At 38.2% G+C, this 251,185-nt stretch overlaps 1 protein-coding gene and 1 long non-coding RNA gene across 2 annotated transcripts; both read right to left on the bottom strand.

The window, feature by feature from the left end:
• Positions 1-20,577: 20,577 nt before the first annotated feature.
• On the bottom strand, positions 20,578-217,627 carry LOC128638966 (sialic acid-binding Ig-like lectin 14). Its single transcript, XM_053691108.1, has 6 exons — positions 217,555-217,627; positions 183,236-183,616; positions 143,013-143,321; positions 62,256-62,501; positions 22,239-22,478; positions 20,578-20,636 (listed from the first exon to the last, which is right to left on the bottom strand). The coding sequence occupies exons 1-6, from the start codon at positions 217,625-217,627 to the stop codon at positions 20,578-20,580; spliced, it is 1,308 nt and encodes a 435-aa protein (XP_053547083.1).
• Positions 217,628-218,606: 979 nt separating this feature from the next.
• Positions 218,607-223,316, bottom strand: LOC128638153 (uncharacterized). Its single transcript, XR_008399051.1, has 3 exons — positions 223,204-223,316; positions 219,328-219,428; positions 218,607-218,734 (listed from the first exon to the last, which is right to left on the bottom strand). It is a non-coding gene; the product is annotated as an uncharacterized LOC128638153 (long non-coding RNA).
• Positions 223,317-251,185: the final 27,869 nt, after the last annotated feature.

The following is a 251,185-nucleotide window of genomic DNA, read 5'->3' as shown; positions in this document are numbered from 1 at the left end:
GAGATCGGTGGCTCCCTGCGTTGGTGGGTGGGAGCCGGACCGGGAGGCGGGTGGCGGCCATCGATGGCCCTGGTTATGTGCAGGGGGGGCGGGATCGTGGGCGGGGATGAGCGGGGGCGCGCACGGACGCGCGCGCGTGCACGGGAGGGCGGGGGCGGGCGCGTGCACGGGGAGGGAGCGGGTGGGAACCGCTACACTACAGAAAATGTATTAATAAAAAATGTATAAATGTCTAAATATTTAAAAAAAAAAAAAAATCAGCAAGGTGGTGGGGGTTTGTCTGTGTGGGGGGGGAAGCTACACTACAGAAAAAAGCCAAAAAAAAATAAAAAAAGCACTTTTTTTTGCAACTGGCTACTGGCAGACAGCTGCCAGTACCCAAGATGGCCCCCAATGAGGCAGAGGGGAGGGTTAGAGAGCGGTTTTGGGGGGGGATCAGGGAGGTTGGGGGCTAAGGGGGGGATCCTACACCCTAGCATATGTAAATATGCTAAAAAAAATATATATATATTTTAAAAAAAAACTTTTATTTTAGTACTGGCAGACTTTCTGCCAGTACTTAAGATTGCGGGGACAATTGTGGGGTGGGGGAGGGAAGGGAGCTGTTTGGGAGGGATCAGGGGGTGGGATGTGTCAGGTGGGAGGCTGATCTCTACACTAAAGCTAAAATTAACCCTGCAAGCTCCCTACAAACTCCCTAATTAACCCCTTCACTGCTAGCCATAATACACGTGTGAGGCGCAGCAGGATTTAGCGGCCTTCTAATTACCAGAAAGCAACGCCAAAGTCATATATGTCTGCTATTTCTGAACAAAGGGGATCCCAGACAAGTATTTACAACCATTTGTGCCATAACTGCACAAGCTGTTTGTAAATTATTTCAGTGAGAAACCTAAAATTGTGAAAAATTTAACTTTTTTTTCAATTTGATCGCATTTGGCGGTGAAATGGTGGCATGAAATATACCAAAATGTGCCTAGATCAATACTTGGGGTTGTCTACTATACTACACTAAAGCTAAAATTAACCCTACAAGCTCCCTAAAAGCTCCCTAATTAACCCCTTAACTGCTGGGCATAATACACTTGTGGTGCGCAGTGGCATTTAGCGGCCTTCTAATTACCAAAAAGCAACGCCAAAGCCATATATGTCTGCTATTTCTGAACAAAGGGGATCCCAGAGAAGAATTTACAACCATTTATGCCATAATTGCAGAAGTTGTTTGTAAATAATTTCAGTGAGAAACCAAACGTTTGTGAAAAAATTTGTGAAAAAGTGAACGATTTTTTGTATTTGATCGCATTTGGCGGTGAAATGGTGGTATGAAATATACCAAAATTGTCCTAGATCAATACTTTGGGATGTCTACTAAAAAAAAATATATACATGTCAAGGGATATTCAGGGATTCCTGAAAGATATTAGTGTTCTAATGTAACTAGCGCTAATTTTGGAAAAAGTGGTTTGGAAATAGCAAAGTGCTACTTGTATTTATGGCCCTATAACTTGCAAAAAAAGCAAAGAACATGTAAACATTGGGTATTTCTAAACTCAGGACAAAATTTTGAAACTATTTAGCATGGGTGTTTTTTGGTGGTTGTAGATATGTAACAGATTTTGGGGGTCAAAGTTAGAAAAAGTGTGTTTTTTTCAATTTTTCCTCATATTTTATATTTTTTTTTATAGTAAATTATAAGATATGATGTAAATAATTGTATCTTTAGAAAGTCCATTTAGTGGCGAGAAAAACGGTATATAATATGTGTGGGTACAGTAAATGAGTAAGAAGAAAATTACAGCTAAACACAAACACCGCAAAAATGTAAAAATAGCCTTGGTCCCAAACGGACAGAAAATGGAAAAGTGCTGTGGTCATTAAGGGGTTAAGGAACCGGGTATAAAATGTAGCATACAGTTGAATAAAAATGGATGTGCACTAAGTATACAAATGTTACTATATTAGTGTCAATACAAGTTACTAATGAGTATTTTGCACTTGCGCAGAGTGCTGTGGATTTTAAGAAGATAATCTAGTATTTCCTAGTATTTCTACTACCATTTTTTGAAAACCGTACTTATATATTTAAATACTGTTTTGTCTATACATGGACTATTCACCTTAACCATTTTGTTCGGTAATCAACATAATTTGGTGTTGCTACATTTTGTCCGCAGACAAGATTTTTAGTATTAGGTTCTACACACCATTACTTTTTCTATACGCTACATGAAACTTTGTGTTAGCTATTGTTGTAGATACTCTACATATCTAAAATTTATACAATATCGTAAGTACAACTAGATTGTCTTCTTAAAATCTACAGCACTCTGCGCAAGTGCAAAATACTCATTAGTAACTTGCATTGACACTAATATAGTAACATTTGTATAATTAGTGCACATCCATTTTTATTCAACTGTATGCTACATTTTATATCCGGTTCCTTAATACTTGAAATACGGATTATGTTCTGTGTGAATTGCATTTTATAGAGCTATAAGTGTGCACCACCATGCAAAATAATACTCTGTTGGGGTGCCATATTATTATTATTCCTAATCACCAGTGGGCAAAAAAGAAAGTAGACAATAGAAAGAAAATATAATATTTTGTTTAATTTAAATAATTGAACGTTTTATGAAAAATTTTAATTTCAGTATAAAGTGCTGTATAAGGGAGATTGTACTCGAAGGGGCCCATGTATCAAAGTACGGACAGACAAGGTTTGAAACTGGGAATCTGCTGCCTACAGTTACTTTTGCTTTTACATAAGTACATGTCTATTTATCTACTCTGAAACCTTTACATTATCTGCAAATGACTGCCTTTTGTTTTCTTCTTCACAACTCTAGGCCCTACAATATGCTGCACAGTGACTCGGTAGGTTGGTGCAAACCTCATTTACATTTGGTCTTATATGACAACAGTTAGGAGACACATTTAATATTCTCAAAAGCCTTTTCAAGGGGTGTATCACTGGATTGCAAAACCCTACCAATTGTGAGTTTATAACTCTATCCCTTTGAAAGTTTTAGTAAACATTTGGTAGAATTTTCAGTTGTCATTCAAGAAGACTTGCATAATAAAAATACAGACTACATCAGTGAGCATAGCTAATTAAAATGGTATATACATACATATATACAGTATATATATATATATATATATATATATATATATATATATATATATATATATATATACATACATACATACATACATGCATATACTAGTGCTAACCCGCCTGGCCCAGCCTGTTTCCCCTCGCCCATCCCTCCGCGCCCGACCACTCTATCCCTTTGAAAGCTTTAGTAAACATTTGGTAGAACTTTTCAGAACTTTCAGCTGTCACTCAAGTAGACTTGCATAATAAAAATACAGACTACATCAGTGAGCATAGCTAATTAAAATGTTATATACATATTTATATATATATATATATAATTATAGCAACAGTCCTAAAGCCCTTGTACAGGGGACATTTTGCAGTGCAGCGGTCCCACCCGCCCGGCCCTGCCTGTTTCCTCTCGCCCAGCGCCCAACCACGCCTTCCGTCACCCACGTTTTATTGCAATTGTGTTTGTTTAATAATTTTATAAGATAGTTTTATGAGTGTAACTATACTTTTAAATGTAATGTTGATGGGATTTTTTTCATGTTTTTTTGTTTTTTCGAGCGTATTAGTTAACCAGAGCTGTTAAGTTACAACTCACGTTAAATTCAATTGCGCTTGAGCGAAATGCATTTACTTTCAACTTGCAATATGTGTGCTACTTCTAACGAGCAAAAAGCTGTGATAAACCCATTATCGCTCATGTGCAACAGTTAGCAAGCCACTTGTAATCTATATATATACAGAGAGTGCAGAATTATTAGGCAAGTTGTATTTTTGAGGATTAATTTTATTATTGAACAACAACCATGTTCTCAATGAACCAAAAAAACTCATTAATATCAAAGCTGAATAGTTTTGGAAGTAGTTTTTAGTTTGTTTTTAGTTATAGCTATTTTAGGGGGATATCTGTGTGTGCAGGTGACTATTACTGTGCATAATTATTAGGCAACTTAACAAAAAACAAATATATACCCATTTCAATTATTTATTTTTACCAGTGAAACCAATATAACATCTCAACATTCACAAATATACATTTCTGACATTCAAAAACAAAACAAAAACAAATCAGTGACCAATATAGCCACCTTTCTTTGCAAGGACACTCAAAAGCCTGCCATCCATGGAGTCTGTCAGTGTTTTGATCTGTTCACCATCAACATTGCGTGCAGCAGCAACCACAGCCTCCCAGACACTGTTCAGAGAGGTGTACTGTTTTCCCTCCTTGTAAATCTCACATTTGATGATGGACCACAGGTTCTCAATGGGGTTCAGATCAGGTGAACAAGGAGGCCATGTCATTAGATTTTCTTCTTTTATACCCTTTCTTGCCAGCCACGCTGTGGAGTACTTGGACGCGTGTGATGGAGCATTGTCCTGCATGAAAATCATGTTTTTCTTGAAGGATGCAGACTTCTTCCTGTACCACTGCTTGAAGAAGGTGTCTTCCAGAAACTGGCAGTAGGACTGGGAGTTGAGCTTGACTCCATCCTCAACCCAAAAAGGCCCCACAAGCTCATCTTTGATGATACCAGCCCAAACCAGTACTCCACCTCCACCTTGCTGGTGTCTGAGTCGGACTGGAGCTCTCTGCCCTTTACCAATCCAGCCACGGGCCCATCCATCTGGCCCATCAAGACTCACTCTCATTTCATCAGTCCATAAAACCTTAGAAAAATCAGTCTTGAGATATTTCTTGGCCCAGTCTTGACGTTTCAGCTTGTGTGTCTTGTTCAGTGGTGGTCGTCTTTCAGCCTTTCTTACCTTGGCCATGTCTCTGAGTATTGCACACCTTGTGCTTTTGGGCACTCCAGTGATGTTGCAGCTCTGAAATATGGCCAAACTGGTGGCAAGTGGCATCTTGGCAGCTGCACGCTTGACTTTTCTCAGTTCATGGGCAGTTATTTTGCGCCTTGGTTTTTCCACACGCTTCTTGCGACCCTGTTGACTATTTTGAATGAAACGCTTGATTGTTCGATGATCACGCTTCAGAAGCTTTGCAATTTTAAGAGCGCTGCATCCCTCTGCAAGATATCTCACTATTTTTTACTTTTCTGAGCCTGTCAAGTCCTTCTTTTGACCCATTTTGCCAAAGGAAAGGAAGTTGCCTAATAATTATGCACACCTGATATAGGGTGTTGATGTCATTAGACCACACCCCTTCTCATTACAGAGATGCACATCACCTAATATGCTTAATTGGTAGTAGGCTTTCGAGCCTATACAGCTTGGAGTAAGACAACATGCATAAAGAGGATGATGTGGTCAAAATACTCATTTGCCTAATAATTCTGCACTCCCTGTATATATATATATATATATATATATATATATATATATATATATATATATATATACATATATATATATATATATATATATATATATATATATATATATATATATACATATACACGTATATATATATATATAAAAGTGTGTGTATAGATATACAGAATATTTTACCAAAATACCATCATATGTACATAGAAATATGTATTTATGAATAAATAGAACATATTATTCTAAGTGAAGAACATTGGAATGTGAAATAATTATATTTTCATGTCAGGATAGCGCACTTGAGAATATGTGATCAGGTTTGCGCACACGTGTGAGGTGTTAGGATTTTTTTTTACTCCGTTGACATCTATAGGGGAATACATTAATGCCTGAGCAATATTCAAAGTTTGGCTTTTTGCGCACTTCATGTTAATGTGAATGATAACTGTTTCACTTTCTACTTGCCAGAACCGAGCCTGCACTTGAACGTGGGACCTGGTCCTACATCTGCTGCTATTGTTTCCCAGCCTGCTGTCTTACCTCTTCGCCACCACAGGCTGAGGTTTTTGGGATTCTGTTACCTGCAGATTTGGCTCTCTGACTCCACCTGCCTGCCTGCCAGCTGTAATCATGTAATCAGCAGTATACTATCGGCTAGACTACGAGTTTTGCGGTATGAGTGAAAAAGCAGCGTTATGGCTCTTTTTCACTACTGCTGGTATTACGAGTCTTGCAGGTTTAGCTGCACCGCACACTTTTTTGGCCGTAAAGACAATGTAACTACCGCAACTTTCCAAACGTCCTTTTTCAATGGGACTTCCACAGTGCCGGTATTACGAGTTTGCCTGTCCGGCCAAAAAGTGAGCGGTACAGCCTATAACTACAAGATCCATAACGTAAACTGAAAGTCAGTAGTTATGGGTTTTATGCTACAACGCCGTAGCATAAAACTCATAACTAAAGTGTTACAAAGTACACTAACACCCATAAACTACCTTTTAACCCCTAAACCGAGGCCCTCCCGTATCGCAAACACTAAAATAAAATAATTAACCTCTAATCTGCCGCTCCGGACATCGCCGCCACTAGATTAAACCTATTAACCCCTAAACCGCCATACTTCTGCATCGCAAACACTAGTTAATTATTATTAACCCCTAATATGCTGTCCCTAACATCGTCGCAACCTACATTACTGTTATTAACCCCTAATCTGCCAAAATCGCTGCCACTATACTAAAGTTATAAACCCCTAAACCTAACCCTAAGTCTAACCCTAACACCCACTAACTTTAATATATTTAAAAAAATCTAAACAAAAATTCCTATCATTAACTAAATAATAACTATTTAAAACAAAATACTTACCTGTAAAATAAACCTAAGATAGCTACAATATAACTAATAGTTACATTGTAGCTAGCTTAGGTGTTATTTTTATTTTACAGCTAAGTTTGTATTTATTTTAACTAGGTAGACTAGTTAGTAAATAGTTATTAACTATTTACTAGCTACCTAGTTAAAATAAATACAAATTTACTGGTAAAATAAAACCTAACTTGAGTTACACTAACACCTAACCTTACACTACAAATAAAAAAATTACATTAATTAAATCCAATTAACTAAATTACAAAAAACCCCCACTAAATTACACAAAATAAAAAGAAATTATCAAATATTTAAACTAATTATACCTAATCTAATAGCCCTATCAAAATAAAAAAAGTTCCCCCAAAATAACCCCCCCTAGCCTACACTAAACTGCCAATAGCCCTTAAAAGGGCCTTTTGCAGGGCATTGCCCCAAAGAAATCAGCTCTTTTACCTGTAAAAAAAAATACAAACATCCCCCCAACAGTAAAACCCACCACCCACACAACCAAACCCCTCAAATAAAATCCTATCTAAAAAGTCTAAGCTCCCCATTGCCCTGAAAAGGGCATTTGGATGGGCATTGTCCTTTAAAGGGCATTTAGCTCTTTTCCGGTGCCCAAACCCTAAGCTAAAAATAAAACCCACCCAATAAACCCTTAAAAAACCTAACACTAACCCCCGAAGATCCACTTACAGTTTTTGAAGACCAGACATCCATCCTCAACGAAGCGGCAGAAGTCCTCAGCGAAGCCGGCAGAAGTCTTCTAGGGGAGTTGACATTCAAGCAAAAATGCTAAATAGCGCGCAACTTGAAATCTGGCACTATGTGTCATGGGAAATACATTTCTAGAAATAAACAAACAGCACAATTTCGGTAGGGAGAAGGTTTCTCAGAACTTATATTAGGCCACCAAAAATGCCTAGAGATCCCCAAGACCCCTTGCTTGAAAGCCCAAAAGACCTTCTTTCAAATAACATTTCATGGGGTTGAAAAGCCAGGTGACCTCTGTGATAATACAAATTATTTGTCTTAAATAAAATGTGCATTTATTTCAGTAGGGGCTTGTGGGAGCCTCTATCACAACAGGTCAAAGTTGAATAAATAAGGCCCTTGTTTAAAGGAGACTAAACTTTTCTTTTAATTTTTGTTTTTGGTTCTATTGTGGGCATTGTAGTCAGGGGATCACTGGTTACACAATGTTTCCCCAACTAAATGTCAAACTGACCAGGTTTATAGGTTTAGATAGTGACCCCCCCCCCCCTCCCCACACACACATAAATATACTGCAGGATGCAGCACAAATGCTCTTTTATAGCTAATTATTGTATGTACAACATACATTGTTCTGAAATTCTAAAAAAAATGTTCTTTGTGAATTATTGTTTATGTATAATTAATTTAGAAAGGTTATACCTAATACAATTATACATCCTCAAATGTTTTGACTATATAGTTTAGAAAAAAAAATGCACAAACTATTATTTATATAATTGTTTATTACATTTTCAATAACCTGTTTTTTTTTCCACATTTTGTTGTAGAATGCTCAATTGGCATAAAATAATGGCATACTTTAAAACTTTGAATTTGAAAATGTAATCTAGATGTAGATGAGTTGGGATTTGTAAAAAGTAGTCAGGTAGGTTATATGACCACTGAAGAACATGGGTACTATGCTAGTTTATATTGAAACAACTTCAATTTATGTTTTTTATAAGTGTGGTGCCATGTTTGCAATAGGACTACTTTTTTTCTCACTGTCTGAAATAAGGTCACATTAAATCATTAATCAAAGAAATTGTCCTGGATATATAAGTGAAAGGAACAGTAAACACTTTTACAAGATTATGGGGCCAATTTATCAGTCTGGTGGACATGATACGCTGTAGCATATCATGTCCACCAGACATTGCTGAATGCCGACAGCATACGCTGTTGGCATTTATCATTGCACCAGCAGTTCTGGTGAACTGCTTTTGCAATGCCGCCCCCTGCAGATTCGCAGCCAATCTGCTGCTAGCAGGGGGTGTCAATCAACCCGATCATATTCGATCGGGCTGATTAATGTCCGCAGTCTCAGAGGCAACGGACGAGTTAAGGAGCAGCGGTGTTAAGACTGCTGCTTCTTAACTCCTGTTTCCCGCTAGCCTAAAGGCTTGCACAGAAACAGGGGCATCAGGGGCCAATCGGCCATGAAGACCTTATTCACTGCACCTTAGGGCTGGTATAGGGTAGTCAGGGTCGCTAATGCTGTGTTTATATTTTTAGTTGTTATACCCTGCTCATAACGTGTAATGATGGTGTTACAGCCTTGAACTCATGTTTGGATTTTATATAAAAAAACATACATTTAACCGGGTAAAACTGACATTACCCCAGCTGCTGTTGGTAAAGCCCGATGTAAAATCATACATCAGGCTTTACCAAACGCTTCTTCTGGATAAAGCTACCTGATTAAACTCTTCTGGATAAAGCTACCTGTTTAAGTTACTCACAGAGCTAAAATGATCACAACAGCTACAGAACCTAATCTCTAACCACACATATATATGGTGCACTGTAATTCCCCCCTTGTAAATCTCATTCCCTTGGAGTGAATGCCAGAGGATTGGCGGGGCGCCCCCCTCGAACCCCCCCAGGCAGAGGCAAAAAAATAGTGAAGATGGGGGAATTACAGTGCACCATATATATGTGTGGTTAGAAATTAGGTTCTATAGCTGTTATGAGCGCTGTGATCAGATAAGCGCTGTGATTACCTTTAAGCAGGTAGCTTTATCCAGAAGCGTTTAAGCAGATAGGTAATCCCTGGAGTACCGGGGTAAAGCCTGATGTATGATCTTACATTGGACTTTACCAACAGCAGCTGGGGTAATGTCAGTTTTACCCGGGTAATCCTAGGATTAACAGGATATCTGAATGTACCCATATATACCCATATTACCCATATATACACCTTTGAGCTCTTCACAGTCCAACATCTTATTATATACCATATCATGTTAAAGTACTGTTAACACCACTTGTATTTATTTATATTTTAAATAAATAGTTGAAATACCTTTGCTTTTTCACTTTAAACAAACTGTACTATGTGCTACGTATTTAAACTATTTTTTAATGGATCTTTGACTTAGCACACTTTCGGGTATTGCTAGAGCAAATGCCAAAACAAAGTTTTGTACCACACTCCATAGAAGCCTCTTTTACTTTCATCTTATCATATGAGCACAATAATAGGAGCGCGATTGATTTTACTTGAGTGGTATTAGCACTAATATTTTATGTTCCACTTGAAATGAAGGACTATGCATTTTCTACTAACTTTATGGCAGCGGCTAGAATTGTTGTCATGGACTAAATTTGGCTATTGAAAAAATATTTGCAGTAAAAAGGATGTTCATTTGTTTTAAAAATGACCACTGCTGATTAATATGTGGTAAGCAGGCTCTGCATGTGAGAACCTGCCCCAGAGGAGCTCCTTCCAGTTTGACAAATAGAGACCAATATCTGCTGTGGGTGTTTTTCTAATTGATTGTAAATTATGGCAAGTCTGTCCCACAAGGGCTTCAGATTTTAGGTGGTAGTTACAGGAATTATGTGGGTTTTTTTTTTTTTTTACCTTTACTGAGTAAAGGGGGTATCTGGGTAGATTCATGTGTATTTAGATTTGTTGGTGAGAAGTGGGAGTCAGTGTGGTGAGTTCTGCATATAGTGTTCTACCGAATATATATATGAACATATTTTAAAATAAGCAAAAAGTATTAGAAATATAAGAAAGGTTAATACAGTTAAAGGGACACTGAACCCAATTTTTTTCTTTCGTGATTCAGATAGAGCATGACATTTTAAGCAACTTTCTAATTTACTCCTATTATCACATTTTCTTCATTCTCTTGGTATCTTTATTTGAAATGCAAGAATGTAAGTTTAGATGCAGGCCCATTTTTGGTGAACAACCTGGGTTGTCCTTGCTGGTTGGTGGATAAATGCATCCACCAATAAAAAAAGTGCTGTCCAGAGTCTGAACCAAAAAAAAAAAAAAAAAAAAAGCTTAGATGCCTTATTTTTCAAATAAAGATAGCAAGAGAACGAAGAAAAATTGATAATAGGAGTAAATAAGAAAGTTGCTTAAAATTGCATGCTCTATCAGAATCATGAAAGAAAAAATTTGGGTTCAGTGTCCCTTTAATAACAATACACTTATAAGTATAATGTATAGAGAAAGGTCTGTTCAAGTGAGAAGCAAGATTATCCAGTGCTACAGATTGTGCATTATTCCTAAATATATGGGGGTGGGGGGAAGGACAGTTGTGGAAAACTCTTCTTATAGTTTGTTTAAAATAAATGAATCCTTAAAATAATGATATTATGTTAAGAAAATTAGCTAAGGAGCCATTTATCTGTTATCCTTAATCAGGGATAATGCCTATTTTTCCATCAACAATTTAAATGATCAAAATTTAATTTAAGACAAATTATATATATATATATATAGATATAGATATATATATATATATATATATATTTATGAATAGTTGACCCGAAAGCTGATTAGCAGGACACCTTCTTTATTTCCACATATCTAATGTGTATATGTCACTTGTTTGTCCCTTTAAAACCGATATATCCTATAAAAAAAAAAAAAAAGAGAGAGAGAGAAGAATCCATTATTTAGTGTAAAAAAATAGCATAGGTTACATACCATAAAATGTATTTAAACCAAACAATGAGATATGTGCAATTATATATAATGGTATCTCTATACTTATATAAAAAATGTCCACCTTTTGTATACATCTAAATTACAATAAATAACTTAAAGGGACAGTCTAGTCAAAAATAAACTTTCATGATTCAGATGGGGAATGTAATCTTAAACAACTTTCCAAATTACTTTTATCATCAATTTAGCTTTGTTATCTTGGTATTCTTAGTTGAAAGCTAAACCTAGGAGGTTCATATGCTCATTTCTTAGCTCTTGAAGACCGCCTCTTATCTAAATGCATTTTGACATTTTTTCACAACTAGAGTGCGTTAGTTAATGTGTGCCATATAGATAACATTGTGCTCATGCATGTGAAGATACCTAGCAGTCAGCACTGATTGGCTAAAATGCAAGTCTGACAAATAAAATAAGGGGGCAGTCTATAGAGGCTTAGATACAAGTCCCTCTATTTAACAAAGTCTGGCGGGCCTGATCCGACAGTGCGCATCATGTCCGTCAGACCTCGCTGAATACGGAGAGCAATACCCTTTCCGTATTCAGCATTGCACCAGCAGCTCACAAGAGCTGCTGGTGCAACGCCGCCCCCTGCAGACTCGCGGCCAATGGGCCCCAGCAGGGAGGTGTCAATCAACCCGATCGTACTTGATCGGGTTGATTTCCAGCGATGTCTGTCCGCCTGCTCAGAGCAGGCGGACAGGGTTATGGAGCAGCGGTCTTTGTGACCGCTGCTTCATAACTGCTGTTTCTGGCGAGCCTGCAGGCTCGCCAGAAACACGGGGCATCAAGCTCCATTCGGAGCTTGATAGATAGACCCCAAGGTAATCACAGAGGTAAAAAGTGTATTAACATAATAGTGTTAGTTATACAAAACTGGGGAATGGGTAATACAGGGATTATCTATCTTTTTAAACAATACAAATTCTGGTGTAGACTGTCCCTTTAAATAACACCCTCAGTCTTATTCTGGGTTTGAATTTGACACCTTATGCTAGCAGAAGCTTAAAATATCACTAAGCAATCATTGGCAAAGATAAGTGTAGAGAAGTGATACAAGTAAACTACTTATAGCATGAAACAAACTCAACAAAATACAAAATCAACAGAGGAACATTGGTGAGCTCAAAATCCTTGTGAAAGAGTCCATGAAGGGGAAATTCCAAATGCATCAGTCATTGTATAAAGTAAAAATAGATAGAATATGTCACCTTATATATCAGCCAGGTAGCTTCATGGACACATTGCACCAGTAAAAGGAATAAATATTCAGTAATAGAAAACAGATATTAAACATGTGAAAGAGAGCACACAAGCCTGTCACCAAATCCTCTGCCTATCGAAAAGCAAAGACCAATAAAAAATACAAAGTAAGCGGACTCCCTTCTTTAGGTGTAAAGTTCTGTTCCGGGGTGACGTCTCACTGATCCTCGCAGCTATTAGGTTTATGCATCCTGCTGGTCTCACTGATGGTATCGCTCCACTGTCAGGTTATTTACGCTGGCTTAAACAATTTATTAGCCTCAGGGTACTGACCAGCATAACTCTCTCTTGTAGTAGTTTATCTGATACAAACAGAGAATGCAGCAGCATAGGTATTTTACCAATTTTATTTTGGCACAGACAAAATCCACAACGTTTCGGGTGTTACCCCTTAATCATGTGATCCACATGATTAAGGGGTAACACCCGAAATGTTGTGGACTTTGTCTGTGCCAAAATAAAATTGGTAAAATACCTATGCTGCTGCATTCTCTGTTTGTATCTATTTTGGGGTTTGCAGGAACCCTGCAGCGTGCATTGAGCATTTAAGGGTGCTGGACTTTGGATTGTTTGCTAGTAGTTTATCTGATGCCGGCAATGCTGGGTGATTGATCAACACAAGCACTGACCTCTCACTAGCTTCCATGGGGACTGTTTGACACCCACCGCTAGCGGCTGATTGGCCGTGAATATGCAGGGGGCGGCATTGCACAAGCATTTCACTGGAAATGCTTGTGCAATGATAAATGCTGACAGCTTATGCTAATACTGAATAGTTGTGGTAACTTCCCTTAGTATATACCTCTAAAAATGTAACCAATCACTGCATTAGATGGAGTGATACGGATCAAATTAAGAAGACCAGCAACATCAACATAACCATATCCCTACATGCCTCCCTTTAGCACATAGCTACTTATCTTTAATAAAGCAATATTTTTAGAATTTTAAAGGATGCCAGTTTGTAACCAATTATTGCATTAGGTAGAGTAAATCAGATCAAATAGAGAAGCCCAATAACATCTAAATAAACATATCCCTACATACCATTAGTACATATCTGCTTATCTGGAACAAAGCAATATTTTCAGAAAATTAAAGGATGTCAGCAAAACCACATAACGTGAAATATCTGTTGCAATATTGCTCAACTATCTGATCAATATTTTAATGCACATATGTCATTTAATAATTGACAGTTCTGAAGCAAACCTAAATAACATGAAAAATATAAAATGTATGGCTATACCAAAGAACAAGCAAAATGATTGAATAGACACAACTTCTATGACATACAGTATATGAAGAATGACAGTTTTATATAACTTATACAATCACACTAAAGTATGACTGCACCAACTGATGAAAAACAACTTTAACATTTTTATTGTGACATGTTCACAAACAGTTACCATACACATTAAAATGTTGCAAGAACACAATACAAAGTAGCATATAAATAAATCCCAGCAAACGAGTCTTAGATAAATAAAGATTTTAATTTTATACCAGCTTAAACAAATTCCACCACAATAGAAAGAACAATTCTAATACTGATACTGAAAGATTCCAAATGTCAGTCAATCCACATTCACACAAACCACAGCCACCAAACAGATCCACTGACCGGAGCACAAAGATTCAAACAAACATTCCAAATCATTCAGCAACATGATATAGAAAAAAACTTTCCAAATATAAACAGAAACACCCCCCGGCGTTCCAAGGGGGTGATGAGACAACACCACCTGCTGTGTAGAAAAAATGGAGAGTCTCTGAATTAGATAAATCCCAAGAGGGGTCTCCTTAAGAGTAAAAAAGACACACAAGTCTTGTCAAACAATGTGATCATCCGTTCTTATTATGCGATGAAAAAAACTGTATATTCACACTTGCGCAAGTGACAGGATGTATTTTTAAGAGAATGAATATAACTTGCAACAGTTGCTATTTGAAAAGTAAAATACTGAGCCACATGTGGTGGCTGGGGTTTGTGTGAATGTGGATTGACTGACATTTGGGATCTTCCAGTATCAGTATTAGAATTGTTCTATCTATTGTGGTGGAATTTGTTTAAGCTGGTATAAAATTAAAATCTTTATTTATCTAAGACTCGTTTGCTGTGATTTATTTATATGATACTTATCTGAGTAATTGACCCTACTCTATCCCGTGCATGGTCATACAGATATAAGAAACTTAAGATAGTGCTCTCACTTGGTTTATTTTTTTACAATACAAAGTATGCTACCCAAAACTTGTTGTAATGTATTCAATCCCCTGTAGGTAACTATATAATGAGAGCCCTTAGTGCGCCATGCACGCTCCAGTTTCCACTAGGGAGGGGTAAGTCCACCTTGAGAAATAAATAATGGTTTGAAACCAACTCCGATTTTAGCCAAATTTTATGGTTCAGTCAGTGAGTTCTGGTGAAAATTGCAGTAAAATTGCAATAAATCCAGCGAGTGTTGTCTACTAACGAGTGTTACACTCTTCAACGCTTGTGGGTACTTTTGTATATATACTGTACATATAAATATATGTCAGCACAGTCTGTCTGTTTACTCTAATTCTACTGCTTACAAAGTCCCAAAGTTGAATTTATTCTGGTGTAATGAAGTAATCAATACTCACAGAAACTCTCGGATAGATTTAGAGTTTTGTCGGTAACGACCCGAAAATCTAACGCCGGCTTTTTTCTGGCCGCACCATAAAAATAACTCTGGTATTGAGAGTCCACATAAAGGCTGCGTTAGGCTCCAAAAAAGGAGCGTAGAGCATATTTAACGCAGCTTCAACTCTCGATACCAGAGTTGCTTACGCAAGCGGCCAGCCTCAAAAACATGCTCGTGCACGATTCCCCCATAGGAAACAATGGTGCTGTTTGAGCTGAAAAAAAACCTAACACCTGCAAAAAAGCCGCGTTCAGCTCCTAACGCAGCCCCATTGTTTGCTATGCGGAAACACTTCCTACGTCTGCACCTAACACTCTAACATGTACCCCGAGTCTAAACACCCCTAACCTTACACTTATTAACCCCTAATCTGCTGCCCCCGCTATCGCTGACCCCTGCATATTATTATTAACCCCTAATCTGCCGCTCCGTAAACCGCCGCTACTTACATTATCCCTATGTACCCCTAATCTGCTGCCCTAACATCGCCAACCCCTATATTATATTTATTAACCCCTAATCTGCACCCCACAACGTCGCCTCCACCTGCCTACACTTATTAACCCCTAATCTGCCGAGCGGTCCTGAGCGCTACTATAATAAAGTTATTAACCCCTAATCCGCCTCACTAACCCTATAATAAATAGTATTAACCCCTAATCTGCCCTCCCTAACATCGCCGACACCTAACTTCAATTATTAACCCCTAATCTGCCGACTGGAGCTCACCGCTATTCTAATAAATGTATTAACCCCTAAAGCTAAGTCTACCCCTAACACTAACACCCCCCTAAGTTAAATATAATTTACATCTAACGAAATTAATTATCTCTTATTAAATAAATTATTCCTATTTAAAGCTACATACTTACATGTAAAATAAATCCTAATATAGCTACAATATAAATTATAATTATGTTATAGCTATTTTAGGATTAATTTTTATTTTACAGGCAACTTTGTAATTATTTTAACCATGTACAATAGCTATTAAATAGTTAAGAACTATTTAATAGTTACCTAGTTAAAATAATTACAAAATTACCTGTAAAATAAATCCTAACCTAAGTTACAATTAAACCTAACACTATACTATCATTAAATTAATTAAATAAAATACCTACAATTACCTACAATTAAACCTAACACTACACTATCAATAAATAAATTAAATACAATTCCTACAAATAACTACAATGAAATAAACTAACTAAAGTACAAAAAATAAAAAAGAACTAAGTTACAAAAAATAAAAAAATATTTACAAACATTAGAAAAATATTACAACAATTTTAAACTAATTACACCTACTCTAAGCCCCCTAATAAAATAACAAAGACCCCCAAAATAAAAAATGCCCTACCCTATTCTAAATTACTAAAGTTCAAAGCTCTTTTACCTTACCAGCCCTGAACAGGGCCCTTTGCGGGGCATGCCCCGAATAATTCAGCTCTTTTGCCTGTAAAAAAAAACATACAATACCCCCCCCCCAACATTACAACCCACCACCCACATACCCCTAATCTAACCCAAACCCCCCTTAAATAAACCTAACACTAAGCCCCTGAAGATCATCCTACCTTGTCTTCACCTCACCAGGTATCACCGATCCGTCCTGGCTCCAAAATCTTCATCCAACCCAAGCGGGGGCTGGCGATCCATCATCCGGTGGCTGAAGAGGTCCAGAAGAGGCTCCAAAGTCTTCATCCTATCCGGGAAGAAGAGGCGATCCGGACCGGCAACCATCTTGATCCAAGCGGCATCTTCTATCTTCATCCGATGACGACCGGCTCCATCCTGAAGACCTCCACCGCGGACCCATCTTCTTCCGGCGACGTCCAACTGAAGAATGACGGTTCCTTTAAGGGACGTCATCCAAGATGGCGTCCCTCGAATTCCGATTGGCTGATAGGATTCTATCAGCCAATCGGAATTAAGGTAGGAATATTCTGATTGGCTGATGGAATCAGCCAATCAGAATCAAGTTCAATCCGATTGGCTGATCCAATCAGCCAATCAGATTGAGCTTGCATTCTATTGGCTGTTCCGATCAGCCAATAGAATGCGAGCTCAATCTGATTGGCTGATTGGATCAGCCAATTGGATTGAACTTGATTCTGATTGGCTGATTCCATCAGCCAATCAGAATAATCCTATCTTAATTCCGATTTGCTGATAGAATCCTATCAGCCAATCGGAATTCGAGGGACGCCATCTTGGATGACGTCATTTAAAGGAACCGTCATTCGTCGTTCAGTCGTCGGCCAGGATGGATGTTCCGCGTCGGAGGTCTTCAGGATCCTGCCGCTCCGCTCCGGATGGATGACCATAGAAGATCCCGCTTGGATGAAGACTTCAATCGGATGGAAGACCTCTTCTGCCCCGCTTGGATGAAGACTTCAGCCAGATCATAGACCTCTTCAGCCCCCCGCTTGGACTTGGATCAGGACATCGGAGGAGCTCTTCTGGATCGATCGGTGAACCTGGTATGGTGAAGATAAGGTAGGAAGATCTTCAGGGGCTTAGTGTTAGGTTTATTTAAGGGGGGTTTGGCTTAGATTAGGGGTATGTGGGTGGTGGGTTGTAATGTTGGGGGGGGGTATTGTATGTTTTTTTTACAGGCAAAAGAGCTGAACTTCTTGGGGCATGCCCCGCAAAGGGCCCTGTTCAGGGCTGGTAAGGTAAAAGAGCTTTGAACTTTAGTAATTTAGAATAGGGTAGGGCATTTTTTTATTTTGGGGGGCTTTGCTATTTTATTAGGGGGCTTAGAGTAGGTGTAATTAGTTTAAAATTGTTGTAATATTTTTCTTATGTTTGTAAATATTTTTTTATTTTTTGTAACTTAGTTCTTTTTTATTTTTTGTACTTTAGATAGTTTATTTCATTGTAGTTATTTGTAGGTATTTTATTTAATTAATGTATTGATAGTGTAGTGTTAGGTTTAATTGTAACTTAGGTTAGGATTTATTTTACAGGTAATTTTGTAATTATTTTAACTATTTTAGCTATTAAATAGTTCTTAACTATTTAATAGCTATTGTACCTGGTTAAAATAAATACAAAGTTACCTGTAAAATAAATATTAATCCTAAAATAGCTATAATATAATTATAATTTATATTGTAGCTATATTAGGATTTATTTTACAGGTAAGTATTTAGCTTTAAATAGGAATAATTTATTTAATAAGAGTTAATTAATTTCGTTATATTCAAATTATATTTAACTTAGGGGGGTGTTAGTGTTAGGGTTAGACTTAGCTTTAGGGGTTAATACATTTATTAGAATAGCGGTGAGCTCCAGTCGGCAGATTAGGGGTTAATAATTGAAGTTAGGTGTCGGCGATGTTAGGGAGGGCAGATTAGGGGTTAATACTATTTATTATAGGGTTAGTGAGGCGGATTAGGGGTTAATAAGTGTAGGCAGGTGGAGGCGACGTTGAGGGGGGCAGATTAGGGGTTAATAAATATAATATAGGGGTCGGCGGTGTTAGGTGCAGCAGATTAGGGGTACATAAGTATAACGTAGGTGGCGGCGCTTTGCGGTCGGCAGATTAGGGGTTAATTATTGTAGGTAGCTGGCTGCGACGTTGTGGAGGGCAGGTTAGGGGTTAATAAATATAATATAGGGGTCGGCGGTGTTAGGGGCAGCAGATTAGGGGTACATAAGTATAACGTAGGTGGCGGTCAGCAGATTAGGGGTTAAAAAAATGTAATTGAGTGGCGGCGATGTGGGGGGACCTCGGTTTAGGGGTACATAGGTAGTTTATGGGTGTTAGTGTACTTTAGAGTACAGTAGTTAAGAGCTTTATGAACCGGCGTTAGCCCAGAAAGCTCTTAACTACTGACTTTTTTCCTGCGGCTGGAGTTTTGTCGTTAGATGTCTAACGCTCACTTCAGACACGACTCTAAATACCGGAGTTAGAAAAATCCCATTGAAAAGATAGGATACGCAATTTACGTAAGGGGATCTGCGGTATGGAAATGTCGCGGCTGAAAAGTGAGCGTTAGACCCTTTTTTTAATGACTCCAAATACCGGAGGTAGCCTAAAACCAGCGTTAGGAGCCTCTAACGCTGGTTTTCACGGCTAACGCCAAACTCTAAATCTAGGCCATAGTTTTTACTAGTAGTTTAGGAGTTTTTATTAGAACTTCTGTGGTTCCCGTATGAGGTTTACTGGAGATACACCCAGACTTATTGTATCTTTCACTTTTGGGACCTCAGGTATCCTCTTTATTTATAGCAGTCTCCGTGGTTGTTGGGTCAACTGATGCATGCAAATCCTCAGTGTTATTTCACAAATGGTGTCATTTTTCGGTCATTTTAATACAAGATATCTTACGAGGAGTGAAATTTCAGCCATATCCTTCACAGCATCACTACAGGCATGTGTTATCAGGGTATCTAGGCCCAAAGAAGGGGGTTTCCCACGTGTAGCTCTTGTGAAATACCTTTAGTGCCTCCTTACTGCTTGGTATTCTCTAGCTTTTTCAACTTTGATTACAATAAAGGCACAGAAATATACCAAGTCCAAAGTGTCCTTGCTTTATATAGAGGCTCCTTATTCAAGCCATATATACTAGGAAAAAAGAAGTAGCTTTTCTGCTGGTTCATTGTGAGTACCAAAGGGGTCTCTCAAAAGATTGCTGCATCTAGATAAGTTGAACCACTTAGGTGGGATATCTGTAAAACAATTTAATTTTATATTTGCTTAGAGTGGAACATTCTTTCTCGCTCATGTTTCCTCTCTCCACTGGCAATCTCCACCTCCCGGATTAAATGGTTTTCTTAAACACAGCAAAAATATTTAATAGATTATTAATACGTGAAATAAACTGTTACATTTGTAAATCACATATAGATAGGAATACAGAAATATGTGTTCAACTGTCATAATAGTCTTACATTTTGTGCCCTATCTTATTAGATAAAATCTTCTCTATCAATGAAATAAAATGAACATACATTAAAAAATAATGAACACAATAGTAAGTAAGATTAAAAAACTAAAAAAAAACCCTAAAAAAAACATGGTCAGTCAGATATATAAATCTAGGTATTTGAAAAAGATGACTTATTGCAGATAAGTATTAGGATTAACATGTAACTAATGTAACTATATGTGTGGAATATTGCAGTGAATCTCATACCTGGTACACAGAATTTGTTCCTTCATTAACTTCATGGCCTCCCTCTTTATCACCTTATTAATATAAAATAACAGACACTCAGATTATACAGATATAAGAACTAAGAATGAAAAGTCTTATACAATGCCTTACAGGCTGATTAAAACAATGCAAAAGAAGTAACGGTTACATATTATACAATAACTTCCAGCAAACAGCTCCATTTACAAAATTTATTTGTGGTGGAAGGAATTCTAGGAGGTATCTTTAAGAAGGTATGGTGGACAAGTTCCCAGACCGGTAACCTGTCCTCTTGCAATTTATTATTATTATTATTCAGACTCAAATTATCTTTTGCATATAGATGAGAGGAAATTTGTACTTAATGAAAAGGTTTAAGAAATTTCTAAACTCTTTAGAACAGTACGTGATACAAAGGCTTTCAAAAGTCAAACAAAAAGTATATTTGTACCTTTTTTGCCTGTGCTCGTTCTCCTAAAAAAGCAGAAGATTCCAAGACCAATCAGTAATATAATAACAATGATCCCAACTGTAATTCCAACAATAATCTTGGAATCCACACACCTGCAATCTAAAAAAATTAAAATGCTTTCTTAAAGTTTACAAACAGATGCATTGTTTCATTTTGCACTGCAATTCAATCTGCGACTCTTAATTTTTAGATCAGTTTGTTATATCAATTTGAAGAATGGACATAACTTTCCGCACATTCATTCCTATACTTACAAGTATGTGTAGATGTTCTGCCTCATATTTACTAGACTAAATTTTATTATTTAGACGTTTGCAATCCAATAAATGCTAAAGACAAATATTTCAGTAAATAGTGCCCATCTAGTCTCAAAAATTAAATATTTATCAATAACTATTATTACATTTTAATTTTAATCATCTTCTTGATCAATATTAAAGGACTGCATTTGCATATTTTTAACAAAAAAGACCGGTTACAATAGTGGGCTACGATTAATTTCTTCTGTAATGAGAATAACAAAGATAACCTCTTCCTTACTTGCTATATAAAGATAATATCCTGCATTTAAAGACCCTCATGGGATTGCCTAGGAGCGAGAACATGCTCAAAAATTCACTGAGCATTGTTCTACCTATATTTACAGAATTTATTTTTGTTTGTGCTCCTACACTTATCATTATTACTTGCATGTAGGCACAATACATGACATATAGAAAATAATGTTGGATAGTTTAGGTTTTTTAAATATTAGGTTTTTTTATTTTGTGGGGGTTGGTTGTGTGGGGGGTTTTACTGTTAGGGGGTAATTAGTATTTTTTTTAAGTTAAAGAGCTGTTTAACTTAGGGCAATGCCCTACAAAAGCCATTTTAAGGGCTATTGGTAGTTTAGTATTAGATTAGGGGGTGTTTTTATTTTGGGGGGAATTTTTATTTTTATAGGGGTATTAGTTTATTTTTTTTATTTTAGATAGCTTTGCTTATTTTTTTCTGTAATTTTACATTTTTTATTTTTTGTAATTTTAGCTTTGGGGGTTGTAGTTTTTTTTAAAAAAATTGACTGCCCTATGGGCAGGCTTATCGTTAAGTGTATATATAAAATTAGTTTATATTCTCTGACAAAACACAATTGTTTGAAGTGTTTCCCCTTTTATGTGCCATGTGTAAAGTTTTTGTTACTTACTGCTTTTACGGATGATGTTGACAGAGATGGATGAGGTCCCGTACTTATTTGTGGCTTTGCACATGTATAAACCATAATCAGTTTCCAAAAGACCATTCACATTTATTTCATGTCCCTCTGAAACATTATGATTAGGTTGCAGCCAGTAAAATGCAGCAGGTGGAGAACTTTCAGCAGTGCATTTCATGAAAAAAGAGGACCCTTCATCAAGTTCCTGAGCATTTCCTTGCAAAACATTACCTAAAAATATAATAAATGTATTGCTGGGGTGCAGTAATGCACATGTAAAGTACATACACAACCAAATAAACTTCTTGCAGAATGGCAGTTCTGATATTATAACTAGTATATAATAGGCTGCTTAATTTTTAAGTAATTCCAGATCCTTACTTTTGTTTGTAGATCTGAACATTGTTTTCTTTAAATACTCTCTTTACATCCAGATTTTTAACTGATAAATCTGAAGTCTCCCTTTTAAGAACAGAATTACCAATACAATTCATTCAGTTGATACATTATATGTGTTTCTTAACAAACAGATATTTCAAATTATATATTAACAACTAATTGGTAAGTTTACATTAATTCATTTGCACTATTTTGTCTCACATATTATAGGTTTGTTAAATTATTGTTATACTCAGAAAAAACAAAATTTATGCTTACCTGATAAATTTCTTTCTTTCCGGATATGGAGAGTCCACAACGTCATTCAATTACTAGTGGGAATATCACTCATGGCCAGCAGGAGGAGGCAAAGAGCACCACAGCAAAGCTGTTAAGTGTCACTCCCCTACCCATAATCCCCAGGGAAATGGAAAATGAATAACACAAAGGTGTAGAGATGCCTGAGGTTTAGTCAAAAATAACTGTCTTAATAAAGGGTGGGGTCGTGGACTCTCCATATTCGGAAATAAATACATTTATCAGGTAAGAATGAATTTTGTTTTCTTTCCTAATATATGGAGAGTCCACAACATCATTCAATTACTAGTGGGAACCAATACCCAAGCTAGAGGACACAGAATGAACAGGGAGGGGGAAAAAGACAGGCAGGCCTAAACAGAAGGCACCACCGCTTGAAGAACCTTTCTCCCAAAAGAGGCCTCAGCCGAGGCAAAAGTATCAAATTTGGAAAATTTGGAAAAAGTATGCCGAGAGGACCAAGTTGCAGCCTTGCATATCTGTTCCACAGAAGCTTCATTTGTGAAAGCCCACAAAGATGAGACAGCCCAAGTGGAATGAGCTGTAATTCTCTCAGGAGGCTGCTGTCCAGCAGTTTTATAAGCAAAACAAATCATACTTCTCAACCAGAGGGAAGGAGAAGTAGAAGTAGCCTTCTGATCCTTATGCTTTCCTGAGAAACAAACAAACAGGGCAGAAGACTGGCAAAAATCCTTAGTCGCCTGTAGGTAGAATTTTAGAGCATGCACAACATCCAAGTTGTGCAACAGATGTTCTTTATGAGAAGAAGGATTGGGACAGAGAGAAGAAACAACAATTTCCTGATTAATATTTCTATCCGAAACCACTTTAGCAAGAAACCCCAATTAAGTACGAAGAACCACCTTATCCACATAAAAGATAAGGTAAGGCGAATCATACTGCAAAGCCGAGAGTTCCAAAACTCTCTGAGCATAAAAGATAGCAATAAGAAACAAAACCTTCCAAGATAAAAACTTAATATCTATGGAATGCATTGGCTCAAAGGGAGCCTGCTGCAAAAAGAACAAGATTAAGGCTCCAAGGAGAAGCAACAGGTTTAAACACAGGCCTGATTCTGACCAGAGCCTGACAAAAAGATTGAACCTCTGGCACATCCGCCAGACGCTTGTGAAACAAAATAGATAAAGCAGAAATCTGATCTTTCAGAGAACTGACTGACAACCCTTTCTCCAAACCTTCCTGGAGAAAATATAAAATTCTAGCAATCCTGACCCACTCCAAGAGAAGCCCTTTGATTCACACAAATAAAGGTATTTACGCCATACCTTATGGTAAATTTTTCGAGTAACAGGCTTGCGAGCCTGGATCATGATCTCAATGACCAACTCAGAAAATCCACGCTTAGACAGAACTAAGTGTTCAATCAGCTTCAGAGAAAAGAGATTTTGATGGAGGAATGGACCCTGAGTTAGAAGGTCATTCCTCAGAGGCAACCTCCAAGGTGGCAGAGATGACATCTTCACTAGGTCTGCATACCAGATACTGTGAGGCCATGCATGAGCTATTAGAATTACTGACTCTCTCTCCTGTTTGATAGGAGCAATGACTCGTGAAAGGAGTGCAAACGGAGGAAGCACGTATGCTAGACCGAAATCCCAAGGAACCGCCAGAGCATCTATCAGGACGGCCTGCGGATCTCTTGACCTTGAACCGTACTTTGGAATTTTGGGGTTCTGCCGAGACGCCATCAGATCTAACTCCGGTACCCCCATTTGAGGGTTAACCTGGAGAACACCTCTGGATGGAGAGCCTACTCCCCTGGATGAAATGTCTGTCTGTTCAGGAAATCCGCTTCCCAGTTGTCCACTCCTGGAATGTGGATGGCAGACAGACAACAATTGTGAGCTTCCACCCACTGAATAATCAGTGCCACCTCCTTCATGGCTAAGGAACTCCGACTTCCTCCCTGGTGGTTGATGTAAGTCACTGAGGTGATATTGTCCGACTGGAACCTAATAAACCAGGCTAAGGACAACTGAGGGCAAGCCATCAGAGCATTGTAAACCGCTCTCAACTCCAAGATGTTTATGGGGAGAGCAGACTCCTCCCGAGTCCATAGTCCCTGCACCTTTAACAAGTCCCAAACTATTCCTTAGCCTAGCAGGCTGGCATCCATGGTCACAATCACCCGGGAAGGTATCCGGCAGCATGTGCCCAGAGATAGATGCTCCTGCAAAAACCACCATGGGAGAGAGTCTCTTGTCGACTGGTCTAGATCTATCCTCTGAGACAGATCCGAATGGTCTCCGTTCCATTGCCTGAGCATGCATAACTGCAGAGCTCTCAAATGGAATCAAGCAAATGGAATGATGTTCATGGAAGCGACCATCATACCAATTACCTCCATACATTGAGCTACTGATGGCCGAACAGTAGACTGTAGAGAGAGGCAAGAAGCGAGAATCTTGGATTTTCTGACCTCCGTCAGATAAAATATCATAGATAGGGAATCTATTATGGTTCCTAAGAAAACAACCCTTGTAGCTGGAATAAGGGAACTCTTTTCCAGATTCACTTTTCATTTGTGGGAATGTAGAAAAGACAACAAGATCTCTGTATGAGAGTTTGCTTGTTGAAAATATGATAATAACCAGGGTAATAAAACCCAATAGGGGGCGCTATAATATGCAATATGTACTTAACAACTGTGTTTTTATAAAAAATTACAATACAAATGCTGGGTACATATACATACATATACATACACACATATATGTATATAATTACCTGTAGTAATCCGCAATTTCTATATATTAAAACATTGCAAAAGTGAATATACATGCACCTCTAAAGACCAGAGTCCCAAATCATGGATAAATAACAACAAGTTGATAGAAAGTTCAGTATATTTCCTGGTGTATGTATTCTGTGGAACTTTAGGCCGCACTCAATCTTCACCCTCCAAAGGTCAGCAAATCTAAAATAAATAATAAGGAAAGAGGCGCCGTATGTGTGAATCCGTGACAACCAGCATCAAAAAAAATTGGACAAGTGCAGGGTACTCACAATATAGAAAGGCACTCAGATGTGCCTGTAGATGCAGGCTGGTATTAACAGCACACCAGCTAGCTGTACAAGGCACTCCAGGGAATCCTAAGGTAGAAGTCTGTATATCTTTAGCAGACTGTGGATAGTCAGTCCAGCAGTGAAGGGCTCAGGAGCTAGGTACAAAGAAACAAAAGGGCACACAAACTGTGTGAATCTGTAAGGACCCAATAGTCAGTTTACAACCAGTGCAGGGTACTCACATTCTGTAAAGGCACTCGAATGTGCCAATAGGGGCAGGCTGGCTTTCACAGCAAACCAGCTGGCTGTGTCAGATATGCAGCAGGATACTCCACAGCAGACAGGATACAGGATCGACAGATAGCTCAGGTGATATAATAATCAACAAAAAATGAGGATATATGATAAAAAATGGATTTAATGATAATAAAAACAATTATAAAATACATATATCACTCATGCATTATGAGTAACACCAATAGCTACTTACTATTTTAATGGGATGTATGAGGTTGATGGGATGAACACAGTTTCTGAATATTTGGTGGAATATTAAATAAATACACTCACATTTTATCATCAAGCATTTTTAAACTTCCACTTCCTATGCATATATCAAGAGCAGGAGCAGCAATGCACTACTGGGAGCTAGCTGCAAAAAACAAATTACTGACTTCTGACTTCAGCTCAGCATTTAACCCCTTAATGACAACTGACGTACCAGGTACGTCATGCATTAACAAGCAGTTAATGACAATGGACGTACCTGGTACGTCAGTTGTCTAACAGAGTGCTGGAAGTGATCACAACCACTTCCAGCAGCTCTGAGGGTATTGCAGTGATGCCTCGATATGGAGGCATCCTGCAATACCCCTTTACAAGCTTCCGATGCAGAGAGAGCCACTCTGTGGCCCTCTCTGCACTGGTAGCGATGGTGCCGATGGTGCCGTTTGACCGGGTGGGAGGAGGGAGCGTGTGCGCGCGTGCACGATGCGCGCGCGTGTGCACGATGCTCTCGCGTGTGCACGTGGACGCGCGTGCACGTGCACGCATTAGCCACACTGACACCGATGAAGTTAGGAAGGGGGAAAAAAAGTTAAAAAAATTTTTTTGCCATATAAAAGGATCTGGGAGGGGGAGGGGGTGGGGGTATTGTGGGGGGGCTGCTACACTACAGAAATAATTAAAAATAAAAATAAAAGTTAAAAATAAAATTAAAATACTTTGGTTTGTGGGGCCAAACTGGGTACTGGCAGACAGCTGCCAGTACCCAAGATGGCGGTAATTAGGTAGGGGAGAGGGTTAGAGAGCTGGAGGGGGGGATCAGGGAGGTTGGTGCTAAGGAAGGGGTTCATCACAACTAAAATATTTTATTATTTTTATTTAAAAAAAAAAAAAAACTCTTTTATTTAGTACTGGCAGACTTTCTGCCAGTACTTAAGATGGCGGGAACAATTGTGGGGTGGGGGAGGGAAGAGAGCTGTTTGGGAGGGATCAGGGGGTGGGATGTGTCAGGTGGGAGGCTGATCTCTAAAATTAACCCTGCAAGCTCCTTACAAGCTACCTAATTTAACCCCTTCACTTCTGGGCATAATTCACGTGTGGTGCGCAGCAGCATTTAGCGGCCTTCTAATTACCAAAAAGCAACGCCAAAGCCATATAAGTCTGCTATTTCTGAACAAAGGGGATCCCAGAGAAGCTTTTACAACAATTTCTGCCATAATTGCACAAGCTGTTTGTAAATAATTTCAGTGAGAAACCTAAAATTGTGAAAAATGTAAAGTTTTTTTTTTATTTGCTCGCATTTGGCGGTGAAATGGTGGCATAAAATATACCAAAATGGGCCTAGATCAATACTTGGGGTTGTCTACTACACTACACTAAAGCTAAAATTAACACTACAAGCTCCCTACAAGCTCCCTAATTAACCCCTTCACTCCTGGACATAAAACACTTGTGGTGCGCAGCGGCATTTAGCGGCCTTCTAATTACCAAAACGCAACCACAAAGCCATATAAGTCTGTTATTTCTGAAAAAGAGGATCCCAGAGAAGAATTTACAACCATTTGTGCCATAATTGCAGAAGCTGTTTATAAATAATTTCACTGGGAAACCTAAAGTTTGTGACAAAATTTGTGAAAAAGTGAACTTTTTTTTTTTTTTTATCGCATTTGGCGGTGAAATGGTGGCATCAAATATACCAAAATGGGCCTAGATCAATACTTTGGGATGTCTTCTAAAACAAAATATATACATGTCAAGGGATATTCAGGTATTCCTGACAGATATCAGGGTTCCAAAGTAACTAGCGCTAATTTTGAAAAAAAGTGGTTTGGAAATAGTAAAGTGCTACTTGTATTTATTGCCCCATAAATTGCAAAAAAAGCAAAGAACGTGCAAACATTGGGTATTTCTAAACTCAGGACAAAATTTATAAACTATTTAGCATCAGTGTTTTTTGGTGATTGTAGATGTGTAACAGATTTTGGGGGTCAAAGTTAGAAAAAGTGTGTTTTTTTCCATTTTTTCCTCATATTTTATCATTTTTTTTTAGTAAATTATAAGATATGATGAAAATAATGGTATCTTTAGAAAGTCCATTTAATGGCGAGAAAAACGGTATATAATATGTGTGGGTACAGTAAACGAGTAAGAGGAAAATTACAGCTAAACGCAAACACTGCAGAAATGTAAAAATAGCCATTGTCATTAAGGGTAAGAAAATTGAAAAATGGTCCGGTCATTAAGGGGTTAAGCTGCTGCCCTCAGAGCTCTGCGAGTCCAACTGACTAGTGCCCGTGCTGCAAACACACTGCTATCCCACTCACTGACTACACATGCAGTCACAAGCCGATTGAGGAGACTACATGTGCAGTCAGGAGCCAAAGCCGCCAATGGGAATAGTTTCAGTTCCCACTGAGCTGCGCCAATAGGTTAAGATGATCTGTGACCCAACTAGATATCAATCACGTGTCAACCATGTGATATGCCTAGCAGGCAGGCGGAAAGTCGGAAACCAAAAAAAAATTTTAAAAAAATTTAAACTTAAAAGAAATTAGTGCTGAAGCAGGGACACAAATACACACTGTGGGCAAATAAACTCCTCCAGGAGGCTGAGAGGAACTGCAGGGCACTATATGTGATGCCATAGAGACTTGGCACGTTTAAGGAGAAAGCTGTGACATAGCCTGAATAGAATCATCCAGAGAGACATTAGGCTCAGAAACAAAAAGTTTATCTTTACATTTCAAAGTCTTTTGTAACACAATTTGGGTCTCAAGACACAATAAACACTTATCCATAGGAACAGACTCCTGCTCCATGACTAAGCCTGAGGAATTCCCAGAAATAAAGGAATGACAAGATAATAAAAATTTAAATGTAACACTGTCACCTTAAATTTTCAATTTTGCACTGTCAGCAGACTGAGGTGCCCTACCGGCCCCACTGAGGAAAAATTGACAGCCGTTTACAAGTCTTTGACTTCTCACTTGAAGGCAATACAGACTGCGAAAGCAAACTGTTCAATAACTGCAGTTTTTGAAAAAGAAAAAACGGTCTGTCTAAGCGATTAAAAACAAACTGCAACATTGTTTATAAACCCCATTATTAAATAAAACAAGAGCCATAAAAGAAAAATAGGTTAACTTCTTCCATACCATGAAATAAATTAACCCTCAAGTCTCCAAATCACATAAATTAGTGCCTGCCCACTGCCATAATAAAATCCTACATTAGAGATTAAGTGCAAGTCCCCAATACCTAAAAGACAGATTATGAGTTGTGCGCTATAGAGGGTTCGAAATGAACGCAACAAAAGTTGTCTTATTTCACCCTCCAAAGCGCTACCATTACGAGTTTTGAAAAAGCCACCTTGTTTGTGCGATATGGTTGGGTTGAGCTCCATACCTCACAAAATACAAGCGCTGCTTTGACATGCTTGTGCATGCTTTCCCTATAGACATCAATGGGGAGAGCGTGTTAGAAAAAAACCTAACACCTGCTATTGCGGAATGAAAAGTGCTGTAACGCAGCGCCATTGATGTTTATGGGAAAAAAAAGTTATGTTTAAACCCTAACATAAACCCCGCGTCTAAACACACCTAATCTGCTGCCCCCGACATCGCCGACACCTAAATAAAGTTATTAACCCCTAATCTGATGCTACCGATATTGCTGCCACTATACTAAAGTTATTAACCCCTATTCCCCTGCACCCCAACATCGTCCACACTACAATAAAGATATTAGCCCCTATTCCGCCACTCCCCTACATTGTCGTCACTAAATAAAGTTATTAACCCCTAAACCTCTGGCCTCCCACATCACTACACTAACAAAACCTATTAACCCCTAAACCGCCAGCCCCCCACATCGCAGCAACCTTAATTAAACTATTAACCCCTGAACCTAACCGTAACCCTAAACCTAACCGTAACCCTAACCCTAAACCTAACACTTAAACCTAACTTTAACATAATAAAAATAGAGCTAAATTAAAGTTACAATTATTAACTAAATAATACCTATTTAAAAATAAATAGAAACTTACCTGTTAAAATAAAAATGAAACCTAAGCTAGCTACAATATAACTAATAGTTATATTGTAGCTATCTTACGGCTAGATTACGAGTTTTGCGGTAAGAGCGGCTTGGTACTAACTTGCAACTTATTTCCACCGCTCACCTCCCTATAGCGCTGCTATTACAGGTTTTCATAAACCTGGCGTTAGCAGGCAATATGTGAGCATTGAGCAAAATTGAGCTCCATATCGCACTCAAATACCAGCGCTGCTTTGAGCTGGTTTTACATGCTCGTGCACGATTTCCCTATAGACATCAATGGGGAGATTCGGCTAAAAAAAAGCCTAACACCTGCAATAAAGGAGCGTAAAGCTCTGTAATACAGCCCCATTGATTCCTATGGGGAAACAAAAGTTATGTTTACACCTAACACCCTAACATAAACCCTAATCTGCCTCCCTCGACATCGCCGACAACTACATTACACTTAACCCCTAATCTGCCGCCGGTGACATCGCCGCCACCTACATTATACTTATTAACCCCTAAACTGCTGCCCCCAATGTCGCTGCCACCTACCTACACTTATTAACCACAAATCTGCCGCCCCCAACGTTGCTGCCACTATACTAAAGTTATAAACCCCTAAACCTAACCCTAAATGTAACCCTAACCCTAACACCCACTAATTTTAATATAATTAAAATTAATCTAAATAAAAATGACTATCATTAACTAAATAATTCCTATTTAAAACTAAATACTTACCTATAAAATAAACCCTAAGCTAGCTACAATATAACTAATAGTTACATTGTAGCTATCTTAGACCTAGATTTAGAGTTTGGCGTTAGCCATGAAAACCAGCGTTAGAGGCTCCTAACGCTGGTTTTAGGCTACCTCCGGTATTTGGAGTCACTCAAAAAAGGGTCTAACGCTCACTTTTCAGCCGCGACTTTTCCATACTGCAGATCCCTTACGTAAATTGCGTATCCTATCTTTTCAATGGGATTTTTCTAACTCCGGTATTTAGAGTCGTGTCTGAAGTGAGCGTTAGAAATCTAACGACAAAACTCCAGCCGCAGGAAAAAAGTTAGTAGTTAAGAGCTTTCTGGGCTAACGCCGGTTTATAAAGCTCTTAACTACTGTACTCTAAAGTACACTAACACCCATAAACTACCTATGTACCCCTAAACCGAGGTCCCCCCACATCGCCGCAACTCGATTAAATTTTTTTAACCCCTAATCTGCCGACCGCCACCTACGTTATCCTTATGTACCCCTAATCTGCTGCCCCTAACACCGCCGACCCCTATATTATATTTATTAACCCCTAATCTGCCCCCCACAATGTCGCCGCCAGCTACCTACACTTATTAACCCCTAATCTGCCGTCCGCACGCCGCCGCCAGCTACATTATCCCTATGTACCCCTAATCTGCTGCCCTAACATCGCCGACCCCTATATTATATTTATTAACCCCTAACCTGCCCCCCACAACGTCGCAGCCAGCTACCTAAAATAATTAACCCCTAATCTGCCGACCGCAAAGCGCCGCCACCTACGTTATACTTATGTACCCCTAATCTGCGGCCCCTAACACCGCCGACCCCTAAATTATATTTATTAACCCCTAACCTGCCCTCCCTAACATCGCCGACACCTAACTTCAATTATTAACCCCTAATCTGCCGACCGAATCTCGCCGCTATTCTAATAAATGTATTAACCCCTAAAGCTAAGTCTAACCCTAACACTAACACCCCCCTAAATTAAATATAATTTTAATCTAACGAATTTAATTCACTCTTATTAAATAAATTATTCCTATTTAAAGCTAAATACTTACCTGTAAAATAAACCCTAATATAGCTACAATATAAATTATAATTATATTATAGCTATTTTAGGATTAATATTTATTTTACAGGTAACTTTGTATTTATTTTAACCAGGTACAATAGCTATTAAATAGTTAAGAACTATTTAATAGCTAAAATAGTTAAAATAATTACAAATTTACCTGTAAAATAAATCCTAACCTAAGTTACAATTAAACCTAACACTACACTATCAATAAATTAATTAAATAAAATACCTACAATTACCTACAATTAAACCTAACACTACACTATCAATAAATAAATTAAATACAATACCTACAAATAACTACAATGAAATAAACTAACTAAAGTACAAAAAATAAAAAAGAACTAAGTTACAAAAAATAAAAAAATATTTACAAACATAAGAAAAATATTACAACAATTTTAAACTAATTACACCTACTCTAAGCCCCCTAATAAAATAACAAAGCCCCCCAAAAATAAAAAAATGCCCTACCCTATTCTAAATTACTAAAGTTCAAAGCTCTTTTACCTTACCAGCCCTGAACAGGGCCCTTTGCGGGGCATGCCCCAAGAAGTTCAGCTCTTTTGCCTGTAAAAAAAAACATACAATACCCCCCCCCAACATTACAACCCACCACCCACATACCCCTAATCTAACCCAAACCCCCCTTAAATAAACCTAACACTAAGCCCCTGAAGATCATCCTACCTTGTCTTCACCTCACCGGGTATCACCGATCCGTCCTGGCTCCTATATCTTCATCCAACCCAAGCGGGGGCTAGACATCCACTGAAGAAGTCCAGAAGAGGGTCCAAAGTCTTCATCCTATCCGGGAAGAAGAGGCGATCCAGACCGGCAACCATCATCTTCCAAGCGGCATCTTCTATCTTCATCCTATGAAGACCGGCTCCATCCTGAAGACCTCCACCGCGGACCCATCTTCATCTGGAGACGTCCAACTGAAGAATGACGGTTCCTTTAAGGGACGTCATCCAAGATGGCGTCCCTCGAATTCCGATTGGCTGATAGGATTCTATCAGCCAATCGGAATTAAGGAAGGAATATTCTGATTGGCTGATGGAATCAGCCAATCAGAATCAAGATCAATCCGATTGGCTGATCCAATCAGCCAATCAGATTGAGCTCGCATTCTATTGGCTGATCGGAACAGCCAATCGGATTGAACTTGATTCTGATTGGCTGATTCCATCAGCCAATCAAAATATTCCTACCTTAATTCCGATTGGCTGATAGAATCCTATCAGCCAATCGGAATTCGAGGGACGCCATCTTGGATGATGTCCCTTAAAGGAACCGTCATTCTTCAGTTGGACGTCGCCGGATGAAGATGGGTCCGCGGTGGAGGTCTTCAGGATGGAGCCGGTCCCCATCGGATGAAGATAGAAGATGCAGCTTGGAAGATGATGGTTGCCGGTCCGGATCTACTCTTCTTCCCGGATAGGATGAAGACTTTGGACCCTCTTCTGGACTTCTTCAGTGGATGTCTAGCCCCCGCTTGGGTTGGATGAAGATATCGGAGCCAGGACGGATCGGTGATACCCGGTGAGGTGAAGTAAGATGATCTTCAGGGGCTTAGTGTTAGGTTTATTTAAGGGGGGTTTGGGTTAGATTAGGGGTATGTGGGTGGTGGGTTGTAATGTTGGGGGGGGGTATTGTATGTTTTTTTTACAGGCAAAAGAGCTGAACTTCTTGGGGCATGCCCCGCAAAGGGCCCTGTTCAGGGCTGGTAAGGTAAAAGAGCTTTTAACTTTAGTAATTTAGAATAGGGTAGGGCATTTTTTATTTTGGGGGGCTTTGTTATTTTATTAGGGGGCTTAGAGTAGGTGTAATTAGTTTAAAATTGTTGTAAGATTTTCCTTAAGTTTGTAAATATTTTTTTATTTTTTGTAACTTAGTTCTTTTTTATTTTTTGTACTTTAGTTAGTTTATTTCATTGTAGTTATTTGTAGATATTGTATTTAATTAATGTATTGATAGTGTAGTGTTAGGTTTAATTGTAGGTAATTGTAGGTATTTTTTTAAATTAATTTATTGATAGTGTAGTGTTAGGTTTAATTGTAACTTAGGTTAGGATTTATTTTACAGGTAAATTTGTAATTATTTTAACTATTTTAGCTATTAAATAGTTCTTAACTATTTAATAGCTATTGTACCTGGTTAAAATAAATACAAAGTTACCTGTAAAATAAATATTAATCCTAAAATAGCTATTATATAATTATAATTTATATTGTAGCTATATTAGGATTTATTTTACAGGTAAGTATTTAGCTTTAAATAGGAATAATTTATTTAATAACAGATAATTAATTTCGTTAGATGTAAATTATATTTAACTTAGGGGGGTGTTAGTGTTAGGGTTAGACTTAGCTTTAGGGGTTAATACATTTATTAGAATAGCGGTGAGCTCCAGTCGGCAGATTAGGGGTTAATAATTGAAGTTAGGTGTCGGCGATGTTAGGGAGGGCAGATTAGGGGTTAATACTATTTATTATAGGGTTAGTGAGGCGGATTAGGGGTTAATAACTTTATTATAGTAGAGCTCAGGTCCGCTCGGCAGATTAGGGGTTAATAAGTGTAGGCAGGTGGAGGCGACGTTGTGGGGGGCAGATTAGGGGTTAATAAATATAATATAGGGGTCGGCGATGTTAGGGCATCAGATTAGGGGTACATAGGGATAATGTAAGTAGCGGCGGTTTACGGAGCGGCAGATTAGGGGTTAATAATAATATGCAGGTGTCAGCGATAGCGGGGGCGGCAGATTAGGGGTTAATAAGTGTAAGGCTAGGGGTGTTTAGACTTGGGGTACATGTTAGGGTGTTAGGTGCAGACGTAGGAAGTGTTTCCGCATAACAAACAATGGGGCTGCGTTAGGAGCTGAACGCGGCTTTTTTGCAGGTGTTAGGTTTTTTTTCAGCTCAAACAGCCCCATTGTTTCCTATGGGGGAATCGTGCACGAGCACGTTTTTGAGGCTGGCCGCTTGCGTAAGCAACTCTGGTATCGAGAGTTGAAGCTGCGTTAAATATGCTCTACGCTCCTTTTTTGGAGCCTAACGCAGCCTTTATGTGGACTCTCAATACCAGAGTTATTTTTATGGTGCGGCCAGAAAAAAGCCGGAGTTAGCTTTTCGGGTCTTTACCGACAAAACTCTAAATCTAGCCGTTAGGTTTTATTTTTTATTTCACAGGCAAGTTTGTATTTATTTTAACTAGGTAGACTAGTTAGTAAATAGTTATTAACTATTTACTAACTACCTAGTTAAAATAAATAGCAATTTACCTGTAAAATAAAACCTAGCCTGTCTTACATTAACCTTACACTACAATTAAATAAATTACAATTAACTAAATTACAAAAAAAACTAAATTACACAAAATAAAAAAGAAATTATCAAATATTTAAACTAATTACACCTAATCTAATAGCCCTATAAAATAAAAAAGCCCCCCCCCCAGCCTAAAATAAACTACCAATGGCCCTTAAAAGGGCCTTTTGCGGGGCATTGCCCCAAAGAAATCAGCTCTTTTACCTGTAAAAAAATAATACAAACAACCCCCAACAGTAAAACCCACCACCCACACAACCAACCCCCCAATTAAAATCCTATCTAAAAAACCTAAGCTCCCCAATGCCCTGAAAAGGGCATTTAGCTATTTTTCTGCCGAAACCCTATTCTATCAGCCAATCGGAATTAAAGGTGAAAAAATCCTATTGGCTGATTCAAATCAGCCAATAGAATGCAAGGTCAATCCTATTGGCTGATTGGATCAGCCAATAGAATTTTTTCACCTTTAATTACGATTGGCTGATAGAATTCTATCAGCTAATCAGAATTCAAGGGATGCCATCTTGGATGATGTCCCTTAAAGGAACCTTCATTCTTCGTTAGCCGTCATCAGAAGAGGATGCTCTTCTGCTCACCGGATTGATGAAGACAGAATATGCCGTCTGGATGAAGACTTCTGCCGGCTTGGATGAAGACTTCGGCCGAGTTCACTGAGGACTTCTGCCGCTTCGTTGAGGATGGATGTCCGGTCTTCAAAAACTGTAAGTGGATCTTCAGGGGTTAGTGTTTTTTTAAGGGTTTATTGGGTGGGTTTTATTTTTAGGTTAGGGTTTTGGGCAGAAAAAGAGCTAAATGCTCTTTTAAGGGCAATCCCCATACAAATGCTCTTTTCATGGCAATGGGGAGATTAGGTTTTTTAGATAGGATTTTATTTGGGGGGGTTGGTTGTGTGGGTGGTGGGTTTTACTGTTGGGGGGTTGTTTGTATTATTTTTTTACAGGTAAAAGAGCTGATTTATTTGGGGCAATGCCCCGCAAAAGGCCCTTTAAGGGACATTGGTAGTTTATTGTAGGCAAGGGTTTTTTTTATTTTAGGTTGTGGTTTTTTATTTTGATAGGGCTATTAGATTAGGTGTAATTAGTTTAAATATTTGATATTTCTTTTTTATTTTGTGTAATTTAGTTAATTGTATTTAATTAATGTAATTTATTTAATTGTAGTGTAAGGTTAGGTGTTAGTGTAAGACAGGTTAGGTTTTATTTTACAGGTAAATTTGTATTTATTTTAACTAGGTAGTTAGTAAATAGTTAATAACTATTTACTAACTAGTCTACCTAGTTAAAATAAATACACATATTTGCCTGTGAAATAAAAATAAAACCTAAGATAGCTACAATGTAACTATTAGTTATATTGTAGCTAGCTTACGGCTAGATTACGAGTTTTGTTTATAAAAACCTGCGGAGCTAACGCTCCTTTTTTTCCAGCGCTTACTTTAAACAACGCTGGTATTATAAGTTTTCTGAATGGCTGCGTTAGCCTCAGAAAAGTGAGCGTTGAGCAAAATTTAGCTCCACTTCTCACCTCAATACCAGCGCTGCTTACAGTAGCGGTAAGCTGGAAAAACGTGCTCATGCATGATTTCCCCATAGGATACAATGGGGCTGAGCTGGCTGAAAAAAAAAACCTAACACCTGCAAAAAAACAGCGTTCAGCTCCTAACGCAGCCCCATTGTTTCCTAAGGGGAAACACTTTCTAAGTCTACACCTAACACCCTAACATGAACCCTGAGTCTAAAACCCCCTAATCTTACACTTATTAACCCCTAATCTGCCGCCCCGGCTATCGCTGACACCTACATTATATTATTAACCCCTAATCTGCCGCTCCGGACACCGCCGCCACCTACATTATCCTTATGAACCCCTAATCTGCTGCCCCCAACATCGCCGACACCTATATTATATTTATTAAACCCTAATCTGTCGCCGCAAACGTCGCCGCCACCTACCTACAATTATTAACCCCTAATCTGCCGACCGGACATCGCCGCCACTATAATAAATGTATTAAACCCTAAACCGCCGCACTCCCGCCTTGCAAACACTTTAATAATTTTTTTAACCCCTAATCTGCCCTCCCTAACATCGCCGCCACCTACCTACAATTATTAACCCCTAATCTCCCGCCCCCAACGTCGCCGCTACTATAATAAAGTTATTAACCCCAAAAACCTAACACCCCCCTAACTTAAATATAATTTAAATAAAACTAAAATTACTATAATTAAATATATTAATCCTATTTAAAACTAAATACTTACCTATAAAATAAACCCTAATATATCTACAATATAACAAGTAGTTACATTGTAGCTATTTTAGGATTTATATTTATTTTACAGGCAACTTTGTATTTATTTTAACTAGGTACAATAGCTATTAAATAGTTAATAAGTATTTAATAGCTACCTAGTTAAAATAATTACAAGATTACCTGTAAAATAAATCCTAACCTAAGTTACAAATACACTTAACACTACACTATCAATAAATTAATTAAATAAATTAACTACAATTATCTAAACTAAAAAACAATTAAATAAACTAAACTATAGTACAAAAAAACAAACACTAAATTACAAAAAATAAAAAAATATTACAAGAATTTTAATCTAAGCCCCCTAATAAAATAAAAAAGCCCCCCAAAATAATAAAATTCCCTATCCTATACTAAGCTACAAAAGTAATCAGCTCTTTTTCCAGCCCTTAAAAGGGCTTTTTGCAGGGCATTGCCCCAAAGTAATCAGCTCTTTTACCTGTAAAAAAAAATACAAGACCCCCTCCCAACATTACAACCCACCACCCACACACCCCTACTCTAAAACCCACCCCATCCCCGTTAAAAAAAACCTAACACTACCCCATTGAAGATCACCCTACCTTGAGCCGTGTTCACCCAGCCGGGCACCACTGGTCATCCGATCTGTCCAGAAGTCTTCATCCGATGGGGGAGAAGAGGACATCCGGACCGGGAGAAGGCTTCATCCAAGCGGCATCTTCTATCTTCATCCATCCGGCACGGAGCGGGTCCATCTTCAAGACATCCGACGTGGAGCATCCTCTTCTTTCCACGGCCGACGACTGAATGAAGGTTCCTTTAAATGACGTCATCCAAGATGGCGTCTCTTGAATTCCGATTGGCTGATAGGATTCTATCAGCCAATCGGAATTAAGGTTGGAAAAATCCGATTGGTTGATTTAATCAACCAATCGGATTGAAGTTCAATCCGATTGGCTGATTGGATCAACCAATAGAATTGACCTCGCATTACACTAACCCCCTAACACTAACTCCCTCTTTAGGTACTCCCAGCTGCTGAAGTCTGGCTTGAACGATCTTCATCCCAGCGTCTCCATCTTCATCCAGATGGCTCCATCTTCATCCATCAAGGGACCGGCATCTTCTTCATCCATGCGGAGGCGGAGTGGGCAATACGCTGAGGCGGAGGTCCAGGCGAAGGTCCAAGGTGGAGGTCCAGGCGGAGGTCTATCGATCCGATTCAAATGCAAGGTACCCCTTTTATACTGGGGGTACCATTGCATTCCTAATGGATGAAAAAATTAAATCAGCCAATAGGAATTAGGGCTGCTAAAATACTATTGGCTGTTCAAATCAGCCAATAGGATGAGAGCTACTAAAATTATTTTGGCTATTCAAATCGTGCCACCGGGATGAAGATAGAAGACGCCGCCTGGATGGATGAAGATCTTGCCGCCTGGATGAAGACTTCTCCCTGCCTGGATGAGGACTTCACTGCCTGGATGAGGATGGATGTCCGGACTTCAAAAACTGTAAGTGGATCGTCGGGGGTTAGTGTTAGTTTTTTTTGGGTGTTTTTTTTTTTAGATTAGGGTTTGGGTTATCTTTAAATGCCTTTTTAAGGGCAATGAAAAAGAGCTGAATGCCCTTTTAAGGGCAATGCTCATGCAAATGCCATTTTCAGGGCAATGGGTAGCTTAGGTTTTTTTTTAGAGTTAGGTTTTTTATTTTGGGGGGCTGGTTGGGTTGTGGGTTTTACTGTTGGGGAGTCTTTGTATTTATTTACAGGTAAAAAAGCTGTTTAACTTAGAGCAATGCCCTACAAAAGGCCCTTTTACGGGTTATTGGTAGTTTATTGTAGGCTAGGGTTTTTTATTTTGGGGGGCTTTTTTTATTTTTATAGGTCTATTAGGTGTAATTGTTTTTATTTTGGATAATTCCGTTTGTTATTTTTCGTAATTTAGTGTTTGTTATTTTTTGTACTTTAGAATTTTTTTATTTTTTATAATTTAGTATAAATTAATAATTTATAATTTTTTGTAATTGTAGATTTCTTTTTTTTAGTAGGGTTAGGTTTTTTTAATTTGTAATTTTGTTTATTTAATTTGTAATTTTGTTTATTTAATTTGTAGTTAGTTTAATTTTGGTCTAATAGTTATGTTAGTTTAATTTATAGCTTACATTTTTTTTTATTTCACAGGTAGGTTTTTATTTATTTTAAGATAGGGATCTTGTAATTTTAATATAAAGTTAGGGGGTGTTAGGTTTAGGGGTTAATAGTTTAATTTAGTTTTTTGCGATGTGGGGTGCTGGCGGTTAAGGGGTTAATAGGTCTATTTAGTGGCAGTTATGTTGGAGGCCAGAGGTTTAGGGGTTAATAACTGTATTTATTGGCAGCGATGTCGGGGAACGGTGGAATAGGCGTTAATATATTTATTATAGTGTGGGCTGTTGGGGTGTGGGGAATAGGGGTTAATATCTTTAGTATAGTGTGGACGATGTCGGGCAGCAGCGGAATAGGGGTTAATAAATTTTATCAGTGCAGCGATGTCGGGAGCGACAGATTAGGGGTTAATAGCTTTAGTTTAGTGTTTCTGATGCGGGAGGACCTCGGTTTAGGGGTTAATTACTCCTTACAGAGACCTGTAAAAAAAAAAAAAGAACAGAGTAACTAACTCTGGCTTTCTATAACAAGGGCAGCAATATGTTAGTAAACAAAGTAACTACCTCACATCTTCCTAACTGCTTAAAAACAACCACTACTCTACTTAAGAGATTTATGTGGACTCAGCTAGACCCAAATCCTTGCTTGCAGGGAAAAGTACTCGAAAAAGGATTCAATTCTTCAGACACCTATTTCATTGACAAAGGCAAAGAGAATGACTGGGCATTATGGGTAGGGGAGTGACACTTAACAGTTTTGTTGTGGTGCTCTTTGCCTCCTCCTGCTGACCAGGAGTGATATTCCCACTAGTAATTGAATGACGTTGTGGACTCTCCATAACTTAGGAAAGAAATTGATTATTTGTTTAAAGCAATAGCTAATCTAAAAACTCCATGTAAATAAATGCAAAGCTAGGGCACCTCCTGTCCATAGTGCTGCCACTGACTTCTAATCTAAAATAAACTTTATATTTAATTTAGAATAAATATATGTACATTTTTACACAGCATAATCCAAAATACTGAGTCCACTGCTGCAATCTAGTTTTATTTCAGCGTTTCTTAAAAAACAAAAACATATATATTTTTTTATAAACTACACACTGTTCTTTACACAAAATACATCAACTCAAAAATGTTCAATATTTGGTACAACCTTTATTTTGGTCAATCCTGACCAGGATTTTTTAACCCTGCCAGCTACTTAATTAAAATTCCAGGCCCGCTCACTCAAGCCTGTAGCACTCAGGCCCCAAAGCTGTGTCTATAGCTTTATAAATGGGTCAATTGAGTGGTTTTACACTGCCATTGATTCTACAATTTTAAAATACACATTATTCTATTACTCCTTAGTTTTTTTTCCTTTTCTTTTCAAATGTTCACAAACATGTCCAATGGGGTTGAGGTTGGGTTCTTGTGGAGGGAAAGCCATTTAAATTGGCACTTCTTGTTTCTTCTTGGACTTCAGATATGCCTTGCACAACTTTAGTGTGTTTTTAGGATTGTTGCCCTGCTGGAAAATGGTAGGCCTCTGAATGATAGAGAGATACTTCTCTTTGGTTAAAGTGAAGTTGACCTTGTGTGAGTCACCAACTTGAGAATAGGCAAATCGTCCCCATCCCGCCCGTCTGAATATTTCCTGGACCTTATTTACACATTGTGGCATTAGCCTCTCTTGTTGCTGTCTCCTCAGGTGAGCTCTGTAATTTTCACAAAAAATTCACATTTTGATTTATAAGTAAACAAAACATTTTATAGTTTTCTGTTGTAAGATTTCTTAATCATTTTGTTCACTGAAGAAGTGGTTTAGAGACTGATACACTTTCAGGAAGACCACACATGGCAAGTCATCTTTTGATTGTGATTTTGCTCTCTGGATAGGACTTTTCTGGTTCAGATGGGCTTCAATTGTGGATTCAGATGCTGTTAGCTTGATATACTGGTCCTCTGAGGGTATAGTCAATTAGGGTCTGCCTTTTCTTGCTTTGGAAGAAAATTAATTGGTTTCAGACAATCTTTTCAGTGTGTGTTGTACTGTACCATTCTACTTAGTGGTAGTTTGGTTCTGATGCACTCAGGAAAATTATTTGTCCTCACAAGGAGGGGGAGTAGGAATTATCCTGTCTCCACACAGTGCCTTTCACTGCATTCCTTCATCCCCACCCCTCTCTTTCCTTTTTTGAAGTTCAAGCTATCCGCCTCTTCTCCCCTCTAGCTCTTCGTGTTGCAATTTCTTGACCACTTTGAAGCCTGGCTTCCACATTTTCTCTCTTGTAATGTCCCTTATCTCATCTTAGGGGACTTCAACATACCCCTTGATAATCCTAACATGTCTGCTGCCTCTAAACGTCTATCCCTTACCACCTCTTTTGGCCTGTCCCAGTGGACAACATCTCCAACCCACTGTGAAGGCAACTCCATAGACCTGGTCTTCACTAATCTCTGTGCTGTTTATAACTTCCTTAACTTTCCCTTTCCTCTCTCTGACCACCATCTACTAACTTTCTCTCTTACTCTACCTGCTACATCTTTGCAAGCCCCCAAGAAACTGCTACCTTACATGAATTTAAATGACTTGGATCTCACAGACTTTTCGACTCAACTGAATCCTCTGCTCTCTGACATTTCATCCCTCTCTTGCCCAAACCTTGTTGCTTTACAGTATAATTCGGCACTAAAATCAACACTTGACAAAGCTGCACACTCCGCTGTTTGTGGTATATCAATCACTCAATGGTAACTGTGGCACACAGATCAGATATCTTCAGCGATGTTCATGCTGAACGGCAGTGGAGGAAATCATGCACCTGTGCTGATTTCCGGCATTATAAATTCATCCTTAAGTCCTACAACTCTGTGCTCAGAGTTATTTTCCTCCCTTGTGCCACCTCATGCATCCAATCCCAGAAAGCTGTTCTCAACCTTTAACTCCCTTCTTCGTCCCCCTGCACCCCGCCCACTACCAACCTCACTGCTCAGATTATTGCTGATCACTTCAAAAATTGACACCATTAGAAAAGATATCTGCACCTCACACCCTTCAAACCCAGCAATCCTACCCACCCCTTCTATTAACAAAACTCTATGCTACTTCCTTCCTGTAACAGAGGAAGAAGTCTCTGTACTCCTATCCTTGGCTCATCTAACAACCTGCCCACTTGACCCTATTCCTTCACTACTTCTTCTATCTCTCCCTGCCCTATCTCCTCTCTTTAACTAATCTCTCATGGCTGGCAAATTTCCAGATACATTCAAGCATGCATCAATCATACCAATACTAAAAAAGCCCTCACTTGACCCGTCTACGCCTTCTAACTATCGGCCGGTCTCCTTACTTCCCTTTGCTTCAAAATTATTGGAACAACTGGTCTACAATCGGCTAACTCAATTTCTCACAACTAACTACTTGATCCACTACAATCTGGTTTCTGCCCTAAACACTAAATAGAAATTGCTCTTGCTAAAGTAACAAGTGTCCTGTTATCAGCTAAAGCAAAAGGCCACTACTCCTTACTAATTTTTCTTGACCTATCCGCTGTTTTGACACAGACGACCATCCTCTCCTCCTAAAAATACTACTTTCATTTGACATCCGAGACACAGCCCTCTCCTGGTTTGCCTCATATATCTCAAACCGCTATTTTATAATTTCCTTTAACAACATATCTTGCGATCCTATGCCTTTCTCAGTTTGAGTACTGCAAAGGCTCTGTCTTGGGCAACTTGCTTTTCTCTCTCTATACATCCTCCCTTGGAAAACGTTTTGGGGCCAATCTATCAAGCTCCGTATGGAGCTTGATGCCCCGTGTTTCTGGTGAGTCTTCAGACTCGCCAGAAACACCAGTTATGAAGCAGCAGTCTAAAGACCGCTGCTCCATAACCCTGTCCACCTGCTCTGAGCAGGCGGACAGGAATCGCCACAAATCAACCAGATCGAGTACGATCGGGTTGATTGACAACCCCCTGCTGGCGGCCGCAAATCTGCAGGGGGCGGCATTGCACTAGCAGCTCACAAGAGCTGTGGGTGCAATGTTAAATGCGTAGAGCTTATTGCTCTCCTCATTCAGCGAAGTCTGTCGGACCTGATCCACACTGTCGGATCAGGTCCGACAGACCCTTGTGAAATAGAGGCGTAAGTCTTATTTGGATTCCAGTACCACTTATATGCTGATGATACCCAAATCTATCTTTCCTCTCCTGTTATCTCTCCCTCTTTACTTAACCAGATTTCCAACTGCCTCTCTGCAATTTCCTCTTGGATGTCTTCACACTACCTCCAACTCAATCTGTCCAAAACTGAGCTGCTTCTTATTCCCCCCTCTTCGAGACATCCAACACTGACCTTTCTCTGACAGTTGAAGACTCTATTCCCAACACCTCACCCCAGTTCCGATGTCTTGGGGTCACACTATACTCAGAACTCACATTCAACCCACATATACAAGCACTTACCAAATCCTGCCGTTCACACCTACGCAACATTTCCAGAATTCATCCCTTCCTTACTCAAAAAAAAAGTAAAACACTTCATTCTCTCATTTTGTCACGTATTGCAATCTACTCCTAAATGGCCTTCCAAAACACCGCCTCTTCTCCCTCCAATCTATTATGAATGCTTCTGCTAAACTCATCCACCTAAGTCGCCGATCTACATCAGCTGCTCCACTCTGCCAGTCTTTACACTGGCTCCCCATACACTCCAGAATACAATTTAAAGTATTAACCCTAACTTACGAAGCACTAAACAGTCGAACTCCCAACTATATTTCCTCTCTTATTGTGAAATGTTCCCCATCCCGTCCTCTTCGATCAACCTCTGACTTACGTCTCTCCAATCCTGTTATCTATATGTCCAACTCCTGCCTCCAAAACTTTGCATGTGCTGCTACTGTCCTCTGGAACTCTCTATCCCGCTCCATAAGACTGTCTTCAAACTTGTATAGCTTCAGACGCAGGGCTGTTTCTAGAGAATCTGTCTCCCAGGGCGAAATTTCAAAATGCGCCCCCCCCTCAATTCTCCCACCTCCCAGGCATCCATAGAGATTTACACACACTAAACGCACAGACACGCAGTACTCCCACATACATACATACACACATATATACATGGCATGCACACACGCAAACACACACACACATATATACATACATACACACACACATACACACACATATATACATACATATATACATACATACATGCACACACACACATACATACATATATGCATGCACACACACACATACATGCACACCCATAAATACATACATACATACATACACACATACATACACACTAGTGTTATATTTCTATAAATGTGTAAAACCACTATTTTATACTGAACTTGTTTCGAAATTCCATGGTGAGAATAAGTCCAATCTCAAACCTAAATATGGATATCCTGAGGGTTAATTGGACATTTCTAACCTAGAATAACAATTAAATTGAAAGGGCTTTTAATGTTGGAGATAACATGGAGTTAAAAACAAACATTTAAACAATGTATACACATTCATATGTTTGTCTCATCATATGTGTTTAATCCTATAATAAACCCAAATCATATAAACATACTTTTAAAGGGACAGTCTACTTCAGAATTTGTATTGTTTAAAAAGATAAGATAATCCCTTTATCACCCATACCCCAGTTTTGCACAGTCAACATGATTATATAACTATACGTTTTACTTCTGTGATTACTTTGTATCTAAGCCTCTGCAGACATTTTATGTTATGTGCACTAGCATTCAGGGGTTAAAAGGAATGCTTCACAAGACAAAAAAAAGGTTAATAGGGCCTATTCCTGCCTTTCAACAAAGTTAAATAAAACAACAAAAAAACTATCGGCTAGATTACGATTTGTGCGTTTAAAATGCAGCGTTAAGGTCTAACGCTCACTTTTGTGGCCAGACTTGGAAATACCGCAAATCCACTTACTTAATTAGCTGTAATTTTCCTCATACTCATTTACTGTACCCACACATATTATATACCGTTTTTCTCGCCATTAAATGGACTTTTTTTTCTAAAGATACCATTATTTTCATCATGTCTTATAATTTACTACAAAAAAAATAAAAAAATGGAAAAAAACACACTTTTTCTAACTTTGACCCCCAAAATCTGTTACACATCTACAATCACCTAAAAACACCCATGCTAAATAGTTTCTAAATTTTGTCCTGAGTTTAGAAATACCCAATGTTTACATGTTCTTAGCTTTTTTTGCAAGTTATAGGGCCATAAATACAAGTAGCACTTCGCTATTTCCAAACCACTTTTTTTCAAAATTAGCGCTAGTTACATTGGAACCCTGATATCTGTCAGGAATACCTGAATATCCCTTGACATGTATATATTTTTTGTTAGAAGACAACCAAAAGTATTGATCTAGGCACATTTTGGTATATTTTATGCCACCATTTCACCGCCAAATGCGAGCAAATAAAAAAAAAACTTTACATTTTTCACAATTTTAGGTTTCTCACTGAAATTATTTACAAACAGCTTGTGCTATTATGGCACAAATTGTTGTAAAAGCTTCTTTGGGATCCCCTTTGTTCAGAAATAGCAGACTTATATGGCTTTGGCATTGCTTTTTGGTAATTAGAAGGCCGCTAAATGCTGCTGTGCACCACACATAAATTATGCCCAGCAGTGAAGGGGTTAATTAGGTAGGTTGTAGGGAGCTTGCAGGGTTAATTTTAGCTTTAGGGTAGAGATCAGCCTCCCACCTGACACATCCCACCCCCTGATCCCTCCCAAACAGCTCTCTTCCCTCCCCCACCCCACAAATGTCCCCGCCATCTTAAGTACTGGCAGAAAGTCTGCCAGTACTAAATAAAAGGAGTTTTTGTTTTTTTTATAAAAAAAAAAAAATATTTTAGCTGTGATGGACTCCTGCCTTAGCCCCAACCTCCATGATCCCCCCCCCCAGCTCTCTAACCCTCCCCCCTATCTAATTGCGGCCATCTTGGGTACTGGCAGCTGTCTGCCAGTACCCAATTTGCCCCAAAAACAAAAGTATTTTTTGCTCTTTTGCTTTTTTTTATGTTTTCTGTAGTGTAGCAGCCCCCCACAATACCCCTATCCCCCTCCCAGATCCTTTTTTATTATTTTTTTTAAAAATCTTTCCCCCCCCTCTTCCCTCCTCATTGGTGTCAGTGGCCAGCTAATGCGCACGCACGCGCGCCCCCCCCCGCACGCTCCCGGCACCCGGCTTGCACATTGCACTTCTAGGAACCGGATGCCGGGTAGCGATGGGCCACCCACCCGCCTCCCTGTTACGCTCCCACCCACCAACGAACCGGCACCATCGCTACCGGTGCAGAGAGGGCCACAGAGTGGCTCTCTCTGCATCGGAGTCTTCTAAAAAGGTATTGCAGGATGCCTCCATATGGAGGCATCACTGCAATACCCTGAGAGCTGCTGGAAGCGGTTGCGATCGCTTCCAGCACTCTCTTAGACAACTGACGTACCAGGTACGTCCATTGTCATTAACTGCTTGTTAATGCATGACGTACCTGGTACGTCAGTTGTCATTAAGGGGTTAAATGTTATCATTATTTTCTTTTTGAGAATTGATCATAGTATTACATAAGAAAGTTGATTGAAATTCCATGCTATATATCTTATTCTCAAAAATATTGTTTTTGCTTCAGTGTCCAGTTAATTGCAAAGTACATTTCCATTAATAATTTTCCAATTAGAAATTTCACTGAATGTAATAGCGTTTGAATATATGGTTACATTGACTAAAAAAACTTTTTATTTTATTTATTTATTTATTTTTATTTTATTTATTTTTTTATAGGTGATTTGGGACGTCTTTTCCAGCGATTGACTGGACATTCATCTCCATTATTTGATGGTATGTATCACATATGTATATATATATATAATATAACTTAAATTGGTGTATGACGGTTGTATCTGCTCTCTCCTTCTATTCTATTTCTGCAAGTGTTTTTAGAACATTTTATTTTTATTTACTAAAAATTTGTTATGTCTTGATCTAGAAGAAGAAAACTCATCAAGGGAGATCACTATCAATCTCATGCCGATAGTGGAAAATCCCATTCAAGATGAACCACCTGGAGGGCATGATGGAAGTGAGACTCCAGATATTCTTGAAGATTTTGGAGATGCGCAACCAGATGAAATTCACACACCTGAAAACCTTGAGGAACCTGTTGAAACACAGGCACCACCAATTGCACTGCAAACAGGTGGTCTAAATATTGACAATACACCGGCAGAAGGACTATTGGCCGATGTTGGATTGAGGGAAATGTTGACACTTGCAAGGCAATACAGAGAGGACCACAGAGAAATGCAAAATATTATTAACACTAATATTGACCACTGGGCTGCTCTGTCAGAAAAAAATGTTGAAATAGAAATGCAAATGAATGAGATTGAAATGCAGAAATTACAGCTGCAAAGAGAAATGTTCCAGTGGCAGAGGCGGATGGATGAAGAGAAAAAACAGCAAATTAACAGAGCTTTAACCATCAGTGAAAGGACATTACAATCTCTGTTGGCTATTGTCAGTGAAAGGGAGGGTACAACAGACCCAAAGAGGCCACGTCTGGAGTGAAGATTTAATTTATTATTTATAACACTATATTAGTCACTGTTAATTTTTTTCATCGATATATTGTTTAATAAGTTAGTTTTTGTGTTCTTTAAGTTTAAAATGTTATTATTTAATAAAGACAATTTTTTATGCCCAAAAAAAAAGTTTATTTACATAAATTCAAAATCACTTTTGATTCTTCAACACAAAAGTTTTTCTCAGTTATTAATTGTCATTCTTCTGACAATCATCATGACAAAACAAAAAATGAAATCAAATAACATATTTACGGTATAAAAAATCTACTTGCTCCATTAACATTCCCAAAGTTGCCCTAATTTTAGAAATTTTTTGTTTAACATGATCTTCAAGACAACTCTGAGTACTTTTGTCTGCCGTTTCAATAGTTGATGTTGAAGATAAATCTGTAGAAAAATAAATGCATAGCAAATTTTAATTCAATTTTCATATACATATGCAATGTATGATAGAGTTTTTCATCACAAATATTACCTCCTGATGTGCTGTTATCTAGGTTATCTACTATATTAGCTTCTACACTTATGTCCACTCCTTTAAAGCTTTCATCTGAGCCAACTCCTATTTGAAATATACAATATGTATTAGTTAAAACTTTGATTTAAGATTACTGAGTATGAAAACATACCTTTATCTACCATCATTGTTGGTAAAACTTCTATCCTTGGTTGAGTATCATCTGAACTCAAGGCTTCAAATATTGTCACACTATCAGGATTTTGAAATTCTTCCATTTCAATACTATTTTCCATGTCTTCCATGGTAATATCTATGAACGTAATTACAAAGATAAAGATAGAAAACTATTAAATCAAAAACCTAGGATATATTATTTAAAACAATAATAATAATCATTAAAAGGGACATTGAACCCAATTTCTAAGTTTCATGATTCAGATAGTGCATGCAATTTAAATAAACTTTCTATTTTACTTCATTCTTTTTGTATCTTTATTTGAAAAGCAAGAATGTAAGTTTAGATGCCAGCCCATTTTTGGTGAACCAACTGTGTTGTACTTGCTAATTGGACAGAACCAATCAAAAAGTGCTGTCCATGGTGCTCAACAAAAAATTGGCTGGCTCCTTAGCTTAGATGCCTTCTTTTTCAAATAAAGATAGAAAGATAATGAGGAAAAAAATGATAATAGAAGTAAATTAGCAACTTGATTAATATTGCATGCTAAAACTTTTTAAGCCAAAACCTAAAATATATGATTTAAAAGTTAAATAATAAGTCATTACCTGTCTGTGGGTTTTTATGAAAAATTTCATATGGATTTGGAGATAATTCAATATCCAATAGTGTTATTGGCAAAGGTGGAGAAAGAGCTTCACTTCTGGGTGTTTGCACCAACATTGACCTTAGGTAGCGTGGTGGGTGTTCACACTTCATTCTCCTACTTCTCATATCTATAAACATATATATAAAAAAAAATTTGGAATAAAAATTTTTTTTTTAATTATTCCAAGTAATTTTTTGTTTTCAAAACATTCAGTTCTGCATGCTTACTTTTCTAACATGTTTCAATGGTATATAGTAATATATTTATATTTTATTCTACTAACTCAGTTCTGCATGTTTCAATGGTATATACTAATATAGTTATATTTTACTCAACTAGCTCATTTTTGTATGCTAACTTGTCTAACCTTTTGAGTGTATATAGTAATATAGTTCAATTTTAATCTACTAACTCAGTTCTGCATGCTTACTTTTGTAACTTTTTGCAATTGTATATACTAATATAGTCAAAGTAACACTCAGAAAATAATATTGTCCTGGATTCGTCAATGATGACGCAGTTCAAAAATAAACCCTTTTTTTATATTATAAAAAAATATTTCATATATAATTTTGAAACTTACATGTCCTTATCAATCTTCGAATCGAGTTATAGTACTTCGGTTCTCTTCTCTTCAAATCACTATATTTTCTAAGACACTGTCGTCTTGTTCTTTTAATTTTTGAAATACGATGCATTCTTCTCAGCATCTCATATATAATTTTGTCTCTGCATTCCTGTCTCACCCCCCTCACACCACCAATCCGTTTAGGGAAATATTTATCCATGGCATAAACTAATATCACCAATTCTCCAGCACCAAAAGGTTCAGGACGCGACATGTTTGACGATGACGTGATTAATCGTTATGTCAATCATTAGCGCATTGATATAGATATGTATCCCCGAAAAATAGAAAAAAATATAATGTATATGTAGATTAATGTATTTTATGAAGGTTTGTAAATATCGATGTTTATAGTTATTACAAATGATATTTGGTTTCTATACATTTTCTTTGTTTCAGATGTGTTGATATGTATTAAAATTTACTTTGGTTTACAATTGTTATTTTGTTTCTAAACATTTTCTTTGTTTCAGATGTGTTTATATGTATTAAAATTTATTTTGGTTTACAATTTTTATTTTGTTTCTAAACATTTTATTTTTTTAAGATGTGTTTATATGTATTAAAATGTACTTTGGTTTACAATTGTTATTTTTTTCTAAACATTTTCTTTGTTTCATATGTGTTTATATGTATTAACAATTGTTTTGGTTTACAATTGTTATTTTGTTTCTAAACATTTTCTTTTTTTTCATATGTGTTTATATGTATTAAAAGTTACTTTGGTTTACAATTGTTAATATATAATGTTTAATGATTGTAATTTTGTAATAAAATAATTTATTTGCCATTATTTTCTATATGCCACTATTCTTTTAACAAATCTTGAATGGAAAAATATATTATAAAGGATAAGAAAATAAGTGTTAAGAGTAAGCCCTTAAGGTATTTATTTGAATATGGGAAAACCTAGTAGCTGTTAAAAATTGAGGTTAGAATAAAACAAATCAAATTAACAAGTTTTTTTAACTCAAAAATCCTATCTGATAACATAAAGCACTGTTGAATATACTGTCGCTTGTTACAGCTACAATTCAATGACACAATACAATGAATTAGCATCAGCTATGGAGGGATTACATTACACTAATCACATTATGTAAAAGAGTGAGAGCAGCTGTAGACACTAGTGTGATGTCACAAAGACAATGTATTACCTATAATATATTGTCTGTAATAACTTTGATCATAAACTTTATTTATTTGAAACCTTTGATAATTGAAGAGCAACAACTGTTATGTATTTAACTGTTTATCATGAGTGATTTTTAATAACCTTAATTCTTAAAAAAAAAATGGAGACAAGTTAATAAAGAAAGTTTTTTATTGATCAACTGAAACTTTAATCTATTGTTCTGAAACCATGTCCCTTGTTGCATTTCCACGCCTATTAGCTTGTTCTACACATATTTCTTCTGGTAAATCATCAGCATCTATTGGATCTTCATCTTCTAATGGACAGCCTCTTTTAATTGCTATATTGTGCAGTATGCAGCAAACCAATATAATTTTGGCAACTTTCTCTGGTGACTACAGCATAGCACCACCAGAACGATCAAGACATCGAAACCGCATTTTCAAAAGACCGAAAGTCCTCCCAATAATCCCCCTGGTAGATCGGTGAGCTTCATTGAAACGTACTTGACTTCTGGTCTGTGGGTTGTTATAGGGAGTCAACAGCCATTCTGTACATGAGTACCCTCCATCTCTTAATAGAAGATATAATAAATATAAATATTAATATAAGAATAATTATAAAGATTCAGAACTTTACAATACAAATTTAAACTATACAGATTACAGTCGACAAATTGGGCGCAATTTTTGTACATTGAAATGAGAGACAAATTAGACGCCAGTTATGCTTACCTAGAAGCCATCCGTCAGGCATATTTCCGTCCTCGAACTTCCGGTATAAGCCAGTATGCCTTAAGATGTAAGAATCATGACAGGAGCCAGGAAAGTTAGAACGGACACTGATAATCCTCATGTTGGGGTCACAGACCATCTGAACATTCAAGGAATGGAAATGCTTTCTATTCCTATAGATCTCCTCACGAGCTTGAAGTGGTCTTACAGCAACATGGGTACAGTCTATGGCACCTAGGACATTGGGCATCCCAGCCATCCTATAGAAATTTGACTTGATAGATTGCCATTCTTCAGGGGTAGATGGCAAACAAACATATCGATGAAAAATAACCATCATAGCCCCTATTACTTTGGATAAGTGGCGTGAAAAAGCGGATTGACTCATTCCAATAATGACGCTAGAAACTGCCTGAAAGGAGCCTGTTGCAAAAAAATGCAATGCAGCTAATAGTTTCAGAAGTCCCGGAATAGCTTGTGAACGAGCAGTCATCGGCTCCAAATGATCTTCAATCTCTCGATACAGGTGTAATATCGATTCACGATCAAGCCGGAATCTTTGTATGATCTCTCGGTCAGAAAGGCCGTGCAAACCAACCCGTGGAAGGAATACACGGGGGACATGTCTGGCTTCATTGGTGCTGATTATTGTTTTGACAATAAGACACTTAGTTGGAGATCTGAACCGGAGTTAACAGCTACCGCACTCCCATTACTGAAGACCCTTTATCAAGAGGAGGGGGAGGTAGAGGATATAGTTAAGCTGCGACCCCATAATATCCCTATTATATAAGAACTTGAGCGTACCGGTGTGGGGTAGACTAATGTGACTCCCATAGTAGAAACTGCATTTATCTCCTAGTGCGCTAAATGCATATGAATGTAGTGTTTCTATGCTTATATCAGTGAATGTTTACAGAATATTATGGTTTAATAGGTTAGCATAACTTTTTACAAAGTTGTTTAGTACAAAGGTTATTTGTTGATTATCTATCCCTCTGAATTTAGCACCTTCTAACTTTTAACTTTCTGACAGCGCTAATGATACCCTCCATGTTCCGATATAGGCAGAAGGATCTCAGTATAACAAGTAGCCTGGCTTTATTTAATATTCTTTAAGGGAATTGAGGACCTATTTAGATTGTGGAGCCACATAATTATTAGTCAGTATTGCCTAAGCTTTCTCCCTATTCAGTGTTATCCAGTTATCTCTCCAGCCACTAGACGGACTAAAAAGTATTTCTACACATGGTCTCTTGTCATTACCGGAAATCTCCACTAGAGGGGAGTAGAATTCTAAAAAATGATTAAATAAGCCCTTCCTAACATTACTCACTGAAGGGATAGTTTTAAAGATGGTCTGAGATCCTCACAATAGAGTGTGAAATAGCCCCTACTGATTAATCTTCTATAAGAGTAAAAACAGGACCACATATAATTATATCTATTTAGCTATAAACTGCTAAGGACTCCAGAGTGATATTATAGTTTTGTAGCTGGTATATAGGCTATTAATGAGTATCCATGGTTCTGATATTATGGCATAGATTTGCCTATGACAGTTTATAGCCATTTAAATATTCCCTATCTAGGAACCAAAAATGACTAATACATTACTAGTGCCATATATAATTGTACTGTATAGTTTGCTTTAACAGAATATGCGCTAATGTTAATTTTCTTTTATACCTTGGAAAATTTATATATGTGAATAGAAACCTCATTTTACATTGGAACCTTTCTGACTTGTTCAGTAACCCTTGAATGGGGAGAATTTACACTTGCTACTTTATTAGCCCCTTAATTCTTCATTATTTACAAAGGCGCAAAGATGGTCTTCTATATAAGAATTATAGGGTACAAATTGGGTTATGCTCATAGGAACTATGCAAGCTATGGTCCAGTAAATATTTTCTATTTCATGTTTGAAGGTCCATAAGTGGCCTTATACGGTTATAATCCTCTTACTATTCCCGCTCTTATTTAATTATATATGTGAAATTCTAGATATAAGAGTTCAAATAAGACCCTATTTGTTACATGCTCGACAACCCTACATATATGTGTGAAATTACAGATACAAGGGCTCAAAAGTGGCCCTATATGTTAACTTAAAAATCTGAGGTTAGTTTTTACAAGCCACATAGGTAGCACTTCAATACTGGAATTTCCTTTGACTCTTGGTCTTTTTTGTTTCCTCTAGGTATTGAATTGTACGCTTTCATTTATGCTCTATAATATTGTGGTAATGCTTGGTTTATGTACAATATTGTATATTACTATTTGCCCTTACGGGTTGAGGGCTTATGTAAGTGACTATTTTGTACTGTTTTATTCTTCACCTCAATAAAAATTATTAAACAAAAAAATAAATAAAAAAAAAAACCCTAAGCTAGCTACAATATAACTAATAGTTACATTGTAGCTAGCTTAGGGTTTATTTTTATTTTACAGGCAAGTTTGTATTTATTTTAACTAGGTAGAATAGTTATTAAATAGTTTATTAGGACATCTTGCCGCTTGGATGAAGACTTCTCCCGGTAAGTGAATCTTCGGGGGGTTAGTGTTTGGATTTTTTTAAGGGTGTATTGGGTGGGTTTATTTTTAAGGTTAGGGCTATGCCCATCCAAATGCTTTTTTCAGGGCAATGGGGAGCTTAGGTTTTTTTTAGATAAGATTTTATTTGGGGGGTTGGTTGTGTGGGTGTTGGGTTTTACTGTTGGGGGGTTGTTTGTATTTTTTTTTACAGGTAGAAGAGCTGATTACTTTGGGGCAATGCCCTGCAAAAGGCAATTTTAAGGGCTATTGATAGTTTAGTTTAGACTAGGGTTTTTTTATTTTGGGGGGACTTTTTTTATTCTATAGGGTTATTAGATTAGGTGTAATTAGTTTAAAGATATTTTATATCAATGAGAGACAATTTCTGCAACTAATGTTAATAATATACCCTGAACTGCTTTACTGAGAATTAAGCAAGTATAGAGGAGACACATATGAGGTAGGATTATGACTAGCTCTTACTATGTTGAATTATATTTACATCCTAGCAGCTCAGAGAGCTCTGTCATCCTGTCAAAGGATAGGAACTTGCAGAATCTCACATAGACAGCCATAGCACATCATATTTGTCCATTATGAAGGGGAACTTTACTTACAGGTTATTTTTCCTTCCTAATACATAGCAGCAACTCTCTGCACAGATCTGTCTCTGGCAGGCAGTGGCCGGGGATATGCACCGTGCACAGGCAGCACTTTGGAATCACCCGGATGATGCTGTTGATTGCTGTCACTGATTGCTCTCAGACAGACTAGTGTGACAGGCGTGGGAGGAAAACACCACTGCCCGGTCTGCCCGTCCCTAGAAACGGCCCTGTTCAGACGCTCCTTGAAAACCCACCTATTCAGAGAGGGGTACCATCTCTCCTCCATCCCTCATCTGAACCAAACTAATACATAAACTGCCTGACTCACTGCTGCAACTACAACCGATTTGAAAAGCTACCTCAACCTTATGTCTCTGCACCCTAAACCTGTAGACTGTGAGTTCTCCGGAGCAGGGCCCTCTTCCTCCTGTACTAGATTTGTTTAGTTTTGTTATGGTTTGTATTTTATCCCAAATCCTTGTCATTGTATACCCCTATCATTGTACCCAGCGTTACGGAATTTGGCGGCGCTATACAAATAAATCATAATAATAATAATATAAAATAATAACATTGCTTCACTAAGCTTATATGACATGATTACAAAATGTATTTTAACTAATGTCCTTCTTCTTCAAAGGCCCTAACAGGAGCACTTGTTGGAGCACTAACAGAACTATACTAAAATAATTTATACCCGGTGTTTTTTTTAAAAAGACAAATACATGTCACATGTGTGCTAGGACGTTATTCTGTATACATTGTCACAAAAAGTTTTCAAAATGTATAAGCAAGAGGTGAGTGACGAATATATCCATTTGAATGCTAATAGCACATCAAGATTTAACAAAGAGATATATAATTTAAAAAAAAGATTTGTACCAGTGGTAAATATTGTAGTCAATAATAATACCATCTGATTACAATATTGTACTATTGTTTTTAATAAATTATAAAATAAAACCAGTGTTGGTGGACTCAGATGTTTGGTTCCTACTGTGTATGTTATAGGCAGAAATTGATGGTACCTTTTGAGTTATATACCACTGGTCTTCTTGGCGCATCTAAAACAAAAACAAAGAAAAAAAATAATTAAAATTATCCTCAGTATTCTATGAATCCCCTGTAATGGAAATTATATATTAAAAAATGAAATATACTCTATAATATTTTCTAGTGAAAGGTGGTGATCTGCTGTAAAACTAAAAGTGGCTATACAGCACCTAGCTTGAATATGATGCTTGTGGAACAGGGTGACTGCTATCTGCTCAGTCAAAGTGCTCCATTGAAAATCATACTTTATTTATTGAAGCATCTTTCACAGGTACACAAACATAAAAACAAGCAAGACATTTTTGTATGTCCTCCCTTAATCATGCTCATTCAATATGTGTGCAAGGCTTTTTATAAAGCTCTCCCATTAACCCCTTGTTAATGTCTCTACCTAACTATACAATGACCCCCTCTGAAGAAGCATTTTTGTGAAACACACGTCAGGGGTCTTATGGAGTAGCTCCGTCTCTCCAATGTTTTAATTTTGCTTACCGTGCATAAAGACTGATCCCCCTGGTATATATAAAGATATTGAAGCCTTGCAGTTAGCTTAAAATGATAATGACTAAAACAATTTAACTCTAGCCCTCAGATTGAAAGGGCTTTTATAGTTCTGATATAGTCACTGCTGGCTTATACTATTTATAACTGCCTTATCATAATGGGAGTTTCAGTATTACGGCTGGTTTAAGTGTTTTTAACTAATCGAGCTCAAGCTATTTGTGTGTGTGTGTTTTCTTTTATAATCTTCTAAAGATATTTTGAATAAAGTTATTTAGTGTGAATGAGAATTGAACTGTTGCAAATGCTATTTAATTAAAATTCACTACAAGCAGAATTATTATCTATTAACGTAGAGTAAAGCTCCTTGTACCCAATTGTACAACTCTTTACAATTACTTTCGCCTAGATTTAGAGTTCTGCATTAGCAGTCAAAAGCAGCGTTAAGGGGTCCTAACGCTGCTTTTGGCCGCCCGCTGGTATTTAGAGTCAGGTAGGTAAAGGTGTACCGCTCACTTTCAAGCCGCGACTTTTCCATACTGCAGATCCCCTTACGCCAATTGCGTATCCTATCTTTTCAATGGTATCTTCCTAACGCTGGTATTTGGAGTCTTGGCTGAATTGAGCGGTAGACCCTCTACCGACAATACTCCTAACGCCAAAAAAAAGTCATTAGTTAAGAGCTTTATGGGCTAACGCCAGTTTATAAAGCTCTTAACTACTGTGCTCTAAAGTACACTAACACCCATAAACTACCTATGTACCCCTAAACCGAGGTCTCCCCACATCGCTGCCACTATAATAAATATTTTTAACCCCTAATCTGCCGACCGCACATCGCCGCAACCTACATTATCCCTATGAACCCCTAATCTGCTGCCCCTTATACCGTCGACCCCTATATTATATTTATTAACCCCTAATCTGCCCCCCCCCAATGTTGCCGTTACCTAACTACACTTATTAACCCTTAATCTGCTGACCGGACCTCGCCGCCACTATAATAAATGTATTAACCCCTAAACCGCCGCACTCCCGTCTCACAAACACTAGAATAAATGTTATTAACCCCTAATCTGCCCTCCCTAACATCGACGCCACCTAACTTCAAGTATTAACCCCTAATCTGCCGACCGGACCTCGCCTCTACTATAATAAATGTATTAACCCCTAAAGCTAAGTCTAACCCTAACCCTAACACCCCCCTAAATTAAATATAATTTTAATCTAACAAAATAAATTAAATCTTATTAACTAAAGTATTCCTATTTAAAACTAAATACTTACCTGTAAAATAAACCCTAATATAGCTACAATATAACTGATAGTTATATTGTAGCTATTTTAGGATTTATATTTATTTTACAGGCAACTTTGTATTTATTTTAACTAGGTACAATAGCTATTAAATAGTTATTTACTATTTAATAGCTACCTAGTTAAAATAATTACAAAATTACCTGTAAAATAAATCCTAACCTAAGTTACAATTAAACCTAACACTACACTATCAATAAATTAATTAAATAAATTACCTACAATTACATACAATTAAATAAACTAAACTAAATTACAAAAAAAAAACCCCACTAAATTACAAAAAATAAAAAAAGATTACAAGAATATTAGGCTAATAACACCTACTCTAAACCCCCTAATAAAATAAAAAAGCCCCCCAAAATAATAAAGGTCCCTACCCTATTCTAAATTAAAAAGTAATCAGCTCTTTTACCAGCCCTTAAAAGGGCTTTTTGCGGGGCATGCCCCAAAGTAATCAGCTCTTTTGCCTGTAAAAAAAAAATACAACCCCCCCAACATTAAAACCCACCACCCACATACCCCTACTCTAACCCAAACCCCCCTTAAATAAACCTAACACTACCCCCCTGAAGATCTCCCTACCTTGAGTCGTCTTCACCCAGCCGGGCCGAAGTCTTCATCCGATGGGGCAGAAGAGGACATCCAGACCTGCAGAAGTCTTCATCCTATCCGGGCAGAAGAGGACATCCGGACTGGCAGACATCTTCATCCAAGCGGCATCTTCTATCTTCATCCATCCGACGAGGAGCGGCTCCATCTTCAAGACCTCCGGCGCGGAACATCCTTCTTGACCGACGACTACCCGATGAATGAAGGTTCCTTTAAGTGACGTCATCCAAGATGGTGTCCCTCGGATTCCGATTGGCTGATAGGATTCTATCAGCCAATCGGAATTAAGGTAGGAAAAATCTGATTGGCTGATTGAATCAGCCAATCAGATTGAGCTTGCATTCTATTGGCTGATCGGAACAGCCAATAGAATGCTAGCTCAATCTGATTGGCTGATTGGATCAGCCAATCGGATTGAACTTGAATCTGATCAGATTCAGATTTTTCCTACCTTAATTCCGATTGGCTGATAGAATCCTATCAGCCAATCGGAATTTAAGAGACGCCATCTTGGATGACGTCACTTAAAGGAACCTTCATTCGTCAGGTATTCGTCGGTCAAGAAGGATGTTCCGCGCCGGAGGTCTTGAAGATGGAGCCGCTCCTCGTCGGATGGATGAAGATAGAAGATGCCGCTTGGATGAAGATGTCTGCTGGTCCGGATGTCCTCTTCTGCCCGGATAGGATGAAGACTTCTGTCGGTCTGGATGTCCTTTTCTGCCCCATCGGATGAAGACTTCGGCCCGGCTGGGTGAAGACGACTCAAGATAGGGAGATCTTCAGGGGGGTAGTTAGGTTTATTTAAGAGGGGTTTGGGTTAGAGTAGGGGTATGTGGGTGGTGAGTTTTAATGTTGGGGGGGTTGTATTTTTTTTTACAGGCAAAAGAGCCGATTACTTTGGGGCATGCCCCGCAAAAAGCCCTTTTAAGGGCTGGTAAAAGAGCTGATTACTTTTAAATTTAGAATAGGGTAGGGACCTTTATTATTTTGGGGGGCTTTTTTATTTTATTAGGGGGCTTAGAGTAGGTGTAATTAGCCTAATATTCTTGTAATCTTTTTTTATTTTTTGTAATTTAGTGTTTGTTTGTTTTTGTAATTTATTTTAGTTTATTTAATTGTATGTAATTGTAGGTAATTTATTTAATTAATTTATTGATAGTGTAGTGTTAGGTTTAATTGTAACTTAGGTTAGGATTTATTTTACAGGTAATTTTGTAATTATTTTAACTAGGTAGCTATTAAATAGTAAATAACTATTTAATAGCTATTGTACCTAGTTAAAATAAATACAAAGTTGTCTGTAAAATAAATATAAATTCTAAAATAGCTACAATATAACTATTAGTTATATTGTAGCTATATTATGGTTTATTTTACAGGTAAGTATTTAGTTTTAAATAGGAATACTTTAGTTAATAAGATTTAATTTATTTTGCTAGATTAAAATTATATTTAATTTAGGTGGTGTTAGGGTTAGGGTTAGACTTAGCTTTAGGGGTTAATACATTTATTATAGTAGAGGCGAGGTCCGGTCGGCAGATTAGGGGTTAATACTTGAAGTTAGGTGGCGTTGATGTTAGGGAGGGCAGATTAGGGGTTAATAACATTTATTCTAGTGTTTGTGAGACGGGAGTGTGGCGGTTTAGGGGTTAATACATTTATTATAGTGGTGGCGAGGTCCGGGCGGCAGATTAGGGGTTAATAAGTGTAGTTAGGTAGCAGCGACGTTGGGGGGGCAGATTAGGGGTTAATAAATATTATGTAGGTGTCGGAGATGTTAGGGGCAGCAGATTAGGGGTTCATAGGGATAATGTAGGTTGCGGCGGTGTACGGAGCAGCAGATTAGGGGTAATAATATAATGCAGGTGTCGGCGATAGCGGGGGCGGCAGATTAGGGGTTAATAAGTGTAAGGTTAGGAGTGTTTAGACTCGGGGTTCATGTTAGGGTGTTAGGTGCAGACTTAGAAAGTGTTTCCCCATAGGAAACAATGGGGCTGCGTTGGGAGCTTAACGCTGCTTTTTTGCAGGTGTTAGTTTTTTTTTCATCCCAAACTGCCCCATTGTTTCCTATGGGGGAATCGTGCATGAGCACGTTTTGCCAGCTTACCGCTACAGTAAGCAACGCTGGTATTGAGGGTTGAAGTGGCGGTACATTAGGCTCAACGCACCCTTTTTGGAGCCTAACGCAGCCTTCAGACAACTCTAAATACCAGCGTTGTCTTAAGGGTGCGTTGGGAAAAAAAGCTGCGTTAGATACGCGGGTCTTTTTCCCGACAAAACTCTAAATCTAGCCGTTTCTTAGTTGTTATTTGTGCCTAGCTTTACATCTACGGCAGGTAGTCTTATTTCATACATTTTTAGAAATTATTCTAGATATCATAGAATTATATAAGTCTCCTGTTTAATATTATTCTGCTTCCCCCACCTCATATTGTAATTTATACAATACCACCACCTAGTGGTCAACATCAATTATGTCATTTTTATACACCTATATACACTACATATATTTTATTTTTTCATTACACAGACTGGATGTTGTGTTACATTTTTTTAAATCTGTAAAACCACTAAGAGATCCAACTCCCTATTGAGGTCATTAGGTGTTTTTTTTACCACCATATCTCCTAAATTGGGGGCCCTTCTAAAAGACATCATAGGGGATTAGGGAAAGCCATATTATCAGGGTTACAATCCCTTAATATGTTCCAATGTTTGCAGAAAATGTTGGTTATTTTCTGAGTATATGGACTTGCTGACGCTCGTTAAAAATCAATTGCGCTCGAGTGAACTTGTAATAGGCGTGCTACTTCCAATGTGTGCAACACCCATGATAAACCCCTTTTCTCTTGCGCACAATAGTTAGCGATCGACTCGTAATCTAACCCTAAATATTCAGTAACATAAAATGTAATATAAAAGTTAAAATCCTGTTTAAATTTCCTTTTCCCCATGTACAGAGTATTCAGAATTAATTCTTATTTAGAATTCTGAACTACTTAAGTTTCTAGTGTAAGTTTTCCACACTATTTTCAGATGAACTGTACAACACTACTTCTTCAAGAATTCAATAACTATTCAATACTCACACTCCACAGTGATGTAAATGTCAGTTCTGGTTTTTCCACGGATGTTGCTTGCTGAACAAGTGTATACTGGAAAAACACTAGAAATGTTGTCAAGATGAAGCATTAGGCTATGTCCAGATTCAGTGCTATTAAGTACTTTATGATTTTTCAACCATATAATGCTCGATGTTGGGTTACTGATAACATTACATTGCAGAATCACTGATCCACCTTCTAGCACTCTTACATTTTTTACATCACCGTTACCTAGATAAATAAGTATATTCAGCAAGGTAAATAAGAAACAGTAAGAGATGGATTATTAAATGTTATTAAACCAAAAAATATGTCAGCAACTAAATTCATATCAACAGTAAATGTATGGTTATATTTTCAATGATATATAGAAAGCAAGGTAAAAAGGACAGGTAAAAACATATCTTTATTGAAATTTTACTCTAGTGCCTTATAGTTTTTCATTATGTATCATGTCCAGTTACCAATCTCTAAATTCACTTAACAAAATGAACTAACCTAGATCCTCCAAAAACCTTCACCATTATGCAAAGACCTTCCATACTCCTTGATATCCAGTATTCTCCAATGCATCAATTTCCACCACACTGCCCAGTGCTAGAGGTATTTTTATTTTGTTTGGTCCTCATTGCATTTACAAATATATATATATATATATATATATATATATATATATATATATATATTTTCTGCGAGGTACTTAAAAAAATAAAGAAGGCCGAAACTATCTTCTGGGGTGGGCCGTGTTCCTTGTTCAGAGGAGGATATCCTGGTATTTCGGGCTTGGACTGACCTTGTTAGGCAGGATCAGACTGATTTGACGTGCAGTAATAGGAGGCAGGGGAGGCAGTGCCTCCCCTGTCCAATCAGAAAAAAGGATTTTACTCATGGTAAATAAAAAAATAAAAAATTGTGTTTTTTTAATTTTAATTTTTTTAACACACCCCACCCCTTTAGGTACAACACCCCACCCACCCACGCCGGCGCCACCAGATGTGTTCCCATCCCAACCAACAATAAGTAACCCATCCCAAAAATTCATCATCCATGTTGCGCAATTAGGAGGCAGTGAGACGTTCTGCTGCCCTCCTTGTTTGCACAACATTGATGCTGATACTGTGTTCTTAGCTCACTATGAGCTAGAGCCACCCAGTGGTGTCTGACTGGGCCCATACCACGCTCCAATAGAGGCGTTTAAAAAAACGCCTCTATGATGGAGCTCTAATCCACAGCCAACTAGCATCAGCGTTGCTGGGGAGGCGTGCCGGTTGGGCTTGTTTGAGTGACGTCGAACATAGTAGACGCAGGAGGGAGCTGCTGCTGCAAGTGCCTGCCGACTCCCTCCCACGTGTGTTGCCCTAGAATAATTTTGTGGCTGACCGTGATCGCTCTGAAGGCATGTAAGTTGAAGACGTCTGGCTCATACCTTCCCTGAGTCATTATAAAATAGTCACCCTGTTCCTTCACTAAGGTGTATTATAGTCTTTTGTAGAAGAAGGTGCTTGTTTTTTCCGAGCTTAGATACTTTGTGACAGATTTATCACAGATTGGACAAACAAGGTTCACAAGTAGGGTTAGAACAACTTGATCGCGTTCACTTCACACAATTCACACTCAGTCTAGCATTGCAAAGAGTAGACACAAAATGGAACAGATGGGATAATGTAACTGTAACTACTGACCGGTGTCTGTCAAATGATCATTTTTTCCAAACTGACAAAACTAATAGCACAGTTTATATTGCATTGCAAACTTTTATTTCTGAGACCTGTTGAGCTGCACAGTGAGTTACACTGTAAATTTGTAACAGCAGCTCAACAGGTCTCAGAAATAAAAGTTTGCATTGCAGTATAAGCTGTGCTATTTTTTTTTTTATAAAAAAAGTATTGTGAAGTATAAGCTCATTAAGGGAGGGGCTGCTGAGCTGCAACTATGCAAATTCACACTAAATCATTTCTATCTCAGTGCTTCTGATCACAGCCCTTTTCAGAGTGTATCAGAAGTGCTGGAAAAGCTGTGATCAGAAGCACTGAGATAGAAATGCTTTAGAGTGGGATATTGCATACCACAGCTCCTGCAGCAGCCTTCACTGACACAAAAGCTCTGTTAGTGTCACTGTTTTCTATAGGAGCTGTAAAGGGGGGAGCTAGGGCCAGTGATAGATGCAGAGCTGTTTCTCTGAACGAAAGGAGATGTGGGGGGAGGGGACTGAACTCTTTCCTTCTCTACTCTACCAATGCTGCATTCCTAATTCCCAGTCCAGGCTGTGAACAGCAGTGCTGACCTATGAGCTGTAAAATATTCAATAAAAGATTACTGACTTGGTAATGAGGAATGCAGCATGGGGAATGCAGCAGTCAAGGAAAGAGTTCAGGACTTCAGTCAGGGTTGGATGGATAATTACCCTACCAGTAAATGTGACCAGTTACTCTCTGCTGCTAGCAGCACATCAAATAAGAGAGAAAGAGAAAGAGAGAGTGAGAGAAAAAGAGAGAGTGAGAGAAAGAGAGAGTGAGAGAATGAGAGAGTGAGAGAAAGAGAGAGTGAGGGAAAGAGAGAGTGAGAGATAGAGAGAGTGAGAGAGTGAGAAAAAGAGAGTGAGAGAAATAGAGTGAGAGAGTGAGAGAAAGAGAGAGTGAGAAAAAGAGAGACTGAGAGAGAGAGTGAGAGAGAGAGAGAGTGAGTGAGAAAGAGAGAGTGAGAGGAAGAAAGAGAGAGTGAGAGGAAGAAAGAGAGTGAAAGAGAGAGTGAGATAAAGAGAGAGTGAAAGAGAGTGAGAGAAAGAGAGTGAGAGAAAGAGAGTGAGAGGAAGAGAGTGAGAGGAAGAGAGTGAGAGGAAGAGAGTGAGAGAAAGAGAGTGAGAGGAAGAGAGTGAGAGGAAGAGAGGAAGAGGAAGAGAGTGAGAGGAAGAGAGTGAAAGACAGAGAGTTAGAGGAAGAGAGTGAGAGAAAGAGAGTGAGAGGAAGAGAGTGAGATGAAGAAAGAGAGAGTGAGAGAAAGAGGAGAGAAAAATTAGTGAGAGAAAGAAAGAGAGTGAGATAGAGAGAGTGAGTGAAAGAGTGGTAGCAAGAAAGAGAGTGGGAGAAAGAGGAGAGAGAAAAAGATAGAGAGAAAAGAGTGAAAGAAAGAGAGAGATAAAAAAGAGAGAGAAAGAGAGAGAAAGAGTGAAAGAAAGAGTGAGAGAAAGAGATAGATAAAAAAGAGAGAGAGATAAAGAAAGGGAGAGAGAAAGAAAGAGAGAGAGAAAGAAAGATATAGAGAAAGAGAGAGAATTAATATATATATATATATATGAATATATATATATATATATATATATATATACACACGCACACTATTTGTGTGTTTCTCTTGAGTATCATAGTCATTGCCTCATCAGTCTTTGACCTCACCGCACGGCACTGGACTGATATACTTCAGGAAAGTGCTGCTCTGCGAAAAGCACAATTGGGCTAAAAGAGGCTGCTTCCAGGTGATAACTTACCATATATCAAGCTACTGAGCTGTTGTTATTTCCTAGTAGAGCACTTCTCTTTCATTTTTTACCTAAACAAACACTGGCCTAGATTACGAGTTTTGCGTTAGAGGCTATGCGGTGCTAACAAGCAGTTTTCCCTTCTGCTTAAGTCAGCGGTGAGCTGGTCGTACGTGCTCGTGCACGATTTCCCCATAAGAATCAACGGGGAGAGCCGGCTGAAAAAAAGTTTAACACCTGCAAAAAAAGCAGCGTAAAACTCAGTAACGCAGCCCCATTGATTCCTATGGGGAAATAAAATGTATGTCTACACCTAACACCCTAACATGAACCCTGAGTCTAAACACCCCTAATCTTACACTTATTAATCCCTAATCTGCCACCCCCGACATCGCTGACACCTGCATTATATTATTAATCCCTAATCTGCCGCTCCGGACACCGCCGCCACCTACATTATACTTATGAACCCCTAATCTGCTGCCCCCAACATTGCCGACACCTGCATTATATTTATTAACCCCTAATCTGCACCCCCAATGTCACCGCAACCTACCTACATTTATTAACCCCTAATCTGTTGCCCCCAACGTCGCCGCCACTATATTAAAGTTATTAACCCCTAAACCTAAGTCGAACCCTAACCCTAACACCCCCTAACTTAAATAAAATTACAAAAAATCTAAATAAATATTCCTATCATTAAATAATCTATTCCTATTTAAAACTAAATATTTACCTGTAAAATAAACCCTGATAGCTACAATATAACTAATAGTTACATTGTAGCTATCTTAGGGTTTATTTTTATTTTACAGGAAAGTTTGTATTTATTTTAACTAGGTAGAATAGTTATTAAATAGTTATTAACTATTCAATAACTACCTAGCTAAAATAAATACAAAAAAATACCTGTAAAATAAAACCTAACCTAAGTTACAATAACATCTAACACTACACTATAATTAAATAAATTAAAAACAATTACCTAAATTAAATTAGCTTAAGTACAAAAATTACACTAAATTACAGAAAATAATAAACAAATTACAGATATTTAAACTAATTACACCTAATCTAATAGCCCTATTAAAATAAAAAAGCCCCCAAAATAAAAAAAAACCTAGCCTAAACTAAACTACCAATAGCCCTTAAAAAAAATACAAACAACCCTCCCAACAGCAAAACCCACCACCCACACAACCAACTCCCCAAATAAAATACTATCTAAAAAAACCTAAGCTCCGCATTGCCCTGATTGGAACAGCCAATAGAACGCGAGCTCAATCCTATTGGCTGATTGGATCAGCCAAAAGGATTTTTTCTACCTTAATTCCGATTGGCTGATAGAATTCTATCAGCCAATCAGAATCTAAGGGACGCCATCTTGGATGACGTCACTTAAAGGTACCTTCATTCAGCTTTAGTCGTCGGATGAAGAGGATGCTCTGTGTTGGATTGTCTTGAAGATGGACCCGCTCCACGCCGTCTGGATGAAGACTTCTGCCCTTCTGGAGGACCACTTCGCCCGGTTTGGATGAAGACTTCTCCCGGATTCGTTGAGGACTTCGGAACGGCTTGGATGAAAACTACTCCCGGTAAGTCGATCTTCAGGGGTTAGTGTTAGGTTTTTTTGAGGGTGGGGTTTATTTTTAGGTTAGGGATATTGGGCCTGCAAAAGAGCTAACTGCCCTTTTAAGGGCAATGCCCATCCAAATGCCCTTTTCAGGGCAATGGTTAGCTTAGGTTTTTTTAGATAGTATTTTATTTAGGGGTTGGTTGTGTGGGTCGTGGGTTTTACTGTTGGGGGGGGTTGTTTGTATATTTTTTTACAGGTAAACGAGCTGATTACTTTGGGGCAATGCCCAGCAAAAAGCCCTTTTAAGGGCTATTGGTAGTTTAGTTTAGGCCAGGATTTTTTTTTATTTTGGGGGGGCTTTTTTATTGTAATAGGGCTATTAGATTAGGTGTAATTAGTTTAAATATCTGTAATTTGTTTATTATTTTCTGTAATTTAGTGGGGGTTTTTTTTGTACTTTAGCTAATTTAATTTAATTTAGGTAATTGTATTTAATTTAGTTAATTTATTTAATTATAGTGTAGTGTTAGGTGTTAGTGTAAATTAGGTTAGGTTTTATTTTACAGGTATTTTTGTATTTATTTTAGCTAGGTAGTTATTTAATAGTTAATAACTATTTAATAACTATTCTACCTAGTAAAAATAAATACAAACATGCCTGTAAAACAAAAATAAACCCTAAGGCCTAGATTTAGAGTTCGGCGTTAGCCGTGAAAACCAGCGTTAGAGGCTCCTAACGCGGGTTTCTTACGGACTCCGGTATTTAGAGTTTATTTACCGACACTCAAAAATCACCTAACGCTCACATTTCTACCGACACCTCAGAACCAGTAGTAAACATATACCGACAAAATAAACATTCACGAATCACAAAACAAATATTACACAAACTACACTTACACTCATACAAACACTACACTATTTTTATTTTTATGATTTAATAATTTTTCATCCAAATACAAAGGATCAAAGTTGCGAGATCTCGGGTGTTAGAAAAAAATATACACAAATCCATTCTCCCATTGACTTACATTGACACACGGGAAAAGACCCTCATATACCTACATCTAACTAATAACATTATCACAAACATACACTCATCGATGCATACAAACAATATACACCACATGACATACCAAAAAAAGTTATTTATTACATAAAGAACACGATTTAGTTACTTTTTCACAAAAGCTCATGACGTCACTCACTTTACGAGGAAAACCAGTCTTAGAAAAAAAAATAAAAAATTTTTTAGAGCCTCCATTGACTTCTATTGGGAAGACGTGCTCGTGCACGCGAAACCCACATTTCCATAACGCACGCAAATAGCGTAGACAGAAAAACTCCAAATACCAGCGCTAGAAAATACATGATTTTATGCGTTAGACCTAGCGATGATAAATAGATCAACAAATGACTATTTCCCTATAGTGGATTTATGGATTTTACAGTTTGAATATTCACAACACCATTAAATTGTTTCACACTTTTAGATTACATCAACTACAAATCAACATCACTAGTAACACATTATTATTTAAATAAAATTACATTTAAACGGACAAAAAAATTCATTAAAATTTTCTGGATTCACAAACAGTACACAATGGGAAACACCTCTCATTTACCTTTATTATTGCATTTCAGTTATTCAACTCATATGCTTGCAGCAACTGCATATCTACATAGGCTTAACACATGATCACTCATGGATGCACATATATTACTTTTAACATTCACTCATACATGTGCATTCAAATGATGGGGGAAAAACACATTACATTCTCTCGAGGAATCACAAAACACAACATATGGATTTTACTGTAATTTTAACATCATGATTCCATCACAATAAACCATTAGGAATTACGTACAACAAGAACATCATTACACCAGATTACAGATGTCACTTTATGGGAAGGAACAACAATGCCACACCGCTATATAGAAGTCAGCATATGTGGGACACAATCACAATATATACGTACATGTACATAACACGCATCACCCATCGCGCAACCACAAAGCACACATTTAGATTTTATTCAGCACACAATAACAATGTAGCACAATACAACCACACAATGAGGATTTCAGAACTACATAGGCAGGTTAATAATATCATGACGTCATTAGAAGATTCAACCATACACATCACAGATTCACCACTGTACCGCCCCTTTAGGAACTTTAACACTCAATACTACAATACAACATATACGTAAACAACACTTTGGAACAGCATTATTAGGGAAATTTCAATAGGACAATTAAGAAATATTGTCAGATCGCAAATCACTTTATATACAATACTACAGATGGCAGACGGGAATTTCTGAATTATTATTTCGATTTTAATGGGACGCATACAATATTGACAGCTCGGCAATCACTTATATATACAATACTACAGATGACAGCCAGAGGTTATTCAGTATTAGTGCCATTTGAATGGGACGCATACAATATTGACAGCTCGGCAATCACTTATATATACAATACTACAGATGACAGCCGGAAGTGCTTCAGTATTCGTGCCATTTCTATGGGACGCATACAATATTGACAGCTCAGCAATCACTTATATATACAATACTACAGATGGCAGACGGGAAGTTCGGAATTATTATTGCGATTTTAAAGGGACGCGTACAATATTGACAGCTCGGCAATCACTTATATATACAATACTACAGATGGCAGATGTTACTTTATCGTTTACAAACAATATTGCAGCAACATTGATCGATCACATTCGATGCACATTATACACAACTATGCACTTTCATTCATGTTAGCCTGGACGTGTGCTTGTTACTATAACATCGCGTTTAACAAATATTGATTACGCATATGATCAAACATTACAAACATGCACTGTATGTGTGATATTTGACACTTTCACATAGAGATTCATTGGGGGAAAACAACATTTCAGCAAACAACAAATAAACGCCCACTGTGAAAGCATTCGCGCCGCTCACATACAAACAAGTGAATACAATCAGCAATCATTACAAACTCACTACCATTGGACTAATTGTACTATAAATCCCCCAAACAACATGGTCAAAGCATCACTTGATCCACATCAGATCAAGTGCTTACCTTGTTACGCTGTTTTGAAAGATGGATGACGATGACATGGTAGACGCTGCTGGTGCTGCTATTGCCGAACTAGCTGTTGGTCGAATCAGGCAGCCTCGGCGGCTCAGACTGAGACGAAGGGGTCGTCTGGTTCGAGGTCCTCGTGTCTACAGGGTGAGACCCACCTTGGAAAACATGAGCGACTTTGAGGTTTATGATAAGTATCGGCTCGATCGCGAACAGCACATTGGCCTTTACGATCTTCTTAAACCTCATTTGGAGCCACGTATACAAATAAGGACTGCTGTTCCCCCCATGAGTAAGATGCTAAGCTGTCTATACGTCCTGGCCTCCGGGAGTTTTCAATCCGGAGAACTGTACATGCATGGCCTGGCTCAAGGTACATTCTCTGTGGTGTTTGATAACTTTCTGGACGCCATGGTACGTATCAGTAAGCATTACATAGGATTCCCACAGAATGATGGTGATTGGAGGCGCCTGAAGCGGGAATTCTTTGATATTGCTCAATTGCCCAATGTTTTGGGAGCCATTGATTGTACCCACATTGCGCTGCGTGCTCCAATTGATGACTTGCCCTTCAGAAATCGCAAACATTTTCATAGCCTCAACGTGCAGTATGTTTGTGACGCACAGATGAGGATTATGCATGTGTATGCGAATTTTGGAGGTGCTTGTCATGATGCCCGCATCCTCTTTCAGTCGTCCCTGTGGAGACAGTTTGAGGAAAGACAAATGCCCCCTGGTTATCTCGTTGGTGAGTATTTGTGCAAAACATGGTTAATTAGTTTAACAATTGCCACTGTAGTTTTAAAATTTTAGCGTCATGTTCAGCTATAGGATGCAATTTAACCATTTGTTATTTTCCTACGCTAATGTCTACTTTTAGTTCAATGCAGATATGTAGCATGTCTTACCTTAAATGCTCAGAGAATGCAATGTAACCATGTAGTTAGCATTTTACACAAGGTTTGGTTTAGGAGAAATACGCATATGTAGCATGTCTTAGCTGAAATGGGAAGATATTAGCTCTTGCAATTTAACCATGTTATTGTCTCTTTCCGCTAATGTCTACTTTTAGTTCAATGCAGATATGTAGCATGTCATACCTTAAATGCTCCGATAGAGAATGCAATGTAACCATGTAGTTAGCATTTTACACAAGGTTTGGTTTAGGAGAAATACGCATATGTAGCATGTCTTAGCTGAAATGGGAAGATATTAGCTCTTGCAATTTAACCATGTCATTGTCTCTTTCCGCTAATGTCTACTTTTAGTTCAATGCAGATATGTAGCATGTCATACCTTAAATGCTCCGATAGAGAATGCAATGTAACCATGTAGTTAGCATTTTACACAAGGTTTGGTTTAGGAGAAATACGCATATGTAGCATGTCTTAGCTGAAATGGGAAGATATTAGCTCTTGCAATTTAACCATGTCATTGTCTCTTTCCGCTAATGTCTACTTTTAGTTCAATGCAGATATGTAGCATGTCATACCTTAAATGCTCCAATAGAGAATGCAATGTAACCATGTAGTTAGCATTTTACACAAGGTTTGGTTTAGGAGAAATACGCATATGTAGCATGTCTTAGCTGAAATGGGAAGATATTAGCTCTTGCAATTTAACCATGTCATTGTCTCTTTCCGCTAATGTCTACTTTTAGTTAAATGCAGATATGTAGCATGTCATACCTTAAATGCTCCGATAGAGAATGCAATGTAACCATATAGTTAGCATTTTACACAAGGTTTGGTTTAGGAGAAATACGCATATGTAGCATGTCTTAGCTGAAATGGGAAGATATTAGCTCTTGCAATTTAACCATGTCATTGTCTCTTTCCGCTAATGTCTACTTTTAGTTCAATGCAGATATGTAGCATGTCATACCTTAAATGCTCCGATAGAGAATGCAATGTAACCATGTAGTTAGCATTTTACACAAGGTTTGGTTTAGGAGAAATACGCATATGTAGCATGTCTTAGCTGAAATGGGAAGATATTAGCTCTTGCAATTTAACCATGTCATTGTCTCTTTCCGCTAATGTCTACTTTTAGTTCAATGCAGATATGTAGCATGTCTTACCTTAAATGCTCAGAGAATGCAATGTAACCATGTAGTTAGCATTTTACACAAGGTTTGGTTTAGTAGAAATACGCATATGTAGCATGTCTTAGATGAAATGGGAAGATACAGAATAATATAGAACTAGATTTTTGTATTTTTAGGAAAAAAAATTTAATGGATTATCGTGTACAAAAATAATTTTTTAAAACAAAATACTATTTTAAGGATTCTGTTTGAATTATGTTCTGTTCATAATTTATAGGTGATTCTGGGTACATGAGCCGGCCTTGGCTCATTACCCCCTTGCGTAGCCCGACTGATGTGTCTGAGGAGCGCTACAATAGGGCTCATAAGAGAACCAGGGCGGTGGTTGAAAGGATGTTCGGGCTCCTGAAGATGAGATTCAGGTGCCTGGACCGTTCTGGAAGAGCACTCCAGTACAACCCAAAGAAGGTGGCTAAGATCGTTGTAGCCTGTAGCGTCCTGCATAATATTGCACAGCGGGCTGGGATGCTGCAGGCCGTCCCGGTGGACAGAGACCTCCTCAGAGATGAGGAGGATGATCCTGTTCTAGAGGGGGAATTCCAGGACGAGGGCCTCGATGTCAGAGCAGACGTCATCAACCGCCACTTTAGACGGTAAAGAATAGAAGTTAGACTGTAGTATTTTCAATAGATGTGAACTCTAGGGAAATGACAAGTAGAGAATTGTGCAAAACATGTTATGATTGTTCATCAAATGATAAAAATGTGTTTCATTTATTAATATAGGTGATGCTCTGGGCATTGGGTCCTGTAGCGAGTCTTTGCCACCTGGTTTTTAAAGAGGACATCAGATGGTAAGTATAAATGTATGGACTGTTGCTGGCATGAATTGTACACAAATACATCATATGGCATACATTTTCAAAAATAGTATTTAGTTTACACATTACTTAAAATGTAAATACTCAGAAAGGGATCCTCTAGAATGACTATGGTTCAATGTCACACATTAGAGGTTTGTTCTGCTCAATATGACTCATCTTCACACTTGATAGAAAATAACACAAGTTGCTACACACGCTTAGTAAGCTAGTGACAGAAATTTATTCTGAAATGGGGGGTGGGAGAGGGGTACAGAACTGATTCACACACTTGTAGTAATTTTATTTAAATTTCTTCTTCCATTAGGGAGCTGACTTAATCTAAAGACTGAAAGGGAAGAATTAGAAGCCTGACAGTGAAGATTGCCCAGACTGACAGTGGGAAAAAGCCAAGATTGAAATTGAAGTATACCAATGGGATCATGTCTGGCATTATCTTTCCAATCTGCTGACCTTGAAAACCATACAAAGACATGTTCACATGGTAAGTGGCAACTATTTGATAGAATAAGGCTGTGGAGACATCCTATTGGAGACACTTAGATGATTTTCAAATTTTTAGATGGTATTTCCCAGTCCTCTATTTAATGAACTGATGAATAAGACACCTATTGAAGATCAACTGTTTACCCCTGAATTGACTTTCAAAGACCATGCATTATCCAGGTTGGTGTACCAATGCATGCTAGTGAAGACTGTTGAATATTAGTAGCTTACATACATTAGTCATATTTAGTTCTTTATTAGATATTTAGGGATCACAATCAGACACTTAGCTGATTTTACTTTTTTAGATGGTATTTCCCAGTCCTCTATTTAATGAACTGATGAATAAGACACCTATTGAAGATCAACTGTTTACCCCTGAATTGACTTTCAAAGACCATGCATTATCCAGGTTGGTGTACCAATGCATGCTAGTGAAGACTGTTGAATATTAGTAGCTTACATACATTAGTCATATTTAGTTCTTTATTAGATATTTAGGGATCACAATCAGACACTTAGCTGATTTTACTTTTTTAGATGGTATTTCCCAGTCCTCTATTTAATGAACTGATGAATAAGACACCTATTGAAGATCAACTGTTTACCCCTGAATTGACTTTCAAAGACCATGCATTATCCAGGTTGGTGCATGCTAGTTAAGAATCACAGGAAGAATGTTGATTATTGTTAGCTTACATACATTAGTCATACTTATTTCATCATTAGATATTTAGGGATCACAATCAGAAAAAGGAATACATATTATAGTTGATATAGAGGTATTTGAATGGACATGAAATATTACATTTATGTTCAGCATACATATATTGTAGAAATGTGATATACATTATTATGCATAATTCGTAATTTGGATATTTAAATTGAATTTTGAATCAACAATATAATGGTGTATGTTTTAATTTGTTTTTTAAATCAATATAATAAATATCTTTCAAAAATGTTGAACAAAGTTAGAGCATAGACACAAGATGATTGTAAATGTATTTTATGAATATTTGACAACGTGTGTATTAACTTTGTTCCATTTTTTTATTTGTCATTTCAGATTGGCATCTGATGACTTCCAGGAATATTTTTTTTTTTTTTTTAAATAAACTAGTTTTTTTGTTTTTTTTTTACATGTTTATAATAAACATTTTATTATTAAATACATTATTTTGAACAGATTATAATAAATATCCATATAATCTGTCAATAAAAAAAAAATTTGACTCCCATGACTGGTAGTTGGCTATTTGACAAGCACATGCATAAGATCAAATAATGCATTAATTTTAGAAAATCCACTGATTCCGAGAATATTACATTAAACTATCTTTTTTAACATTAATTGGGGAGTGAGATCCTTCGATGCTTTTCTTTTGAAAATCTTAGATATTAAATTAATTTTGGATATGTAGTCAAAATTTCTCATAAATTATTTATTTTCACTTTTAAGAAGGGGAAGTGGTTCAATTACATTAAAGTGACAGTGTTGTTGAATGTAAAATTAATTTTATAAGATCTTGTATCTTCCTTAGGTATCTCAAAACATTATTTTCAAAATTATTTTAATTTTTACTTGTATAAATGGTAGGTCATTTAACTTGATATTTTTAACAAGCTAGTTATTGGATGCCAGGTTAATCTATGTAATTTTCTAGTGGAGTCATTTAACTATAGTTAATAATATTATGTATTTTTAAAAATCTTACCTCTTGGGTTAGACATCAAATATCTATATATAATTTTAATTCCCCTTTAGTTTATTTGGACAATGCTAAATCAACATTCCAAATGTTTTGGTCCTTAAAGGGACATTCACAAAGTATATTGTGTATAGATTTTTTAAAAAATCATAAAAGAATTTAAACATATTTATAAAGTAATATAGAATTACATTCAGTCTTTATATATACTTTTAAAAAAAAACATCAATGCACATATCTTAGTCAATTACATAAGGCATCTATATGCAAACAACAATCAGCATCAAAATAGCCTATGTAGATATGTATTTAATCCAAGAATATATATAATTACAATCTAATGATTGAATAACAAAACATATTAAATTGGTCAAATATTAGAATCTTATACAAAATGCATACATAACATATAGCTTAATGTCCCTCTAAGCTGAAGGCTCCAAAATACCTCCTTTAATAAATATATTTCAGTCAGTGTGTAAAACAATCTAGAAATTAATCTAAATTTGCTTTACTCATATGTTAGACTAATTTAGCAAAAGGAAGGTGCCTATGTTTCTGATATTTTAAGCATTATTGTGAAATGTTTCTTTAACGGGACATGAAATCAAAATATACTTAAAGGGAGACAGTTAAAAAATTATTGATTTATACATTCTGAATGAGTATTCTATTTTAAGCAACTTTAAAAATTGTCTCGTATTATGAATGCTCTTTGTGATGTTGCTATCATTACTTTAAAAAAAAGGCATTAAAAATATAATTTATTTGCTTCAGTACTATGGACAGAACTTGCTTTTTTTGGTTGGATTAATTGATCCAACAATCGTCAAGGACAACCCAGGTTTTTTTGAAAAAATTGTCCGTAATCTAAAATATCATTATTGATTTGCAAAGAAAGATAACAAGATAACTGTTAACATTTGAGAATCGGATTAAATTATAAAGTTGATTAACATTTCATGCTCAATCTGAATCCCCAACGCTAAATTTGTTTGGACAGTGTTCCTTTAAGAGCTTTAAATAGTGTATTTACTTTGCTTCCTATCTTGACATACTTTGCTTGAAAAGCATATCGAGATAGGCTCAGTAGATGAAGATTGGTGGATGCACAGAGATGCCTTATGTGATTGGCTCAACCATGTGCATTGATATTTCTTCTGTTGAGGATATATAAATACTAAGAGAAATTGATTTACATTTTAAAGTCTAAACAATCTTCTATCTCTACAGATCATTTGATACAATTGTTTGTTTGTAATGTCTATTTAAAAATAAAGACGCCATTGCACAATAACATATATGAGCACTTCAGACAAATACAAGCTCGAGGTTTATTTGCTAATAACAAACAAACCTGTAGTTTAACATTTATAAACAGATTATCCAAGTTACTGACATTCTAACCTGAATTTGAACATTAAGAAATATTGCGTGGGAAACGCATCTTGAAACACCAGATTAGCATCTTTAAACATTAGTCTAATGTCACGCAATAGCACACAATCAATGTGCATTATAAAGACATTTAATAGAGCAATGTCAATAATTCACAATAAGTCAACAAATTTATTTTATGAACAATAAAGACATACAATATTAAATGTGTATTTGTATTAAAGAAACAGACCGTTATTAAACCGAAAAATGTCTACAACATTTAATAATGTGACAGTATTAGATTTTAAAGAGAATTTAATCATTAATATTTAACGGATCACGGATATTAAATCTGCGTCACACATATCCGCATGACAGGCCCATGAGTTACAAATAAGTCTACATGAAAAATGAAGTAACAGCACCACCAAGCGGTATGTGTAAGGAAGTTACTAAGATATGAAACATTAAGGAACGGCCAATCCGAGTTCATCACACAAACACAACTTGAGTCAGGATGGTCTCACAGACATTCTAACAATATTTCAAACTTTTATCCAATCAGATGTACAGATAACTTGTCCCATGGTGCATCTCATGTTTACTTCACCATATAAAAGTACATTACACGTTGCCATCTTTGTCAGTTCTCTAATGCCTGCAGGCAGTATATATTATAATAATATATTTTTTGGAAAACACAGCAGGCATGTCAGTTCCCAGGTTCACCAAGGAGGAGAGCGCTGCACTGGTCCACGCCGTCAAGGACTTTTATCCCCAGCTGTTTGGGAACAAGAGGAGGTTGACAGATGCGCCTGTTAAGAAGGCCCTCTGGGAGTCTATCACCAATGCGGTTAGATTGGTGTGTGACGTCCAGAGGACCCAGGATCAGATCATGAGGAGATTCGGAGATATGAGGTTGCGGTTATCCAAAAAAGTCAACCTCATAAGGGACTGGGTACAAGCCCGTAAAAGAGGTGGCAAAAGAGAGGCCCCGCGGAAACTGTACCTACTCCCTTATGAGGTGACTTTATGCGAGCTCCTCAATCTCTGGGTCCCCAAAAGATTTAGATCCTCGCCATCCTCGGCCTCCTCTTCTTCCCTCCCAGCTGCGGGATCTGAAAGTCCTGACGCGGGGGCCAGGGCAGCTGCTTCTCCGTCCGGTGGCCTGGGAGGAGATAGAGAATCTGAACAAGGTAATTATCCAACTTCATATAATATCTTAATATTTGGTATTTTTATCCCAAAATGTGTATATAGTCAGATACTAAACCTATACAGATCTCACAACATACACTACATATGATGTTTAGATATCTGATTTTAGATTAGTGACACATGAAATAGGAATGATGTGTCTTGCGCTCTACAGAATATGCGTCACAGAGCGAAAATGGAATTGCGCATACACGTTTAACATGGCTTTGCTGTAAGTGGCATTGCTTTATACATGTTGGTCAAATGACGGATGCGTAATTCCGCTTGGAATCATTGCGCAATGATCGCGAAAATGGAATTGCGCATCCACGTTAACATGGCTTTGCTGTAAGTGGCATTGCTTTATACATGTTGGTCAAATGACGGATGCGTAATTCCGCTTGGAATCATTGCACAATGATCGCGAAAATGGAATTGCGCATCCACGTTTAACATGGGTTTGCTGTAAGTGGCATTGCTTTATACATGTTGGTCAAAATTAAATGTGAATTATTATATTAGTGAAGAATACAGTATTCTTATTTTCAATATTATAGATAATAAAAAAAGAAGAATACAAATAAATTATAACATATGGCCATCAATTGATGATTATGAAATAACACCAAAAAATAATTAAAGATACAGTAAACAACACAACTGATTGAAAATAAGAGTCCAGGATATATTTATCATGAATTTAATTGAGGAAACAATTAACTCATGGGACTACCAAAGGATTAATAGTTTTAAATTGATTTGTTAATAATGGAAAGATTTTAAACATGGCATGATTTGTATTAATGATATGAAATCCTCATTTAATATATTACAGATATGGATGTTGCTGCTGGATCCTCAAGCCAGGGCTTGTCACAGTATGGTATGTCTCATTTTAATTGACATTTGTCTTAGAAACATGGACAGAACATTACATACTAAATCCACATTGTTCAATATTTATATGTAATGTCCCTTTAATAGATGAAAATTAAATAATTCTTCGGATATACTTAAATAACATATTAGATTTGAATTGCATGCTCAATCCCATTCATTACATCAACATATGGAGTAGAGAATTCATTAACACCAACATTGTCAAATCAATATAATTTTATATTAAAGGGATACTGAGCTACAATTATTAATGTTGTCATTCAGATAGAGTATGCAATATTAATAAACATTTAAATATAATACTATCATCATATGTGAAATCTTCTATTGCTAAATGTATTTTAAAATCAAGAATGTACGTTTATCTGCATCTCAATTTTGGTTGACCAACCTGGGTTTTTATTGATGATTGGTGTATACCTTCAACAAACAATATTTATTGAATCCAATATTGCTTATCTGCCTTTAAGATTAAAATTTAGCAACATTCAAATTATAATAGGAGTCAATGTTAAATCATTTTGAACAGTTTGAACAGAGAAATCAATTATTTAAATTAATCATGTCAGTGTCCCTTTAATAAACAATAGATTCATTCATCTTTACATTCTTTGGATTAAACAATATTGATATATAATTCACATATTCACTGTTGGAGTTACTTTATAGATATCAGCATACTCTAACAGCACCATGATTACATATTTGTACTAATCAATTTGGTTTTGTATTGTGATAAATATGTGTTGTGTCCTAAACAAGATTACTGTACATTGCACAAATGGCTCGATGTGCCACATGTGTTTGTTTAGATTTGTCAACAGCTCTTCAAAATGTGGTTTGTGTGTATTCTTTTACGAACATTGATCAATGGGTATATTTAGATATGCAATAGCATCGTATGAGATGAGTTTGATGTCTAATATAGTCTGAAATTAAACATATGTTCAATACAGAATTTTTAACAGAATCCCCTTGATTCAATCAAGCATTTTCTGGTTTAATGACTGCTCTATTCTTCACATTTTCAAGTTGATTAATCTTAAAATTCGAGACAGATGTGATTTAGTGATATCCCAAATGTGTTTCCTAATATATATCTATATCATTCATAGAGAGAGTTGGTGTGGTGAGCCCACAGGAATCCAGCAGTGACATAGAGCCGCCTTTGCGGTCTCCTGGTAAGTCCATTGACTCATTTATATGTAATTGAAGGTGTATTGGTAATCAATATTATGAGCATGATTCTGATGAAGCATAACATTTGAAACAAACATATAATTTTCTCTTCTGATTATATATTAATTTTCTTTTAATATTGAACGATTAATAATTTAAACTTTATTAGTCTACACATTTGTTATTCAGAAGATGTATAGCATATGTTTGTTTCCATGTTCTTTTTTGACAACAGTCATCAAGTGATACACACATGAGAAAACTTAAATGTTCTATGTACTATGCTTTTATGATTTTTAAATTAATCCAAACAATACATCGAAAATCAGAATCATTGAGAATAACAAATCTAATGTAATTTGTATGCTCCATCAAAAAGATGTAAATCATAACTTTGGGTGTGTATATCTTTAATGCAACATTGATGTGTGTCTTTGAACAACAGTAACATATGTTATAATATCTGTTGTTAACGTGTACACAACATGTTATGTTTTACAGAGATTGATTTAACATATGTGACGGAGGAGGAAGAGGCTGCCTTGGAGTCTAATGGTATGTGAAATATATCTATCATGTTTCCAACATGTTGGTTTATTTGAAATAATTTCATTGAAGACATTCAAAGTCTACAGCTTTTGCACTTTAAAAAGGAATATTATTTCTCTGTTCAAATACACTACTGCCCCCTTTCTATATCAGGCAGCATGAAATATTTTGTTTTGAAAATATTTAAAATTCATACCATCATTATGTCACATGCATATTCAAGGCCAAAACACAATAATAATGTTATAATTGTACAGACAGTAATTGATATTCATCTGAGTGCCTATATGCATACCATATCCTCATTTCATAATTGTTTACAAATTCAAACACACTTCGAAGTATATTGAAAACATAATCAATTTGAAATGCGTTGATTTGATTTCATGATGTATGAGATGTTAATATATATTTATTAAATCTTCAGATGGATCCACCACTTCTGGTCATCTGGTTTCCGCCCCTGCCCAGTCCCCTGCACAGTCACAGACCCCTCCCCATGCCCAGACCCCTGCCCAGACCCCTGCACAGACCCAGACCCCTGCCCATGACCAGACTCCTGCCCATGCCCAGACCCCTGCCGGCCCTTCCCATTTATCATATCCTGTCCCTCCCAAAAAACGCCCCTACACCCCCCTTCGCCGCTCTCCCCGTATTATGGCCCGTACAGCTGCCCAGACCCCAACTCCCCACTCCCCAGCTGTACGGCCTACCCTGGAGCGGCAGCTCACCCCTCCCCAAGCTAATCCCATCCCTCCCCAAGCCAATCCCATCCCTCCCCCCTGTCTCAACCTTCATTGTCCTGGGTGTCGGATTGTCCTTCCCAGGCACAGCTGTAAGTATCATTCAAAATCCACGTTATAAGATACTTAAAGGTACAGTGAAGGTAAATATTTTCTATTGTGATTCAAATAGAGCATGCAATGTTAATCAAATTTATAATTTACTACTCTTATGAATTATTCTTCATTCTCTTGATATCTTTATTGAAACAAAGAAATGCCTATAATTATTTTAAACAATAAAATAATTCTGGCCATCATTTCTTTATTGTTGGATGAATGTATCCATCAACCAGCAGGGACAAACAAAGTTGATAAACAAATATTGGCTGCCCTCAAAAGCAACATTCTTGCATTCAAAATCTAGCTATAGAATTCAAACATTTAAAGAATATGTGTAAGTTTTAAAGATTTGTAATGTCATGCTCTATCTGAATCAGTCAATTAAATATTTAGGTTCAGTGTCCCTTTAATTGGATATCACTACATATGCCAATCACCACTACTTGGATCCAACAATTAATGTACAAATTTTGATACATTATCTCTTGTCTGACCCAGTGGGAATGTAATTTCTTCAGGTTGCTATGTTTACACAGCTTGTCCTCAATGCCAAAATGTTTAAGGATAGGTGTGCCTACCACAGTATAATTGAAATATTTAAATTGCTAATGTAAGTACAATGTAAATACTTTAACAAGATTTGATACACTCAAGCTGTATAAGTGGATCATCTAAAACCAATTAAAGGGGACAACATGTTTGAGTAAACTGTCCCTTTAATGATTTCTGTCTGTCTGAATAACCTAATTCATGTGTAAAGAATCAATTAAAACTAATTGATGTAAAGAATGATTTGTCTTTATGATGACAATGTATATTTTCTCATTTTTTCGTCTGTTGTGTAATTATCCTTAATATTTAATGTATTCTTTATTTTAGGCTGTGACTCAGCATGGCTCATGCTAGAAGGTATAGCAAGAGTAGAGCAGGCCGTGTTGAGGAACGCAGCTGTCCTGAGAGGGATGAACGACACCATGCAGGCCCAGCTCCGGGTTCAGGACTTGACTCTGCGTGCAATTATGCGATTAAGTTCAAGGCCTGAATCTGGAGCTGGACATGCACAGGACGATGAAGAGGATGACCAGTAAGTGGAGGATCTGGAGATGCTCCAAGGTGGCAGATAAGAATCCTCCGTCCAGATGTTGATTTTTTGGTTTTATTGTTGCCTTTTGGCCTTTTTAAAAGTTTATTGTTGTGCCTGTTGCACTCTTTTACCTTGTCATATGTCTCCAATGGGGCTATGCTGGCCCTTGGCAACTCTCTTCATGGACTGTGATGCACTGTGTGACCTTGTCATATGTCTCCAATGGGGCTATGGTGGCCCTTGGCAACTCTCTTCATGGACTGTGATGCACTGTGTGACCTTGTCATATGTCTCCAATGGGGCTATGGTGGCCCTTGGCAACTCTCTTCATGGACTGTGATGCACTGTGTGACCTTGTCATATGTCTCCAATGGGGCTATGCTGGCCCTTGGCAACTCTCTTCATGGACTGTGATGCACTCTGTTACCTTGTCATATGTCTCCAATGGGGCTATGCTGGCCCTTGGCAACTCTCTTCATGGACTGTGATGCACTGTGTTACCTTGTCATATGTCTCCAATGGGGCTATGGTGGCCCTTGGCAACTCTCTTCATGGACTGTGATGCACTGTGTGACCTTGTCATATGTCTCCAATGGGGCTATGCTGGCCCTTGGCAACTCTCTTCATGGACTGTGATGCACTGTGTTACCTTGTCATATGTCTCCAATGGGGCTATGCTGGCCCTTGGCAACTCTCTTCATGGACTGTGATGCACTGTGTGACCTTGTCATATGTCTCCAATGGGGCTATGGTGGCCCTTGGCAACTCTCTTCATGGACTGTGATGCACTGTGTGACCTTGTCATATGTCTCCAATGGGGCTATGCTGGCCCTTGGCAACTCTCTTCATGGACTGTGATGCACTCTGTTACCTTGTCATATGTCTCCAATGGGGCTATGGTGGCCCTTGGCAACTCTCTTCATGGACTGTGATGCACTCTGTTACCTTGTCATATGTCTCCAATGGGGCTATGCTGGCCCTTGGCAACTCTCTTCATGGACTGTGATGCACTGTGTGACCTTGTCATATGTCTCCAATGGGGCTATGGTGGCCCTTGGCAACTCTCTTCATGGACTGTGATGCACTGTGTGACCTTGTCATATGTCTCCAATGGGGCTATGCTGGCCCTTGGCAACTCTCTTCATGGACTGTGATGCACTCTGTTACCTTGTCATATGTCTCCAATGGGGCTATGGTGGCCCTTGGCAACTCTCTTCATGGACTGTGATGCACTGTGTTACCTTGTCATATGTCTCCAATGGGGCTATGCTGGCCCTTGGCAACTCTCTTCATGGACTGTGATGCACTGTGTTACCTTGTCATATGTCTCCAATGGGGCTATGCTGGCCCTTGGCAACTCTCTTCATGGACTGTGATGCACTGTGTGACCTTGTCATATGTCTCCAATGGGGCTATGCTGGCCCTTGGCAACTCTCTTCATGGACTGTGATGCACTGTGTTACCTTGTCATATGTCTCCAATGGGGCTATGCTGGCCCTTGGCAACTCTCTTCATGGACTGTGATGCACTGTGTGACCTTGTCATATGTCTCCAATGGGGCTATGGTGGCCCTTGGCAACTCTCTTCATGGACTGTGATGCACTGTGTGACCTTGTCATATGTCTCCAATGGGGCTATGCTGGCCCTTGGCAACTCTCTTCATGGACTGTGATGCACTGTGTGACCTTGTCATATGTCTCCAATGGGGCTATGGTGGCCCTTGGCAACTCTCTTCATGGACTGTGATGCACTCTGTTACCTTGTCATATGTCTCCAATGGGGCTATGCTGGCCCTTGGCAACTCTCTTCATGGACTGTGATGCACTGTGTTACCTTGTCATATGTCTCCAATGGGGCTATGCTGGCCCTTGGCAACTCTCTTCATGGACTGTGATGCACTGTGTGACCTTGTCATATGTCTCCAATGGGGCTATGGTGGCCCTTGGCAACTCTCTTCATGGACTGTGATGCACTCTGTTACCTTGTCATATGTCTCCAATGGGGCTATGCTGGCCCTTGGCAACTCTCTTCATGGACTGTGATGCACTGTGTGACCTTGTCATATGTCTCCAATGGGGCTATGGTGGCCCTTGGCAACTCTCTTCATGGACTGTGATGCACTGTGTGACCTTGTCATATGTCTCCAATGGGGCTATGCTGGCCCTTGGCAACTCTCTTCATGGACTGTGATGCACTGTGTGACCTTGTCATATGGCTCATATATTCCTTATTTTTACAAGATTATTTATAAACGTTGTTGATGTTTTCTTACATACTAATAAAAGACATGTCATTGCACGAATCTTTGTCCTGATTCTTCATGTTATTTTTTGAAAGCTCTAGTTTATGTTGTTGATCCTTAAAGGGACATACCAAAAATATTTGTTCTAATAAAATCATATATGTAAGACAATTGTAAATGACTTTAAGATTAACATCTCCAATGTAATCTTATTATTTGTCTTTATATATTTTTCTCTTAGCTTTATCATTGCATGATTATGATTAGCATAGTAATTGTTTTATATATGTATATATAGATTGTTATTTGTGTATATATGTATATTTCAATGTTCACATCCATGTGTGTATTTAGAAACTCTGCATGAATTGATGCACCTTTAACAAATGATCTGAGTATTGATACAATGATATAATCCCTGTAAAGTGTTCATTTTATTGAAATAGTATTGTCTATGTGTATGCTCTTTTTAAAAACAAAATCATGTCCCTTTAAGTGATGGTGAGCACAATTGTTAATGAATGTATTTCCATTTCTAAAGCGTTTTTGTCCTTTTTACATGAACAAGGACATATAATCTTATTAATAAACAATCTTATTGTAATGTTGACAGCACATGTATTTCATTTTCAATTCTATCTTATTGTAAAACTGTAACCAAATAAATCTGTGTGTAATGCAAATCATTTAGATGATGAATATTTGTTAACAAATATGTTAACAAAATACTTATCCTCCCATATATGGCTATAGGTAGGCTGACCATAATTAAACTTGAATAAATGACACGTTTAATCAATCCATGTATAACTATTGTTATTCCAAAACAATCCAAACATATCTTAAAACATCAATGGCATATGTATTTCTCATGTGTATCTTTTAAATGTTAAAGATATACACCATAGCTATAGTTAAAGGGACAGTCAAGTCCGAAAAGATGATTCATGATTTGGTGACATTCCTAGATAGCAATCTAGACACATAGTAGTTCCTAAACTATAAATACGTTTCTTAGTGATATGCCAAGATGTCACTGAGTCCTTGTATTGTCTGCGGTTTTTCAGCGATGTCGGATGCGCCATGTTGCTTAAGACGTCACCTGCCAGGCTGTCCAATGATTCCTTGTATTGACTGACGTTCTTACGTGATCAAGAATGTGCCTTTTATTGGATTGCGTTTTGACGCGATCAAGGATGTGCCTTTTTTTTTGGGCGTTCTTACGTGATCAAGAATGTGCCTTTCATTGGATGGCGTTCTTACGTGATCAAGGAAGCGCCATGTTAAGACGTCACATGCAAAGGTAAAAAAACGTCTGATTGGATTACGTAGTCCCGCAATATTTGTTTGTGCACGTTAAAAACGTTTGTGACTGCAGCCAATTTTAAAAACCTTGCGAATATGTATTATTTGCATCATGTTACATTGTTGACCCGTAGCTGATAAAAACCACCACATTCTCTTTTGCTGGATGTCTGGTTGAATAAACGAACGAAAGCAAAATGTTTTCATGCATATGATATTTCGAGGCAAGTGCAAATCTCTATAGTCCATGTTGTTTAATATGTTTGTCAACAATGTTCCTTTTTCAGAAAAATGACTGTTGTGTTTAATGTTAAAGATATCTAATGAATAAATATGCGCTATTGTGTTAGAATCAAGTAATCAATATGCATTTATCTTTATCATATGCTAAATATATGATGCCGACTTCTTCTAAATGTAATTTCGTTGTATATTTTATTAAAGGTTCATTAGACACTCACATTATAAATCAAAAGCTTTTATTTTGTCTCTAGTTAGATAGTCCATTGTTTAACAAATACGTTTCATTTTGCTTCTGTTCTAAGAAAATGTAAGTAATTTTCAGACTCCTCGCCAAGCCTCTGAGTTTCATGTGAGTACCATCTCCAGCTTTCTCCTGTTTGTGTAAAGGGTCTTTTCATATGTTAATGATGGGGTATTGTCTTGTTTTACGGTTGTAATGGGGGTTCATCTATATTTTCAATAGAGCTAACCCGATTTTCTTTGAAAGTGTTTAAAGCTTTGTAATATTGATATCAGTATATGTTAATCTTGTTGTTTGTAGTAGTGTCTATTATATACAGTTCTGTTAAAAATATAGTATACTGTCCCTTTAATGCAAATGTTGATTTTTGTATCATGTATGAGTTCCACATTGTTTAATCTTCAAATATATTATTGTTAGCATATTTTCACCCCCCCCACTCCTAAAAGGACTTTAAACCATATTCATTGTTCAAACAAATGTCTTTCCAATAAAAAATTAACACAATAATGTCTCTTTAAGAAAATAGACTTTATTTAACACGTCAATATAAATGTGATTTCAATATTTATTTTTTCACAAAGTACATGTAGATATACCAACAAGCTTCAAATATGTGTTAGCATATGTAATTTTGTTAAAGGGACAGTTTCGAAAACAAATAATGTTTTTCATTATTCTAAAAGTCAATTATGTAATATCAATGATATCAAATGTTTCTCAACAATTGATCATTTGTCTGGGTTTATTTAAATTTGCTAGCTAAACCTATGAGGTTCGTGTGCTCATTTCTTCGATGTTGAAGAGTGCTTGTAATCATTATACAATTTGACCACTAGAGGGCATTTGGATAGCATTTGTATATGTAAAACCTTGTGCTCATACAGCATATTATTGAACATGTATTGATCATTGATATCTAAAATGTTGTTATGTCTGAACAACAAATAAGTGGTCATTTTTCATAGTCATAGATACAAGGGTAAGCACATAAGTCACACGTATTTCTCCATGTTTTGTTGTTTCCAACTTGATAATGCGTAATACAGTGTTTTCTTTGTAATCAATAATTTTCTGACTGTCCCTTTAAGCTGTGTTATTGGCATTCAAACAGTAATATGCCATCATGGATAATTGTAATGGTAATTTTGTTTGCGATTCGGGAAACAGTTTGGACATCACATCACAGAAACCAATCAATATCATGAACAAGGATAGGTATGTGATGATGTGGTTTTCACACACTTATAACCCACACTCTGCAAACAATCTGCCTCCATGGACCCGGTCCCATAGAAGTCGATTATATACAGAGTGTGGTCCACAAGTGTATGAAAACCACATCATCACATACCTATCCATTACACATTAAATTAAAAAAAACAGTAAAGATGAAAACAAATACTTACTTCCTCTTCCTTCCCCTCTTCCCACGGGGCTGAGGCTCTGGGAGAGGCAACTGCCGACTCCGAAGAGTTCTCCTTGGAGCTGTTGTGGGAAGAGTGGAAGGAAGAGTACTGGGACGACCAAGGTGAGGAGGAGAAGATGGCTGAGGAGGAGAAGATGGCTGAGGAGGAGTAGATGGCCCGGCAGGAGTAGATGGCCCGGCAGGAGTAGATGGCCCGGCAGGAGTAGATGGCCCGGCAGGAGGAGATGGCCCGGCAGGAGGAGATGGCCCAGCAGCAAGAGGCCCAGCAGCAAGAGGCCCAGCAGCAAGAGGCGGACCAGGAGGTAGACCAGCATGCGCCTCCCGGAAAAAAGTGAACATTTCTTGGTGAAGCTGAAATATTCTGTTTTGTCCTTCTTCAATTCGATTGAGTATGGTGATGATTTGGTTTTGTCCTTGAATAATTTGATTTTGGCCATCAAGTATTCTATTGCGTCCTTCGATATTTTCTATCCGGGAGGTACGCATCTGGTCTATGTAGTCCAGTAGAACCCGCACCTCCGCTATTTCCTCTTGTTGTGCTTGTTGTTGTACCCGTGCACGGCGGGGTGCCCGTGCACGGCGGGGTGCGGGTCCTTGAGGGGCCTCGGGTTCCGCGGGATCCTCCTGTGCTTCCGGGGCCTCTTCATCATCTCCCGTGCGCTCTTCGTCACGGGGGGCCTCTTCCCTCCGAAGTGGAAATTCCTCCCCACCACTCTCATCCCGGGGAGATGCATGAGGCTGTGTTTCCTGTGCTGCCTCCTCCCCAGACTCTGTATATTAAAAAAATTAAAAAAAGAAAAAATGTATATATTAGCATATTTGAAAATCAAGCTTTAAATGACTTAGCTTACGATACAATTACAAATGCAGAATCATTAATCCACTTAGAAATCTAACAAACAATCAATACGATTTCAGCTTTTTCATAAACCGTGTTTGTGATATCTGGTCAATGTGAATGTTTTAGCGTTTGTTTTCAGTCTGTTTAAATGCACACCTAACCTATAGCCTAGATACTGATGTAACCGCAAAGTAATTGAATGCGTGTAAACAACGTTATAGCATTAATCGGATCCTTAACACATGAAACACAATGTTTTATCTTTCATGATTTAGAAGCATACATTTTTTATCAACTTTCGAATGTACTTTTCATATCTAATTAGCTTAATTCTCTGGATATTCTTTGCTGAAAAGCATATCTAAATATGCTTATAAGATGCTGATTGTTAGCTGAATATAGCTGCCTCCTGTGATTGTTTCACCGTGTGCATGGCTATTTCTTCCTTAAAATATATCTCAAGAAGGATTCAAATTAGGTAATTTAAGTACATTTGAATGTTTTGTCAAATTGTATTCGCTACCTCAATCATGATAGTAAATGTTTGCGTATAGTGTCCATTGAAATACATTCGTATGTGAAATTATTGTTCAATGAGCTTACCGTCAGATGAGAGTGGCAGGTTCCCGGTATCAATTCCTCCGATACCGACTACTTCCACCTCGGAGATGCTGGGCCGCAACATTTCCTCCCATCGGCAGTACTCGATTTCAAGGGCAGGTCCGCCACTGGTTCCTGCGGCATGTCGGGCCTCCAGGCTTAACTTTTTCTTGAGATCCATTTTACAGTCCCGGTAGCGATGTTTGATCGAATCCATATCTCGGTTCCGGCCACCCACTGCATTGACTGCATTCCTGATCTCATTCCAGAGCCTCCTCTTGTCAGTCGGGGTTGTCTTTTGGTGCTGCAGCCTCATATGCCTGGCCATATAGGCCTCTACGAGGACCTCCTTCTCCTCCATCGAAAACCTCGCCTCCCTAGTCGCCTTGGCCTTCCCCTGTGATGATGCCCTCTGTTTCCCGGACTGTGAAGCCCTACTCTGACCGCCACTGGGCCCAGCCACTTGGTCATCTTGAACCAAGTGGCTGGGTCCACCCACCGCTTCCACCCCTGCTTCCTGCCCCCCTTCCTGCTCCCCTTCCTGCCCTGTTCCTCTCCCCCTCCCTCTCCTCCCCCCTCTACCTGTCCCCTGCCTGGTCTCCATCTGTTCCCTAAACTAAACCCCAAATAATCAAACAAAAGGTGAGTGTGATGAAATGAAAGGGGGTCAAAATAAAGAAGTCAAAAGACAAAAAAGGTGCTTAAAGTGTGAGAGGGATGTAAAAAAACAAAGAGGGTAAGGAGTATTTAAATAAACCAAAAGAAGAATAAGACTAAAAGGAGGATATGTAAACTAAATGTAACTAGGGGATGGGTATGGGATGGGTATGGGGTATGGGATAAGAGTAAATGGGATGAAAGGGAATGGGACTACAAGGAATGGGGTATGGAGTGTAGTATGAGGGGGTAGGGGGTATGGAGTGTATGTAGTGTTATTGATAAGTGTATGTATGTATTGAATGTGTTTGCGTGTAAATGTGTTAAGTGTACAGAAAAATCACTCGCTCGCTAACTCACACTACTACTAATTCTCACTAACAAACACTCCCACTAACTCTCACTAACTACCAGTAACTTACGCTCCCACTAACTACTCTCACTAATAACTCCCACTAACTCACTCACGCTCCCACTAACAGACTCTCTCCCACTCCCACTAACTCCCACTAACTCACTCACTCTCTCACGCTAACACTAACTCACTCTCAAAAATTCTCAAACTCTCTAATATTAAACCTCCAATCTCCAAAGACCCACCAGCAACACAGTCAAAGAAGCCCTGCTTGTGTGGTGCTTATATACCCTGTGTAAATGTTTAATGATGTCCCAATTTCCGTTGTAAATAGTGTTCAGGTGTGCTTTATTAGCAATTAATATTATTGCAATGTGTATTAAGTGTGTGAATTTGCGCATGCTCATTTTGAGTTGGTATTTGTGGAATGTGTAGAATGCGATGATGTCATAGTGGTCGTTTTCTCTAACATTGTCTAATAGTATTCTGTTTAAATGTGAATTTGCGATGGTGTGTTCTTAGTGAAGTGTTGTATATGTATGTTTGTCCTAATATATAGTGATATTGAATGCGATTATTTTTCTAGTGTATGTATATATTTTTTATTCCTTGTTGTTATTTTGCGATTTTCCGCATCTTAAAGTATATGCGTATTCCCCGTATTAAATTTTATTACAAATTCCCCCGCTTGTGAATGTGTAATGCTTGTGTGCTTTGTTGATTGATTGTTGTTGTGACATTTGGGGCGTGTTATTGTTGTGCATGATGTGGTATGCGTCATATGACCGAGCTGTGCGTATTCTCGCGAGATCGAGTGTTAGGTGAAAAAAGCTATTTTTTGCCTTTCCCATTGATCTCTATGGGAGACTGTCTAACGCGGGCAGGATTACGCGTGTGACATACACGCGTTAAGAGCATCGTTAGATGGTCTTATTTGAACTCTAAATACCGGAGTTAAACAATGCCGTGCGTTAGACATAAAACACGCGTGGCGTTAGCAACCCATCTACCGCCGAACTCTAAATCTAGGCCTAAGATAGCAACAATGTAACTATTAGTTATATTGTAGCAATCTTAGGGTTTATTTTACAGGTAAGTATTTAGTTTTAAATAGGAATAATTTAGTTAATGATAGGAATATTTATTTAAATTTATTTAAATTATATTTAAGTTAGGGGGTGTTAGGTTTAGGGTTAGACTTAGATTTAGGGGTTAATAACTTTAATATAGTGGCGGCGACGTTGGGGCGGCAGATTAGGGGTTAATAAATGTAGGTAGGTGACGGCGATGTTAGAGACGGCAGATTAGGGGTTAATAATATTTAACTAATGTTTGTGAGGCGGGAGTGCGGCGGTTTAGGGGTTAATATGTTTATTATAGTGGCGGCGTCGTTGGGGGCGGCAGATTAGGGGTTAAAAAGTGTAGGTAGGTTGCGGCGATGTTGGGGGCAGCAGATTAGGTGTTCATAAATATAATGTAGGTGGCGGCGGTGTCCGGAGCGGCAGATTAGGGGTTAATAATTTTATTATATAGTATTTGCGATGTGGGAGGGCCTCAGTTTAGGGGTTAATAGGTAGTTTATGCGTGTTAGTGTACATTTTAGCACTTTAGTTATGAGTTTTATGCTACAGCGTTGTACCGTAAAACTCTTAAATACTGACTTTTAAATGCATTAGGGATCTTGACAGGGTAGGGTGTACCGCTCACTTTTTGGCCTCCCAGGACAGACTCGTAATATTAGCGCTATGGAAGTCCCATAGAAAAAAGACTTTACGAAGTTTACGTAAGTCGTTTTGCGGTAAGGCCAAAGAAGTGTGCAGTGCCCCTAAACCTGCAAGACTCGTAATACCAGTGGGCATAAAGGACCTCTTAACGCTGCTTTTTTACCCTAACGCACAACTCGTAATCTAGCCGACTGTCTTTTGTTTCAGCAGACCAAACCAAACATTCTTAGAAAATAAAAATAGTTTGCAGAAATACCATAAAAGGAGAGAAAAACACCATATGAAATAATAAATAAAAAAATACTTTTATGTGACATTTTCTATGGTATTCATAGGGCCATATTACAAGTGGTGTGTTAACGATAAGGCAGGCTCGATAACCAATATTGCTGGACCATGCTACCATTAGCTTGCAACTTTGATATTACAAGTCCATTAAAAGGTGCTTTAACCAGAGAAGGGTTAGCACACCAAACTTCATTTAAGCGCAGTCAATACTTTCAATGGACACACTAATTTGTGCTGGTATTACATGTTGAAAGTTATAGGTTGTGTTTAAGCTAAAGCCGAAAGGGTTCTAATGTATACATATAGGTCTAAATATGTGTATATGTGTGTATATATGTCTATATAAGTGTATACCTACGTATTTATGTCTTTATATGTGTAAATATGTATGTGCACATATATATATATATATATATATACATATATAAACACATTAATACACATGTATACACTTATATACACTGCAAAGGATTGGAAACTTTTCATGATTCCATGCACAAATAATTAATCAAAAAGTTAGGGCTAGATTACAAGTGGCATGCTATCGTTAGCACGGGCACGATATTGCAATATCGCAACCTAATTGAGCACATATTACAAGTTGTAAGTAAATGCGCTTGTTTGAGCGCAATTCAATTTAAAGGGATTGTCTAGTCAAAATTAAACTTTCATGATTCAGATAGAGCATGCAATTTTAAGCAACATTTTAAATTTACTCCTATTATCATTTTTTTCTTTGTTCGCTTGGTATCTATATTTGAAAAAGCAAGAATGTAAGCTTAGGAGTCTGACCATTTTTGGTCCAGAACCTGGGTAGCGCTTGCTGATTGGTGGCTACATTTAGACATCAATCGGCAAGCACTACCCAGATGCTGAACCATAAATGTGCAGACTACAAAAATTACATTCTTGATTTTTCCCTTAACCCTTAATACCGCCTCACAAATTCTCTCTACTACTACTTGATATGCATGACTCCAATAAGGATGCATTGAATTTGGATGATACTGTTCCAATGCACTTATCAACCACAATTGATGGTCTCTTATATAAAGAAAACAAACTATACGTACCCCAAAAACATGTGTACAGACATTTTTATAACTTGTCAATGACAATGCAATTTAAGGACATCAGGGAATTCTAAAGACAAAAGACCTCTTGAAAAGAGATTTTTGGTGGCCTACCATGGAGGAAACTGTATATCAGTATGTTACTGCTTGATGTTTGTGCCAGGTCAAAAGCACAGAGACAATCACAGGCTGGTCTTCTAACCTCTTTACCTATTCCAGTATCTCCATGGATTTTATTGTTGAACTCCCTAAATCCTATCAGCACACTGTAATTCTCGTTGTTGTTAACCAACTCACAAAAATGCCAAATTTTATACCCCTTCCTTCCTTACCATTCGATTACCAAACTGCTATAGCGTTTATTCATCAAATCTTTAAACTGCATGGTCTACCTAAACAAATAGTTACTGATAGGGGTACACAGTTCACATCTAAATTATGGAAAGAACTTTGCACAAAACTAGGAATATCCAGGAAACTTACAAGTGCTCATCATCCTCAATCTAATGGACAGGTAGAAAGAATCAATCAAAGGCTAGAACAATATCTTCAATGCTATACATCCTACATTCAAGATGATTGGTTCTCTCTTCTACCTTAAGCAGGATTTTCTTATAACAATTCCATCAGTACCTACACAAATCAAACTCCTTTTATCGCAAATTATACTTTCCATCCAATGACTCTTCTTCCTACTTCGCCTAATTCATCTGCCCTCACTAACTTCATCACTAGCATCCAAGACAGTTTTAAGAAGATCCATACAAATATTAAGATGGCTCAAATTCGTCAAAAGAAATATTATGACAAAAGACACATTAAGCCACCTACTTACTCCAAGGGTGATCTAGTTTAGCTATCAACTAAATTCCTCAAACTGAAAACCTCAACAAGAAAACTAGGTAGTCTGTTTGTTGGTCCCTTTCGAATTATAGATATAATTAATGAGAATGCTGTAAAGTTGGATTTACCGTCTCAGTATAAGATACATCCTGTTATCCGGGTGTCTCTCCTTAAACCGCAGACATACTGCATCTCCAGGCAGACATACTGCATCTCCACCTCCACTCCACAAATAATTTCTGGTGTGCCAGAGTATGAAGTAGCAAGAATTCTTGATTCCAGAACTAAGTATAGGAAATTGCAGTATTTAATGAGGTGGAAAGGTTTTGGACCAGAGGAAGACTCATGGGAGGATAATAGACAATATCTGGATAAACCAGGTCCTGGAAACCCCTGAGTGGTTTCCTTGGGGGGTGGATCTGTATTGTAATTTTGTATATTCTTGCACATATTTCTTCTAGTCCACCTTAAGAGCTCTATTTGTATATTATTGCACATATTTCTTTTAGTCCATATTAAGAGCTATTCTATTTTCACTCTGAAGCTCAGCCCAACCTACCTTTATCCCCATTTAAATAATATCAGCTGAGTCTTACCTTGCTTGTTCAAAGCATTTGCAAAGCAGAGTGTTTTGCTGCTAGCTACTACAGGATTTTCTTGAGATCTCTAATTGAAATCATCTCTTGGATTTACAATTACTTTTTAATACTTTTGGAGTTAAACAGCCTCATATGCATCTGCTTCATCACCAACCAGCCTCTCCTAAAACAACAGCAGGATTATATATTGGTCAATCCATATTAATAATCAATACTGGGGATTTAAACTGCATCACATACCTCATACTGACCAACCTTTCAATTACATGCAGACTAAACTGGCATCCCTACAGATTCTCCTGAATTCTACAGCAACTCTAAACTTTGTGAGAAAATATAACTAGATAACAGACAAGCACAGTGTTTAAACCTAAAATATATTAAGCACAGTTTATTTTAAACATTATCGACTAGATTACGAGTTTTGTGGTATGGGTGAAAAAGCAGCGTTAAGGCTCATAATACTGCTTTTTCACTACCGCTGGTATTACGAGTCTTGCAGGTTTAGGGGCACCGCACACTTTTTTGGCTGTAACGCAAATTAACTTACGCAATTTGCGCAAAGTCTCTTTTCAATGGGACTTCCTTTGCGCCGGTATTACGAGTCTGCCTGGGAGGCCAAAAAGTGAGTGGTCCACCCTAAAACTTCAAGATCAATACCGTAAACTGAAAGTCAGTAGTTATGAGTTTTGCGCTACAAAGCTGTAGCATAAAAATCATAACTAAAGTGCTAAAAAGTACACTAACACCCTTAAACTACCTATTAACCCCTAAACGGAGGCCCTCCCGCATCGCAAATACTATAATAAATGTATTAACCCCTAATCTTCCGCTCCGGACATCGTCGCCACTAGAATAAACATATTAACCCCTAAACCGCCGCACTCCCGCCTTGCAAACACTAGTTAAATATTATTAACCCCTAATCTGCTGTCCCTAACATCGCCGCAACCTACATTACAGTTATTAACCCCTAATCTGCCACCCCCAATGTTGCCGCCACTATACTAAAGTTACTAACCCTAACACCCCCTTACTTAAATATAATTAAAATAAATCTAAATAAAAATTACTATCATTACCTAAATAATTCCTATTTAAAACTAGCTAGCTTAGGATTTATTTTTATTTTACAGGCAAGTTTGTATTTATTTTAACTAGGTAGAATAGTTAGTAAATAGTTATTAACTATTTATTAACTACCTAGCTAAAATAAATACAAATTTACCTGTAAAATAAAACCTAACCTGCCTTACACTAACACCTAACCTTACACTACAATTAAATAAATGACCTAAATTAAATAAAATTAACTAAATTACAAAAAACAAACAAACACTAAATTACACAAAATAAAAAAAGGCATTATCAGATATTTTAAACTAATTACACCTAATCTAATAGCCCTATCAAAATAAAAAAGCCCCCCCCAAATTAAAAAAACCCTAGCCTAAACTAAACTACCAATAGCCCTTAAAAGGGCCTTTTGCAGGGCATTGCCCCAAATAAATCAGCTCTTTTACCTGTAAAAAAATACAAACAACCCCCCAACAGTAAAACCCACCACCCACAAAACCAACCCCCCTAACTAAAAAAACCTAAGCTCCCCATTGCCCTGAAAAGGGCATTTGGATGGGCATTGCCCTTAAAAGGGCATTTAGCTCTTTTTCAAGTGCCCAAACCCTAATCTAAAAATAAAACCCACTAAAATAAACCCTTAAAAAAACCTAACACTAACCCCCGAAGATCCACTTACAGTTTTGAAGACCGGACATCCATCCTCAACGAAGCCGGGAGAAGTCTTCATCTAAGCAGCAAGAAGTCCTCAACGAAGCTGGAAGAAGTCTTCATCCAAGCCGGCAGAAGTGGTCCTCCAGACGGGCAGAAGTCTTCATCCAGGCGGCATCTCTATATTCATCCATCCGGCGCAGAGCAGGTCCATCTTCAAGACATCCGGCGTGGAGCATCCTCTTCAATCGAAGTCTTCTTCCAGAATGAAGGTTCCTTTAAGTGTTGTCATCCAAGATGGGGTCCCTTGAATTCCGATTGGCTGATAGAATTCTATAAGCCAATCGGAATTACAGGTGAAAACATCCTATTGGCTGATCCAATCAGCCAATAGGATTGAGCTTGCATTCAATTGGCTGTTCCAATCAGCCAATCGTAATTCAAGGGAAGCCATCTTGGATGATGTCACTTAAAGGAACCTCATTCTGGAAGAAGACTTCGATTGAAGAGGATGCTCTGCGCCGGATGTCTTGAAGATGGATCCACTCTGCGCCGGATGGATTAAGATAGAAGATGCCGTCTGGATGAAGACTTCTCCCCGTCTAGAGGACCACTTCTGCTGGCTTGGATGAAGACTTCTCCCGGCTTCATTGAGGACTTCTTGCCGCTTGGATGAAGACTTCTCCAGGCTTCGTTGAGGATGGATGTCCGGTCTTCAAAACTGTAAGTGGATCTTCGGGGGTTAGTGTTAGGTTTTTATAAGGGTTTATTGGGAGGGTTTTATTTTTAGATTAGGGTTTGGGCACTTGAAAAAGAGCTAAATGCCCTTTTAAGGACAATGCCCATCCAAATGCGCTTTTCAGGGCAATAGGGAGCTTAGGTTTTTTTAGTTAGGCTTTTATTTGGGGGGTTGGGTGTGTGGGTGGTGGGTTTTACTGTTGGGGGGTTGTTTGTATTTTTTTTACAGGTAAAAAGTTGATTTCTTTGAGGCAATGCCCAGCAAAAGGCCCTTTTAAGGGCTATTGGTAGTTTAGTTTAGGCTAGGGTTTTTTTTTTATTTTGGGGGGGATTTTTTTATTTTGATAGGGGTATTAGATTAGGTGTAATTATTTTAAATATCTGATAATGTCTTTTTTAATTTTGTTTAATTTAGTATTTGTTTGTTTTTTGTAATTTAGGTAATTTTATTTAATTTAGGTCATTTATTTAATTGTAGTGTAAGGTTAGGTGTTAGTGTAAGGCAGGTTATGTTTTATTTTACAGGTAAATTTGTATTTATTTTAGCTAGGTAGTTAGTAAATAGTTAATAACTATTTACTAACTATTCTACATAGTTAAAATAAATACAAACATGCCTGTAAAATAAAAATAAACCCTAAGATAGATACAATGTAACTATTAGTTATATTGTAGATAGCTTAGGGTTTATTTTACAGGTAAGTATTTAGTTTTAAATAGGAATTATTTAGGTAATGATAGTAGGTTTTATTTAGATTTATTTTAATTATATTTAAGTTAGGGGGTGTTAGGGTTAGGGTTAATTAGGTTAATTAGATTAGGGGTTAATAATATTTAACTAGTGTTTGTGATGCGGGAGTACGGCGGTTTAGGGGTTAATATGTTTATTATAGTGGCGGTGATGTCCGGAGCAGCAGGTTAGGGGTTAATAAGTATAATGTAGGTGTCGGCGATGTCGGGGTGGCAGATTAGGGGTTAATAAGTGTAAGATTAGGGGTGTTTAGACTCGGGGTTCATGTTAGGGTGTAAACATAAATTTTGTTTCCCCATAGGAATCAATGGGGCTGCGTTACGGAGCTTTACGCTGCTTTTTTGCAGGTGTTAGGCTTTTTTTTTCAGCCAGCTCTTCCCATTGACGTCTATGGGGAATTCGTGCACGAGCACCTAAAACCAGCTCACCGCAGCTTTCAGCAGCGCTGGTATTGGAGTACGGTGTGGAGCTCAATTTTGCTCTACGCTCACTTCTTGCCTGTTAACGCTGGGTTTTTGTAATCCTGTAATACCAGCGCTGTAGGGAAGTGAGCGGTGACAAGAACTCGCAAGTTAGCACCGCACCCCTCAAAACTCATAATCTAGCCGAAAGTTATTTCTGCAACAATTATTATACCCTAAAATGCCCCATTATCATTCTATAACCACTTTGCATCTAAATTAATACAATTTAAAGAAAAGAAAAATATTTAACTCTTATTATCTGGTCAGTAGTTGTGCTCCAGTATAAAAATAAAACACTAAGGGGCCTATTTATCAAACTCTGTATGGAGCTTGATGTACCGTGTTTCTGGCGAGCCTTCTGGCTCGCCAGAAACACAAGTTATGAAGAAGCGGTCTAAAGACCGCTGCTCCATAACCTGTCCACCTCCACTGAGGCGGCGGACAGACATCGCCAAAAATCAACCCGATCCAATACGATCAGGTTGATTGACATCCCCTGCTAGCGGACGCAAATCTGCAGGGGGCGGTATTGCACCGGCAGTTTTCAATGGTTTAGAAATAAGTTTGCGCCTACCTAGGTTTAGCTTTTCAAAAATACCACCAAGGGAACAAAGCAAATTTAATGATAAAAGTCAATTGGAAAGTTGTTTTAAATTGCATGCCCTAGTTTAATTTTGACTAGACTGTTACTTTAAATTCACCAATGCAAATAAACCCCATCTGTAACCTCCCTAACCAATTAAATCTCACACAGGCTTGCATCACCTAGATTAACCCTCTGCTTCCTGGACATCTTCCACCACATTAATCCCCGCCATAGTGGAATCCCCATCTGCAGTTAAAGCCCTATCTTTTGGACTCCAAAACAAGTTTACATTGACTTTGACCTCACCCACCACATAAACCCCCACTACATTTACTAACCTAACCATAATTATGGCCTACCCCCTTGTTCAGAAAAATGCTTTAACCTTAAAGGGACACTGAACCAAAAAAATTTCTTTCATGATTCATATAGAGCATGCAATTTTAAGCAACTTTATTAGTTACTCATATTATCAATTTTTCTTCATTCTCTTGCTAACTTTATTTGAAAAGAAGGCAGCTAAGCTTTTTTTTTTGGTTCAGGACTCTGGAAAGCACTTTTTTATTGGTGGATGAATTTATCCACCAATCAGCAAGGACAACCCAGGTTGTTCACCAAAAATGGGCCGGCATCTAAACTTACATTCTTGCATTTGAAATAAAGATACCAAGAGAATGAAGACAATTTGATAATATGAGTAAATTAGAAAGTTGCTTAAAATGTCATGCTCTATCTGAATCACAAAAGAAAAAATTTGGGTTGTGTCCCTTTAACTGTGACCTTGCCCACTATATTAAGACCTACCACTATGGCCTAACCACATTAAAATGTCTCCCATAACCCCTACTACAATTTAGTCTAACCCACAAACTCCTATTGTAAATTATCCTGCAATCACAATTAATTTCTTACCTTTTGGAACTGTGAGGACAAGTTAACCATGACTGTAACCTCTCCGCCAACACACACACACACACTAACCCCTGCTGCACTAAATGTAATCTACTCTGACCCCTTTACCACAATTAAACCTGGCCCATTGTAACTAACCCCAAACCTCCTTACTTATATTAAGCTCTTACTACTTGGATCCCACTGAAATGGTACACTCTGCCAGACCCCTAGCAACTATTGGCTTCTTATGTGACTCCACCCCAGAACAGATTCCTATAAAACCCCTAGGGCAGCAAGGTCTGCACACATCTATGCTTGAATCCAGTAAGTTTGAGTTTATTAAGAAGGGGTATCTGGGATAAAGGCAGTGCAAGGAGTTTAAAATTATGGTTTGATATTATTGGGGGGTTATGTAATGTAAATCAGAGGATCCCTTAATTATAGGGATAATACTTTTGTGAGTGTAACATAGGTACTGCTAATTTTTAAATAAAAAGGGATTTTTTTTTAAATCCCGGCATTTCTGTACATGAAGGAGAGAAGTCCATCGTAATATAGCACTGCATGACCTGAGAGTTCTGCTGCATTTACACTTTGTGTATTGTATTTTATATTACTTTAGACTTTAGATTAAGTTTTATTACATTCAAACTTTGCACCTTCTATTTTGTATTTTAATGCATATAGATTCTTTATACAGCAGTGCATTCAGGATTGTGATTTTACTAATTCTAATTATGCTCTGACAGTTTTGTGTAACTTTAACAAATTATCGCCTAGATTACGAGTCTTGCGTTAGCCTTAAAAAGCAGCGTTGAGAGGTCCCAACGCTGCTTTTTAACGCCTGCTGGTATTACGAGTCTTGCAGGTACAGGTGTACCGCTCACTTTTTTTCCGCAACTCGAACATACCGCAAATCCACTTTCAATTGCGTATCCCATATTTTCAAGGTACACCCTCTCCTGTCAAGACTCGTAACGCATTTTAAAGTCAGTAGTTAAGAGTTTTATGGGCTAACGCCGTATCTTAAAACTCTTAACTAAAGGGCTAAAAAGTACACTAACACCCATAAACTACCTATTAACCCCTAAACCGAGGCCCCCCACATCGCAAACACTAAAATACATTTTTTAACCCCTAATCTGCCGAACCGGACATCGCCGCCACTATAATAAATATATTAACCCCTAAACCGCCGCACTCCCGCCTCGCATACACTAGTTAAATTGTATTAACCCCTAATCTGCCGTCCCTAACATCGCCGACACCTACCTACATTTATTAACCCCTAATCTGCCGCCCCCAACGTCGCCGCCACTATATTAAATGTATTAACCCGTAAACCTAAGTCTAACCCTAACACCCCCCTAACTTAAATATAATTTAAATACATCTAAATAAAATTACTATCATTAACTAAATTATTCCTATTTAAAACTAAATACTTACCTATAAAATAAACCCTAAGCTAGCTACAATATAACTAATAGTTACATTGTATCTAGCTTAGGGTTTATTTTTATTTTACAGGCAAGTTTGTATTTATTTTAACTAGGTAGAATAGTTACTAAATAGTTATTTACTATTTAATAACTACCTTGCTAAAATAAATACAAAAGTACCTGTAAAATAAAACCTAACCTAAGTTACACTAACACCTAACACTACACTATAATAAAATTAATTACCTACATTAAATTAAATTAATTACAATTAAATAAAATAAACTAAAGTAAAAAAACAAACAAACACTAAATTACAGAAAATAATAAAATAATTACAAGTTTTTTAAACTAATTACACCTAATCTAATCCCCCTAACAAAATAAAAAAGCCCCCCAAAATAATAAAAATCCCTACCCTATACTAAATTACAAATAGCCCTTAAAAGGGCTTTTTGCGGGGCATTGCCCCAAAGTAATCAGCTCTTTTACCTATGAAAAAAATACAATACCCCCCAACATTAAAACCCATGACCCACACACCCAACCCTACTCTAAAACCCACCCAATCCCCCCTTAATAAAACCTAACGCTAACCCCTTGAAGATCACCCTACCTTGAGACATCTTCACCCAACCGGGCAGAAGTGGTCCTCCAGACGGGCAGAAGTCTTCATCCAAGCCGGGAAGAAGAGGTCCTCCAGACGGGCATCCATCCGGAGCAGACCGGGTCAATCTTCAAGACATCCGACGTGGAGCATCCTCTTCTGTCTTCATCCGATGACTAAATGACGGTACCTTTAAGTGACGTCATCCAAGATGGCGTCCCTTCAATTACAATTGGCTGATAGAGTTCTATCAGCCAATCGGAAATTAAGGTAGAAAAAATCCTATTGGCTGATCCAATCAGCCAATAGGATTGAGCTTGCATTCTATTGACTGTTCCAATAGGCCAATAGAATGTGAGCTCAATCCTATTGGCTGATTGGATCAGCCAATAGGATTTTTTCTACCTTAATTCCGATTGGCTGATAGAATTCTATGAAGACAGAGGAGGATGAAGACAGAGGAGGATGCTCCGCATCGGATGTCTTGAAGATGGATCCGCTCCACTACGGATGGATGAAGATAGAAGATGCCGTCTGGATGAAGACTTCTGCCCGTCTGGAGGACCTCTTCTTCCCGGCTTGGATGAAGACTTCTGCCCGTCTGGAGGACCACTTTGCCCGGCTTCGTTGAGGACTTCTGCCTGGTTGGGTGAAGACGTCTCAAGGTAGGGTGATCTTCAAGGGGTTAGTGTTAGGTTTTATTAAGGGGGGATTGGGTGGGTTTTAATGTTGGGGGGGTATTGTATTCTTTTCACAGGTAAAAGAGCTGATTACTTTGGGGCAATGCCCCGCAAAAAGCCCTTTTAAGGGCTATTTGTAATTTAGTATAGGGTAGGGATTTTTATTATTTTGGGGGGCTTTTTTATTTTGTTAGGGGGATTAGATTAGGTGTAATTAGTTTAAAAAACTTGTAATTATTTATTATTTTCTGTAATTTAGTGTTTATTTGTTTTTTTACTTTAGTTTATTTTATTTAATTGTAATTAATTTAATTTAATATAGGGAATTAATTTTATTATAGTGTAGTGTTAGGTGTTAGTGTAACTTAGGTTAGGTTTTATTTTACAGGTACTTTTGTATTTATTTTAGCTAGGTAGTTATTAAATAGTTAATAACTATTTAGTAACTATTCTACCTAGTTAAAATAAATACAAACTTGCCTGTAAAATAAAAATAAACCCTAAGCTAGATACAATGTACCTATTAGTTATATTGTAGCTAGCTTAGGGTTTATTTTATAGGTAAGTATTTAGTTTTAAATAGGAATAATTTAGTTAATGATAGTAATTTTATTTAGATGTATTTAAATTATATTTAAGTTAGGGGGGTGTTAGGGCTAGGGTTAGACTTAGGTTTAGGGGTTAATACATTTAATATAGTGGCGGCGACGTTGGGGGCGGCAGATTAGGGGTTAATAAGTGTAATTAGGTTGCAGCGACATTGGAGGCAGAATATTAGGGGTTAATAAATATAATGTAGGTGGCAGCGATATTGGGGGCATCAGATTAGGGGTTCATTAGTATAATGTAGGTGGCAGCGGTGTCCAGAGCGGCGGATTAGGGGTTAATAATATAATGCAGGTGTCGGCGATGTCGGGGGCGGCAGATTAGGGGTTAATAAGTGTAAGATTAGGGGTGTTTAGACTCGGGGTTCATGTTAGGGTGTTAGGTGTAGACATAAAAAGTATTTTCCCATAGGAATCAATGGGGCTGCTTTAGGAGCTCAACGCTGCTTTTTTGCAGGTGTTAGGTTTTTTTTCAGCCGACTCTGCCCCATTGATTCTTACGGGGAAATCGTGCACGAGCACGTTTAGCCAGCTCACCGCTACCATAAGCAGCGCTGGTATTACAGTGAGATGTGGAGCTAAATTTTGCTCTCCGCTCACTTTTCTGCGGCTAACGCCGGGTTTCTAAAAACCAGTAATACCAGCGTTGTCTGTAGGTGAGCGGTGAGCATAAACTGCTCGTTAGCCCCGCACACCATTACCGACAAAAACTCGTAATCTAGCCGTATGGTTATATTTTATTATTTATGTGTATTTTTTACAAATTACTTTGCACTTTGTATTTCTTCTATTTAAAAATAAATTGTTCAGTTTCCCATAGAGATTTATTACTTTGAGCCTGATGGTTAAAGATTCTTTAGTTTGGGGAAAAATTATGGTTCAGACTTCACAGAAACTCAACGTAGTGAATTCTATAAAAACAAGGGCAGAACATAAAAGTTCTTTAGAGATAAGAGATGCCTTCTAAAGAAAGTAATAAAGCTCTCTGGGATACAAAATTTCACAGGGGAGTGTGAAGTTAACAGGAGAACACATAGGACTGATATAATGAGGCCTACTTATCAAGCTGTCAACTATGCTGCATTCGCTGGCACCAATACGCTTGCCTAACATCGCCTAACATCGTGGCCACGGACCTGAACACGATGTCCTTATTTATAAAAAAAAAGCTGTCAAAAAGTCGCGCACCAAGTACGGGGCGATGAGCAGCGGACTGTTGTTAACTAACAGTCATCGATCACGCTGCTATTCGTTTTTTTCCCAGCTTTATTTATACCTTGTCACTAAACACAGCCACTATACTAAAATGTTTAACCCCTATCCCGCTGCTCCCGGAGCCCACCGCAACTAAAGTTATTAACCCCTATCCCGCCACTCCCGGACCCTGCTGCAACTAAATAAAGTTAATACCGCAACTAATGCTATTAACCCCTATCCCGCCGCTTCCAGAGCCCACCGCAACTCTAATAAATTTATTAACCCCTATCCCTCTGCTCCCGGAGCCCACGGCAACTCTAATAAAGTTATTAACCCCTATTCCTCTGCTCCCGGAGCCCACCGCAACTCTAATAAAGTTATTAACCCCTATCCCTCTGCTCCCGGAGCCCACCGCAACTCTAATAAAGTTATTAACCCCTATCCCACCGCTCCTGTTAGGTTTTATTAAGGGGGGATTGGGTGGGTTTTAGAGTAGGGTTGGGTGTATGGGTGGTGGGTTTTAATGTTGGGGGGTATTGTATTTTTTTTAAAGGTAAAAGAGCTGATTACTTTGGGGCAATGCCCCGCAAAAAGTCCTTTTAAGGGCTATTTGTAATTTAGTATAGGGTAGGGATTTTTATTATTTTGGGGGGCTTTTTTATTTTATTAGGGGGATTAGATTAGGTGTAATTAATTTAAAAAACCTGTAATTATTTTCTTTTCTGTAATTTATTGTTTGCTTTTTTACTTTATTTTATTTAATTGTAATTAATTTAATTTAATGTAGGGAATTAATTTAATTATAGTGTAGTGTTAGGTGTTTGTGTAATTTAGGTTAGGTTTTATTTTACAGGTAATTTTTTATTTATTTTAGCTAGGTAGTTATTAAATAGTTAATAACTATTTAATAACTATTCTACCTAGTTAAAATAAATACAAACTTGCCTGTAAAATAAAAATAAACCCTAAGCTAGATACAATGTAACTATTAGTTATATTGTAGCTAGCTTAGGGTTTATTTTACAGGTAAGTATTTAGTTTTAAATAGGAATAATTTAGTTAGGGGGGTGTTAGGGTTAGGGTTAGACCTAGGTTTAGGGGTTAATACATTTAATATAGTGGCGGTGACGTTGGGGGCGGCAGATTAGGGGTTAATAAGTGTAGTTAGGTTGCGGCGACATTGGAGGCGGAAGATTAGGGGTTAATAAATATAATGTAGGTGGCGGCGATGTTGGGGGCATCAGATTAGGGGTTCATAAGTATAATGTAGGTGGCGGCGGTGTCCGGAGCGACAGATTAGGGGTTAATAATATAATGCAGGTGGCGGCGATGTCGGGGGCGGCAGATTAGGGGTTAATAAGTGTAAGATTACGGGTGTTTAGACTTGGGGTTCATGCTAGGGTTTTAGGTGTAGACATAAAAAGTATTTTCCCATAGGAATCAATGGGGCTGCGTTAGTAGCTGAACGCTGCTTTTTTGCAGGTGTTAGGGTTTTTTTCAGCCAGCTCTGCCCCATTGATTATTATGGGGAAATCGTGCACGAGCACGTTTAGCCAGCTCACCGCTACCATAAGCAGCGCTGGTAATACAGTGAGATGTGGAGCTAAATTTTGCTCTCCGCTCACTTTTCTGCGGCTAACGCCGGGTTTCTAAAAACCCGTAATACCAGCGTTGTCTGTAGGTGCGTGGTGAGCATAAACTGCTCGTTAGCCCCGCACACCATTACCGACAAAAACTCGTAATTTAGCCGTATGGTTATATTTTATTATTTATGTGTATTTTTTACAAATTACTTTGTATTTCTTCTATTTAAAATAAAACTGTTCAGTTTCCCATAGAGATTCATTACTTTGAGCCTGATGGTTAAAGATTCTTTAGTTTGGGGAAAAAGTATGGTTCAGACTTCACAGGGACTCAACTTAGTGAATTCTATAAAAACAAGGGCAGAACATAAAAGTTCTTTAGAGATAAGAGATGCCTTCCAAAAAAAGTAATAAAGCTCTCTGGGATACAAAATTTCACAGGGGAGTGTGAAGTTAACAGGAGAACACATAGGACTGATATAAAGAGGCCTACTTATCAAGCTGTCAACTATGCTGCATTCGCTGGCACCAATACGCTTGCCTAACATCGCCTAACATCGTGGCCACGGACCTGAACACGCTGTCCTTATTTATAAAAAAAAAGCTGTCAAAAAGTCGCGCACCAAGTACGGGGCGATGAGCAGCGGACTGTTGTTAACTAACAGCCATCGATCACGCTGCTATTCGTTTTTTTCCCAGCTTTATTTATACCTTGTCACTAAACACAGCCACTATACTAAAATGTTTAACCCCTATCCCGCTGCTCCCGGAGCCCACCGCAACTAAAGTTATTAAACCCTATCCCGCCACTCCCGGACCCTGCCGCAACTAAATAAAGTTATTAACCCCTATCCCGCTGCTCCCAGAGCCCACCACAATTCTAATAATGTTATTAACCCCTATCCCGCCGCTTCCAGAGCCCACCGCAACTCTAATAAATTTATTAACCCCTATCCCTCTGCTCCCAGATTCCCACCGCAACTCTAATAAAGTTATTAACCCCTATCCCTCTGCTCCCGGAGCCCACCGCAACTCTAATAAAGTTATTAACCCCTATCCCACCGCTCCTGTTAGGTTTTATTAAGGGGGGATTGGTTGGGTTTTAGAGTAGGGTTGGGTGTGTGGGTGGTGGGTTTTAATGTTGGGGGGTATTGTATTTTTTTTAAAGGTAAAAGAGCTGATTACTTTGGGGCAATGCCCCGCAAAAAGCCCTTTTGAGGGCTATTTGTAATTTAGTATAGGGTAGGGATTTTTATTATTTTGGGGGGCTTTTTTATTTTATTAGGGGGATTAGATTAGGTTAATTAATTTAAAAAACCTGTAATTATTTTCTTTTCTGTAATTTAGTGTTTGTTTGTTTTTTTACTTTAGTTTATTTTATTTAATTGTAATTAATTTAATTTAATGTAGGGAATTAATTTAATTATAGTGTAGTGTTAGGTGTTAGTGTAACTTAGGTTAGGTTTTATTTTACAGGTCATTTTGTATTTATTTTAGCTAGGTAGTTATTAAATAGTTAATAACTATTTAATAACTATTCTACCTAGTTAAAATAAATACAAACTTGCCTGTAAAATAAAAATAAACCCTAAGCTAGATACAATGTAACTATTAGTTATATTGTAGCTAGCTTAGGGTTTATTTTACAGGTAAGTATTTAGTTTTAAATAGGAATAATTTAGTTAGGGGGGTGTTAGGGTTAGGGTTAGACCTAGGTTTAGGGGTTAATACATTTAATATAGTGGCAGCGACGTTGGGGGCGGCAGATTAGGGGTTAATAAGTGTAGTTAGGTTGCGGCGACATTGGAGGCGGAAGATTACGGGTTAATAAATATAATGTAGGTGGCGGCGATGTTGGGGGCATCAGATTAGGGTTTCATAAGTATAATGTATGTGGCGGCGGTGTCCGGAGCGACAGATTAGGGGTTAATAATATAATGCAGGTGTCGGCGATGTCGGGGGCCGCAGATTAGGGGTTAATAAGTGTAAGATTACGGGTGTTTAGGGTTGGGGTTCATGTTAGGGTTTTAGGTGTAGACATAAAAAGTATTTTCCCATAGGAATCAATGGGGCTGCGTTAGTAGCTGAACGCTGCTTTTTTGCAGGTGTTAGGGTTTTTTCCACCCAGCTCTGCCCCATTGATTATTATGGGGAAATCATGCATGAGCACGTTTAGCCAGCTCACCGCTACCATAAGCAGCGCTGGTATTACAGTGAGATGTGGAGCTAAATTTTGCTCTCCGCTCACTTTTCTGCGGCTAACGCCGGGTTTCAAAAAACCCGTAATACCAGCGTTGTCTGTAGGTGCGTGGTGAGCATAAACTGCTTGTTAGCCCCGCACACCATTACCGACAAAAACTTGTAATTTAGCCGTATGGTTATATTTTATTATTTATGTGTATTTTTTACAAATTACTTTGTATTTCTTCTATTTAAAATAAAACTGTTCAGTTTCCCATAGAGATTCATTACTTTGAGCCTGATGGTTAAAGATTCTTTAGTTTGGGGAAAAAGTATGGTTCAGACTTCACAGGGACTCAACTTAGTGAATTCTATAAAAACAAGGGCAGAACATAAAAGTTCTTTAGAGATAAGAGATGCCTTCCAAAGAAAGTAATAAAGCTCTCTGGGATACAAAATTACACAGGGGAGTGTGAAGTTAATAGGAGAACACATAGGACTGATATAAAGAGGCCTACTTATCAAGCTGTCAACTATGCTGCATTCGCTGGCACCAATACGCTTGCCTAACATCGCCTAACATTGTGGCCGCGGACCTGAATACGCTGTCCTTATTTATAAAAAAAAAGCTGTCAAAAAGTTGCGCACCAAGTACGGGGAGATGAGCAGCGGACTGTTGTTAACTAACAGTCATCGATCACGCTGTTGTTTGGCTTTTTCCCAGCTTTATTTATACCCTGTCACTAAACACAGCCACTATACTAAAATGTTTAACCCCGATCATGCCGCTCCCGGAGCCCACCGCAACTAAAGTTATTAACCCCATCCCGCCACTCCCGGAGCCCACCGCAACTAAAGTTATTAACCCCTATCCCGCCACTCCCGGAGCCCACCGCAACTCTAATAAAGTTATTAACCCCTATCCTGCCGCTTCCGGAGCCCACCGCTACTCTAATAAAGTTATTAACCCCATCCCTCTGCTCCCGGAGCCCACCGCAACTCTAATAAAGTTATTAACCCCTATCCCACCGCTCCCGAAGCCCACCGCAACTCTAATAAAGTTATTAACCCCTATCCCATCGCTCCTGGTGCCCTCCGCAACTAAATAAATGTATTAACCCTTAAACCTCTGGCCTCCCACATCACTACCACTTACTAAACCTATTAACTCCTAAACCGACAGCCCCCCACATCGCCATAAACTAAATTAAGCTATTAACCCCTAAACCTAACAACCCGCTAACTTTACATTATAATTACCTCATCCCTATCTTATAATAAATTTAAACTTACCTTTAGAATTAAAATAAACTATATTAAACTATTCATTAACCTACCATAATTATTATCCTACAATTACATTAAACTATATTAAACTACTAATTAACCTACCCTAACTATTATACTAAAATTATATATAACTATATTAAACTACTAATTAATCTACCCTAACTATTATACTAAAATTACATTAAACTACAAATTAAATTAACTATATTACATATTTAAAAACCTAACCCTACTCAAATTATTTAAATCTACTATTAAAAATTACTAAGTTACAAAAAACTAACAACTAAGTTACACAAAATAAAAAACACTAAGTTACAAAAAAATAAACACTAAATTACACAAAATAAAAAATAAATTATCAAATATTTAAACTAATTACACCTAATCTAATAGCGCTATGAAAATAAAAAAGCCCCCCAAAATAAGAAAAAACCCTAGCCTACAATAAACTACCAATGGCCCTTAAAAGGGCCTTTCGCGGGGCATTGCCCCAAAGAAATCAGCTATTTTATCTGTAAAAAAAAATACAAACACCCCACCCAACAGTAAAACCCACTACCCACACAACCAAACCCCCCAAATAAAATCTATCTAAAAAACTAAGCTCCTCATTGCCCTGAAAAGGGCATTTGGATGGGTATTTAGCATTTTTTCTACCCAAACCCTAATCTAAAAATAAAACCCACCCAATAAACCCTTAAAAAACCTAACACTAACCCCCGAAGATCCACTTACAGTTTTTGAAGACCCGACATCAATCCTCAACGAAGTGGCAGAAGTCTTCACCCAAGCAGCAGAAGTCCTCAACGAAGCCGGCAGAAGTCTTCATCCAAGCGGGCAGAAGTCTTCATCCAGACGGCATCTTCTATCTTCATCCATCCGTCGTGGAGCAGCTCCATCTCCAAGACATCCAGCGCGGAGCATCCTCTTCTTCCGACGTCTTCTTTACAATGAGGTTTCCCTTTAAATGACGTCATCCAAGATGGCATCCCTTAAATTTTGATTGGCTGATAGAATTCTATCAGCCAATAGGAATTAAAGTTGAAAAAATCCTATTGATTAGGGGTTCATAAGTATAATGTAGGTGGCGGCGGTGTCCGGAGCGACAGATTAGGGGTTAATAATATAATGCAGGTGGCGGCGATGTCGGGGGCGGCAGATTAGGGGTTAATAAGTGTAAGATTACGGGTGTTTAGACTTGGGGTTCATGCTAGGGTTTTAGGTGTAGACATAAAAAGTATTTTCCCATAGGAATCAATGGGGCTGCGTTAGTAGCTGAACGCTGCTTTTTTGCAGGTGTTAGGGTTTTTTTCAGCCAGCTCTGCCCCATTGATTATTATGGGGAAATCGTGCACGAGCACGTTTAGCCAGCTCACCGCTACCATAAGCAGCGCTGGTAATACAGTGAGATGTGGAGCTAAATTTTGCTCTCCGCTCACTTTTCTGCGGCTAACGCCGGGTTTCTAAAAACCCGTAATACCAGCGTTGTCTGTAGGTGCGTGGTGAGCATAAACTGCTCGTTAGCCCCGCACACCATTACCGACAAAAACTCGTAATTTAGCCGTATGGTTATATTTTATTATTTATGTGTATTTTTTACAAATTACTTTGTATTTCTTCTATTTAAAATAAAACTGTTCAGTTTCCCATAGAGATTCATTACTTTGAGCCTGATGGTTAAAGATTCTTTAGTTTGGGGAAAAAGTATGGTTCAGACTTCACAGGGACTCAACTTAGTGAATTCTATAAAAACAAGGGCAGAACATAAAAGTTCTTTAGAGATAAGAGATGCCTTCCAAAAAAAAGTAATAAAGCTCTCTGGGATACAAAATTTCACAGGGGAGTGTGAAGTTAACAGGAGAACACATAGGACTGATATAAAGAGGCCTACTTATCAAGCTGTCAACTATGCTGCATTCGCTGGCACCAATACGCTTGCCTAACATCGCCTAACATCGTGGCCACGGACCTGAACACGCTGTCCTTATTTATAAAAAAAAAGCTGTCAAAAAGTCGCGCACCAAGTACGGGGCGATGAGCAGCGGACTGTTGTTAACTAACAGTCATCGATCACGCTGCTATTCGTTTTTTTCCCAGCTTTATTTATACCTTGTCACTAAACACAGCCACTATACTAAAATGTTTAACCCCTATCCCGCTGCTCCCGGAGCCCACCGCAACTAAAGTTATTAACCCCTATCCCGCCACTCCCGGACCCTGCCGCAACTAAATAAAGTTATTAACCCCTATCCCGCTGCTCCCAGAGCCCACCACAACTCTAATAATGTTATTAACCCCTATCCCGCCGCTTCCAGAGCCCACCGCAACTCTAATAAATTTATTAACCCCTATCCCTCTGCTCCCAGATTCCCACCGCAACTCTAATAAAGTTATTAACCCCTATCCCTCTGCTCCCAGAGCCCACCGCAACTCTAATAAAGTTATTAACCCCTATCCCACCGCTCCTGTTAGGTTTTATTAAGGGGGGATTGGTTGGGTTTTAGAGTAGGGTTGGGTGTGTGGGTGGTGGGTTTTAATGTTGGGGGGTATTGTATTTTTTTTAAAGGTAAAAGAGCTGATTACTTTGGGGCAATGCCCTGCAAAAAGCCCTTTTAAGGGCTATTTGTAATTTAGTATAGGGTAGGGATTTTTATTATTTTGGGGGGCTTTTTTATTTTATTAGGGGGATTAGATTAGGTGTAATTAATTTAAAAAACCTGTAATTATTTTCTTTTCTGTAATTTAGTGTTTGTTTGTTTTTTTACTTTAGTTTATTTTATTTAATTGTAATTAATTTAATTTAATTTAATGTAGGGAATTAATTTAATTATAGTGTAGTGTTAGGTGTTAGTGTAACTTAGGTTAGGTTTTATTTTACAGGTCATTTTGTATTTATTTTAGCTAGGTAGTTATTAAATAGTTAATAACTATTTAATAACTATTCTACCTAGTTAAAATAAATACAAACTTGCCTGTAAAATAAAAATAAACCCTAAGCTAGATACAATGTAACTATTAGTTATATTGTAGCTAGCTTAGGGTTTATTTTACAGGTAAGTATTTAGTTTTAAATAGGAATAATTTAGTTAGGGGGGTGTTAGGGTTAGACCTAGGTTTAGGGGTTAATACATTTAATATAGTGGCAGCGACGTTGGGGGCGGCAGATTAGGGGTTAATAAGTGTAGTTAGGTTGCGGCGACATTGGAGGCGGAAGATTACGGGTTAATAAATATAATGTAGGTGGCGGCGATGTTGGGGGCATCAGATTAGGGTTTCATAAGTATAATGTATGTGGCGGCGGTGTCCGGAGCGACAGATTAGGGGTTAATAATATAATGCAGGTGTCGGCGATGTCGGGGGCGGCAGATTAGGGGTTAATAAGTGTAAGATTACGGGTGTTTAGAGTTGGGGTTCATGTTAGGGTTTTAGGTGTAGACATAAAAAGTATTTTCCCATAGGAATCAATGGGGCTGCATTAGTAGCTGAACGCTGCTTTTTTGCAGGTGTTAGGGTTTTTTTCACCCAGCTCTGCCCCATTGATTATTATGGGGAAATCATGCACGAGCACGTTTAGCCAGCTCACCGCTACCATAAGCAGCGCTGGTATTACAGTGAGATGTGGAGCTAAATTTTGCTCTCCGCTCACTTTTCTGCGGCTAACGCCGGGTTTCAAAAAACCCGTAATACCAGCGTTGTCTGTAGGTGCGTGGTGAGCATAAACTGCTTGTTAGCCCCGCACACCATTACCGACAAAAACTTGTAATTAAGCCGTATGGTTATATTTTATTATTTATGTGTATTTTTTACAAATTACTTTGTATTTCTTCTATTTAAAATAAAACTGTTCAGTTTCCCATAGAGATTCATTACTTTGAGCCTGATGGTTAAAGATTCTTTAGTTTGGGGAAAAAGTATGGTTCAGACTTCACAGGGACTCAACTTAGTGAATTCTATAAAAACAAGGGCAGAACATAAAAGTTCTTTAGAGATAAGAGATGCCTTCCAAAGAAAGTAATAAAGCTCTCTGGGATACAAAATTACACAGGGGAGTGTGAAGTTAATAGGAGAACACATAGGACTGATATAAAGAGGCCTACTTATCAAGCTGTCAACTATGCTGCATTCGCTGGCACCAATACGCTTGCCTAACATCGCCTAACATTGTGGCCGCGGACCTGAATACGCTGTCCTTATTTATAAAAAAAAAGCTGTCAAAAAGTTGCGCACCAAGTACGGGGAGATGAGCAGCGGACTGTTGTTAACTAACAGTCATCGATCACGCTGTTGTTTGGCTTTTTCCCAGCTTTATTTATACCCTGTCACTAAACACAGCCACTATACTAAAATGTTTAACCCCGATCATGCCGCTCCCGGAGCCCACCGCAACTAAAGTTATTAACCCCTATCCCGCCACTCCCGGAGCCCACCGCAACTAAAGTTATTAACCCCTATCCCGCCACTCCCGGAGCCCACCGCAACTCTAATAAAGTTATTAACCCCTATCCTGCCGCTTCCGGAGCCCACCGCTACTCTAATAAAGTTATTAACCCCTATCCCTCTGCTCCCGGAGCCCACCGCAACTCTAATAAAGTTATTAACCCCTATCCCGCCGCTCCCGAAGCCCACCGCAACTCTAATAAAGTTATTAACCCCTATCCCATCGCTCCTGGTGCCCTCCACAACTAAATAAATGTATTAACCCTTAAACCTCTGGCCTCCCACATCACTACCACTTACTAAACCTATTAACTCCTAAACCGACAGCCCCCCACATCGCCATAAACTAAATTAAGCTATTAACCCCTAAACCTAACAACCCGCTAACTTTACATTATAATTACCTCATCCCTATCTTATAATAAATTTAAACTTACCTTTAGAATTAAAATAAACTATATTAAACTATTCATTAACCTACCATAATTATTATCCTACAATTACATTAAACTATATTAAACTACTAATTAACCTACCCTAACTATTATACTAAAATTACATATAACTATATTAAACTACTAAATAATCTACCCTAACTATTATACTAAAATTACATTAAACTACAAATTAAATTAACTATATTACATATTTAAAAACCTAACCCTACTCAAATTATTTAAATCTACTATTAAAAATTACTAAGTTACAAAAAACTAACAACTAAGTTACACAAAATAAAAAACACTAAGTTACAAAAAAATAAACACTAAATTACACAAAATAAAAAATAAATTATCAAATATTTAAACTAATTACACCTAATCTAATAGCGCTATGAAAATAAAAAAGCCCCCCAAAATAAAAAAAATCCCTAGCCTACAATAAACTACCAATGGCCCTTAAAAGGGCCTTTCGCGGGGCATTGCCCCAAAGAAATCAGCTATTTTATCTGTAAAAAAAAATACAAACACCCCACCCAACAGTAAAACCCACCACCCACACAACCAAACCCCCCAAATAAAATCTATCTAAAAAACTAAGCTCCTCATTGCCCTGAAAAGGGCATTTGGATGGGTATTTAGCATTTTTTCTACCCAAACCCTAATCTAAAAATAAAACCCACCCAATAAACCCTTAAAAAAACCTAACACTAACCCCCGAAGATCCACTTACAGTTTTTGAAGACCCGACATCAATCCTCAACGAAGTGGCAGAAGTCTTCACCCAAGCAGCAGAAGTCCTCAACGAAGCCGGCAGAAGTCTTCATCCAAGCGGGCAGAAGTCTTCATCCAGACGGCATCTTCTATCTTCATCCATCCGTTGTGGAGCAGCTCCATCTCCAAGACATCCAGCGCGGAGCATCCTCTTCTTCCGACGTCTTCTTTACAATGAGGTTTCCCTTTAAATGACGTCATCCAAGATGGCATCCCTTAAATTTTGATTGGCTGATAGAATTCTATCAGCCAATAGGAATTAAAGTTGAAAAAATCCTATTGACTGTTGCAATCAGAAAATAGGATTGAGCTTTCATCCTATTGGCTGATCCAATCAGCCAATAGGATTGAGCTCGCATTCTATTGGCTATTCTAATCAGCCAATTGAATGCGTGCTCAGTCCTATTGGCTGATTAGATCAGCCAATAGGATGAAAGCTCAATCCTATTGGCTGATTGCAACAGTCAATAGGATTTTTTCCACCTTAATTTCTATTGGCTGATAGAATTCTATCAGCCAATCGGAATGTAAGGGATGCCATCTTGGATGACGTCATTTAAAGGGAAACTTCATTGTAAAGAAGACGCCGGAAGAAGAGGATGCTCCGCTCCGGTTGTCTTGAAGATGGAGCCGCTCCGCGCCAGATGGATGAAGATAGACGATGACGCCTGGATGAAGACTTCTGCCAGCTTGGATGAAGATTTCAGCCCGCTTGGATGAAAACTTCTGCCGGCTTCGCTGAGGACTTCTGCCGCTTCATTGAGGATGGATGTCGGGTCTTCAAAAACTGTAAGTGGATCTTCGGGGGTTAGTGTTAGGTTTTTTTAAGGGTTTATTGGGTGGGTTTTAATTTTAGATTAGGGACTTTGGGCGGAAAAAGAGCTAAATGCCCTTTTAATGGCAATGCCCATCCAAATGCCCAGGTTTTAGGTTTTTTAGAAAGGATTTTATTTGGGGGGTTTGGTTTTGTAGGTGATGGGTTTTACTGTTGGGGGGGTTGTTTGTATTTTTCTTTACAGGTAAAAGAGCTGATTTCTTTGGGGCAATGCCCCGCAAAAGGCCCTTTTAAGGGCCATTGGTAGTTTATTGTAGGCTAGGGTTTTTTTATTTTGGGGGGCTTTTTTATTTTCATAGGGCTATTAGATTATTTGTAATTATTTAAATATTTGATAATTTATTTTTAGGGGTTAATACATATAGTTAGTTGAGGTGGGCTCCGTGAACCGCGGTTTAGGGGTTAATAACTTTATTTAGTTGTGGTGGGGTCCGAGAGTGGCTGTATAGGGGTTAATAACATTATGTAGGCTGTGTTGTGGTCCGGGAGCTGCGGGATAGGGGTTAATACATTTATTTAGTTGTGGCGGAGTCCGGGAGTGGCGGGATAGGGGTTAATAACATTATGTAGGGGACGGCGATGTCGGAGGCGGCAGATTAGGGGTGTTTAGACTCGGGGCTTATGTTAGGGTGTTATTTGTAGACGTAACTTTTATTCTAGCATAGAAATCAATGGGATATCGGGCAGCAGTGAACATAAGCTTTTGCTGCTTTCAGATTCCCATTGATTCCTATGGCATCCGCGGCCTCCAGGGTTGCGGATTGAAAACCAGGTATGCTGGGCCGGAATTGTGGCGAGCGTACCTGTTAAAGGTTTGATAGCTTGCAAAAGGTGTCAGATAGTGCCAAATTTGTATTCGGAACATCTGTAATGACATAAGCATCGATCTGTGTCGGATTGAGACCGGCAGATCGTATGTTACGTCACAAATTTCAACTTTTGCCAGTCTGTAGGCTTTGATAAATAAGGCGAATCAGGTTTGCCACAATTACCCTGCGGAATTCCAGCGTATTTGCAGTTGACGGCTTGATAAATAGGCCTCAAAGGCTCAGTTTGCAACCAACACAAATTGCATTGAAATGATTTCAGTACATTTTAATTTGATTTTGCGTCTAGTTTAGTATATATTAATTTTCTGTCAATTTAATAAATGTATTGTGAATTTTGAGCTAACTTCACCTGCATACAGCTGGCGAGATAATTCATTGAGACCAACCTATGTAAAATGTTTACATTGTGAAAGAGCTTCAGACATACCCTGGGAACTCACCTGTTCATCTTAGGGAACTCCCCTCTCCCTCCCACTTTTTGAAGCCGTCAGTTTTAATTTTACAATAGAGAAAATACAAAGTGCAATGTAATTTGTAAAAGATACACCTAAATATACAAAGTATAATTCTAATTTTTCAAAATAACACAGAAACTTTCCAAACATAATCAGATTTTTTAAAATTCCTGCTGCACATAAATCTAAATGCATTAAAATATAAAAGAGAAAGTTCAAAGCTTAAATGTAATAATATTGAAAGGACAAAATCTGAAGTATAAAGTAATATAAATGTTATATAGTAACATAGTAGATGAGGTTGAAAAAAGACAGAAGTCAATCAAGTTCAAACTATACAAATCTTAATATAGTTACAATAAAAGCTCCAATTAAGCTTAAATTAATCCTATTAAAAAAGGGGACCCATTTATCACAAGCAATTATATTATAAAACACAAATAGCTGGATTATAACTCGCACGCTGGTGGCAGCGCAAGTGCAATATGGTTTTTCTTTAGGCTCCCTTGAGCGTCTTCAGCCTTTCTAGTCTCACCAATCCGTATGTTATTAAATAGTATTTAATAACATAAGGATTGATGAGGCTAGCGAGGCTGAAGATGCTCGAGGGAGTCTAAAGAAAAAATATATCGCATGTGCGCTGCACTCAGTGCGTGACTTGTAATCTAGCTAAAAGTGTAACAAAATTCATGTCATGCAGTGCTTTATTGCACCAGGCTTTTCTCTCTTTTACATACAGAAATGCAGAGAATGCCCCTTAGAAAAATATAGAAACATTTGCTTGCCTAGAATCTTGTCAGATATCTTGCTGTGCTGGAGGATCATTTTAGATCACCTCTTCTGAGCAAAGAGCTTTATAAGAGCAATCTCTTACCTCTCTGGAACATCCACATTTCACCTTTTTTGTTAATAGCATTCAGTAAGTTCAGCCCCTGAGAAGTCTCTATAATTTCTCTTAAGCAGGAGAATCTTTTATTATCATGCCCCACCTCAGGAAATTTGTGTAGCCATGTGTTATGCAGTCGTTTAGGATACTTTTTTGCTGCCCTTTTTCAACTATGTGGAAGGAAATAATCTTCTATTAAATGTTTGTTCTTTAGGATGATAGGCCTTGTTTTCCCCTTAGAGTTTATTAGGCAGATATTTAGGCCCTGATGAAAGTCCTGCAATGTGGCAATATATTCTAAAGGGATCCACCGCAATGTTGAGCGAGCCAGTGAAATATTCCAAGCTGCCAACAAGTTAATAGGTATCACAGAGAGGCATTTTACTATTTCCAACCAGCATCACCACTGACACTGGTAATGTAAAGTAAAGGATCCCTTTGTAAAGTATAGCACCAAGCCTAATAAATATACCTATGTACCCCTAAACCACTGACATAACCCACCACTGAAAACTAAACCTACACTTCTCAACCCCTAAACTGCCAATAGCCCACCGCAATAAACTTCCTAACCTATTAATGTCTAAAACACCAACAGCCAACCGCATTATCCAACTACACTACTAAACTGCCAATAGCCCACTGCAATAAACTTCCTAACCTATTAATCTCTAAAACACCAATAGCCCACCGCATTATCCAACTACACTACTAAACCGCCAATAGCCCACTGCAATAAACTTCCTAACCTTATAACCCATAAACCGCCAATAGCCCACTGCAATATACCCTATACTTCTTAACCCCTAAACTGCCACAACCCCATACCACAAGAAACCCCCTTAACCCTATTAACCCCTTAGCCATCATAAACCCCTAAGCAAACTACCACTACACTACTTAAAGGGACACTGAACCCATTTTTTTCTTTAATGATTCAGATAGAGCATGCAATTTTAAGCAACTTTCTAATTTACTTCTATTATCAATTTTTCTTCGTTCCTTTGTTATCTTTATTTGAAAAAGAAGGCATCTAAGCTAAGGAGCCATCAAATTTTTGGTTCAGCACCATGGACAGCACTTGTTTATTGGTGCTGTCCAATCAGCAAGGACAACCCAGGTTGTTCACCAAAAATGGGTCGGCATCTAAACTTACATTCTTGCTTTTCAAATAAACATACCAAGAGAATAAAGAAAATTTGATAATAGGAGTAAATTAGAAAGCTGCTTAAAATTGCATGCTCTATCTGAATCACAAAATAATAAATTTGAGTTCAGTGTCCCTTTAACTACCTAACAGCTAATCCCCCGACCCCAAACCTAACACCCCCTAAGTTACACAAAATAACAAACCCTAAAATTATAAAAAATTATAAAAAAAACTACCAAAAAAAACAACCAGTTATGCCTATCCTAAAACTTAAGTTCCCTTAAAGAAAAGCCCACCCCAAAATAAAAAACCCTATACTAACACTAAAACCTACTGTAACAATTGCCATTAGAAGAGCATTTTGTAGGGCATTGCCCTAAATTTATTACAGCTATTTTACATTTAGTAGGGCATTGCCCAGAAGCAGATCAAGCTCTTTTGTGAGGAGGAAAAAAAAATCCCTATTCTAAAAAACCCTAAAACTATCCTAACAAATCACTGTTAAAAAAAACCCTATCTTAAAAAAAAAATTCTGAAAAGGACATGTGATAGGGCCCTACAGCAGATCAAGGGCGCGATCCGATATACGGCGCAGGTTTCGGCGCAAGCGTGGAAACCTGCGCCGCCCATAGTTTCAGCTCGCAACTTGAGCTATCCCATATACGGCCCCGTCAGAGGCTAAAGTGCCGTAAGTCTCACAAACCAGCGATGTCCAGAAATCTGCGTAAGTACAAATTTCTGGAGTCGCCAGTGACTTACGGCACTTTAGAAACTGCAGCCGCATAAAAAACCTGACTAAGTTATTAAATCACCCGTACTGTCTAACACGCCTCCCAAACATAGCCCGACACGTCTAACCCGCTATCCCCCCTCACTCTCCTAATAATAAATGTATTAACCCCTAAACCGCCGCTCCCGGACCCCGCCACACCTAATAAAGTTATTAACCCCTAAACCGCCACTCCCGGACCCCGCCGCCACCGCCGGACTATATGTTAGAGTTAGATAGGGTTATTATACTTAATATATATATATAATATAATAACGATATTAACTATATTAGCCCTAATATAATTAGGGTTAATATAGTTACTATACATAATATAATAACTATATTAACCCTAATATAATTAGGGTTAATATAGTTAATATAGGTGGCGGCAGTGTAGGGGGATTAGATTAGGGGTTAATCTATTTAATATAGGTGGCGGCGGTGTAGGGGGATTAGATTAGGGGTTAATACATTTAATATAGGTGGCGGCGGTGTAGGGGGGTTAGATTAGGGGTTAATCTATTTAATATAGGTGGTGGCGGTGTAGGGGGATTAGATTAGGGGGTAATACATTTATTATAGGTGGCGGCGGTGTAGGGGGATTTAGATTATAGGCAAAAGAGCTGATTTCTTTGTGACAATGCCCGCAAAAAGCCCTTTTAAGGGCTGGTAAAAGAGCTGATTTCTTTGGGGCATGCCCCGCAAAAAGCCCTTTTAAGGGCTGGCAATAGAGCTGTTACTTTGGGGCAATGTCACGCAAAAGGCCCTTTTAAGGGCTGGTAATAGAGGTGATTACTTTAGGGGGATTAGATTAGGGGTTAATGTATTTAATATAGCTGGTGGCGGTGTAGGGGGATTAAATTAGGGGTTAATGTATTTAATATAGCTGGCGGCGGTGTAGGGGGATTAGATAAGGGGTTAATTCATTTAATATAGCTGGCGGCGGTGTAGGGGGATTAGATTAGGGGTTAATACATTTAATATAGCTGGCGGCGGGGTAGGAGCTCACATTAGGGGGTAGTTTAATGTAGCTGGCGGTGGTGTAAGGGGCTCACATTAGGGGGTAGTTTAATGTAGCTGGCGGCGGTGTAAGGGGCTCACATTAGGGGGTAGTTTAATGTAGCTGGCGGTGGTGTAAGGGGCTCACATTAGGGGGTAGTTTAATATAGCTGGCGGCGGGGTAGGAGCTCACATTAGGGGGTATGTAATGTAGCTGGCGACGGTGTAGGGGGATCACATTAGGGGGTTATACTTTTAATGTAGCCGGTGGCGGGGTCCGGGAGCGGTGGTTTAGGGGTTAAATACTTTATTAGGGATTGCGGTGGGGGATCGCGGTTGACAGGTAGATAGACATTGCGCATGCATTAGGTGTTAGGTTTTATTTGGCAGGTAGTTTAGGGAGTTACGGGGCTCCAATAGACAGTGTAAGGCTTACTACGGCTGCATTTTGTGGTGAAGTGAAAATGGAGTAAGATTTCTCCATTTTCGCCACGTAAGTCCTTACGCTGTATATTGGATACCAAACTGCGCGGGTTTGGTATACCTGCCTATGGCCCAAAAAACTACGGGCGAAGGCAGAAATATACGAGCGTAACTTCTAGGTTACGCCGTATATAGGATACCAAACCCGCGCAAATTTTGGTGTCGACGGCTTTTGCGGGTGACGCTGCATATCGGATCGGGCCCTAAGCTCTTAAAAAAAATAAAAAAAATAAAAATACCCTATTTTAAAAAACCCTATCCTAAAAGAAAACACCCTATCTTAAAAAAACACACACCCCAACAGTATATTACAGCGATGGAAAAACATCACTATGGTTTACAAGTCAGGGGTTAAAAGCTACTAGCCCAGAGGGATAGACTTACTTGTCCACTCAATGTTAAAAATTGGAAAAAGTTAAATTCATATATGTATATATATATATATATATATATATATATATATATATATATATATATATATATATAACAATCAGGGAAAAACAGTAGCCGATATAACTAAGGGACTTTAAAAACTTGTGGACTCTTGCATATAATAAATCTGAATATTTAAATATTTAAATCTGGTCTATTACTTAAGTACGAAAACAGGTAAATTAGTACAAAATATTTGTATCCAAACTCAATGTAAAGTGTGGATCATTTAAATATCAGATTATAAAAAAAAAGTATCAAAAGTATAAAAAATATATTTATAGAGCTGTCCACAATAAGTCCAAGATAGTGGTACTCAGTCCCAATATATTGCGCTAGACTGTGTATAGTCAAAGCGCTGGAGAGAGTTCCAAGGTGGTGAACTGTTGTGTGAATAAAGTTCCTGTTGAGAAAACCTTAGGGCCAAAGCACAATCCAGGTGTGCTAAGTGAATAAAGACGTAAAGTACCTTCAAAAGTTAGCGGATCAACCAGTTCTAAGTAGATACAGGTACTGGACAACTTCCTCCGAAGATCCCAGGTGGGAAAAAGCTCACCAGTTCCGACGGGGGGAGTATACCATCCGTGTCCGCTTCTCTCGTTGTCCTCGATGACCAAGAGCTCTGACGTCAGAATGATGTGCCACGTCGCACAACAAGTACGCTGAACAGTGTCAGACGTGAGGAATACGTGCAACGTCGCACGGGAGGTCCGCAGGAACGTACCAGGCGTCCACTGGGTCCTAGAGGTAGAAGGCTCCTAGGTCTGGGTGCGGGTTCCAAGTAGCTAACGGCCAAAGCGGTATCTCATCCGCTGTATATAAGAAGCAGAAGATCCCCAGAGGAGGACAAACAGAGGCCGGAGCTTAATCCAAGGTCAGTTCAAAACCAGTTTATTAGCAGGGTGCTAGTACATAGGTGAAGCCAAGACATTAACACCTGACGAGTTTCGCGCATGCGCACATGCGCTTCATCAGAGGTGATATGTTCAAGGTGTGGATAGACTTATATACAACAGAGCAACCAATCAAAATACCATTTGGTAAATAAAATAGTGATTACACCTGTGATATGTGAAAATGAAATAGTTTGTTGTAAACAAATCAGTCACTCATTCTTTTCCTTATAAGTATAAATGTGTAAACAACAACGTTCTAAAACTCCAAATATATGAAAATCTATTGTGATAAAAGTGCATATCGTGGTATAAACATATATTGATATATTCTCTAGAAACTTTTTTCTTAATGATAAGAGGCTATCAAAGAACTCTATTACTACAAACAGAAAAACAAGTAGCAGCTCTAGATAGACATAACTTACTCCAAGGGAGGAATAATCCAGATAGGACTATGACACCTAACAAGACTGTACTACCTGATCAAAACCTCTTATTTATTACACAATTTAGTAAGCAATATAATCAGATTTGTAGTATAGTCAAGAATAATTTGGTCATTCTAAAAGGAGATGAGGCCCTAAAAGATATCTTAACATCTGGAGTTAAGTGTATAGCACGTAAAGCTCCCACTATAAGAGATATAACTAGTAAGCAGTTCACTGAGAAAGTAACAGTGGGCTCTAATTGGCTAAGCCTAAAATCAGGATGTTTTAAATGTGGCCATGTACCATGTAAAGGGTGCATGAGTATAACTGTGACTGACACTTTTTCTTCACATGTGACGAATCAAGTATTTCATATTAGGGACAGGATTGATTGTAACTCCCAATATGTGGTCTATCTAGTTAATTGTTTATCTTGCTCTTGCCAATATGTAGGCATAACTACCCGCCCATTGAAAGATAGGATTCGTGAGCATCTGCGCTCTTTGGATGATAAAGAACCTAGAACACCTGTAGCTAAACACTTCAGATTACATGGTATGGGTCCTAAATACTTTTCATTTATAGGTATTGATCTAATCAAAAAACACCCTAGAGGTGGAGATAGGGAAAAAAGCCTTAGGAGAAAAGAAGTCTTTTGGATTGTCAAATTACATACCAGAGCACCAGAGGGCATCAACAAGAGGATGGATGTTGACCTATTTGTTGAATAGCCCTCTACTGCTCAGTTATTTAATTCTTTCAAAATTCTTATCTTGATCTGTCAAAAAACTAGTCTCTATAAAAGTTTGTCTTTACTAGTCACTTTACTAATATGGTTAAATTATTACAGTCCCTTAGCTCCTGAACTGTTAAAATTAAAATTAAAATTAATCTATCTGAAAATTAATATAGTATAAAAGCTGGAGTGGTGTTCCCTCATTGAAATTGAATCTTTTCCTTTTTATTTGTAATTATATAGAAAGTTTCTTTTTTAATTTATTTAGGTATACTTTTATAACAATGTTTATTTCTATTTTTTTGTTTTATATATAGATCATGATATAAAATATTTTTTATTTAAAAAAAAAAAAATTCTCTAGCACAATTGTTAGTATTTGGTTAAGATTGGATGTGTACATTTCTATTTAGTTCTCACATAATTTGATATTTGGTAACAAATTTTAGATTTATTTGTATTATTTATGTGATTATTGATTAGAAATGTGTGTTCAATCTTTATTTACATATATCACCCACACTTATATTTCTACATTTAAAAAAAAATTCCATTTATTTTTTATTTTTCTTGATTTACAAATTATACCTCTTATCATTAAGAAAAAAGTTTCTAGAGAATATATCAATATATGTTTATACCACGATATGCACTTTTATCACAATAGATTTTCATATATTTGGAGTTTTAGAACGTTGTTGTTTACACATTTATACTTATAAGGAAAAGAATGAGTGACTGATTTGTTTACAACAAACTATTTCATTTTCACATATCACAGGTGTAATCACTATTTTATTTACCAAATGGTATTTTGATTGGTTGCTCTGTTGTATATAAGTCTATCCACACCTTGAACATATCACCTCTGATGAAGCGCATGTGCGCATGCGCGAAACTCGTCAGGTGTTAATGTCTTGGCTTCACCTATGTACTAGCACCCTGCTAATAAACTGGTTTTGAACTGACCTTGGATTAAGCTCCGGCCTCTGTTTGTCCTCCTCTGGGGATCTTCTGCTTCATATATATATATATATATATATATATATATATATATATATATATATATATATATATATATAAAATGACTATATATGTGTATACATGTGTATTTATGTCTTTATGAGTGTGAATATGTATGTGCACACTTACATACAGTGCCCTCCACTAATATTGGCACCCTTGGTAAATATGAGCAAAGAAGGTTCTGAAAATTTGCCTTACCGGTTTAACTTTTTCAGCTTAGGTTTATAAAAAACAAAAATATTTGTTAAATATATGTCTGGCACAATTATTGGCAACCCTATGAATTCATATGAGAAAAATATATTTGAAATATATTTTCATTGAAGTTCTACATTTTTAGTACACATGGCTGACTAGGAACAGGAAATTGTTCACCCATGACTTCCTGTTTTATAGGGGTATAAATATGAGGTAACACATAGGCCAAATTCCCGTAGTCATTCATCACAATTGACAAGACCAAGGAATATAGCTGTGATGTGCGACAAAGGGTTGTTGAGCTTCACAAAATGGTAAGTGGCTATAAGAAAATAGCAAAATCATTAAAAATGCCAATTTCCACTATCAGGGCAATAATTAAGAAGTTCCAGTCCACTGGAAATGTTATGAATCAACCTGGAAAAGGACAAGTGTCTATATTGTCTCAAAGCACTGTGTAGAGGATGGTTTCAGTGGCCAAAATATCTCCAAGAATCACAGCTGGAGAACTGCAAAATTTAGTTGCATCTTAGGGTCATAAAGTCTCCAGAAACTACAATCCAACGTCACTGACATCACCACAAGTGGTTTGGAAGGGTATCAATAAAAAAAATTCTCTACTCTCATTCAAAAACAAATTCAAACATCTTTAATTTGCCAGACACTGCTGGAACTTCAAATTTGATCGGGATCTATGGTCAGATGAAACCAAAATAGAGTTTTTTGGCAATAAACACCAGAGGTGGGTTTGGCACACACAGAGAGGTAGCCATATGGAAAAGTACCTCATGCCCACGGTTAAATATGGTGGTGGCACTTTAATGTTTTGGGGCTGTTTTTTTGCCAGAGGACCTGGACATTTTGTTAGAATACAAGGCATCATGGACTCTATCAAATATCAACAGAAATAAAATGAACACCTTACTGCCTCTGCCAGAAAGCTTAAAATGGTCAGTGGTTGGATCTTCCAGCAGGACAATGATTCAAAACATACATCAAAATCAACATAAAAATAGTTTACTGACCACAAAATCAAGGTTCTGCCATGGCCATCCCAGTCTCCTAACTTGAACCCCATAGAAAAACTCGAAATCTGAAGGATCTGGAGAGATTCTGTATAGAGGAATGGTCTCAGATCCCTTGCCATGTATTCTTCAACCTCATCAGACATTATAGGAGAAGACTCAGAGCTGTTATCTTGGCAAAGAAAGGTAGCACAAAGTATTGACTAAAAGGGTGCCAATAACTGTGCCACACAAATAGACCCAGATTACAAGTTGTGTGCTAAACCGGGTGTGTAAATAATGCAAAAAAGAGCGGTATCGCACTCTTCATAGTGCTGCCATAACAAGTTACTGAAAAACATTCTTTTGTTGTGTGGTATGGTGCGATTAGCTCCATACCGCACAAAACCCAAGTCCTAACTTTACGTGCTTGTGCACATTTTCCCCCATAGACATTATTAACCCCTAACCCGACGTACAACCGCATTGCTACTACTATAATAAAGTTATAAACCCCTTAGCTAATGCTAAACTAAACATATTAACACCTAAACCACCAGTCCCCCACAACGCATATCACTAAATTAAACTATTAACCCCTAAACCTAACACCCCCTAACTTTAAATTCAATTTACAATATAACTATCTTAAAATAAATAAAAACTTACATGTGAACTAAAAAGAACTAAGATTAAACTATAAATTAAACTAACATAACAATTTTAAGAAAATTAAATAAACTACAAATAAAAAAAACTAAATTACAAGATTAAAATAACCTAACAGTACAAACAAATTAAAATAAAATAAAAATTACAAATTTAAAAAACCTAACACTACAAAAAAAAATAATAATATAACATCACCAAAGAAAACACTACAATTACGAAAAATAAAAACACTAAGGCCTAGATTTAGAGTTCGGCGGTAGCCGTCAAAACCAGCGTTAGAGGCTCCTAACGCTGGTTTTGGCCGCCCGCTGGTATTTGGAGTCAGTGATTAAAGGGTCTAACGCTCACTTTTCAGCCGCGACTTTTCCATACCGCAGATCCCCCTACGCCATTTGCGTAGCCTATCTTTTCAATGGGATCTTCCTAACGCCGGTATTTAGAGTCGTTTCTGCAGTGAGCGTTAGAGCTCTAACGACAAGATTCCAGCCGCCTGAAAATAGCAGGAGTTAAGAGCTTTCTGGCTAACGCCGGTTTATAAAGCTCTTAACTACTGTACCCTAAAGTACACTAACACCCATAAACTACCTATGTACCCCTAAACCGAGGTCCCCCCACATCGCCGCCACTCGATTAAAATTTTTAACCCCTAATCTGCCGACCGCCACCTACGTTATACTTATGTACCCCTAATCTGCTGCCCCTAACACCGCCGACCCCTGTATTATATCTATTAACCCCTAACTTGCCCCCCACAACGTCGCCGCAAGCTACTTAAAATAGTTAACCCCTAATCTTCCGACCGCAAATCGCCGCCACCTACGTTATCCCTATGTACCCCTAATCTGCTACCCCTAACATCGCCGACCCCTATGTTATATTTATTAACCCCTAATCTGCCCCCCTCAACGTCGCCGACACCTACCTACACTTATTAACCCCTAATCTGCCGAGCGGACCTGAGCGCTACTATAATAAAGTTATTAACCCCTAATCCGCCTCACTAACCCTATCATAAATAGTATTAACCCCTAATCTGCCCTCCCTAACATCGCCGACACCTACCTTCAATTATTAACCCCTAATCTGCCGAGCGGACCTGAGCGCTACTATAATAAAGTTATTAACCCCTAATCCGCCTCACTAACCCTATCATAAATAGTATTAACCCCTAATCTGCCCTCCCTAACATCGCCGACACCTACCTTCAATTATTAACCCCTAATCTGCCGACCGGAGCTCACCGCTATTCTAATAAATGTATTAACCCCTAAAGCTAAGTCTAACCCTAACACTAACACCCCCCTAAGTTAAATATAATTTTTATCTAACGAAATAAATTAACTCTTATTAAATAAATGATTCCTATTTAAAGCTAAATACTTACCTGTAAAATAAATCCTAATATAGCTACAATATAAATTATAATTATATTATAGCTATTTTAGGATTAATATTTATTTTACAGGCAACTTTGTAATTATTTTAACCAGGTACAATAGCTATTAAATAGTTAAGAACTATTTAATAGTTACCTAGTTAAAATAATAACAAATTTACCTGTAAAATAAATCCTAACCTAAGATATAATTAAACCTAACACTACCCTATCAATAAAATAATTAAATAAACTACCTACAATTACCTACAATTAACCTAACACTACACTATCAATAAATTAATTAAACACAATTGCTACAAATAAATACAATTAAATAAACTATCTAAAGTACAAAAAATAAAAAAGAACTAAGTTACAGAAAATAATAAAATATTTACAAACATAAGAAAAATATTACAACAATTTTAAACTAATTACACCTACTCTAAGCCCCCTAATAAAATAACAAAGCCCCCCAAAATAAAAAATTCCCTACCCTATTCTAAAATACAAATATTACAAGCTCTTTTACCTTACCAGCCCTGAACAGGGCCCTTTGCGGGGCATGCCCCAAGAATTTCAGCTCTTTTGCCTGCAAAAAAAAACATACAATACCCCCCCCCCAACATTACAACCCACCACCCACATACCCCTAATCTAACCCAAACCCCCCTTAAATAAACCTAACACTACCCCCCTGATGATCTTCCTACCTTGTCTTCACCATGCCAGGTTCACCGATCCGTCCTGGCTCCAAGATCTTCATCCAACCCAAGCGGGGGCTAGACATCCACTGAAGAAGTCCAGAAGAGGGTCCAAAGTCTTCCTCCTATCCGGCAAGAAGAGGACATCCGGACCGGCAAACATCTTCTCCAAGCGGCATCTTCTATCTTCTTCCATCCGATGACGACCGGCTCCATCTTGAAGACCTCCAGCGCGGATCCATCCTCTTCTTCCGACGACTAGACGACGAATGACGGTTCCTTTAAGGGACGTCATCCAAGATGGCGTCCCTCGAATTCCGATTGGCTGATAGGATTCTATCAGCCAATCGGAATTAAGGTAGGAATTTTCTGATTGGCTGATGGAATCAGCCAATCAGAATATAGTTCAATCTGATTGGCTGATCCAATCAGCCAATCAGATTGAGCTCGCATTCTATTGGCTGATCGGAACAGCCAATAGAATGCGAGCTCAATCTGATTGGCTGATTGGATCAGCCAATCGGATTGAACTATATTCTGATTGGCTGATTCCATCAGCCAATCAGAAAATTCCTACCTTAATTCCGATTGGCTGATAGAATCCTATCAGCCAATCGGAATTCGAGGGACGCCATCTTGGATGACGTCCCTTAAAGGAACCGTCATTCGTCGTCTAGTCGTCGGAAGAAGAGGATGGATCCGCGCTGGAGGTCTTCAAGATGGAGCCGGTCGTCATCGGATGGAAGAAGATAGAAGATGCCGCTTGGAGAAGATGTTTGCCGGTCCGGATGTCCTCTTCTTGCCGGATAGGAGGAAGACTTTGGACCCTCTTCTGGACTTCTTCAGTGGATGTCTAGCCCCCGCTTGGGTTGGATGAAGATCTTGGAGCCAGGACGGATCGGTGAACCTGGCATGGTGAAGACAAGGTAGGAAGATCATCAGGGGGGTAGTGTTAGGTTTATTTAAGGGGGGTTTGGGTTAGATTAGGGGTATGTGGGTGGTGGGTTGTAATGTTGGGGGGGGGGTATTGTATGTTTTTTTTTACAGGCAAAAGAGCTGAAATTCTTGGGGCATGCCCCGCAAAGGGCCCTGTTCAGGGCTGGTAAGGTAAAAGAGCTTGTAATATTTGTATTTTAGAATAGGGTAGGGAATTTTTTATTTTGGGGGGCTTTGTTATTTTATTAGGGGGCTTAGAGTAGGTGTAATTAGTTTAAAATTGTTGTAATATTTTTCTTATGTTTGTAAATATTTTATTATTTTCTGTAACTTAGTTCTTTTTTATTTTTTGTACTTTAGATAGTTTATTTAATTGTATTTATTTGTAGCAATTGTGTTTAATTAATTTATTGATAGTGTAGTGTTAGGTTAATTGTAGGTAATTGTAGGTAGTTTATTTAATTATTTTATTGATAGGGTAGTGTTAGGTTTAATTATATCTTAGGTTAGGATTTATTTTACAGGTAAATTTGTTATTATTTTAACTAGGTAACTATTAAATAGTTCTTAACTATTTAATAGCTATTGTACCTGGTTAAAATAATTACAAAGTTGCCTGTAAAATAAATATTAATCCTAAAATAGCTATAATATAATTATAATTTATATTGTAGCTATATTAGGATTTATTTTACAGGTAAGTATTTAGCTTTAAATAGGAATCATTTATTTAATAAGAGTTAATTTATTTCGTTAGATAAAAATTATATTTAACTTAGGGGGGTGTTAGTGTTAGGGTTAGACTTAGCTTTAGGGGTTAATACATTTATTAGAATAGCGGTGAGCTCCGGTCGGCAGATTAGGGGTTAATAATTGAAGGTAGGTGTCGGCGATGTTAGGGAGGGCAGATTAGGGGTTAATACTATTTATGATAGGGTTAGTGAGGCGGATTAGGGGTTAATAACTTTATTATAGTAGCGCTCAGGTCCGCTCGGCAGATTAGGGGTTAATAAGTGTAGGCAGGTGTCGGCGACGTTGTGGGGGGCAGATTAGGGGTTAATAAATATAACATAGGGGTCGGCGATGTTAGGGCAGCAGATTAGGGGTACATAGGGATAACGTAGGTGGCGGCGGTTTACGGAGCGGCAGATTAGGGGTTAAAAGTGTAATGCAGGGGTCAGCGATAGCGGGGGGTGGCAGATTAGGGGTTAATAAGTGTAAGGTTAGGGGTGTTTAGACTCGGGGTACATGTTAGAGTGTTAGGTGCAGACGTAGGAAGTGTTTCCCCATAGGAAACAATGGGGCTGCGTTAAGAGCTGAACGCTGCTTTTTTGCAGGTGTTAGGTTTTTTTTCAGCTCAAACTGCCCCATTGTTTCCTATGGGAGAATCGTGCACGAGCACGTTTTTGATGCCGGCCGCGTCCGTAAGCAACTCTGGTATCGAGAGTTGCATTTGCGGTAAATATGCTCTACGCTCCTTTTTTGGAGCCTAACGCAGCATTTGTTTGAACTCTCGATACCAGAGTTAAATTTATGGTGCGGCCAGAAAAAAACCTGCGGAGCGTTAACAGCCCTTTTACCGCCGAACTCCAAATCTAGGCCTAAGATTACAAAAAATAATAAACAAAATTGTCCAAAATAATAAAAATTACACCTAATCTAATAGCCCAATAAAAACAAAAAAGCCCCCAAAAAATAAAAGCACCCCCTAACCTGACAAAAAACTACCAATAGGCATTTCCCTAAGTTAAACAGCACTTTTATGTTAAAAAATTACAAAGTCCCCCCTAACAGTAAACCCCCAACCAACCCCCCAAAATAAAAAAACCTAAGTCTTAAAAAAGAAAATTAAGCTACCCATTGCCCCTAAAGGGGCATTTGTATGGGCATTGCCCTTAAAAGGACATTCAGCTCTTTTACTGCCCATTAAAATAAAAAAGCCCTAATCTAAAAAAAACACACATTTAAAAAAAAAAAAACTAACACTAACCCCAAGAAATCTACTCACAGTTCCTGAAGTCCGGACATCCATTTTCATCCAGGCGGCGAGAAGTCTTATCCAGGCGGCGACATCTTCATCCATCGCGGGGGCATCTTCTATCTTTATCCTGGTGGCGCAGAGTTGTGACGGCGCAGAGCGGAGCTGTCCAGGACTGGCGCGACATCCAGCGCGGAGCATCCTCTTCATGCGAGCGACCGCAGCACACTGAAGATTGAATGCAAGGTACCCCTTTTATATTGGGGTACCGTTGTATTCCTATTGGCTGAAAATTTCAAATCAGTCAATAGGATTAGAGCTGCTTAAATCCTATTTGCTGTTCAAATCATTGGTAGTTTATTGTTAGGTTAAGGGGTGTTTTTATTTTGGTGGGGATTTTTTGTTTTTATAGGGCTATTAGATTAGGTGTAATTCTTAATTATTTTGGATAATTTTGTTTATTATTTTTTGTAATGTTAGATTCTTTTTTAATTTTTCGTAGTGTTAGGATTTTTTATAATTTGTAATTTTTTAATTTTTGTTTTCATAGTGTTAGGTTATTTAATCTTGGAATCTCGTTTTTTTTATTTGTAGTTAATTTAATTTTCTTAAAATAGTTATGTTAGGTTTATTTATAGTTTAATCTTAGTTTTTTTTTTATTTCACAAGTAAGTTTTCATTTATTTTAAAATAGTTATATTGTAAATTAATTTAAAGATAGGGGGTGTCAGGTTTAGGGGTTATTAGTTTAATTTAGTGATTTGCAATGTGGGGGCCCGGTGGTTTAGGGGTCAATAGGTTTAGTTTAGTATTAGCGATGTGGGGGGCCGGCGGTTTAGGGGTTAATATGTTTATTATAAAAGTAGTGATGTGGGGGGCCGGCGGCTTAGGGGTTAATAGCTTTATATAGTGTTAGTGATGTGGGTGGGCGGCGGATTAGGGGTTAATAGGTGTAGTATAGTATTTGCGATGCGGGAGGGTGGCGGTTTAGGGGTTAATAGGTAGTGTGTGGGTGTTAGTGTACTTTGTAACATTTTAGTTATGAGTTTTGTGAAACCTTTTTGTTTCACAAGATCCATAACTACTGGTCTCAGATCGCCGGAATGGATCGTGGCTGTATAGACTATAACGCAAGCATTTTAGCAGGACCGCACAACCTGTAATACGGCGCTATTATAAGGCTAAAACGCTTGTGGTATAGGTGTACCGCCACGACTTGTAATATGGGAGACCTGCCATTCTGTGCGCAATGGCCAATTTTTCAGCGATATAGCCGTACCGCACCAAACCACAAAACTTGTAATCTGGGTGATATTTACCAAAGATTTTTTTTTTTATATTAACCTGTGTTGAGGTCGCAATTGTTTGATATCCATGAGGGCAGACTATTTCTGTGTATTTTTTTTTAACAAAAGATCAAAAGGTTAAACAATAAAGACAATTTTTCACAGCCTTCTTTGCTCATATTTACCAATATATACACATATACAGATATATGTATGTATAATTTTTTACAGTGTGCCCCATAGAAGACTATGGGGAGAAGAGTAAGCGCAAGTCCTGAAGTTAGCGCACATCAATATTTTGCTTTAATTTTTTTAAAGAAATAATTAGCATGTTATTTTTGTGTGCTCAGTAAAGTGTGAGCAAACAAAAGACTATAAATATTGCCGTATGTGTATAACTGAGGTAAATCATCAACAAATAATAAAATCAAGAATTACAAGGGAATTGATTTAAGCCACTCCAGGGAATTAAATTATAGAACAAGGAAATATTTTCTAAGAACACAGGCCTAGATTTGGAGTTTGGCGGTAGCCGTGAAAACCAGCGTTACAGGCTCCTAACGCTGGTTTTAGGCTACCGCCGGTATTTAGAGTCATTAAACAAAGGGTCTAACGCTCACTTTTCAGCCGCGACTTTTCCATACCACAGATTCCCTTACGTCAATTGCGTATCCTATCTTTTCAATGGGATCTTTCTAACTCCGGTATTTAGAGTCGTGTCTGAAGTGAGCGTTAGAAATCTAACGACAAAACTCCAGCCGCAGAAAAAAGTCAGTAGTTAAGAGCTTTCTGGGCTAACGCCGGTTCATAAAGCTCTTAACTACTGTGCCCTAAAGTACACTAACACCCATAAACTACCTATGTACCCCTAAACTGAGGTCCCCCCACATCGCCGACACTCGATTACATTTTTTTAACCCCTAATCTGCCGACCGCCACCTACGTTATACTTATGTACCCCTAATCTGCTGCCCCTAACACCGCTGACCCCTATATTATATTTATTAACCCCTAACCTGCCCCCCACAACGTCACAGCCAGCTACCTACAATAATTAACCCCTAATCTGCCGACCGCAAAGAGCCGCCACCTACATTATAGCTATGTACCCCTAATCTGCTGCCCCTAACACCGCCGACCCCTATATTATATTTATTAACCCCTAATCTGCCCCCCACAACGTCGCCGCTACCTACCTACACTTATTAACCCCTAATCTGCCGACCGCAAAGCGCCGCCACCTACGTTATCCTTATGTACCCCTAATCTGCTGCCCCTAACACCGCCGACCCCTATATTATATTTATTAACCACTAACCTGCCCCCCACAACGTCGCAGCCAGCTACCTACAATAATTAACCCCTAATCTGCCGACCGGAGCTCACCGCTATTCTAATAAATTTTTTAACCCCTAAAGCTAATTCTAACCCTAACCCTAACACCCCCCTAAGTTAAATATAATTTTATTCTAACGAAATAAATTAACTCTTATTAAATAACTTATTCCAATTTAAAACTAAATACTTACCTGTAAAATAAACCCTAATATAGCTACAATATAAATTATAATTACATTGTAGCTATTTTAGGATTAATATTTATTTTACAGGCAACTTTGTAATTATTTTAACCAGGTACAATAGCTATTAAATAGTTAAGAACTATTTAATAGTTACCTAGTTAAAATAAGTACAAAATTACCTGTAAAATAAATCCTAACCTAAGTTACAATTAAACCTAACACTATACTATCATTAAATTAATTAAATAAAATACCTACAATTACCTACAATTAAACCTAACACTACACTATCAATAAATTAATTAAATACAATACCTACAAATAACTACAATGAAATAAACTAACTAAAGTACAAAAAATAAAAAAGAACTAAGTTACAAAAAAATTAAAAAATATTTACAAACATAAGAAAAATATTACAACAATTTTAAACTAATTACACCTACTCTAAGCCCCCTAATAAAATAACAAAGCCCCCCAAAATAAAAAAATGCCCTACCCTATTCTAAATTACTAAAGTTCAAAGCTCTTTTACCTTACCAGCCCTGAACAGGGCCCTTTGCGGGGCATGCCCCAAGAAGTTCAGCTCTTTTGCCTGTAAAAAAAACCATACAATACCCCCCCCCAACATTACAACCCACCACCCACATACCCCTAATCTAACCCAAACCCCCCTTAAATAAACCTAACACTAAGCCCCTGAAGATCTCCCTACCTTGAGTCGTCTTCACCCAGCCGAGCCAAATTCTTCATCCAAGCGGAGCAAGAAGAGGTCCTCCATCCAGTAGAAGTCCTCATCCAAGCGGTGCAGAAGAGGTCTTCCATCCGATTGAAGTCTTCATCCAAGCGGCATCTTCTATCGTCATCCATCCGGAGCGGAGCGGCAGCATCCTGAAGACCTCCGACGCGGAACATCCATCCTGGCCGACGACTGAACGACGAATGACGGTTCCTTTAAATGACGTCATCCAAGATGGCGTCCCTCGAATTCCGATTGGCTGATAGGATTCTATCAGCCAATCGGAATTAAGGTAGGAATATTCTGATTGGCTGATGGAGTCAGCCAATCAGAATCAAGTTCAATCCGATTGGCTGATCCAATCAGCCAATCAGATTGAGCTCGCATTCTATTGGCTGTTCCGATCAGCCAATAGAATGCGAGCTCAATCTGATTGGCTGATTGGATCAGCCAATCGGATTGAACTTGATTCTGATTGGCTGACTCCATCAGCCAATCAGAATATTCCTACCTTAATTCCGATTGGCTGATAGAATCCTATCAGCCAATCGGAATTCGAGGGACGCCATCTTGGATGACGTCATTTAAAGGAACCGTCATTCGTCGTTCAGTCGTCGGCCAGGATGGATGTTCCGCGTCGGAGGTCTTCAGGATGCTGCCGCTCCGCTCCGGATGGATGACGATAGAAGATGCCGCTTGGATGAAGACTTCAATCGGATGGAAGACCTCTTCTGCACCGCTTGGATGAAGACTTCTACCGGATGGAGGACCTCTTCTTGCTCCGCTTGGATGAAGAATTTGGCTCGGCTGGGTGAAGACGACTCAAGGTAGGGAGATCTTCAGGGGCTTAGTGTTAGGTTTATTTAAGGGGGGTTTGGGTTAGATTAGGGGTATGTGGGTGGTGGGTTGTAATGTTGGGGGGGGGTATTGTATGTTTTTTTTTACAGGCAAAAGAGCTGAACTTCTTGGGGCATGCCCCGCAAAGGGCCCTGTTCAGGGCTGGTAAGGTAAAAGAGCTTTGAACTTTAGTAATTTAGAATAGGGTAGGGCATTTTTTTATTTTGGGGGGCTTTGTTATTTTATTAGGGGGCTTAGAGTAGGTGTAATTAGTTTAAAATTGTTGTAAGATTTTTCTTATGTTTGTAAAAAATTTTTTATTTTTTGTAACTTAGTTCTTTTTTATTTTTTGTACTTTAGTTAGTTTATTTCATTGTAGTTATTTGTAGGTATTGTATTTAATTAATTTATTGATAGTGTAGTGTTAGGTTTAATTGTAGGTAATTGTAGGTATTTTATTTAATTAATTTAATGATAGTATAGTGTTAGGTTTAATTGTAACTTAGGTTAGGATTTATTTTACAGGTAATTTTGTACTTATTTTAACTAGGTAACTATTAAATAGTTCTTAACTATTTAATAGCTATTGTACCTGGTTAAAATAATTACAAAGTTGCCTGTAAAATAAATATTAATCCTAAAATAGCTACAATGTAATTATAATTTATATTGTAGCTATATTAGGGTTTATTTTACAGGTAAGTATTTAGTTTTAAATAGGAATAAGTTATTTAATAAGAGTTAATTTATTTCGTTAGATAAAAATTATATTTAACTTAGGGGGGTGTTAGGGTTAGGGTTAGAATTAGCTTTAGGGGTTAAAAAATTTATTAGAATAGCGGTGAGCTCCGGTCGGCAGATTAGGGGTTAATTATTGTAGGTAGCTGGCGGCGACGTTGTGGGGGGCAGATTAGAGGTTAATAAATATAATATAGGGGTCGGCGGTGTTAGGGGCAGCAGATTAGGGGTACATAAGGATAATGTAGGTGGCGGCGCTTTGCGGTCGGCAGATTAGGGGTTAATAAGTGTAGGTAGGTAGCGGCGACGTTGTGGGGGGCAGATTAGGGGTTAATAAATATAACATAGGGGTCGGCGGTGTTAGGGGCAGCAGATTAGGGGTACATAGGGATAATGTAAGTAGCAGCGGTTTACGGAGCGGCAGATTAGGGGTTAAAAATAATATGCAGGGGTCAGCGATAGCGGGGGCGGCAGATTAGAGGTTAATAAGTGTAAGGTTAGGGGTGTTTAGACTCGGGGTACATGTTAGGGTGTTAGGTGCAGACGTAGGAAGTGTTTCCCCATAGACAACAATGGGGCTGCGTTAGGAGCTGAACGCGGCTTTTTTGCAGGTGTTAGGTTTTTTTTCAGCTCAAACAGCCCCATTGTTTTCTATGGGGGAATCGTGCACGAGCACGTTTTTGAGGCTGGCCGCGTCCGTAAGCAACTCTGGTATCGAGAGTTGGAGTGGCGTTAAATATGCCTCTACACTCCCTTTTTGGAGCCTAACGCAGCCATTCTGTGGACTCTCAATACCAGAGTTATTTTAAAGGTGCGGCCAGAAAAAAGCCAGCGTTAGCTACGCGGGTCGTTACCGACAAAACTCTAAATCTAGCCGACAAGAAACTAACCAAAGGTATCTGAGCAGTACAATGAAAAATAATAACAATTTACCCTTTTTGTACAAATATTTGTATTTTTTATTTTAAACTTATGAAATAAATAAAATTACCTTCAACTTGAATGTTCACGGAGGGGGTATCTGCAATATACAAAAAGTAAAATAAAAATAGATTACACTATAAATAAATATAAACATAAGTCTCACTGTACACTTAATTTAATTTTTTGAAAATATAAGTATGAAGGTATTTAGAAATTGTGTCAGCGGATCATGTCCGACAGACATCGCTGATGACGACAGCATACGCTGTTGGCATTTATCATTGCACAAGCAGTTCTGGTGAACTGCTTGTGCAGTGCTGCCCCCTGCAGATTTGTGGCCTATCGGCCACTAGCTTGTGGTGTCAATCAACATGATCGTATTCAATCAGGTTGATTGCTGTCCGCCGCTCAGAGCCGACAGACCAGTTAAGGAGCAGCGGTCATAAGACTGATGCTTCTTAACTGCTGTTTCCAGTGAGCCTGAATGCTGGTGCAGAAACAGGGGCATCAGGGGCCATTCGGCTCTTGATAATTTGGCTCCTATCTCTGATTCCAAAGAAAACAATGTTGTTGTAAGTAACTAATACTATATATAACCACTAACCACCTAAGCAAGGCAGCGTCCGACAAAACCCTAGTCGTCATACCGGGTAGTGATGTGGAAGCCAAAAGGTAAGGGCTGAGCAAGCCAATAGCATGAAGTGGAAAAAGAAAAATTGGCAGCATTCCCGTAATCCAAAGATAAAAGCTTAAACTTTATTGCGGCTTCTTAAAAATACATACATACACTCAACACACAGGAGGAGGGGGCATGTCCTTACGCATTTCATGCCCTGCAGCACTTAGTCATAGGAATGACAGGTACATACCAACTCTGCGCTATATACTGAGTACCTCCAATCACACACCTGCATAACGGTAGTCATGGAGATGAATCAGCATACAGGCTGTGTGGCAAATCTAAAGTTAAAACAATTGATTAAAACAGAATTGTCAAATAGAAAATTCGGCAAATTCTAAAAGGTTAGTCTGTATCAAATCTGAAAGGTTACAATGCTAACAAAAAATGGCAAAGTTAAATAAGGAATTGAATAACCCTGAGCAAGTTAAAAATACAATACCTCAGAAGGGTAGATTATACACAGTGGGATATACAGGATTATAATCTGGAGGGTGGATTATGCACAATGGGATATACTGTATGTAACATTATGTTAGAAATACAATGATTAATAACTCAAGAAGGTAAATCATTTTTCTCCAGTTGTAAATCATACTGGAAATAATACTGTAATTAGTGAAAAAGACTGTCACAGATTCATAGATTGATTCTATTACCCTCCCAAAAAGGCATAATAAATAGTGAAAAGTAACATGAGAAACACACAGTAAATCAAAATGCATTAAAACTGGCATAATAAAAAAAAATAAAAGAAGAGAGAGAGTAACTCCTCTGATTCTTGGCACCAATATGTATCAAGGAAATACATATGTCAGCACTAACCAGAGACAATGCATGTCGAACACAGTAAATATCCATTACATGACAAATCAATCAACAAATATGCTGATGACCTATTCTTTATTCATCCCTGTGGGTTCTCTTGTATTTAGTGTCAGAATCCAATACAAATCTTTTTTAGTGAGGATCGTATACTTATTGCCACCTCTGAGTGGTTGCTTGGCAAAATCTATCACCCTAATGCTGAAATTAGATTTATTGGTAAAATGCAACCCATTAAAATGCCTAGCTACACTTGAGTCTTTGCCATAATTCTTGACGTCCCTCTTATGTTCATCTATTCCGGACCTCAGGCAAAGTGATGTTTGACCCACATATTGAACATGGCAAAGGTTGCACTCCAAAAAATATGCCACAAAAGTAGCACTGCAATTTGCATAATGTTCAACTTTAAATTCAGCACCAGTAACAGTACTTTTGAAGGTATCTCCCCTGGCAACAACTTCACATGTACCACAGTTTCGTGAGAGGCATCTAAAAGTGCTCTTTTTGGATAACCATCCTTCCCTCTCACTCCTAAGATTATTTGAAACCAAACTAGGGGACAATCTATTCCCAGGGGTTGGTGCCTTTCTTGATACAAATTTGATCTGATCAACATAAGGGGATAAAAGTTCATCCCCTGTTAGGAATGGCAAATTGTGTTTAATAATGTCACAAATATCCCTATATTGCAAGGGAAATTCCGTTGAAAAAACAACCGTTTCATTGCCAAAACCATCATCCCTTCTCTGACTCCTGTTTTTAACACTCGATCTTGGTTTGTCTTTTTCATCTTTTAAAGCATTTTTTAGCAAATTCATTTAATAACCCCTAGCTCTCAATCTTTCCATACGTTTGTTAGCCTGGATATCAAATAAGGCTTCTGAGGAAGCATTTCTCCTCAATCTCAAGAACTGGCTCTTCGGTATGGATTTATTTAAGTGTCTGGGGTGACATGATTTAGCATGGAGAATTGTGTTTCCTAATGTTGTTTTCCTATAGGTATCCTTGATAACTCTGATGAACCACTCAGAGTCAAATCTCAGTACTAGGCCCTCATCTCATGTATCTCTCCTGTGAATTTCAGCCCTAGCTCATTATCATTTACGAATCTCAAGAAGTCCTCAAAGCTAAATGTCCCTTTAATGATAAAAATGAGGTCGTCAATAAATCTCATATATAGTTGTATGTTACTCTTAAAAGGATAGATCTTGTTGTATATATAGTTGAGCTCCCACCATCCCATAAACAAACTTGCGAATGAGGGGGTGAATTTTGCCCCCATCACTGTACCACAAGTTTGTAAATAATAGTTTCCATCAAACATGAAAAAATTATGGGAACTCAGCACTGTCACACAGGAACAATTTGAATTCCTCTGAATAAGTTGTCCTTTTATTCAGAAAAAAGGCTATGGCTTAGATACCTAAATGATGGGGAATGTTAGAATACAGCAAAACCACATCTATCACCGCCCATCTATTCTCTTCATGCCAATTTTCTCCTTCCAACAATGAGATAAGATCCCACAAATAACTGTTCAGGCTCCTAACCAATGGCTGTAGGACTGAGTCAACCCACTCTGACAATGGCTCAAACAATGAGCCTATCCCAGAAATAATGGGACATCCAGGTGGGTTGACTAGATCCTTATGCGTTTTTGGTAGGTGATGAAAGATGGGCGTCCTTGGATACTCAGGTATGAGAAAAGAATTCTAATTTTCAGTGAAAATCCCCAACGCAACCACTTCATCTAGAAGCTTCTCCAATTTTTCTTGAAATTCTTCACAGGATTGTATGTCAGCTGTCTATAGGTGATACCATCACCCAGTTGTCTGAGTGCTTCATTTAAATAATACGTTTTGTTTAGTACCACAACATTGCCACCCTTTGACATTGACTAAGTGCCGCACGGCACTTAATGCGTAAGGACACGCCCCCTCCTCCTGTGTGTTGAGTGTCTGTATGTATTTTTAAGAAGCCGCAATAAAGTTTGAGTTTTTATCTTTGGATTCCCGGAGTGCTGCCAATTCTTTTTCCACTTCGATGTATTTCTAAGCCCCTATAAGGGTATAAAGATTTACAAATGTAGCTTATGGTGATCATCGTCTGATATCTTATTTTCCATTAGCAACAGACAATGGGCTCCATTTATCAACTGGCAGGCAGATGAGGATCCCTGTCATGAATCTTGTCTGCCCCGCTTCGAGGCTTGTGCAATGCTGCCTCTTGCTTGCTCATAGCCAATCACAAGAGAGCGGAGGCTGTCAATCATCCTAATCAGATCGGATCAGATGACTGAAATCCGCAACACTTTAGGTGGCAAAGAGGTTCGGTAGCACACAAGCCTGAAATGCTGGGGCTGTCGCTGCTTGACAAATGGAGCCCAATGTGGTAGGTTCTTGAAGAACCCAAAGATTAATTATTACTAGTTTAGTGGCAGAAGGAACTTGTCTGTACTTCTTTTTTTTTCCAAACTTAAAAAATTAAATTTTAAGGGGTTTCTGACCCCAGCAATTATTACACTGGTACCAGTATTGCATAGGGATTAGTATTGTAGCCCTCTGACCCTAACTACTATTCCTCCACTGCACTTTAACTATGAACCCTTGCATCACATTTTCTTTTGTTATTGGGGGTGTACGTGATTGGAGGGTTATTTGTGATGCTAGAAGGGATCTTGTAAGAAGTCTTTAAGGATGTTGGTGTGTGCAAGGGGTTTATATTTAATAAGTTACTAATGGGCGATTTAGAAAGTTGAGTGTTGGTGATGGGGGTCATGTGGGTGGGTGACTAGAATTAAGCAGGGCTTGCAATGAGGGCTCACTGTTAGATAGTAGTAGCCATTAGGGCTGACAGTGTTGAATTGAGGTTGCATTTAGGATTAAATTTGCTGTGGGATTGGGGAACCACATTGTGCAGGAGAGGGGTCAACAGAGCATGGTCAAAAAATAAAATGACTTTAGAGTGCAGTGGAGTCATTAAAAATTGTAGGGGGGGTCCAGTTAGGGGTAATGCAGGGGGGGATCAGATGAGTAGTTCGGGTTATTACAATAATAATAAGAAGAATAAGAATAATACTGTATGATTATGAGGAATAGTACAATATTTGATTAAAAGACTTACATTCAACATTAAGAGTAATTGTATTTCTGGTAGTTAAGGTTCTAATGGACCCGAAAGCCACTTTACAGGTTAGAGGTCTATTGTTGTCTCTCTCAGTTGGAGTGAATGTGATAACTGAGTAGTGGGTGCTGTTACCATCTCCATGATCAACTCTAGAAGTTTCATATTTTGGGTAATTTACATTTCCTTCCCATGTGATTATTGGAGCAGTTCCAGCACATCTCCCTGGAGCTGTACATGTCAGCAGTGTAACCTCTTCACCAGCATTTAGAGGTTTATGAGAAAAGATCTGAGGTTTTTCTGTAAGCTCTAGAGGGAGGAGGTGCAAAGAAAAAAATGGTATTAATAAACAAAATTAAAAGTCTCCTTTCAGTGTTTTAGTACACTTTGTTGCTAAGCTAATCATCACATGCAGTTGGAAATTACATGTCTCTAAACAAAACCTTCATGAGATCAACAAGTAGTTCCTGATACTGTGATAAATAATTAATTGTATAGCTCTACTCATTTTCTAAGTACAATAATTATGAATATAAATTATAGCATGTGCTAGATATGTGTAGTTGTGAAATAATCATGAAAACATAGCACCAAGTTGTAACTAATTAAAGTAAGTGGTCTTAATTAATTGTACTTGATTGAATTGAGGAAATACTTGGTAAATGAGGATACGGTTGCCTCCACTAGTCAGGAACAAAATTTTCAAAGCTTTACCTCTTGAAAGTCTGCACTTGTGTTTATAGAACCATGAGGTAGGAATATTACTGACAGGTTTTACTAGAGTTTCCAATAATCTTGCAAGTTGTAAGACCATTCTAAACTAAGAACTCGTTCCAGCTACACTGATAAAGTTAAAGTTACTTTATCTGTTTTAGAAAGAAAAAAAAATCTTAGTTGAAGTCATATAATGAATTTGTGCTTAAAGTGACAGGTTTAATTGAGGATATTTAAATCATAATTGCGTGAATGGTTTAAGAATTACACCACTTTTTATGTTTGGTTCACTCCCTCCTCGACTGAGAAGATATTGCTTGGTCAAGTGTGTGGTGTTCTGTAACAATCTGTAGAGGTTAGGATAAATTCTGGAACTCAGATGCAGAAAAACAGCTACAAGCACAAAATATTCAAGGCAAGGTATCCAAAAAGGCTTAACACAATAATTAGAATCAAACAGGCCAAAGTTCAGGGCAGTCGGCAATTAGAGAAGTCAAGAATAAGCAAAGTCAAGAAAACAGTAAAGCAGGATACTCAGGAAACACATGCCAGGAGTTCTAAAGCAGGAAGCAAAACAACCAAGCACTGACTGACAGGCGTGCTCTGCTTATAAAGAGTAACCTGAAGTCAATATAAGTGGAGGTAGGACTCAGCACCATCTTGGTTTTCTCACAGTATTTCCTCCGGCAATGCTTCCGAGTTCCGTCACGGTGACCAGCGCTTCCGCGTGGTGGCCGCCATCTTGGATAGACCGAATGACCACCGTGGGTTCTCCGGCCACGGGCCGAGGTGCAGAGGCTAATGGCCAGGGAAAAGTGGCTGCAGACACCATGATTGCCACAGACTGACCTTTGCGAACATCGCAGGACAGGTGAGTACTGGCGCATGTGACATGTTCCCTTATTATTTAATTAACAAGAGCCTGAAGTTGATACCAAATGTGCAATTTGCATTTCAAATCTATTACTGTGAACTCTCAATAGGAGGGCCAAACATCTGTCAATACAAGTAAAGCAGGCCATCATTAGATTGGAAAAAAACTATAAGAGAGATAGCAGAAACATTAGAAGTGGTCAAATCAACAATTTCAATCACCCTTAGAAAGGAATGCAGTGGTGAGCTTAGCAACACCAAAAAGGCCTAAACTACAATTGAAGACAACTGTGGAGGTGATTGCAACATTTTTTTAGTGAAGAACAACCCCTTCACAACATCAAGCCAGATCACTAAGGGTAACAGGTAAAAAGCTTACAGTAGTTGGTGAAGCGATCGTTGAAGTCTTTTAAGCATTGTTCAAATTGGTCATAAGGAGGGGTACCTATCCTGTACAGAAAGACTACAGATACAGTGTGGAGCTTCATGCGGTCTGTAGCAATGGAATATCACACGCATAGTATCTTTTTATGTTTGTACCTGTTACCCTTAGTGATCTACAAGAACTTTGGCTTTTGTTTTTAATAAATTGTACATTAGTTTTAAGCATTTGCCATTTTCTGTATCCAGTCTGTCTGGGGTCTTGAGCTGTTGTGAGTATTTTGGGTCTGCCTTCCATCTAAGGAGTGAAGATTTACACAGTATTATGCTATGATGTATTTATTTTTCTTCCTTTTAAGGAACACCGTTTGAACCATTTGTATTTTTGGGACTACCATTTTCTGTGTTAACCACATTATTGGGATTTTTGTATTTATTATGGACAGTATATGTGACTGCTAATAGAAGCAGTGAAATTAATTCAGAAGTGTTTAGGACTGCTCATATTCAGACACATGTTGCAAAACTAATAGGATGGCACTTCATGGTACAGATGGGTAATGTCTCAAATCATACTGTAAAAGCAACCAAAGAGCTTTTCATGGAAAATACATTGAATATTCTTGATTGGTCAAGTTATTCACCTGACCTCAATCCACTTAACATGCATTTCACTTGTTGAAAACAAAACTGAAGTCAAAAAGACCCACAAATAAGCAGCAGCTTAATATAGTTACAACAAAGGCCTGGTAAAGGAGCATTAGGGAGGAAGCTAAGAACTTGGAGATGTTCATGTGTTCCAGACTTCAGTCATTCACAAAAAAATATTTTCAGTCAAGTATTAAGAATGATCATTTCATTTCTGATTATCTTAGTTTGTCCAATTACATTTGTGCCCCTGAAATTGGGGGAACTATGTGAAAATAACTCTAAGGGGCCGAATTATCAAGCTCTGAATGGCCTTCAGGCTCGCCGGAAACAGCAGTTATGAAGCAGCGGTCTAAAGACCGCTGCTTCATAACTTGTCCGCCTGCTCTGAGGCTGCGGACATCAATCCGCTTGATCCTATACGATTGGCTAATTGACACCCTCTGCTAGCGGCCAATTGGCCGTGAATCTGCAGGGGGCGGGATTGCACAAGCAGTTCACAAGAACTGCTTGTGCAATGATAAATGCGAACATCAATAAATGTTGGCATTTATCGATGTGCGGCAGACATGATATGCTACATTGTATAATGTCCGCTCGCACTTACATAAATCGGCCCCTATAAATCTTAAGAGTTAATGTAATATTTTTCTTAAACCCATTGAATTAATGCTCAAATTCTGGACTTCAAATATACATTTATTAAAGGGATACTAAACCCAATTGTTTTCTTTAGTGATTCAGGTAGAGCATGCAATTTTAAGCAACTTTCTAATTTACTTCTATTATCAATTTTTCTTTGTTCTCTTGCTATCTTTATTTAAAAAGCAGGGATATAAAGCTTAGGAGCCGGACCATTTTTGGTTCAGAACATGGGTTATGCTTGCTTTTTGGTGGCTAAATGTAGCCACAAATAAGCAAGCGATTTTCAGGGTGCTGATCCTAAAATGCTCCTAAGCTTTTACATTTCTGCTTTTTAAATAAAGATTGCAAGAGAACAAAAAAAATGTGATAAAAGGGGTAAATTAAAAAGTTGCTTAAAATTGCATGCTGTGGGATCGATTTAACAAGGGCAGAATGGCCCTTGTTCCCCTTGTTTTCGTGTGAGCCTTCGGGTGAACTGCTTATGCAATAATAAATGCTGACAGCGTATGCTGTCGGCATTCAGCGATATCTTTCAGACATAATACGCTACATAGTATCATGTTGGACAGACATTGGTAAATCTACCCCTGTATCTGAGTCATGAAAGAAAAAACTTGGATTTAGTATCCCTTTAATTGCTTCATTCAAAACCCATTGTGATGCCCCAATCCTAGCCATATCGCTTAAATCTCACTCCAGAGTACCACACACATGGATCACCTAGACTTCCCCAAGATCTCTGTGACTTCTGGCTCCATTTATTAATTGCTGGGAGGATAAGGTTAACTCTTAGGAACTTCGTCCACCCAGCATCCACTGCCCACATTAAACATTGCACATTGACTGCCCTAATTTAATATTGCCCAACCAATAGCATGAGAGCAGGGCTTGCCAAACATCCTGATTGGATCCAGATGTTTTAAAGGGATACAAAACCCAAATTATTTTATTATTCAGAGCATACATTTTCTCTTTCCAATTCAATTCTATTATCAGTTTTTCTACATTCTCTTGTTACCCTTTGATGAAGGAGCACCAATGCACTTCTGGGAGTTCGATGCATTGGAGCAATGACATATATGTGCAGTCATCATATAGCATTTAGCTCCCAGCTCCTAAGACTACCTAACCCTAACCTAACCCTAACACCCCCTAACAAATATAATTAAAATAAATCTAAATAAAACTTACAATTATTACCTAAATAACCTATTTAAAACTACATACTTACCTGTAAAATAAAGCCTAAACCTGCTACAAAATAACTAATAGTTACATTGTAGCTAGCTTAAGTTTTAATTTTATTTCACAGGTAAGTTTGTATTTATTTTAACTAGGTTGAATAGTTAGTAAATAGTTATGCATTATGAGTGAAAAAGCAGCGTTATGGCTTTTTTTCACTACCGCTGGTATTACGAGTCTTGCAGGTATATCTGTACCGCACACTTTTTTGGCCGTAACACAATGTAACTACCGCAGAGCGCTACAGCCCATACCGTCAAGATCCGTACCATAAAATGAAAGTCATTAGTTATGGGTTTTACGCTACAAAGCTGTAGCATATAAAACTCATAACTAAAGTGCTAAAAAGTACGCTAACACCCATAAACTACCTATTAGCCCCTAAACCGAGGCCCTCCCGCATCGCAAACACTAAAATAAAATTATTAACCCCTAATCTGCCGCTCCGGACATCGCCGCCACTATAATAAACATATTAACCCCTAAACCGCCGCACTCACGCATCGCAAACACTAGTTAAATAATATTAACCCCTAATCTGCTATCCCTAACATCGCCGCAACCTACATTACTGTTATTAACCCCTAATCTGCTGCCCCCAAAATCGACGCCACTATACTAAAGTTATAAACCCCTAAACCTAACCCTAAGTGTAACCCTAACACCCCCTAACTTTAATGTAATTAAAATAAATCTAAATAAAAATTACTATTATTAACTAAATAATTCCTATTTAAAACTAAATACTTACCTGTAAAATAGACCCTAAGATAGCTACAATATAACTAATAGTTACATTGTAGCTAGCTTAGGTTTTATTTGTATTTCACAGGTAAGCTTGTATTTATTTTAAATAGGTAGACTAGTTAGTAAATAGTTATTAACTATTTACTAGTTACCTAGTTAAAATAAATACAAATTTACCTGTAAAATAATACCTAACCTGTCTTACACTAACACCTAAACTTACACTACAATTAAATAAATTACATTACATTAATTAAATACAATTAACTATATTACAAAAAACAAACACTAAATTACACAAAATAAAAAAGAAATGATCAAATATTTAAACTAATTACTCCTAATCTAATAGCCCTATGAAAATAAAAAAGCCCCCCCAAAATAAAAAAAACCCTAGCCTAAACTAAACTACCAATAGCCCTTAAAAGGGCCTTTTGCGGGGCATTGCCCCAAAGAAATCAACTCTTTTACCTGTAAATAAAAATACAAATACCCCCCAACAGTAAAACCCACCACCCACACAACCAACCCCCCCAAATAAAAACTTAAGCTCCCCATTGCTTTTAAAAATAAAACCTAAGATAACTACAATGTAAATATTAGTTATATTGTAGCTATTTTAGGATTTATTTTATAGGTAAGTATTTAGTTTTAAATAGGAATTATTTAGGTAATGATAGCAATTTGTATTTAGATTTATTTTAATTATATTAAAGTTAGTGGGTGTTAGGTTTAGGGTTACTTTAGGGTTAGGGTTAGATTTAGGGTTAGTTGTGGCGACATTGGGGGTGGCAGATTAGGGGTTAATAAGTGTAGATAGGTGGCGGTGACATTGGGGGCAGCAGATTAGGGGTTAATAAGTGTAGGTAGGTGTTGGCGATGTCAGGAGCGGCAGATTAGGGGTTAATACGTATAATGTAGGTGTTGGCAATGTCGGGGGTGGCAGATTAGGGGTTAATAACTGTAATGTAGGTGTCGGCGATGTCGGGGGCAGAAGATTAGGGGTTAATAACTGTAATGCAGGTGTTGGCGGTGTCGGGGGGGCAGATTAGGGGTTAATAAGTGTAATGTAGGTGTCGGCGATGTCAGGGGCAGCAGATTAGGGGTGTTTAGACTCAGGGTTTATGTTAGGGTGTTAGGTGTAAACATAACTTTTCTTTCCCCATAGGAATCAATGGGGCTGAGTTACGGAGCTTTACGCTCCATTATTGCAGGTGTTAGGCTTTTTTTTAGCCGGCTCTCCCCATTGATGTCAAGCACGTAAAACCAGCTCAAAGCAGCGCTGGTATTGGAGTGCGGTATGGAGCTCAATTTTGCTCAACGCTCACATATTGCCTGCTAACGCCGGGTTTTTGCAAACCTGTAATAGCAGCACTATAGGGAGGTGAGCGGTGGAAATAACTTGCAAGTTAGCAACGAGCCGCTCATAACGCAAAACTCGTAATCTAGCCAATAGTTACCTGTAAAATAAAACCTAACCTGCCTTACAAAAAATCCTAACATTACAATAAAATAAAAATAATAAATTAATCAAATACAATTATCTAAATTGCAAAAAAATTAAACACTAAATTACACAAAATAAAAAACGAAATTATCAAAAATAAAAAGAAATTACTCCTAATCTAATAGCCCTATAAAAATAAAAAATCCCCCCAAAATAAAAAACCCCTAGCCTACACTAAACTGCCAAAAGCCCTTAAAAGGGCCTTTTGCGGGGCATTGCCCCAAATAAATCAGCTCTTTTACTTGTAAAAAAAAATACAAACAACCCCCCAACAGTAAAACCCACCAGCCACACAACTAAACCCCCCAAATAAAATCTAAATAAACTTAAGCTAACCATTGCCCTGAAAATGGCATTTGGATGGGCATTGCCCTTAAAAGGGCATTTAGATCTTTTACATTGCCCAAAACCCTGCTCTAAAAATAAAACCCACACAATAAACCCTTTAAAAAACCTAGCACTAACCCCCGACGATCCACTTACAGTTTTCGAAGACCGGACATCCATCCTCATCCAGGCGGCAGAAGTCCTCATCGAAGCCAGCAGAAGTCTTCATCCAAGCGGGCAGAAGTCCTCATCGAAGCCGGCAGAAGTCTTCATCCAAGCGGGCAGAAGTCTTCATCCAGATGGCATCTTCTATCTTCATCCATCCGGCACGGAGCGGGTCCATCTTCAAGAAATCTGGCGCGGAGTATCCTCTTCTTCCGATGGTCACTGAAGAATGAAGTTTCCCTTTAAGTGACGTCATCCAAGATGGCGTCCCTTACATTCCGATTGACTGATAGAATTCAGCCATTAGGAATTAAAGGTGAAAAAATCCTATTAGCTGTTGCAATCAGCCAATAGGATTGAGCTTGCATTCTATTGGCTATTCCAATCAGCCAATAGAATGCAAGCTCAATCATATTGGCTGATTAGATCAGCCAATAGGATGAAAGCTCAATCCTATTGGCTGATTGCAACAGCCAATATGATTTTTTCACCTTTAATTCCTATTGGCTGAATTCTATCAGCCAATCGGAATGTAAGGGACGCCATTTTGGATGACGTCACTTAAAGGGAAACTTCATTCTTCAGCGACCATCGGAAGAAGAGGATGCTCCGTGCCAGATGTCTTGAAGATGGACCGGCTTTGATGAGGACTTCTGCCCGCTTGGATGAAGACTTCTGCTGCCTGGATGAGGATGGATGTCTGGTCTTCGAAAACTGTAAGTGGATCGTCGGGGGTTACTGTTAGGTTTTATTTTTAGAGTAGGGTTTTGGGCAATGTAAAAGAGCTAAATGCCCTTTTAAGGGCAATGCCCATCCAAATGCCCTTTTCAGGGCAATGGTTAGCTTAGGTTTATTTAGATAGAATTTTATTTGGGGGTTTGGGTTTTACTGTTGGAGGGTTGTTTGTATTTTGTTTTACAGGTAAACAAACTGATTTCTTTGGGGCAATGCCCCACAAAAGGCCCTTTAAAGGGCTATTGGCAGTTTAGTGTAGGCTAGGTTTTTTTTAATTTAGGTGGGCTATTTTATTTTGATAGGGCTATTAGATTAGGAGTAATTCATTTTTATTTTTGATAATTTCGCTTTTTATCTTGTGTAATTTAGTGTTTATTTTTTATTTTTTGTAATTTAGATAATTGTATTTGATTAATTTAGGTTTTTTATTTTATTGTAATGTTAGTTTTTAGTGTAAGGCAGGTTAGGTTTTATTTTACAGGTAACTTTGTATTTATTTTATTAGGTAGTTATTAAATAGTTAATAACTATTTACTAACTAGTCTACCTAGTTAAAATAAATACAAACTTACCTGTGAAATAAAAATAAAACCTAAGCTAGCTACAATATAACTATTAGTTATATTGTAGCTAGCTTAGTTTTTTTTTACAGGTAAGTATTTAGTTTTAAATAGGAATTATTTAGGCAATAACTAAGTTTAATTTAGATTTATTTTAATTATATTTAATAGAGTAATTCCCGAAGGAAAAAACTAAGAGGAAGCGCTAGTGAACACCAATAATGAATATTGTACCTAAATTGAAATAAAGATCTCAAAACAATTTTTAAAAAAACACTACTAGTGTTGAAATATAAAAGTCATATAGTGCACAATATGTGAAGAAAGTAATCAACAATGAAAATATGTAAATATATATGAAAACACTGTGTGCAAATATAGGGTTAAAATAAGTATTGTAAAAGTTTGTGCCAGTGTCCAAACAAAAAAGTGTTCATAAAAATGTCCAAATCTGGAACAAAAAAGTGTTGGCAATGCTTAAGTGCTTGGGTGCTCGGCGTGCTCCACTTGTATCCACGGTGTGATGGGTCAGGTGTCTAGAATAAAGCATAAACAAGGGGCGCCAACATAGTGTGAATCGTACAAACACAAGAGAAAAATAAAACAGTGTGTGATACACTACTCACAAAAGGAGTGGCACCTTAAGCCAATAAGGTGCAAGCAGGCAGGCTGACGTTCATAACCAGCAGTCAGTACGCTGGGGGTCTCAACCGGGAGACCCGTGGAACCTGAGTGGACAGGTGTAGAGTCCCCGTGATAATCCTTCCAAAACCAACAGCCAGGTGTGTGCTCTGGAAGCAAGAGTGTTCTCCCCAGCGCTGTTCTCAAGCTAGGAGTCCGTATCGAAGCAAGAATGTGTCAGTGCACAGAATGTTGTGCAAAAAGTCTTTGCTGGGAAAACAAACAATGAAACCACAGAAAGCCAGGTCATGGTTTAAAAGGCAGGTTATATTTTATTCCCTTTTGCAACGTGTTTCTCGGTCTGCATAGGACCGTTTAAGTTCTGGTTCAATAAAATATATAAATCAAAACATTTGTAATAACCAAAGTGGACATAAAAATTGAAATATATATCGTAAAAATATACATCTTAATGAATAAAATATATAACACATATAACAATGCATGTATGGAATGATAAAAGTGTATATGGGAATATCGTAACAAAAAAACATATTAAGAGTATCTGAACTTTTTTTAGTTGATTTGATATCTGGTAAAAATCTATTAGTTTCCCGAAATTTTGTATCCATCAAAGATATCAATATAAATTAAATTAAATTTAAATTTGACCTAAACCCTACCTGACAAAAAAGGTAAAAGTGTAGTGACCTTGTTACTGAAATTACGTGATACCTGGCTAGGCTCGAATCTAAGACCTTTTGTGTGTAGGGCAATCGTCATGCAAAAAGGGCTATCTGCAATGACAGATGAATAGCCTATAAAACTACAAAGTATGAAAAGATGGTATGTTAATAATGTAATCGGAAATGGAAGGAGCGAATGTATTGAATGAATGCAGATGGTTATCCTAGAGTGTGTAATAAGGGGGGGGGGGGAGGGCAACTACAAGGACATTATTGTTGTTTAAATTGTATGATTATTATAACATACACTAAAAAGGGGTTTTTATAAAAATGATTGTTTCATTCAATTGAAGTATCGCTAATTAATTATTTTATATTTTTTAAAAAAGAAGAGTTCCAAAAACGATGTGTGGAAACGAAATGAACCTAAATAGGCGCAGAACAGAACTATTTCTAACCTGCAACCATCGTGATGGTGTATCTTGACATAAATTTAAATTGAAGGGTATAATGAATCTAGACCTAAAAAAAGACTAGTCATATGATTAAATTGGGCTCTGCTGGATTCAAACTTGGAACCTTGTGTGTGCGGGGCAACCATCAAACAGACAAAGCTATCCTAGCTTGCATATAAGCAGGTGAAAAATAAAAAAACATGTACGAAATTGGTGTGTTAATTGTACAATTTTGAGTGATTGCAAAATCTGTTTGTGATGTAAGTGTCATATAAAAGGATATAAATGTTGTGAGTAATATTATGAATTAACATCTGAGTGGCAGATCGATAATATAGCTATGTGATTTGTTAAGACTGAATGTGTATATGCAATGAATAGTGAAACCATAAATTAATAAATAAATAATGAAAACATATACATAAAATATCCAAAAATTAATGTATGATAATTGAAAAAAAATAAAAAAATACACATATATATATATATATATATATATATATATATATATATATATTTAAAAGTAAAAAATAGTGAGAGAATTATGTGAAAGCTGCCAAATCCAAATTTGCATTTAAGTTTCAAGTTGTCTGAGTTTGACCAAACGGTCATAATCAGTTGATGGGGTACGTAATTGATTGGAATAATTTTGAATATATCTGATTTACCGTCATGAAACATTTCGCAATGATTCGGTATACTATGTTTTATTTTGATTTTTTTGCAATTTTTACAATTTCGATGGTGCTCACCCCAACGGGTGCGTAATTTCCTAATGGTACGTCCTATGTATTGGGCCCCACAAATGCAGTTTAAAAGGTACACTATATATTTAGATTCACAATTAAGACGATGAGAAATTTTATAAGTTAAACCAGTGATGTTGGATTTAAATGATTTTAGGGGTATTGTGAATTTGCACATATTGCAACCTCTTTTCCCACATTTGTATGATCCAGGAGTTATTAAAAAGTTTTTTTGAGTTTTTTTCGTGTTCTTTTTATTAGATTGACAATGTTTCACTCTTTTGCTCGGTGCCAGTTTGTCCCTTAGAGTGGGTGCCCTTCTATAGACAATTTTTGGTCTCTCGCCAACAATATTTTTCAGATAAGGATCTTTCTGGATAATATTCCAGTGTTTGAATAATATATTATGAATTTTGCTATAATTACTATTATATTGGGTGATAAAAAGTGGTTTGCTTTCTGCGTTAGTCCTAGTTGTTTCTGTATGATTATTAGTTCCATTTTTAATTTTATCAAAAAGGAGATTTCTGTCTAAATTGCGTACTCTTTGTAAACATTGGTTTAGCAAATCCTTGGGATAACCTTTATCAACAAAGTGCTGGTATAAAATCTTGCTTTGGATCTCAAAAGTGTCCAAATTGGAACAACTTCTATGAATTCTTTTGAATTGACTAAACGGGATGTTTCTTTTCCACCCAATGTAGTGGTTGCTGGAATAATCAAGATAGCTGTTGCTATCAACTTTTTTAAAAAAGTTTTGGGAAATGATAAGGCCTTTGTTGTCCCAACTCAATAATAAATCCAAATATTCTATGGAATTTTCCTGAATGTTTGCTGTAAAGGTTAAACCCATATGATTGTGGTTCAGATGTTCTACTAGTGTATTGGCTAGATTAATGTCGCCTCTCATGATGGTGATTAGGTCATCAATGTAACGGCCATAGTATACCAGGTTCGCCCAAAAGCTTGAAGAATAGATGTATTGTTCTTCAAACATGCCCATGTATAGATTGGCGAAGCTCGGGGCGAACCTGGTACCCATGGCCGTTCCCTTGATCTGCAGAAAAAACTTGTCTTGAAAAATAAAATAATTTTGTCTGAGAATATATTCTATTCCTTCCAATATAAATTCCTTTTGTGAATCTGGCATATATAAATCTCTTTCTAAAAACACTGATACTGCCTTGATACCCATATTATGGGGAATGTTGGAATAAAGAACCGACGTCACATGTAATCCAAATTAGATCATTATTGTTGGAAATATTTTTCAATTGATAAAGTAAATGTGTGCTGTCTCTAATGTAGGAAGGTAAAGTTACTACATATTTTTGTAAAAACTGATCTAGATAAAAAGAAAGATTATAAGTAAGATTGCTAATGCCGGCTATAATGGGACGGCCGGGTGGATTGACCTGATCCTTGGGGATCTTACGCAAGTGATAATAATTCGCCACACTTGGGTTAGTCACTTTCAAAAATTCTTTTTCCTCTTTGTTTAAAATACCTAAAGAGATACCCTTTTGTATCAGTATATTGTATAACTTGAGAAAGGTACTGGTGGGATTATGTGTAATTTCTCTATAGTATTCGGTGTCTGTTAGGATTTTATTGGCTTCTTTCAAATAATCTTCGATATTTTGTAAAACAATACCACCGCCTTTGTCGGCGTCTCTGATTATCAGATTTTTATTATTAGCCAAAGTGCGTAATGCTATTTGTTCACTTTTGTGCATGTGGTATTGTTTTTTCTGATTTTTGGATAATTTTTCAAAATCTTCAATGACTAAGCTTTGGTATAATTCTATGTAGTGATTCGTAGAAAACGTTGGTGTAAACTGAGACTTGATCTTTATATCTGTATGGATGTATGTAAGTCATCAAATAGATGGGTTGTCAATCCTTCTGTTTCTGCAATAATTACTTTCATATTTTTATTGGGAGTCATATCATTAACTAAAATGGTCTGTATATTGCCTGGTTGTATGTGTTTTTGTTGTTTAAATTTCTTTTGAGCAAAAAATTTTTGCAGAGATAGTTTTCAGAGATAGCCCTTTTTGCATGACGATTGCCCTACACACACATGGTCTTAGGTTCGAGCCTAGCCAGGTATCACATAATTTCAGTAACAAGGTCACTACACTTTTACCTTTTTTGTCAGGTAGGGTTTAGGTCAAATTTAAATTTAATTTAATTTATATTGATATCTTTGATGGATACAAAATTTCGGGAAACTAATAGATTTTTACCAGATATCAAATCAACTAACAAAAGTTCAGATACTCTTAATATGTTTTTTTGTTACGATATTCCCATATACACTTTTATCATTCCATACATGCATTGTTATATGTGTTATATATTTTATTCATTAAGATGTATATTTTTACGATATATATTTTGATTTGTTTTGATTTATATATTTTATTGAACCAGAACTTAGATTTTTAATATGTTAGATAGAGATGACCTCTACATTATATCCGGGTCAATTTTGGGTTTAAATAGGATCCATTATTATATCTCATTATGCCTGATGAAACGGTCCTATGCAGACCGAGAAACGCGTTGCAAAAGGGAATAAAATATAACCTGCCTTTTAAACCACAACCCCGCTTTCTGTGGTTTCTTTGTTTGTTTTCCCAGCAAAGACTTTTTGCACAACATTCTGTGCACTGACACATTCTTGCTTCGATACGGACTCCTAGCTTGAGAACAGCGCTGGGGAGAACACTCTTGCTTCCAGAGCACACACCTGGCTGTTGCTTTTGTATGGATTATCACGGGGACTCTACACCTGTCCACTCAGATTCCACGGGTCTCCCGGTTGACTGCTGGTTATGAACGTCAGCCTGCCTGCTTGCACCTTATTGGCTTAAGGTGCCACTCCTTTTGTGAGTAGTGTATCACACACTGTTTTATTTTTCTCTTGTGTTTGTACGATTCACACTATGTTGGCGCCCCTTGTTTATGCTTAATTATATTTAAGTTAGGGGGGTTAGGGTTAGACTTAGGGTTACGTTAGGGTTAGGGTTATGCTTAGGGTTAAGCTTACGTTAGGGTTAGGTTTAGGGGTTAATATATTTATTTAGTGTTAGTGATGTGGGAGGCCAGAGGTTTAGGGGTTAATAACTTTAGTATAGTGGCGGCGACATTGGGGCGGCAGATTAGGGGTTAAGAACTGTAATGTAGGTGGCAGCGATATCGGGAGCGGCAGATTAGGGGTTAATAGTTTTATTTAGGTGGTAGCGATGTTAGGGGCAGCAGATTAGGGGTTAATAACATTTATGTAGGTTGCGGTGATGTCGGGGGCAGCAGATTAGGGGTGTTTAGACGTGGTTTATATGTTAGGTTGTTAGGTTTAAATGTAACTTTTTCTTTCCCCATAGACATTAATGGGGCTGCGTTACGGAGCTTTTGTTTCCGCGATCGCAGGTGTTAGGCTTTTTTTTAGCCGACTCTCCCCATTGATCTATGGGGAAATCGTGTACAAGCACGTCAAAACACCGCTTGTATTTGGGTGAGGTATGGAGCTCAACGCCACCATATCGCCCGTACAAGCCGGGTTTTACAAAACCTGTAATAGCAGCGCTATAGGGAGGTTAAATATCGCGCGCTCAAAACTCGTAATCTAGCTGAGAGTAAATTGGAAAGTAGCTTAAAATAGTGTGCTTTGAATCATAAAGGAAAAATGTTGGGTTTCATGTCCCTTTAACTCCACTAACCTTGAGGTCGGGAAGTAGCTGTGGTCTTAAAGATTATAAATTCATGATTCAAATAAAGCATGCAATTTTAAACAACTTAATAATATACTTCTATTATGGCTTTTTCTTTGTTCTCTTGGTATCTTTCATTGAAAATCAGGGATGCATGCTTAGGAACCGGACCGTTTCTGGAGCACTAGATAGCAGTACTATTTCCTGCTATATAGTGCTTCAGATGCCTAACTAGGTATCTCTTCAACGCAGAATCATAGGAACAAAGAAAATTTGATCACAGAAATAAAGTAGAAACTTTTTTAAAATGGCATGCTCTGTCTGAATCATAAAAGAACATTTTTGATTTTCATATCTCTTTACGACCATAGTTACTTAACTATCATGTCAGACCCTCTTGCGCAAGCCTGAAACACTCCATCTTAATACATGGGGACTTTTGTACCTTTATCCGTAAACTGGACATATTCTGTTGTGACATACTGTAAACAATGATGGTTAACAGCAGGGTAATTGTTGCTACAATAGTACCTGCTGTGGTACTAAAGGCAAGCTGGCCGCAGTGTTGGTACTTGGATAGTAAACATAGTAAGACAGGTCAGTAACACCCAGTTAGTAAACTAAGTGCATGTTTAAACAAAAATAGAAGAACACATATTAATATTACAACAAACCCATGAGGCGCATTTATCAAGCTCCGTATGGAGCTTGTGGGCCCGTGTTTCTGGCGAGTCTTCAGACTCGCCAGAAACAGCAGTTATGAAGCAGCGGTCTTAAGACCACTGCTCTATAACCCTGTCTGCCTGCTCTTAACAGGCAGACAGGAATCGCCACAATTCAACCCGATCGAGTACGATCGGGTTGATAGACACCCCCTGCTGGCGGCCGCACTGTCAGATCAGGTCCGCAAGACCTTTGATAAATAGGCCTCCATCACTTAGAATATAGAGACTGGCAGTTTGCGGGCACTTTAGGGCTTGCTGCAGTATATGCACATTGGCAGTGACAGTCAGTAGTCACACTAGTTTAGGATAGCAGGTAGACACAACTAGTTATACAACTTAGTGCATGTTTAAATGAAAGTAGTAGAACAAATATTAAATAATTTTGCAGCAGCTCCAACATTTGGAATACACTGGAGATTGGCAGTTTTTGAGCATTTTAGAGCCTGCTGTGGTATTTCTGGCAGTAGTGTTGGCCCTTGGACAGTGACAGTCAGTAGTCAGTACTGTTGGATAGTGGTTTGGAAGCAAATGTGCGCTGGTATTACAAGTTAGGTGCAATGCAAATGCGACCTCGTGTTCGCATTGTATGGAAGCTTTGAGCTCATGAGAGCGTGCTTCCATAGACTCCAATGGGAGCCTTGTTCTCATGCCGTCAGAACATGAGAACTAGCGCAGCCAAGGAGGTAAGTCACGCACTGATGGGCAGCAAATATAAATATATATTGTGAATACACATATTAACACATAAACATACAGTATCTCAGTTTTTAGAGGTTAAAAGTGGCGGGTGTGGGGTGTTAGAAAAAAACCCGGCAATGAAAGGTGCCTTTACATTATGGTCTATGGGGACTGTGTGTTTGCTATAAATTTATATGTATATGCTTATATACATATTCAGTATCTCACAAAAGTGAGTACACCCCTCACATTTTGTAAATATTTTAATATATCTTTTCATGTGACAACACTGAAGAAATGACACTTTGCTACAATGTAAAGTAGTGAGTGTACAGCCTGTATAACAGTGTGAATTTGCTGTCCTCTCAAAATAACTTAACACACAGCCATTAATGTATAAACCACTGGCAACAAAAGTGAGTACACCCCTAAGTGGAAATTTCCAAATTGGGCCCAATTAGCCATTTTCTCTCCACCGGTGTCATGTGACTCGTTAGTGTTACAAGGTCTCAGGTGTGAATGGGGAGCAGGTGTGTTAAAGTTGGTGTTATCGCTCTCACACTCTGTCATACTGGTCACTTGAAGTTCAACATGACACCTCATGGCAAATAACTCTCTGAGGATCTGAAAAAAAGAATTGTTGCTCTACATAAAGATGGCCTAGGCTATAAGAAGATTGCCAAGACCCTGAAACTGAGCTGCAGCACAGTGGGCAAGACCATACAGCGGTTTCACAGGACAGGTTCCACTCAGAACAGGCCTCGCCATGGTCGACCAAAGACGCAGAGTGCACATGCTCGGCGTCATATCCTGAGGTTGCCTTTGGGAAATAGACGCATGAGTGCTGCCAGCATTGCTGCAGAAGTTGAAGGGGTGGGGGGTCAGCCTGTCAGTGCTCAGACCATACGCTGCACACTGCATCAAATTGGTCTGCATGCTGTCGTCCAAGAAGGAAGCCTCTTCTAAAGATGATGCACAAGAAAGCCCACAAACAGTTTGCTGAAGACAAGCAGACTAAGGACATGGATTACTGGAACTATGTCCTGTGGTCCGATGAGACCAAGATAAACTTATTTGGTTCAGATGGTGTCAAGCGTGGGTGGCGGAATCCAGGTGAGGAGTACAAAGACAAGTGTGTCTTGCCTACAGTCAAGCATGGTGGTGGGAGTGTCATGGTCTGGGCCTGCATGAGTGAGGAGCTACAGTTTATTGAGGGAACCATGAATGCCAACATGTACTGTGACATACTGAAGCAGAGCATGATCCCCTCCTTCTGGAGACTGGGCCGCAGGGCAGTATTCCAATATGATAACGACCTCAAACACACCTCCAAGACGACCACTGCCTTGCTAAAGAGGCAGAGGGTAAAGGTGATGGACTGGCCAAGCATGTCTCCAGAGCTAAACCCAATTGAGCATCTGTGGGGCATCCTCAAATGGAAGGTGGGGGAGCGCAAGGTCTCTAACATCCACCAGCTCCATGATGTCGTCATGGAGGAGTGGAAGAGGACTGGAAAATAATGGTGGCAACACAAAATTTTGACACTTTGGACATTTCCACATAGGGGTGTACTCACTTTTGTTGCCAACGGTTTAGACATTAATGGCTGTGTGCAAATGTACACTGTTATACAAGTTTACATTCACTACTTTACATTGTAGCAAAGTGTCATTTCTTCTGTGTTGTCACATGAAAAGATATAATAAAATATTTACAAAAATGTGAGGGGTGTACTCACTTTTGTGAGATACTGTATATGTATATAAGCATATACATACAGGGGCGTATTAATGCATAGGCCAACGAGGCCGGTGCCTAGGGCGGCAGACTTTGGGGGGCGGCACTTCTCTGTTGCACTAAATATGTGCCGAGGATTTAAGAAAAAAAAATTCAAATTTTGACAGCGCGGTTGTCACGTGACCAGCTTTTTGCCATGTCAATTGACGTTTTTGACAAGCTGCCTGCCCGCCCGCCTTCCTGTCTAGCAAGCCGCGAGAACTTTTGGATCATGGATGTGATGATCAGTGGAGACTGGAGAGGAGCCGGAGGACTGGAGTGGGCTGAACCGGCTTAACTCAGGTAGGGAAGGGAAGGGCAGCGCAGCCAAAAGCATTCGCACACTGACAGAGTCAGAGTCTGTAGGCTAGCTGTGTACACTGTACAGTATGTGTGGTGTGGCTTCATCTAATGCCGCCCGCCCGCCCTACTCCTCTGATATTTTATTGCCTGCCCTGTACAGTTACACAGTGTGTGCTTGTGTATACTGTGTGTAGCGAGCCTTTAGGCAATAAAATAGCAGAGGAGGCGGCATTAGGTTAAGAACCAAGTCTTGAGCAACTCTTGATCTATTTAAATACGCAGACCTGACCCGCTCATTTTAAAAGCAGCTTTGTTTACTTCTTAATGTGGCTGGGCAGTGGGCAGTATATTAGGCATGCATTGCAAACGGAGCTTATTGAAATGGCAGGGGGGAAATAAGGTTCAGTAAATTTTGCCATGCTCTAAAATGAAAAGAAAAAAAAATACTGCCTTTTTAATAAGCTCAGTTTGCAATGCATGCCTAATATACTGCCCACTGCCCAGCCACATTAAGAAGCAAAAATAACTGCTTTTGAAATGCCGGTATATGAGCACTAAAATTAGCTGTACACGGAGAGCCAGAGACTGGAGAGAGCAGTAGTTCCTAAACATGTGTCCGACACTCATGGGGTAAAATCAGGCTGTTGTGGAGTGGAGAAGTGCAGAGATGACAGCTGGAGAATGTCTGCTCTTGCACGGTGACGGAACATAGTGGTGAGTGACTCAGTGAAGGCAGCAGCAGCGGGGGTTGGGCTGTCAGTATGGAGAAAGCAGCCGTACCAGTATTAACTGAAAAAATGCTGTCTCTTTTTTTGCTGCATTGTCAGTAACGAAAGCTGTGTCTCCAGAATGTTTTTACTCAGTGCTATTTCTGACACTTTTGAAAGAGTGGGGGAAGGGGAGCAGACATGGGTCTGGGACTTAGTAGTATATATATATATATATATATACACTACTAAGTCCCAGCCCCATGTCTGCTCCCCTTCCCCCACTCTTTCAAAGGTGTCATATATATATATATATATATATATATATATATATATATATATATATGTATATATATGAGACCTGTACACACACATTTTTTATATATATATATATATATATATGACTCACTGTATATATATGTATATTTGTGTGATGGGACTTAGTAGTATATATATATATATATATATATATATATATATATATATATGAGAGACATGTACACACACATTATATATATATATTTATATGTGTGTGTATATGTGTATATATATATATATATATATATATATATATTTATATGTGTGTGTATATGTGTGTGACCAGAGTGAATGCAAGCCCTGGTGAACATCTACTTAAAAAGACATATTTTTTTTAAAAAAATTTACACCCTGACCCAAAAAAAAAAAATTATGTCTAAAATAATGCCTTAAAACTGGGGGGGGGGGGAGGGGGGGGGGACTACACATTTTTGGGGGTGGTTAAGTTTTTGATTGTTAATTGCTACCATGAGCTCGGGGTAGCAATAACCAGCCACTTGTAATGGCTGGTTATTTATTGTGTTTGGCCGCGAACGGGCGAATTTGCCCGTTTACGGGCACACAATAAATTAGGGCTCAACTTGTAATCTAGCCCTTTTTGTTTTAGTGAACGCACAGTCTATGTTGTGTAAACATACTTTGAATACATCCTCACCTGCCGAGATCCGATATAATTGCCGTTGCTGACGGATGTTTGCTAAAACTGCAATCCCTTTTATTTCTTACGGAAGGCATATTCCCACTCATCCGAACAGAGAGGGTCACCCACTTTTAAAATATTTCTCATAAATTGCGAGACTGGCGAGGTCAAAAAGGCTATTTATCATGGGTCTGACAATAGTTTTAACATCGGGGGCCTAGGTGAGAGTCTTTTGGTTAAAGTGTTTGCGGCGAGATTACGAGTTTTTCAGTAACAGAGGTGCGTTGCTAACGAGCAGTTTTTTTCTCACCGCTCACTTCCCTGCAGCGCTGGTATTAAGAGTTTTTACAAACCCGGCTTTAAAAGGCAAGAAGTGAGCATAGAGAAAAATTGTGCTCCATACTTCACTCCAATACCAGCGCTGCTTAAGTCAGCGGTAAGCTGGTGTAACGTGCTTGTGCACGATTTCCCCATAGACATCACTGCAAAAAAGCAGTGTTAAACTCAGTAATGCAGCCCCATTGATTCCTATGGGGAAATTAAATTTATGTTTACACCTAACACCCTAACATGAACCCCAAGTCTAAACACCCCTAATCTTACACTTATTAACCCCTAATCTGCCGCTCCGGACATCGCAACACCTACATTATACTTATTAACCCCTAATCTGCCGCTCCGGACACCGCCGCCACCTACATTATACTTAGTAACCCCTAATCTACCTCCCCCAATGTCACCGCAACCTACCTACAATTATTAACACCTAATCTGATGCCCCCAACGTCGCTGCCACTATATTAAATGTATTAACCCCTAAATTTAAGTCTAACCCTAACCCTAACACCCCTAACTTAAGTATAATTTAAATAAATCTAAATAAAAATTACTATTAATAACTAAATTATTCCTATTTAAAACTAAATACTTACCTATAAAATAAACCCTAAGCTAGCTACAATATAACTAATAGTTACATTGTAGCTAGCTTAGGGTTTATTTTTATTTTACAGGCAAGTTTGTATTTATTTTAACTAGGTAGAATAGTTACTAAATAGTTATTAACTATTTAATAACTACCTAGCTAAATACAAATTTACCTGTAAAATAAAACCTAAACTATGTTACAATAACACCTAACACTACACTACAATTAAATCAATTACCTACATTAAATACAATTAAATAACTTAAATTAAAGGGACACTGAACACAATTTTTTTCTTTTGTGATTTAGATAGAGCATGCAATTTTAGGCAACTTTCTAATTTACTCCTACTATCAATTTTTCTTTGTTCTCTTGTTATTTTTATTTGAAAAAGAAGGCATCTAAGCTTTTTTCTTGGTTCAGACTCTGGACAGCTCTTTTTTATTGGTGGATGAATTTATCCACCAATCAGCAAGGACAACCCAGGTTGTTCACCAAAAATGGGCCAGCATCTAAACTTACATTCTTGCATTTCAAATAAAGATATCAAGAGAATAAAGAAAATTTGATAATAGGAGTAAATTAGAAAGTTGCTTAAAATTTCATGCTCTATCTGAATCACGAAAGAAAAAAATTGGGTTCAGTGTCCCTTTAAATTATCTAAATCACACAAAAAAACACACTAACACTACACTACAATTAATTAAATTACCTACATTAAATACAATTAAATAAATTAAATTAAATTAGCTAAATCACCAAAAAAACAACACTAAATTACAGAAAATAAAAAACAAATTACAGATCTTTAAACTAATTACACCTAATCTAAGAGCCCTATAAAAATAAAAAAGCCCCCCCCAAAAAAAAAAAAAACCCTAGTCTAAACTAAACTACCAATAGCCCTTAAAAGGGCCTTTTGCGGGGCATTGCCCCAAAGAAATCAGCTCTTTTACCTGTAAAAAAAAATACAAACAAACCCCCAACAGTAAAACCCACCACCCACACAACCAACTCCCCAAATAAAACCCTAACTAAAAAAACCTAAGCTCCCCATTGCCCTGAAAAAGGGCATTTGTATGGGCATTGCCCTTAAAAGGGCATTTAGCTCTATTGCGCCCAAAGCCCTAACCTAAAAATAAAACCCACCCAATACACCCTTAAAAAATCCTAACACTAACCCCCGAAGATTCACTTACCGGGAGAAGTCTTCATCCAAGCGGCAAGATTTCCTCAACGAATCCGGCAGAAGTGGTCCTCCAGACGGGCAGAAGTGGTCCTCCAGACGGGCAGAAGTCTTTATCCAGACGGCATCTTCTATCTTCATCCTTCCGACGCGGAGCAGCTCCATCTTCAAGACATCCGGCGCGGAGCATCCTCTTCCAACGACGTCTTCTTGCTGAATGAATATCACTTTAAGTGGCGTCATCCAAGATGGCGTCCCTTAGATTCCGATTGGCTGATAGAATTCTATCAGCCAATCGGAATTAAGGTAGAAAAAATCCTATTGGCTGATGCAATCAGCCAATAGGATTGAACTTCAATCCTATTGGCTGATCCAATCAGCCAATAGGATTGAGCTTGCATTCTATTGGCTGATTGGAACAGCCAATAGAATACAAGCTCATTCCTATTGGCTGATTGCATCAGCCAATAGGATTTTTTCTACCTTAACTCCGATTGGCTGATAGAATTCTATCAGCCAATCGGAATCTAAGAATCCGTTGATTGAAGAGGATGCTCCACGCCGGATGTCTTGAAGATGGAGCCGCTCCGCGTCGGAAGGATGAAGATAGAAGATGCCGTCTGGATGAAGACTTCTGCCCGTCTGGAGGACCACTTCTGCCCATCTAGAGGACCACTTCTGCCGGATTCGTTGAGGACATCTTGCCGATTGGATGAAGACTTCTCCCGGTAAGTGAATCTTCGGGGGTTAGTGTTAGGATTTTTTGAGGGTGTATTGGGTGGGTTTTATTTTTAGGTTATGGCTTTGGGCGCAATAGAGCTAAATGCCCTTTTAAGGGCAATGCCCATAAAAAAATGCCCTTTTCAGGGCAATGGGAAGCTTAGTTTTTTTTAGTTAGGGTTTTATTTGGGGGTTGGTTGTGTATGTGGTGAGTTTTTACTGTTGGGGGGTTGTTTGTATTTTTTTTTACAGGTAAAAGGCCCTTTTAAGGTCTATTGGTAGCTTAGTTTAGGCTAGAGGTTTTTTTTTTACTTTGGGGGGGCTTTTTTATTTTGATAGGGTTATTAGATTAGGTGTAATTAGTTTAAAGATCTGTAATTTGTTTTTTATTTTCTGTAATTTAGTGTTGTTTTTTTTGTGATTTAGCTAATTTAATTTAATTTATTTAATTGTATTTAATGTAGGTAATTTAATTAATTGTAGTGTAGTGTTAGGTGTTATTGTAACATAGGTTAGGTTTTATTTTACAGGTCAATTTGTATTTATTTTAGCTAGGTAGTTAGTAAATAGTTAATAACTATTTAGTAACTATTCTACCTAGTTAAAATAAATACAAACTTGCCTGTAAAATAAAAATAAAACCTAAGCTAGATACAATGTAACTATTAGTTATATTGTAGCTAGCTTAGGGTTTATTTTACAGGTAAGTATTTAGTTTTAAATAGGAATAATTTAGCTATTAATAGTAGGTTTTATTTAGATTTATTTAAATTATATTTAAGTTAGGGGGTGTTAGGGTTAGATTTAGGGGTTATAGGGGTTAATACATTTAATATAGTGGCAGCGACATTGAGGGAGGTAGATTAGGGGTTAATAAATATAATGTAGGTGTCAGCGATGTTGGGGCAGCAGATTAGGGGTTAATAAGTATAATGTAGGTGGCGGCGGTGTCCGGAGTGGAAGATTAGGGGTTAATAATATTTAACTAGTGTTTGCGAGGCGGGAGTGCAGCGTTTTAGGGGTTAATATGTTTATTACAGTGGCAGCGATGTCCGGAGCGGCAGATTAGGGGTTAAAAAATGTATTATAGTGTTTTATTGATGTGGGAGGGCCTAGGTTTAGGGGTTAATAGGTAGTTTATGGGTGTTAGTGTACTTTTTAGCACTTTAGTTATGAGTTTTATGCTACGGCTCTGTAGTGTAAAACTCATAACTACTGACTTTAAAATGCCATAGGACTCTTGACGGGGTAGGGTGTACCGCTCACTTTTTGGCCTCCCAGGACAGACTTGTAATACCAGCGCTATGCAAGTCCCATAGAAAAAAGGGTTTATGAACTTTACGTAAGCTGGTTTGCGGTAAGGCCAAAAAGTGTGCGGTGCCCCTAAACCTGCAAGACTCGTAATACCAGCGGTAGTAAAAAAAGCAGCGTTAGGACCTGTTAACGCTGCTTTTTTAGCTTACCGCAAAACTCGTAATCTAGCTGTTGGTTTTTTGGACACAAACTAATAGTTTTTTTTACCAAGGGTGCCAAAATCTCATCTGCTTTTAAAATAAGTACAGGTATATGTTTTCTCATGATATTACAGATGTCATTAAACTGTGGTGTAAATTCAGTACAAAAAAATGTGTTCTTTTCCCCACACCTTTTTAATCAAAATCTGCCTGGAAAACAACACTGACAGTAGTATGTAAGCACTCTGATGAATATCCTCTTTTAATTAATCTCTGCATGCGTTCCTCTGCCTAAATAAAATACAAACAGCTAGATTACGAGTTTTCACCTAGATTACGAGTTGTGTGTTTGTTTTTAAATAAGGTAATTTCAGCGTTAAAACAGCACTGCAGCCATTACAAGTCTTGTCGGTATAGCTGTACCGCAAGCCTTTTAGCCTGTAATGCAACGTCAGTCCCGCACTCGTAAAAATTACGTTTTTTCATGGGATTCCCATAGCGCTGCCATTACGAGTTTTGCAGGCTAAAAAAACGGTGTTACACCCTAAAACGACAAGATCCGTAAAGCCATCTGAAAGCAGTAGTTATGAGTTTTACGCTACAAATCTGTAACATAAAACTCATAACTAAACTGCTACAAAGTACACTAACACCCATAAACTACCTATTAACCCCTAAACCGAGGCACTCCCGCATCATAAACACTATATTAAATGTATTAACCCCTAATCTGCCGCTCCCCATATCGCTGCCACTAATAAAATTTATTAACCCCTATTCCGCCGCTCCCCAACATCGTCGCCACTATAATAAACTTATTAACCCTTAAACCGCCGCCCTTCCGCATCGCAAACACTATTTAAATATTATTAACTTCTAATCTGGCGTCCGCCTACATCACCCCCACTATACTAAAGTTATTAAGCCCTACACCGCCGCCACTATAATAAACCTATAAACCCCTAAACCGCAAGCCCCCACAACGAAATATACTAAACTAAACTATTAACCCCTAAACCGAAAGCTCCCACATTGCAATAAACTAATTTAAAAAATTTAAAAAATCCTAACACTACTCTAAAAATTACAAAGTATCTAGAATTACACCTAATCTAATAGCCCTATAAAAATAAAAAAGCCCACCCAAAATAGAATAAAAAAACCCTAGCCTACAATAAACTACCAATAGCCCTTAAAATTGCTTTTTGTGGGGCATTGCCTCAAAGATATCAGCTCTTTTACCTGTAAAAAAAAATACAAAGACCCCCAACAGTAAAACCCACCACCCAACCAACCCCCCAAAATAAAAAAAATAACTAAAATAAAAAACCCTAAGCTACCCATTGCCCTGAAAAGGACATTTGGATGGGCATTGCCCTTAAAAGGGCATTTAGCTCTTTTACATGCCCAAACCCTAATCTAAAATAAAAACCCACCAAAAAAAACTTAAAAAAACCTAACACTAACCACGATGATCCACTTACAGTTTTTGAAGTCCCGCTTGAACAATCTTCATCCAGGCGGCGAAAAGTCTTCATCCAGGCGGCCTCTTCAATCTTCATCCTGGCGGCGAAGTCCTCATCCAGGCGGTGAGAAGTCTTCATCCAGACGGCCTCTTCAATCTTCATCCAGTTGGCATCTTCTATCTTGATCCCGGCAGAGCGGAGTGGGTCAAACCTGAAGACATCCGGCGCGGAGCATCCTCTTCATACGGTCGCTTATGACATTATGACCTCTGCTTCCTACTATTCAGAAGGGAAAGGTTTCAAAAGTTTAAACTATTAATGTGGGAAAGGATTCAGTTGTTAAGTTTACACTATTCAAAAAATATATCCAGCAGCGTCCTTGTAAGTTGATTAAGATATATACAGTATATATACAACTTTAAAGAGCGAGTTTGTATTTTTTTGCCATGTTAAATACAGTAAGGGGTAGATTTACCAGGCAGCAGATGCTGCAATCTACTCCCGAAGTTTCAGGCTCCTCGGAAACTTAAGTTAAGAAGCAGCGGTCATAAAATATGATAGGGATGATTGACATACCCTGCTAGTGGCCGCGAATGTGCAGAGGGCAGCATTGCACAAGCATTTAGCGATGCAGGGAGGACATGATTTGCTATAGCGAATCATGTCCATCCGGGGTATGACAAATCTACCTCTATGTCTAAATTGTATTTGTGTGGGAGCTGAACAAGAAACATATATATTTTATAGTTTTCATGCAAAATGCTAAAGAAGCTCAGTTTAAAAACGGTCAGTGTTGAAGTAGTGTATATTTATTAACATTTTACATATATTGCACTTTATTGATTATTTGATTAATTGATCTATAAGTCGCTGTAACCAGTCCAAAAGTTATAAAGAATATGAGGCTCAAGACTGAGATTGCAATTTGCAGTTTGGCACCATTTCTTTATTACACTTACAGTAAAGGTGAGTTGCAAGCTCCACAAGTAACGTGCAGATATTAATTCATAATATTTTACTATTGTAAGTTGCATGTTCCTATAAGTTGCTTTATTATGGGTTCAATATCCTTTATTATAAAAAGCCAGGTATGTTTGTCCAATGCAATCACGCGCAGTAGAGACTGCAGTGCGAGACAAACATACCTGGCTGTAAGGAAGGATCAACAGTGACTGCTGTGAGGATCAGACAGCAGAGAGGGTGGGAGGGAGCGGGGCATGGCCAGACGTGAGCGGGCGTGGTGGGGGCGGGAGCGGATATGGCTGAGGGAGTGGCCGGATTGGTGGGATCGGGCGGGACCGCTGCACTGCAGAAAATGGTCCATGTACACGAGATTTAGGACTAGTAGTTAATAAATTGCATTTGCACTTGCAGTTTATGGCTGGCATTATCTTGACATTATTATATTTTAGGGAATGCATGAAAACACATTATTCCTAGTTCTGTTGAACGTTATTATCACAACATAGTTTACTGCTATTGATATTGTTATTCTGGCTGGATACTTTATCATTTGCTAACTGATTTGTTATGTTTAACAACAGATTCTATTCAGATTTACAAGTTAACTACAATAACAAGAAGGGATGTTTCATATCTTTTTCCCTCCAGTTTACAAATTCAACACATCTAAAGTCTAAAAACATTACAGATCTGAGCTAAGCACCCCATACACATACTATTAATATATTAGGTCTCATATTTAAAAATCTGATTACTGGAAAACATACTGACTATTAATATTCAATCTATTCAAAGTAAATTAATTTACATTTTTCTTTTAAAATATCCACAGAGCAGGTTGGAGAATAAAGTTAAAACATCTTAATATTTAAGCACAAATCAACTAATAATAAAATTATTAAGTAATAAATACTTAAGTGATAGTTTTGCAAAAGTAAACCATGATCATGAGCTTTAACACTTTATATCAAATATTTAGCATACTATTTGCTTAAGCATATATTTTACAAAGCAAAGGAATCCTATAAGGGAGATGCTTAATGATATAAATAATGAGGTATGAAATTAAACTTAAAAAAAAAAAAAAGTCATATACATTGAGTAAGGAGCTTGTTTAGCCCACATTTTTACCCTATTCAGGAAGGTGGTAAAGAGATCAGCATGGAGATATCCCCTGGCCTTTTTCAGGAACTCGCTTACTTATTAGAAATATACCATAACGAGCTTTTGAATGACACTATGACAGCATTATAATCTGATTCTTTTTTAAAGCAAGAATAACATTGGAAGAAGTATGAAGAACTAGGTTGATAACAATTGACACCACTCAGATGAATCCAGAGAGTACTTTGGATTTGCTTTATCCTGTAGCAGGCATATATGCTAAAAGTTTCAATATCACCGGAGAAGTCATGATGTGTATACCCTCAAGTGTGTCAGCCCAACGCTCACTATAGAAGATCAGTGGGGAGATTTGTGTGAAGACTTCTGCCCTCGCTGACTTTTATATTTCAGTTGGGCCTGATAATGGGGACACTACAAATACCTCTCTACCAACTGTCAAAAAATCTATCCTTCCACCGCCTTACCTTCTCTTCATCATCAGCTATGTTGGGAGATTGTTAATTGTTTTGCGATGGCAATCCACTAAGGAGAGGATGTTGCGGCTATCGTAGGCTGAAGTATTTTGCACAGAGTATACATACTGGAGATCAGGAACCTCTGCCTTGTCTTAGTTTGGAGGTGGCATATTACAGAGACTTGTGGTGAAGCTGGAGTAGTCTGTTATAAGTTCCTATATTTTGCTTCTACAATTTAATAGAACTATGAATGAGGACAATAGCATCTAAAAATTGGACTTTGCATATGGATGTATTGTTTACCTCTTGTTTGCTTGAAGCTATTTTATGGAACTGTTCCCTCAGGTATCTCTCCAGCTATGCTCAACTACTGAGAAGTATTATTATTTAAAGGTTACTATTTACCTTGTAGCTTTCATAATGCTATCCTTTCCTATGAGGTATGCAGTTGATAATATTAATTTTATTTACCAAATTCAGTTGTACTTAGGGTTGCCACCTGTCCCTTAAAATACAGAACACTTCTAAGTTACACATGCTGCAGGGTGTGCAGGGAGGAATATTAATAGTGCTGTCCAGAAACACAATACATGTTCCTCCCTGCACACCCTGCAGCATGTGTAACTCATAAGTGTCCAGAAAAACATGGCTGAGGTGGCAACCCTAGTTGTACTTGTAAATCTAGCTCTGATCTATACTCAAATTCTATAGTGTTAATATCTATAAGTGGATTTGCATTCCTTTTAATTCTCATTTGTGTACTTGTATTTGGCCAGCTTATGTACTTTTTATATTAACCAGACTCAGAGATAGGTATAGTCCTGAACTTGTGACTTTATTGGCAGATGTGCATTTCTTCTGGCATTCTTCTATTTAATCATTGCTATCATTGCTAGAACTCTGTAATAACTTATATTCATTATTATGAGATTTTGTTCTTTCTCCTCCATGCTTTTTGTAACCAAATTTATCGTTATTGTGCAAATCGTATGTTCATTTGTCTGTTTCATATGAACCTATACCTTTAAGAGGAAAACAATTTGTCTATAAACCACTAAAAATATATCACCCGGGGGGGCGGAGCTGGCAGCGATGAATATGGCCGCATAAACCTGTTGCTCTGTGTAACCTGCGATCAAAAAGGGGCATTAATGCGCTAAAATACCACATATCTAAAGATTTTGTACAGCACAGGAGTTCAGAACATATGGTGTACACAATGGCAGTACTGATGAACGGAGAAAAGCTTAAATGACATTAGAACAAGATACATCAAGGACGGAAGCTGCACTGAGTGCGTACCTTGACTGAATCTCAACCACATGGCCATTATATAACTCAGCGGAGCGCATCAAACAGCCTGCATAAACTATATGTGAGAGAAGCTAATAAGCCGGGAGCCGGTATTGCCCGATACACATAGCGGGCTAGCAGTTTTTTGTTTTTTTCTCTTTAAAGCCAGCATTAGGAACTGACCCATAATAGCGCCAACCATACCAAGGAGAAAAAAAAGGCACAGAACAGGCATAGGGCGGGCCTCAGACATAGACGTTTTAGTTTCAGGAGCAAGCTTCAGCAGGTTCGCTTTACATACTGCACTAATCTGGAGAAAAATCTGAGCCACATTACATTGAACACAGAGCTCTCTACTTTTCTGTTGCGGGGACTACGCATCCTGCTTGGCCGCTATCAGGAAAACTTCACTGAGAGCCTGAGGACCGCACTTAGCCTAACATCGGCTACTTGTTATTCTGAAGCCCGTGGAGAAGAACAAGCCGGTGAGCTATCTGTTGGGGCTGGTGTCGAAGGGCCCCAGCACCGGCCAGCGGAGGCAGCACATGGCCAACTTATTTTTTGTGAAAGCAGCAAGGAGCCTGAGCAGCCATGGGTTGAGTCCCAGGGGAGAATGCCACACACACCGCAGCTGCTAACTCTCTCTACAAAAACACAGGTGTCAGCTAAAAAAATAACAATGCTAGAGAGATACTGGAGAGCCCCTGGAACCTTGCTAGCCTGTTGGGCGCTTCAAGCATGGAGACGGAGATAGAAGCAATGGAGGTTCATCCGTTATTCTTGGGGTGGCAATTGGGACTGTGTCAGATGATGCAGAACATCAAAGCTGATATTGGGGATAAATGAGTGTGTGGTACATGGCTCGCCATAATATTTCTTGCAAATCACAGTGCCTATCACTCTGCCCAATCTAACTCACTAAAATAAAAAATAAATAAAAAAAAGGTTTATTGGACTGGTTCTATACAATCACTACTCCTGTTCATATTGTAATACCCAGTTTTTGTTTTTATTTTCTTAATGCTAGGTTTTGGCTATATATAGGGAATTGCTCCTCTAGATCGGTTGTGGCTTCACACCATATTTTTCTCCTTGAATAGGATTTTATATCTGTAATAACTAATGAATGTTATTAAAATGAGTAAGGAGGTTCAGCTTTACTGACTCATACAAAATATTCTAGTTTTAATTATGCTTCTATGGTATGCCTGTCAGGATGTCAGGAATCAGACTGAGACGAGAATTGCAAAAATAATCACACCTTTATTAATAGCAAAAAATAATAAAAAGTCCACAAGTCAAAAAACAAGCCAGGAATCAAAACCAGAGCTGGTAGTCAGACGAGCCGAGTCAGGAGCCAAAGCGAATAGTCAGACAAGCCGAGTCAGGAGCCAAAGCGAGTAGTCAGACGAGCCGGAATCAGGAACAAGGAGAACAACAGAGTCAGGAACAAGCCAGGGATCAGGAACCAGGAGGGACGTCAGACAGCCAGGTAATACACAGGAGCTCTCACAAACAGGTCTGAGACAAAGCAAGGGCAAAGCATACTGAACAGAGGCCCTTTAAATAATAAGTGAGACATCACAATTCTGAGACTGCATCCTGTCTCACACGGATGATGTACACCAGTCTGGCCATAAAAGGAAGTGCAGGAAATGAGCAGCATCACATAGTATGCACCAGAGTCAGCAAGAGAGGTGAGTAAAATGACTGCCAGCAGCACATGGCAAACAAAACAGGGAAAAAACCCTGACAGTACCCTCCCCTCAATGACCCCTCCCCCGTGGGAGGACAAAAGGCTTATTGGGGAAGCGACCTTGGCCTGAAGCCAGACCACTGATGAAACGGTAAACCAACAATTCGGGGACCAGTAAAGTATACCCACTTTATATGTCGACACCATACTGAACAACCAACACTCAATGACAAACAGTGTTAATTTACATATAACCCGCTGCACATTGCACTGAACTTTCAATATATCGGCCAGCATTGTCTGTTTTCCGGCCAGCAGTGTTTGTTTCTTACCCGCTACACTAATTTGGATGTGAAACTTTGACTTTTATGAACTTTTAAATATCATCTTCCATATAACTAACATCAGTTTGAATGCAAGTACGAACATTATAAACTCTCAGTTGAATGTCATTTGTTGCAAGTACTGGAGTTATTTATTGCACGAATACTGAAGTCTAACGCTGAATTGTTGCAAAAAAACTGGAGTTAAATGCTGTTCATGCTGATACACTATAACGAATAAGGTGGCATAAGGTGGTTTGATACAAATCACCGGAGTCTAAATATTCAGCGATCTAGGTGTTTTTATATAAGGTGGTTAATATAAATTCCAAAACTTTTTAATACTTTTTAAAGGTAGTGAGGAAACGTCCTCTGTGTGTAATTAATTTTCTATGTATAGTAGAGATTGTTTTTATGTTTAGAATACTATAAAGTTTTGATAAATAAATACGCATTTATTTTTTACCATATATATATTTTATTTTTTTTACCATTTTATTTTTATCATTATATTTATCTCAAACTTCTGATTAATTAATTTGGTTTATTAAATTGGTACAAGAATATATATTAATTTATGGTTATATAAATCTATAAATTTACATAAATTAAGTCAGTTATTTTTATTGGTGCACCTCTCTAGCTATCCAGTACTCAGTACAGGTAAAGCGCTGTTTTAAACCCCCATTCTTCTTATTGGGGAAACGGGCATGGAAGGCACGGAGGAGGGCGGGAGCATGAACATCAGAGGAGGGAACCCATTAACGTTCTTCCGGACCGTAGCCCCTCTAGTGAACCAAATACTGTACGCGGCCCCTGGACATACGAGAGTCAATCATGTTGCTGACCTCATACTCCTTATGGTTGTCAACAGAGATAGGACGGGGACGAGGCAACACAGTGGTAAACCGATTACAAACCAATGGTTTCAAGAGGGAGACATGAAAAACATTGAAGCTGCGCAATGCAGGAGGAAGGTCAAGAGCATAGGACACAGGATTGACCCGTCGGAGTATTCAAAAAGGACCAACATAACGGGGAGCCAGTTTATTGGAAGGCACATGAAGGTTCAAGTTGCAGGAGGACAGCCAAACTCTCTCACAAACCTGGTAGGAAGGTGCGGGCAGATGCCTACGATCAGCCTGGAACTTCTGGTGCTGCATAGAACGATGAAGGCAATCCTGAATCTGCACCCACGTGGAACGGAGTTGCCGGAGATGCTGCTCCAAAGCCGGAATACCCTGAGACATGAATGAATCAGGCAACAAGGATGGTTGAAACCCATAATTCGCCATGAACGGGGATAACTTGGAGGAAGCATTAATAGCACTATTACGAGCAAACTCTGCCCAAGGTAACAGTTCAGACCAATTATTGTGGTGATCTGAGACATAGCAATGGAGGAACTGTTCCAGAGCTTGATTAGACTGTTCCGCAGCCCCATTGGATTGAGGGTGATATGCCAAGGATAAGGAAAGCTGGATCCCCATTTGAGCACAAAAGGAACGCCAAAATCTGGAGACAAACTGGCTACCCCGGTCGGACACTATCTCCTTGGGTAACCCATGTAAACAGAAGACCTCCCGGGCAAAAATTGAAGCAAGCTCCTGAGCGGTAGGCAACTTCTTCATGGAAATGCAATGTGACATTATAGAAAAACGGTCAACCACCATAAAGATAACAGTATTACCATTGGAAACAGGGAGCTTGACAATGAAGTCCATGGAAAGATGTGTCCAAGGATGCTCACCATTAGCAATAGGTTGAAGAAGACCCACAGGAAGACGTCGAGGAGTCTTATTCTGTGCACAAACTGAGCAGGAGGCAACATACGCAGCAACATCAGAACGAAGACCTGGCCACCAGAATTGTCGAGTGACAGACCAAATCATTTGGTTCTTGCCTGGGTGACCTGCGGCTTTAGGATAGTGGTAAGTGTGCAAAAGTTTAGTTCGAAGATTCTCAGGAACAAAACACTTACCACTAGGTTTCTCAGGAGGTGCATTGGTTTGTGCAGCCAGGATCTCCTCCATCAAGGGAGAAGTCAAATTAGTATGTATGGTAGCCAAAATATGGTCAGGAGGTATAACTGGAGTAGGTACAGACTCCACCTTGGACAGAGGCGAAAATTGTCGAGAGAGGGCATCAGCCCTAACATTATTACTACCAGGCAGGTAGGAGACCACATAATTAAACCGAGACAAAAATAGCGCCCATCTGGCCTGTCGTGGCCACAAACGTTTTGTTTCAGATACATAAGTAAAAATTCTTGTGGTCAGTAAGAATGAGCACTGGCACGCTATTACCCTCGAGTAGATGCCTCCATTCATTGAGTGCCAAAATTATGGCCAGTAATTCCCTGTCGCCAATTTCATAATTGCACTCCGCTGGAGACAATTTGGTAGAGAAGAAACCACACGGATGCAAGCAACCATCAGACGTAGGACGTTGAGACAAGAGGGCACCTACTCCATTCTCAGATGCATCAACCTCAAGAACGAAAGGCAGGACAGGGTTAAGATGAACCAGAACTGGAGCACCAGCAAAGACAGTCTTAAGACTATCAAAGGCCTTAAAGGCAGCAGGTGACCAATGGAGTTGATCATTCTCTTTACGGGTCATGTCTGTGATAGGTTTGACCAAGGAAGAAAAGTTTTTAATAAACTTTCTATAGTAATTGGCAAATCCCAAAAAAAGTTGAATAGACCGAAGACCAACTGGGCGAGGCCACTGCAGAACTGAAGATAACTTGTCAGGATCCATGGAGAACCCTGCAATGGAGATAACATAACCTAGGAAGGTTACTTGAGTCTGATGGAACTCACATTTCTCGAGTTTACAAAACAGGCCGTTCTCACGTAGTCTCTGAAGAACCCGTGTAACATCAGAACGATGAGCCTCAAGTGTGGGTGAGTGTATGAGGATGTCGTCTAAGTACACCACAACACACTGTTGCAGCATATCTCGTAGGACATCATTAATAAATTCCTGGAAAACAGCAGGAGCATTACATAGGCCAAAGGGCATTACAAGATACTCATAATGCCCGCTCCTGGTGTTAAATGCTGTATCAGCCAATAGGATTGAGCTTGCATTCTATTGGCTGTTCCAATCAGCCAATAGAATGCAAGCTCAATCCTATTGACTGATTGGATCAGCCAATAGGATTGAAGTTTAATCCTATTGGCTGATTGCATCAGCCAATAGGATTTTTTCTACCTTAATTCCGATTGGCTGATAGAATTCTATCAGCCAATCGAAATCTAACGGACGCCATCTTGGATGACGTAATTTAAAGGAACCGTCATTCAGTAAGAAGACTCTGGATGAAGAGGATGCTCCGCGTCAGATGTCTTGAAGATGGAGCCGCTCCGCGTCGGATGGATGAAGATAGAAGATGCCGTCTGGATGAAGACTTCTGCCGTCTGGAGGACCACTTCGCCCGGCTTGGATGAAGACTTCTGCCTGCTTCGTTAAGAACTTCGGCCCAGTTAGATGAAGACTTTTGCAGCTTCCTTGAGGATGGATGTCCAGTCTTCAGAACAGTAAGTCGATCTTCAGGGGGCTAGTGTTAGGTTTTTTTAAGGGTGTATTGGTGGGTTTTATTTTTTAGATTAGGGTTTGGGCCACAAAAGAGCTAACTGCCCTTTTAAGGGCAATGCCCATCCAAATGCCCTTTTCAGGGCAATGGGGAGCTTAGGTTTTTTTAGATAGTATTTTATTTGGGGGGTTGGTTGTGTGGGTGGTGAGTTTTACTGTTGGGGGGTGTTTGTATTTTTTTTTTACAGGTAAAAGAGCTGATTACTTTGGGGCAATGCCCCGCAAAAGGCCCTTTTAAGGGCTATTGGTAGTTTAGTTTAGGCTAGGGTTTTTTTTATTTTGGGGGGAGCTTTTTTATTTTGATAGGGCTCTTAGATTAGGTGTAATTTCTGTAATTTGTTTTTTATTTTCTGTAATTTAGTGTTTGTTTGTTTTTTGTGATTTAGCTAATTTAATTTAATTTATTTAATTGTTTTTAATTTAGTTAATTTATTTAATTGTAGGGTAGTGTTAGGTGTTAGTGTAACTCAGGTTAGGTTTTATTTTACAGGTAAATTTGTCGTTATTTTAGCTAGGTAGTTATTAAATAGTTAATAACTATTTAGTAACTATTCTACCTAGTTAAAATAAATACAAACTTGCCTGTAAAATAAAAATAAAACCTAAGCTAGCTACAATGTAACTATTAGTTATACTGTAGCTAGCTTAGGGTTTATTTTATAGGTAAGTATTTAGTTTTAAATAGGAATTATTTAGTTAATTATAGGAATTTTATTTAGATTTATTTAAATTATATTTAAGTTAGGGGGATTAGGGTTAGACTTAGGTTTAGGTGTTAATAAATTTAAAATAGTGGGGGTGACGATGGGGGCGGCAGATTAGGGGTTAATAAGTGTAGGTAGGTTGCGGCAACATTGGGGGCGGCAGATTAGGGGGTAATGAAAATAATGTAGGTGTCGGCGATGTTGGGGGCATCAGATTAGGGTTTATTAAGTATAATATAGAAGGCGGCGATGTCCGGAGTGGCAGATTAGGGGTTAATAAATGTAGGTAGGTTGCGGCGATGTTAGGGGCGGCAGATTAGGGGTTAATAAATGTAGGTAGGTTGCGGCGATGTTAGGGGCAGCAGCTTAGGGGTTAATAATATTTAACTAGTGTTTGCGAGGCGGGAGTGCGGCGGTTTAGGGGTTAATAGGTAGTTTATGGGTGTTAGTGTACTTTTTAGCACTTTAGTTATGAGTTTTATGCTACGGCGTTGTACCATAAAACTCATAACTACTGACTTTTAAATGCGTTAGGAATCTTGACAGGATAGGGTGTACCGCTCACTTTTTGGCCTCCCAGGACAGACTTGTAATACCAGCGCTATGGAAGTCCCATAGAAAAAAGACTTTACAAAGTTTACGTAAGTCGTTTTGCGGTAAGGCCAAAAAAGTGTGCGGTGCCCCTAAACCTGCAAGACTCGTAATACCAGCAGTAGTGAAAAAGCAGCGTTAGGACCTGTTAACGCTGCTTTTTCAGTTTACCGCAAAACTTGTAATCTAGCCGTTAGTGTTTCAATAAAATAATATATCTCATTGTACTCAAAATATTTTCCCAAGGTCTCACTTGCATACTTTAGAAATGCCACTTTAAATATATTTAATACTATGTTTCATAATCAAAGCTTCTTGAGCTTCAACAGGGAAAACCCCATAATCCAATACCTGTGGGTTTTCTCTTTCTCTTTTGGGTTCATGAATATTATAGTTCACGGTATATAGTGTGACCTGGATATGTATCTATAGAGCAGAATGGAAAGCTATAGGTACATTTCTCTACTGCAAAACATTTAAATTTTCTTTCTGTGTTCTTTAAACATGTGAGTTTAGTACTCAAGATATTTCTACTCCTAGTTCTAGAGTTTTTTTGTGCTGTTTGTCTATATGAAAATCTTAGTGAACACTAATAATGTGAAAAATAGAGATTTATAATTTTTGTAGATCTTTTTGTAACATCTGACAGGTAATCTGATATAGTTTATCATAAATATGTATCTAGCTAATCCTTTGTCTTAAAAGGACTCAGTACTAACTGCATTGGCAATTTCATATATGTATTGATCTACCTTTATCTGTATTTTGGATTATATCACCTCAATAAATAAAAAATAAAAAAATATATCACCCAACATTAAAAAAAATAATGGCGATGTCGGTGGGCAGTGGATTAGGGGTTAATATCTTTATTTAGTGTTGTCGATATCGGCGGGCAGCGGTTTAGGGGTTTATAACTTTATTTAGTGTCGGCAATGTCAGGGCGGTGGATTAGGGGTATTTAGACTAGGGGTTTATGTTAGGGTGTTTTTACATAACCTTCTTGTTCCCATAGACATCAACAGGGATTGCGTTATAGCAATCGCAGGTGTTAGGTTTTTTCTAATACTTTTTCTCCATTGATGTCTATGGGGGAAAACGTGCACGAGCACGTCAAGTCAGGACTTGGCTTTTGTGTGGTATGGAGCTTAACGCACCATACCGCACAACACAAGAAGGTTTTTGTGTAACTTGTAATGGCAGCGCTATGAAATGTGCGGTACCCCTAAATATTTAGCGTTATTTACGTACCAGGTTTAGCGCAAAACCTGTAATTTAGGTGTATGATTTTAAACAAAGGAAACCAAGAAAACAAAGCAATCAGCAAAGTACATTGGAAAATTGTTTAAAATTAAACACTTTATATGAATTGTGATAGTTTAATTTTGTCTTTACTGCCCCCTTAAAATGGAAACATTAAAGCTGTCTTAAAGGGACAGTAAACACTTTGAGATAGTAATATAAAATTATATGTTGCATATATAAAAAGAAGCCTTCAATATACTTTCATTATTTATTTTGTCCCCTTTTCCTGTAATTCCATTCTGAAATTGTGAGATTTTCAGTTCCTGTTAGATATGGAAGTGCAGAACACTGTTATATTCCACACAGCCATTGGCTGTACACTCTAGTGACCTATTTATAACTGTCTCTAATTGGCCACAGCAGAGAAGGTAACCTAAGTTACAACATGGCAGCTCCCATTGTTTTATAGACACTAAGGGCAAGATTACATATGCTTTTGCGGGCGACACCGTTTTTTACGCGGTTTTGGTATCACATATATTGTGCCACATATAAATGCGGCGCTTATATTTCACCCGTCGCTCGCAATTTTTACTCCCATAAGCTAACATAGAACTGCGTCGCAAATCGGTATCACATATTCAGTGCAAGGACTTATGCAGCAAAAATGGAGACAAAAAAAATTAAAAAAAACCAACACTAAAAAAACCTAAACTACCCATTGCCCCTAAAGGGGGGAATTTGTATGGGCATTGCCCTTAAAAGGGCATTCAGCTCATTTACTGCCCTTAAAAGGAAATTCAGCTCTTTTAAGAGTGACCAATAAATCTCTAATCTAAAAAAAAAAATGTGGGTTTGATGGCAGATATGGGTTTTACGTGTCGGGTTTATTTTTGGGAGGCGGGTTAGACTTTTACGGGAGATTTGACTTTTTTTTTTATTTTCTTAGGCGCCGGCAGTTTCTAAAGTGCCATAAGTCACTGGCGACTCCAGTAAATGTGTATTTACGCTCATTTCTGGACATCTCTAGTTTATCCGACATACGTCACTTTATGAACTGCTGGTGGGGTTTATGTGATTCCCCGATGTGCGAGGTGAATTTGCGGGCAACGCAGGTTTCAGCAGTTGGGCTGAAGCTTGCGCCGCATATGTAATCTCGCCCTAAAACTTAACACTTATTTTGTCAATATTTAAACAGCTAATGAAACTTTAAAAAATACACCTACATGTTATTCTCAGACTAATCTTTTCTTCAGGGCCTATTTATGAAAGGCCTGTCGGACCTGATCCGACATTGTGGATCATGTCCGACAGACCTCACTGAATGCGGAGAGCAATACGCTCTCCGCATTCAGCATTGCACCAGCAGCTCTTGTGAACTGCTGGTTCAACGCCACCCCCTGCAGATTCGTGGCCAATCAGCCGCTAGCAAGGGTATGTCAATCAACCCGATCGTACTCGATTGGGTTGAATTGTGGCGATCTCTGCACGCCTGCTCAGAGCAGGCGGACAGGTTATGGAGCAGCGGTCTTTAGACTGCTGCTTCAAAACTGGTGTTTCTGGCTCGCCAGAAACACGGGGCTTCAAGCTACATACGGAGCGTGATAGATAGGCCCCTTCGAATGCATCATTATATCTAGCATTTATTTAATGTTTAATGTCCATTTAATGGTTATGTGATTCATGCTGTATTTTGAATGTATTTTATTTTTGTCTTTGTACAAATCTTGATAAAGCATTGTCAATGTGGCAAAAAGTATCCTTATAAACTGTCACAAATAAATATTTAAGAAATATAAAATAATAAGTAAACAAATGATGTGTTTTTTTATTCCTTGTAGTATTTAATATACACTTAAAATCAGCTTCTTTTATAATTCGTTTTGTAAAATTGCTCGTAATAGATCATATTATTTATTCAGCTAGACACGTTTTGTATGATAAACGTACTTTTAATAAAATGCGTATCTTAAAGGGATATGAAACCCAATTTTTTTTTTCTTTCATGATTCTGATAGAGCATGCAATTTTAGCAACTTTCTAAATTACTCCTATTTTCAAATTGTCTTCGTTCTCTTGGTATCTTTATTTGAAAAAACAGAAATCTAAGTTTAGGAGCTGGACCATTTTTGGTTTAGCACCTTGTGTAGTGCTTACTGATTGGTGACTACATTTAACCACCAATCAGCAAGCATTACCCAAGTGCTAAACAAAAAATGGTCTGTCTCCTAAGCTTACATTCCTGCTTTTCAAATAAAGATACAAAGAGAAGGAATAACAACTGATAATAGGAGTAAATTAGAAAGTTGCTTAAAATTGCATGCTCTATCTGAATCACGAAAGAAAAAGAATTGGGTTTCATATCCCTTTAATAAAAAAATAAAAAATAAAGGTTCAAATGGCCAAGACTTCCCCTTGTCTTAATATCCTGAGTGGGTCATAGAAATATATATTTCTTTTTCATAAGCTTTATTTTGATTTTTCTTTAATTGGCATTTGGCTCATACCCCACATTCAGAACTGTCATCAATTACTTGTAAGTTGTTTTACATGACTCACCTGTCACAGACACGGAGGGCGTGATACCTGTGTAGCTAAATTGTAAAAGGGATGTTCCTTCAATTCTAAAACAATATGTATCTGCATCTTCCAGTTCCACATTATTGATACTTAATGAGCAGTCCCCATTTTGCACATCTCCAGTTATCCAGATTCTTCCAATACTGAAATTGAGGATTGAATCAATGTTTTTTATAACTACAGGAGAGGTATAATGTTGTGAACACTTGAACCAGAGGACTTTGTTGTCTGGTAGGGAGAGACTTCCATGGTTTTTATTATAGGTAAAGCTGCAGGGAATGTGTGCACAGAGGCCCTGCTGAACCTTGACATTTGATGGTGCTTCTATATTGTAACCTGGAAAAGTCTCACTTTCAGCACCTGTGGAGAGTAAGGCATAAATCAGTCATTTAATACTATGGGCAGATTTAATAATGGGTGAGCGGACGTGACTCGCTACTGCGAATCATGTCCGCTCAACCTCGCTAAATGCCGACAGCATCACTAGGCTACAGCAAGTAACAAGGTTATTGTGAGTTCAAGCTGATTATTCCATCATTAAAGGGACATGAAACCCACATTTTTTCTTTCATGATTTAGAAAGAGAATGCAATTTTAAACATCTTTCTGATTTACTTATATTATCTAATTTGTTTTATTATCTTGATATTCTTTGCTGAAAAGCATATCTAGATATGCTCAGTAGCTGCTGATTGGTTGCTGCAAATAGAAGCCTCGTGTGATTGGCTCACCATGTGCATTGCTTTTTCTTCAACAAAGGATATCTAAAAAATTAAGCAAAATAAATAATAGAAGTAAATTGTAATGTTTAAATTTCTATTCTCTATCTGAATCATGAAAGAAAGATTTTGGCTTTAGTGGCCCTTTAATCTCTCACATTAGTAAATCTAAACCTCGTTTTATCCCACTAGAAGACTAGATCACATTCCATTTCTAAAATAATAATCAAACTGCTAAAATCTCAATCTCTGTTATGAGTTCCGTTTCTTCCACTAGCTTATGTAACAAGTCAAAAATAAAATTGAGCGCATCCTAGTCACTAACATATCTGGCTAATACACTGTTAAAACAAAGGTAGAGAAGTGAATACCAACAATGGGCTATTAATAGCAACTCCCTTTACTTTCTATGGCCCCAAAAAAACTGTGCACACTGCAGGTAAGCTCTTACTACAAAAACCCAGTACTAGATCTCTGGGGTGTACAGGGGTGCAAAGTACCCTCCTTTCACACCAGAGGTCTTGCAGTCACTCCCCCGGCCGTCAAGTCATGCAATATCCCAAGATCACCCATATCAGCCTACAGAACACCAGAGAATAAAAAAAATTTGTAATAGTAGTAAAATAGAACGTTGCTTAAAATTGCATGCTCTATCCGAATTCTGAAAGAAAAATGTTGGGTTTGGTATCCCTTCAATTAGCATAATTAATTAAATGCACAAGACATCACAAGAGTTAAAATAACAGGAAGTGACATAAAATAAGATCAGAAGACAACAGAAACTTAAACTATACTGATGAAATGTGAAGACAAACAAAGATAAATAGATTAAAAGGAATACGCAGAGATAGATAGATAGATAGATAGATAGATAGATAGATAGATAGATAGATAGATAGATAGATAGATAGATGATAGATAGATCATATGGCATTGCAGTTTTAGTTTTTTTTTAATTGCTTTTATGGTTGTACCATTGCTTATTTGTTAATGTGTATTTGTTAATAATAAGTATGCAGTTACTTTAAAAATAGCTTTATGCATTTTTTTATATACTTTATTACTAGGGCAATATTGTACACAATTTTAGGTTTTAATACAGTAAAAACACACGCCTAGATTACGAGTTGTGCGTTATGCTTAAAAAGCAGTGTTATCCGGTCCTAACACTGCTTTTTAATGCCCAATGGTATTACAAGTCTTGCAGGTACAGGTGTACCGATCACTTTTTTGGCCAGACTTCGAAATACCGCAAATCCACTTACGTAAATTGCATATCCTCTTTTTTCAATGGGACTTGCATAGCACCGGTATTACGAGTCTCACAAAAAGTGAGCGATAGACCCTCTCCTGTCAAGACTGGTACCGCATTTAAAGTCAGTAGTTAAGAGTTCTACACTACAACGCCGTAGCATAAAACTTGAAACTAAACTAAAGTGCTAAAAAGTACACTAACACCCATAAACTACCTATTAACCCCTAAATCGAGGCCCTCCCGCATTGCAAACATAAAAAAAAAAAATTAACCCCTAATCTGCCGAACCGGACATCGCCGCCACTATAATAAACATATTAACCCCTAAACTGCCGCACTCCTGCATCGCAAACATTAGTTAAATATTATTAACCCCTAATCTGCCGTCCCCAACGTCAACCTTCATTCAGTGTTAGCCGTCGGATGAAGAGGATGCTCCGCGTCGGATGTCTTGAAGATGGACCCGCTCAGCGCCAGATGGATGAAGATAGAAGATGCCGCCTGGATGAAGACTTCTGCCCGTCTGGAGGACCACTTCTGCCCGTCTGGAGGACCACTTCTGCCGGATTCGTTGAGGACTTTGGCCCGGTTGGATGAAGACTTCTCCCAGTAAGGTGATCTTCAAGGGGTTAGTGTTAGTTTTTTTTAATGGGGTATTGGGTGGGTTTTAGAGTAGGGTTGGTTGTGTGGGTGGTGGGTTTTAATGTTGGGGGGGATTTGTAATTTTTTTTTTACAGGGAAAAGAGTTGATTACTTTGGGGCAATGCCCCACAAAAGGCCCTTTTAAGGGCTATTTGTAATTTAGTGTAGGGTAGGGCTTTTTTATTTTGGGGGGGCTTTTTTATTTTGTTAGGGGGATTAGATTAGGTGTAATTAGTTTAAAAATCTTGTAATTTGTTTATTATTTTCTGTAATTTAGTGTTTGTTTTTTTGTACTTTAGATAATTTTATTTAATTGTATTTAATTGTATTTAATTTAGGGAATTAATTTAATTATAGTGTAGTGTTAGGTGTAATTGTAACTTAGGTTAGGTTTTATTTTACATGTACTTTTGTATTTATTTTAACTAGGAAGTTATTAAATAGTTAATAACTATTTAGTAACTATTCTACCTAGTTAAAATAAATATAAACTTGCCTGTAAAATAAAAATAAAACCTAAAATAGATACAATGTAACTATTAGTTATATTGTAGCTAGCTTAGGGTTTATTTTATAGGTAAGTATTTAGTTTTAAATAGGAATAATTTAGTTAATGATAGTAGTTATATTTATTTAGATTTATTTAAATTATATTTAAGTTAGGGGGTGTTAGGGTTAGGGTTAGACTTAGGTTTAGGGGTTAATAAATTTAATATAGTGGCAGCGGCGTTGGGGGCGGCAGATTAGGGGTTAATAAATGTAGATAGGTGTTGGCGATGTTAGGGAAGGCAGATTAGGGGTTAATAATATTTAACTAGTGTTTGCGATGCAGGAGTGCGGCGGTTTAGGGGTTAATATGTTTATTATAGTGGCGGCGGTGTCCAGAGCGGCAGATTAGGGGTTAATAAGTATAATGCAGGTGTCGGCGATGTTGGGGGTGGCAGATTAGGGGTTAATAAGTATAAGATTACGGGTTTAGACTTGGGGTTCATGTTAGGGTGTTAGGTGTAGACTTAAATTTTATTTCCCCATAGAAATCAATGGGGCTGCGTTAGGAGCTAAACGCTGCTTTTTTGCAGGTGTTAGACTTTTTTTCAGCCGTCTCTCCCCGTTGATTCCTATGGGGAAATCGTGCATGAGCATGTTACACCAGCTCACCGCTGACTTAAGCAGCGCTGGTATGGGAGTGAGATGTGGAGCAAAATTTTGCTCAACGCTCACTTCTTGTCTTTTAACGCCGGGTTTGTAAAAACGTGTAATACCAGTGCTATAGGTAAGTGAGCGGTGAGCATAAACTGCTCGTTAGCACCGCACCCCTCATAATGCAAAACTCATAATCTAGGTGACACTCAGTTTCTTCTGGCATTTATCTTGGTACTATTTTCCATGGTATTTAAATGCGTTTTTTTTTTTCATAGCCATAATTGCAATTAATCATTGTATTTCTGTTCTGCACACTGCTGGAAGATGTTACTTTGCTTGCACATCGAATGAGTTGTCACTATAAAGCATAATCATTGTTGAAATATGTTGGTTTAAGGGACAGTGTACTGTAAAATAGTTTTTCCCTTAATCTATTTCCAATGACTTGTTATACCATTTGCAGAGAATGAAATGTATAAGTAATTCAATTTTCAGGTTTATTTGTGTATATGAAATAGCTAGTTTTGTGCATTGAAACCATAAGCTATTAAAATGGGTTGAGCTTGCAGGTAAATGCAGATCTCATTATTTTATCACTTTGTGTACACACACGTTTCCTTATCCTATATTTGTCTGTAAGCCAAAGCTCAATACTTAGAGAGAACAGTGTAAAAATATCATTTTATTAGTTATCTCTTCTTCACCCACTGGGAGTGTACTTTCTTCTGCTGGCTAGATTTACACAACTTTTTTATAGCCTATGCTTAAAGGGATGGTAAATTGTATTATTAATGAAATTTGCAAAATGTTTATTTCATGTTTTATAAACAATTTGCATATTTTTTTATTTTTTTACATTATTATATATTCATTATTTTTGTATACTACAATTCCTGTCAATCACTTCATTGACTCCGCCTATCAATGTAGCTTCTCAACACTTTATAAACATGTACAGCAGTGCCATCTGCTGTGCAATTACTAGTATAGCTATTCCCATAATTGTATTACCTCTGTTCCTGTTGAAACTTGTCCTTTCAAATAGTAAAGTGATGTGTACAGCAGTCCTGCCTGCTATACACATCAGTGTCATCATACCTATATATAATATATATATATATATATATATATATATATATATATATATATATATATATACATATAAATATAAATATATATATATATATATATATATATATATATATATGTGTGTGTGTGTGTGTGTGTGTGTGTGTGATAATGCAATGATTTAACTTACTTGACTTTAATGCTTAGGTAATTTCCCTTAGGTATTAGTCAGTAGAATACACGTTCTGCAAGTAAACAGAGAATCTTCTAATCATCTGTTCACTTAGCAGACCAGATAGAAATTTAAGGGGCTTGTGAAGTTGTGAACACCTGTTACTAGGGGAGCTTGATCTCTCCTGTGTAGTAACAGGTGTTTAGTTGGTCCTAAAAGCTCAAGTCATTTTAGACAAGAGCTGATTGGAGGTATGTGCTTAGATAATAAAAAACAGAGCACACGATTGAATAATACAGGTTCCACTGCTATTATGCTATAAAAAAAAAGCTACACACATAACAATGACGTGTACAGCGGGCGGGACTGCTGTACACATCAATCTTCTTAAAGGAGCAATCAGATTGGAAGAGAAGTGGGTAAAAGCATCCACTAGTTGAACTCCCCCATTTAGTGTGAACGGTTTCTTCCTTGTGACGTGTACAGCGGGACTGCTGTACACGTCAATCAACTGAAGATATAAAAAAAAGGAGGAAGGAAGCATTCAAGTGTCTGAACGCGCGGCTCAGATGCTAATGAGGTATACAGCGGGCGGGACTGCTGTACACGTCAATCTAATGAAGGAAAAAAGTTAGAACATAGAAAGCGTTCTTTTGTCATGAAATATGAAGAGGAAAAGGGGAAAAATAAAATAATGAAAACGCAGGTATGATGACAGTGATGTGTATAGCAGGCAGGACTGCTGTACACATCACTTTAGTATATGATACTCAAAATGTATAGAGGGAAAGAGGAAATATAAAATAATGAAAGTGCAGGTATGATCCTAGTGATGTGTATAGCAGGCAGGACTGCCGTACACATTTCTAGAATCATTGGTAATAAAATTTGTAAGTAAAATGTAAAAAAAAGAGCAATTACAAAAATTAGAAATTCTGTTGAACATCTATAAGTTGAGGTAAATTATAAATCCTATATTTTGTGCTACTCATGCAGAAAAGTAACAAGCACTGACAGACTGTGGTTACTATGCTTGTAATGAAATACATATGTTCAATAGACCAGATGGCTAAGCTTTTGATTGGGTAGAAAAAATAACCGATAATAATAATAATAATAATAATAAAAAAGGGAAGAAAAAAACCCAGAGGAGCATTAGCTATAAGATATTAGATGAATAAAAAGAATGTATTTAAAAGAAGTAATAAAAAAAGAAGAGGTTTTTATAACAAATATGGCATGAACTTTAAGTTTTTTTAAAGTTATATTGCAGAGTTTACCATCCCTTTCAGTATAGGTAGGGATACCACAGGTTAAATCAGATATTTCAAATATCGAAATAAGACTAAAGGAGCAATTTGTAGACAATTTAATACACCCCAGCAGGTAAAATGATTCACTGCAAACAAATTCAAGGGGAGACAATCTTTGGATAACTGTCCCTTTAAGGTACTTTTTCATAAAAGTGTTAGAGGGACTAATTAATTATGTTTCCTATTTAGAAAGGAAGATAGACAACATTCAATAGTTTTTTTATGAGCGTTGTGTCCTGGGCCTGCGAATGTTTTTAACAAAATACAGTTTTAATGCTTTTTTGCAAGCATTTCTTTTGCAATGCAATGAATAAATCTGATGCATAAATACAAAACTGAATTTATTGCTCCCTTTAGGCATGTATTATTATTATTATTATTATTATTATACTTTATTTATGTTGGCGCTACATAAATATAGTATAATAATAATGTATAACAGTGATTAGGCAGACAGAAATAGCAGAGGCAGAGCAGGAACCAATAGAGATAAAGCAGAATAGTCTGATAGATGTTTCCACTTAACGGTAAAATGATTGCTGAGGAGAAATAGTACAAGAAATAGGAACTTAGTATTCTGATATATGGCATTAATAAATGTAAATGCTAAACCAGGGGTATCAAGCTCAATGTATCTGGGAGTCACTAGTCAAGTGCCCTTCTCCCAAGGGGGTCACTTGAACAGAGTGAGTGCTCTGGAACTGGATATGCTAGGAACTGGAAGTGACATTAACCTAAGTAGTGGTACATGGTTGGAGTTGTAGCCCACAATTGACATACACAGTTGTCTATAGTTATCTTGTGAATGCCAAGTGAAGTGATTATCCTAAAACTGTATAATTGTGTGAAAAGTGACATTTATTTAAGCAGTGCATGATGGGAGAGGTAGCTAGTTACACCTCTTAGAACCCTTAAAAAAACAATTGACCGGCCCAAATTAATAATTTGCCTAATAAACAATGGAGGGCCAGATGATCTTGAGGGCCGCATATGGCCCCAGGGGTGGTACTTTGAGACCACTGTGCTAAACAGTAGAGACATGAAGAAGTGACAGAAAGCTCTAAAGAGACATAGACAGGGATGGTAGTGAGCCTTGCTAAATGCCTGTACATAGAGGTAAATTAATTTCATAACAGGCACATCTGTGTAAATGAGCAGCAGAGAGTCTGTGTTGAGACTTGAGGGGGGGGGCAAAGTGTTTCACAAGGGAATAGGCACAAGCAAACAGGATACCTGGAACACCAGTCTAAGACATGATACTTGGAATAGCAGACTCAGGCAAGATCCTTGGCTTCTGTATGATGAAGGCTTGGTACCGCAAACAGATGGATGGAAACTGGATGCCAAGCACGTTACACAACAACAGATAGCATAAATATCAGGAATAGTCATGATTGGAACCAGATAGTCAGTGACAGTACAGATTAGGCAAACAAAAGGAAAGTCCAAATTTTAGGAAAAGGATTGGGAACCCAATCATTCCCCACAGGTGAAAAAAACAGAAGGGAAGTGCAAAGAATAAGTCAGGTCGCAAAGCAGTAGTAAAAACTAGAATTCTTGGATAATAATCAGGAAGCTTCCAATCACAGGCATTGACACAAACAGAAGAACTCGATGTTGGGACAGGGAGTGGCGAGTCAAATAGATTTCTATAGTCTGTGATAATGGCAAACCACTTCCAGCTGGCAGGTAGCTGGAGGAAGAGAGCCGGCAAGATAGAGCAGCAAGTTGTTAGGTAACATCTTGAGACAACGGCATCCAGTGATACAGAAGAAAAGCACAGGGTTTAGAACTGCAAGGGAGACAGAGTTTACATTGTCACAATGGAAAACTACAATACAGGATTCCTAGATGTGTAGGGTCTCTGGGAATGGGCAAATCAGTTTTGTGTGATTTTGGCCTAGAATTAAACCACAGGAGGATTCTTTCACCACCCTGCCATTTTCGGAATCCACCAGGATGCAGCGAAGGCAAACGGAGCATTACAAAAACAAAAACACCTAACCGTCCGCAATAAGTATTAAAAAAAAAACTAACTGCCCGCAATAAGTATTAAAAAAAAAAACTAGTATTAAAAAAACAAACAAAAAAAAACTACCTAATAAACACCTAGATTACGAGTTTGGCGTTATGAGTGAAAAAAGCAGAGTTATGGCCCATAACGCTTCATTTTCCCTAACGCTGTTATTACAAGTCTTGTCAGTATAGGTGTACCACACACCTTTTAGCCAGTCACGCAACGTCTGTACCGCACTTTAAAAAATGTCCTTTTTCGATGGGACTCCCATATCGCTGGTATTACGAGTTTGCCTGGGAGGCTAAAAAGTGAGCGGGACACCCTCTTCCGACAAGATTCATACCGCCATCTAAAAGTCAGTAGTTATGAGTTTTACGTTACAAAGCTGTAACATAAAACTCATAACTAAAGTGTTACAAAGTACACTAACACCCATAAACTACCTATTAATCCCTAAACCTAGGCCCTCCCACATCGCAAACACTATAGAGCACCCCCTCTGAGGAAGCGTTAGTGAAACGCCGCATCAGCGGTTTTTGTTTTAATGTTGCTCTCCGCTGTATAATACTAGACTATGTAATGTTGTAATTTAAAATCAGGTATCCTAACTTATAGTTTAGTGTTTAGTGATATCTTCTCTAAGTTAATGGTTGTATATTTCAAACAGCGATATCTTTATATAAATTAGCATATGCTGTGTTAACTAACAGCTGTAAAAGTTGTGCATCAGTCTATTTAAATCTTTGATAAGCTAAGTAATTAAAGCGTGTGAAATACAAACTAGACTATTGGGGCGCGATCCGATATAGATCGCAGTTTGCGGCGCAAGCGAGGGAACCCACGTCGCCCGCAGTTTCAGCTCGCAACTCGAGCCATCCAATATGTGGCGCCGTCACTTGCTAAAGTGGCGCAAGTCTCACAAACCAGCGATGTCCAGAAATCTGCGTAAGTACAGATTTTTGGAGTCGCCAGTGACTTGCGCCACGTTAGAAACTGCCGGCGCCTACAAAACCTGACTAAAGTCTAAATCACCCGCACTGTCTAACACGCCTCCTAAACATAGCCCGACACGTCTAACACGCCTCCCTAACATAGCCCGACACGTCTAACCCTCTATCCGTTATCCCCCCTCACTATCCTAACAATAAAAAAGCTATTAACCCCTAAACCGCCGCTCCCGTACCCCGCCGCAACCTAATAAAATTATTAACCCCTAAACCGTCGCTCCCGTGCCCCGCCGCCAGCTATATTATATCTATAACCCCCTAAAGTGAGCCCCTAACACCGCCGCCATCTATATTAAAATTATTAACCCCTAATGTAAGCCCCTTACACCGCCGCCATCTCTATTAAAATGATTAACCCCTAATTTAATCTACCTACCCCGCCGCCAGCTATATTATCTATATTAACCCTAAGTATATTATAGTTAATATAGGTATTACATTATATATATTAACTATATTAACCCTAATTATATTAGGGTTAATATAGTTAATATAGTTACTATAGTATTTATATTAACTATATTAACTCTATCTAACCCTAACACCCCTAACTAAATTTATATTAAATTAATCTAATTCATGTATAAACTAAAATATTCCTATTTAAATCTAAATACTTACCTATAAAATAAACCCTAAGATAGCTACAATATAATTAATAATTACATTGTAGCTATGTTAGGGTTAATATTTATTTTACAGGTAAATTGTTAATTATTTTAACTAGGTATAATAGCTATTAAATAGTTATTAACTATTTAATATCTACCTAGTTAAAATAATTACCCAATTGCCTGTAAAATAAATCCTAACCTAAGTTACAAATACACCTACACTATCAATAAATTAAATAAACTACAAACATCTATCTAAAAATACAATTAAATTAACTAAACTAAATTACAAAAACAAACAAACACTAAATTACAAAAAATAAAAAAAAGATTACAAGATTTTTAAGCTAATTACACCTATTCTAAGCCCCCTAATAAAATAATAAACCCCCAAAATAAAAAAAATTCCCTGCCCTATTCTAAATTAAACAAATTTCAAAGCTCTTTACCTTACCAGCCCTTAAAATGGCCTTTTGTGGGGCATGCCCCAAAGAATTCAGCTCTTTTGCATACAAATACAATACCCCCCCCCATTACAACCCACCACCCACATACCCCTATTCTAAAACCACCCAAACCCCCCTTAAAAAAGCCTAACACTACCCCCTGAAGATCTCCCTACCTTGCCTTCACCACACCGGGCCGAACTCCTGATCCGATCCAGGCGATGTCTTCCTCCAAGCGGCAAAGAAGAATTCTTCCTCCGGCGATGTCTTCCTCCAAGCGGCAAAGAAGAATTCTTCCTCCGGCGACGTCTTCCTCCAAGCGGCAGCAAAGTCTTCATTCTTCCGGCGGCATCTTCAATCTTCTTTCTTCGCTCCGCCGCCGCGGAGCATCCATCCCGGACGACTACTGAACTACGAATGAGGTACCTTTAAATGACGTCATCCAAGATGGCGTCCGCTGAATTCCGATTGGCTGATAGGATTCTATCAGCCAATCGGAATTAAGTTAGAAAAATCTGATTGGCTGATTGAATCAGCCAATCAGATTCAAGTTCAATCCGATTGGCTGATCCAATCAGCCAATCAGATTGAGCTCGCATTCTATTGGCTGATCGGAACAGCCAATAGAATGCGAGCTCAATCTGATTGGCTGATTGGATCAGCCAATCGGATTGAACTTGAATCTGATTGGCTGATTCAATCAGCCAATCAGATTTTTCTAACTTAATTCCGATTGGCTGATAGAATCCTATCAGCCAATCGGAATTCGGCGGACGCCATCTTGGATGACGTCATTTAAAGGTACCTCATTCGTAGTTCAGTAGTCGTCCGGGATGGATGCTCCGCGGCGGCGGAGCGAAGAAAGAAGATTGAAGATGCCGCCGGAAGAATGAAGACTTTGCTGCCGCTTGGAGGAAGACGTCGCCGGAGGAAGAATTCTTCTTTGCCGCTTGGAGGAAGACATCGCCGGAGGAAGAATTCTTCTTTGCCGCTTGGAGGAAGACATCGCCCGGATCGGATCAGGAGTTCGGCCCGGTGTGGTGAAGACAAGGTAGGGAGATCTTCAGGGGGGTAGTGTTAGGCTTTTTTAAGGGGGGTTTGGGTGGTTTTAGAATAGGGGTATGTGGGTGGTGGGTTGTAATGGGGGGGGGGTATTGTATTTGTATGCAAAAGAGCTGAATTCTTTGGGGCATGCCCCACAAAAGGCCCTTTTAAGGGCTGGTAAGGTAAAGAGCTTTGAAATTTGTTTAATTTAGAATAGGGCAGGGAATTTTTTTTATTTTGGGGGTTTATTATTTTATTAGGGGGCTTAGAATAGGTGTAATTAGCTTAAAAATCTTGTAATCTTTTTTTTATTTTTTGTAATTTAGTGTTTGTTTGTTTTTGTAATTTAGTTTAGTTAATTTAATTGTATTTTTAGATAGATGTTTGTAGTTTATTTAATTTATTGATAGTGTAGGTGTATTTGTAACTTAGGTTAGGATTTATTTTACAGGTAATTGGGTAATTATTTTAACTAGGTAGATATTAAATAGTTGATAACTATTTAATAGCTATTATACCTAGTTAAAATAATTAACAATTTACCTGTAAAATAAATATTAACCCTAACATAGCTACAATGTAATTATTAATTATATTGTAGCTATCTTAGGGTTTATTTTATAGGTAACTATTTAGATTTAAATAGGAATATTTTAGTTTATACATGAATTAGATTAATTTAATATAAATTTAGTTAGGGGTGTTAGGGTTAGATAGAGTTAATATAGTTAATATAAATACTATAGTAACTATATTAACTATATTAACCCTAATATAATTAGGGTTAATATAGTTAATATATATAATGTAATACCTATATTAACTATAATATACTTAGGGTTAATATAGATAATATAGCTGGCGGCGGGGTAGGTAGATTAAATTAGGGGTTAATCATTTTAATAGAGATGGCGGCGGTGTAAGGGGCTTACATTAGGGGTTAATAATTTTAATATAGATGGCGGCGGTGTTAGGGGCTCACTTTAGGGGGTTATAGATATAATATAGCTGGCGGCTGGGCACGGGAGCGACGGTTTAGGGGTTAATAATTTTATTAGGTTGCGGCGGGGTACGGGAGCGGCGGTTTAGGGGTTAATAACTTTATTAGGGATTTCGGGGGGGGGATCGCGGTTGACAGGTAGATAGACATTGCGCATGCGTTAGGTGTTAGGTTTATTTTAGAAGATCGCGGTTGACAGGTAGATAGACATTGCGCATGCGTTAGGTGTTAGGTTTATTTTAGAAGATCGCGGTTGACAGGGAGATAGACATTGCGCATGCGTTAGGTGTTAGGTTTATTTTAGAAGATCGCGGTTGACAGGTAGATAGACATTGCGCATGCGTTAGGTGTTAGGTTTATTTTAGAAGATCGCGGTTGACAGGGAGATAGACATTGCGCATGCGTTAGGTGTTAGGTTTATTTTAGAAGATCGCGGTTGACAGGGAGATAGACATTGCGCATGCGTTAGGTGTTAGGTTTATTTTAGCAGCCAGTTTAGGGAGTTACGGGGCTCCAATAGTCAGTGTAAGGCTTCTTACGGCTGCTTTTTGTGGCGAGGTGAAAATGGAGTACGTTTTCTCCATTTTCGCCACGTAAGTCCTTACGCTGCATATTGGATACCAAACTGCGCTGGTTTGGTATACCTGCCTATAGCCCAAAAAACTACGGGCGACGGCAGAAATATACGCGCGTAACTTCTAGGTTACGCCGTATATGTGATACCAAACCCGCGCAAATATTGGCGTCGCCGGCTTTTGCGGGCGACGATTTTTATCGGATGGACCCCTTGATCTTTAGTCACGGCTCTTAGTATAACATATGCACTCAAGCACCTAATGATTGCTCCACCTGGGTTTTAAGCTATATACAGAACATTGCAGAATCACTGCTAACACAACTACAAGCAGCAATATACAACTACTGCTCGTTGTATATAGACTATCTAACTTGGGCTTAAAATTCTAAGCAAATAGAAGTACTGTTTACGAGCTATGTACAATAGCGGATACAATTTAAAGTCACGGCGCTCTGTACAATTTATGCATTTAAATATATAATGTTTGTCTGACCTTAGTCACAGGTTGAATACGCAATATAGCTGTATCACCTTTGATTCTATTATAAGTAGCAATATATAGCTATTGTTCGTTGTATAAATACCACCCAGATAGAGCTAAATATTCTGATAAAATATGAGAGTGCTATGACAAGTTTCTAAATCCATAAAGAAACCGGAGTCAGTAGAAGAACAAAAAGCTTCTTACTTCTGTATTTTTTCTATAACATATTATAAAGAATCTGTTGCTTTCCGACATATATCAAGCATACTGACACACTTTATCTAAGCACAGCCGAATAAATACTATTGTTGCAAACCAAAGGCAAGTAAATCCATTTATCTTACACCTCAAACCAACGCTATAATTAAGTACTACAGGGATTAAAATCCAAGTAGGAGATAAATACAGTGGAATTACAATTGCACAAACAGCAGGTTAATTCCCCAGTTGTACTTTATAAACAAGCCAGGCTATAAGGACTAATAAAGTACAACACGTTACATATATATATATATATATATATATATATATATATATATACAGGGAGATCAGAATTATTAGGCAAATGAGTATTTTGACCACATCATCCTCTTTATGCATGTTGTCTTACTCCAAGCTGTATAGGCTCGAAAGCCTACTACCAATTAAGCATATTAGGTGATGTGCATCTCTGTAATGAGAAGGGGTGTGGTCTAATGACATCAACACCCTATATCAGGTGTGCATAATTATTAGGCAACTTCCTTTCCTTTGGCAAAATGGGTCAAAAGAAGGACTTGACAGGCTCAGAAAAGTCAAAAATAGTGAGATATCTTGCAGAGGGATGCAGCACTCTTAAAATTGCAAAGCTTCTGAAGCGTGATCATCGAACAATCAAGCGTGTCATTCAAAATAGTCAACAGGGTCGCAAGAAGCGTGTGGAAAAACCAAGGCGCAAAATAACTGCCCATGAACTGAGAAAAGTCAAGCGTGCAGCTGCCAAGATGCCACTTGCCACCAGTTTGGCCATATTTCAGAACATCACTGGAGTGCCCAAAAGCACAAGGTGTGAAATACTCAGAGACATGGCCAAGGTAAGAAAGGCTGAAAGACGACCACCACTGAACAAGACACACAAGCTGAAACGTCAAGACTGGGCCAAGAAATATCTCAAGACTGATTTTTCTAAGGTTTTATGGACTGATGAAATGAGAGTGAGTCTTGATGGGCCAGATGGATGGGCCCGTGGCTGGATTGGTAAAGGGCAGAGAGCTCCAGTCCGACTCAGACGCCAGCAAGGTGGAGGTGGAGTACTGGTTTGGGCTGGTATCATCAAAGATGAGCTTGTGGGGCCTTTTTGGGTTGAGGATGGAGTCAAGGTCAACTCCCAGTCCTACTGCCAGTTTCTGGAAGACACCTTCTTCAAGCAGTGGTACAGGAAGAAGTCTGCATCCTTCAAGAAAAACATGATTTTCATGCAGGACAATGCTCCATCAAACGCGTCCAAGTACTCCACAGCGTGGCTGGCAAGAAAGGGTATAAAAGAAGAAAATCTAATGACATGGCCTCCTTGTTCACCTGATCTGAACCCCATTGAGAACCTGTGGTCCATCATCAAATGTGAGATTTACAAGGAGGGAAAACAGTACACCTCTCTGAACAGTGTCTGGGAGGCTGTGGTTGCTGCTGCACGCAATGTTGATGGTGAACAGATCAAAACACTGACAGAATCCATGGATGGCAGGCTTTTGAGTGTCCTTGCAAAGAAAGGTGGCTATATTGGTCACTGATTTTTTTGTTGTTTTGTTTTTGAATGTCAGAAATGTATATTTGTGAATGTTGAGATGTTATATTGGTTTCACTGGTAAAAATAAATAATTGAAATGGGTATATATTTGTTTTTTGTTAAGTTGCCTAATAATTATGCACAGTAATAGTCACCTGCACACACAGATATCCCCCTAAAATAGCTAAAACTAAAAACAAACTAAAAACTACTTCCAAAAATATTCAGCTTTGATATTAATGAGTTTTTTGGGTTCATTGAGAACATGGTTGTTGTTCAATAATAAAATTAATCCTCAAAAATACAACTTGCCTAATAATTCTACACTCCCTGTATATATATATAAAACGATATTTGGATTTCTATTTGATCCCCAGGATGTCTGTATTGTAATCAACATACATGAATTAATATAAGTCAATACATAGGAGAAGCGTTTTTAGTAATTGTGGGCAGCAGAACTATGTTACATATCTGCTGTCTTTTAATACGAACTAAATAAAAGGTATTTTTTAATATTTTCTTTTGTAATATACTTCAAACTATTTATACAATTAGTGACTAGAAGCATACTTTTTTGACATACTCACTCACAGTCTTCCCAGTAATACTATAATATACTTATTAACCCCTACTCTGCCGCTCCGGACATCGCCGCCACTATTAAAATCTATTAACCCCTATTCCTCCGCTCCCCAACATCGTTGCCACTATAATAAACCTATTAACCCCTAAACCGCTGCCCTCCCACATTGCAAACACTATTTAAATATTAATCTGCCGTCCGCCCACACCGCCGCTATAAAAAACCTATTAACCCCTAAACCGCAAGCCCCCACAATGAAATATACTTGAATAAACTATTAACCCCTAAACCTAACGACCCCCTAACTTTATACTAAAATTACAAATTCTCTATCTTAAATTAAATTAAAACTTACCTGTCAAATTACAAAAATGTATTTTAAACTAACAATTAAACTAATATAATTATGAAACTACAATTAAACTAACTATCAATTAAAAATACCTAAACTACACATTAAAAAAATCCTAACACTACTCTAAAATTTACAAAGTAACTAATTACAAAAAAATATAACTAAATTACAAAAAATAAAAAAATAAAAATTACGAAAAAAAGACAAATTATCAAAAATAAAAACGAATTACACCTAATCTAATAGCCCATCAAAATAAAAAGCCCCCCAAAATAAAAAACCCTAGCCTACAAAAAGGGCCTTCTGTGGGGCATTGCCCCAGATATCAAGGGCCCGATCCGATATGCAGCATCGCCCGCAAAAGCCGGTGACGCCGAAATTTGCGCTGGTTTGGTATCCTATATACGGCGTAACCTAGAAGTTACGCTCATATATTTCTGCCTTCGCCCGTAGTATTTTGGGCCATAGACCGGTATACCAAACCAGCGCAGTTTGGTATCCAATATACAGCGTAAGGACTTACGTGGCGAAAATGGAGAAATCTTACTCCATTTTCACCTCGCCACAAAATGCAGCCGTAGTAAGCCTTACGCTGTCTATTGGAGACCCGTAACTCCCTAAACTAGCTGCAAAATAAACCTAACACCTAACGCATGCACAATGTCTATCTACCTGTCAACCGCGATCCCTCGCCGCAATCCCTAATAAAGTATTTAACCCCTAAACCGCCGCACACAGACCCTGCCGCCACCTACATTAAAAGTATAACCCCCTAATGTGATCCCCCTACACTGTCACAAGCTACATTACATACCCCCTAAAGTGAGCCCCTACCCCGCCACCATCTATCTTACCTACCCCCTAAAGTGAGCACCTACCCCGCCGCGATCTACCTTACCTACCCCCTAAACTGAGCCCCTACCCCGCCGCCATCTACCTTACCTACCCCCTAATGTAAGCCCCTTACACCGCCACCATCTATTTTAAAAATATTAACCCCTAATTTAATCCCCCTACACCACCGCCAGCTATATTAACTATATTAACACTAATTATATTAGGGTTAATATAGTTAATATAGTTATTATATTATATATATTAACTATATCAACCCTAATTATATTAGGGTTAATATAGTTAATATCGTTATTATATTATATATATATTAAGTATAATAACCCTATCTAACTCTAACATCCCTAACTAAATTCTTATTAAAATAGATCTAATTAATATTAATATTATTAATTAAAAGATTCCTATTTAAATCTAAATACTTACCTATAAAATAAACCCTAAGATAGCTACAATGTAATTAATAATTACATTGTAGCTATTTTAGGGTTTATATTTATTTTACAGGTAACTTGGTATTTATTTTAACTAGGTACAATAGCTATTAAATAGTTAATAACTATTTAATAGCTACCTAGTTAAAATAATTACCAATTTACCTGTAAAATAAATCCTAACCTAAGTTACAAATATACCTACACTATCAATAAATTAAATAAACTACAAATATCTAAACTAAAATACAATAAAATAATCTAACTAAATTACAAAAAACAAACAAACACTAAATTACAAAAAATAAAAAAATTACAAGATTTTTAAGCTAATTACACCTATTCTAAGCCCCCTAATAAAATAATAAAGCCCCCCAAAATAAAAAAAATTCCCTGCCCTATTCTAAATTAAAAAAGTTCAAACCTCTTTTACCTTACCAGCCCTTAAAAGGGCCTTTTGCAGGGCATGCCCCAAAGAAAACAGCTCTTTTGCCTGTAAAAAAAAAAATACAATACCACCCCCCAACATTGCAACCCACCACCCACATACCCCTATTCTAAACCCACCTAACCCCCCTTAAAAAAAACTAACACTACCCCCCTGAAGATCTCCCTACCTTGTCTTCACCCAGCCGGGCCGAACTCTTCATCCGATCTGGGTGATGTCCAATCAAGCGGCAGAGAAGTCTTCTTCCATCAGGACGATGTCTTCAATCAAGCGGCAGTGAAGTCTTCTTCCATCCGGCAATGTCTTCAATCAAGCGGCAGTGAAGTCTTCTTCCATCCGGCGATGTCTTCTTCCATCCGGTGATGTCTTCAAGCAAAGCAGCATCTTCAATCTTCTTTCATCGCTCCTCCGCCGCGGAGCATCCATCCGGCACGAAGACTAAACGAGGAATGAGGTACCTTTAAATGACGTCATCCAAGATGGCGTCCGTCGAATTCCGATTGGCTGATAGGATTCTATCAGCCAATCGGAATTAAGGTAGAAAAATCTGATTGGCTGATTGAATCAGCCAATCAGATTCAAGTACAATCCAATTGGCCGATTGGTTCAGCCAATCGGATTTGAACTTGAATCTGATTGGATGATTCCTGGATGGAAGAAGACTTCTCTGCCGCTTGATTGGACATCGCCCGGATCGGATGAAGAGTTCGGCTCGGCTGGGTGAAGACAAGGTAGGGAGATCTTCAGGGGGGTAGTGTTAGGTTTTTTTAAGGGGTTTTGGGTGGGTTTAGAATAGGGGTATGTGGGTGGTGGGTTGTAATATTGGGGAGAGGTATTGTGTTTTTTTACAGGCAAAAGAGCTGTTTTCTTTGGGGCATGCCCCGCAAAAGGCCCTTTTAAGGGCTGGTAAGGTAAGAGAGCTTTGAACTTTTTAAATTTAGAATAGGGCAGGGAAATTTTTTTATTTTGGGGGGCTTTATTATTTTATTAGGGGGCTTAGAATAGGTGTAATTAGCTTAAAATTCTTGTAATATTTTTTTTATTTTTTGTAATTTAGTGTTTTGGTTTTTTTTGTAATTTAGTTTAGATTATTTTATTGTATTTTAGTTTAGATATTTGTAGTTTATTTAATTTATTGATAGTGTAGGTGTATTTGTAACTTAGGTTAGGATTTATTTTACAGGTAATTTTGTAATTATTTTAACTAGGTAGCTATTAAATAGTTTATTAACTATTTAATAACTATTGTACCTAGTTAAAATAAATACCAAGTTACCTGTAAAATAAATATAAACCCTAAAATAGCTACAATGTAATTATTAATTACATTGTAGCTATCTTAGGGTTTATTTTATAGGTAAGTATTTAGATTTAAATAGGAATCTTTTAATTAATAATATTAATATTAATTAGATCTATTTTAATAAGAATTTAGTTAGGGATGTTAGAGTTAGATAGGGTTATTATATTTAATATATATATATAATATAATAACGATATTAACTATATTAACCCTAATATAATTAGGGTTGATATAGTTAATATATATAATATAATAACTATATTAACCCTAATATAATTAGGGTTAATATAGTTAATATAGCTGGCGGCAGTGTAGGGGGATTAAATTAGGGGTTAATATTTTTAAAATAGATGACAGCGGTGTAAGGGGCTCACTTTAGGGGGTAGGTAAGGTAGATGGCGGCGGGGTAGGGGCTCACTTTAGGGGGATAGGTAATGTAGCTGGCGGCGGGGTAGGGGCTCACATTAGGGGGTTATAGATTTAATATAGCTGGCGGCGGGGTCCAGGAGCGGCGGTTTAGGGGTTAATACATTTTTTATTGTTAGGATAGTGAGGGGGGATAGCGGATAGAGGGTTAGATGTGTCGGGCTATGTTTAGGAGGCGTGTTAGACAGTACGGGAGATTTAATAACTTTAGTCAGGTTTTGTAGGTGCCGGCAGTTTCTAAAGTGCTGTAAGTAACTGGCGACTCCAGAAATTTGTGCTTACGCAGATTTCTGGACATCGCTGGTTTGTCAGACTTACGGCACTTTAGCCTCTGATGGCGCCGTATATAGGATAGCTTGAGTTGCGAGCTGAAACTGCGGGCGGCGGGGTTCCCTCGCTTGTGCCGCAAACTACGATCTTTATCGGATCGTGCCCCAGCTCTTTTACCTGTAAAAAAATACAAACACCCCCCCAACAACCTAATAAATCTATTAACCCCTAAACCGCCAAAACCCATAACAAAAATAACTAATCACTAAGCCCCCTAACCTAACCCCCTTAATTAACACCATTACATAAATTAAAATAATCCTAAATTGCAATAAAAAACAACTAACATTACGTTAAAAATTTACGCCTAGATTACAAGTTTTGCGGTAACAGGGGTGCGGTGCTAACTAGCACGTTACTCTCACCGCTCACTCGTTAAAAGACAAGAAGTGAGCGTAGAGCAAAATTTTGCTCCAAATCTCACTCCAATACCAGCGCTGCTTAAGTCAGCAGTGAGCTGGTTGTACATGCTCGTGCACGATTTCCCCATAGGAATCAACGGGGAGAGCCGGCTGAAAAAAAGTCTAACACCTGCAAAAAGGCAGCGTAAAACTGAGTAACGCAGCCCCATTGATTCCTATGGGGAAATAAAATTTATGTTTACACCTAACACCCTAACATGAACCCCGAGTCTAAACACCCCTAATCTTACACTTATTAACCCCTAATCTGCCGCCCCGACATCGCCAACACCTGCATTATACTTATTAACCCCTAATCTGCCGCTCCGGACACCGCCGCCACCTACATTATATTTATGAATACATAATCTGCTTCCCCCAACATCGCTGACACCTATATTTTATTTATTAACCCCTAATCTGCCGCCCCCAACGTCGCCGCCACTATAATAAACATTTTAACCCCCAAACCACCGCACTCCCTCATCACAAACACTAGTTTAATAATATAAACCCCTAATCTGCCATCCCTAACATCGCCGCCACCTACCTACATTTATTAACCCCTAATCTGCCACCCCCAACATCCCCGCCACTATATTAAATATATTAACCCCTAAACCTAAGTCTAACCCTAACCCTAACACCCCCTAACTTAAATATAATTTAAATAAATCTAAATAAAATCCCTATCATTAACTAAATAATTCCTATTTAAAACTAAATACTTACCTATAAAATAAACCCTAACCTAGCTACAATATAACTAATAGTTGCATTGTATCTAGCTTATGGTTTATTTTTATTTTACATGCAAGTTTGAATTTATTTTAACTAGGTAGAATAGTTACTAAATAGTTATTAACTATTTACTAGCTACCTAGCTAAAATAAATACAAAAGTACCTGTAAAATAAAACCTAACCTAAGTTACACTAACACCTAACAATACACTATAATTAAATAAACTAACGGCTAGATTTAGAGTTGGGCGGTAGCCGTGAAAACCAGCGTTAGAGGCTCCTAACGCTGGTTTTAGGCTACCTCCGGTATTTGGAGTCACTCAAAATAGGGTCTAACGCTCACTTTTCAGCCGCGACTTTTCCATACCGCAGATCCCCTTACGTCAATTGCGTATCCTATCTTTTCAATGGGATCTTTCTAACTCCGGTATTTAGAGTCGTGTCTGAAGTGAGCGTTAGAATTCTAACGACAAAACTCCAGCCGCAGAAAAAAGTCAGTAGTTAAGAGCTTTCTGGGCTAACGCTGGTTCATAAAGCTCTTAACTACTGTACTCTAAAGTACACTAACACCCATAAACTACCTATGTACCCCAAAACCGATGTCCCCCCACATCGCCGCCACTCGATTAAATTTTTTTAACCCCTAATCTGCCGACCGCCACCTACGTTATACTTATGTACCCCTAATCTGCTGCCCCTAACACCGCCAACCCCTGTATTATATTTATTAACCCCTAATCTGCCCCCCACAACTTCGCCACCAGCTACCTACAATAATTAACCCCTAATCTGCCGACCGCAAAGCGCCGCCACCTACATTATAGCTATGTTCCCCTAATTTGCGGCCCCTAACACCGCCGACCCCTATATTATATTTATTAACCCCTAATCTGCCCCCCTCAACGTCGCCTCCACCTGCCTACACTTATTAACCCCTAATCTGCCGAGCGGACCGCACCGCTACTATAATAAAGTTATTAACCCCTAATCCGCCTCACTAACCCTATAATAAATAGTATTAACCCCTAATCTGCCCTCCCTAACATCGCCGACACCTAACTTCAATTATTAACCCCTAATCTGCCGACCGGAGCTCACCGCTATTCTAATAAATGTATTAACCCCTAAAGCTAAGTCTAACCCTAACACTAACACCCCCCTAAGTTAAATATAATTTTAATCTAACTAAATAAATTAACTCTTATTAAATAAATTATTCCTATTTAAAGATAAATGCTTACCTGTAAAATAAATCCTAATATAGCTACAATATAAATTATAATTACATTGTAGCTATTTTAGGATTAATATTTATTTAACAGGCAACTTTGTAATTATTTTAACCATGTACAATAGCTATTAAATAGTTAAGAACTATTTAATAGCTACCTAGTTAAAATAATTACAAAATTACCTGTAAAATAAATCCTAACCTAAGTTACAATTAAACCTAACACTATACTATCATTAAATTAATTAAATAAAATACCTATAATTACCTACAATTAAACCTAACACTACACTATCAATACATTAATTTAAATACAATATCTACAAATAACTACAATGAAATAAACTAACTAAAGTACAAAAAATAAAAAAGAACTAAGTTACAAAAAATAAAAAAATATTGACAAACATAAGAAAAATATTACAACAATTTTAAACTAATTACACCTACTCTAAGCCCCCTAATAAAATAACAAAGACCCCCAAAATAAAAAATGCCCTACCCTATTCTAAATTAATAAAGTTCAAAGCTCTTTTACCTTACCAGCCCTGAACAGGGCCCTTTGCGGGGCATGCCCCAAGAAGTTCAGCTCTTTTGCCTGTAAAAAAAAAACATACAATACCCCCCCCCCAACATTACAACCCACCACCCACATACCCCTAATCTAACCCAAACCCACCTTAAATAAACCTAACACTAAGCCCCTGAAGATCATCATACCTTGTCTTCACCTCACCAGGTATCACCGATCCGTCCTGGCTCCAAAATCTTCATCCAACCCAAGCGGGGGCTGGCGATCCATCATCCGGTGGCTGAAGAGGTCCAGAAGAGGCTCCAAAGTCTTCATCCTATCCGGGAAGAAGAGGTGATCCGGACCGGCAACCATCTTGATCCAAGCGGCATCTTCTATCTTCATCCGATGACGACCGGCTCCATCCTGAAGACCTCCACCGCGGACCCATCTTCTTCCGGCGACGTCCAACTGAAGAATGACGGTTCCTTTAAGGGACGTCATCCAAGATGGCGTCCATCGAATTCCGATTGGCTGATAGGATTCTATCAGCCAATCGGAATTAAGGTAGGAATATTCTGATTGGCTGATGGAATCAGCCAATCAGAATCAAGTTCAATCCAATTGGCTTAAAGGAACCGTCATTCTTCAGTTGGACGTCGCCGGAAGAAGATGGGTCCACGGTGGAGGTCTTCAGGATGGAGCCGGTCTTCATCGGATGAAGATAGAAGATGCCGCTTGGATCAAGATGGTTGCCGGTCCGGATCGCCTCTTCTTCCCGGATAGGATGAAGACTTTGGAGCCTCTTCTGGACCACCTTCAGCCACCGGATGATGGATCGCCAGCCCCCGCTTGGGTTGGATGAAGATTTTGGAGCCAGGACGGATCGGTGATACCTGGTGAGGTGAAGACAAGGTAGGATGATCTTCAGGGGCTTAGTGTTAGGTTTATTTAAGGGGGGTTTGGGTTAGATTAGGGGTATGTGGGTGGTGGGTTGTAATGTTGGGGGGGGGGTATTGTATGTTTTTTTTTTACAGGCAAAAGAGCTGAACTTCTTGGGGCATGCCCCGCAAAGGGCCCTGTTCAGGGCTGGTAAGGTAAAAGAGCTTTGAACTTTATTAATTTAGAATAGGGTAGGGCATTTTTTATTTTGGGGGTCTTTGTTATTTTATTAGGGGGCTTAGAGTAGGTGTAATTAGTTTAAAATTGTTGTAATATTTTTCTTATGTTTGTAGATATTTTTTTATTTTTTGTAACTTGGTTCTTTTTTATTTTTTGTACTTTAGTTAGTTTATTTCATTGTAGTTATTTGTAGATATTGTATTTAATTAATTTATTGATAGTGTAGTGTTAGGTTTAATTGTAGGTAATTGTAGGTATTTTATTGAATTAATTTAATGATAGTATAGTGTTAGGTTTAATTGTAACTTAGGTTAGGATTTATTTTACAGGTAATGTTGTAATTATTTTAACTAGGTAACTATTAAATAGTTCTTAACTATTTAATAGCTATTGTACCTGGTTAAAATAAATACAAAGTTACCTGTAAAATAAATATTAATCCTAAAATAGCTACAATGTAATTATAATTTATATTGTAGCTATATTAGGATTTATTTTACAGGTAAGTATTTAGCTTTAAATAGGAATAATTTATTTAATAAGAGTTAATTAATTTCGTTAGATTAAAATTATATTTAATTTAGGGGGGTGTTAGTGTTAGGGTTAGACTTAGCTTTAGGGGTTAATACATTTATTAGAATAGCGGTGAGCTCCGGTCGGCAGATTAGGGGTTAATAATTGAAGTTAGGTGTCGGCGATGTTAGGGAGGGCAGATTAGGGGTTAATACTATTTATTATAGGGTTAGTGAGGCGGATTAGGGGTTAATAACTTTATTATAGTAGCGCTCAGGTCCGCTCGGCAGATTAGGGGTTAATAAGTGTAGGCAGGTGGAGGCGATGTTGTGGGGAGCAGATTAGGGGTTAATAAATATAATATAGGGGTCGGCGGTGTTAGGGGCAGCAGATTAGGGGTACATAGGGATAATGTAAGTAGCGGCGGTTTACGGAGCGGCAGATTAGGGGTTAAAAAAATATGCAGGGGTCAGCGATAGCGGGGGCGGCAGAATAGGGGTTAATAAGTGTAAGGTTAGGGGTGTTTAGACTCGGGGTACATGTTAGGGTGTTAGGTGCAGATGTAGGAAGTGTTTACGCATAGCAAACAATGGGGCTGCGTTAAGAGCTGAACGCGGCTTTTTTACAGGTGTTAGGTTTTTTTTCAGCTCAAACAGCCCCATTGTTTCCTATGGGGGAATCGTGCACGAGCACGTTTTTGAGGCTGGCCGTGTCCGTAAGCAACTCTGGTATCGAGAGTTGAAGTTGCGTTAAAAATGCTCTACGCTCCTTTTTTGGAGCCTAACGCAGCCTTTATGTGGACTCTCAATACCAGAGTTATTTTTATGGAGCGGCCAGAAAAAAGCCGGCGTTAGCTTTTCGGGTCGTTACCGAAAAAACTCCAAATCTAGCCGTAACTAAATTAAATACTATTAAATAAATTAAATTAAATTATCTAAAGTACAAAAAAACCCCCCACTAAATTACAGAAAATAAAAAACAAATTACAGATATTTAAACTAATTACACCTAATCTAATAGCCCTATCAAAATAAAAAAATGCCCCCCCCCCCCCAAAATAAAATGAAACCCTAGCCTAAACTAAACTAAACTATTAATAGCTCTTAAAAGGGCCTTTTGCTGGGAATTGCCCCAATGTAATCAGCTCTTTTACCTGGAAAAAAAATACAAACAACCCCCCCAACAGTAAAACCCACCACCCACACAACCAACCCCCCAAATAAAATACTAACTAAAAAAACCTAAGCTTCCCATTGCCCTGAAAAGGGCATTTGGATGGACATTGCCCTTAAAAGGGCAGTTAGCTCTTTTTCAGGCCAAAACACTAACCTAAAAAAAACCCCACCCAATACACCCTTAAAAAAACCTAACACTAACCCCCTGAAGATCGACTTACTGGGAGACGTCTTCATCCAAGCCAGGCCGAGGTACTCAACGAAGCCAAGAGAAGTCTTCATCCAAGCAGGGCGAAGTGGTCCTCCAGACGGGCAGAAGTCTTCATCCAGACGGCATCTTCTATCTTCATCCTTCCGGCACGGTTCCATCTTCAAGACATCCGATACGGAGCATCCTCTTCATCCGACGACTAACACAGAATTAAGGTACCTTTAAGTGACGTCATCCAAGATGGCGTCACTTAGATTCCGATTGGCTGATTCTATCAGCAAATCAGAATTAAGGTTGAAAAAATCCTATTGGCTGATGCAATCAGATTATTCCTACCTTAATTCCGATTGGCTGATAGAATCCTATCAGCCAATCGGAATTCGAGGGACGCCATCTTGGATGACGTCCCTTAAAGGAACCGTCATTCGTCGGGAGTTCGTCGTGGAAGAAGGATGTTCCGCGTTGGCGGGATGAAGATGGAGCCGGAAGAAAGAAGATTGAAGATGCCACTTGATAGAAGACTTCAGCCAGATGATGGACCTGTTCAGCCCCCGCTTGGATGAAGACTTCAGCCGGATGATGGACCTCTTCAGCCCCCGCTTGGATGAAGACTTCAGCCGGATGATGGACCTCTTCAGCCCCCGCTTGGATGAAGACTTCAGCCGGATGATGGACCTCTTCAGCCCCCGCTAGGATGAAGACATCGCCCGGATAGGATGAATACTTCGGACCCTCTTCTGGACGGATCGGTGATACCCGGCGTGGTGAAGACAAGGTAGGGAGATCTTCAGGGGCTTAGTGTTAGGTTTATTTAAGGGGGTTTGGGTTAGATTAGGGGTATGTGGGTGGTGGGTTGTAATGTTGGGGGGGTATTGTATGTTTTTTTTTACAGGCAAAAGAGCAGAATTCTTTGGGGCATGCCCCGCAAAAGGCCCTTTTAAGGGCTGGTAAGGTAAAAGAGCTTTTAAATTTTTATTTTAGAATAGGGTAGGGCATTTTTTTTATTTTGGCTGGCTTTGTTATTTTATTAGGGGGCTTAGAGTAGGTGTAATTAGCTTAAAATTGTTGTAATATTTTAAAATGTTTGTAAATTATTTTTTTATTTTTTGTACTTTAGTTAGTGTATTTATTTGTATTTATTTGTAGGTATTTGTATTTAATTTATTTATTCATAGTGTAGTGTTAGGTTTAATTGTAACTTAGGTTAGGATTTATTTTACAGGTAATTTTGTAATTATTTTAACTAGGTAGCTATTAAATAGTTATTAACTATTTAATAGCTATTGTACCTGGTTAAAATAAATACAAAGTTGCCTGTAAAATAAATATTAATCCTAAAATAGCTACAATATAATTATTATTTATATTGTAGCTATATTAGGGTTTATTTTACAGGTAAGTATTTAGCTTTAAATAGGAATAATTTATTTAATAAGATTTATTTTATTCTGTTAGATAAAAATTATATTTAACTTTGTTTGTTAGGGTTAGACTTAGCTTTAGGGGTTAATACATTTATTAGAGTAGCGGTGAGGTTCGGTCGGCAGATTAGGGGTTAATAATTGTAGGTAAGGTAGCGGCAACATTGGGTGGGCAGATTAGGGGTTAATAAATATTATGTAGGTGTCGGCAGTGTTAGGGGCAGCAGATTAGGGGTACATAGGGATAATGTAGGTTGCGGCGGTGTGCGGTCGGCAGATTAGGGGTTAAAAAAATGTAATAGAGTGGTGGCGATGTGGGGGGCCTCGGTTAAGGGGTACATTGGTAGTTTATGGGTGTTAGTGTACTTTAGAGCACAGTAGTTAAGAGCTTTATGAACCGGCGTTAGCCCATAAAGCTCTTAACTCCTGGCTTTTCTCTGCGGCTGGAGTCTTGTCGTTAGATTTCTAACGCTCACTTCAGCCAAGACTCTAAATACCGGCGTTAGAAAGATCCCACTTAAAAGATAGGATACGCAATTGGCGTAGGGGGATCTGCGGTATGGAAAAGTCGCGGCTGGAAAGTGAGTGTTAGACCCTTTCCTGACTGACTCTAAATACCAGCGGGCGGCCAAAACCAGCGTTAGGACCCCCTAACGCTGGTTTGGACGGCTAACGCAGAACTCTAAATCTAGGCGTTAGTCTTCTTTCGGCTAGATTATGAGTTTTGCAGTAGCTGAAAAAGCAGCGTTAATAGGTGCTAACGCTGCTTTTTTACGCCCGCTGGTATTACAAGCCTTGCAGGTTTAGGGTCACTGCACACTTTTTTTGGCCTTACCGCAAAACGTCTTACATAAACTTTGTAAACCCTTTTTTTTATGGGACTTTTCATAGCGCCGGTATTACAAGTCTGTCCTGGGAGGCCAAAAAGTGAGAGGCACACCCTAAAACTTCAAGATAAATACCGTAAACTGAAAGGCATTAGTTATGAGTTTTATGTACAACGCGTTAACATAAAACTCATAACTAAAGTGCTAAAAAGTACACTAACACCCATAAACTACCTATTAACCCCTAAACCGAGGCCCTCCCGCATTGCAAACACTAAAAGAAAATTATTAACCCCTAATCTGCCGCTCCAGACACCGCCGCCTACATTATATTTATTAACCCCTTAATCTGCTGCCTCCAATGTCGCCGCCACTATAATAAACATATTAACCCCTAAACCGCCGCACTCTCGCCTCACAAACATTAGTTTATTATTATTAATCCCTAATCTGCCGTCCCTAACATCGCCGCCACCTACCTACATTTATTAACCCCTAATCTGCCGCCCCCAATGTCGCCGCCACAATATTAAATGTATTAATTCCTAAACCTAACCCTAACACCCCCTAACTTAAATATAATTTAAATAAATCTAAATAAAAATTCCTATCATTAACTAAATAATTCCTATTTAAAACTAAATACTTACCTATAAAATAAACCCTAACTAGCTACAATATAACTAATAGTTACATTGTATCTAGCTTAGGGTTTATTTTTATTTTACAGGCAAGTTTGTATTTATTTTAACTAGGTAGAATAGTTATCTGCCGACCGAACCTCACCGCTACTCTAATAAATGTATTAACCCCTAAAGCTAAGTCTAACCCTAACAAACAAAGTTAAATATAATTTTTATCTAACAGAATAAAATAAATCTTATTAAATAAATTATTCCTATTTAAAGCTAAATACTTACCTGTAAAATAAACCCTAATATAGCTACAATATAAATAATAATTATATTGTAGCTATTTTAGGATTAATATTTATTTTACAGGCAACTTTGTATTTATTTTAACCAGGTACAATAGCTATTAAATAGTTAATAACTATTTAATAGCTACCTAGTTAAAATAATTACAAAATTACCTGTAAAATAAATCCTAACCTAAGTTACAATTAAACTTAACACTACACTATGAATAAATAAATTAAATACAAATACCTACAAATAAATACAAATAAATACACTAACTAAAGTACAAAAAATAAAAAAATAATTTACAAACATTTTAAAATATTACAACAATTTTAAGCTAATTACACCTACTCTAAGCCCCCTAATAAAATAACAAAGCCAGCCAAAATAAAAAAAATGCCCTACCCTATTCTAAAATAAAAATTTAAAAGCTCTTTTACCTTACCAGCCCTTAAAAGGGCCTTTTGCGGGGCATGCCCCAAAGAATTCTGCTCTTTTGCCTGTAAAAAAAAACATACAATACCCCCCCCCAACATTACAACCCACCACCCACATACCCCTAATCTAACCCAAACCCCCTTAAATAAACCTAACACTAAGCCCCTGAAGATCTCCCTACCTTGTCTTCACCACGCCGGGTATCACCGATCCGTCCAGAAGAGGGTCCGAAGTATTCATCCTATCCGGGCGATGTCTTCATCCTAGCGGGGGCTGAAGAGGTCCATCATCCGGCTGAAGTCTTCATCCAAGCGGGGGCTGAAGAGGTCCATCATCCGGCTGAAGTCTTCATCCAAGCGGGGGCTGAAGAGGTCCATCATCCGGCTGAAGTCTTCATCCAAGCGGGGGCTGAACAGGTCCATCATCTGGCTGAAGTCTTCTATCAAGTGGCATCTTCAATCTTGTTTCTTCCGGCTCCATCTTCATCCCGCCAACGCGGAACATCCTTCTTCCACGACGAACTCCCGACGAATGATGGTTCCTTTAAGGGACGTCATCCAAGATGGTGTCCCTCGAATTCCGATTGAGCTCACATTCTATTGGCTGTTCCGATCAGCCAATAGAATGCAAGCTCAATCTGATTGGCTGATTGGATCAGCCAATCGGATTGAACTTGAATCTGATTGGCTGATTCCATCAGCCAATCAGATTATTCCTACCTTAATTCCGATTGGCTGATAGAATCCTATCAGCCAATCGGAATTCGAGGGACGCCATCTTGGATTACGTCCCTTAAAGGAACTGTCATTCGTCGGGAGTTCGTCGTGGAGGAAGGATGTTCCGCGTCGGTGGGATGAAGATGGAGCCGGAAGAAAGAAGATTGAAGATGCCACTTGATAGAAGACTTCAGCCGGATGATGGACCTCTTCAGCCCCCGCCTGGATGAAGACTTCAGCCGGATGATGGACCTCTTCAGCCCCCGCTTGGATGAAGACTTCAGCCGGATGATGGACCTCTTCAGCCCCCGCTTCGATGAAGACATTGCCCGGATAGGATGAAGACTTTGGACCCTCTTCTGGACGGATCGGTGATACCCGGCGTTGTGAAGACAAGGTAGGGAGATCTTCAGGGGCTTAGTGTTAGGTTTATTTAAGGGGGGATAGGGTTAGATTAGGGGTATGTGGGTGGTGGGTTGTAATGTTGGGGGGGGTATTGTATGTTTTTTTTTACAGGCAAAAGAGCAGAATTATTTGTGGAATGCTCCGCAAAAGGCCCTTTTAAGGGCTGGTAAGGTAAAAGAGCTTTTCAATTAATTTTTATTTATATTGTAGCTATATTAGGGTTTATTTTACAGGTAAGTATTTAGCTTTCAATAGGAATAATTTATTTAATAAGATTTATTTTATTTCGTTAGATAAAAATTATATTTAACTTAGGGGGGGTGTTAGGGTTAGGGTTAGACTTAGCTTTAGGGGTTAATACATTTATTAGAATAGCGGTGAGGTCCGGTCGGCAGATTAGGGGTTAATAATTGTAGGTAAGTATTGGTGACGTTGGGGGGGGGCAGATTAGGGGGTAATAAATATAATATAGGGGTCGGCGGGGGTTAGGGGCAGCAGATTATGGATACATAGCTATAATGTAGGTTGCGGCGGTGTATGGAGCGGCAGATTAGGGGTTAATAATAATATGCAGGGGTCAGCGATAGCGGGTGCGGCAGATAGCGGTAAATTATGCTATACGCTCCCTTTTTGGGGCCTAACGCAGCCCTTCTGTGAACTCTAAATACCAGCGGTATTTAAAAGGTGTGGGGGGAAAAAAGCATGCGTCGCTAATGCACCCCTTTGGCTGCAGAACTCTAAATCTAGCCGAAAATAATAATTACAGAAAATAAAAAAATTCTAACATTGCACAAAATAATAAACAACATTATCCAAAATAAAGAAATTAAACCTAATCCCTATGAAAATAAAAAGCCCCCCCCCAAAAAAAACCACCCCCTAATCTAATGCTAAACTACCAATAGCCCTTAAAAGGGCTTTTTGTAGGGCATTGCCCTAAAGAAATCAGCTCATTTACATTAAAAATAAACCAAGTCCCCCCTAACAGTAAAACCCACCACCAAACCCCCCGAAATAAAAAAACTAACACTAAAAAACCTAAACTTCCCTTTGCCCCTAAAGGGGCATTTGTATGGGCATTGCCCTTAAAAGGGCATTCAGCTATTTTACACTGCCCTTAAAAGGGCATTCAGCTCTTTTTCAAATTGCTCAAAAAAACCTAATTTAAAAAATAAAAATGTAAAAAAAAAACTAACATTAATATCTGAGAACACCGCTCCGTATCTCGTCTCCGCAATGCCTTTGCTGTGGATGAAGGTGATGGACTCGCCTGGAAGAAGACCTTCTCCGCCGGACTTCAGGAACCTTGAGTACTTATTTGGAGCTTTAGTGTTTTAGGGGGTTAGTTTTTTTGTTTAAAAAAAAAACATAGACTGCCCCCTTTGCAGGCTTATAACCTAGTCTACAATAAAGGGATTAAAAAATGCATCTCAATTTGTCCACCTCCAAAGAACAAAGCTGTGAAATTTAATTCCAATTTTTTTTCTTCTCACTGCACAGAAAAAGTGTTTACTGTTCAGGATAATGAGAATAAAAAAAATACCACAATAACCTCTAAAGTATAGATTTCATTTTTTAGGTATATCATTTATTTCACACCCTTGTAATATTTCTAATAGTGACCCCAGATGGAAACATAAGATCTGTTATATGGAAAATCATGTCATTTAAAAACACACATTTTTGGTCTTGTTTTTAGAAAAACATGTGCCATGAATCTAGAATGCAGGCAAATATCCCAGAATTCTAAAGAATAAGATCTGTTTTACAATCTGATTACCAAGGTAAATTGCATTTCAAATATGTATACTGTAATTAACATTACAGAAATGACAATATCAACTTAATACAGACATTGGAAGAACGCATTTTCGAAACAGATTTTCTAGCTGTTGATTTCTTGCATTTCTAGCAAATCTCTTTTGCTGTGCATGACAACATGTATTGGGCCAATAAATAAAATTAAATACACTATATACATTTTTTAATCTTCCTACATTTTACTACTAGACCATTTAACTCGGCCAAATTTTGAAAAGCTTTTTTGTTTATTCAGAAGCTTTTATTTCCTATAGGATTGGCAATCATCTTCAATATACAGCACACATCAGCAGCTGGACAGCAGCACAAATCGAAAAATATATATATACAAATATATGCAAATAAATAAAAATAAAAATAAAATTAAATTGAACACAGTGGAACATAAACTCTAATGCAGGCACTCATATTTTTCCAGTATTTATGCCCAAATATTCTAATCAGGTGTTTATTGTTTTCTTTTCTTATGTTCCACTATGTTCAATTTAATTTTATCTTTATTTGTATTTATTTGTATGTATTTGTGTATATATCAGTGACGTGCATTCATTAGAGGCAGGTGAGGCAGTGCCTCCCCTGGCCAATGTGGGAATTACATCTAGTTTTTAATAATAAAAAAAAATAAAATAAAATGTTTTTTTTTTTCTTATTTTTTTTTTTTAACATGTGAAAGGTGACCCCCCCTACCCCCCCACCCCTCCACCAAATTATGCTTCTTACAATTTTATTTTTTCCGTTTCCTCCGTAATTACTATTGCATTCATATTGCGCAAGAAGGTAAGAGGCCAGCTGTCCTTCCATTGCGCAATATGAATCTAATAGTCTGTTATGTTATGGGCTGCTTTAGAGACTGCCACCCAGTGGGGAATAATAACTAATGCAGCAGTCTCTAATGCAGCCCATAACTGCTCCCACCGGAGGCTAGCCTCGGGAGCCCTGAGCCCTGCCTGCCCGGCCGCTCAGCCAATCAGGCATCAGTATGTCTGAGTCTCTAGGCTGAGTTGCCGGGCGGGAAATTGTTGCGCAGCCGCATTGGTGGTCAGGTTGATGCGCAGTCAGTGTCACGTGCGACCGGCGTCAGAGCAGAGATTGAAGACGACGGACCGGACGTGCTGCTGCAGTTCTCCCAGTCTCTGTCTCAGAGCGTGACCTAGGCCAGCCCAGTTGTTTGGAGGAGTCTCAGGAGTGAGTCGGTCGGTGACGGTCAGGAGCGGAGCAGGAGTGTTCTGTGTTGGAGTCAGGAGGTGTCACTGTCAGCCGGAGGACTGGAGCCTGGAGGTGGAGGACTAGGAGCCCAGCCGGAGCGTAGCTACTAGCCAGGAGGTAGGTGAGGGCTGTCGGCTGAGCTCAATGCAGCAGTCAGTGAAATTGCTATTGCTCTTGTGGCTGGCTGGTCAGGAGGACTCAGGAGGTGTGAGGGTGACAGTTCAGACGACCGTCGGTCAGTGCCAGTGAGTGGTGGGTCGGGTGGCTAATAACAGGAGTGTACTACTCCTCCTGTTATTAGCCACCCGACCCACCACTCACTGGCACTGACCGACGGTCGTCTGAGTGACCTGTCACCCTCACCTCCTCCTGAGTCCTGACCAGCCACAGTAACTGTAACAGAGAGGCAGAGTCCTCCAGTCCAGACCCAGTGAGACTGTGTGTTTTACTGTTGTTGTCTCACTCACCGCTCACGAGGACTGGACTGGAGTGTTAAGAGCTTTTTAAGCTGCTTAGTTTTTTCAGTTAACTTTTACTAAGTGCGCAACGCCGCCATGACTGTCACAGTGACAGTCATGGCGGCGTTGCGCACTTAGTCTCTGATGATTCCGATGATCACAGGCTCGCCTCACACAGCTTCCTTTGAAGTTTATTTACTTGAGTCTCGAGAACACTTAAAGAATTTCTCTCCTCCAATACCTCCATAATATCATAATTCAGGCTCTTCCACTCCCTTCCTTTTCCTCATCAAACTTGGAAGACAAGTGATGAGGAAAAGGACTGGAGTGGAAGAGCCTTGAAGTAGGTGATATTATGGAGGTATTGGAGGAGAGAAGTTCTTGAATTTCAAGTAAATAAACTTCCAAGGAAGCTGGAATGGAAAGAAGCTGAGTCAGAGTCCACAATTGCGGTAATTGACCAGGCAGCACAGCCGCAGTTTCCGGCTTCCAGGCCAGCAGGCTGCTGCAGGATTCCCTATCATTCTCCTTTTGTGTTGTTTTTCCCTTTTCCTCCCCCATTTATATATGCTCTCTGTGTATCTAACTATCTCTCCTTTTATCCCCCTCCTAACCCAAACGTCCAATGTCATGTTTCATCTGCTCCCACCTTCCACACTTCACTGCTTTTGCACTTTTTAATCTTTGCAGGTCCACACAGTAGCTTGTTATCTTTTACTCTGAAATGTCTGTATTCTTTCAGTTACCCCTCTGCTCAGACCAATCCCTCCCCTCTCTAGTCAATCATATTTCCACCACTAACTCCTATAATATGCTTGTTAGTTTTGCTATTATCTTATTGACCCTTATTGCTTAACTTGTTCTCTTTGGGCATACCATTTTCTATACTTCCCATTTCCCTTTACTTTAAGATACTGTTACCTTTACTGTTAAAATTTATTGTAAATTTCTACAACTCCTTTTCACTATCCCTTTCCCACTTCCCACTCTCTCCTTGAATATTGCCCTCTTACCTTTCAAACACACTTATCTCCAAGCCACTCTTACTCCTCTCCCTGCTTTTACACGTCCTACATACTACTTTATTATTCCTTCTAGTCACCATCATTCCAAGTTTCTCAGCCCCTTTCCACAACTACTCCCTCCAGGCTAACCCCAAGAGAATATATATATATACACACACATTAATTAGCCAATTGACTCAAAGTGATTTAAACATACCATTGAAATAACTGGGTGCAATTGTGTCTCCTCCACCAAACAGAAGAGAATCACTTTTAAAGCTCAGTGGGTCTATCTGACTGTCCCAAGAGTGGACCCCTGAACTTAAGGTATCCCAAGTAATCCCAGAGTCCTGTAGACAGAGGTAAGAGATTGAAGGATGGTAACAGTAGAGAGTAATACAGGCAACCTAAGTATAAATAACATACACTTAAGTTGTGTTTCTATACAACATCACTCCAGTCACTTGTGTAGAATTAACAGCTTTTAAAGGTTCATTCAAAGGCTAATTAATAGATATGGACACAAGCTCTAAACAGGCTGTCTGCTACTTGAAACTGCTTAGCCCTTCAACAAAAGACCATGCAACGATAAGCAGCATCAGCGTGGAGCCTCAACACTGAAAGGGGTAGTAGGAATGTGCTAAAAAAAAAAGATTGGAGAAAAGGGCTGAAACACAGGGAACAAATATGAGAAGGGAGATGAGATAATGAGAGAAATCCAATCAGCAGTGCTAGTCACATGACTCAGATGTGTAACTAGCACTACTGATCGTATCAGCAACGCTGCTCAGGACCAGCAATGGTCTGCGGGTCCTGAGTTGTACTTCTACTGGGCGGGGGTTAAGTACACAGTAGTGCCGGGTTGATAGTCTTAAAATGACATGCTCTAATGAATCAGAGAATGTCATTTTTCCACTATTATGGTTTTTTTAACATTTCTCACCTTGCTGGTCTTTGGTTCCATACTGTTCTCACTCAGACAGTGTAACATGTGTTCCTGATCCTCCAGTGAATATGGGTGGGAAAGGCTCTCCATAAACAAATCTGCAAGTAACAGCAGTGGTTTATTGTGAGTATAAACTGGCCTAACTGAATTGTTGCTCTACAGTCAGACAGGAACTGAGTGACATCCCAGCCCAGGCGCACTCGTAATTAGCCATTGTCATATATCACCCCCCATGGTCTGCCGCTGCCGCTCTACTGTGACTGAGTGTCAAGTCTAGAGGAGATTAGAAGAATTGAGAGACTGTGAGACAGACAGTCACAGCGCACACACAGTCACAGTGTCAGTGAAAGAGAGACTAAGGGAATAAGCTTTAGTTTAGACTCTGGACACAGAGACAGGTAGGTTATGGTATTATTGTATTATTGAAAAATAATAGTTTATACTGACACAGACAGGCAGCAGCCTCATCCTCTAATACATTCCTCACTCATAGGAATACTTTACTAGGAGGTTCTTTATTATAAAAGTAATTTTATAAAATGATGCATCATTTCACACAAAAAGTGACAGTCCACTTCCATGATGTTCCAACAGTTCCATCCATCATTAGGTAATGATTCCTTCCTTCTATTCAATATATTTAGTCTGTTGCACAATTTTTTTATTCTCCTTTAAAAAATTGGCATAAAAATACCTTTTTTATTTTTATGCCAATTTTTTAAAGGAGAATAAAAAAATTGTGCAACAGACTAAATATATTGAATAGAAGGAAGGAATCATTACCTAATGATGGATGGAACTGTTGGAACATCATGGAAGTGGACTGTCACTTTTTGTGTGAAATGATGCATCATTTTATAAAATTACTTTTATAATAAAGAACCTCCTAGTAAAGTATTCCTATGAGTGAGTGAGTCATGTATTAGAGGATGAGGCTGCTGCCTGTCTGTGTCAGTATAAACTATTATTTTTAAATAATACAATAATACCATAACCTACCTGTCTCTGTGTCCAGAGTCTAAACTAAAGCTTATTCCCTTAGTCTCTCTTTCACTGACACTGTGACTGTGTGTGCGCTGTCTGTCTCACAGTCTCTCAATTCTTCTAATCTCCTCTAGACACAGTGTGATCCTGACGCTAACTAATGGTAAGGGCATGAGCTTTAAAATGACTAAGTAAGTTGAACATCAATAGTTTGCCAGGGCTGTACTGCTGTAAAGCAAAAAAAGCTTTATTGGTCAATGCATAGACAAAGCCTGTGTACACAGTGCGCAGAGAATACTTACTCTGTGTGTTTGTACTTAGATCTGCTCCTCTGATGCCCTGCATGTAGATCTAAACAGCCTTGTCTGGCATGCTATCAACCTTGTTATGTCCCTTTAATGAATGGTCTCCATGCAATAACATGGAAGATGATGAGACTGGGAACTTTGGATAGGCTGTTAGTGAATCAAATCTGTCTCTCTTGAAGAAGTGCAGAATTGGGTAGTAGGAGTTATATTAAAAGAGGTCTCATAGGCTGAAGTTGGACATTCTGGATATAACGGCATACATATCAGTGAGTTCAATTTAAATCATCTGTTTTTAATTTTGGGCTTTACATTGCATTAAGACACATATGCTCAGCCTGTGATCGGAATCATCAGAGACTCATGTCATCAAAATTGCAAAATATACCTGCTTGAATGTGTGTGTGGGAACAACAAGGTGACCTTATTAACACTATGAAATGGGGGAAAATAAATTAAAACATAACTTTTAATAATATGCAGATAATATCTGCATATGAAAAGTAATGTTTTAATTTTTTTTTTCCTCTTTCATATAGTGTTAATAATGTCACCTTGTTCCCACATACATATTCTTAATATGGCTTGAATATGTGTGTGGGAACAAGGTGACCTTATTAACACTGTATGAAAGTGGGGAAAAATAATGTAAAACATAACTTTTAATATGCAGTTCTCCCTCTCAGCGTGACCTAGGCCAGCCCAGTTGTGTGAGGAGTGAGTCGGTGACGGTCAGGAGGAGTCGGAGTGGACTGTCTGTGTTCTGTTGTGGAGTCGTGTGGAGCAGGAGTCAGTCGTGTCAGGTGTCAGCCGGAGTTGGACGTCAGGAGGACTAGGAGCCCAGCCGGAGCATAGCTACTAGCCAGGTAGGTGAGCTGAGGGCTGAGCTGAATCAATTCAAATCAATGCAGCAGTGAAATTGCTAGCTTGCTTGACTGTTGACTCTAGTGGCTGGTCAGGACTCAGGAGGTGGTGACAGGTCAGACCGTCGGTCAGTGCCAGTGAGTGGTGGGTGGGGTGGCTAACAGTACAGTAACAGAGAGGCAGAGTCCTCCAGACCCAGTGAGAGTAGTGTTACTGTGTGTTGTTGTTTAGTCAGTGTTAGAGATCATGACTCACTCACGAGGACTGGAGTGCTAAGAGCTTTAAGCTGCTTAGCTGCCGCTGCCTTAGTTTTTTAAGTTAGTTTACTAAGTGCGCAACGCCGCCATGACTGTCACAGTGACAGTCATGGCGGCATTGCGCACTTAGTGTCTCTGATGATTCCGATCACAGGCTCGCCTCACACAGCTTCCTTGGAAGTTTATTTACTTGAGAACTTCAAGAACTTCTCTCCTCCAATACCTCCATAATATCACCTACTTCAAGGCTCTTCCACTCCCTTCCTTTTCCTCATCACTTGTCTTCCAAGTTCTATGGAACTTGGAAGACAAGTGATGAGGAAAAGGAAGGACGTAGCAAAATTGCAAAATATACCTGCTTGAATGTGTGTGTGGGAACAACAAGGTGACCTTATTAACACTATGAAATGGGGGAAAATAAATTAAAACATAACTTTTAATAATATGCAGATAATATCTGCGCATGAAAAGTAATGTTTTAATGTTTTTTTTCCTCTTTCATATAGTGTTAATAATGTCACCTTGTTCCCACATACATATTCTTAATATGGCTTGAATATGTGTGTGGGAACAAGGTGACCTTATTAACACTGTATGAAAGTGGGGAAAAATAATGTAAAACATAACTTTTAATATGCAGATAAAGATTAAAACTGGAATCACTTTATTAAAAACACACTTAGGATTTATCATTAGGTATGTACTGTTGCATAGTAAAGGTAATAGTGTGCTTTAGGTGCTTGGTTAAATCACATAAAACTGACGTATTGCCATTTGGGTATAGCAAGTTAAGGTAAATAACATGAGATTGTCTAAATAGCAGAATTGACATTGACATTTCTGCTATTTAGACATTCTCATGTTATTTACATAAAATTGCTATACCCAAATGGCAATACGTCAGTTTTATGTTATTTAACCAAGCACCTAAAGCACACTATTACCTTTACTATGCAACAGTACATACCTAATGATAAATCCTAAGTGTGTTTTTAATAAAGTGATTCCAGTTTTAATCTTTATCTGCATATTAAGTTATGTTTTAATTTATTCCCCCCCCCTTTCATATAGTGTTAATAAGGTCACCTTGTTCCCACACATATTCAAGGTATATTTGAAATTTTGAGACCTCCTCATTTTTTACTTAAAGGGACATTAAGCCACAAAATTTACTTTCATGATTCAGATAGAAAATACGATTTTAAACAACATTCCTATTTACTTCTATTATCTAATTTGCTTCATTCTTTTGTTAAAGAAATAGCAATACACATGGGTGAGCCAATCACATGAGGCAGCTAAGTGCAGATACCAATCAGAAGCTACTGAGCCTATCTAGATATACTTTTCAGGAAAGAATATCAAGAGAATGAAGCAAATTAGATAATAGAAGTAAATTAGAAAGTTATTAAAATGGTATTCTCCATCTGAGTCATGAAAGAAAAAAAATGGGTTCAATGTACCTTTAATCCCATGAGTGCTGTTAATGTAGTCCTTCCAATGTGTGTTTTATCTGACTGTTCTGTTCTGCTCTTTTCATGCTACGGAGAATAATGATACACGCATGAGGCCATAAGCATACAAAACAGCAAAGTCATTTTCAGAAGCGCTTGAGCTAAAAAAAATAAATAAATAAAAATCAATTTGTGCCAGTTTAGCATGTTTATATATAGACCCTCCCCATAGTGTTAATCAGTCACTTTAACAATGATTACCAATACAGCTCTGCAACTTCTGCAAGTACATTATGGTCCTGCAAAAAATACGCATGCAGCCCCCATCTGCTCTACCTACAGAAGATCATGCAATGCATGATAAACATGGCTATTATTTACAATGTGACGCTCCCATTGAGGTGAAGCAAACGTACAGTTGTTAAAAACAAAAAACTATACAATTGAGACATTATCTGTAAAAGATCCACCCTGTACATCAGTCTTTTGCTTAACTTGCAGTGTGAAGTGAAACTGCACTTTATTTAAATGTTTATGTGTTGTTCAAAAAATTAATGTTGAAAAATATGTGCTAGAATTCTGTTTGATATATGGTACCATGACCCATAAGGGGGTTTGTTTTTTCAACTACAAGATTCCAAATTTGTAAAAAATCACCCTGTAACTCTGTATATTTATAAAATGTTATAAAATGCACCCTAGCCCTGTGGTTTGTCAATCGTATAGTGACACTTGTGTATGTATCTGTCACACGACACTCCATTTGCATAGTCCAGGTACTTGGCACTCTAGGAGTTACATTAAAGGAGAACTGCTCAACTCCACCTACCCAAATATTTAATAAAATAACTCATATTCTAGTCTTTAGAACAGCACAAAAGACAGAACTCACACATTTTTATAATAATGTGTGAGTTCTGTGCTGTTCTAAAGACTAGAATATGAGTTATTAAATATTTGGGTAGGTGGACTTGAGCAGTTCTCCTTCAATGTAACTCCTAGAGTGCCAAGTAAGGTACCTGGACTATGCAAATGGAGTGTCATGTGACAGATACATAACTCACAATAGTCTAGATCGAATCCATAGATGCCCATATGGTTACCAAGCAGCTTTGATGTAAAAATGACATAATCACAAGTGTAGCATCACTTCAGACTCCAGCTAGGTAGAAACTTAGGTAAAGGGACAGTCTAGTCAAAATTAAACTTTCATGATTCAGATAGGGCATGCAATTTTTTTTTTTTTAAATATTTTTATTATATTTCAACAGGTTTATACATTTTCATATAATTTCAAGGAAGAAAAAAAAATAGACAAACCATTAACATTAAGCATCAATAGACAATCCACAATGTTTCCCTGTTGGAATATATTTTTCCCCTTTTTTTTCCCCACCCTTGTTGTTTTCCCTGAACAACCATACAAGAACCAGAAGAAAAAAAAAAAAAAAAAAAAAAAAAAAAGGGAGAGAGCCCCCCACACCTCACACAGGAGAAGAAGGGGAGAAATCAGAATACATCTTCCTTTACCATATTCCCAAAAGTACCATCTCTGAGTTTTGGAAAGGGAATATTATTTGATCAATTTCTGTCTCTGTAAGTGATTTGATGAATGGTGCCCATTTTTTAAAAAAAAGCTTAATGTCAGATTCCTTATCAATGTTAGTATCTCGCTGCTCTAGAATACATTGTTTCTTAAGAAAATTCTTAATTTCTGATACTGTCGGCAAATTTCTTGACTTCCACTTTTTAAAAATTAAGTATCTAACTGCTAAAATAATTGAAATAATTAAATTCCCATTGGACCTATGCTCTTCTTGATTATTTAAGCAGAATATGACCTGGGTTAGAGAGAGATCCAGAGGGGATATTTTAAGTGACGTCTTTGCCCAGAATTCTATTTTATACCAACACTGTCTGATCAGTGGACAATCCCAGATCATATGTTTCAGATCTGCAGCCATCCTGGAGCATTTGGGACACTTATCAAAGTTTGAATTCTTAAGCTTAAATGCTTTTTCAGGGGTATAATAATATCTATGTATAAGTTTTAAATGAGCCTCCCTCCAGGTGGCAGAAATTGTAGCCTGAGACACCCTGCCAATAGAGGTTTTTATAAATTGACTATCGATATAATCCTGCGCCAAGTCTAGATTCCAATCCTGCGCTAATTTTTCAAGAAGGTGTTTCCCTTTGCCAACTCCCAATAAGTGGTAACATGGGGTGATAGACATCAGCCCGTTCTTAACTAATGTAAGCCAGTCCTCTAGACTACCTAAGTCCCATTGCCATTTAGATATCCGCATCATATCTATAATATAATGCCTTGTCTGTAAATATGCAAAGAACTCCTTGTTGGAGAGATTAAAGTTGTTTTTGAGTTCATCAAAGGATTTAATACATTTTTAAAAATTTAAAAATTTACATTTTTAAAATGCAATTTTAAACAACTTTCCAATTTACTTCTATTATCTAATTTGCTCAATTCTTTAGATATCCTTTGTTGAAGAAATAGCAATGTACATGTGTGAGCCAATCACACAAGGCCTTGATGTGCAGCAACTAATCAGCAGCTACTGAGCAAATCTAGATATGCTTTTCAGCAAGTGATATCAAGAGAATGAAGCAAATTAGATAATAGAAGTAAATTAGAAAGTTGTTTAAAATGACATGCTCTTTCTAAATCATGAAAGAAAAAAATTGGGTATCATGACCCTTTAAGGCATTAAATTCTCTGTTCTGTTCCATCACGTGTTTACTGAGCCCAACCGGTTGCATTCAATTCTGAAGAGCTTCATGTTTGTATTATTTTGCTAATGGGAATATTAACTAAATTAGCATTGCAAAGTAAACCAACAAACCATTGCTTTGTGTTTGGCCTAATGCCTTGTATTCTAACTTTCTTCCTAATCATTGACATTTTCAAAAGAAATGTGTTTTGGTTTTATTTTTTGTTTTTTTATTTTTTGTTTTTCTTGCTTACAAGAGAATGAGATACCATGAAATCAATCACATATAAATGCTGCAACAGGTGACAGTTATATGGTTTATGTGTCAGTGTCTATCTACTCTACAGTATTTATAGAATTCTAAAAACCCTGTGTGGTTAGCTATCACTATGAGATTTTCTGGTTTGTTGGTTTTTCTGTCACGCCTGGCAATTTAGAGTTTGATTGGAATTCTGTAATGTGAATATAAAAATGACATGCTGTAACAGTTTTTTAAAAGGTCAGATTCATGTCATACTGTTGTTTATTACTGATATGGAATGGATATGACTGCTAGATTATGCTTTTCTGTAAATAATATTCTTTGTAAAACTGTAAATAGTGCATTGTTTTGCCTAATCTGTATCACGTTTTAGTAATATGCACAGTTGCCCGCTGTAATTCTATGTCACCATATGTGTATTCCGACAGTGACCAGTTCATTTCAACAGTACGTTTAGAAGTTCAGGTTAGTGACTGTACTCAGAATCAGATTATGTGCATTGTTGATATCATATCATATAATATGTATACTATTTTCTGCTAAGTACCTTTTATTCACCTGATGATACAGCAGCAGCTACACGAGTGTATCATCAGGTGAATAAATAAAAGGTACTCAGCAGAAAATAGTCTACATATCACCAGTGCACATAATCTGATTCTGAGTACAGTCACTAACCTGAACTTCAAAATGTACTGTTGAAGTGAACTGGTAGTGGTAGGTCAGGTCTGAGAGTGCAATGGCAAAGATGAAAGATGAACTGGTCTGGTAGATCAGGTCTAATGAGAGTGCAATGGCAAAGATGAAAGATGTAGCAAATAAAAATAGGACTGATAAGTTTGCACAATTCAGATTCAGAAACATGCTATAATTATGCAAACTGATCATCAGTTGGATACAATATTGGGATGAAATGTCCCTTTAAACTTAATACCAGACTGTATGTGAGTCATGTATTGTCTTGTCTGTATATAATTATACTGTGTAAAAAATGTTTTCTTTTATCTTGGCTGCTGCTGTCATTTTTGGAGAATTGGTGTAGATTGTATTCTTTTTGATGTTTGTTTTTGTACTTGAGGTACAAATCTTTTAAAAAATTGTATTTGTTTTGCGGATTTGCTATTAAACCGCGCAGAGAGGTTAAACACATAATCAAAACTTTACTCTTAAGTCGGTTACCTCTTGGCTCACCTGATGTGTTCTGCTTGCTCCTAGTAGTGCATTTCTGTTCCTTCAACAAAGGATACTAACAGAATGAAGCAAATGTTATCAAATAAATTGTGAAGTAAGCATTGCTGCTCAGTCTGAATCATGAGCATACATGACTGTGTTTTGTGTCTTTTTAAGACTAGACTGATGTTATTGTTTAGCAACAAAACAGAAATGTCTTGTAATAACAAGTTGTTTACTGTTCCCTTTAAAGGCAGATACCTTCTTCGGTATTAATAAAGTTTAGAGGATAGAAAGCTAGATTTGTGTGCTTTTCTTTACCCCATAATAAGGTTATTTTAAAAAAAATAAAAAAAATAAAAAATTGGGCGGTTTTGACGTTAGTGAAAATATATCTACTGAAACCTGTAAGTTCCCACTAAGCAATGTCATCTGCTATCTTATGTGACAGTCTACATATGTTTATCCATCTTAGTGTTTTTTACTGTGGTGTATTCAAATTCCTTTTGACCTTTACCTCGTGTTGTTGCGCATGCGTAGATAGCTATTCAGAATCTGACTGCCGTTTAAAAGATATCAGCTCCCATATCGCAATAAGGACAGGGCTACACTACACAGAGCATTTCTAGATGTTCTTTATCCAAAAAACCAAGTAAGTTGTTTGTTGTTTTTTACACAATATGTTTATTTTTAGATTTACTTTTATTAACTCTAGTTCTCTCCTTCTGATTTCTCTTTTTTTTTTTTTTTTTTTCTCTGTTGCCAGGTGTTCTGTTCAGTATTCAAATTTTTGCAGAATGGAAAACACTATATCCAGCCTTAGAAATTTCTCAAGATTGGACTTTCCCGCAAAAAAAGAAGTAATAAATAAAGGAAGACCAATGCCTGAGCTGAAGGACTTACTTCAAAAAGACAAAACGATGACACGTACATTCCAAATTGAATGGTATCAAAGGAAAGAATGGCTGTGTGGCTGTGCTACAAAGAATCGCCTATACTGCTTTCCGTGTATTTTATTCTCCACTACAGATAATGTTTGGACAAATGCTGGATTTGGAGATTTAAAAAATCTATCAAGGGGCACTAACAAACACGAGAAATCGACCAGTCACATTCAAAACCAATTTGCTTGGAAAACCTTTGGATTAGCGAGAAGGATAGATACTGCTTTAAATGAACAGCGGAGATTAGATATCATCAACCACAATGCAAAAGTGACTGAAAACCGTGAGATTTTAAAAAACCTTATTCAAGCAACCTTCTATCTAGGCAAACAGGAAATAGCATTCCGTGGTAACGAGGAGGGTGCAAAGTCCTCTAATCGTGGCAACTATGTGGAGCTATTGCATATGTTTGCATGGAAAGATGCAACTTTTGCAAGACATTTGCAAACATCCACTGTGTTTTCTGGATGTTCAAATAGAATCCAGAATGACTTAATCGAAGCAGTAGCTGATATAGTGAGAGATGATATAAGAAAGGAGATTAATGCAGCCCCCTTTGTTGCTGTGGAAGTAGACGAGACAACCGATGTTACAAACATAACACAAATCTCTGTAATTTTGCGTTATGTGGCTAAAAGTGAGCTGAACAGTGAGATAATTGTGAAGGAGGCGTTCTTAGGATTTGATGAAGTGGTTGACAGACGAGCACCAGCTATTGCCGACTATGTATTGGGAGTGTTGGAGAAATATAATTGTCTTGAAAAGCTGGTAGCTCAGACTTACGACGGAGCCTCTGTGATGGCATCAGCTATTAATGGGGTGCAAGCAAAGATTAAAGAAAAAGTACCTGAAGCAACTTTTATTCATTGTTATGCACACAAGTTAAACCTGGTGCTCTCTAATTCTGCAAAATCTATAGAAGAGTGTAAAGTATTTTTTTCTACACTTGAGGGAATGGCTACGTTTTTCAGTAAATCGACAAAGCGCACCCACCTACTGGACGATATGGTGAAGAGACGTTTACCGAGAGCAGCACCCACCAGATGGAGTTCAAATTCCAGACTAGTGCAGACGGTCAACATGTATCAAAGTGATATACGTGCTATGTTCCTGTTTCTCAGAGAAAATCCAGATGGTTGGGATCATGAGACCTTGATGATGTCTGAAGGATATTACTTCTTTCTGAATAAAGCATCAACCTGCTTCTTGCTTATGACATATGAGGCCATTTTCATACAAACTGACGCACTCTTTCGATTGCTGCAGAGTAAAGTGATGGATGTTGGATTCTGCTGTCGGAGAATTGCTGATACCATGAAATTTCTTGAAAATCACAGACAAGAGTTTGACAATTTGTATGGTACATTTGAGGCGGATTGCATCAGAATGGGGCTGACAGACAATGTAAGGAGTAAACAGCCAATAAAAGATGTGAGGAGAAGGTTGTTTTACAACATTATGGACAATGTAAACGTTCAAATGAAAGCTCGGTTTGACCATTTTGCTGAGCTAGAATTCCTTTGTTTGGTCGATTGCACTAAATTGCTTGAGATGTCCAAACATATTGATGACCAAAAACTGCAGAGCCTAGCAAGATATGGCAAATACTTTGACTTAGTTCGATTAAAATCTGATCTAATTGGATGTTATAGTTCAGAAATGGTGAGAAATGATTGCAAATCACCTACAGATCTACTAAACTTTTTGGCCAACAACGATCTCATGAAGACTGTTCCAGAGGCAGTGAAATTACTGAAGCTGGTTCTCACAATACCAGGTACAACGGCCTCTGTTGAGAGGTCCTTCTCTGCTTTAAAGCGCATAAAAACTCATAGCAGGAATCGGACCAGTCAAGGACGACTTTCCTCTTTGGCTGTTTTAGCTATTGAGAGAGAAAGACTGGTACAGTTGCATGAAAAGAACTGTGAAGATTTTCTTAATAAAGTGATTGAAAACTTTGTTAAAAAAGATAGAAGGATTGACCTTGTCTACAAATGAGGGAAATGAACAAGACCAGTCACAGTAAAAAAGTTTTGATTGTTAATATGTTAATATTTGTTAGATGTTTTATAATATAAGTTATTAAAGACCTATTTTAAACATAACAAAATGTTTTTTTCTTTTCTTTAAAGTTAATTTGCAATACCATATTCTGGTATTGCAATATATGATCAAACTTTAAAAAAATGCTTTATTCTCAAGGTCAACAGATTGCAGTTGAACTGGTGCTTTAGTGCAATGTTTCTTAACCGTGGCCCTCAAGTAGCCTCAACAGGCCAGGTTTTCATTATAGATGAACCAGTGCACAATTGAAGTGCTCAGCTTAGCAGCAGTAATACCATGGATGGATTGTTTACTAACCTGCTATCAACCATCAGCTGATTATTTCACCAATGCAGCACTGGTTCGGCTGTAATGAAAGCCTGGTCTTTTGGGGCACTTGAGGACTTCAGTTGAGAAACAATGCTTTAGTTTAAATGCCTAATTTTACATTTTAATTTCAAAGGGACTTGCAGAAAAATTTCATTATCATCATAGAAAGTGGAGAAATTGCTGTCTCTGAGAAGGTAAGACCATGCACTCTTATTTTTTCATTTGTATAAATAGTGACCTTGTTGTCCTTCACTACGGTCTTTACTTTGTAAAATGTCCGTCACAGCCTTTGTCTGTACCTATCCCTGTAATCACAAGCTTCCACTGGATCACAACATTTTTATATTTACTGAATAATGAAGGAATCTATAAGCATAATTTGCAGCATTGAAGTAAAAAAGTATGTTTGAAACATATTTTAATGGGCCTGGATTTCTAGATCTCATAATCAGAGCAAGCATTTTGTTATCTGGCAAGAGTTTCTGTTACAATCCTTTAGACTAAAAACAGATGTTTACTAAGTTGACCAGTTTTCAAAGACACCATTGAAAGGGAGATGAAACCCATATGTTTTCTTTCATGATTTAGAAAGAGCATGCAATTTTAAATAACTTTCAAATTTACATCTAATATCTGATTTTTTTTCATTCTTTTGATATCCTTTGATGAAAAGCATATCTAAATATGCTTAGAAGCTACTGAGCTTATTTAGATATGAATTTCAACAAAGGATATCTGTTTTTCTTCATTCTTTTGATATCCTTTGTTGAAAAGCATATCTAAATATGCTCAGTAGCTAGTGAGCATATTTAGATATGATTTTCAACAAAGGATATCTGGTTTTCTTCATTCTTTTGATATCCTTTGTTGTAATTCATATCTAAATATGCTCAATAGCTTCTAAGCATATTTAGATATGCTTTTCAACAAAGGATATCAAAAGAATGAAGAAAACCAGATATCCTTTGTTGAAAATCATATCTAAATATGCTCAGTAGATACTGAATGGTGGCTGCATATAGATATTGGCTCGCCCATGTGCAATTGCTATTTCTTCAACAAAGGATATCTAAAGAATGAAGGCGTATCCGATTCCTAGACACTGCCTCACCAGCCTCTGAAGTCACCGCACATCACTGGTATATATATATATATATATAAATATATATATATATATATATATATATATATATATATATTATTTTTTATTTTTTTTATTTTTTTATTCTGAATGTGCAGATCTCTCCCATGAACATGCATATACAGGGTTAAGTGGGAACGTTTTTTTCACCTATGATCAATGTGTTTAGGTCACATGTGTATTTCTTTTGACCAGTAGGCTTACAGCAATGTTTTTAAATAACAGGTGTTTACCTCATTCAGGCACGTCTATAAATAAGGCTACCAAGTCAGAACATGTCTGACGTCTTCTGGCTGTTGTACATGTGGAATTTTTAATGAGACCAATAAAGAAGCTTATGTTTTAATCTGTCAAAGAGGGTGCCAGTATACAACTTTTTTATTCTCTATATACTGTATTTATACATATATATTTATCTGTTTATATGTGCTTATGTCTGTAAATACTTATATACACATATAAATACATAAATCCATATGTATATATATATATATATATATATATATATATATATATATATATATATATATATATATATATATATAAAAAAGGAATCCCAGCCTCAGAGTCTTAGAAATCAATTCAATTTTTTTTTTATTTATACCCAAAGAAATAGCACAAGAAATGGAATAGCACAAAAGATGAAAGCTTACTCGTCACCACACATACCCCATCCACCAACCACATCCATACTCCCACCAAGCAATCCTAAACATAAAGAAACAAGTAATACTCAATTCTAGAAAAAATTAGCCTAGAAAAAATGAGCAAAAGATACACCCACTGGGCGTCCCCAGTAAGTGCAGACACACTCCACCTGTCACTCAGAACAAATGTATTTATATAGCTTCAAAAGAAAAAATAAACCATAATGCATAATGTTTCACAAAATCACCATAACCTCATATAACTTCAGAACAGAAAAACAATCCATGTTATAGGACACTTGTATCATAGTAATGCAAAAAAGAAACAATCCATGTAGAGATTTTGTATCCAAACTGAGAGATTTTCTTGTATCAATAGAAACAAAAAATCCAATTATAAACTTAAATATCTTTTCCACAGATGCAAACTCAAATGTCCTTTCTTATTTGAAAAAATCAAGCTGAAGTGTCTTAACTAGGATTTAAGACGTTATATGGTCAGACCATGTAGTTAAAATAAACTGAAATGTCCTTTTGAGGGTTTTGTGAAAAAATACTGAAAAGATACTTGAAGCATTCTGAGTGCCGCCCTTATGTTCTGTGGCTAACGAAGCAGATAATTAAAGCCTTCAAAATGTAGCCCTTGTAGTAAACAGCTTAAATCACAATTGTATAGTCCACAAAATAGACTGTAGGTCATCTACCCACTAGCAAGATATATCCGTGTAGTAAGTACAACCTCACACCCTGTGAAATCTTCAGTCACGGTAAAGCTATAATCTTGTGTGTTTATATCTGTATGCTCCTAATCTGTACCAGGACAGATCAATATGCAGCAGCATCAGTGTCTCTGTGTAGGAAATAACAACACTGCAGGGCCAGTCATCAGCCGCGATATTACCTGATACTTCAGTTTTGCCAGTGTCATAGAACTTTACAGTGAGACTCGTCTCCAACGTCACCTTCGGTGTGGAAATGTGCTCACTGATGAAAATGTCCCATCTCGTTCTTGTGGGTAATACCGGTACTCAAAAGTAATGTAGATCGTGATAGCCGTTAACAGGGTCAGTACAGGTGTTGGCGTCTATACTGGTTCCGACGCGCGTTTCGGGGACTCCTCCCCTTTGTCAAGGAATGTGCAGCCTCAGTGTGAAGGTGAAATTTAAACGTCATAAGAGGTAAACCATTGGTTGTTCATTTATGCACACCTACACAAGTGTAAAACCTATGATTGAATATGGATATGGATAAAACTCACAGACTGCCACTCATACCACTTAAATTTTATATCACATTTAAAAAATTAGCACACCACAACCAGCAAAAAGAAAAAGAGGAAAAAAGTAAACCGTAAAAAGTTATTAAACAGCATATTAATACTGAGTAAAAGGACTCCAAAAAATGAAAACAGTATATGCAAGCCGCAATTCTATCTTAATAGTAAATTAATATTTATCCAACAAAAACATATAGTGAAAGTTGTGTGGGGACTGATATTTTAAATCACCTGAAATACTCTGGAAATTCTCCATGAAGACATATACTATTTAGACCCACCTTTCCTAGACAACAGTAGTAACCTATTTAGGTCTGACCAAATAAGTACATAAATACGGTGCAAATTGTATACTGAATTACAAAGTCATGTGATACCATAGTGTCATATGCAGAGCACGTGAAAAGTAAAATTAACTATGGGCACCTTAAATTATATCTTAGTCTATAGTAAGTGTCTAATGATGTATTGCCCTCTGGACCAAAGTAATCACTCCACTGGAGTTATAATCTATAGATAATATGAAATTCCATGGAATACAAACAGAACTATTATCCTGAGTAATCAGTCTAAGGTAGAATGAATGCAGTAATAAATGCACCACTTCACTGAATAAGAGACAACCCTAACTCATCTACTATGTAGTGAAATATCGTAAAATCGCAGCCTAGAAACCGACAAAGATGTTATCTAATCTAAGGGAGATAACTTGAAGTCATTTTCAGAAATCATGGGACTCACTGGCTACGGTATAAAGTCAAGCCTATTTAGAATTCAAATAAAGTTACCCCAAGAAATGTCCCTGTTCAAACCTTTGGGGACCATAGTATCCAATTTCCTGATCCACTGAGCTTCTTTTCTAAATAGTAATTGTTGTCTATCCCCCCCTCTGCGTAGGGGTGGAACCCCGTCTACAATCTGAAAGCATAATTGGCTTTTATTATGGCCAAATCTCGAGAAATGGTGTGCTACCGGGGCATCTTCATCATTGCTGTCTATTGCTGCCCTATGTTGGCGTATTCTATCTCTGGCCATATGAGTAGTCTCCCCTACATAGGCTAAGCCACAGGGACATTTAATGACATATAATATATATATATGGCAGTCTGTGAGTTTTATCCATATCCATATTCAATCATAGGTTTTACACTTGTGTAGGTGTGCATAAATGAACAACCAATGGTTTACCTCTTATGACGTTTAAATTTCACTTTCACACTGAGGCTGGACATTCCTTGACAAAGGGGAGGGGTCCCCGAAATGCGCGTCGGAACCAATATAGACGCCAACACCTGTACCGACCCTGTTAACGGCTATCACGATCTACATTACTTTTGAGTACCGGTATTACCCACAAGAACGAGATGGGACATTGTCATCAGTGAGCACATTTCCACACCGAAGGTGACGTTGGAGACGAGTCTCAGGGTGAAAGTTCTATGACACTGGCAAAACTGAAGTATCAGGTAATATCGCGGCTGATGACTGGCCCTGCAGTGTTGTTATTTCCTACACAGAGACACTGATGCTGCTGCATATTGATCTGTCCTGGTACAGATTAGGAGCATACAGATATAAACACACAAGATTATAGCTTTACCGTGACTGAAGATTTCACAGGGTGTGAGGTTGTACTTACTACACGGATATATCTCGCTAGTGGGTAGATGACCTACAGTCTATTTTGTGGACTATACAATTGTGATTTAAGCTGTTTACTACAAGGGCTACATTTTGAAGGCTTTAATTATCTGCTTCGTTAGCCACAGAACATAAGGGCGGCACTCAGAATGCTTCAAGTATCTTTTCAGTATTTTTTCACAAAACCCTCATAAGGACATTTCAGTTTATTTTAACTACATGGTCTGACCATATAACGTCTTACATCCTAGTTAAGACACTTCAGCTTGATTTTTTCAAATAAGAAAGGACATTTGAGTTTGCATCTGTGGAAAAGATATTTAAGTTTATAATTGGATTTTTTGTTTCTATTGATACAAGAAAATCTCTCAGTTTGGATACAAAATCTCTACATGGATTGTTTCTTTTTTGCATTACTATGATACAAGTGTCCTATAACATGGATTGTTTTTCTGTTCTGAAGTTATATGAGGTTATGGTGATTTTGTGAAACATTATGCATTATGGTTTATTTTTTCTTTTGAAGCTATATAAATACATTTGTTCTGAGTGACAGGTGGAGTGTGTCTGCACTTACTGGGGACGCCCAGTGGGTGTATCTTTTGCAGATTTTTTCTAGGCTCATTTTTTTCTAGAATTGAGTATTACTTGTTTCTTTATGTTTAGGATTGCTTGGTGGGAGTATGGATGTGGTTGGTGGATGGGGTATGTGTGGTGACGAGTAAGCTTTCATCTTTTGTGCTATTCCATTTCTTGTGCTATTTCTTTGGGTATAAATAAAAAAAAAAAATTGAATTGATTTCTAAGACTCTGTGGCTGGGATTCCTTATATTTTTATATTATTAGAGTCTTAGGCCAGACTCCATCCGTGCCTGAGCATTTGTCTGACTGAAAGGTGGTGCGGTCACTATTTATTATTATTATATATATATATATATATACACACATATACATATTTAGACATGTATATGTACATATCTCTATGTTTACGAGCACTACTTCCGATGTGCACAAATACCCACAATAAACCAAATAACTATTGCGTGCAACAGTTAGCACACCACTCGTTATCTGGCCCCTAGATAGGGAACTGAATGTATTTTGCAATATAATTGCATGATTCTCTTAAAGATACAACTATTTCTATTATGTAATATATATAATAAGCGTAAATAACCTGATCTCTATTCACAAGTCTGGCCGATCAGATAAGCAGTGAGTAAAACTGTCTAGTATAAAAGCTGTGGAGCTGGCATAGTATAAACATTTTAAAGTCACTTACAACACACTGTAGTAATTGTCCTTTAATCATATAAGTTTTGATCACAACATAACTTTAAATTTGACGTCTGAATGAAGGATTTGAATTCTGATTGGCTACAATAGGTCACGTGGTCAGGACATAGTGAGACGCAAAAGGACCATTATACCAGATAAGCACAAATTCCTAAAGAAAAAATATTGAGTAAGATCAAATTCAAACTGCATTTTGTGGATACCATTGATGTGTTACTTGGTAAAGATAATTCTTGTTGAAACAAAGGAATTACTTTGAATATTTTGTTCACTGGCTTACTAATAAAGTAAGCCACATTGATTGTGTCAACATGGTTGCCACTTAATGGGAGGGATTCACCTGGACAGTCAGGGTTTCAAACTGTGTGACCAGGTTTCCTAAATACACAGGCCCAGGCATGAAGGAAAAATGACCTGCATTGGCTGAGATACTTGCGCAGGTCAGTTCAGCTGGGAGCGGGCTGAAGATCTGCCTTGTCTGTCAGTGAAGTGCAGGGGAGGCGGGAGCTTATCGCACTTAATTCAGTGTTGAGTGTCAGAGGTCTGTTTTGAGCTTCCCGGCTTATGCTCCCCTTTTGCCGTCTGTTTTCTTTCCTTTACATTTTTCACTGAGACTGATTACCTTAGTCTGACAGGCTGAGCAGTATCTGTCCCTTCAGTCTTTCTTGCAAATGGGGGAGCAACTCCATATTAATGCCCATGGTATTCAAATGGGATGTCCAAGAAGCTCATATAGGTGTGATGGTCATGAGTCCACTATATTGGCCATATAGTGTATTTTAAAATAAAAAAAAAACCCTCCTCTTCTTCACTTTCCATCCTAGCCCTTCCCTGAACCTTTAAACACCCTCACACCATTTATCACCCTCCAACCCTGTCCTGATCCTAAATATATATATTTAGACATGTATATGTATGTGTCTTTATGTTAAAGCCCTTTACAGACATTTTTGTCTAACACCTGAGACCTCATATCTTCAAAATAGTTAACCAGAGTTCTGAGGTCACACTATCCTGACACGTGTTAACTTCAATTGCGCTCAAACAATCGCATTTACTTTCTACTTGTAATACAAGCAACAACAAAAAACAATGCATGCTAACACCTGCAATAAACCCCTTTTCACTTGCGCGTAACTGTTAGCACTCCACTCGTTATCCAGCACAAAATCTTTAGCAAGAGAATATTGGGCTAGCAAATGAGAGAATACACTATAAATAATTATACAAAGATAACACACCTGAGAAAATAACTGGTGGTAGACTAGGATCACATTGACCTAAGTAGGGAAAGTGCAGTTTAAGGGGCCATTATAGCTCTGCAAGTTCAGAGCGGTATTTCTACTGTGTGTTTAAACCCTTTGCGAGGGTTAAACACACAGTAGTGCAGGGTCGATAAAAATAAATACATGCTCTAACAAATTAGAACATGTCATTTTTTGTGTATTTTGGCCCCTTCAGTAGCATAAGTTTATGTTGCCTTTTACATATAGTAATATATTATGCCTACATTATTTTAATAGTAATCCGTAATTTTATTTTAACATAATCTTTACCCAATCAACCAAACCCCCCCCCCCCCCCGTTTGTTATGTAATTTTCTAAGGAATCTAGGCCTCTAATGCATACTTCAAAGCTTAGTGACATCAGGAACAACCAAAACAGATCAGTGCACTCTAACTTTATGTTTTCATAACAGTAGAAAATACTCACCATTGCAAAACTGTAGAATAAACGTGCTATCCCATGACAGGAATAGAATAGAAAGTACCGCCAGATAATAATTGTGACACCAGTATTGTCCAATCCCCATCTTGACTGATTTGCTCATTGAACAGGATTTTACTCACAGGAGGTCAGAACTCCAAGACCTACAATATGTGAGAGGAAAATTAGAGACACATTATCACCATTATGTATTAATATTAGTGGCAGCATTAATTTTACATTTTGTTAGCATGGTTTATTACTGTAACTACATCCACTGAAGATTTAGCTTCCAGAAGTTGACCCTCGCTGCAAAGATGCGTGGCGGTGTGCCTTCCATAGGAAACTAAAGGGATAGCTGCCTTTTGAACAATCCGAGTACACCACTAGTTAATGTGGATCTCAGTATTGTGGAGGAGCTTGTTTGAACATATAGGGGGGTAGTTATCAACGTGTCAACTTTCCTGCCTTCGCCGGCCCAATACGCCCGCCTAAGCTCGCCTACCATCGCCGCCGCAGACCTGAAAAAATTTGCCTAAGTTATCAATAAATCTGTCAAAAATTCGCGCACCAAGTACGGGGCGATGAGCAGCGGACTGTGAGAGTTATCACTCATCCGATCTTGCTGCTCTTCGGCTTTTCTACAGCTTTATTGCTAGCCTGTCACTAAGCACTCACACTAAACTACACTGTTCTACCCCCCTATACCGGCGCCCCCGGAGCCTCCCGCAACTAAATAAAGTTACTAACCCCTAAACTGCCACTCCTAGACCCCGCCGCAACTCTTATAAATGTATTAACCCCTAAACCGCCGCTCCTAGACCCCGCCGCAACTCTTATAAATGTATTAACCCCTAAACCGCCACTCCTAGACCCCGTCACAACTCTTATAAATGTATTAACCCCTAAACCGCCACTCCTAGACCTCGCCGCAACTCTTATAAATGTATTAACCCCTAAACCACCGCTGCTAGACCCCGCCGCAACTCTTATAAATGTATTAACCCCTAAACCGCCGCTAACGGACTCCGCTGCCACCTACATTATACCTAGTAACCCCTATCCTGCCCCCCTATACCGTCGCCCTCTATAATAAAGTTATTAACCCCTATCCTGCTGATCCCACACCTCGCCACAACTAAATAAATAGTTTAACCCCTAAACCGCCGCTGTCTGACCCCGCCGCAACCTATATTAAATTTATTAACCCCTATCCTGCCCCCCCTACACCGTCGCCACATATAATAAATTTATTAACCCCTATCCTGCCCCCCACTACACCGCCGCCACTGTAATAAAATTATTAACCCCTAAACCTAAGTCTAACACTAACCCTAACACCCCCTAACTTAAATATTAATTAAATAAATCTAAATAATATTTCTATTATGAACTAAATTAATCCTATTTAAAACTAAATACTTACCTTTAAAATAAATCCTAATATAGCTACAATATAAATAATAATTACATTGTAGCTATCTTAGGATTTATTTTTATTTTACAGCTAACTTTCAATTTATTTTAACTAGGTACAATAGCTATTAAATAGTTATTAACTATTTAATAGCTTACCTAGCTAAAATAAAGAGAAATTTACCTGTAAAATAAAAACTAACCTAAGTTACAATTACACCTAACACTACACTATCATTAAATAAATTATTCCTATTTAAAACTAAATACTTACCTGTAAAATAAATCCTAAGATAGCTGCAATGTAATTAATAATTACATTGTAGCTATCTTAGGATTTATATTTATTTTACAGGTAACTTTGTATTTATTTTAGCTAGTTAGAATAGTTATTAAATAGTTATTAACTATTTAATAACTACCTAGCTAAAAGAAATACAAAATTACCTGTAAAATAAATCCTAACCTAAGTTACAATTAAACCTAACACTACACTATTATTAAATAAATTAACTACAAATAACTACAATTAAATACAATTACATAAACTAACTAAAGTACAAAAAATAAAAAAAGCTAAGTTACCAAAAATAAAAAAAATAAGTTACAAACATTTAAAAAATATTACAACAATTTTAAGCTAATTACACCTAATCTAAGCCCCCTAATAAAATAACAAACCCCCCAAAATAAAAAAATGCCCTACCCTATTCTAAATTAAAAAAGTTCAAAGCTCTTTTACCTTACCAGCCCTTAAAATGGCCTTTTGTGGGGCATGCCCCAAAGAATTCAGCTCTTTTGCCTGTAAAAGAAAAATACAACCCCCCCCAACATTAAAACCCACCACCCACATACCCCTAATCTAACCCAAACCCCCCTTAAAATAACCTAACACTAATCCCCTGAAGATCATCCTACCTTGAGTCGTCTTCACTCAGCCAAGCAGCGATGGAACCGGGCGATGTCATCTTCCAAGAGGTGCTGAAGAAGTCTTCTATCCAGGCGATGTAATCTTCCAAGCGGGGTCTTCAATCTTGATCCCGCCGACGCGGAACATCCTTCTTTACCGACGGACTACCGACGAATGAAGGCTCCTTTAAGGGACGTCATCCAAGATGGCGTCCCTTCAATTCCGATTGGCTGATAGGATTCTATCAGCCAATCGGAATTAAGGTAGGAAAAATCTGATTGGCTGATTGAATCAGCCAATCAGATTCAAGTTCAATCCGATTGGCTGATCCAATCAGCCAATCAGATTGAGCTCGCATTCTATTGGCTGATCGGAACAGCCAATAGAATGTGAGCTCAATCTGATTGGCTGATCGGATCAGCCAATCGGATTGAACTTGATTCTGATTGGCTGATTCCATCAGCCAATCAGAATTTTCCTACCTTAATTCCGATTGGCTGATAGAATCCTATCAGCTAATCGGAATTCGAGGAACGCCATCTTGGATGACGTCATTTAAAAGAACCTTCATTCGGACTTAGGACATTGCAAGAAGAGGATGGATCCGCGCCGGAGGTCTTCAAGATGGAGCCGGTTGTCATCGGATGAAAAAACAGAGAAGATGCGGCTTGGATGAAGATGTTTGCCGGTCCGGATCGACTCTTCTGCCCGGATAGGATGAAGACTTCTGCCCGAAGATGGAATTCTCTAGCCGCCGCTTGGATCCAGACTTCAGCCGGAGGATGGACGTCACTCTTCAGCCCCGCTTGGGCTTGGATGAAGATTTCGGAGGCTCTTCTGGACAGATCGGGACCCGGTGTGGTGAAGACAAGGTAGGGAGATCTTCAGGGGGTTAGTGTTTATTTAAGGGGGGTTTGGGTTAGATTAGGGGTATGTGGGTGGTGGGTTGTAATGTTGGGGGGGGGTATTGTATGTTTTTTTTTACAGGCAAAAGAGCTGAATTCTTTGGGGCATGCCCCGCAAAGGGCCCTTTTCAGGGCTGGTAAGGTAAAAGAGCTTTTCTATTTTAATTTTAGAATAGGGTAGGGCATTTTTTTATTTTGGGGGTCTTTGTTATTTTATTAGGGGGCTTAGAGTAGGTGTAATTAATTTAAAATTGTTGTAATATTTTTCTAATGTTTGTAAATATTTTTTTATTTTTTGTAACTTAGTTCTTTTTTTATTTTGTGTACTTTAGTTAGTTTATTTCATTGTATTTATTTGTAGGTATTGTATGTAATTAATTTATTGATAGTGTAGTGTTAGGTTTAATTGTAGATAATTGTAGGTATTTTATTTAATTTATTTATTGATAGTGTAGTGTTAGGTTTAATTATAACTTAGGTTAGGATTTATTTTACAGGTAATTTTGTAATTATTTTAACTAGGTAGCTATTAAATAGTTATTAACTATTTAATAGCTATTGTACCTGGTTAAAATAATTACAAAGTTGCCATTAAAATAAATATTAATCCTAAAATAGCTACAATATAATTATAATTTATATTGTAGCTATATTAGGGTTTATTTTACAGGTAAGTATTTAGCTTTAAATAGGAATAATTTATTTAATAATAGTTAATTTATTTCGTTAGATTTAAATTATATTTAAGTTAGGGGGGTGTTAGTGTTAGGGTTAGACTTAGCTTTAGGGGTTAAAACATTTATTATAGTAGCAGTGAGTTCCGGTCGGCAGATTAGGGGTTAATAAGTGAAGTTAGGTGTCGGCGATGTTAGGGAGGACAGATTAGGGGTTAATAATATTTCTTATAGGGTTATTGAGGCGGGAGTGAGGCGGATTAGGGGTTAATACATTTATTATAGTAGCGGTGTGTTCCGGTCGGCAGATTAGGGGTTAATAATTGTAGGTAGGTGGAGGCGACTTTGGGGGCGGCAGATTAGGGGTTAATAAATATAATATAGGGGTCGGCTGTATTAGGGGCAGCAGATTAGGGGTACATAGGTATAATGTAGGTTGCGGCGTTGTACGGAGCGGCAGATTAGGGGTTAAAAAAATATGCAGGGGTCAGCGATAACGGGGGCGGCAGATTAGGGGTTAATAAATATTATGTAGGTGTCGGCGGTATTAGGGGCAGCAGATTAGGGGTGCATAGGGATAACGTACCTTGCGGCGGTGTACGGAGCGGCAGATTAGGGGTTAAAAAAATTTAATAGAGTGGCGGCGATGTGGGGGGGCCTCGGTTTAGGGGTACATAGGTAGTTTATGGGTGTTAGTGTACTTTAGAGCAGTGATTTTTAAAGTTTTTTTTGCCGTGGCACACTTTTTTACATTAAAAAATTCTGTGGCACACCACCATCCCAAAATTTTAAAAAAATCACACATTGTAGCCTAATACAGCATATATATATACACATACACACAAACACACACATACTGTATGTATTGTGCTGTTATGCCATGCCTCCTAAAAACTACCCCTGCACTGGGAGTAAAAAACAAGCAAAGTTTAAAAAATATGTCACACTGTTGTCAGTCTGCCGTGGCACACCTGAGGATCTCTCACGGCACACTAGTGTGCCACGGCACACTGGTTGAAAAACACTGCTTTAGAGCACAGTAGTTAAGAGCTTTATAAACCGGCGTTAGCCCAGAAAGCTCTTAACTACTGACTTTTTTCTGCGGCTGGAGTCTTGTCGTTAGATTTTTAGCGCTCACTTCAGCCACGACTCTAAATACTGGTGTTAGAAAGATCCCATTGAAAAGATAGGATATGCAAATGGCGTAGGGGGATCTGCGGTATTGGAAAAGTCGCGGCTGCAAAGTGAGCGTTAGACCCTTTCCTGACTGACTCTAAATACCAGCGGGCGGCCAAAACCAGCGTTAGGAGCCTCTAACGCTGGTTTTGACGGCTACCGCCAAACTCTAAATCTAGGCCTAAGTTTCACTGTAAATGCAATAGATTTCTTACAATTGCTAAACTCGCCACTGAAAGGGTGGAGAGACAGGTGTGTGTGAAAAGTTTCACCTAAGCTTTTGCAGATTTTGTTTAGAACATTTCCAGTAATGTTTCCCCATTATATTACAGGTTACTCCAATGGAATACCCATTAAATTCCCATAATAAGCGAATGACCCTGAATGTAACTGTTTCCGCGCGGGCCTTCAGGCTCACTGGAAACAGGACTTAAGAAGCAGCGGTCTTAAGATCGCTGCTTCTTAACTCGTACGCCTCTTCTGAGGCGGCGGACATTAATTCGCCAGATCGCATATGATCAAGTTGATTGACACCCCTTGTTAGCAACCGATTGGCGGTGAATCTGCAGGGAGCGGCATTGCACAAGCAGTTCACCCGAACTGCTTGTGCAATGATAAATGCAGACAGCGTATGCTGTTGGCATTTATCGATGTGCAGCGGACATAATCCGCTACAGCGGACTATGTCCTTTCGCACCTTCTTAAATCAACCCCTATATATTAGCTATATATTAGCTATGTATGTGATCACCATAGTAATAAAACTATATGAGCTGGGGGATTATGGGTATATTGTCCTTGTGTATATGCTGCGTTATAGGTATGTATTATACTGTAAAATAGAATATTATGTATTGTTAAATACCAGATGGAAGACAGAAATAAAGATATTTGAATAAGGAATAATTTCACTGTTTAAAAGATTAGTTAATCATTGTTAGGACTCCACAGTACCCCCTGACACCTCTTATAAATTATCTTAAATCCCCCCTTCAGCTCCAACTGATCACTCAGAGCGCCCAAACATTACACCAATCCAAACCCTGGTATGCAGTGCTACAAAATGGCAAACTCAAAACTAAACAAGAAATCTCAAACATCTTGGGCTCTGCATAAAATAATTGGCTTCTACATCATCAACTTTCCCATTACCTCCTAGCACACCCAGACAAATACAATATCTCTAGAACACTGACGCCATTTGAATCGTGCTATATGCCTTTACCTCATAAGGGAACTCTTTCCCTTTCCTATAAGTTGCTTCCCTCACATCAAGCCAGACACCCACCAACATATGTCATGAGATGGGAAGCAGAACTTAATGACCATCGACCGGATAAGGTATGGGATAAGATATATAAACAGATGAGCTCTTCAACCTCATCTATGCATACTGTAGAAATGAACAGTAAACTCCTATGCAGATGGTATTATACCCCTGACAAGCTAGGAACAATGATACAGAATTATGATGTCAGGTGCTGGAGGGGATGTGAGCATAGGGGTACATTTGCACATACATGGTGGACATTCCAAATTGCACAACATTACTGGTTAGACATACACAGAGAGATTGAACTGATTTTATATAACCACATTCCCCTAACACCGTGGACGTTTCTGTTTAACCATTTCCCTCCTTTAAGGTGCATGCTCCGACTTCAACTACTGACAATTATGATAAACACAGCTAAACGGTATATTCCATTTCATAGGAAAAAACTTACATTACCGACGGTACAGTTCTGGAGGGACAGAGTTACTACTGCTTTAGAATTAGAACAATATCATTATACCAAACTTAAGAAACTAGATGACTATCATGCCATACGTTTTATCTGGGACGAATATATGTTTTCCCTAACACCCCTAGATAACCAATGGTGAGCAAATATGAAAGTACACACCTTGTTTGTCTAGGACCTCTCTGAACTAGAGAGTTTCATTCTTTTCTCTTTAGGGGAGCCTCTCCATCCAATGATACATACAACTTACTACACTACCTAGAACACTCAAGGCACTGTAACAGAATGTTATTATATGTTTATTCAACGTTATGCAAGATGTTGAGTCAATTTGGCTCTATGTTTATTTAGGTTTTTTTTTTCTTCTTCTTCTCTAGATTAGCATGCAAGTCACTATCTGTTACCTAAGACCTCATGGTCTCATTACATGAGAAACCAGCAGACCTATTTAACTGGACTTTGAGGAAGATTATTTATAACCCTCTCTTTCATGTGTTTATTGATTGCTAGATACTTTTGTACCAAAGTCAACAGTTTGCTGCTTAAAAATAACCTGTAACATGCACCTTATTTTCTTGTATTAAAGCTTTTTTGAAAACTTAAAAAAATAAAAGAGAAGTACATGTTAGATATAATACAATGCTTACAATTTAATCCACAATTAGATTTAGGACATATTTTAATCTCTACACATTATTCTCTGCTTTAGTATCTGAGCACATCGCCAGTGAATGTGGATCTCAACAGTTTTGAGGGGTCATGTTTTCAAAGCATGTACTTAAAGCAAGATTTCATATACAGGATATTAATAGCTCATAGAAGACAGTAAAATGTTTTTTTAAAAGGAGGTCTTTTTTTTTTAATATTGTATTTGTATAGCCGCTACAAGTTCACATAAAGGGCCAGATTACAAGTGTTCCGCTATCGTTTGCGCGAGAGCAATATTGGTTTTATCGTGTCTGCTTGCACGTGTCCAGAGAAGCATGCATATTACAAGATGAAAGTAAACCTGATCGCTTGAGTTGAAGTTAACATGCGTCTGGTTAGCGCAACTTCAGAGCCCTGATTAAAGAGACATGAAACCCCAAAATTTTCTTTTCTGATTCAGATAGAGAATACAATTTTAAACAACTTTCCAATTGACTTCTATTATTTAATTTGCTTCCTTCTCTTGTTATCCTTTGCTGAAAGGTTTATCTAGGCACGTTCATGAGCAGCAGAGAAACTAGGTTCTAGCTGTTGATTGGCGACTGCATATATATATTGAATGTGATTGGCTCACCGATGTGTTCAGTTAGAAACTAGAAGTGCATTGCTGCTCCTTCAACAAATGATACCAAAAGAATGAAACAGATTAGATAATAGAAGTAAATTAGAAAGTTGTTTAAAATTGTATTCTCTATCTGAATCATGAAAGAAAATTTTTGGGTTGGCCGCAAATCTGTAGGGGGCGGCATTGCAAGAGCAGTTCACCAGAACTGCTTGTGCAATGATAAATGCCAACAGCATATGCTGTCGGCATTTATCGATGTGCGGCTGACGTGATCGCTACAGTGGATCATGTCCATCCACACCATGATAAATCTACCCCTATTCATCCATTCTATTGGACGCTCTTTCTCACATTCTTTTTCTTAAGGTGGTATTTTCTACAAACGTCCTTATCAATGGTTTTGCCTTTTTTAATAAAATGTTCTGAATATGAGTGTTTTGTTAAAAACAAATACATATATTGCAAATCTTGCAATATGTATACAATATATACAGAAATTTAACAAATAAATGTGCTGGAGTGTTATATTCCCTGATGCCCCTGTTTCCAGCAAGCCTGAGGGTAAAGGTAAACAAAGGTAAGGTAAGTTAATTTGGCCCCATGTTCTACACCCCTCCATGTGGACAGCCTATGTATATACATTGATATTTTACTACACTTAATACCTAGCTGTTAAGTGCCAGTTATTTTGTATATAAATTGTACAAAGGCATGCAGACGAACATACTTTTGTACAGTGCACTTTTGTGGTACAAAAATGTTATACAGGGATATAGGGGGACATAAAGCACCCTATGCTATCAATTGTACTCTACTTGCTCACTTTCAACTTGTAACACAAGCACAACCCAATGAGGGAAAAAAGCTTACTTCTAGCACAGTTAGCGAGCATATGTACAGAGGTCTGATGTGGTATATAAATGTTACACAGGCATGCAGGGGGGCATATTTATATACAGAGTTCTGATGTAGTATATAAATGTTACACAGGCATGCAGGGGGCATAGTTATGTACAGAGGTCTGATGGGGTATATAAATGTTATACAGGCATGCAGGGGGGCATACTTATGTACAGAGGTCTGATGTGGTATATAAATGTTACACAGACATGCAGGGGGGGCATATTTATGTACAGAGGTCTGATGTGGTATATAAAGGTTACACAGGCATGCAGCAGCAGGGGGGCATACTTATGTAGAGAGATCTGATGTGGTATATAAATGTTACACAGGCATGCAGGGGGGCATATTTATGTACAGATGTCTGATGTGGTATATAAATGTTACACAGGCATGCAGGGGGGCATACTTATGTACAGAGGTCTGATGTGGTATATAAATGTTACACAGGCATGCAGGGGGGCATACTTATATACAGAGGTCTGATGTGGTATATAAATGTTAAACAGGCATGCAGGGGGGCATACTAATGTACAGATGTCTGATGTGGTATATAAATGTTACACAGGCATGCAGAGGGGCATACTTATGTACAGATGTCTGATGTGGTATATAAATGTTACACAGGCATGCGGGGGGGCATATTTATGTACAGAGGTCTGATGTGGTATATAAATGTTACACAGACATGCAGAGGGGCATACTTATGTACAGAGGTCTGATGTGGTATATAAAGGTTACACAGGCATGCAGGGGGGCATACTTATGTAGAGAGATCTGATGTGGTATATAAATGTTATACAGGCATGCAGGGGGGCATACTTATGTACAGAGGTCTGATGTGGTATATAAAGGTTACACAGGCATGCAGGGGGGCATACTTATGTAGAGAGATCTGATGTGGTATATAAATGTTATACAGTCACAGGGCCGTCTTTAATATTGACTGGACCTTGGGCAAACATTTTCTTGGGGCCCCCACCCCATGCAATTTCGCTCTCCACCAGAAACATCCCAAAAAACAACTAAATCAATTTATTTTATATATTTTTTTTAATTATTAGCCCAGCAGTGGATCATCCACTGCTGGGCTAATCATTTTAAAAAAAAATGAAGTAAATTGCAATATGTGAAACTGGACGTAAGCAGTACTAATAAGTAAATAAATATATAAATTCCTCCACTGTGGATTCATTTAATATTCTTTTGAATGTGATTCTGGTGTGAGGTTAGCTGGTTAAAGAGATTTAGGGCAGCCAACAGGAGCAAAGCGAGGTAAAGACTGAGGAGGAAGCATGGAGGTGCAGATACATATAAGTTTACTGACTGGAACAGCAGAACTGCTATGGGAAGCTGTAAAATCTGAGACAGATAGAAAACAAAAACTATAAAAATAAACATTACATTAATGTGTGAAGTATCAGCATGACACTATACATCATCCACAGTAGCACATGTCACTTCTTTGCTAGGAACAAGTTCCCTCTCACCCTGCACTAGACAATGCTGCATGGGGAGGGGCGTGTGTGCACTCACTTATTCTTCCCACTGACACCTTTCTACAAAGGACTGTTCCCCTAACAAACTTCAGTTAGTTGATCTTAGGGCCACAGCAGAAAGAGCAGGGCTAAGGGGACCTGCAGATTGGATGCTGTCTGCCCAAGGCTGCATGGATGCAGTGTGAGATGAGTCACATAGCCTCAATACTGAAGAGAGCAGTGTATGCAGCTGCTCAAATCCTCACATGCCTGCCGCTCCAGCTTTCTGCTGCATGCGCCTACAGTCAGCCCTACCCAGAAACAATCCCCACCACCAGAGCAGTTACCTGGTAACAGTTGTAACCCCAGTAAGACATTTTCTGATGCAGTGGGAATGGCTGGATGCCGAGTTAGGGCTTTGCATTCAGTGCTGCACATTGCACTTCTAAAACAGCACATGGCAATAGCTTGGCATGTCACATGACACCGGCACAGTCTGGCACAGTTTTTTTTTTTTAAATATAAGCAGAGTACTTTTGACTGTGACAGTATTAGGACTAAATGGACTCTTGGGCCCCTCAACAGAGACTGGGCCCTGGGCAGCTGCCCCTTTTGCCCTGTGTTAAAGACGGCCCTGCACAGTCATGCATGTGGGGCATACTTATGTACAGAGGTCTGATGTGGTATATAAATGTTACACAGGCATGCAGGGGGGGCATACTTATGTACAGAGGTCTTATGTGGTATATAAATGTTACACAGGCATGCAGGGGGGCATACTAATGTACAGAGGTCTTATGTGGCATATAAATGTTACACAGGCATGCAGGGGGGGCATACTTATGTACAGAGGTCTTATGTGGCATATAAATGTTACACAGGCATGCAGGGGGGACATACTTATGTACAGAGGTCTGATGTGGTATATAAATGTTACACATGCATGCAGGGGGGCATACTTATGTACAGAGTTCTGATTTGGTATTTAAATGCTTCACAGGCATGCAGGGGGGCATACTAATGTACATAGGTCTGATGTGGTATATAAATGTTACACAGACATGCAGGGGGGCAAACGTATGTACATAGGTCTGATGTGGTATATAAATGTTACACAGGCATGCAGGGGGGAATACTTATGTAGAGAGGTCTGATGAGGTATATAAATATTATACAGGCATGCGGGGGGCATACATATGTACAGAGGTCTGATGTGGTATATAAATGTTATACAGGCATGCAGGGGGAATACTTATGTACAGAGGTCTGATGTGGTATATAAATGTTACACATACATGCAGGGGGGCATACTAATGTACAGAGGTCTGATGTGGTATATAAATGTTACACAGACATGCAGGGGGGCATACTTATGTACAAATGTCTGATGTGGTATATAAATGTTACACAGGTATGCAGGGGGGCATACTTATGTACAGAGGTCTGATGTAGTATATAAGTGTTACACAGGCATGCAGGGGGGCATACTTATGTACATAGGTCTGATGTGGTATATAAATGTTATACAGGCATGCAGGGGGGCAAACTTATGTACAGAGGTCTGATGTGGTATATAAATGTTACAAAAACATGCAGGGGGGGGGCATACTTATATACAGAGGTCTGATGTGGTATATAAATGTTATACAGGCATGCATTGGGGCATACTTATGTACAGAGGTCTGATGTGGTATATAAATGTTACACAAACATGCAGGGGGGCATACTTATATACAGAGGTCTGATGTGGTATATAAATATTATACAGGCATGCAGGGGGGCATACTTATGTACAGAGTTCTGATGTAGTATATAAGTGTTACACATGCATGCAGGGGGGCATACTTATGTACAGAGGTCTGATGTGGTATATAAATGTTATACAGGCATGCAGGGGGGCACACATATGTACAAAGGTCTGATGTGGTATATAAAAGTTACACAGGCATGCAGGGGGGCATACTTATGTACAGAGGTCTGATGTGGTATATAAATGTTACACAGGCATGCAGGGGGCATATTTATGTACAGAGGTCTGATGTGGTATATAAATGTTATACAGGCATGCAGGGGGGGCATACTTATGTACAGAGGTGAAATGTGGTATTTAAATGTTTCACAGGCATGCAGGAGGGCATACCTATGTAGAGAGATCTGATGTGGTACATAAATGTTACACAGGCATGCAGGGGGCATACTTATGTACAGAGGTCTGATGTGGTATATAAATGTTTTACAGGTATGCAGTGGGGCATACTTATGTACAGAGGTCTTATGTGGTATAAAAATGTTACACAGGCATGCAGGGGGCCATACTTATGTACATAG

This window comes from Bombina bombina, chromosome 8 (assembly GCF_027579735.1).
Source record: "Bombina bombina isolate aBomBom1 chromosome 8, aBomBom1.pri, whole genome shotgun sequence".
Lineage (NCBI taxonomy): Eukaryota > Metazoa > Chordata > Amphibia > Anura > Bombinatoridae > Bombina > Bombina bombina.
The sequence above is the reverse complement of the archived record's forward strand: the minus strand, read 5'-3'. Positions and strand labels throughout refer to the sequence as shown.

Coding starts and splice junctions, on each gene's coding strand:
- LOC128638966 (XM_053691108.1), bottom strand. CDS start 217,627: ATGGAGGTATTGGAGGAGAGAAATTCTTTAAGTGTTCTCGAGACTCAA. Junction 62,502..143,012: donor AATTACTCTTAATGTTGAAT/GTAAGTCTTTTA, acceptor TTATTTATCTAG/GTAACGGTGATGTAAAAAAT. Junction 20,637..22,238: donor CAACATCATCCGTAAAAGCA/GTAAGTAACAAA, acceptor TATATTAATAAG/GTGATAAAGAGGGAGGCCAT.